At 40.8% G+C, this 260327-nt stretch overlaps 1 protein-coding gene across 3 annotated transcripts; it reads left to right on the top strand.

Moving 5' to 3' along the window:
- The first annotated feature begins 33153 nt into the window (after positions 1–33153).
- Positions 33154–250004, top strand: gucy1a2 (guanylate cyclase 1, soluble, alpha 2). Of its 3 annotated transcripts, none has more exons than XR_007247831.1 (9): positions 33154–33403; positions 94734–94795; positions 109906–110018; positions 118718–119436; positions 196277–196762; positions 200257–200400; positions 223001–223155; positions 244640–246491; positions 249093–249128. XR_007247831.1 is itself a non-coding variant. In XM_048533630.1 (9 exons), exons 1-9 carry the CDS (start codon positions 33200–33202, stop codon positions 249221–249223), a joined length of 2076 nt encoding a protein of 691 aa, XP_048389587.1. In that variant the 5' UTR covers positions 33154–33199; the 3' UTR covers positions 249224–250004. The 3 variants fall into 3 exon arrangements, 2 of the variants coding, with proteins under 2 accessions (XP_048389587.1, XP_048389586.1); XM_048533630.1 differs by having other exon boundaries at positions 244640–244701; positions 249093–250004; XM_048533629.2 differs by lacking the exons at positions 244640–246491; positions 249093–249128 and adding an exon at positions 237966–239265.
- The last annotated feature ends 10323 nt before the right edge of the window (positions 250005–260327 follow it).

Raw genomic sequence — 260327 nt, 5'->3', positions numbered from 1 at the left:
TAATAACTTCCACAGCAGACTTGGGATGAATAGTCTACATCTACTCTTAGGTGCTTAAATAAAGCAGATACTTTAACCATGAAAAATAACTATCATTCTAGTCAAACTGCTTTTTAAACAAACCTTTCACTGATGCTCAACCTTCTTGTAATCAACATATATGATATGCCCTGAAGTATCTAAAATACGCCATTGCAGTATCATATTCTCCATTGCATCACATTTTACTATATTTATAAAATCCTCGGACTGACCTATCCCCTCCCAACCTCCCCATCTGTACTCTCCTCTCCACCTATCTTCTCCTCTATCCATCTTCGGTCTGCCTCTCCCTCTCTCCCTATTTATTTCAGAATTGTCTCCCATCCCCCTTTTCTGATGAAGTGTCTAGGCCTGAAACGTCAGCTTTTGTGCTCCGAAGATGCTGCTTGGCCTGCTGTGTTCATCCACTTCCACACTTTGTTATCTCGGATTCTGCAGTTCCCATTATCGCTCATCACAAAAATGTTCTGATTTTAAAGAAAATATTAAAAGAGTGAGAGATAGGGACTTGAAGAGATGGACAGAGACAATTACAGAGTTTCAGCCCATGCAGCTGAAAGCATAGGCCCCACTGGTAAAATAATTAAAGTTGGGATGCTCAAGAAGCCAGAACTAGATGAGTGTGGATACCAATGCATATTGCAGAAGTAAGGAAGAATGAGATCATGGTTTGAAAACAGGATAAGAGTTTTAAAGCCAAGTCGATGCTTCACTAGGATTTAACATAGTAAACAAGCACGGGATAGAGTGAACTCAACACTATCTAACCCTATGCTCTCCCTGAATTGGGAGTGTTTGATGGGGACAGTATTGAGGGAGGTTTAATTTCAGTTTAGGTGAGTAGATGGGGCTTTACTCTATCTAACTCCATGCTGCCCCTGCCCAGAGTGTGTTTGATTGAAACAGTGTGGTGCAAGCTTTATTCTCAGTTTAAAAGCAGAGGATACTTTCAAGTTAAAGGAGTAGAAGGGACTTACTGTTTATCAAACCATAGGCTGTACTGTCCTGGGAGTGTTTGATGGGGACAGTCCAATGTGAGCTTTATATTCATTTTAAAAGAGTAGAGGTAGCTTTACTCTGTATCTACCCTCATGCTATACCATCCCGGGAGTATTTAATGGGGACAGTGTAATGGCAGTTTTATATCTAATCCCGTGCCATACATGCCTTGGGAGCGAGTGATCAGGACAGCATAGAAGGATCTTTATTCTGTATCTGACCCTGCCTTGTTTAGTCCTGGGGGTGTTTCATGTGGACAGCATAGTGCGAGCTTTACTTTCAATTTAAAAGAGTAGAAGAATCTTTATTCTGTAACTATCCTCATGCTGTACTGTCCAGAGAATGTTTAATGGGGATAGTGTAGTGGCAATTTTACTCTATATCTAACCCTGTACTGTACTTGTCCTGGAAGTGAGTGCTGGGGATGGTATAGAAGGATTTCTGTTTTGAATCTGCCCCTGTGTGCTGTGTTTTCCTGGGGATAGTGTAGAGAGTGCTTTACTTTCTGTTTACTTTCAGTTTAAGATAGTAGATGGACATTTACTGTAACTCCCTGCTGCCCCTGTTCTGGAATCGTTTGATGGGAACAGTGCAGAGGGAGTTTTATTCTGTATGTAAGCCGTGTTGTACCTGTCCTGTGAATGTTTGATGGGGACAGCATATAAAGAGCATTACTTTCAGTTTTAAAAAGTAAAGTTCACTTCGGGATACAAGGTGTAGAGCTGGATGAACACAGCAGGCCAAGCAGCATCAGAGGAGCAGGAAAGCTGATGTTTCGGGTTTAGACCCTTCTTCAAAAAAGAGAAGAGTTCACTTTGGTCTACATCTAACCCCTTGCTGCTCCTGCCCTGGGAGTGTTTAATGGAGACAGTGTCGAGCTAACTTTAGTCGGTATCTAACCCTGTGTGCTGTATCTGTCCTGGGCGTATTTGATGGATACAGTGTAGAGGGAGCTTTACTTTGTATCTAACCCCATGCTGCCTCTGTCCTGGAAATGTTTGATGGGACAACATCCAGGGAGCTTTATGTTTCATCTAAAAGAGTAGCGAGAACCTAAAAACAAAAGAACTGCAAATACTGGAAATCAGAAACAAGCAGAAATTTTTGGAAAAGCTAACCAGATCTAGCAGCAACTTTGCAGGAAATCAGAGTTAACATTTCAGACCCAGTAACCTCCATCAGAATATCTCAGAGGGATCTTTACACTGCACCTGTCATGAGATTGCTTGATGGGTTGGCATCCAGGGAGCTCTATGTTCGATTTAAAAGTGTAGAGGAAGTGTTGCTTAGTTTATTTTCATTTTAGGGACAATATCGAAGTAGCTTTACTTTCAGTTGAAAAGATTAGAGGCAGATTTACACAAACACAAAAAACAGCAGCATAGGGAATGACAAGGGAATAAAATTTAATAGAGTAAAGGCAAGAGAGCAGGGTTTCCAGTGATCTCAAGCTTACAAAATGTGTGCATTGGAATAATCAAATCTATAAGTAACAAAAATGACTTGAGTCTGGGCTTCAGCCGCATGAAAGCTTAGGTAGTGCTGAAGTTAGGAAAGTTTACAGAGGCAGAAGAGGTGGTAAAGTGAATGTGTGGTTAGAAGCTCATCTTAGAGTCAGATATGACGCCAAGATTATGGACCATCTGCTTTAGCCTCAAACAGTTATTAAGGAAAGGGATGAAGTCAGTAACTAGGGAGTTTCTTTAAGGGTTCAATGCCAATGGCTTGCGTTTTACTATTGTTTAATTATCAGAAATTTCTGCTCATCAAGTAATAGATGTGTGATAAGAAGCCCACCATTTTAATAATCATGGAGGGTTTGAGAAGTGGTGGTTGTAAGGTAGAGAGGGTTTTGACACACTCCCATGTCTAAATTAATATTCATTCTTTTGAATAATATCACTGATGGGATAATATGTAGATGAGAAATACAGTTAAGCCAAGGAGAATTCCAAAGGAGAAATCAGAAATAGTGGAAAATGCTAGTGAAACCCAGCAGGCCTGGCAGTATCTGTGGAGAGAGAAACAGTTACATTCTGATATAATGTCTGCAAGTTGGAAAAGAATTTATTGCATATGACATATTAACTATGATTAGCTAGATAAGAATGGACCTAGGTGATGGCAGCTCCATTGACCTTGGTGATACTGGAGGAATATGTTCAGTCGATAGTACAATCAACCAAGCTAAAGCCTCCTGACAGGTTGTGCGGGATGAGAAAATTAGTTTACTTTTGACACAGGCACAGAATTTCATTTGTTACTTTGATAAGAGCTGTTTCCATATTGAGCTAATGGAAACCTGATTGGGAGAATTCAAGACATTGAATTGTGGAAAATATGAGTGTGCCTTTGGGAGGTGATTGCATATTTAAGAACCTAGGAAAGAAAAGGGAGTTTGGAAGTGGGGTGGTGATTGGCAAAAATGGTGGGGCCAATTTTTTTTTGATGAAGGATTTGACAACAGTGAGACAGTATCTGGAGAGAGCCATTAATATCAGTTCATATAGAAACAGGGAAGGCAACGGTGATCGGCAATATGATGGGATAAGATCCATAGAGCATGAAATGGGTCTCATTGAAAAGGTGAGCTCTGAAGGTACGAGAGGAGTTAGGAGGGACCCAGAGAAAAATTCAAGTTTGACACAGCAGGAAACATCAGAGAAAGTTCTGTCGTTAAGCTAGGAGAAGAGATGGAACTGGAAGAGGGAGCTAAATAGATGGCCTTGATTTTTGTAGTGAAGAAGTGTATGAACTTTTGGGTATTAACTTTGGAAATTGTGACAGAGCGTAAGGTGACTGCTGTAGCAAGCTTCAGAAGGAGGTTTGAAATGGCGGCTACAAATGCTTCCGTAGATTCTTTACAAGATGTTTGTAACAGTTGTAAGGCTAAGGGTTTATCTAAATATGACAATTTCATCTGTTCTCATCATTAGACCAATAAATCCATGTGTGGCACCACTGTGCTGAAAAAGTAATGAAGTAACACGTGTCACTGACAAGGGAGTGACATTGATGTATCTCCCAACTGACACCTTTGCTGCCAGCACATGAAATAAATTGATATCAGAATGCATTATCTGTTGCAAGAACTAGAACAGAGTTCATATTCAATAAAAAGCTACTGAAGGCAGTGTATAACTTAGAGACTCTAATTGTAATTCCATGAAAGTATATGTGAAGTTGGGTGAGACCATAAAAAAGGCCAATAGCAGTTAGCTTTGTAAGTAATGGTACAGAATACAGGAATAATAAAGTGATTAGACAAAACATCAACTTGTAGAGAGTAGTTACATTTGCTGACTCCGACAAGCATGTGTAGTAGCAACAAAATTAGTTTTATGTATCTCATTATATGGAAAGTTTATTAAGGACAAGGAGTAGCTGATTTTACCTCAGTGAAATTGCCATTAGTGGAGCAGAAACATCTGCAAAATAATGTCAGTGGACAGTCATCCCATTGACAGCAGTACAACCTGCCATGATTTTTTATAAAAATCAATCTGGTGATAAAAGACGCAATGCTTTCATGCACTAACAACCTTGCAATCAGTAAACTGTAGTCCAAGTCATGGATAAGACTATGCATAAGATTGTTATTTTAAGACAGACGTAATGGGTGGGAAAACTCACTTTCTGATCCATTTCACTGCCCATGTGCATGAAAAGGTCAAAGAAGGGAAGTTAAAATCATACGTGTCTCTATAAGAACTGCTTCGAGAATGACTAAGGACAGTATCTTTCTGGAGGGGTTCACCAATGTGGCTGAATTAGGTATAAATTGAGTTGTCAGGAGATGGACATCAGAATACAGAAGTAGAGAAGAAGAATAAGGTACAAAGAGGAGTGAAAGTGTTGGATAGTTCAGCAAGTATATATTCATGTTCAGTCGACTACAAACAAATAGGATTGTAGCTTGGAATCCTGAGCCCATTCTGCCATTCAGGATGATCATAGATGATCCCATATCTAACACATACTCCTGCTCTGTACCATCACCCCCCCACAATAAAATCACTGCTTGACACCTTTAACCTCGCCTCTGTGTATTTATTTCTTAAACATATCTAGGAACATTCTAGGGGAGTGGTACCAGAAATTCAGCTAATGTTCTGAGGGCCCGGGTTGAATTCTGCTCTGACAGGTGATGAAATTTGAATTCATCTGGAATTAAGAACTTATAGATAACCATGCATTGTAGATTGTTGGAAAAATCTGCTTGGCTTGCTACTGTTCTTCAAGGAAGGAAATATACCATTCTCACCTGGTCGGGCCTACTTGTGACTCCAGAACTCCAGCAATGTGGTTGATTCTCAACTGCCCTCTGGAATGACCTAGCAAGCCACACAATTGTATCAATCACTATTAAGTCCAAAAAAAGACACAAAACCAGACATACCACCTGGCATTGAACAAGGCACCAGAAAAGACAACAGTGGAAACAGCCCTGTCAACCCTGCAAAGTCGTCCATACTGACATCTGGTGGCTTGTGCAAAAATTGGGAGAGCTGCCTCACAGGCTGGCAAAGCAATAGCCTGACATACTCATACTCACAGAATCTTACCTTTCAGACAATGTCTCAGACACCACCATCATTATCCCTGCTAATGTCCTGTCCCACTGGCAGGGCAGACTCAGCAGATGTGGTGGCATAGTGGTAACAAATCAGGAGGGAGTTACCCTGGGAGTCCTCAACATTGACTGTGGAGCCCAGAAAATCTCATGGCTTCAGGTTAAACATGGACAAGGAAATTTCCTGCTCATTACTGTATACCATCCTCCCTCAGCTGGAAACAAAGCTAGGAGGAAGCACTGATGGTGGCAAAGGTATAAATGCACTCTGGATGGGGGATTTCAAAGTCCAAAGAGTGGCTTGGCAGCAGCACTACTGATCGAGCTGATCAGGCCCGAAAGGATAATGCTGATAGAATAGGTCTGTGGTGGGTAGTGAGGGAACCAACAAAAGGGAAAAACATACTTGAACTTATCTTTACTAACCTGCCAAATGCAGATGCATCTATCCAGATCAAGAGTGGCCTCTACACAGTCCTTGTGCAGATAAAGTCCAGACTGCACGTTGAGAATACCCTTCATCATGATGTGTGGTACTATCACTGTACTAAATGGGACAGACTTCAAACAGACCTAGCAACACAGGACTGAGCATTCGTATGGTGTTGTGAGTCATCAACAACAGCATAATTGCAGTCCAGCATAAGGAATCCTCTCTTCCATTCCTCAACATCTTTGTTTCTATTTCTGCGGATAGACTAGCCACTAATAGCCACTATAAATCCACCAACTATCCTAGTTACCTGGACTATACATCCTCACACCCTGCTTCCTGTAAGACTGTATTCAGTTCTCCCAATTTCTCCATTTCCATTGGATATGTTCCAATAGTGCCAACTTTGACAAGGCAGCTTCCAAAATGTCTGCCGCCTTCCTCAACCGAGGATTCCCTGACATCATTGTTGATAAGACCCTCAACCAGGTCCAACCCATCTCCCACACTTTGGCCCTCACCCCCTTTCTTCTCTCCCGAAATGGCAATAGGGTTCCACTTGTCCTTACCTAGCATCCCACAGCGTGTACATCCAGAAAATCATTAGCTGCCAATTCCACCACCTCCAGTGAGATGCCACCAGACACATTTCCCTCCTTTCTCTTGTCCACCTTCTGCAGGGACCGTGCTCGCCATGACACCCTGATCCACTCTTCCTTCACTCTCAATATCCCCCTGACCCCCTCACAGCACCTTCCCCTGCAATCTCCAAAGGTGTAACACTTGCCCATTTACCTCCTCCTTCCTCAGTATCCAAGGACCCAAACATACCTTCCAGGTGAAGCAGCACCTACTTGTACTTCACATAATCTAAGTCTACTGCATTCGCTGCTCACAAATGTGCTCTCCTCTACACTGGGGAAACGAAGTGTAGACTGGCTGACTGCTTTGCAGAACACCTACATTCTGCCTGCAAAAATGATCCTAAGCTTCCAGTTGCCTGCCACCTAACACACCACCCTGTACCCTGGCCATTATCTCTGTCTCTGGTTTACTGCAGACCAAAGCTCGGCATAAGCTGGAAGAACAACGTTTCATTTTCAGTGGGGGGGGGGGGGGTACCTGCAGCCCTCTGGAATCAATATTGAGTTGAATAACTTTATGGTTCAAACTCCACTATGTCCTCATACCACACACTAAGCCCTGTGAGCACATAGTCTGCTATTACACACAACCCATTGTTAACCACCAACAGTCACTATTCACAGCTGTTCACCCTCCCAGCCAGACTGTTAACCAGTCCCTTAACTGTTCAACTGTTCTCTCTCTTTGGGCTCTATCCCCAATCATCTATTGTTTACTCCTTACCATTTCCCCCACCCTCCCTTCTGCATAAAACCGACATTTTCCTAGCTACCATCAGTTCTGAGGAAAGGTCACTGGATCTGAAACATTAAGTCTAATTTCTCTTCATAGATGCAGCCAGACTGCTGAGATTTTCAGCAATTTCTGTTTGATTCTGATTTACAGCATCAGTCATTCTTTCGGTTTTCATAAAGATAATAATATGTGGATTACTTCCTGATCCATAAGCAAATTGGTGCAGTTAACAAGGTTAAAGAATGGCTTAAAGATTGGTGTGGGAGAAACAGGTCCAAATTCATGGGACATTGGCATCATTTCTGGGGAAGGAGGAAATAATTCTGCTGGGCAAGTTCCACCCGAATCTTGCTGGTACAAGAGTCCTTGTAAATTGCATAACTAAGCCTGTGTTTTAAACAAACAAGATAGTGCTTTAAACTAAATAGTGGATACAACTGCATGGAAAACTAAAGAAAAAGTTTAAGTGATAGTGGGCTCAACAGAGGCGAAAGTTTACAGATGAGTAATAAGACAGAGTATGGAAAGGCTCAGGACTCGTAGAATGTAAGTTTTTATTTTGGAAATGTCTGTGATATGTTTTTGAATGGCCAGCTACCCTATAATACTGACTAAAAAATTTCAGAAGAAAAATCCTAGAAATCATTTGTTTTGGAAACTGAAGAGCACACAGGTATGCATGGATCTGAATCAGCATTAGATCTATGCATTCTCATAGTTTATAGATTAATATGGAAAGTATAAAAAAAGCTAAACTTCAAAGGTAATAATGTATGGAATACTACATGATTCACACGTAAATTGGCATAACAGAAATTAAATCAAGGAGTTAAATGTATGGCTTAAAGATTGGTGTATGTGGAATTTGTTTCAGTTTGTGGGGCTCTAGTCAGTACTAGGTAGAAGGGAACTATTCAGGTGGGACTGGCTTCACTTCTCCCATGCTGGGACCAGTGTGTGGTGAATTGAATGAATAGGGCAGTAGAAAGGGCTTTAAACTAATTGTGGGAAGTGGTGGGGTAGAGGCAGGTGTTGGGTGTGCTGTTGTTGTTAGGAGAGGGGAAATGAAAGCTTACAAAGCAAGACATTATGGCAGTATTAAGGGCAGCTATTTGGATAATACTAGTTGGATGGGAAAGGGCAGAGTATGCAAACATAGAAAAATACCTGGTCAAAGTAGGGGGAAATGATAAAAAGGCATAATTAATGGCTCTTGAATAAATTAATAATCACAAAATAAATTAATAATCACAAAATAAATTAATAATCACAAATACGGGTTAAGAGATACAATCTTGTAGCAGTTAGGGAAACATGGTTACAGGTGAGCAATGATGTGAACTAAACCCTCAGAGGGCTGTGTCTTTTCAAAAGGTTGGAAAGTAAGTAAAGGATGATGGGGTATCAATGTTAGTATGGGATAGAATAACTATGATAGTAAGAAATAATCTTAAATCAGAAGATGAAGAATCTATTTGAGTGGAGCTAAGAAACAAAATGGTAAAGTAGGGGTAGTTTACAGACCCCTGGAAAGTAAATAAAAATGGGGCAGAGAATAAACCAGGATGTAATGAGGGCAAAAAAGAGTAAAAAGACAGTATATTAATCAGTAATCTTCAGATAGATATGGGATAGTCAGGTTGGCAGAGGTAGTCATGAGGAAGAATTCATAAAGTGTAGTCAGGACAGCAAAAGATCCCCTAACCATTGTATGGTAGAATTTAGCATTCAGCTTGAAAAGGAGGAACTTGAGTTGGAAACAATCATGCTAAACTAAAATAAAGAACATTATAAATGAATGAGGGCAGAACAAGATGAAGTGGACTGTGAAAGGAATTTAGCAGCAAAAAGAATTGAGGAGCAATGGCAGACATTCAAGAAAATAGTTCATGACTCACAGCAAAGATATATCTCAATGAAAAAGAAGGATACTGTGTATAGGATAATTCAACCTCGGTTGCATGTTGTATGACGCTATGACCTAAGCATGATAAAGATTTTATGAAATTGAAAGAAAAAACATATAACGTGGTAATGAGTAATGGTAAACCAGAATATTGGGAAAATTTTGAACACCAATGGAAGATGGCCACGAAAGTAATTAAGAGGGAGAAGATAAACATTGAGGTTAAGTTTGCAAGTAATATAAAGATGGACGGCAAGAGCTTCTTCAAGAATTTGGAAAGGAAGAGAGAGACCAAAGTTAACATAGATCACTTAGAGAACAGGTCTGAGGAAATAATAACAGGGAATCAAGAAACAACAGAGAAGTTGATTAAATACTTTGCATCAGCTTTTACAGCCAGAGACACTAATTGCATTCCAAAAATATTACATAAGCAAGAGGAATAAGTGAGACAGGAAATAAATACAATTACTATCACTGTAAAAAAAGTGCTAGGGAAACTAATGGGGCTAAAGACCATTCGGATCCCTGGACCTGATGGGATGTACCCTCGGATATTAAAAGAAGTAGCTACAGAGAGTGAATGCACTGATAGGATATGTAGATTCTATAAGCGTCCCTGAGGATTGGAAAACTACCAGAGTAAAATACTTAATTAAAAACAGAAGCAGACAAAACATAGGTAACTATAAGCAAGTTAGATTAACATCAGTTATTGGAAAAATTTTTGAGTCTATTATCAAGGATATAATAGTTGACCATTGCTTTGCCAAGATCCTTAGACAGCGCCTTCTAAACCCATGACCAATTGCATCTGGAAGATCAAGGGCAACAGATACATTGGAATACCATCACCAACAGATTCTACTCCAACCTATGTATCATCTTGATTTGGAAATATATTGTGATTCCTTCATTGTTGCTGGGTTAAAATTCTGGAACTCCCCCCAGAACAGAATGGGATCTGTGTGTCTGCCTATAGCAAATAGACCTCAGTGGTTCAAAAAGGTTGCTCACCTACACCTTCTCAAGGGCAAGCAGAGACAGGCATTAAATGTTGGTCAGCCAGTATCCAATGAATGAATGAATAAAACAAAAATTTTGATGTTCAGAAAGCAATTAATAAAGTATCACACCTTAGGTTACTGAATAAGATGAGTCCCTGCTGTTGGAGCATGGAGAAAGGCTAACGGATAGAAGATCGAGGATTGGGATGATGGAGAAGTTTTCAAGATGGCAATCTGTAACTAGTAAAATCCCTCAAGAATCATAAAAGGGCCACAGTTATTTACAAAATACAAGGATTTGGATTAGAAAAGTGCAAGTACTGTAACCAGGTTTGCAAATAACTCAAAATAGAAAGGGAAATACTGTGGATAATAACATTGCAAAGGGATACAGACAAACATGGGAACATAGGAACAGTAGTGGGCCACTAAGTTGCTTGAGCCTGTTCTGCCATTCTGTGAGATCATAGCTAATTTTCTTATTTTTAAAGACAAGTGTAAGGGATTGTGTTCTGAATGCAATTTGATTGGTCAAATGACCAGGCTTTATTTTTACACTGTAGTCAAAATACAAACATAAGAAAGAAGAATTGGAATAACAACTCTATTGGGAAATTTAACAGAATAATTGATTATTTAACTATTAAACAACAATTTCTAATTCAGTAAAATCCCATAAACACACCCTTGCAAAGGCAAGTTCAGTAAACTAGATTATGTCACATGCAATTCTCCAGTCCAATAGTAAAGAACATCAAGGGAAAACTCAGAGAGGGAAAGGGGGAGAGAGAGAGAGAGAGAACTCAATTGCTTTGCTGTAGAAGGGAGAGATTTATAGCAGCTTGCAAACCCCAATGACTATTGAAAATTAAAACTAAAATCCTGGTTCTGACAAAACTTGACCTGACTCCTTCATGATGCTTATATTGCTCCAACATTTAAAAAAAAACCAAGGCCTTACGAGCTGTTTGTTTTGTTGGCTTGGAACAGACAGCTTGGTACTTCTGTCTCAACCTCTCTTTGGAAAGAAACCAAGACAATATAAAACTCTTGAAGCCATAGTACTGAGACAGGCGAGCATTCCAAACTGCTACCACACTTTGTATGTAGAATTGCTTCCTAACATCTGTCCTAAACAGTCTGTCCCTATTTTATAGACTATTCCCTTGTTCTAGAATCCCCAGCCAGTTGAAATTGTTTATCTTTATCCATCGGGTCACTTCCTGTTAATATCTTTATTCAGATCACATGTGAACATTCTAAATTCTAGAAAAAACAGGCATAATTTTTATAATTTTTCATCATACCTTAACTTCTGAAGTCCAGATATCATCTTGTAAAGCTATATTGTACTCTCTCCAAGGCCAATGCACCCTTCCTAAGGTGTGATGCCCAGATCTGCTCACAGTACTCCATGTGGGAACTAGCCAGAGTTTTGTATAGCTGCAGCATAACCTTTGTGTCCTTATACTCCAATCTTCCAGATTTAAAGGCCAACACCCCATTAGCCTTCTAGATTATCTTTTGCACCTGTTATGACATTTTAAAGTCTTTTTGGACATTCACTGTATTTAACTTCATACCACCTAGTAAATACCCTGATTTATCCTTTCTTGATCCAAATGGATAACATCACATTTGCTGGCATAGAACTCTATCTGCCAGAGTTTGCCCATCCCTTTGTAATTTTATGCTACCATGCGCACTGTCCCCAGTGCTGCCTAACTTTATGTCATCAGCAAACTTGACCTTCTATCCCATCATCCAAGCTGTTAATGAATAATTTGAATAATTGAGGCCCTAATACAGATCCTTGGGGGACATCACGGTTGTCTCCTGCCAGTTTCATACTGACCCATTATACGAATATTCTGTCACCTATCAAATAATCAATTTCTCAGCCATGTCAGTAATTTACTATCAATTCCGTGGACTTCTACTTTAGTTAAAAATCTCTTATGTGGGACTTTATCAAACGCCTTCTGGAAGTTCATATAAACAACATCCATAGACATTCCCCATCCACTACCTTAGTCACCTCTTCAAAAGGTTAATGAGGCTTGTCAGTTATGACCATGAGACAATAAGTCCATATGATCATAAGACATAGGAGCAGAATTGGCCCATTGAGTCTGCTCCGCTATTCTTTCATGGCTGATAAGTTCCTTAACTCCATTCTCCTGCTTTCTCCCTGTAACCCTTGATCCCCTTGATAATCAAGAAGATATCTATCTCAGTCTTAAATGTACTTAATGACCTGGCCTCCACAGCCTTCTGTGTCAGTGAATTCCATAGATTCACCACTCTCTGGCTGAAGTAGTTGCTCATTATCTTCATTCTAAAAGGTCTTCCCTTGACTCTAAGGTTGTGCTCTCGGGTCCTAGGCTCTCCTACCAGTGGAAGCATTTTCCCAATATCCACCTAGTCCAGGCCATTCAGTATTCTGAAAGTTTCAATTAGATCCCCCTCATCCAGCTAAACGCCAGTGAGTATAGTCCCAGAGCCCTCAAACGTTCCAGAGCCCTCAAACGTTCCTCATATGTTAAGCTTTCTATTCCTAGGACCATTCTCTTGAACCTTCTCTGAACCTGCTCCAAGGCCAATACATCCTTCTTGAGATATGGGGCCCAAAACTGCACGTAATACTCCAAATGTGGCCTGACCAGAGCCTTTTAAAGCCTCAGTAGTACATCCCTGCTTTTATATTCAAGTCCTCTCAAAATAAATGCTAATATTGCATTTGCCTTCCTGACTACTGACTCAACCTGCAAATTTACCTTGAGAGAACAAGGGCCTGGAACTTGCAAGTCTCTTTGCACTTCAGATGTCTGAATTTTCTCCCATTTAGAAAATAGTCCATGCTTTTGTTCTTCTTACCAAAGTGCATGACCTGACACTTTCCCACGTTGTACTCCATCTGCCACTTCTTTGCCCACTCTCCTAAGCTGTCCAAGTCCTTTTGCAGCCTTGCCACCTCCTCAATACTATCTGTCCCTCCACCCATCTTTGAATCATCTGCAAACTTAGCCAGAATTCCCAAAGTTCCTTCATCTAGATCATTAATGTACAAAGTGGTCCCAGCACTGCCCCTTGCAGAACTCCACTTGTCCCTGTCTGCCATCCTGAGAAAGACCCCTTTATCCCCACTCTCTGCTTTCTGTCAGAGGGCCAATCTACTATCCATGCTAGCACCCTGCTTCTAACACAATGAGCCCCTATCTTACTCAGCAGCCTCCTGTGTTGCATCTTATCAAAGGCCTTCCTGAAGTCCAGGTAGATAACGTCCATTGGCTCTCCTTGGTGTACCCTACTCGTTACTTCCTCAAAAAATTATAGCAGATTTTTCAGGCATGTCCTCCCCTTGATGAAACCATGCTAACTTTGCCCTATTTTACTATACAGTTCCAAATATTCAGCAATCTCATCCGTCACAATGGACTCCAAAATCTCACCCATGACTGAGGGTGGGCTAACCGGCCTGTAATTTTCAATCTTTTGCCTTACTCCCTTTTTAAACAGGGGTGTCATTGTTCGTGATTTTCCAGTCCTCTGGGAATCTCTTACAGTCTTCATTTATATTACTGGCTAGCTTACCCTCATATTTAATCTTCTCCCTCCTTATTTCTTTTTTTTTTGCCCTTTGTTGGTCCCAATCTTCTGGTTTCCCACTGCCCTTCACCACATTATATGCTTTCTCTTTTGCTTTTATGCTATGCCTAACTTCCTTAGTCAGCCTTGGTTGCCTCATCCTCCCTGTAACATGCTTCTTTTTCCTTGGGATGAATTTTTGCTGCATGTCCTGAATTACTCCCAGAAACTCCTGCCATTGCTGTTCCACAGTCTTTCCTTCTCAGCTCCTCTTCCAGTCAATTCTGTCCAGCTTCTCTCTCATATCTCTGTAATCGCCTTTATTCAGCTGTAATACCGTTACTTCTGATTCTATCTTCTCCCTCTCAAATTGCAGTGTAAATTCTATCATCTTATGATCACTGCCTCCTAAGGGTTCCTTTACCATAAGCCCCCTTATCAAGTCTGCCTCATTGAACAACACCAAATCCAGCATTTCCTGTTCCCTTGTGGGCTCCACCGCGAGCTGCTCCAAAAAGCTATCTCATAGACATTCCACAAACTCTTTTTCTTGCATTCCATTATTAACATGATTTTCCCAGTCCACCTGCATATTGGAATCCCCCATGATCGCTATGACTTTGCATTTCTAACACACCTTTTCTATCTCCTGGTGCATCTTGTGCCCTAGCTCCTGACTACTGTTTGGAGGCCTGTACACAACCCCAACTATGTTTTTTTTAATTATCTTTGTGGTTCATCAAGTCTACCCACACAGATTCTATACCATCTGACCCTACTTTATTTCTTCCTATTGATTTAATTTCATTTCTCAATAATAAAGCACCCCCACCCCCTTGATCCACCTGCCTATCTTTTAGATAGAATGTATATCCTCGGATATTCAGTTTTCAATCCTGATCCTCTTGCAGCCACATCCCTGTGATGTCCATCACGTCATACCTGCCAGTTTCGATCTGCGCCACAAGCTCATTTACTTTATTCCTTACACTGCGTGCATTCAGGTATAACACCTCCAGTCCTGTATTAACCCTCCCTTTTCTCACTCTCATTCATTTTTCTAGTATCTGATTGCTAGCCTTTTCCAAACACTGTCCTATTTGTGTCTGCGCTGGAGACTTTAATAACCTCTCCTAAATTTTCCTACCCTGTCATTTCTTTCATATTTTTCCACTTAGTTGTACCCACCATTACAGATGTTAACCTGCTGCTTTGTTTCCCACAGGGGCAAGTTTCACCATTCCCTTCACCCTCTCCCACTTTCTAGTTTAAAGACCTGTTGACCAGCCTATTTTCCCTTTTTTCTAGAACATTTGTCCCAGCTCACTTCAGGTGGAGACCGTCCTAATGGTACAGACCCCTCCTGTTCCAATACTGATGCCAGTGCCCCATGAAAAGGAACCCCACTTTCCTGCAACACTGTTTTAACCACATGTTTACTTCCCTTATCCTCACGTCCCATGCCAATTAGCACGTGGCTTGGGCAGTAATCCAGAGATTATAGCCCTTGAGGACCTGCTCTTTAATTTGGCTCCTAGCTCCTGATAATCTCTGACCATTTCCTCTTTCCTAGTCTTGCCAATGTTCTTTGTTCACAACATCCACAACAACTGGATCCTCCCCCTCCCACTCCAATATCCTTTTCAGTGTGGTAGAAAATCACTCGGAGACGCGGAGAGTTCCTCAAGAAGATGAACTTTTATTTGCAGATAAAAGCCGTGACAATCCGGAAGTATCCTTCAAGAATGCCCCCGAGCCTCTCGGGCTTACAGTTCTTATACCTTTTTGTTCTCACATTTCTTGTCTGGCTTATCAGCACATCCAACTGTGTTAGCCAGGGTTATCTTTCAGTAACCCAATGATGTTAGTTCTGTTATCTTTCCACCTCCGCCACTATGGTTTTTTCTCTCTCTACTTAATTCATAGTATAATGATTATGCATCTCTATTTCTGCCACAATGGTTTTTTCTACTCTAGAGTTATCTCTAATTTATTCTATTAAAATTAGATGTCTGCCACTATCTTGCCACAATGGTTTTAAATCCCTACGTTGTCTCAGTCACCTCATACTAATATTTGCTTATCTACTTATTCTAAAACATGCTGATATGAGTGTCTGGTTTTAATTAGATTACTTGGCTAAACTAAAGTTTAGTATCTGCCTGACTAATTGATCAAATTCAGTTGTTCTGTCTTTATTTAATACAATCAATTGTGCTGAACTGATTTACTAGCTCTTGTTCCCCATTCTAATCCCCTGTTGTTGTATTATGCTTTTATTAATATATGGCTGTTTAATTGATGTGGTCTTGTGTAACACCTTGTCAAGTTTCACATTTTATTTTCCATACCAGCTGGTCAGAGAAATCCCTTACCCTGGCATCGGGCAAGCAACACACCATGCGGGACTCTCAATCTGCTTATAAAGGATACTATCTGTTCCCCTAATTATAGAATCCCCCACAACTACCACCTTTTTTTTGCTCTCCCCTCTTGAATGGCCTCCCAAACTACCGTGCAGTAGTCAGTTGGATCACTCTGCTGCAGCCCTTTTCCTCATCTGCGCAGGGAGCAAGTACCTCGTACCTGTTGGACAAGGTCACGAGCTGAGGCTCCTCTGTTGCAGACAACAGGATCCCTCTACCTGCTTCACTTACAGTTAACCCCTGCTGTCCCTGGCCACTGACCAAATTTGAAGTACTTAATCTAACAGGTGTGACTGCCTCCTGAAACAAAGCATCCAGGTACTTCTCCCCCTCCCGGATGTGCCACAGTGTTTGAAGCTCTGATTCCAGCTCATCAACTCTTAGCCGAAGTTCCTCAAGCAACCAACACTTGCTGCAGATGTGGTCACTGCAGTCCAAAATGGTATCAGCCAGCTCCTACATCATACAGCTACAACGCATCACCTGTCCAACCATTTCGACTGAGTTAATTACTTTATTCATTTATATAATTCATTATAATGAGTTAATTAAATTTGCTGATACTTTCCTCCCTCCGACAGCTTCCCATCCCAAAAAAGCAAAAAAGGAAAAAAAATTCCCTCTACTCTAGATTGCCAAAAGAATTTAAAAAAACTTACCTTATCGACCTTCCATACAGTCTTTTATTTTGGTTAGAGGAGGAGGATGGGTGGGAACACTACACATGTAGTGTTTTGGATTTAAGACAATGCCTGAATATGATAGTTCACTTCTCGGCTCGTGCTCTCATCACTCCTGCTGCTCAAATCACGAGATAAGTATTTATAAACAAAAGCTTACCTTCCTGGCTGCCTCCTGGCACGTGCTCTCACCATTCCTGCCATTCGAATCACTCCTGCTACTCGAATCATGACCTACATGTCATGATTCCATGCTGTCTCTCCCTGTTTAACTGAAAGTTTTCAAAGTGTTCACTTGCCTCATCCTCGATTATACATTCCAACAATTCCGCCATCAGAGATGTTAGGTTGACCAGCGTGTAATTCCCTGGATTTCATCTTTTGCCCTTCTTCAAACGTGGAGTGATGCACAATTTTCTGATTCAGATGGCTGACTCCTACATTGAGGAAGTAAGATTATAATTAAGGCATGTACATTATGCTCCTTACTTCCTTCTACACCTTGCAATGGAAGCCATTAGGTCCTGGGATTTGCGGCTCTTTAGTTCATTAATTTTCTTGTGATAAATATGTTAATTTTGTTTAGTCCCTGTTCCTGATACATTATAAATTTTCTCTGTGTTTTCCAACAAGCTATCCTCCAATTCTACTGTAAACACTGACGCAAAATATATATTTTCAACATGTCTGCCATTTCCCATAGTCATTGACAATATCCCCACATTCAGTCTTTAGTGGGCCAACATTGCTCTGATCATCCATTTTCCCTTCATGTAACTATAAAATTTCTTCGTATTGATTTTGATGTCTCTTTCACAATAGTTTCCTTTCATAATCCCTTTTAGCAGCTTTTATAAGTTATCCTTGGCCCTTTGCTGGTCTTTGTATCTTTCCCATTACCAAAATCAGGATCTATGCTTTTCTTTTGCACTTTTGTAAGCCCTTTAGTTTAGTTTTATGCTGTCCCTCATCCCATTAGTTATCTATGGCTGTGTTTCTACAAACTGGAGTTTTGCCCTCTCAAGGGTATGAACTGATTGTATTGCATTAAATGTTCCTTTAAACACCCTCCACTGTTCAGATGTTTTACCCAATAGCAGATTTTCCCATTTTACTGTGGGCAGTGTTTGTCTCATCTCATTAAAGTCAGCCTTACCAAAATCTAAAATTTTACTAGCCGATTCTTGCTTTTCATTTCCAAACATTACATTGAACTTGATCATGTTATGATCGCTATTTCATAAATGTTCACGCACAATTCGGGTGTGAATTAAATCTGGCTCATTATTCATTACTATTCCAATATCACTTGTCCTATTTTTGTATCCAGGAGATATTAGTGTCGGAAACTAGGGGAGGTGACAGCTGGTATTTTGCTGGACTGTTAATCCAGACACTCAGGTAATGTTCCGGGGACCAGGTTTGAATTTTGCCGTGGCAGATGATGGAATTTGAATGTAATAAAAATCTGGATTCACGAGTCTAATGCTGACCGTTAATCCATTGTTGATTGTTGGTGGGGAGAAATCTGAACTTTACGGAAGGAAACTACCATCCTTATCTGGTCTAGCATAATTATGACTACTGCAATGTGGTTGACATGTAACTATTCTCTGGACAATTAGGAAGGGCAATAGCCAGTGATGCTCTCATCTCATGAATTAATTAAAGGAAAACTAGCCCATAGATCATCCAGAAATTCCTTACCTTTCTTTTAAAGTCGTAGAGTCAAAGAGATGTAAGGCATGTAAACAGACCCTTTGATTCAACTTGTCCATGCTGACCAGATATCCTAAGTTAATCAAGTCCCATTTGCCAGCATTTTGCCCACATCCCTCTGAACCCTTCCTGCTCATTTACCCATCCAAATGCCTTTAAGTTTTGTAATTGTACTAGCCTCCACTGCTTCCTCTGGCAGCTCATTCTGTACACACAACACCCTGTGTGTGAAAAAGTTGCCGCTTAGGTGCCTTTTAAATCTTTCCCTTCTCATCCTAAACCTATGGCCTCTAGTTCTGAACTTCCATGCCCTGGGGAATAAAAAATCATTGATTTTTCATCCTATCCACACCCGTCATGGTTTTATAAACTTCTATAAGGTCATCCCTCGGCTTCTGATGCTCTAGGGAAAATAGCCCCAGCCTATTTAGCCTCTCCCTATAGCTCAAATCCTCCCACCCTGGTGACATCCTTGTAAATCTTTTCTGAACCCTTTCAAATTTTAATCTATGAGAAAGTTAAGATTCCTCATTAATACTGATCTTCCTTTGCTACATAACTGCCTAATTTCTGCATTCATACAATGTGGCATTTTAGTCCCGTAAGGTCTCCACTGGAAGCTTTCCTCTCATTTTTTCCTCCCTCATCATTGAATTGATTTTGTTTCTGCTCCACTCCTCTGCCGTTTTCTCTGTCTGGTCTGTAAACCTTATAGCCCAATATATTTAGTTCCCAGTCCCAAATCCAGCAGTCATGTCTCAATAGTGGCTACCACATCATAATCTCCAATTTGAATATGTGCCTGCAGCTCATTTATGGTATTCCTTACCGCTGTGTATTTGTGTACTGAAGTCATACTTGGGCCATGAAGTATATATCAATATACATGTTATAGTTTTGCCCTTACCTGCTGAACCTGAAGTAGGATTCCTGACTCTCTTTACTCTCTATTCTATTACTTGATTTTGAAATTGGATTGACTTCCCCCAGACCCTACCCTCCCCACCGCCATTTACTGCTCCCCAGTTCGACCATAAGGTCTCCAGTGAATACCTTCACCTCATTATGTCCTCCCTTACCACTGAAGTGATTCATTTTCTAATCTGTAAGGGCCTTCTCTGCCATTTTCAAAAAAAAACTGCAAAAACCAGGTAAATGGAATATAATGTAGAAAATTGTGAGCTTTACATTCGTGTTAAAAGATCTTAGGGGACTTAACAGGGTAGGTGTGGAAAGAATGTTTCCCCTCATGGAAGGGTGTAGGACCAGAGGGCATAATCTCAGAAAAAAGGGCTGCCCATTTAAGACAGAGATGAGGAGGAATTTCTTCTCTAAGAGGGTAGTGCTTCTGTGAAATTCTTTACCATAGGGGCTGTAGAAGCTGGGCTGTTAAGTATGTTCATGGCTGAGGGGGACAGATTTTTAATCAGTAAGTGAATCAAGGGTTATGAGGACAATTATCAGATCAGGCATGACCTCATTGAATGGGAGAGCAGAGTGGATGGGCTGAATTGCACGCTTCTGATCCTACATTTTATGGCCTTATGAAAATAAGATTGTACACAGTTCCACAGAGGCATTTTTAATTCAATCAAAATTGATAGATATGATGTTGACAACCAAAGGAGACATGGTGGCTCAGTGGTTAGAACTGTTGCCTCACAATACCAGGGACATGGATTTGATTCCTGGCTTGGTTGACTTTCAGTATGAAATTTGCTCATTTTCCCTGTGTCTGTGTGAACTTCTGCCGGATGCTCTGGTTTCCCTCCACAGTCCAAAGATGTACTGGAATTGGCAATGCTAGATTGCCCTGCAATGTCTAGGGATACGTACATGTGGTGAATAATCCATTGTAAACTTGCCGTTACAGGGATAAGGTGGGAATTGAGTCTGGGTAAGATGCTCGGTGGGTCAGTAAGTGGGTCTTGATGAGCTGAATGGTCTCTTTCTGCACTGTAGTGCTTCAGTGAAAAGTAAATATACTACAGGATTTTGCAGTTGATATTATTATTAGATACAGGAATTTTATAAATTTACATGTTAACATAATGGAGAGCTTAAATGTTAAAGATTATTAATGATGTGAATTACAGTAGTATTCCATTCAAACAAGAAATAAGGTTTTTAATTTGAAAAAATGAAACTGAAGTGGATCTATGACAAAAAGAGGAAAGAAATACCCAGAAAGAAGATTGTACTTTACACTAATATGTTGCTCACCAGCAAGTTAATCCCAGGGCAAGCATGACTCTTGCTAAATCTCATCAAATAATGATTAAGCAGTTTCTAAGAAAACCTGGTAAAAACCTAGATTGGGACACATGGCACACCAAGATGCTGACAGATTGTAACCTAGTATCAGAGATAATGGGAACTGCAGATGCTGGAGATTCCAAGATAATAAAATGTGAGGCTGGATGAACACAGCAGGCCAAGCAGCATCTCAGGAGCACAAAAGCTGACGTTTCGGGCCTAGACCCTTCATCAGAGAGGATGAAGGCTCTCTGATGAAGGGTCTAGGCCCGAAACGTCAGCTTTTGTGCTCCTGAGATGCTGCTTGGCCTGCTGTGTTCATCCAGCCTCACATTTTATTATCTTAGATTGTAACCTGTCTGCATTTGTGTTTTCACTATTCTGTAGGCTGATATTAATTGTTTAAAAATTTTTGCCAAGAATTTTACAATATTATTTAACTTCTAATCCTTTTTGTTATAATTATGAGATCAAATTTCAACACTGGAACTTGGACCCACGACCTTCTGACTTGGAAGTAAGAATGTTACCTCTTAGCCAAGACTAGCAGTTTGCCAAATGTCAAAACACTAATCAAATGGGATCTTAGAAAATATACAAATGACTAAATATAACCATATTCCAAGCCAAAAATGTGTCACTGAACACTATTCCTTGCACTTTAGAAATTACACATTATGGCTGAGAATAGATCTTAAAAATGGTGCAGGAGCAGAGAGTAAGCACTATCCAGATATTTAGGCGATGTTGAAAGCTGCTGACACCTCTTTAATTACATGAAAGCATTTTGTGGGAGGGGTTAAGATATACAGCTGACATTGGTCTCAATAGATAGAATATACAGCGAATAGAGTTGGAAAACAAATGTTGACATTGCTTTATTAATGGGGTAACAAATGGAGTTGGCACGGTATTATCCATAACAGCATCAATGTTGTCTGTTGACACGTTAGGTATCTGCACTGAGAATCCAAACCTTGGGGAGAATGGAAACCAAAACAATAGTGGATACTGGAATCAGAAACAAAAAACAGAAATTGCTGGAAAAGCTCAGTAGCTCTGGCAGCATCTGTAGAGAGAAATCAGAGTTAACTTTTCAGGTACAGTGACCCTTCCTCAGAACTGAAGAAGGACAATGATATCCTTTTACAAACTTGAATTATTTACATTCGGAGATACCTGATTATTTTTGTATTTGAGATTATATTCATTGTTTTGTGATTGATCTCTAATTGTTTGTCGTTTGTTTAATTCCTCTTTTTAAGAAATGGCAAGTTAAATTTTTTTAAAATAAATGATACTTTCCTAAGGTTTTGTGATTCTAATCTTAAATTCAAAATCAACACCAAACTATGTAATGCAGTGTGATTTTATGATTTAATATTGATACCTTTCTTTCATCCAAATTTATAATACCCAAATATGAACACAAGTGCTATCATGGTGTATGGTATTGTAACCTTGAAGTTGATTGTTATTATTTATATGCCTTGCTGCTTGTGGACTCATTTTAAATGGCCAATACCAGGTTGGGGCATCAATTCCAATAGGAAATACAATGTGACTTGCTGCAGGGTAGCAATTTGTCTCCCAAAGTGTGTCATTAATGTCACATTCATTTACCAATTGTTTTTGATGTGGGATTATGCACAGTTTTATGTGACGGCCTTCAAAGAACACCAAACAGATTCTAACTATAGAAAGTGCATAACATTATTGGTTATCCAAATGTGTTTATTTTCAGGAATGTCACATTCCATTATTTCAGCCTCATGGGCATTGGGTGTCCCATCGATAGTGTGCTAGTTTCTGGTATTTGTCAATATGAAGAGCATCTGTCTGCTCAGCATTATGCCCAGCAATACTGCCTGGCCACACTGACTTTTTTTGCTCATTTAATAAATTTGAACAACCTAGACAAATTTACTCAAGTTGAGTAAACCTCTATGTTCCTTATAAATAAATTGTAAGTCTCTTGTAAGTCATAAAGTCATACAGCACCAGAAACAGACCCTTCAGTCCAACCAGTCTACGTTGAACATAATCCCAAACTAAACTAGTCCTACCTGCCTGCTGCTGGCCCATATCTTGTCAAACCTCTCCTATTCATGTATTTATCTCAGTGTCTTCTAAATGTTGCAACTCTGCCTGTGTGTACCACTTCCTCAGGAAATTCATCCCATGGGTGAACCGCCCTCTGTGTAAAAAATCCGCTCCACATGTCTTTTTAAAATCTCTCTCCTCTCACTTTAAAAATATGTCTCCTTGTCTTGAAGGACCCCATCCTAGCGAAAGGACCACTGCCATTAACCCTGTCTGTACCCCTCATGATTTTATAAAGCTCCATAAGGTCACCTCTCAACCTCCTACATTCCAGTGGAAAAAGTCCCAGCATACCCAGTCTTTCTTTATAAATCAAACCTTCCATACCCAGCAGCATCCTAGTAAATCTGTTCTGAACCCACTCTATGTTAATATTATCCTTCTTTTAAAAAAAGGTCAACCAGAACTGGACAGGGTACTCCAGAAGAGGCCTCACCAATATCCTGTACAACCTCAACATAACTTCCCAACTCCTATATTCAAAAGTTCTGAGCGATGAAAGCAAGCGAGCTAAATGCCTTTTTAACCACCGTGTCCACCTGACAAAGAATTATGTACCTGACTCCTAGGTCCCTCTGTTCTACAACACTACCCAAGGCCCTTCCATTTATTGTATGAGCCCTGCCCCTATTTGTTGTACCAAAATGCAACACCCCACATTTATCCAAATTGAACGCCATCTGTCATTTTCCAGCCATTGACCCATTTCATCAAGATTCTTTGGTAATCTTAGAAAACCTGCTTCACTGTCTAGTATGCCACCAATTTTGCTGTCATCCACAAATTTACTAACCATGAATTTTATATCCTCATCAAATCATTTGTATAAATGACAAACAAAAGAGGACCCAGAACTGCTCCCTATGGAACCCTACTGGTGACAAACCTCCATGAGTAAGTTGCTGGTCAACTCAATTAATATTTTCTTTGTGCTTTGGTTGTGAATATACTCCAGTAAAGTGTCTTGGGAAGCTTAACTAAGCTAAAGGTTTATATAAATGCGACTTATACTTTAACGTTCTAAAGAAGAGTCGTACCAGACTCCAAGCGTTAACTCTGTTCCTCTCTCCATAGGAGAGATCTACTGATTTTCTCCAGCATTCTCTGTGTTTGTTTCAAATGATACTTTGTTGCACTTAATTTGTCTCTAACACTTTTCAATACTCAAAGAGTGTTGAAGCATGTGCTAGTTTACAATGTTACCTGCAGCCCTCAGGTTAAGACTTCAGTACCCCAAATTAAATATGATCATATTAAATGGGGACCGAAATAGACTCTCCAGCCTGCTCCATGATTCAATCCGATCGTGGCTGAGCTGTTGGTGTTTCAAGTTCCAAGTTCCCATTACCCCAACAACCTTTAATTTCCTTGCCTAATGAGAATCTTAACTACCTCTGCCTTGAAATGTTTTTATTACCCCCATTGCCAACACCTTCGGAGGCAGAAAGTTCTGAAATCCCATAACCTTCTGAGAGTAAAGAAATCCTCTCATCTCTGACCTAAAAGGACAATCCTTAGTTTTAGCCCTTAGTTGGACTGTGCCTGATGAAGAAGCATCCTTTCCCTTTCCTTCTTGTTGAAACCATTCTCATCTTATACACTTCAAAAAAGTCATTTTTTACTTTGTTAATGTCAGTGGAAACAAACCCAGCCTGTCCTACCCATAAACAAAAGAAAACCAACTCATTTCAGGTATCAATATAATAAGCCTCATTTGAGACTCCTCCAATGCATTTAAATCCTTCCTTAAATAAGGAAACCTAACCTGCAGAGTATGTGGTCTTATTAATGCTCTGCATAACTGAAGCATGTCATCTTTATTTTTATGTTCAATTCCTCTAATAATAAAGGGTAGCACTTAATTAGCCTCCTTCATTTTGTGCTCTACCTGCATACTAACTTTTTGTGACTCATGCAGCAGCACACCTAAATAGATTTGCACCTTGGAGTTCCATTGCTGTTCTCTATTTAAGTAATGCTGTTTTTCATTCTTCATGCTAATGTGAACTACTTCACATTTTTCTACCTTATACTCCATCCGCTAGATTTTTTACCAGTCACTCAATCTATTTCCATCTGCAACCTCCTTCCTAAACAACATATTCTCCTACCTATCTTGGTGGCTTGTACAAATGTAGCTACAATGTCTCTTCTTCCTTTATCTAAACCATTGACATAAATTGTAAAAATTGTGAGGCCCCAGGCAGGACCCCACTTGTTACATTCTGTCAATCAGACAAAACCCCATTTATACATAACCTCTGTTTTCAGCCAGAAAGCCAACCTTCTATCCATGCTATTATGTTACCTCCTATACCATGCACTTTTATTTTCCACAATAATATTTAATGCAATACCTTATCAAATGCCTTCTGGAATTCCAAGTGCAGTATAACTAGAGGCTCCTAGAATCATAGAATTCCTACAGTGTGGAAGCAGGCTATTCAGCCCATCATATCCATACAAACTCTTCATAGAGCATCTCACCCAGAATCAACCCTTACCCTATCCCTGTAACCCTAGACTCCCCATTGCTGATGCACCTGCTTCACACATACCTGGATACTATGGGCAATTTCACATGGCCAATCCACCTAACCTGCACATCTTTAGGATAGCAGGAGGAAACATTTATAATATTGAACCTTGATTGTTGATGTATTCCTCAGTTTTATTTTTATCTCTGACCTATTGACACTCATTTCCCATATTACTATTTGCCTGTCTTACCTTGTTTCCACTCTTTGCTACCCCACATCTTTCCCTATTTAATCCCTTGGCCCCACTATTTAATTTAAAATCCTCTCTACTTTGGTCATTACGTGGTTTGCATGAACACAAGCCCCATCCACAGTTCAGGGGTAGACCATCTCAATGGTACAGCCCCCTTTCCCTTCTACAGGTGGCCAGTTGCTCAAGAACTGGAACCCTACTTCTGCTGCAGTCTTTGTGCCACATATTCATCTTTCTAATTTTATGTAATCTAAAACGATTTGCACACAGCTTGGGTAATTTCTGGAGATTATAATTTTAAGGTTATGCTTTTTTATTTAGAATCTAGCTTCTCATTCCCTTTGTTCAGAACTTGCTTCATTCTGTCAATGTTGTTGATACTTATATTAACAAGAAGATAGGATGCTCCCCATTTCACTTCAAGTTCCTTTCCAGCTCTGAACAGATATCAAACAGCAATTTCGACTCTCACTCTTTGTTACAAAGAGTTGTGTTAACTCCCCTTCACCATACCCTGCTGCTACAGCATTCCTTGTTTTCCACTTCACATCTTGAATGGCTTCCTGTATCACAGTGCAACATTCAGTTTGTTGATTCACCCTTCGGCCCCTGCTTTCATCCAGATTGGCATGCAATGTTTGAATGCATTAGACAATTGCAGAGACTACTATTTCTGCACTCTAGGTTCCCTTAACTACCTCACATACAGTCATATCCTGTCCTTAACCACTGACCAAATCAGAACACTCTACCTTTTCCTAAGACAGGTGGCTCCTGGTACAAAAAATACAGATCTGCTATATCATAGTCTCTGCAGTTCAGTCTATAGCTCATAAACTCTGAACCAAAGTTGTTCGGACTTCAGATACTTACTGGAGATGTGTTTGCCTTGGATCACTGTGGTATCCAGGAGCTCTCACATGATACACCACCTATTTTGCCATTTTTAATGAGTTTTAACAAATTATTTAATTATATTGTTATAGTTCCGTGAGCCTGACATTGGTGGTGGACATATTATTGAAGGGAATCTTGAGGAACAGCATTTACATGTATTTGGAAAGGCAAGGACCGATTACGGATGTGGTCTGTATGGATTTCATGAGGGTGATCGACAAGGTTACTCATAGCAGATTGGTTAGCAAGGTTACAATACAGGGAGAGCTAGCCACTTCAATACAGAATTGGCTAGAAAGTAGAAGATGGAGGATGGTGGTGAAGGGTTGCTTTTTGGACAGGAGGCATGTAACTGGTAGTGTGCCACAAGGATCTGTGTGGGCCCATTGCTTTTTGTCATTTGTATAAATGATTTGGATGTGAACATAGGAGGTACTGTTACTAAATTTGCATCTGGACAGGTACACAAACAGGAATGACTTAGAGGGATATTGGCCTATTGCTGGCAAATGGGACAAGATTTATTTAGGATATTTGATCGGCATGGATGAGTTGAACAGAAGGGCTGTTTCCAAGCAATACATCTCTATGACCTTATTAACTTATTTACCTTGCTTTATATAATAATTTTAACACCAATTCCTATACAATGTTAAACGTAAGGGTAGGAAAGATCTTAACTAACATTTTGAGAAACCCACCAAATAGCTTCCTCCTCTCTCTGTAGTAGTTAGTAGCAAGAACCATACCAGTCAGTTTTAATAAATCTAATGCTATCTCTGAGTGCCTTTCTCAGAGCCCTTCTTTCATCTGTTCCTCTAGGCGTTACTGACTGCATTTTTTGGGGTCGTCATCTCATCCACTACTCTAGCTGCGACTCTAATCAATGTTACCAGTCCTTTGACATTTTGCATTTTGTAATGGTAAGACATATAAACAGTGGTTATTAATCATATTAATAAATATAGTATTGAAAAATTCATTGTTAGGCTTGAGATGTGATTCTTGGTTGTGCTGCATGGACTCAATGATCTAGAAAGAAAACTGCTCATTTACAAATGTGGAAATCCATGTGACCTGTTTTACAGCACATTACATTGCACACACCCAGCATCTCTCTGTTTTAAGGATTAGATTACCTACAGTGTGGAAACAGGCCCTTTGGCCCAACAAGTCCACACTGCCCCTTGAAGCATCCCACCCAGACCCATCCCCCATAACCCACACACCCCTGAACACTATGGGCAATTTAGCATGGCCAATCCACCTAGCCTGCACATCTTTGGACTGTGGGAGGAAACCGGGGCACCTGGAGGAAACCCACGCAGACACGGGAGAATGTGCAAACTCCACACAGACAGTTGCCCGAGACTGAAATCGAACCTGGGTCCCTGGCACTGTCAGGCTGCAGTGCTAACCACTGAGCCACTGTGCCACCCTAGATTTATCCCATCTCTAGAAATGATTTATGTTTTGTAATTTTTGTTATTCGTTGACGGGATGTGGGCATTGCTGGCTAGGCCAATATTTAATACCTATTCAAAATTATCCAAGAGAAGGTGGTGTTATGCTGCCTTTTTGAATTACTGCTGTGTTTGGGCTGAAGGGACATCTAAAGTTTGATTAGGAAGGGAGTTCTAGGATTTTGCTCCTGCATCAGTGAAGGAACAGTATAATTCCATGTTAGAGTGGTGTGTGACTCAGAGCTGAAATGTAGGTAGACATTTTCCCATATATTTGCTGCCCTTGTCATTCTGACTAGCAGAGATCAAAGGTTTGGAAGGTGCTGTCAGAGGAGCCTTGGTGAGTTGCTGCAGTGTATTATGCAGATCTTACAGATTGCAGTCCCTTTGTGTTAGTGATGAAGAGAGTGAATGTTTAAGGTGGTGAATAGATTGCCAATCAAACCAGATGCTTTGTCCTTGATGGTGTTGAGCTTCTTGAGTGTTGTTGGACCACCTAGACGAGGCAATAGCAATTCATCCCACTCCTAACTTGTCACTTGTAAATTCTGGACAGGCTTTGATGATATAGGATGGCCTTTTCTTGTTCCTACTTCTTATGTTCTTGAATATTCTCGAACCACATTTTCAGGTGGTGAGTTCTAGATCTTAAAAAATTACGGATGATGAAATTTAACCTCAATTTCACTCTTGTATTTTTGCCAACTATTGTAAATCTATGCAATCCAATTGGCAGTCCTCTTTCCTTTGCTTACCTGCTCTATCAGAACACATCATAATTTTTGAAACTTCTTTTAAATCTCCTGATCACCTTTTCTGATCTAAGGGGATTAACTGAATTTCCTTATTCAGAGAAAGTAAGAACTGCTGATGCTGGAGTCAGAGATAACACAGTGTGGAGCTGAAGGAACACAGCTGGCCAGGCAGCATCAGAGGAGTAGGAAATCTGAACAAGGGTCCTGACCCAAACCTTTCCTGTCCATCAGATGCTGCCTGGCCTGCTGTGTCCTTCCAGCTCCACACTGTTATTTCTAAATTTCCTTATTTTTGTTTTCATGCTAGGAAACCTCCACACTACTCTGCAGGGCCTTAACAACTTTTTTAATTGTGGTGCCCAGTATTGTCCACTTGAAATGAAATTCAGTTAATGATTTGTAAAAATCCTGTGTTAATTTCATGCTTTTGTATTTAATGTCCCTGTTTCTAAGTGAGCTATACTAAGAATATACTTAACTACCTTATCAATCTTAATGTTGTCTTTAAATATTTGCTTATATGTATCCCAAATCCTTCTGATCCTGTATTCCTTTCAAAATAGTACCATCTGGATTACACTGCTGCTTCATGTTGCGTTTTTGCCAAAACGTTCACATTAAATTGCTTTTGCCATGTGTTTGCCTATTTATCTTCATTTTGTTTGTTCATCTGATGCGGGTATCATTGGATGAAAGTCAACCACATTGTTGTAGGTCTGAAGTCATATATAAGCCAGACCAGGTAAAGACGTCATTGTTTCCTTCCCTAGAGGACACTAGTGAAAGAGATAAGCTCTACTGCCAATGTTTCATGGCCATTATCCAGATTCTTAAAATGATTTAATTCTACATCCCCTGAACATTACGTGGCTCTCTGGATTACTAGCCTAGTGATAATACCATGACTCCATTGCTTTCCCCTCTGCACTTGTCAAGTCTGATGCTATTTTGCATATTATTTACTATAAGGTTGTAAGTTTGCTTGCCGAGCTGGTGGGTTTGGTTGCAAACATTTCATCACCCTACTAGGTAACATCAACAGTGTGCCTCCGGTGAGGCATTGATGTTCTGTTCCACTTGTTATTTATATGCCTCAGTTTTTTGGTGTGCTTGGTACTACTTCTGGTTCTGTTTCTCAGTGGTTTGTACACAGGTTCTAATTCAATGTGTTTGTTGATGGATTTCCGGTTAGAATATCAGGCCTCCAGGAATTCCCTCGCGTGTCTCTGTTTGACTTGTGCGATTTTGGATGTGTTGTCCTAGCTGACTTTGTGTCCCTCATTGTCTGTATGCAGTTTTGTATCAGTTGTTTAAGTTTTCGTGAATCAATTTTGTAAGTTTTCTTCCAGTTTGGCCTATGTAGCATTTCTAACCGACGTTGCATGGTATTTTGTATATTACACAGGTTTTACTGGTTTTGGGTATGGGATCCTTTATATTTGTCAGTAACTGTCATAGGGTTGGTTGTTGGTTTGTGGGCTACACTGATACCTAGAGGTCTGAGTAGTTGTAAGGTCATCTCTGAAATGTCCTTGATGTTGGGTAGGGTGATAAGTGAGTCTGGTCATGTTGTGGTCTGTCACAGAGGTAACAGCAGATTATGCTATTTGGGTATCCTTTCCTTGTGAAGACTCCATATAGGTGCATTTTTAAAAACTCTGGATAATGGCTTTGCAAATTATTTACTGTCTTGTCATGTTGAAACTGTAATCCGTTTACTTAAAACTAACATGTTTATATTCAAAAATGAGGGACAGTTTTGACTCTCAAGGGACTACCTATTTCTCTCCAGTCAGAAAACCATCTGATAACAATTAATTTCAGCCTTCTGTTCCTGAGTTACCCACCCAAGCTACCACCATCCTTTTAGTTCTAGAGCTTCTATTTTTAAGTACATCTGTAATGTACTTTATCAAATGTATTTTGTCAAAAGTCCACACGTAAATATAGAGATACAGATGGCAATCTCTGCTGTCTTCATTAAACATATCCGTTATTTCAAATAACTCAATTACATTTGTCAGGCACAATTCACCTTTACACATTTATGCTGGATGTTATTTCTAAGTGAGAATTAATTTTGACCTTGACAAAGGCGTCCAGTAATTTTTCCATCTTCAACCTTAGCCTCATTGACCTGTTGTTACCAGGTTTATCTCGCCCCATCTCTGAGCTTTTTTTGATCAAAGATGTAACATTTGCAAATCTTTAGTCATCTGGTATCCCCTCACATGCACAGAGGACTGAAAGATTGTGGTCAGAGCTTCCTTTATCCTAGCTTTCCTTGATAATTTAGGATGTATTCCAATTTACAGTTTCCCAGTTAACCTTTGTTTCCTTTGTCATGCAGAGAGTTGCATCCTTCCTCTCAATGAGAGGAAGGTTTAGTTTTTACCTCAGGTATTTCACATCTACCTTGCTCATTTCTCATTTTCTTGGACAAACTTTGTTCTAGTCTGCATGTGCTGAATGAATGTTTTCTCAAGTCAATAAAATTGGTTTTCCTCCAGCTGTTTACTTCTTTTTATTTTTATTTTGCACTCTCTTTAAATCTAATTAGATTATGGTTACTACCAAGATGTTCTCCCAGTAACGCTCCATTTGTCTTATCTTATTCATTGAGCTAAAACTAACAGGGTCCTCCTCACTTTGTGATAAATGTTTAAGAGGTGTCCTTTTAGGAATTCTTCACATGCCATACTTATTTTCTCAATGAATTATATGGTATTTTTGTAATAAACATTCTAGGATGAGAAAAAAAATCACTCTTTTAAAATAACTTAGCCCAACGGGAGCAACACCACTCTACACAAAGAATGAGACAATTGAGGAATAACTTATTGGGTCCTAATAAGCCTGATCATTGGTAACTAAAATTTCCCTGGGCACTACACTGCAGCAGAAGGTAAAGTCACTGTAGTCACTGCTCTCTCACTATGGAGATCACTGGCAGTGGTTTAACCCGAGTCAGCATGCAAGGGGAGAGGTTGAGAAAGAGAGTCTTTCATGGTAACCTCAGCAGATGCAGGAATCGAACACACTCTGTTGGTATTACTGTGTACTGCAAACCAGAACTGACCTAACTGATCCAGCACTGGAAATAAATTGAAGAAGGGTCATTGGACTGAAAAGTTAACACTGCTTTCGCTCCACAGATGCCACCGAATATGCTGAACTTTTCCAGCAATTTCTGCTTTTGTTTCAGATTTCCAGTACCCGCAGGTTTTTTTGGGACAAAATATTTGTTGAACTCCTCCATGTGAGGTCACAGTTAGAGACCACTCCAATGGATGACATTCAGCTAAGATAGACAAAAAGAACCGTCAGTTCCTAAGAGTTCTGCAGCACATTTACAATAATTTTATCGCGACCGTCAAGCTCTTGATAACCCCGTGAAAAACCGAAAAAAATGCGGATGCTGTAAATCAGGACAAAGTTGCTGGAAAAGCTCAGCAGGTGTGATGGAAAAGCCGGAGTTACCTTTTCTGGTGACCCTTCCTCAACCCCCATCTAGATTGAAACCCCAGTCAGGTACCACTGTACCATTTCCTTCTGCTGTGCGTATATGACATTTGATACAGTGTGCCCTCTCCCGTTTGTAGCTGTTTCATACACTATCCAACCAACCACAACCCGAGCCACAAATCTACTCTAAAGTCTTAGACTATCCTTAAACTCATTTGAAACTGCTTGCTCTTCCAATACTGAGTGTGAAGCACAACCTCTCTATGGCTTTGTGGGGAAAAGGTTCTGCTTCTTGGCAAAGTTTTTATTAACAGCACCCCAAATGTTGCTTTGTGTTTTTAGATGGAAACAGGTGTGTCACTATTGAGCTGATTCGAAGGTCCTTGTTTGGATCAGAGAAGGTAGTTTGTGAATGTGGTCTTTGGTATCACTACCGAGACGTGCAAATATTTCCCCAGACAGGATGGAGAGCTGGGTTAGCGGCTCTCGTTGTCCTTTAGGACGTGTTAACCGCAGCGACATTAAAGACGTCCGAAAACACGTGATCACAAGAACCATGAGCTTTAAAAATGTTTGCTCTCGGTGAGAAGCATAAGGAGCGAATGTGATTGTTTGGGATTCGAGAGAAACGAGCGGTGAAGTGAAAGCGCGTTCTCGATGACTAATTTCCTGTGGCGATCGCGGCTATAAAGCTGGGAGATGTGCGGAGCTGCCGAGCAGAGCAGCAGTTCGGGGGTGGGCGTCTTTTCGGACTAATGTGCGGGATTGATCAGAATGTCAGAGAGGAAGATTTCATCCGAATCGTTCAGCTCCACCGGCTCGGATTACCCGGAGAGTCCTGAGGACGGGGGATGTCCGTTTTCACGGGTGTTCAATGGGAAGCGCTCAGTTTCAGGGGCTGGCAGCAGGAACGCTGCTCGCAGGCGCGTTAACCTGGACTGTTTGGGAGAGAGCATCTGGAAACTTGTCTTTCCAACGGTAAAGAAACCAGAAATGCGCACACCCCCTTTCTCATTCTTCTCGCTTCACGCCCCGTTGAGTCCCTCTTTCTACGGCGTTTTCATTCCCTTCACATTCATACCCACTCACTCACCCCTGTGCATTAAATCATCACACATAGTTCTGAGCATTGGCGCTTCAATGGGATTCATGTTAAGTATTGTCTCCTGTCCCCGTCGATCATTGTTAATCGTGTGACTATGTTGGTGAAAAGTTCTAGGACGTTTTATTAGTGACCATTTGGAGCTGCTACATTTCAGGTCTGCGTTCTCACCCGTATTAAACATTAAAGTCCGTGTTTTGATTTTACAAATAACGACAGCGTGGAATGCTTAAAGAGGCTTCCAAACTTCTGTCGCCTAGCGAATGAATTCACGTGTACAATTAACACCATCAGTAATAAATCATCTTAAAAATACATCTCAATGCGTTCTGGGGGTGAGGGGGGGGGGGATCCCACGGATGTTCAAATCCTTTCTGTGGAAAGAGAAAGAATTGCAATCCATTCACCTTTTAAATTTTAGGTGCGTTGATATGGCGAATTGTTTGAAAGGGCCATCCAACTTTTTCTTAGCAACGTGACACCTTCGCAAACGTTGGTTAAGAGCTCGCCGCTCCGGCGATCACTCCGAAAGGCGATGTTCCTGCCTAACGTGATGGCGCTAATTCGAACCCATTAATTATTGTCTGGCGATTGCTTTCATGTTCGAGAATGCCGTTCTTTTCATTTCCCTCACTGGTGCACTGCTGTTACTAATGGAAATCATCAAAAGGGGAAAAAATCTTAATATTCTCAGCGAAATATGACTAACAGTCCTCACGACTTTTAGATCGCCGTATTTGCTGCGTAGTTGGCGCACCATTCCATCACAAATGGATGGTTTATTCATTTCTAAATTTGATTTTTGTATTTCCTTATTGCCATCTTTTATTATTGAAAGGAAAATGAAATAGATACGTTTTAAATGCAACTTGCACTTCTGGATCGTACCATGATACAACTACAACATTTAAAAGGCTTCTGGATGGCTATATGAGTAGGACTGGTTTAGAGGGATATGGGCCGAATGTTGGCAAATTTGACTTAAGTCCGATTGGGATGTCTGGTCTGTGCGTATGAGTTGGACTTGTCTGTTATGACTGTATAAATTTTTCGTATTTCATCTCATTGTTTTGACTGTTGATCATCGTCCACAAACAAGTTAATATGATTTGTATTGTAGGCAGATTTTGAAGTACTTAAAATTAAATGTATTTGTTACAATTTTTATTCAAATTTTCTAATCTTTTCTTTTAATTGCAAACATCAAACATTCAAAGGCTAGTATGCATCCTTTGGAGTTTAAGAAGTTGTGTTTTTGAAATTGAGATCTGATATCCCGAAAGAAACAAACTCAGTGGGCTGGAAATCTGAAATCAAAATAGAAAATGCTGCAAATACTCAACAAGTCAGGCAACATCTGTGGAACGAAATGAGTTAATGATTTGGATTTTGTGGGGTGTATTTCCCACCCATCTGACTGAAAATGTAAATCAGTATCCTGCCCTCGGTACGGGAATTACAACACTGGGAGCAGCTTCTTGTTTCAGAGTAGAACTTCCATCTCAATCTGGATGGAAGTCCTGTCCCAGAGAGCAATTGGCCAAACTGAGAGGGATGGAGAGCCACTATTTCATGTGCAGTGGCAGAGGACAGGCAATTAGCTGAGTTACAATCACTGTGCTGATTATACTCGGATGGAGGAGATAGAGCCAGAAATCCCAGGGCCATTGAATGTACTGTTTCCAAAATACAATATCCTTTTTAATCCACACCCTAGCTCAGTCATTCAGATAGGTAATGACCTGGTATGAAATTAAGGTTGATGGTATCTGTTGCTGTTAAAAAAAAAATCCTGCATTTATTTACACTTTTCATGACTGCAGAAGTTCCTAAATCACTGAGTACAATAAATTTCTTTCGATCTGTTAGGCACTGTTTGCTGTTCTCTTAATATCTTTTTGAAAAACAGCCCCTACAACAATACAGACATTTCTGGAGAATGTGCTGCAATGTCAGCAGTGCCTTTCTGCTAATATCTTTGGGAATAGGATTTGAACCCTCAGCCTGTGACCTAGGAGTGAGGATGTTAAGGTGCTCAACTATGGATGTCGCAGAGTGTGCTGCAGCTGCTCTTTTAATTCCTCAAATTTCCTTCAGGCCAAATGTGTGGCCCTGGGTATTCGCACTTGTCTCTTTGCGAGGTACATGGAACGTTCCTTATTCCAATCCTCACCCACAATTCTTTCTCTGGGACATTAATGATATCATGGGTGCTCCTTCCCTCTCTCATCCAGAATTGAAAAATTTCATTTTGGTTTCATTTCCAATTTCCATCCTGTTCTCACCTTTACTTGGTCCATCTTTGACTCCTCCCTACCGTCCCCTGACATCTCCAATTCCATTTCTGGCGATAGACCGGCCACCAATATCCACTACAAAAAAACTGACTCTCAAAGTTACCTTGACTATTCATTCTCACACGCTGCTCCTGTAAAGACTCAATTATATTTTCTAATTCCCCTGTCTCCATCTTAAAAGTTCCGATGATGCCAACTTCAATAAGGCAATCTCCAAAATGTCCACTTTCTTCCTCGGCTGAGCATCCCCAGCACTGTAGTTGATAGGGCCCTCAACTGAGTCCGACCCATATCCTGCACTTCAGCCCTCATCTCCTCTCTTCCCTGCCAAAACAATGGTCAGGCACCCCTTGTCCTCACCTACCATCTCACCGGCATCCATGTCCAGATGATCATCAGCTGCCATTCCCACCACCTCCAGCAGGATGCCACCACCAGACATATATTTCACTCCCCTCCCTTGTCAGCCTTTTGTAAGGGCCATCTATCCTGGTCCACTCCTCCTTCATTCGTAACAACACCACACCCCTCCCCACACATATCCCTATGACACCTTCCCCTGCAACCACAGAAGGTGTAATACCTTTGCTGCCTTTTAGTTTCTGCCTTCTTGGTACCCAAGGGTACAAATGCACCTTTCAGGTGAAGCGGAGCTTTACCTGCACTTCACTCAATCTAGTCTGCTGCATTCACTGCTCTCAATGTGGTCTCCTCTACATAGGGGAAACAAAGTAGACACGACACTGCTTTGCAGCACCCTACGTTCTGTCTGCAAAAAAGACCCTGAGCCTCCAGTTACCTGCTACTTCAACACAGCACCTTGTTCCCTGGCTGACATCCAAGTCTCAGGCTTTCTACAGTACTCCAGTGAAGTTCAGTGTAAGCTGGCAGAACAGCACCTCGTTTTCTGCTTGGGAACTCTATAGTCTTCCAGACTGAATATCGAGTTCAGCAATTTTAGGTCTTGAGGCACCTTCTTCCATGTCCTTAACCAAATCCCACACATATCAGGCTTTGTTATTACATGGCCTGTTATTATATATAATGAAATAACCCCACAGAAGTCAGTATCCTGTCACCAAGTCACCCTTTATTTCCATGTGGAGAGTCTTTGTCACTGATCACAGTCCGTCAGAGCCAGCTCCAAGAGTGAACAGGATGTCTGACACTCTTTATCTGTCAGCCAGGGGTCCCTGATTGGACAAGATTAACAGTCCCAATTGTGGAACTCATATTCTATGAGGCCCACCTGGCTGACTTTATTACAGTCACTACACACACCAACCATTGTTAACAATGAATAGTCCCCCTGAGTAGCTATTCAATCTTCTAGACTGACTGTTATCCACTTTTTTTGTCTGACTGTTCTTCTCTCTCTTTACGCTCTATTACCACCTATCATTTACTCCTTCCCTCACCCCCATCACCCTATCTCCTGCATAAAAACACAACTTCTTCCTCACTATTGTCTGTTCTGAAGAAGGGTCACCTGACCTGAAACATTAACACTGCTTTCTCTCCACAACTGCTGTCAGACCTGCTGAGTTTTTCCAGTAACTTCTGTTTTGTGCTACTGTTTGATATCTAAACTGGTGGCTACAGCATGCAAATACTGTAAATTTTTGGAGTGGTGATGAGCGGACACCAGCTTGGTGCTGTTGTTGGTGTGCGTGCAGTGAATTTCCTGAGGGTGTGCTAAAAAACTGACAAATAACATTTCTGTGTTCCCGAACCCCACTGAACCTTGCACAGCTGAACGAATCTTTAGCAGATGAAAAGGCTGTCCCATTAGCATTATTTAAAAGGATCATCCATTGCCAATGAATTAGTTGCTATTTGATTTTAAGAAGCTATTTATTTTGATTCTACATTGACTTGATACTATCTATAGTTGTTCAAAATTGCAAACATGAACATGCATAGGGAGTGGAGTGACAGGCTTTAAGGATTTTTTGTTGAACATCAGGACTTCTGCACAAACCAGTTGCTTCCCGATATGGGTGTACAACTACTTAATCTTCCTGGAGGGCAGCATGACTCGGACAATGGACATAGGCTCTCGGTGCGGGAGAAGCTGCTGGATGATGGAAGAGGAGGAAGGAGGTGGAAAAGGCCCTCCATACTTGTCCTTCTTGAACCTTGGGAAAAACCACAATGAGCCTGGGGCTGCTACTGAATTGTCTTTGCTTGTGAGCCTTGAACACTTTGGCATTTGGCTTCTTCCAGACTAAAACTGGAGACAATTTCTCGAATAAAAGAAAACATAGAGCTGTGGATGCTGGAGACATGAAACAACAGAACAAAAATATTCCTGTTTGGTCTTTATTTTTGAGTAAGGGCATTTGCTGCTCTGTTTTCACCAAGAAATAATTATAATTGATTCTTGCTAGGGAGAAGTGGATTGAGCAAGCAGCTTTGTTTGAATTTCAACCTTCCTGCGGTGTAGACTGTTATTTCTTGCATGCCCATTGCTTTAAGGTAGTCGCATGATTTATGCCCTACAGTGGAGCTGAGAGAGATTTCACTGCCCCAGACACTGTCTGGATAGTTTGTGAATGTAAGTAGATCAATAGACTGGAAGCAGACACTTGCAGGTACCTTTGGAAAATGGAAGTATTAAAACTAATATAATGAGTTTCAGGGCCAGCTTGATCCTTTAAGAGTAAAGGGTAAGTGCAACAGTGCAGGGAGTCCTGAATGTCAAGGGATAGGGATCTGAGATTTGTAAAGTTTTTAAAAAAAGGAAGCGTATGTCATGCACAACGTATTAAAAACAGGAAAGGCCCTTTAAAAATATAGTGAGTGTAGAATGTTGCTTAAAAAAGGGATTAGGAGGGCAAAGAGGGGTTGCGAAATATCTTTGGCAGGTGAGATCAAGAAAAACCAAGGGTTTTTATAAGTATGTTAAATGTAAGAGGATTACCAGGGTGGGACCATTTAGAGATCAAACAGGCAACTTGTGCATGGAACCAATGATTGTGGATGACATCTTCAATGAATTCTTCTCATCTGTATTCAAAGAGGGGACAGATATTGTGGCCAGGGGCTTTTACTTGGAATGGTGAAGTTCTAGAAAACATTAAGATTAATAATGAGGAGTATTAGACATGTTTAACAGGCATACAAGGCACTCAAATACTAGTGTGGATTTGTTAGAGGGAGATCCTGGCTGATTAACTTAAATAAGGTTTTTTGAAAAGTTACCAAAGATATTGATGAGGGTAGTGTCAGGATGTGGTTTACATGGTTTTCAATAAGGTCTTTGACAATGTCCAACATGGAAGGCTCGTCTCGAATGTAAAAGCCCATGGGATCCAAGGGAAGTCGGCAAACTGGATCCAAACTGTTTGTCAAATAGAAGGCAAAGGATGGTGATGGAGGTTGGTTTTGTAATTGGAAATCTTGTCCATTGGAATACTGCAGGGTTTGGTGCTGGGACCCTTGCTGTTCATTATTTACAGTAATGATTTTGATGTGAATGTAGAAAATGTAATTTGTATGTTAGCAGATGACATGAAAATTGTTGTTGTTGGACTAAGGTTATATCTGATATTGATCAGGCTGGTAAACTGGACGCTTGGAGTTTAATCTTGATACATGCCAAGTTATGCATTTTGGGAGATCTAATAAGGGGAGGACATACACAATAAGTGGACGGTTCCTAGAAAATACTGAGGAACAAAGGTACCATACCGTACAAATCCATAGATCCCTGAAGGTGTCAGCATAGCACAGGTAGTGAAGAAGGCATATGGAATATTTGCCTTCCTTTGCCATGATGTAGGATATAGGACCAAGGATGTCTTGTTACAAATTTATGCAGCATTGATTAGGTCACAGATGAAATACTGAGCACAGTGACCAGGTTGCACAATCAGAAGGATGTAATTGCACTGGAGAGGGTACAAAGGACATTCACCAGGATATTGCTTGGGATGAAAAGTCTCAGTTATTAGGAATTAGGCCTGGTTTGTTTTCCTTGGGGCAGAAGAGGCTGAGAGGCAGATCTGATCGAGGTATACAATATTGAGAGGTATAGACAGTAGATCATGAGAATCTCTTCCCCCATGGTAGACATGCCTAAGACCAGAAATTATACATTTAAGGTGAGCGGCATTTAGTTTAGAGGAGATATGAAAGAAATTTTTCACCCAGAGCTTGATAGATGTATGGAATGTGCTACTTGAGAAGGTGATGGGGGCAAATACTCATGCAACATTTTAAGAAGCATCTGGGTGAACTCTTAAAATGCCAGAGCACTGTATGCTATGGACCAAGTGAGTGCAAATGGGATTAGTATAATTTGATGTTTGTTGTTTGACTTGGACATGGTGGGCCAAAGTGCCTGTTTCTGTGCTGTATGACTCTCTCTATGACTGTAATAATTAGTATCTTGGTAGCAATTTTGAGGCTTTTATTCTTGACAGTCAGCTGGGCCAGCTGGACTTGAGTCACCATGACCAACTGAAAGAAGCCTCCTAGGTGACAAGAGTAATCTGCTTACCAAATTGACAATGGGCCTAGTGCTATGTCCACAGCTTGCACACAATGAAAGTCATATTATCACACATCTTATGATAAAAATTAAATCTAGGTGGCACATTAATTTGTCTGGATCATTCTGGAGCAGTCCTGCAGTACTTGGCAGAGCACGTGTCAAAATTTGTGGTGATCTGCTGCTTGCTTCACATCCTTGCCATCATATGAGGACAGCCTTTGTCACTGCAATCAGGGACAGGAAGAGAGGAGGCAACCAAATGAACCTTTTCCATCTGGGCTTCTTAGAATAAGCTCATTTAAGTGTGACATCAATAGCTGCAATCCTCCAATTTCAGTCATCAACAATCCCACGCTTTACCAGAGATAGAAAGAAATGCCGATGTTGGAGTCAGAGATAACACAGTGTGGAGACTGTCTGGCCTGCTGTGTTCCTCCAGCCCCACACTTTACCATCTCTCTGCTAATTGGTTGAAATAGAAGATCAATTACCACAAAAATAAACAATCAACACCAAATTTAGTAATGAAACAATTCTATTTTATCTTGAAAAGCCAGGCTAATTATCCTTCGAAGGTACAATGTTGTTCTTACAAGTAGCTAATGACAATCATTTTTGCTTCACCACATCTCTTGATTCCACTGTTAATAAATTATCAGTGCATATCTGACATTGAAAACTGGATGAGCAAAAATTTCTAGCACTTAAATACTGGAAACATCCTAGTCATTGTTTTTGATCGAAAACAAATCTTGGTGCACCGGTTACCACCTTCATTTGTCTTCCTTGCCATAGTCTGAAATTAAGCTTTCTCCTGGAGAAGGATATGGAAGATAGTGAGATTTATGTGGAGCATTTTTGAGATCAAGAAAGAAGTGGTGTTTGGTCTCTTGAAGAGCATTAAGGGCCTGATGGCATCAATACCAAATTATTGAGGTAGACAAGAGAGGAGATGGCTGGGACTTTGACCAAGATCTTTGTATCCTCATTAGCTACTAGAGAGATCCTGGAGGATTGGTGAGTAGCTAATGCTGTGTTTCTATTCAAGAAGGGAAACAGGGATAATCCAGGAAACTGTAGACCCAGTGAGGCTTCCAAACGTGTTTGGGAAGCTATTGGAGAGAAGTCTTAGGGATAGGATTTATGTGCATATGGAAAAGCATGATCTAATTAGGGACAGTGAGCATGGCTTTGTGCAAGGCAGATCATTTCGTACAAATTTGGTTGAATTTTTCAAGGCAGTGATAAAGGTGATCGATGAGGGTAGAGCAGTGGATGTTGTTTACATGGATTTTAGCAAGGCTTTCAACAAGGTCTCTCATGGCAGGCTCATCCAGAAGATTAAGATGCATGGGATTCACAGTGACTTGGCCATGTAGTTTCAGAATTAGTTGCCCAGAGAAGGCAGAGAGTAGTGGTGGAAGCTTGTTTTTCAGACTGGAGGTCCATGACTAGTGGTGTTCTGCAGGGATTTGTACTGGGACATCTGCTATTTGTAATATATGTAAGTGACTTAAATGAAAATATAGAGGGGTGGGTTAGTGGGTTTGTAGATGATACAAAGATCGGTGGAGTTGTGGATAGTGTAGAAGGTTGTCAAATGATATAGTAGGATATAGATCACTTGCAGATATGGGTGGAGAAATGGCAGATGGAGTTTAATCCATGTAAATGTGAGGTGCTGTGCTTTGAGAGATCAAATATTAAGGAAAAGTATACTGTTAATGGCAGGGCTGTGAACACCATTCACGTACAGAGGGATCTTGGGGTTCAAGTCCTTAGTTCCCTGAAAGTGGCCATGCAAGTAGATAGGGTGGTAAGGAAGGCATATGGCATGCTTGTCTTTGTTGACCAGGGTATTGACTACAAGAGTCAAGATGTCATGTTGCAGCTTTATCAGATTTTAATCAGGCCGCACTTACAGTACTCCATGAAGAGAAATTGAGTTAATGCTTCAGGTCCGGTGACCCTCAGAACTTGTGAGGAAGGGCCACCAGGCCCAAAATGTAAACTCTATTTCTCTTCACGGATGCTGCCAGACCTGCTGAGCTTTTCCAGCAATTTCTATTTTTGTTTCTGATTTAAAGCATCTGCAGTTCTTTTCAGTTTTTGTCTGTAGTTCTTCGTTTTATTTTGGCTTATGACTGATTGTTCTTAACAAGCATGTGTAAGTAGCTGGAAACCAGAATATGTAAGTTTTAAATATTTTATGAGGTAACATCTTTCTAAGTTGCATTTAGCAGAGTAATTGATGGTAAGCAGTAGACCTAAATATTTTAAAAATGTTAATTAGAACATATTAAAGATGTCAAGGCAGGTGCTACGATTATACATAGTATGAAGAGACTCTGGATGTTAGAGTGATTCAGGATAAACATGAGCAACTTTAGAAGCTTCAGCTCAGAAACATTGAATTGGAAGCTGAGCTCAGTCACTGCAACATGTTAGTGAGGGGGAAGTTACCTGATCACTTTATTCTACAAGGAGGTCACATCTCTTGGGATAAAGTCTTCTGATTTGGCCAGTGATAGGCTAGAGTTAGGATTATATTCACTGGAGGCCATAAGAATGCAGGGTATCTCTTAGAACTCTATAAAATTCTAACAAGGTTAGACTTATTAAATGCAGCCAGCATATTCAATGACTGGGCAGTCTTGAACCAGGAGTCCCAGTAAGAATATGGGGTAGGCCATTTAGGACAGAGAGAAGGAGACATTTCTTCATGCAGAGAATTTACGGAATCCTCTGCCACAAAGTGATTGAGGTAAAAACATTGAATGTTTTCAAGAAGAAGATAAGTATAGTTCTTAGAGCTGAGGGAATCAAAGAATATTGGGAGAAACCAGGAACAGGATACTAAGCTGAATGATCAGCCATGATCACAGTGAATGGAAGGCCTAATCCTGTCCCACTTTACTGTGTTTCTATGGTCAGGCACAGAGGAATGTGATTTCAAGGAGATCCAGAAGGCAGGAGTATCAATTGTCCAACAACTTTGAGGTTCTGTTAACTTGTTTGAATTACAGCAGGGCTGTGACATTAATGAGTTAACTGACATTACGAGCGCAGTAGACAATGAGGACCCAGTAGATGTGATGTATCTAGATTTCCAAAAGGCATTTGACAAGGTGCGACACAAAAGGCTGCTGCATAAGATAAAGGTACATGGTGTTACAGGCAATGTATTAGCATGGATCAAGGAGTGGTTAACCAACAGGAAGCAATGAGTGGGGATAAGCCAGTGCTTTTCTGATTGGCGAACTAGTCGTGTGCCTGAGGGATTGGAGATGGGACCGCAATTGTTTACATTTTACATAGATGATTTAGAGTTAGGGACCATGTGTAGTGTGTCAAAGTTTGTGGATGACATTAAGATGAATGTTAGAACAAAGAGTACAGTGGATTCTGAAAGTTTGCCGAGGCATTTCAATAGTTGAAGTGAGTGGGCAAAGGCCTGGCAGATGGAATTCAGTGTTGATAAATGTGAAGTCACCCAATTTGGTAAGAATGACAGTAAAAGGGACTATTATTTGAACAGTTAAAAAATTGCAGCATGCTGCTAGGCAGAGGGATCTGAGTATCCTTGTGCATGAATCACAGGAGGTTGGTTTGCAGTTGCAACAGGTAATTAAGCAGACAAATGGAATATTGTCCTTCATTGCTAAAGGGATTGATTTTAAAAGCAGGGAGGTTATGTTGCAGCTGTATAGGGTGCTGGCGAGGCTACACCTGGCATGCAGTTTTGGTCTCCTTACTTGAGAAAGGGTGTGCTGGCCCTGGAGGGGATGCAAAGGAGATTCACTAGGTTGATTCTAAAGGTGAACGGGTTGGCTTATGAAAAGAGGCTGAACAGAATGGGGTTATATTTTTTGGAATTTAGAAGAATGAGTGGGGATCTTTTAGAAACACATAAAATTATGAAGGGAATGGATAAGATAGAAGCAGTGAGGTTGTTTCCACTGGTGGTTGAAACTAGAACAAGAGGGCACAGCCTCAAAATTAGGTGGAGCAGATTTAGAACTGAATTGAGGAGGAACTTCTTCACCCAAAGGATTGTGAATCTGTCGAAATTCCTGCCTGGTGAAGTAGTTGAGATTTCCTCATTGAATGTTTTTAAAGCTAAGAGATTTTGTTTTGCGTAGTAAAGAATTAAGGGTTATGGTGAGACAGTGGGTAAGCAGAACTGAGGCCATGAAAAGATCAGCCATGATCTTATTGAATGGTGGAGCAGGCTCGAAGGGCCAGATGGCCTACTCCTGCTTCTGGTTCTTATGTTCTTGTGACCAGGGCATCATTGTACAGGAAACCTTAAAGTGGGAGGGGGAGGGCGGATAAACAGAAAAGCAATGGTGATAAGAGTATAAAATATTATCCTTTACTTCATTGAATAGAAACCATTTTCAGTAGCTGAAAGCAACTGTGCAGAATGTTGCATAGTGCCAGGGTTTGTGACATCTTCTTTAGGCTGGAGAGGATTTTGAGTGGGATGGCGAGAGCCAGGTGTATTGGTCTGCATGGTTGCCAACATTATAGATAGGACTAGAAAAGATGTTCTGTTTAGAGATTATCTAGCTAGGGGCTAAATTATAGAGCAGGACCTCAAAACTGCTAACCTCTTGCTACATGAGCCACAGGAAATTGGTGTTGGGCAAACGAGAATAATGAGATGAACACATGGCTCAAAAATTGATGCCAGAGAAATGGGTTTTGTAGGATGCAGATACCAGTACTGGGGAAAGTGAGAACTGTTCCATTTGGATGACCTATCTCTGAGCTGTGCTGGGACCAGTGTTCTACCAAATTATGTATCCAGGGTAGTATAGAGGGTTTTAAACAGGACAGTGTGGGGAGGGTCAAGTGAGGAGAGATGTGACATACAGCAAAGACAAACAATAAGGTAATAATTAGAGCAGAGTAGCAATCTGAGTAATGACCACCTCAGTGTGGCAGGAAGGAACACACAAACGCTAAGAGTGCAGATCAGGCCAGACATTGTAAGAATATTTTTTTTACAGAACCTTAAAGCCTGCTTTATTTGAATGCATGCAGTGTTCAGAACAAAAATAAATAATTGTTAGTAGAGATTGAGATAAGCATGTATGAGACATCTTTGAAAAGTGGCCAATGCTGGGTCTTGAACGTTGAGGGTTTTTTTTGACATCTTAGAATGATATCCTGGCTATGAAAAAGTGGCAGTATAGTTTCATTAATTTGAGGATGCTATATAAGTAAAGAGGGCGTATCCAAAATATACTGCACTAATCATGTGTGGAGCTGAATGAACACAGCAGGCTAAGCAGCATCTTAGGAGCAGGAAAGCTGACATTTCGAGCCTAGACCCATCATCAGAAAAGGGGGATAGGGAGAGGGTTCTGAAATAAATAGGGAGAGAGAGGGAGGCGGATCGAAGATGGATAGAGGAGAAGATAAGTGGAGACGAGACAGACAAGTTACAAGAGAGTTGCAGTGGGAAAGAGATTCCCTGAGGTTTGTCCAGAGGGAGGAGGGAACTTCTTCACGTTAGGCATCCTTAGAAGAGACTTCGCAGTGGGGTTAAAATTGTATCAGAGACAATAGGAACTAATTCCTAATTCCTGGAGAATCTGAGATAACAAGGTGTGGAGCTGGCTTCGATCCACCTCCCCCTCTCTCCCTATTTATTTCAGAACCCTCTTCCCCTTACCCATTTCTGATGAAGGGTCTGGGCCCAAAATGTCAGCTTTCCTGCGCCTCTGATGCTGCTTGGCCTGCTGCGTTCATCCAGCTGTACACCTCGGATATCTCGGATTCTCCAGCATCTGCAGTTCCTATTACCTCTGCATTAATTATGGTGACTGTAATCTACATGTAAATTGAGAGTGTCAGATTAGCAAAGGGAGCTTAAAAAATTAATTCATAGTGTTTTTGGGACAGTTCATCAGGGTAGAGTCCTATGGGGCTTGAACAACACAAGCTATCATGAGAAATTTGGAAGGATCATGTGAAATATCCAACAAAGCCTATCTCAGCATGAAGAGAAACAAGCTGCATTTTCCAACAGGGTTCTGGGTATTGATTTAAGAATTTTGCTAGGCAGGCAGTTGTAGGAATGCCCAGCAGCGTAGAAGAAGGTCAATGACTTTCTCCACTTCACAATTGTAAGAGCTACCATCTTCTCTCTGCTACTGCACCATCATTATCTCTGCTACTGCAATCACCTCTCAAGGTTCATGCTCTACCACTCTCACTATTGCATGCAGAAACTTCCCTCACTCTCACTCATCCCACAGCCACTAACCTTGCATTTTAATGGGGATTGTTGTTTGTTAATAGCCTCAGTAATACGAATCTTGACTCATTAACTTGCAATTTTCTTTCCTACACCTTCTGTGTAGAAACCAGATATCACCAACTGCTGACCTAAAGTTCTGACTAGAACCTGGTGACTCCTGGTCACTGCTTGTGCCTCTAGGCCGCCATCTTGGGCACCTGCTCCGAGGCTGAAGCCCACACACCCCTCATCTCCAATGCTGGCATCCAACACAATCAGTCTCTTGGAACCCTCAGTCTTTTCCATTCCATTTGCCCTTCTGCAACTCAGTTATCTATCTCAGGTGCATGAGCGATTAACATTACAGTGCTGCTGCAAGAACACTTAATGTGTAGGGGGAGACACCCACCTCACAAAATGGACTGAGTTGCATCCTCAGGCTGTTTGCTGTCTTTCCTAACAGTCACTCATATTGAGCCTACCTAATGGTCACAGCAGCCCTGTCTTGCCTTTTTGTGTTTTGCATCCTCACCTGGAGCTACCAGGCTCATAGTTCTTCTGTCTTTCCGTGTTGTTTAATGAAAACACAAAGTCACTCATAGTTATCAGCATCCTAAATCATGTTAATGGAGGCAACATTTAGTCATTTAGGATCCAATGCAGTTAGCCTCTGGTAACAGTCCAGGGACTTGGACACAGTAGATCACAACTTGATCCAGTCAGGATTCTCTCCTTTTAAGGGTTGAGTAGATAATTGTTGGATTAAATACCACCCATATTAACTCTTCCTGAACTATTATGGGCTGTCATTTCTAACAGAATGAGAGAAAGGGAGGGATTGAATGAGATGAAGGCGGGTTGTACAGCTGTTAGCATTGTTACAGATAGGGGAAAAATGTGGTGAGTTGTCCCCAGGGAGTGAATAGGTAGTGTTAGAATATGCAAGGTTAGAGGCTGTGGGATGAGTGAGAGTGAGGAAAGATACTGCATACAATAGTGAGAGTGGTAGAGCGTGAACCTTGGGAGGTGGGTGCAGTAGCAGAGATAATGACGGTGCAATAGCAGAGAGAAGATGGTAGCTCTTACCCTTGTGAAGTGGAGAAAGTCATTGAGCTTCTTCTACGCTGCTGGGCATTCCTAAAGATGTCTAAAACTGCCCTGCTGGGTGGAAACCTTGGCTGAGGACAGGCAGGGACTAGTGTGTAGTCTCTGCTGCTTGTCTTGGGAAAGAGGCCATCCCACTTCTGCATTACCCCACCCACAGCACTTCCAGGCCCCTGTAACAAAATGAGCTACTAATTTCCCACTCTCTGACATGTCCAGGGTAAATGTCAGTCATCATAGAGGTCAACTCTGGACTCTTGGTGCATGTTGAGAGTCATGCTGGCCTTTTAATGTTGGTGAGAAAAATACATTGATTTAAAAAAAAGATAAACCTTCAAGCATTAGTGATAGACCAGAGGATTGGGCATACTTTAGCAATCAGCAAAGAATGACAAAAATGCAATTAAGAGGTATAAAACTGAGTGAGAGAAAGCTAGCTAGTAGAAACTTTTACTTATAATATGAAAAGCAGATAGTATGTGAAAAGGAAGAATAACTAAAGGATGTGTTGGTCCTCTGGAGAGAGTGACAGGGATTACTAATGGAAAACAAAGAAACAGTGGAGGCTTTCAGGAGGTATTTTGTTTACTTTCACAGTGGAAAACTTAAAGATAATTGAAAATCTAAAGGTGATGTGGACGCTGAACTTAAAGCAATCACCATTAGTGAGGAAAGCGTGCAAGGGAAATTGTTGTAACCTAAAGACTGACAAGTCCCCAGGAGTGGATGACCTATATCTGAGGTATTAAGGGATATGGGTCAGATTGACTGGACAAGAGGTTGGCAAGAAAAACTGTAGCAGAACAATAGGTTGCCTTTAAAGAGGAGATTGTTGAGGCACAATTGAGGTATATTTCCTCAAAAGAGAAAACAAGAGAAAGCCAATCTAGATTGTCTTGATGAAGAAGCAGATAGAAATTAAGTTAAAGAGGAAAGAGAGCACATGACAACTGTCAAGCAGAAAATAGAATTGAGAACTAAAAGGAATAGAAAAGGTTCAAATGGGAGGTGAACAATAATATGAGAGAAATTAAGGGGATAAAAGAAATGATTAGTGGCCAACATAATGGGGAATCTTAAAGTCTTCCATAGGCACATTATAGGAAAAGGATGGCAAAAGGAACAGTAAGGCTGCATGTGGACCAAAAAGGAGATTTACAAATGGAGTCAACAGACGTGGCTGAGATGTCATAGTTTGCATCTGTCTTTACCAAGGACATATGTATTACCCAGGCCATGCCCTTTAAAAGAGTTCAGAATTGTAAAGAAGGAAATGTTAGAAAGGCTGTAGATACTTTAAAGTTGACCAGGTATCAGGACCAGATAAGGTGTGTCCAGTGATACTTTGAGTGGAAACTTCAGAAGCACTTGGCATAATCTTTCAGTTTTCCAAAGACATTTTGGTGGTGGTAGTTAGGGCAGTTGAGTGGGGTGAGGGGGGTGTCGGAGGACGGGAGAATTACAGACGTTATGCCCTTGTTTGAAGGTTAACAAGGATAAGCCCGGCAGTTACAAACCAATTAGTTTAAATTAATGGTGGGGTAGTTTCAAGAGATAATTATTCAGAATAGAATTAGCAGTCACATGGAAAAAGATGGATTGATGAAGAATAGCGAACAAGGATTTCTAAAGAGGAAATCTTATTTAATTTACTTGCTCTAGTTTTTGAAGAGGTAGGAGAAAGATTCAGTTAGGATACTGCTTTTGCTGTGGTGCGCATGGACTTCATATGCCACAGAATACTTTTGAACACAGTTATTTGATGGAATAAAGAGACAGCAGCAATATGGACACAAAATTGGCTGAACAACAGGAAAGAGAATAGAGGTCAACAGATGTTTTTCCAGCTCTGAGAGGATTTATAGTGGGGCTCCTCAGGGTATTGGGACTGTTGTTTCTCTGATGTATGTTAATGATCTAGATCTTGCTGGTGGGGGACAATTTCAAAATTTGCAGATAAAACAAAACTGGAAGCATTTTAACCTGTGACGAGGATACTACTGCTGCAAAAATACTTAGACAATTTAATTTAAAAAAAAAAGCTTTTCGTGCAATGAGTGGTTCAGAATACACTACCCTGGAGTGTAGTGGAGGCAGGTTCATTTGAGGGATTCAAGAAGGTACGAGATGATTTTTTCTATTCAAATAATGGGCACTGGGGACAAGGTAGGATATTGGCCGTAAAGGACATTGGAAAGTTGATGCAAACGTAATGAGGTCAATCTTCTCCTTCTGCATTGTAACTTTCTGTGAGATAGTAGATGCATTGGTTATCATTTTTCAAAATTCCCCACATTCTAGAAGGATGCCAGCAAATTAAAAAATAGCAAATAGAGTACCTTTTCATTCTAGAAAGGATGGAGTCATAAAGCAGAAAAGTATCTTGGTAGCTGAGTGGTCAACGAGAAGAGCACCCGTGACATGATTGAAACTGTTCATTTGTTAGAATCAACTTTTTTACATATGCAGCTTTAACTTTTGGTTGACATTCTGCTTATATCACTACAGCACATCATAAGCTACTTCAGGATATGCTAAATGTTGGCTTTGATCTCAATATCTCTTAGAAGTTTGATTTTTGGGAAAGGAACCTTTGTTCTACATATGAAATGAATTACTTCCCTGCTTGCAACAATTAATCCTTAATCAGGAATTCAGTTGTGTTTGTGCTCCTGTGTAAACCTCCACATGCAGAAAGATCCTCAGCTGACATCGACAGACTTACTCAACTTTCCAATGCTCATGAATTAATTCCAATATCTTTGCTTTAATTCGTAAGTTTTTGCCTTTCTACTTCTCACTTTCTAGTTACATGTGTCTAGATGTGTCACAAACCATTTTCCCATGTTTTCAATGCAGTAATAAACTTTACCGTCTTTAAAGCCCAAAGAGTTTGTTGTGGGTCATTTGAAATTAGATTTATGATTTATGAAGATTCATAGTATGTTATCATTATTTGAGAATTTGTGTTCTAAAGTGGAGGAAAAAATTAAGATATTTTTCAGTTCAGTAGAAACTGACCTTTTTAAAGGTTGGAGACATTTTGATCATTGAATTCAAAGAGAATTTGTAAGAGAGATGTGATTTCAGCTAAATGACGAGGAAAACACTAGGGGATATAACTGCTAGATAATGAAATGTGAGGCTGGATGAACACAGCAGGCCCAGCAGCATCTCAGGAGCTGGGCCTGCTGTGTTCATCCAGCCTCACATTTCATTATCTTGGATTCTCCAGCATCTGCAGTTCCCATTATCAGGGATATAACTGCTACGCTGCTTGTATATTTCAGTTATATAACCCAGAGGGAGGGAGAAGAAGCAGATTCATTCATAGAAACATTGACAATAGGATCAGGAGTAGGCTATTACAGCAAGCCTGTCCCAATATTCAACATGATAATGGCTGATCTCTCTTGATGTCATACTCTTGCTCTCTCCCCATACCCCTTGACAAGTTTAGCTTCCGTTACTTTTGTAAATCTATTCAGTGTTATATCCTCGGCAAACTTCTGTGATAAAGATTCCGACAGCAAGAAGTTTTAAGCTGGTTATAGGGATGGCTACTCTTTGAGATTTGTGTCTATAAGTATATTGCTGTGATGAGAGGGATGTTTATTTATTTCCAAACTTTGTAAGGAGTTTGTTTCAATAGTTGATTGTGTGATATAGTTTGTGATTTTCTTTTTATCCCTATTGTGTTGTAAACATTTGTTCTTTTGTTAAAAGTACATTGGCAGTCTCTCACAAATATTTTAGTGACTGACCTCTACAATTAAAATAAAGCTAGGAGTCTGACTTGTCCTGTATTACTATCAGCTTGAATCATGGCAGTTCAAAAATGAGATTCCACATTAGTACCTATTTTTAAAAGTCAAGCAAAAAATAAGTTACAAAAATTAATTCAGTTCCTCTCTCATATCTGTGGCAGTGAATGAGCATAAATATGGCAGACAGACTATAACATGAATGAATGAATTTTTTTTCCCCTGGCAAAAAGAAAGGATTGCAGAAAGAGTGGTAGAAAGGGATATGGGTATCCTAGTGCATGAACATTTTGAGCAGGGACCAACCTGCCATTAGCTTACTGGCCTGACCCCAGGAATAGACAAAAGCTGTTTTCCTCTTAACACAAGCTGTTACTCTTGTTCAAAAGTCATCTTTAGCTCACAGTTCTCAGTTCAGAGGTCCAAATCAAAATTGATAAAATAAAAGTAATGAAAAATCATTACAGGGTCTAACACTATTCTGTGTCAATCTTTGCAATTGAAAATGATGTTGCTGGTATAGACGTCAGGATGGATGGTTGTAAAAAAAGATTGAATACATTCTTATGGAAGACATAGTAAAAGATGTTGCAGCCTTAAAGGTGGATGAATCTAGAGGCCCAATGAGATGCCTAATTTGGCTTGGGATTCCAAGAGATATACCAAGGGCCCTGGCAGTAATTTTCAAATTTTCCTTTGCAATAGGTGAGGTGCCAAGTGACCAGAGAACTGCTGTTGTCACATGTTTAAAGTAGGGAGGAAGGGATAGACCAGGAAATTACTGACAAGAAAGTTTTTAATTTTGATGGCAAGGAAATTATTAGAAAAGATTATTGAGGGGTAGAATATATCTGTGTTTGGAGCTACAAGGATTAATCGGGAATAATCAGCATTAATTTTTTTTAGAGTACTTCATATTTGAAAAGTTTGATTTAAATTTTTGGAGGAGGTAACTAGGAATAATGATAAGGAGAATGTATTTGCTGTGATCTACATGGATTTTAACAAGATTTTGATAAAGTCCCACATGTCAGACTGGTAAGAAAGTAAATGAAGTGGGATTCATGACAAAGTGGCACATTGAATTCAAAACTGGCTGAGAGGCAGGAAGCAAAGGGTGAAGGTAAAGGGATATTTTTCCATGATTGTAAGTCATTCCAGTGAGGTTCATAGTCTCTTGATGTTTGTGGTGTACATTAATGAATTGGGCTTAAATGTGGGAATATAATTCAAAACTCGTAGGGTGATAAATCATACAGTGAGGGAGCAGGCCATTTGGTCCATACCAACCCTCAAAGAGCATTCCACCTGGATCCGCTCCCCCCCTATCCTATCCCTGTAAGCACACATTTCTCATGGCTAATCCACCTAGCCTGCACATCCTTGAACACTGTGTCCATGTGCACTGATTCTGGACATTGGCAAGGTTCAGCTTAACTTCAAGACTACCTCCTTTCAGTTATGCATTTTACAAGAGGTATGGTAAGATTCCCTCTAGGCTGTGGCCAAATGCCAATTGATATGGCTTGACCCTCATTAAGGTCTTATCAATGCTGCAATTTGTCTCATTAATATTCAGTTTCCAAACTTACCAAATCCAACAAACAAACTGGATATCAGGAAAATTTGGGAAAGAAACAAAAATGTGTACCTAATGGAGATGGCTCACTGCTTGCTCTAAATGACCTGCACCTTGCCTATGGCCAAATCACAGCCAGCTGCATGATCAATGGACACCAGCTTCATGCTCTGCTGCTTCATGCGCATTACATCTGTGATTTGGAAACCTTCCTGACATTTCTAATACGTACTAGCAGTGTGCTCTGGAAACACAGACGTGTGTTTCAGACTACACCAGTGACCAGCATTGAAACACTGCTGTGGGCACACTGCACAAAGTGACAAACCCCCAGCTTGCAGAAGGGACTAGGTTGCATCTTCGATATTTGCTTGCTGTCTGATGCTTCTTCAGTTAAAGCATACTTGCATGGTCACAGCATCTTTAACTTTATTTTTCTTGCTTTGCTCTGTCAATTAATCAATTCACTAAAACAGCTAGATTGTCTTGCTGTTAAACAGTCCTCTGTCTAGGCAGTGCATATAATGTAGAATGGCAGTGCGCTACATTAATCTCACAGTTGCACCAGATGCCAGCAGCTTATGTAGCAAAAACTGCATGTGCAGCAAGCAGGCAACTGTGTCTGAAAGTCTCCTCACTAAGGTCCATGGAGAAAGCTGTCACAAAAACCCGGTACAGTAAGCTCCAATACCATCCCAGGAAATTGGCCACATTCAGGTGCCTAGTCAGCTGAATTTTCAAGGAGGGATATGGTAAGTGTAGAAAGGGAGTGATGCAGGACAGGCATCTCCCACAGTCAGGTTCACTCTGGTACCAAGCATGGAAGTGGCAGTGAATGATCTCAGCTGGCATTGTGATTGCCCATGCTAGGGGCTGCACAGAAAATGTAGCTATGTGTAGGCTCACGTAGACAGGCTGATGGGGACTTGAACTGTGAAGCCTGTGGGGTAAACAAGATGGGCTTCTAGGAAGGGGATGTGGGTACTTGGGAGCTTAGTGGCACAATCTTGCTGAGGCTAGAAGCCCCTGACAGATAGGCACTCACTGTCAAGCTTCATGCTGGAAACCGAAACTGTGCAAGGTGGGGAGAAATAGCTGCATCCACTTTGAGTGGGCAGGGTGAGTGAATTGACCTGTGAGGGAGGGGCTACAGCAAGCACTGATCAGAGGCCTTTTAAAGGAAAAGAATATGGGTCATATGCCCATGCAATTTGCAGACAGACAGGTGAACCTATGCATCCTAAGCATTGACTCATCCGAGCCTATATTTTGCATCTCCCTGACACAGCTGCTACTGGACAACTGTTTGAGAGCTATGCCTTTGCGCATAGATGGAGCCAAACATTAGATAGATTCAACAAGGAGGGACAAAGTTGTCACCATGATCTAACTTTTACATAATGTTGTCCGTGCAACCAGATGGTGCAGTAAGCTATCATTGTGAGCCTTGTCTGTGGCAACAGTGCTACCTGATGGTGATGCATTTAAAACTAAATAATGACTCTCAAGGAAGTGAAAGTTAACATAAGAAGCATACACACAGAAACTGAGTAATGTAGAAGTTTCATCCTTATCCCTCTTTTTCTGGACGCAGTTTGCTCTGGAGGTTTGGTGGGACAATGCCAGGGGTGTACCGGACATGCCAAGGGTTCCCTTTCCAGAAGCAAGTTGACCCTCCTCAGCTAGAACTTGCAAAGGACAGAGGAATTGTTCTGTCTAATTTTCTTGGCAGCGGCATGGAACTCCAAGGTCTGTGCATGGCGTGAAAGTCAATGCTGCTATCAGCATTCACGGAGACTTGGAGGTGCTGTATGTACAGCCATGCAGCTTGGGAGCATTGGTAAGAGGAGCCAGACATGTTGGGATTGAAGATCCCAGTTACCTGTACAACGTCCTGAGTATAACATTCAGAGCTACCAGTGTGTGGTTCCACCTCATACTGGATGGCTGTGGGCACATCTATATCTCCTTGGGTGAAGAGGGGGCATATAGACTGGTGTTATGGTTCCCCATCCCTCCATTGCTTTGTCTCAAGTTGGGACAATGCAGAGCTGGTGTCTGTGCCTTTCCAGCAGCTCCTGAGGGTACTGAGCCTGGCAATCTATTGTGGTTGCCAACCTGTCCATGGAGGCAGACAGATATTTGCATGCTTCACTGCACTGGCACAGCTTTTGTGCAATGAAGGCCATTGCATCCTAAATACCTATCTGCTGCTCCTGTTCATCCTGGTGTATGTGGTTCTAGTCCCTGATTACCACTGCTAGAGGTTCCTTCCCTATTTGGGGCCCAACAGGTGTCTAGCCTCTGGCCAACTTCTAAATACCTGCTTTTCCTCAGCCAGCTATGGAGCTATTGCTGTGATGTTCACCAGTTTGCACTCCCACTCACCTTCTCTGACTATGGTTTCCCTCAGTGTCAGTTTCTGGGCTGGTGGGGGAGGGTGCAGGAGGCAGCTTTACCCATACTGCAGTGAAGAGTTTGTACACTTGTCCTCTGAGATTGAAGGTGGCGTTTCTGATGGAGCCACTTGTTTCTCCTCGCGAGTTTTGAGAAGATTTGTAGCTCAGGTTGAGGTTCTGGATGTGAGTTTGCTCGCTGAGCTGGAAGGTTAGTTTTTTTTCAGACCTTTCGTCACCATTCTAGGTAACATCATCAGTGAGCCTCCGATGAAGCGCTGGTGTTATGTCCTGCTTTCTATTTATCTGGTTAGGTTTCCTTGGGTTGGTGATGTCATTTCCTGCGTTGGTGATGTCATTTCCTGTTCTTTTTCTCAGGGGTGGTAGATTGGCTCCAAATCAGTGTGTTTGTTGATGGAGTTCTGGTTGGAATGCCATGCTTCTAGGAATTCTCGTGCGTGTCTCTGTTTGGCTTGTCCTAGGATGGATGTGTTGTCCCATTCAAAGTGTTTCTCCGTTGAAGTCAAGGGCAGGGACTAGTGAAATCTGTAAGACAGGGGAGCGGAGGCAAGAAGTGATGTGCAACGATTGTCAATGACAGCAGGTTAGTGTAAATTGCATGGAATATTTAACATGGATTCTTCTGTATCCCCTGCGGAATGGTTCTGGTCTTCTCTGGCAAAGACCAGAATCCCCTCCTCTTTGCGATTGAGGACAAAGATTTCAAATAACCTTCCCCATCTTTGCCCTGTTGTGGACTATCTTCTCCAATAATAAGCAAAATGGGTTAAAGAATGAGATTACCGTGGGTGGCACAGCTGTTGGTGCTGGTCCACATAAGGGAATGGTACTGAGGTCTAACAAAGGACTAAGGAGGCAGGAAAATAATGCTGGGCTAGTGGTATGGAAGGCTTTGTGGGGAAGGAGGCACAAGTGGAGCATGGAAGACCAAATGAGGGACAGTGTTACACGCAGTAGGGAGTAATGAAGCATGAGCCATTATGGGAAGTGTGTACAGCAACAATGAGAGAATGAGGTGGCAGAGAGACCTGCATGACACTTACCTTGGTGGACTAGAGAAGGCTATAGAGTCATTGAGGCATAGAGATCTATATCACAGAAAAAGGCCCTTCAGTTCATTGTTTTGGACTGGTGTAGATACAATCACTTAACAATTCTAATCCCATTTTTCAGCACTTGGCCTATTGCCTGTATGCCTTGGCATCACAAGTACATGTCATTGGCCTACTTTCTGCATCACTGGCTGTCCTTCTGCACCCTAGAGACAGTATTGACATCACATCTGGCAGGGTCTGGGGGCTCAGCTTCTTCACTTTATCCTTTAGGAAGAGGACACCATTCTTTGGGACCATTGGATCTCTAGTTCCCTGTCAGAAAATTGTGGTGATATCTTGTGCTCATCTTAACATGTTTTAACTCTGTATGTTAATGAGTAGGGGACCTTTGGAATTAAGTGCTCATACAGGGGCATAATGTACTTTTAAGTTTGGCACAGTCACAAGAGATGCCAGTGAATACCAGGATATCTGCTGAATGGTGCATGGTAGGATGGAGTGAAAAATCTGACATGTAAGATGCCATGGCGTGGGTTAGGTAATTAATAAGGTGAGTTTGGTAAGATAGGTCAAGAGAACTCTGTAGGTCTTGCGGTGACATACCATCCAAAATATCTAACTCAACTCTAACTTGGCCAAAAAATCTAATAGTTGAGTACAAAAGCAGGGAAGTTGTGATGAACCATTTAAACAACTCTGGTTGGGCCACAACTTGCATATTTTGTCCATTTCTAATCATCATATTAGGCAGGATGTGAAGATCCTTCAGCGATTGCAAGTAAATTTACCAGAATGCTTCCAGGGATAAGGTTTAACTGAAGAAGCTGGGGTTGTTTTCTTTGGAGGGGCAATTTGAAAGATGTACGTGATGAGGCCAAACTTGGATAAGGTAGTCAGAGATAAACTGTTCCCATCTGTGGGACAAATATTTAAGGTTTTGGGTAGGAGCCATTTGTGTAAGACCTGACGTTTTAATGCACTGAATGTTAATGACCCAGAATTTGCTACCTCTAAGTGTAGTGGAAGCTGATATAATCAAAGATTTAAAATGGAAATTGAACAGTGACTTGGGAGAAATAAACTTGTAGGGGCATGGGAATACATCGGATGAATTAGACTAAGTGTGGAGCTGGATGAACGCAGCAGGCCAAGCCGCATCTTAGGATCACAGAAGCTGACGTTGCGGGCCTAGACCCTTCATCAGAGAGCATAGCTTGGGCCCATGGGCGTACTCATGGCCACCCACTTTGTCTGTAGGAAGTGGGAGGAATTGAAAGAGAAGTTGTTGAGGGTGAGGACAAGTTTGGCTAGGCGGATGAGGATGTCGGTGGAGGGGGACTGGTCGGGTCTGCGGGACAGGAAGATGTGGAGGACCGTTCGGCCATCTGCATGGGGAATGCAGGTGTATAGGGACCGGACGTCCATGGTGGAAATGAGGTGCTGGGGACCAGGGAATTGGAAGTTCGGGAGTAGGTGGAGGGCGTGGGTGGTGTCACGGACATAGGTGGGGAGTTCCTGGACCAAGGGGAAGAAAATGGAGTCCAGATAGGTGGAGATGAGTTCGGGGGGGCGGGGGGGGAAGCAGGAGCAGGTGGAGACGATGGGTCGACCAGGGCAGGGGGGTTTGTTGATTTTGGGAAGGAGATAGAAGCGGGCAGTGCGGGGTTGGGGAACAATGAGGTTGGAGGCTGTGGGTGGGAAGTCACCTGAGCTGATGAGGTTGTGAATGGTTTGGGAGATGATGGTTTGGTGCTCGGGGGTAGGGTCATGATCCGGGGGCGGTAGGAGGAGGTGTCGGAGAGTTGGCGTCTGGCCTCAGCAATTTAGAGGTCAGTGCACCATACTACAACTGCGCTTCCCTTGCCTGCGCGTTTGATGGTGAGGTTGGGATTGGAGCAGAGGGAGCGGAGGGCTGCACGTTCTACAGGGGAAAGGTTGGCGTGGGTGAGAGGGGTGGAGAGGTTGAGGCAATTGATATCTCGACAGCAGTTGGAGATGAAGAGGTCGAGGGAGGGTAGGAGCCTTGGGGGTGGTGTCCAGGAGGAGGACTTGTGTTGGAGGCGGGTGAAGGCATCAGTGGAGGGAGCGTTGGGCTCACTGTAAGACAACCTGTTTTTCTGAATTTGCCTTTTTCCGATTCTTTGATTATGGAATGTTACCATATTGTAACAGTTACTGTTTAGTAGTAAAATAATCTATTATTCTCAAGTTTTCCATGAGTGTTGTTATTATAATTTCTTTGTTCTTTTGTTGTATTTTAACTACAGTGTATGAATAAAGTATGTTTTGATTAACATCGAACAGTTTAATCAATTGAATTGCTTCTAGGACGCAATTCCTTACACTTACCTTTAAAATAGGAGCAGGTTAGGGTCTAGATTATCTTCTGAATGTATTTTGGGGAATTTGGTCAAGTATGTATATCTCTTTTAATCTCTAAGATTATAATCTTAATTTATGCCTCCTGGCCCTTACATTATCAACTGCTAAGTATATCTTTTCTTTGTCTACCTCATCTCAACTCATCATAATCTTGTATACTTGTTACAAATTTCCCTTCAATGTCTTTTGCATCAAGAAGAAAAGCCTCACCTTTTTCAACCTAACATTTGTGGCTAAAATCCTTGATAGCTAGATCAGTTCTGAATACTTTAAGTTGCTCTGCAAGTGATGCCTGGTGTGACAACACATTTTACTAAATCATTAGTACTAACTTTTTGTCAGGACTTCTGGTCTTCAGTAATGTCTTGGCATAGCATTAACTTTGTATGCCCTTAGCACACTCCAGAACTGGATGATGGATTGTGATCTGCAATTTTCTACGCAGCGAAGTTTGATCTTGCATTCATCTCTCATAATTAAGTGGAAGGCAGGAACTACCCCTCAGAAATGGAGAAATTTAAAGTCATTTTGGCTTAATAGTTTTGTCTCCTTGAAGCATTTCATTGTTTTACTCGAGAGACAAGGGGAAGAATATTAAATAATGCTAGAAAAGCAACTTCAGGCTTACTTTTACCTATCGTTTCTGGACAGGGCTTAAATACTACATTTTATGTCACTAATAACAAGCTAAATTGGGCAGACTTGCACATATCTACTGATTCAATACTGTGCATCCACCAGGCACCATGACCCATGAGCAGCAGCATAATTGTTTCCAACAAGAATCTTAGTGCAGGATATCATGTGCTCTACCATTGTCATAGTCATGTACATTGTTCATAACCCCAGATCACCTAAAGACTTTCAAATTCCAAGTTATGTTTTTGAAGGAGCACTACTTTGCCAAACAAATGGCTGAATGTAAATTCAGTGGCTGTCTGGAGAGAGATACCCTGGAATGTCATGTTTTGATAATGTGTCAAGGTAGCTTTAATGAACTTTAAAAGGGAGAAATGCATGACAAATGGAGCTGTGATCCCTTGTGAGTATCTCAGAGGATGAGTATGATGGTTTTAACGAAAAAGACAGTAGTCTGGTGAGAATGTATTTGCATTTTTCCTCTTTCAAGAATATGCATTAGTAAGGTTAAAAATGAGCTTCAACCCTGTATGCATATTTTAGTGAATTTAAGCCCTTGTGGACTAGTGTGCTATGAAGGGCACCACTTTGAAACAGCCATTACATGCCCTGCCATATAGTTTAAGAAAGAGGAAATATACTTTTATTCTGATTGATAGAAGCTAGCAAGCCAGTTTAAATGAAACAGCAAATAAAACTCAACTAATCTGCCAAGACAAAAGTCCCCAAACACTGAATCAACTATCAACACTTCACTGTCTACTCATCATGAATTGCCCATTAAGATTGTTCAATACATCTTTAATTTTATGTATTTTTTGGATTCCCTTACCATTTCTAATTTGTGTGTGGCACTATTACTTCACTTCAGCCTTAGTATCTAATAAACTCACTCTTTCATTAACTCAAAGTTTGGTTAAATCAGCACGTTTTAAAACAAAATATTATTTTGCCTGGGAGTAAAATATTCACTAGGGAGTGGATCCTTTGTAAATTAACTTGTTGTGAACACTCAAGGGAGAAGATAAATAAAGAAGGGAGCCCTATTTATCCCTCCTCATCCAGGAGCTGATCAATTATCTGCAACCATAATAAATTAAGGAACCTTGCTTGAAGTCTGAGAATAACACTATCAAGTTGGGATATCACCCCTGGTTAAATGAAGATTGCAGGTAGGCATGTTGGGAGTAGCAAGAAACATGCTTGAAAATGAGATGTCAACATGATGAAGCTACAACACAGAATTACTTGCAAGTTAGATAATGGAGGCAGCCTGTGATAGATTAGGCTAAACAATTGCACAACCAACCGATCAGAGCTCAGCTTTGCTGTTCTGCCATGCCCAGTCATGAATGGTGGTGGACAATTAAATAACTAATATGAGGCTTGCATTTTTACTAATAGAACATAGAACATAGAACAGTACAGTGCAGAACAGGCCCTTCAGCCTACGATGTTGTGCCGACCATTGATACTCATGTATGCACCCTCAAATTTCTGTGACCATATGCATGTCCAGCAGTCTCTTAAATGTCCCCAATGACCTTGCTTCCACGACTGCTACTGGCAACGCATTCCATGCTCTCACAACTCTCTGTGTAAAGAACCCACCTCTGACATCCCCTCTATACTTTCCTCCAACCAGCTTAAAACTATGACCCCTCATGTTAGCCATTTCTGCCCTGGGAAATAGTCTCTGGCTATCAACTCTATCTATGCCTCTCATTATCTTGTATACCTCAATTAGGTCCCCTCTCCTCCTCCTTTTCTCCAATGAAAAAAGTCCGAGCTCAGTCAACTTCTCTTCATAAGATAAGCCCTCCAGTCCAGGCAGCATCCTGGTAAACCTCCTCTGAACGCTCTCCAAAGCATCCACATCTATCCTATAATAGGGTGACCAGAACTGGACGCAGTATTCCAAGTGCGGTCTAACCAAAGTTTTATAGAGCTGCAACAAGATCTCACGACTCTTAAACTCAATCCCCCTGTTAATGAAAGCCAAAACACCATATGCTTTCTTAACAACCCTGTCCACTTGGGTGGCCATTTTAAGGGATCTATGTATCTGCACACCAAGATCCCTCTGTTCCTCCACACTGCCAAGAATCCTATCCTTAATCCTGTACTCAGCTTTCAAATTCGACTTTCCAAAATGCATCACCTCGCATTTATCCAGGTTGAACTCCATCTGCCACCTCTCAGCCCATCTCTGCATCCTGTCAATGTCCTGCTGCAGCCTACAACAGCCCTCTATATTGTCAATGACACCTCCAACCTTCGTGCCATCTGAAAACTTGCTGACCCATCCTTCACTCCCCTCATCCAAGTCATTAATAAAAATTACAAACAGTAGAGGCCCAAGGACAGAGCCTTGTGGAACACCACTCACCACTGACTTCCAGGCAGAATATTTTCCTTCTACTACCACTCGCTGTCTTCTGTTGGCCAGCCAATTCTGTATCCAGACAGCTAAGTTCCCCTGTATCCCATTCCTCCTGACCTTGAGAATGAGCCTACCATGGGGAACCGTATCAAATGCCTTGCTGAAGTCCATATACACCACATCCACAGCTCGACCCTCATCAACTTTTCTAGTCACATCCTCAAAGAACTCGATAAGGTTTGTGAGGTATGACCTGCCCCTCACAAAGCCGGGTTGACTGCATTTAATCAAGCCATGTTCTTCCAGACGGTCATAAATCATATACCTCAGAATCCTTTCTAACTCCTTGCTGACGACTGACATGAGACTTACTGGTCTGTAGTTGCCGGGGATTTCCCTATTTCCTTTCTTGAAGAGAGGAATTACATTTGCCTCTCTCCAGTCCTCGGATACGGCTCCAGTAGAGAGTGAGGATGCAAAGATCTTCGCAAGTGGCGAAGCAATTGCATTTCTCGTTTCCCAAAGCAGCTGAGGACAAATCTGGACTGGGCCTGGCGACTTGTCAATCTTAATGTTTGACAAAATTTTCTGCACATCAGCTTCCTCTATCTCTATCCATTCCAGCATGCACACCTGCTCTTCAAAGGTTTCATTCACTACAAAGTTCGTTTCTTTCGTAAAGACAGAAGCAAAAAACTCATTTAGGACTTCCCCTACCTCCGCAGACTCCACACACAAGTTCCCTATGCCATCCCTGATCAGCCCTACTCTTTCTTTGACCATTCTCTTATTCCTCACATAAGTGTAAAATGCCTTTGTGTTCTCCCTAATCTGTTCTGCCAAGCCTTTCTCGTGCCCCCTCCTGGCTCTCCTCAGACCATTTTTGAGCTCCTTCCTCGCCTTCCTGTAATCCTCTAGAGCTGAGCTTGACCCTAGCTTCTTCCACCTTATGTAAGCTACCTTCTTCCTTTTGACGAGATGCTCCACCGCTGTCATCATCCAAGGTTCCTCTATCTTACCCCTCCTTGCCTGTCTCAGAGGGACATATTAATTCATCACTCGCAACAACTGTTCCTTAAACAGTCTCCACATGTCTATAGTGCCTTTACCATGGAACAATTGCTCCCAGTCCATGCTTCATAACTCATGTCTAATCGCATCATAGTTCCCTCTTCCCCAATTAAATATCCTCCCATTTTACCTAATCGTCTCCTTCTCCATAGCTATGTAGAATGTGAGGCAGTTATGGTCACCATCACCAAAATGCTCTCCCACCACAAGATCTGATACATGCCCCGGCTCATTTCCAAGCACCAAGTCTAGAATGGCCTCTCCCCTCGTCGGCCTGTCAACGTGCTGAGTTAGGAAACCCTCCTGAACACACCTTACAAAAACAGGTCCATTCAAATCTTCTGCTCGAAGGAGGTTCCAATCAATGTTGGGAAAGTTAAAGTCACTCATTACAACAACCCTACTACGTCCACACTTTTCCAAAATCTGCCGACCTATGCTTTCTTTAATCTCCCTGCTGCTATTGGGGGGCCTGTAGTAAACCCCTAATGAGGTGACTACTCCCTTGCTGTTCCTAATTTCCACCCATACTGACTCGGTAGGCAGATCTTCCTCGACAATGGAAGCTTCTGTAGCTGTGATACCCTCTCTGATTAGTAGTGCTACATCCCCTCCTCTTTTTCCCCCCTCCCTATTCTTTTTAAATGCTCTAAACCCTGGAACATCCAGCAAACCTGCCCCTGAGAAACCCATGTCTCTGTTATGGCCACAACATCATAGCACCAGGTACTGATCCATGCTCTAAGTTCATCACTTCCTGATATTCCTTGCGTTAAAGCAAACACACTTTAACTGATCCCTTGGTTCCTTCCCAGGAAAATCCTTCCCACTAGCTGGTCTACCTCTTGCTACTGCCTCACCTGCATCAACTCTCACCTCCGGTATACAGCTCAGGTTCCCACCCCCCTGCCATACTAGTTTAAACCCTCTCGAACTACTCGAGCAAACCTTCCACCCAGGACATTGGTCCCCTTCCAGTTCAGATGCAACCCGTCCTTCTTGTACAGGTCCCACCTTCCCCAGAAGGCATCCCAATTATCTACTTATCTGAAGCCCTCCCTCCTACACCAGCTGCGCAGCCACGTGTTTAGCTGCGCCCGCTCCCTGCTTTTCGCCTCGCTATCTCGTGGCACCAGTAGTAAACTAGAGAACACTACTCTGTTCGTCCTGCTTTGCAGCTTCCATCCTAACTCCCTGAAATCACTTTTTATATCCTCAATCCTTTTTCTGGCTATATCATTAGTGCCAATATGTAACACGATTTCTGGCTGTTCGCCCTCCCCTTTTAGAACTTTATACACCCGATCGGAGACGTCCCGGACCCTGGCACCAAAGAGGCAACATACCTTCCGGGAATCCCGATCCTGACCACAAAATCTCCTGTCGATTCCCCTAACTATCGAGTCCCCTACCACGAGTACTTTTCTATTCTGCCCCCTTCCCTTCTTTGCCACAGTGTCAGGCTCGGCGCCAGAGAACTGACTACTATGGCTTTCCTCTGGTAGGTCATCCCCCGCAGCAGTATCCAAAACGGTGCACTTATTGCTGAGGGGAATGCCCACAGGGGATCTCTGCACTGTCTGTCTGTCCCCTTTCCTCCTCCTAACTGTAACCCATCTATCCTTGTCCTGAGCCTTAGGAGTGACCAACTCCCGGTAACTCCTCTCAATTACCCCCTCTGCCTCCCGAATGATCCGTAGTTCATCCAGCTCCAGCTCCATTTCCCTAACACGGTTTTCAAGGAGCTGTAGTTGGGTGCACTTCCCGCAGATGTCGCCAGCGGAGACGTGTGCCATGTCTCCCACCTGCCACATTCTGCAGGAGGAGCAAGCAACTGCCCTAGCATCCATACCCCACTTATCTGAACACCCACTCAGTACTAAAGTAGAAAGCTTAGTTCAAGTTGCTATAAAATTAATAGCAAACTTATATTCAATAGAGAAAGTTTAGAATGAACCTTACCTTATTAACTAGGTTAGAGGAGGAGGGCGGGTAGGAGACACTACAGTTGTAGAGTCTCGGGTTTAGCCACCTTGCCGATATATATGGTCACTGCTTTCCTTCGCGGCTGCCCCTCTGGTCCTCGTCACTTCCTCCGCTGCTCCTGCTCCTTCTGTGAAGAAGAAAACACCGCTGCCCGCTACCGGTAAGTAATTTTAAAAAACTGCCTTACCTTAGCTGCAGTCTCTGGGTTCGTCTTACCTCCGCTGCTGCTCGCACTCAAATACTAATATCCCTATTTTGGTGTGCATTCATCTCTGCCTCCAGAGGTTCCTGGTATCACAGATGCTAGTCTTCAACCAATTTAGTTCACTTCACACCATATCAAGAAAAAGCTGAAGAGACTGGGTACTGTAATGACTATGAGCCCTGTCAACATACCAGCAATAATACTAAAGACGTGTACGCAGAACTTGCTGCACCCCCAGCTACACTGTTCCAGTACAGTCCTATTTCTAGGCACTTTTCCTGTTTCAAGTGTCATGACTCTGCACTCCTTCCGGGAGTAAGAGTTCTGGCCAAAATACTTGTCAATACCTACATTCTTCCTTGTTTCCAATGAATAATTCGCTGATCTTATTCTCTAACGATTTAAACTCATGCAGGTTACGTTTTTGAATTTTCACTACTTGTAGAAACTCTTTTGATCTCATTCCTAGTTAACTTTATCATACACTAATTTCTCATTTTTCTGTCACTTTTTTGCTAAAGTCCATCTAATCTTCTGACTCACTACGTACCTTTTCACTGAATTGCATTTTCTTTCAATTTGGTGCTATTTTTAATGCCCTTCATTCGCTGTCAATGGGGCATCCTTCTCCTAGAATCCTTCTTCCTTAATAGATTGTATTTTTACTCTGACTTATGAAATATTTCCTTAAATGTCTGCCGTTGTTTCTCGATTTATTACTATTTTAATATATTTTCCCAATTCTCTTCAGCCAAATTCTGTCATTTTACTATTGTAATTTCCTTTAAGTTTTTGATACTAAGTTTTAACCCACACTGCTTTCCCTTAAACAGAATGTGAATGAAATTCATGATGTTATGATCATTGTTGCTTAGTTGCCCTTTTATTATGAAATCATTAAGTTATTCCATCTAAAATAGCTACCATCCTGATAAGGAACCAACATGTATTGGTCTAAGATGTTGTCCAAAATATACTCTCTAACTGAAATTCCAGCCTACATTTGCCAAACTGAGCCCAATCTGTGTGAAAATGGGTAAATGTAAGCTGGAAGTTGGGTTAATAATGTATGAAGATTAAAATCTGCCATAATTATTGTAGTGCCATGATTATTTCTTTCAGTTGCACTGACCTACAAGTGTTGGTGGCTCATAAACTACTCAAAAGTGTCTTTTTTTTAACATTCCCAAAATGTCTCTACCCAAATTGGACTTAGTTCATATAGTCAAGAAGCAAATGATCTTCAATTGGTAAAAAAACAAGTTGAGGGAAAGGTGCCTCTATGTATTTACAGAGCATTAGGAACAATATTAATTTTCATTTCAGTTTCATCAAATTGAGAGCGTCCTTAATGTCAGCTTGCTACTTGTCTCACAAATATAAACATGAAAACACAAGTATCTAAATCTGCTAAGAACAAGTTTGCAGCAGAGATAATGTGAACTGCAGATGCTGGAGAATCCGAGATAACAAAATGTGAAGCTGGATGAACACAGCAGGCCAAGCAGCATCTCAGAAGCACAAAAGCTGACGTTTCGGGCCTAGACCTAGAAGGGTCTAGGCCCAAAATGTCAGTTTTTGTGCTCCTGAGATGCTGCTTGGCCTGCTGTGTTCACACAAGTTTGCATCAACTGTGTAGTGACACAAGATGGCTTTTGCCTTAAGATCTTTCAGTTTTATCTATTTTAGCATTGCCTCTGCCAGCACTTTTACTTGATCAACAAATAAAGCCAACGAAATATAACAGTCTACCTTCTAAGTTATATTAGTGGCTGCTCAGGACTTTTGTATAGATTTAGTAATGAACTGCTACATTCTCTAGAGATTGATCTGTCATAGCGCTCAGACCTATTGTTTATTAACTTCTGGGAACAGCAAATCACTATATTTTTTAATGCAAATTTTGTCACTTAACAAGGAACTGCACTATTCTGAGTAATTGTGAAAAAAAAAATCAATAATGTGTCTTGCACCTGTTTTGTTATTGTGCTTTGTGGTAAAGCAACATTGGCTAGGGGGAACCTGTGAGTAGGCATTTCCTGTTAAATAATCCTCAGCTAATATTGCCTACTTCAACTTTATCACATCAGGAATAGGGAACACATTCATCATCATCCTCATTCATGATGGGAGATATGCAGAATTTAATGGCTTCACAGCTGGGGACTCTGTATAAAATATTAATATTTCTACATTAAAATATCTCATTTTGTCACCTTACCATAAGTTCCAAAACATGATATTCAGAAACAAGAAGTGATGTAAGTAAAAGCTTCAATGTTCCCACGAGGACTTTTTAAGCTAGTGTAGATGAATACTTCTTTTTAAAAAGGGAAGAGTGCATTTTCTGTTGTTAATGTGACCCTGATGTGCTTTAAACCATATGGCTGGTAGATGTAATACAGCCTCCAGTCTGTAAAAGTGATCACAATTAAAATATCATCCAACCAAACCTGCCATAGAGCCAAAATGGACAAAATAGACAAACATTTCTGAGCACTATTAGTATTTGAATATAATTATTTCATTGTTCCTTGTCAACCTGCTCAAACTCTGATTATTTTGATCATGAGTTGTTCTAAATTGACCAGGAAATGTCACTGAATCATTATTTGACTAAATCTTAATGGCTGATATGACTTTTTTTGGTATTATTTGATATGATTCAGTTCGTGTCATAGTACAGTCAACTTAACATTCTTATGTTCTTTGATAGCGTTAAAAAAAAATTTGTCATGGGATGTGAACATCACTGGCTAGACTAGCGTTCATTGCCCAGCTCCAATTGATGTTGAGAAGATGATGGTGAGATGTATTATTGAACCGCTGTGGTCCTTATGGTGCAAGTATCCCTACAGTTTTCTTGGGAACGGAGTTCCAGGATTTTGTCACAGTAATGCTGAAGGAGTGGTGATTATATTTCTAAGTCAAGAATGGTGTGTGCGAGGAGGGGAACTTGCAGATGGCAGTGTTCCTGTGCACATGTTGTCCTTGATAATTCGTGGTGATAGAGGACATGGTGTTATTGAAGAATCCTTGGTGAGTTACTACACTCACAATGCATTGCTGATGGAGTGATTGAGATGTTCAAGGTGGCAGATGGGACGCCAGTCGAGAAGGTTGTGTTGTTATGGAGTCATAGAGTACTACAACACAGAAACAGATCTTCAGTGCAACTCGCCTATGCTGACCATATATCCAAAATTAATCTAGTCCTAGTTCCTGGATGCTGTTTAGTATTTTAGGAACTGCACCTATACAGCCGATTGGAGAGTATTCTATCACAACCTGACTTGTGTTCTGCAAATGGTGAACAATCACTGGGAAGCCTCTGATTTGCATTCTTAGCAACGGTACTCATATGGCTTATTTAACCATTTTCAAGCCAGTGCTAACTCCAGGATGTTGTTAGCGTGGGACTCAGTAATGGCAATGCCATTGAATGACTAGGGGTGATAGTTATTCTCTTGTCTCAGACAGTCATTGCCTGGCACTTGTGTGACTTGAATGTTACTTGACATTTATAAACCCAGGCCTGAATGTTATCAAGGTGTTGGTAAATATGGGCACTGGCTTCATCAGTATCTGAAGAGTTACAAATTGTGGTGAATATTATGGAATTATCAGTAAGCATCTCCACTCCTGACCTTTAGGAAGGAATTGTAAGTAAGCTTAGGACACTGCCTAAGGACTCTTGGAGGAATATCCTGGGACTGAGATGAATGATCTCTAATTATTACATTCAGTTCAGTTTGATTTGAACTACTTCTTGTGAACTAGACATATCTGTGCAATGTTTTACATTGCTGAGTAGATACTAGTGCACAAGTCTTCTGTACTTTGCTGGAATGTTGTCAAGGCTCATAACTTTTTTGGTATACATTGCTTCCAAACATTTCTTGATATCACAAGGAGTGAATTTAATTTGCTGAAGACTGGAAATGGTAAACAAGAATCTATCTACCTCTGCCATAAAAAAATGTTTAAAGATTCTGCATCCACTGCCTTGAGGAAGGGAATTCCAAAGACACTCAACCCTCAGGAAAAAGAAAGTTTCCTCATCTCTGTTTTAAATGGGCACTTCCCTATTTTTAAACTATGAGCCTCTAGACTCTTCACAAAAGAAAATATGCTTCAAACATCCATCTGGTCAAGTCCCCTCAAAATCTTTGTGTTTCATTTAAGTCACCTTGATAATGAGGTATGGAGAGTTATACTGAAGGCCAAGGCTGGTAGGTGTAGGGAATGCTGCACAACCAGAGAAATTGAGCTTTTCGTCATGAAAAAGAAGTACAGACAACAGGGATTGAGTGAATCCCTAGAAGCATATAAGGGCAATTGGGTTATTTTAAGAGGGGAATCAGAAGGCAAAAAGGGGACATGAGAAAGTTTTGGCAAAAAGGTTTAAGGAGAATCCAAAGGGTTTCTGCAAATACATTAAGGACAAAAGAGAAACTAGGGAGAGAAAAGGGCTCCTTAAAGATCAGCAAGAATGTCTGTGTGTGGAACCTCAGGAGATGGGTGAGAAACTAAACAAGTATTTTGCATCAGTATTTACTCTGGAGAAGAATATGGAAGTTAGACAACTTGGGGATATAAATAGCAATATCTTGAAAAGTGTCCATTGTCACAGACGAGCAGCTGTGGGATATCTTAAAACACGTAAAGATGGAAAAATTCCTGGGCATGACTTAGGTATATCCTGGAACTTTGTGGAAAGCTAGGGATGTGATTTCTGGGCCCCTCAACAATAACCACAGATAAGTCGTTAAAAGACTGGAGGTTGGCTAACATGGTGCCATTGTTTAGGAATGGAAGTAAGGAAAAGCCAGGGAACTAGAGACCAGTGAACGTGATATCAGTGGTGGGCAGGTTGTTGGAGGGGAGTCTGAGGGACAGGATTTACATGTATTTGGAAAGGCAAAGACTGTTTAGGGATAGTCAACATGGTTTTGAGGATGAGAAGTCCTGTGTCATGACTCGATTGAGTTTTTTTGAAAAAGCGATGAAGAGGATTGATGAAGGAGAGCAGTGTGGGTTGTCTGTATGTACTTCAGTAAGGTGTTCAAAAAAGTTCCACATGGTAGATTGATTAACAAGGTTAGATCACATGGAATACAGGGAGAACTAGCTATTTGGATTCAAAATTGGCTAGAAGGTAGGAGACAGAGGGTGATGGTGGAGGGTTGCTTTTCAAACTGGAAGCCTATGACTGGTGGTGGTGAGTCAGTGCTGAGTCCACTGCTTTTTGTCATTTATATAAGTGATTTGGATGTATATATATGAGGTGCAGTTAGTAAATTTGCAGATGACACCAAAATTGGTGGTGTAGTGGACAGCAAAGCAGGTTACTTTAGAGGACAATGATCAGTGGGATGGGGAGTGGCAGATGGAGTTTAATCTAGATAAATGTGAGGTGCTGTATTTTGATAGGGCAAATCAGAGCAGGACTTATGCACTTAATAGTAAGGTCCTGGGGAGTGTTGCTGAACAAAGAGACCTAGGAGTGCAGGTTTATAGTTCCTTGAAAGTGGAGTCACAGGTGGCTAGGATAGTGAAGAAGGCGTTTTGTATGCCTGCCTTTATTGGTCAGTGCATTGAGTAGAGGAGTTGGGAGGTCATGTTGTGGCTGTACAGGACATTGATTAGGACACTTTTGGAATTCTGTGTTCAATTCTGATTTCCTTGCTTTTGGAAAGATATTGTTAAACTTGAAAGAGTTCAGAAAAGATTTACAAGGATGTTGCCAGGGTTGGAGGGTTTGAACAATAGGGAGAGGCTGAATAGGCTGGTGCTATTTTCCCTGGAGTGTTGGAGGCTAAGGAGTACCCTTATAGAGGTTTATACAATCGTGAGGGGCATGGTTAGGGTGAATAGCCAAGGTCTTTTCTCCAGTGTAGGGGAGTCCAAAACTAGAAGGCACATGTTTAAGGTGAGAGGGGAAAGATTTAAAAGTGATCTAATAAGCAACTTTTTCATTCAGAGGATGCTGCGTGTTTGGAATGAACTGTCAGAAGCAGTGGTGGAGGCTGGTACAATTACGACATTTAAAAGTCTTTTGGATGGGTACATGAATAGGAAGGGTTGAGAGGGATACAGGCCAAATGCTGGTAAATAGGACTAGTTAATTTAAGATATTTGGTTGGCATGGAGGAGTTGGACTGAAAGTTCCGTTTCTGTGCTGTACATCTCTCTGGCTATATGAGCCTATGGCCTTTGATTCAGGCAATCTGCTCAGTCTAGGTACTAGTTTAGTAAACCTTCTCTGCACTATTTCCAACACGTTAACAACCTTCCATAAGTATAGTGACCATACTTAGACTATAATCTAGATGCAGTCTCACCAATCCCCTGTATAACTGAAGCATAACCTCCCTTTTCTTGCATTCAACTCACTTTGCAATACAACATAACATTCTATTGCCTTTCCTAATTACCTGTTGTGCTTGCGTACATACCTTGTGATTCATAAAACAGCCAGATGGCTCTACATCTCAAAGCTCTGATAGATAGCTAGATTTAGATAATTTTTTTTATTCTTTCTGTGAAAATGGGCAGTTTCTTACCTTTTTAATATTGTATTCTATTTAGCAGATTGCCCATTTGCTATTTATATCCCTTTGCGGGGTCCTTATGTTCTGTTCATAGCTTACTTTCCTACTTAGCATTGTGTCATCAGCCAACTAAGTTACCGTACCTTTGATCCCTTCATACAAGTCAATTATACAAATTGTCAGGATTTAAGTCCCCAGCACCCATCCCTGCAACACTGCTGGTGACATCCTGTCAGCCTGAAAAGGAGCCACTTATTTGTGCTCTGCTTCTTGTTATCAAACCAAACTTCCATCCATGCCAATGTTATTTCTATACTGCTGGAAATCTAAATACAGTACATCCACTGATTCACCTTTATCTACAGCACAAGTTATTTCTTCAAAGAACACCAATGGATTCATAGAATCCCTACCATGTGGAAGCAGGCCATTCAGCCCATTGTGTCCACATCAATCCTCCAAAGAGCATCCCATTCCCTCACCTAACTCTGTAATCTGCATTTCCATGGATAATCCGGATAGCCTGCACATCACTGCACACAATGGTCAATTCAGCATGGCTAATCTACCTAACCTGCACATCTTTGGATTGTGGAAAGAAACCAGAGCACCTGGAGGAAACTCATACAGCCAGGGAGAGAATGAACAAACTCCACACAGACAGTTTCCCAAAGGTGGAATTGAACCTCGGTCCTTGGTGCTGTGAGACTGCAGTGATAACCACTGAGGCACTGTGCCATTCAATAAATTAGTTAAACGTCATTTCACTTTGACATTAACTATGTTCGGTCTGCCTGATTACCTTGAAGTGATCCAAGTATCCCGTTATAATGTTTTTAATAACAGCTTCTGACATTTTCCCTATGACAGATGTTAAACTAATGGGTCTGTACTTTCCTGCTTTCTACTTCTGTTCTCAGTAAAAGAGGTACATTAGCTGTTTTTCATTCTAAAGCAGACTTCACTGAATATAACTTCTGGAAAATTAAAACCAATGCACCAACTAGTTCAATGGCTACTTCTTTTAACATCTTAAGATGAAATCCATCAGGTCCTTTGTGATGTCTCCAATTCCAATTAGCTGTTTAATTGACCTGTAACATTCACAACTGAATGTGGTAGGTCTGATGTGTTGCTTATAAAATAACTTAATCCTGTATATTGCATGCTGCTTCTGCAGTTTGATATGCAAGTGGTCCTGTATTGTAACATCACCAAATTGATTCCCAATTTTTAGAAATGCCAGGTGATGCCTTTGGCATGCCTTCTTGCTAACTTCATTGAATCAGAGTTGACACATACAGCCATAATGTGGTTGAATACCATTCTGCTGTCATTGATAGCCAGTAGCATCTCATGGATGCCCAGTTTAGATTTGCTAGATCTTCAAAATCTCTCCAATTTAGTACAGTGGTCTTGCCTTACAGCATAGAAGTCATCCTCATTATGAAGATGGGCCTTTGACTTGATAATGATTGTGAAGTGATCAGTCCAACCAATCTTAGCAAGATAGATGCAACAGGTAGGTTGGTGAGAACAAGGTCAATTAGGTTTTTCCTTTTTGTCTGTTCACTCTCCACTTGCCACATGCTCATCTAACAGCTGAGAGGTTGTTTCTCCTTGTGGGATAGCCTAGGACCAGAGATTATAATCTCTAAGTAAGAGGTCACCCATTTAAAATAGACATGCAGAGAAATTTCTATCTCTCTGAGTGTAGTGAATCCATGTAACTTTTACCAGAGAGAACTGTAGAAGCTGAGTTGTTTTAGTGTATTCAAGGCTGAGATAGACAGATTTCTAATCATTAGGGGAATCAAGCCAGATGGGCAAAATGCACGAAAGTGGAGTTGAGGATTTTCAGATCAACCTTAAACTAATTTAATTTCCTAAGTAGATTAAATGAGTTGAATGGCCTACTTCTGCTCCTACAGGTAGTTCTGCTACTACACATGTTTCATCAAAGGGAATTGGCTATAATGCGATTGACACATTAGTGAATGCTGTCTGGATAATGAAAGCCTTCTGCTGTAGACTACAGAGATTTTCTATAGTGTGATCTTCTATTGTGCAAGGTTGCAAAGGAACACAACTATTGCGTTATATCAGAACTATCTCTTTGTCGTCTAATGGTCATTTAAGCAACATAGGTGTCAATCAAACTGTGAAATGGCAAAACCGCTACTTTATTAATAAATGATTATGGGATCAATCATTCATCACTATACCAAGTATGGAAATCTGAGGCTCACTTGAAATGAGAGAGTGAAAAACCTAACTTTTTTCAAAGATTTAAAGATTTAAAGACTTTGATAGCTTTCTTTGACAGATGCTTTGTGTTCCACTGGAAAGAATCTCTTGACCGTTTTGAAATTCTGAAGGTGATTGGAAGCATCAAAAGTTGATACTTGTTTTGTAAACATGCGTGATAACTTTTACTGTTCCAATTCCACATCCATATGAGACTATCTTACCTCGCCAAAAGAATACCCTTGATTGAATAATGAAGAAAAAAATCAGACATGCTCTTCCAAGGTCTCATATGTGCATTTCAGATACCCAGGTTGCAGGAGTGGAAGAAGCTACTGATTTCTGTGTGTAGCTGTATCCATAAAATTTGCATGAGCAAAATACAATCCACCTCTGTATGAAAATGGTCAGTGCTATGTAAGGTGTGGGATTTCTGAATTTCTGCCATGTTTGCTATTTTTGTCACAACTCACAGCATCCACGTTGTGATAAAAATCCAAATCTGCCTCCCTTTACTATGGAAAACAAAACTATTCCAAGAATATTTTGAAAATCAAGAATAAGAGAGAATGAGGAACTTTTAAACCAATTAGAAGGGAAAATTTACTGATAAAACTATAAGAATGAAAGGATGTTCGGCCCTCAGGACCTCAGGGCAGAGGATCTTAAAGAAATGGCTGCAGTGACAGTGGGTATATTGATTGTATTCTTCCAAAATGTTCTAAATTCTGATGAGGTCTCAGCAGATAACACTTGTATTCAATAAAGTAAGAAAATTGAAGCTAGGACATTCTGGGCCAGTTAACATAATATTAACTATTGGGAAAGTTCTAGAATAAGTTATGAAGGAAATAATATTGGTGGCATTAAATGCATAAGTATGCATCAGCAGGATGGCTGAACATAGAACTTCTCACCATGGATTTTTTCAGAATGGAAGCAGGAGGTACCAGGGTCCTATCTGCCTCCAACTTCTAACTGGATGTCACCTGTTAGCAATAATGCCACAGGAGACAGTACACGATTCTAAGCAATAAGTGTCGTTAAGATAATGTGGTTGTTAGGGTGGTGTTGTAGGGTACTTATTAAATATTGCCTTGATTCCATAATGGTTAATTGTCTGACAGCATTAGCTACTTGTCAGAATATTCTTTTGTAAATTTTGAGTCCAGATTTTTGTCAAAAAGTGTAGGTGTTTTGCGAAGGAGTTGAAATTGTATTAGAGAGCTACATACTTTGATAACCTGTGTAGGTTTATGTGAAGAAGTACAATCATTATTTATTTTTAATCCATCTGACAAAAGATGTCACATTAAAGCTATTTCCAAATTCTGATGTTTAATGTGTGTTACAGAAGCAGGCATTTACATGAATTTTATTTTATTCATTCATAGGACGTGGGTGTCACTGGCTAGACCAGCATTTATTATCTATGCTTAATAGCCCAGTGGGCAGTTAATGGTCAATTACATTGTTGTGGGTCTCAAATCACATGCAGGCCTGACCAGGTAAGGATGGCAGTTTCCTTCCCCAAAGGATACTAGTGAACTGCATTATTTTTTTCTGTCAATTGACATAGTTTTTGTATCATCATTTGACTCTTACTTCCAAATGTTTAAAATTGAACTCAAGTTCTATCAATAAACTGCTTACATCAACCCTTTGCATTTTCAATTTCATTCTCTTCCTCCTCTCCATTGCAAGTCGGCTTCAAGAAAAGGCATCTCCAACAGTGTTCTCAGCTCATTTTGACGAATTTAAGGATATATGCACATTATTATCTTTACCAATGTGTTTGCCTTCTAAGGTAAAGTGGGATGCCAGTTTTTCACAACAGCTGGCAGTTGGGCTGTGACATTGGTTGAGAAGCAAAAGTGATGAAGACTGATCAAAGAATAATGATTTCAAGAGACCATTTTCAAGGCCTTTTAATATCAAAACCTCATAAAAATGAAGGTAACAAGCTGAAATTTTCATTGTTTTCTGCTTTTCCTCCTTCTCTTTTGCACAATTGAGTAAACTTAAAGCACTGGCTTGGCAAAATGTGGACCTTTTTAGATCCTATGTAGAACTTCAATACTGTATCATCTGTTGCAGTGATGATGAATGATCTATTCAAATCAATTTTGCAACAAATTTGTAGATGAAAGGAAGAATGAAGAAAAACATCCTGAAGGTGAAGAAGTGAGGATCAGAATTTTTTTTGTAGTTGAAGGGACTCTGCAAGAGTAACACCAACTTGGGACTGTTTCTCTTCAGATGATGACATCTCAGAAACCTCAGCAAAATGTCCTATGTTGTCACCATCAACAATAGAAGGCTTGTGGAAATTAGATCATGAGCGTTGTTGGAGCTGCATCATTCAGGCAAGCGGGGAGTATTTGATCAGATTCCTGACTTTTGGCTCCTGGATGATGGACAAGCTTTGGGGAGTTGGGAGTTGAGTTATTCGCTGCAGTATTCCTAGCCTCTGACCTATTCTTGTAACCACTGTATTTACATGGCTAGTGCAGGAGAGTCTCTGGAAATCCCTAGTTGTGGATAGTGGAGAATTCAATGATGGTAACACCATTAAATGTCAAGGGACGGTGGTCAGATTGTTTCTATCTCTTACTGGAGATATTCATTGCCTAGCATTTGTGTGGCATAAATGTTACATGCCAAATATCAGACTAAGCCTGAATATTGTCCAGCTCTTGTTGCAATTGGACATGATATGGAAGTGCCAGAGTTGGACTGGTGTGGACAAAGTCAGAAATGACATGACACCAGGTTAAAGTCCAACAGGTTTATTTGAAAACGCACTTTTGGAGTCTTATTCCTTCCTCAGATGTTAGTGTTTATAAGTAAAAGATCAAAGAGCCACACCACTGAAAAGGATGTACTAAACAAGCCAAAGATGCTGTTAAATCTTTAAAAAGTTGAAGGTTTTAATTGATTAATATGATTTAGTAAATCCCCAAATTCCTTTGAAGTGATGGTCTTGAGAGAACTAAAGGTTTTAACAGTGTAAAGAAGAGGTAACATTTTTGGTCAGATGATTCATGTTAGATGTGAGACCTTGTTTAGAATCTGTGTTCTGGTTTGGAGTCAGACTGGTTTTATTTCTAAAGTAGGAATTTATAAAGGATGACATTGTGTATAAATTGTGTGCTTTCTGAACAAAATAGAATGTATTGACAAATATAAATTAACCCTGTGTGTGTTTGTGTATACATGTGTGCAAGCGCTTGAGAGACAGTGTGTGTATGAGAGAGGATGTGTGTGTGTGTGACTGTTTGTGTGTGTGAGAGTGTATAGTGCGGTGGGGACACCTGTAGTGCAAATTGAACCCAAGATCCCAGTTGAGGCTGTCCTCATGGGTACTGAACTTAGCTGACAGCCTCTGCTCAGTGACTCTGCATTGTGTATCCTGAAGTCCGCGTTGGAGGATGTTTACCAAAGATCTGAGGCCGAATGTCTTTGACCGCTGAAGAGTTCCCTCACTGGGAGGGAACATTCCTGTCTGGCGATTGTTGTGAGGTGTCCATTCATCAGTGCCTGCATGGTTTAGCCAGAATTACCATATCTCAGGGCATCCTTACCTGCTGAAGAGTCACAAACGTGCTAAACATCGTGTAGTCATCAGCACACGTCCCCACTTCTGATCTTATGATGGAGGGAAAATCATTGGTGAAGCAGCTAAAGATGTTTGGGCCTAGAACACTATTCTCAGCAATTACTGCAGAGATGTCATGCAGTTGAGGTGATTGACGTCCAGCAACCATAACCATCTTCCTATGCGTCAGGTATGATTCCAACTAGTGAAGAGTCTTACTCCTCGTTCACATTCATGCTGGCTTTGCTCAGGCTCCTGAGTCAAAAACAGCCTTGCTGTAAAGGGCAGTCACTGTCTCCTCATCAAAGAAATTCAGCTCTTCAATCCATGCTTCAGTCAAGGCTGTAATCGAGTCAGGTGTTGCATGGCCTTGGCAGAACCCAAACTGGGCATCGCAGAGCAGGTTATTCACAGAAGCATAGAATTCCTACAGTGTGCCAGCAGACCATTTGGCCTATCGAGTGCACACTGACCCTCCAAAGAGCATCTCAGCCAGATCCACCCCCCTACTCAATTCCTGTAACCCTGCATTTCCCATGGCAGCACTCTCCAGGACCTTACCATTTAGTGTATAAGTCCTGCCCTGATTTGCCTTTCCTAAATGCAGCACCTCGCATTTATGAAAATTGACGTTCATCTGTCACTTCTCGGCCTATTGGCCCATCTGATCAAGGTCATGTTGTTCTTGATTCTTAGCTTTTTATGTTAATAAGCTATTCAAAATGGTGTTGGATTGTAGCAAGCGTTGAAGCTTTTCACTGTATTTTACTGTATTACTCACTGTAAAATACAAGTGGCAATAAATCATTCAATCAGTCAGATTGAACGCCTTCAGGCTGATGCTCAAAATGTTTTCATAACTGTTTCTTCTCATATGCTGGTTTCTATGAGATGGCTGTAGTATCAATTTTCCCATCATTCATACACAGTCCCAACCCAACCAACCCTAAGCACTGTAGCACCTACCTGGGACCTGATCTACAAAGCAATCTACCCTGGTCATCCCGCACCCTACTCAGCTAACACTCTCTTCCCCATCTATGTGACACCTGACCTGTCTGGCATCCTGACTTTGGGTGCTTGCCACTTGACAGCAGCTGTATGTGTGTTTATCTGTAATTGTGGACTTTTAAATTACAGAATATGGCAGCAAGGGGCATGGTTATCATTTCTCAACAGTTTTGCTCTACCAATAACCTGTCAAAATGGAAGTATGGCTCCTCATTTCTGAAGGATCCCTGATCAAAAACTCCTCTCAGAAATGTGGAGCTCTCTTATAAAAAAAGTCTGGAGTGGCAATATCCCATTCAATTTGCAGAAGTAACCATGTAGACACGATGGAGACTATTGGTCTTGGAGAATTGAAGTTAAAGCCCAAAATCAACCTCGGTCATATTGATGAGTGTAGGAGGTTTGATGGGCCAGATTGTCTTTTCCTGCCCAGCTCCTCATATTCTAGAATTGTGTTGTTTGTGGAATTTGCAATGTAGAAATTATCTGCCACATTTCATACCTTAAAACAGTGACTGTACTGCAAAAGTTTTTAATCAGCTGTAAAGTAGTTTTAGGATATTCTGGGTTTGTGAAAAGTGCTGTACACACCTGTTATTTTTCTTTATTTGGTGATATTGTCATACCAATTAGGAAAAGTATACATTTGTACATGTATGCCTCTTTGCTGTATTTTCCTACAAATGATGACCCCTCATCATCTGAGCTCCAATGTACACCATTCCTTTTGAAGTGGATTCCAGTCAGACATACAGAAATGGTTGTGGTAGCATTAAGGAGTGTTGAAACATGCTGTATGCCTCTGACTAGTATGAGTTTGTGGATTTTTATACTTTAAAGTAGAATGTGTTGGAGCACGTTGTTCATTTATTTGCTTGCATGTTTATGGCATTGGCAAGTGGTATGGTAACTTTGGCAATGGTTTTCTGCACTACAGGTTGTCAATAGCCTCTAAAGAGACTTTGCTTAGCATGTTTTAAGCAAAGTTGTGGCACTGTTCAGAAATGATAAATATTTCTGTTCAACAAAACACATTAATTTGCAACTTAAAATCTATTTCTTTAGACAAGAACAAATAATTTGTTTAAAAGTAAACTTACTCAAAGGTATGAAAATTTTGACACTTCCTTGGATTATGCAAAATGCTAAATGGGTTACTTGAAAGGTAAAAAGACTCTTGCCCAATGGAGCTAATTAACTCCTGGCCAGAATATGCCTTTGTATGGTCTTTAAGTGGTAATTAATTGACCACCTAGGGTCCTCAGTTGGTGATGGATGGATACCTGACTTTGGGCCATCCTGTTGTTATGAGATGGGACAGCAGGCTAAACCAAATCAGCTTCCCTGCTCCTGGATTCACAAAACCATAAAATTAAGACATACAATGACCCTCAAAATAATCAAATTGTTGCTAACTAGGCTTTTCAATTAACAGCCACCAAATTTGTACTTAACCAAACAAACTTCAAGCTTTATTTTTATGTTACTTTAGTAGGACATAGATAAACAACAAAGCAACCTACTAAATAGACATAATACGACAGCATCCCAAGTTCAACAGTGGAGCCTGATCCTATCCTACCATGTTTTTGACCCATCCCACACTGGGTCCTGTTATCACATAGGTTGCTATTAGCACAATCACCGATTCTCACCTACTGCTAGGTATTATCACATTCTATGGTTTGCTTTCAGTACACTTTGTCCATTATATCCTACTGTTATCTCTCATTATCGCTTATTATCTTTGATTCTGTCCTGACTTGCTATTCTTTAACAAAAACAGAAGTTTCTGGAAAGGCTCAGCAGACCTGGCAGCATCTGTGAAGAAAAAAAATCAGAGTTAGTGTTTCGGGCCTGGCGACCCTTCCTTGGAAGAGTTTTGAGGAAGGGTCACCGGACCCAAACATTAACTCTGATATTTTCTTCACATGCTGCCACACCGGCTGAGCTTTTCCAGAAACTTCTGTTTTTGTTCCTCACTTACAGCATCAACAGTTTTTTCAGTTTTAATTTGCTTTCCTTAAACGTCTTGTTTAACCATCCTTCTCTTTCTCTCCTTTCTCCCTCTCCCTCTCTTTCGCCCTCTCCATCTCTTTCTCCTGCTCTCTCTCTCTTTCTCCCTCTGTCTTTCTCCCTCTGTCTCTTTCTCCGTCTGTATCTTTCTCCCTCTCTGTCTTTCTCTCTCTTTCTGAATCTCTTCTTTCTCTCCCTCTCTCTCCCTCTTTCTGCTTTCTCTTTCTCCCTCTTTCTTCTTTCTTTGTACCTCTTTCATCTTTCTCTCTGTCTCTCTCTCTCTCCTTTCTCTTTCTCTCTCCCTTTCTCCCTCTGCTCTCTCTCTCTCTTTCTCCCCTTTCTCTATCTCCTTTCACCTTTGCTCTCTCTCTCTTTCTCTCACTCTCCCTTGTTCTCTCTCTTTTTCTCTTTCTTTCTCTGTCTTTCTCTCTGTCTCTCTCTCTCCTTTCTCTTTCTCTCTCTCCCCCTCCTCTTCTCCTTTGTCGCGCCCTCTCTCTCTCTTTCCCACTCCACCTTAATGTTTCAGGTCTAGTGACCTTTCCTCAAAACTGTTTTGAGGAAGTATCACCAGACCCAAAATGTTAACTCTGATTTTTTTCTTCACGGATGCTGCCAGACCTGCTGAGCTTTTCCAGAAACTTCTGTTTTTGTTCCTCATTCACAGCATCAGTGGTTCTTTTTGTTTTTTATTTGCTAAGCTTAAACTCCTTGTTTAACCATCCTCCTCTCTCTCTCTCTCTTTCTTTCTCCCTCTCTTTTCTTTTTCTCTCCATCTCTCTTTCTTCATTTTCTGTCTCCCTTTCTCTCCCTCTCCTCTCTCTGTATCTCCTTTCACCTTTGCTCTGTCTGCCTTTCTCTTGACTCTCTCTCTCTCACTGTTCCTCTCCCCCTCTCTTTTGTCACTTTCTCTCTCTCACTCTTTCTCTCCCCATCTCGCTGTCCTTTGTCTCTCTCCGCTTCTCCCACTCCTTTGTCTGTCTGTCTACCTCTCTCTCTCTCTCTCTCTCTCTCTTCCCACCCTGCTTCTCCCTCTCCTTTGTCTGTCTGCCTTCTCCCCTCTCTCTCTATCCTCCTCTCCCTCTGCTTTGTCTCTCTCTGTCTGTTTGTCTCTGCCTCTCCCTTGTCTATCTTTCTCTACCTTTCCCTCTCCTTTGTCTTCTCTCTTTTTTCTCTCTCTTTCCCTCCTGCTCTCCATCTCCTTTATCTCTGTCTCTCTTTCTCACTGCCTCTCCCTCTCCTTTGACTTTCTTTATCACCCTGTCTCCATCTCCTTTGTCTCAATCTCTCTGTCTTCTTTTTGCATGCTGTGTCTTTATCTCTTTCCTCTTTATCCCTCTCTTTGGACTCCCTCTCCACCTATCCGCACACTTCTTTATCCCGCCTACAATTTCATTTTCAGAGTAACACTGATATTTCCAAGCTGCTAATAATGATGATAAAGACTCATTGGGTTAGAATGTTAACTTTGCTCTCTTCCCACAGGTGTTGACAGACCTATCGACTTTCACCGGCAATTTTTTTTTTGCGACTTAATTGATATGATCTACGTCCAATCTCCTTTTAAGTACCACCCCCAATCACATGCAGATGAATAGACCGACAGATGGGCACAGTTCAAGGATAAAATAAAAGAAAAATAAAGAACTGTAATTTGCCAGTTCAATGGTTTTGTAATGGGCACTTGACCTTCAGAAATTCTTGAACAACATGTTGTATTACAGGCATAAAAAAAACTATCTTGCTTGAAATACGATGTCACTGATTCTTGCAAACAACTTGCACACACTGCTGGAAACTTTTATTTGTGTCTTGAAGATTGGGGTTCTTTCCTCAAAACCTTCAACAGCTATTTAACTGGGTGTAAATCAAAGTAGAGTACATTTCTGAAGAAGGGTCCTGACCCGAAACGTTAGCTTTCCTGCTCCTCTGATGCGGCCTGGCCTGCTGTGTTCATCCAGCTCTACACCTTGTTATCTCTCACTCCAGCCTCGGCAGTTCTTACTATCCCAGAATAAAACTCCAAACCGTTTCCAGTCCAGCAGCTTCCACACACATAACATTCTGCCCATCATGGTTTCCCTTTCTTATCCTGTGATTGGTTGGCAAGCACAACTCACCTGCTTCCACGATGAGGCATTCCATTCCCGTACATCTCAGATGTCCTTGTTTTTCAAAGTCTGCAACATCCCCCTGCAGTGGTCAAGAATGCCCTCGACCGTGTCTCCTGCATTTCCTGCAACTCATCCCTCACACCCTGTCCCGGAAATAGCCGCCAAAAGGGAATCCCCGTCGTCCTCACATACCATTCCACCAACCTCTGGATCCAACGCATCATCCTCTGACACTTCCACCATCAGCAATCTGAACCCTCCACCAAAGACATTTTTCCATCCCCATCCTTGTCTGCTTTCTGGAGGGACCACTCTCTCTGTGACTCCCTTGTCCGCTCCACACTCCCCTCCATCCCCACCACACCTGGCACTTTCCCCTGCAACCGCAGGAAGTGCTACACCTGCCCCCACACCTCCTCCCTCACCCCCGTCCCAGGCCCCAAGAAGACTTTCCACATCAAGCGGATGTTCACCTGCACATCTGCCAATGTGGTATACTGCATCCGCTGTACCCATTGTGGCTTCCTCTATGTTCGGGAAACCAAGTGGAGGCTTGGGGACCGCTTTGCAGAACACCTACACTCAGTTCGCAATAAACAACTGCACCTCCCAGTCATGAACCATTTCAATTCCCTCCTCCCATTCCTCAGACGACATGTCCATCCTGGGCCTCCTGCAGGGCACAACGATGCCACCCGAAGGTTGCAGGAACAGCAACTCATGTTCTGCTTGGGAACCCTGCAGCCCAATGGTATCAATGTGGACTTCACAAGCTTCAAAACCTCCCTTCCCCCTACTGCATCCCAAAACCAGCCCAGCTCATCCCTGCCTCCCTAACCTGTTCTTCCTATCCCCTCTTCCCACTTCAAGCTGCACCCCCATTTCCTACCTACTAGCCTCATCCCGCCCCCTTGACCTGTCCTTCCTCCCCGGACTGACTTATCCCCTCTTTACCTCCCCACCTGCACTCACCTATACTGGGTCCATCCCCGCCTCTTTGACCTGTCTGTCTCCTCTCCACCTATCTTCTCCTCTATCCATCTTCGATCCACCTCCTCCTCTCTCCCTATTTATTTCAGAACCCTCTTCCCCCTCCCCCTTTTCTGATGAAGGGTCTAGGGCGGAAACTTCAACTTTTGTGCTCCTAAGATGCTGCTTGGCCTGCTGTGTTCATCCAGCTCCACACCTTGTTGTCTCACCATTCCACCCTTGACTGATACATTCAACACCCATCCAGCTGCCTGTCCTTGAGCAGCACTTCTCAGGTTTTGAAAAGTCTGTCGTGTTTTGGAAGCAGCAATTAGCCTGCAGCTATCTTTCCAGGCCACTTCCCAGAATCAAATATCAATTTGTTTGTTTATTTTCTGTTCCTTGCCAAACCAAGATGCTACCTCAAAGTTCAAAGTTTAACTTCAACTTACAGTTCCATAGCAAAAATAAGAAAAATAAAAATAAAATAATGAAGATCTCATGTTCATAGCTTAGTCAGTCAGAGTGGGTATGGCGATTGAGTTCTGAAATGCCAGCAACCTGCCGATTAAGTTGCCCCTGCTTCCAGGCACACTGTCTCTGGCACTCCATGTCCAACACACACTGGCAAGAATTTAAAACTAGCTGAGGAAATGGTGAAGGAGGAAATGAACTTTCAAGCTCCTAATAGGATAAATGTGCTGATTGATTCCAGTGACAGATGGGAAGCAAGATAATTGTGCTTATAACACATGGCAGAAAATTAAATTGTAATGAATTTATGTGGAACAAATATTTCTTAAATCACACATTTTTGCAGTGAAGTGCTACCTTTTGTGATTAGGTTGAAGTGAATGAGGACCGTAAGTTTTCACCTGGTGGTAAACAGGTGAGAGACAATCTTCATTATCATCACTTAGAGAGTTTGCTGCAAGATAGGGTCATGCAGCACAGAAACCGATCCTTAGGTCCAACCAGTCTGGGTCAGACAAACAGACTGGGTAAATATGGGAAGGATGTTCCTCAATGTCTAGGGGAATCCAGAACCACAGGCCACATCCTAAAGAAATGGGTTATACCACTTAGGACTGAGAAGTGGAGAAATGTCTTCACCCAAGAGTAATGAACATATGAAATTCTCTGCCACAGAAAATGGTTGAGGCCAAAATGTTGAATGTTTTCAAGAAAGTCATATAGCTCTTAGGTCTAAAAGGATTAAAGGGTATCAGGAGAAAATGGAAAAATTGTACCAAGTTAGACCATTAGACATAGGAGCAGAAATGAGGCCATTTGGCCCATTGAGTCTGCTCTGCCATTCAATCTTGGCTGATAAATTCCTTAACCCCATTCTCCTGATTTCTCCCTGTAACCCTTGATCCCCTTGATGATCAAGAACATATAAATCTTAGTCTCAAATGTACTCAATGACCTGGCCCCCACAGCCTTCTGTGTCGGTGAATTCCATAGATTCACCACCCTCTGGCTGAAGAAGTTTCTCATTATCTCCATTCTAAAAGGTCTTCCCTTTACTCTAAGGTTGTGCTCTCGGGTCCTAGGGTCTCCTACCAGTGGAAACATTTTCCCAATATCCACCTAGTCCAGGCCATTCAGTATTCTGTAAGTTTCAATTAGATCTCCCTCATCCGTCTAAACTCCAGTGAGTATAGTCCCAGAGCCCTCAAATGTTCCTCATATGTTAAGCTTTCCATTCCTAGGACCATTCTCGTGAGCCTCCTCTGAACCCACTCCAGAGCCAATACATCCTTCTTGAGATATGGGGCCCAAAACTGCATGTAATACTCCAAATGTGGCCTGACCTGAGCCTTATAAAACCTCAGTAGTACATCCTTGCTTTTGTATTCAAGTCCTCTCAAAATGAATGCCAACATTGCATTTGCCTTTCTGATCACTGACTCAACCTGCAAATTTACCTTGAGAGAATCCTGGCCTAGAACTGCCAAGTCTCTTTGCACTTCAGATGTCTGAATTTTCTCCCATTTAGAAAATAGTCCATGCTTTTGTTCTTCTTACCAAAGTGCATGACCTGACACTTTTCCACATTGTACTCCATCTGCCATTTTTTTGCCCACTCTCCTAATCTCTCCAAGTCCTTCAGCAGCCTTGTCACCTCCTCAATACTACCCATCCCTCCACCTATCTTTGTAGTGACTGCAAACTTAGCCAGAATTCCCACAGTTCCTTCATCTAGATCATTAATGTATAAAGTGAAAAGTTATGGTCCCAGCACCAATCCTTGCAGAACACCACTCATCACCGGCTGCCATCACAAGAAAAATCCCTTTATACCTGTTCTCTGTTTTCTGCCTGGCAGTCATTCTTCTATCCATGCTAGCATTTTGCTTCTAACACCATGAGCCCTTATCTTACCCAGCAGCTTTCTGTGTGGCACCTTATAAAAGGCCTTCATGAAGCCTAGGTAGATAACATCCATTGGCTCTCCTTGGTCTACCCTGCTCATTACCTCCTCAAGGAATTCCAGCAGATTTGTCAAGCATGACCTCCCCTTGACAAAATCATGATGACTTTGCCCTTTTTTACTACACACTTCCAAATATTGAGAAATGTCATCCTTTACAACAGATTCCAAAATCTTACCCACGAACGAGGCTTGGCTAATCGACCTGTAGGCAGAACAGGTTCAAATGGGTAAATAGCTTAATACTGCTCTTACTTTCTATGTTTGTGTTTCTCTGATACGTAGAACATATTTAATTTAATTAGAGTGATCGGTGCCTTGGGTGCTTAGCTTTAAATTGATTGGAAGAGTAATTAAAGAGGAAGTGTGAAAATAGTTTTCCAACCAGACAGTGGTGTGGAACAGGAACTCATCACCTGAAGAGATATTAGATACAAAAAGCCTCCATTCATTTAAAAGGGTGTCTGTGTATGCATGGAAAGTCCTATACCCTCTAGGGATGTGGATAAGCTGCTAGAAAATGGGATTAAGTTGGGTAGCTTGTTTTTTGGTTGACACAGAAACAATGCACAGAGGGGCCACCTGAGTTGAAAATGTAGATAAAAATGACTAACTATTCTAAAAATCAGAAAAGGAGGAATGTGAGGAGGCAATGGAAAGTGGCAATGTGCGAATGGCTCCTTAGGAGAGCTAGTATGGACACAAACAATTGAATAGTTGTGCTATAAGAACTCTGTGATTCTATTTTGACAGCTAGGTTGAGAAATCAGTGAAGTTTGGTCCTATCATGGGATTCCCACAGGTGCAGGTGGCTACCAACTTCATGCATGGTTAAGGGCGCCTGAGACCAACCTTCACCTTCATTAAGAAGAAAGAATTCCACTCCACTTGTGTGCCATTTGTCTGTGTTGACTGAAAATGGATCTTCTAGTGGTGTGCTTGGACTCCACGAAGCTCTGATGATACATACGTGCATTACAAATCTCAGCTACCACAGTTATTCAAAGCTCTCACACCTAGACGAATATATTCTGGGTGATGGGACTATCCACTCAATATCTGACTGAGACAGTCTAAAATTCTAGCCATGGCTGTAGTATAATGCTTCCTTTGGTCTCTCAGACGTTATAGTTGAATAGACTATCAGAGCGCAGAAAATGAGATTCTACCACCTGAATTACTCTTCTTCTGCAGAGTATGTTTAGAAAAGTATCAACGATTTTCGTCATCTGCTGCATGCTGCACAACTTTGTACAACAGAGGAGTAGGACTAGCCAACTGCATACAAAGGAACCATAGTCCTCATCAAATGAGGATGATTTGAAGGATGCATCAGAGCAGGAAGGCCTGTATATTGGGCTTTCAGCAACAAGTATCAAGGCAATGTAGAGATGTGAGGGAGGCTGGCCAATCCATCATTCTGAATAGGTTTCAGCAAGTGTAATGCCTTTAAAGTCAATTGGTTCTAAGCCTTACACCGAGGTGATTTCTACACATTGACTTGATAGTAAAGCACCAACGATTGTAAAAATAGTCACACAATTTTTACCGATTCATCACTGAGATGTCAATATCATTTTGTTACATGTTATATTGTACGTGCAGAACCAGTCAAAAAAAGAGGTGAAGAAACAATGATATTAGAGATTTGGAAAGTTACAATTTTCATGATAGAGGGAACAAGAAATCATGCCATTCCTTTAGTAGTAATTGAATGACTAAGAAACAGCTGCTGGCTCTTGGGGCATACTGAGAAAATATTTCTAAAGTGGCTTGCAGGCACCTCTTTTCTCTATTGCAGCAAAATGGCACTTCTGCCTTCCTGTCTGCTCAGGTAGGGCTCTTTTTGGGAAGTTTATAGGCTTTATTTCATCCACACCTCAATTGCCTGGTAACTGTTGTGTGAAATCTGTGCCAATAATGATAAATATAGGCTCAACCTGCACATTGTTTCCTCAGACTGGCTATCAATCCAGAAATCAGCCAAGTGAAGCTTCTCTGAGCCGTTTTCAATGTGGTCCAAGCATATGCTTGGCATCCACTGACTGGGCTGTTTCTCCTGGCTCTCCAGGGCAGTCTCCAATCCTGCTGTAGAGGAAGCCAAGTGTTCAGCCAGCTGACATGTAGCAGAGTTTGTGGGCAGGACAGTCATTTTCCTATATATACACGACAATACACATTGGTGAGCACTCACGCACACACACACATCCCCCAACCACATATCCAGTAATAGGTGTACAAGGATATCCCTCCAATTTTAGTGACATCTTTGGATTGCCTACTTTTGCTGGACAATTGAAGAATATTGGTGATATGCTCTCAGTATAGAAACAAGCATGTCCCCATTCTTTTCTGACTGATTCATTTCTGATTGATATTTCTTACATATACACCAGTTGATTTTTCTTTATTCATTCAGGGAGCAAACATAATCTAACAAAGGCAAAGTTGTTGAATAAATCATTTTATGCTCCCAGAATGATGATTGGCTGCGACGTTTACATAGTTTTAAGCATCGGAAGAAAAATACTGACTTGCAATTAGAACAGACATTTTCATGGCTACTGAATGCCACAAAGCACTTTACAAAAGATTTTTGAATTGTCATTACTGTTGTAACTATTTTTATTTTTTTCATGGAATGTAAACATTACTTGCAAGGACAGCATTCATTGCGCATTTCTAATTTCCCTTAAGAAGATGGTGACGAGTTGGCATCATGAACCACTGCAGTCACACCCATGGTGTTGTTAGGAAGTAATTTTGCTCAAGTGACTATGATGAATTGGCACTATAGTTTCAAATTGCATTGGAATGTGGAACTTGAGGGTGGTTTGCGTGTATCTGCCAACGTTTCCTTTTAGGCAGCTAAAGTTGTGGGTTTGCTCCCTCTGTCATGCTGTCCTAAACTCCTTGCTGAACCAGGGTTGACGTCCTTGCTTGATTTGCTTTGGGGAGCGGTGGGGAACGATGTGCATGGGGGAATGGCAGAATGAGATATATGCTGGACCATTAGCTTGTGGTTTGATACAATTTTGCTGCTGCTGGTGATTCAGAACACCTCATGGGTACACTGTTTTGTGCTGCTAACTTTGTTCTGGATCAATCTCATTTAGCATGACATAAGTGGCATGCAAAACAAAGTGGATATCTTCAGAGCGAAGATAGTACTTTGTCTTCATAAGGAATGTGTGGTGAATATCTCTACTGATACTGACAGGAAATTTGGGACTAAATTGTTGACAGTCAATTTGCACACAGTAAACTTCCACAACAGGAGATAATAGTGACCAGATAGTCAGCTTTTTGTAATGTGGGTTACCGCACACATGTTGGCCAGTTACAACGGATAGGTTAGATTAGATTAGTGTACCTGGACTTTCAATGTAGTGTACCTAGACTTTCAGACAGTCTTTGATAAAGTCCCACATAGGAGATTGGTGAGCAAAATTAGGGCACATGGTATTGAGGGCAAAATACTGAGTTGGATTGAAAATTGGCTGGCTGACAGGAAGCTAAGAGTAGTGATAAACGGGTCTCTTTTGGAATGGCAGGCAGTGACCAGTGGGGTACCACAAGGTTCGGTGCTGGGACCGCAGCTGTTTACAATATATATTAATGATATAGCTGAAGGCATTAAAAATAATATGAGCAAATTTGCTGATGACACAAAGCTGGGTGGCAGTATGAAATGTGAGGAGGATGTTTTGAGAATACAGGGTGACTTGGACAGGCTAGGTGAGTGGGCAGATGCATGGTAGATGCAGTTTCATGTGGATAAATGTGAGATTATCCACTTTGGTGGCAAGAACAGGAAGGCAGATTACTATCTAAATTGAGTCAAGTTAGGTACAGGGGAAGGATAGCAAAGATGATTCTCGATAGGAGCGAGAGAGACAGGTTAGTTGTCATGGGGGTCTTCGACTTTCCAAATATTGACTGGGAACACTATAGTTCGAGTACTATAGATGGGTCAGTTTTTGTCCAGAGTGTGCAGGAGGGCTTCCTGACACAGTATGTAGATGGCCAACAAGGGGCGAAGCCACATTAGATTTGATACTGGGTAATGAGCCCGGCCAGGTGTTAGATTTGGAAGTAGATGAGCACTTTGGTGATAGCGATCACAATTCTGTTATGTTTACTTTAGTGATGGAAAGGGATAGGTGTATCCCACTGGGCAAGAGTTATAGCTGGGGGAAAGGCAATTATGATGAGATTCGGCAAGATTTAGGGAGCATAGGGGAAGGAAACTGCAGGGGATGGGCACATTAGAAATGTGGAGCTTATTCAAGGAAAAGTTCCTGTGTGTCCTAGATAAATATGTACCTGTCAGGCAGGGAGGAAGCTGTAGAGTGCGGGAGCCATGGTTTATGAAGGAGGTGGAATCTCTGGTCAAGAGGAAGAAGGCTTATGTTAGGATGAGATGTGAAGGCTCAGTTAGGGCACTTGAGGGCTACGAGGTAGCCAGGAAAGACCTAAAGAGAGAGCTCAGAAGAGCCAGGAGGAGACATGAGACGTTGTTGGCGGATAGGATCAGGGTAAACCCTAAGGCTTTCTATAGGTATTTAAGGAATAAAAGAATGACGAAAGTAAGATTAGGCCCAATCAAGGATAGTAGTGGTAAGTTGTGTGTGGAGTTAGATGAGAATGGGGAAGCGCTAAATGAATATTTTTCAACAGTATTCACTCTAGAAAACGACAATGTTGTCGAGGAGAATGCTGAGATACAGGTTACTAGACTAGGTGGGATTGAGGTTCACACTGAAGAGGTATTAGAAATCCTTCAGAGGGTGAAGATAGATAAGTCCTCTGGGCCGCATGGGATTTATCCTTGGATCCTCTGGGAAACCAGGGAGGAGATTGTCGAGCCTTTGGCATTGATCTTTAACTCGTCATTGTCTACAGGAATAGTGCCAGATGACTGGAGGATAGCACATGTGGTTCCCCTGTTCAAGAAGGGGAGTAGAGACAACTCTGGTAATTATAGACCAGTGAGCCTTACCTCAGTTGTTGGTAAAGTGTTGGAAAAGGTTATAAGGGATAGGATTTATAATCATCTAGAAAAGAATAAATTGATTAGGGATAGTCAGCATGGTTTTGTGAAGGGAAGGTCGTGCCTCACAAACCTTATTGAGTTCTTTGAGAAGGTGACCAAACAGGTAGATGAGAGTAAACTGGTTGATGTGGTGTATATGGATTTCAGCAAGGCGTTTGATAAGGTTCTCCACAATAAGCTATTGTACAAAATGCAGAGGAATGGGATTGTGGGAGATATAGCAGTTTGGATCGGAAATTGGCTTGCTGAAAGAAGTCAGAGGGTGGTAGTTGATGGGAAATATTCATCCTGGAGACCAGTTACTAGTGGTGTACCGCAAGGGTCGGTGTTGGGTCCACTGCTGTTTGTCATTTTTATAAATGACCTGGATGAGGGCGTAGAAGGATGGGTTAGTAAATTTGCAGACGACACTAAGGTCGGTGGAGTTGTGGACAGTGACGAAGGATGCTGTAGGTTGCAGAGGGACATAGATAAGCTGCAGAGCTGGGCTGAGAGGTGGCAGATGGAGTTTAATGCAGACAAGTGTGAGGTGATGCACTTTGGTATGAGTAACTAGAAGGCAAAGTACAGGGCTAATGGTAAGATTCTTAGTAGCGTAGATGAGCAGAGAGATCTCAGTGTCCATGTACACAGATCCTTGAAAGTTGCCACCCAGGTTGACAGGGCTGTTAAGAAGGCATACAGTGTTTTAGCTTTTATTAATAGAGGGATCGAGTTCCGGAACCAAGAGGTTATGGTGAAGCTGTACAAAACTCTGGTGCGGCCGCACTTGGAGTATTATGTACAGTTCTGGTCACCGCATTATAAGAAGATGTGGAAGCTTTGGAAAGGGTGCAGAGGAGATTTACTAGGATGTTGCCTGGTATGGAGGGAAGGTCTTACGAGGAAAGGCTGAGGGACTTGAGGCTGTTTTCATTAGAGAGAAGAAGGTTGAGAGGTGACTTAATTGAAACATATAAAATAATCAGAGGGTTAGATAGGGTGGATAGGGAGAGCCTTTTTCCTAGGATGGTGACGGCGAGCACAAGGGGGCATAGCTTTAAATTGAGGGGTGAAAGATATAGGACAGATGTCAGAGGTAGTTTCTTTACTCAGAGAGTAGTAAGGGAATGGAATGCTTTGCCTGCAACGGTAGTAGATTTGCCAACTTTAGGTACATTTAAGTCGTCTTTGGATAAGCATATGGACGTACATGGAATAGTGTAGGTTAGATGGGCTTGAGATCGGTATGATGGGTCGGCACAACATCGAGGGCCAAAGGGCCTGTACTGTGCTGTAATGTTCTCCAAGTACAATGAGATCTAGGTGTTCTTGTATATCAGTCAATGAAGGCAAGCATGCAGGTACTGCAGGCAGTGAAGAAAGCTAATAGCATGCTGGCCTTCATAACAAAAGGAATTGAGTATAGGAGCAAAGAGGTCCTTCTGCAGCTGCACAGGGCCCTGGTGAGACTGCACCTGGAGTATTGTATGCAGTTTTGGTCTCCAAGTTTGAGGAAGAGCATTCTTGCTATTGAGGGAGTGCAGCGTAGGTTCACGAGGTCAATTCCTGGAATGGTGGGACTATCATATGTTGAAAGCTTGGAGCGACTGGGCTTGTATACACTTGAGTTTAGAAGGATGGGAGGGGATCTGATTGAGACGTATAAGATTATTAAGGGATTGGACACTCTGGAGGCAGGAAGCATGTTTCCGCTGATGGGTGAGTCTAGAACCAGAGGGCACAGTTTAAAAATAAGGGATAGGCCATTTAGAGCAGCGTTGAGGAAAAACCTCTTCACCCAGAGAGTGGTGGATATATGGAATGCTATGCCCCAGAAGGCAGTTGGAGGCCAAGTCTCTGGATACTTTCAAGAAAGAGATGGATAGAGCTCTTAAAGATAGTGGAATCAAGGGTTATGGGGATAAGGCAGGAACAGGATGCTGATTGTGGATGATCAGCCATGATAATAATGAATGGTGGTGCTGGCTCGAAAGGTCGAATGGCCTACTCCTGCATCTATTGTTTATTGTTTATTAGATTAGATTCCCTACAGTGTGGAGACAGGCCCTTCGGCCCAAAAAGTCCATACCACCCCTTGAAGCATCCCACCCAGATAGCTTCCTACTCTTTTTCAAAATAGTGTTACGATATCATTTACGTTCATCTGAGAGGATAAACCAAGCATAGTGTTTTATCTGAAAAATGGCACCTCTCTCAGTACTGCACTGGAATATCAACTTTGTTATTTGTACTGAAGTTTCAGAGTGATTTTTGAGTTCATCATATTCTGACTCCAGGTGGAGGCACTATGAATTTAGCCATAGATATTGGAGAACACCTGTCTACTCCAATAGGCAGTAGAGTAGGATGGTGGACAAAGAATGGCATGGAGAATATGATAATTCAGTTCTCCTCTATGACTCAGAAGTACAATCTGAACTGGCAGCTGCTTGAATTCGAGAGCATTTTAATGTAGGTATTTTAATTTTTTTCCTTTTCTTATTTTTGTCATTCATTTGTCTTTCTTCGTTTAATTATTCCAAACTTTGCAACCAAACCATTATCCCCATCATCAACTCTGTATCTAACTTTGACTCCAAATTTGACTGTAATTCCTTCTTCATTGCTCCTGTTTCTTTATTCATTCAAAACTATCATCAGTTAGAAAAGTCAACTCAGCTGTGCATGGACTTTAGGACCCTGGAACAACCTAGCAATGATGTTAGAGATAGTAGGAACTGCAGATGCTGGAGAATCTGAGACACCAAGGCGTAGAGCTGGATGAGCACAGCAGGCCAAGCAGCATCAGCAGAGGAGGAAGGCTGACGTTTCGGGCCTAGACCCTTCTTTAGAAACCCTTCTGAAGAAGGGTCTAGGCTCGAAACGTCTGCCTTCCTGCTCTTCTGATGCTGCTTGGTCTGCTGTGTTCATCCAACTCTACACCTTGTTATCTCTAGCAATTATGTTACTGAGTTACTCCTCACAGCAGTGCAGCAAAGTTTAAGACAAAAAAAATGTATGCTGGAGAAACATGTAGAGTGGACTGACTCCTATTAAGTGGTATTTGTTCCTGAAATAGTCATTTAATAATGTGTGACAATTCACAGGGATAGTGCGCTAGAAATCAAATCTGCCATTCCTGGAGTTATCACAAAAGTTAAAGATTTTACAAAGTACACAAAATTCTCCAATTTACTTGGCTTTCAGACCCACATTGAAAGAAAGCATGGACTGAGTTCTTACACTGAACAACAATCACTACTTATTACAAGTAAATAAGTTCTAGCTACAGTCAAAGCCATTAGCTATTGACACATAATGTTCCTAAGTAAAATCCTAATCCACTTTTGAAGAGAATCGTACACAACAGTTCAGAACAGAAATAGAGGGTGATTTAAAAATATGTTTTTCAAATTTTCTGCTTCTTCTAATTGTAATGCTTTCCATAAGTTGTTAAAAATGTAGTGTAAGTGCCCATTTTCTTTTGAAACAATAAAAACGCATGCCTAATCTGAAATACATCTATTTAGGTTAGTTAAACAGTCTAAGCTGAAGTTATTTATGCAATTTTTTTTATCCCATCTCGTTAATGCAGCCACAGACATTACAGTGGGCGCTGCAGAGGACCTTACAATACTTTGGGCAACAAGTGGACAGGTAAGTGTCAGTATTGAAGAATGTTCTTTACAAGTAGGTTTTGTAACAATGCTATATAGTATACTTGCAGTACACCGTCCTCAATGAATGTTTATAATTTATATTAAAAATATTTTCTGGGCACATGCTAACTTAATTTAGATATATTGCAGTTGAACGTTCCAATATTAATTGTTTGCCTTTGTTGTGTTGCTTTCCATGGAACTAACTCAAAAACTCAAATATCTTCCAAATAATTTGCCTGCTTTTCAAAATATGACAGAATTCACTGTGCTGTGTACATACTAATACTGCTATTTAACAAAAACACAATTTATTAGAAGTTGTAGAAGACTTCTGTATTAGAATTAATTTCATCTAAGTTGATTGAATATAGCATTTTGGATTGAATTTTGACTGTATTTTTCACTGAATGGTGGTATCCTCCAGCTGGATGAATTGGACATTGCCAGCTCTCAGTCTCCTTTCCCATGCAAGCCGAAACTGTTCCTCTGAAAGTGGAAAATTTTGCTTTTATGATGATTCCCAGCCTGAGACAGGCATAAACAAGTAAATCTCATTCCATTAACAGTAATTCGATAGAAGTATAGGAGAAGGGGCTTAGGGATTTATATTGAAATGATGTGCTTTGCATTTATCTCATCAACTTAGACACAGAAAAAGATTGGTAAAATTTACAGAAATTGCTAATTGTTGGCCATGTGACTCAATTTACTGTATCTTATTTTCCCCTGCTACTTCTCCAGTACTTCCCAACATCACAGCATGTGACTCTATTTTATCAAAATAAGAGTCTGGTGGATGCTAGAAATTGGAAATAAAACAGAGAATGCTAGAGAAAATCATCATGTTCGTCAGCACCTGTAGGGAAAGAGGCAGAGCTAACATTTCAAATTTGATATGACTCTTCTTTAGCACTACCGAGTTTCTTCAGCAATTGCTGTTCCTAAAACCAAAACAGAAATTGCTGGTGAAACTCAACAGGTTTGGCAATGTTGTCAGAAGAGACACCAGACTCAAAACATTAACTTTTGTGAGGGTCCCCACTATTAAAAGTTACAGCTTACAGCAACTGGAAGGGATAAAAATAACTAGCTTTCTTCAGGTTTGAGATGCTTTTTACTTCAGGGTAAAAACAGTTCATCCTTCTTCCAGTGGTTTCTGTGAAGCTGTATAGGTACCTTGAAGCCAATCACATTGTTGCTGGCAGTCAGACAACCTTTGATCTGAGGATGAAGTGACCAAAGCTCCATCCGTACACACTCCTTAGCTCCAGGCTGTCTGAAAATTAGGCGGCCATTTCTGCTTGAACAAGCAATTCTGTAAACAGAAATTACATTGATTGGCAGATTACTTGTTTTCAAAAAGTGAAGTAAAAACTCATTTTAGTTCGCAATCAAAAGTAAAGCAAGATTATAAAAAGAACCACAAAAATACATAACACAATCCTTGCATGTTGATCACTGCAAGTAACATTCAATAAATATGGTTCAGTCATCTTGCAACCAGAGGTTTAGATTTGAGATCCGCAGGTCAGCCACATCCCATGGTAAATACTGGTGATAAACAATTAAACAACTCACTGAAGGAGGAGGCCAGCATATCAGTGAACTTGTAGCTATGTTCAGGCAGACGAGTCAATGGTTAATTTATCTTGGCCTCCTTCTGAGATCTGTAGCTTCAAAGACGCTAGCCTTCAGCCAATTTGATTCATTCCATGTGGTTTCATGAATGGCTTAAGGCACTGGATACTGCAAAGTGAGCGTTGATAACATTCACATAACACGAAAAGTGAGCATTTGTGCTTCCAAACTTGCTGCACCACAATACTGGCATTTATCTGTCAAAGATTTGCCCCGCTATATCCTGTCCATAAAAAGCAGGACAAATTCAATCCAAACAGTCAACACCCTTTCAGCATTCTCTCAGTCATGAGTAAAAGGGTGGAAGGAGTCATCAACAATGCTATTAAATGGCAATAAGTCAAATGTAATCTGCACGCCAATGTTCAGTTTGCATTCCACCAGGGCTGTCAGTCATTACAGCCTTGATTCAACCATAGGCCAGCTACAGAGGTGAGTAGAGTATGATTATGTGTGACATCAACTCAGCATTTGACTGAGAGTTGCACCAAGAAGCCCTTGAAAAGCTTTTGTCAATGTGAACTAAGGTAGCATTCTGTACTGGCATGAGTCAGGAAAATGGAAAAGGAAAATGGTTGTAGTTGTTAGAGGTCAGTCATCTCAGTACAGGGTCATAATTGCAGGTAAACCTCGAGGATCTAGGCCTAATTCTCTTCAGCTGTTCCTCAATGGCCTTTTCTTCGACATAAGGTCAGAAGTAGGGATGTTCACTGATAATTGCACAATGTTTAGTATCACTCATGACTCCTCAGATACAGAGGCATTCCGTGTCCATGTGCAGCAAAACATGGATATGAATCCAACTTGGGCTGATAACCGATGGTTTATGCCACATAAGTGCCAAGCAATGCTTAGCTCCAGCAAAAGCCAATCTACCCATTGCACACCTTGATGTTCAATAGCATTAGTATTGCTGAATCTTCCATTATCAACATCTTGGGGGTTGCTGTTGACCAGAACATGAACTGGATCAGTCATATAAATACCGTGGCTTCAAATTCAGGTCAGACACTAGGAACTCTTCAGTGACTAACTCATCTCTTACTCCACTATTCTTCCTTAACTACTAGGCTCAAGTCAGGAGTGTAATCGAAAAGTCTTCACTTACCTAGCTGGGTGCAGCTCCAGAAGTTAAGGCAATAAGATCTAGGAGCAGGAGAAGGCAATTCAGCCCCTTGAGCCCGCTCTGCCATTAAATAAGATCATGGCTGATCTCATCTTGTCCTCAATTCCACTTTCCTGCCCACTCCCCAAAAGCCTTTTAACCCATCATTAAAACTTGTTTATCTTCTCCTTAAATTTATTCAATCCCAACAGCCACCACACTCTGGTGTAGTGAATTTCACAGATTCATCCTTTTGAGATAAAATTTCTCCTCATCTCTGTTTTAAATCTGCCACCTATTAGCCTAAAAACATGATCTCTTTCTCGAGATTGGCCCAGCAGCGGAAATATCTTCTTTTTGTCCACTTTGTCAATTCCTTTTTGAATCTTATATTCCTCATTTAAATCTCCTCTCATTCTTCTAAACTCTGCTCAATGGATATCTACCAACCAACATTCCTGGTTGTCCAAACTGTATTTAAAAGGCTATTATGTACATGGGTGAGCCCTGATATTCTAAAGCTGCCTGCTCAGTGATGGACGTTGAATCAGAAAATACCGGAGAAGGAGAGGGTGGAGCTGTGATTCTCCCAACAGGGACCAAGGAGGCACCAAGTGAGGGATTGCTAGGAGAGATGTTGAGCTGCTATGAGTTCCAGCCTAGTCTAATATATGAGCTGGGTGCACCTCTGTGTGCACAATGTGTCCTTACAATAGCCTTCCAATGCTAATTGCTGGTGCCCCTCCAACGCAGGCATTGCTTTCTAAGCATTGTGCAAGTGGGTTGGATGGAGGCCAAGTCAGGGATGGTGGGAAGAATGAATGGTAGGTGTCGGTGGATCAATGTCTAATGCCAATAAATGGTGTTCATGGATCATGCCCTGAAATGCTTCTTCGTGCTGAGCGACATGGAAGATGTTTGTGGTCAGCTCTGACTTCCATGTTGAATTCGCAATGTCCTTTCTGTTCAGCACATTTGGTAAGTTAGGAATCTGCATGCCAATAAGATGCGGTATGTAGTTAATAAAGTAGTTTTACACACAGTAGTTTCTCTTAATAGGAAACTCGACTTAATAGGCTGCCGAGTAAGAAACTTGCCTTCATAGCAGGGAGTTGCATAAGAGGTGCGGCGAGTTGCTGCTGATGTCGAGAGAAGCCTTTCTGGAAGTCTCGAGTGATTTTGCAGCAAACCTCAGCATAACTCACGTCATTCAGACCTGTGTAAGATTATACCCAGCGGCAGAGGATGTGACATCATCTGTGGTTGCTCCAACAGTGGCCACATGGCCAATGGCGGCGGGCATATTGTGGGGAAGGTCCTGGGTAGCGTTGGGGTTGTGGGAGGTGGAGGAAACCCATTTTGGGTGTTAGGCACCAGTAAGTTTACTGTACTTATGGTTTTTTGTGCCCACTAAAGCTGATTTGAATTGTGAGTTCAGGTTGTGGATCCTATGAAGAATAAAAAACAGGAGAAGTCCTTTGCAGGTCTGGGAGTGGGAGGTTCTGAGCTGGGGTAGGCTGGATTGTAGTGCATGGAGATGCCGGCGCATTGTAGCAAGTGTGTGTTTCAGGAGTCGCAGGGAGAAATGCTTCTGAAGGTTCTCAATGTTCTGAATGTAGATATTGTCATGGTTGGGGACAAATTGGGAAGGCTTGAATGTGGACTGTAGTCCATTGGGGATAATCTGGTCCTGCAGGCATGTACTGAGAAAGGTGATGTGGCTGTAGTACCTGGTTTACTTCAGGACATGGTCAAGCAGTTTCAAGGCCTAAAGCCTGTAGGGAACTAACTAATGAAGTCAGTGTGACTAAAGGGAAGAGTAGGCAGGGAGCAGATGATGAACACAAAGGGACAGGTGGTCTGAGGTGCATTTGTTTTAACGCGAGAAGTGTAGTAGATAAGGCAGATGAACTTAGGGCTTGGATCGGTACCTGGGAGTATGATGTTATTGCTATTACTGAGACTTGGTTGAGGGAAGGGCATGATTGGCAACTAGATGTCTCAGGATATCAATGCTTCAGGTGGGATAGAGAGGGAGTTAAAAGGGGTGGAGGAGTGGCATTATTGGTCAAAGACAATATCACTGAAGGAGGGCACTATGGAGGACCCGAGCAGTGAGGCAATATGGGCAGAACTCAGAAATAGAAAGGATGCAGTAACAATGTTGGGGCCTCCCAACAGTCAGTGTGAGTTAGAGGTATACATATGTAAACGGATTATGGAAAGGTGTAGAAGCAACAGGGTGGTGGTGATGGGAGATTTTAACTTTCTGAACATTGACCGGGATTCACTAAGTGTTAGGTGTCAAGATGGAGCAGAATTCGTAAGGAGCATTCAGGAGGGTTTTCTAGAGCAGTATGTATGTAGTCCAACTCGGGAAGGGGCCATACTGGACCTGGTGTTGGGGAATGAGCCTGGCCAGGTGGTTGAAATTACACTAGGGGACTACTTTGGAAATAGTGACCACAATTCCGTAAGTTTTACAGTACTCATGGACAAAGATGAGAGTGGTCCTGAAGGAAGAGTTCTAAACTGGGGGAAGGCCAACAATACCAAAATTCGGCAGGATCTGGGGAATGTAGATTGGGAGAAACTGTTTGAAAGTAAATCCACATTTAATATGTGGGAGGCTTTTAAAGAGAGGTTGATTAGTGTGCAGGAGAGACATGTTCCTGTGAAAATGAGGGACAGAAATGGCAAGATTAGGGAACCATGGATGACAGGTGAAATTGTGAGACTAGCTCAGAGGAAAAAGGAAACATTCATAAGGTTTAGGCGACTGAAGACAAACGAAGCTTTAGAAGAATATCAGGAATGTAGGTTGAATCTGAAACGAAAAATTAAGAGGGCTAAAAGGGCACATGAGATATCTTTAGCAAACATGGTTAAGGAAAATCCCAAAGCCTTTTATTCATGTATAAAGAGCAAGAGGATAACTAGAAAAAGGATTGGCCCACTTAAGGACAAAGAAGGAAAGTTATGCGTCAAGTCAGAGAAAATGGGTGACATTTTTAACAAGTACTTTGTATCGGTATTCACCAAGGAGAGGGACATGACAGATGTTGAGGTTAGGGATAAATATTTGATTACTCTGGGTCAGGTTGGCACAAGGAGGGAGGAAGTGTTGGGTATCCTAAAAGGCATTAACGTGGACAAGTTCCCAGGTCCGGATGGGATCTATCCCAGGTTATTGAGGGAAACGAGAGAGGAAACAGCCAGGGCCTTAACAGATATCATTGCAGCATCCTTAAACACAGGTGAGGTCCTGGAGGACTGGAGGATTGCTAATGTTGTGCCCTGGTTTAAGAAAGGTTGCAGCGATAATCCAGGTAATTATTGACCGGTGAGCCTGGTGTCAGTGGTAGGGAAAGTACTGGAGAAGATACTGAGGGATAGGATCTATTTCCATTTGGAAGAAAATGGGCTTATCGGTGATAGGCAACATGGTTTTGTGCAGGGAAGGTCATGTCTTACCAACTTAATAAAATTCTTTGAGGTCATGACAAAGTTGATTGATGAGGGAAAGGCTGTGGACGTCGTATAAATGGACTTCAGTAAGGCTTTTGATAAGGTTCCCCATGGCAGGCTGATGAAGAAAGTGAAGTCGCATTGGGCCCAGGGTGTGGTAGCTAGACGGATAAAAAACTGGCTAGGCAACAGGGGGCAGAGAGAAGTAGTGGAAGGGGATTTCTCAAATTGGAGACCTGTGACCAGTGGTGTTTCACAGGGATCTGTGCTGGGACCACTGTTGTTTGTGATATATGTAGATGATCTGGAGGAAGGTATGGATGGTCTGATTAGCAAGTTTGCAGATGACACTAAGATTGGTGGAGTAGCAGATGGTGAAGGGGACTGTCAGAAATTACAGCTGAATATAGATAGACTGGAGAGTTGGGCAGATAAATGGCAGATGGAGTTCAATCCGGGCAAATGTGAGGTGATGCATTTTGGAAGATCTAATTCAAGAGCGAACTATACAGTAAATGGAAAAGTCCTGGGGAAAATTGATGAACAGAGAGATCTGGGTGTTCAGGTCCATTGTTCCCTGAAGGTGGCATCGCAGGACAATAGAGTGGTCAAGAAGGCATATGGCATGCTTTCCTTCATTGGACGGGGTATTGAGTACAAGAGTTGGCAGGTCATGTTGCGGTTGTATAAGACTTTGGTTTGGCCACATTTAGAGTACTGTGTACAGTTCTAGTCGCCACATTTCAAAAAAGATGTGGATGCTTTGGAGAGGGTGCAGAGGAGGTTCACCAGGATGTTGCCTGATATGGAGGGCACTAGCATGATAAAAGGTTGAGTAGATTAGGATTATTTTCATTAGAAAGGCGGAGATTGAGGGGGGACCTGATTGAGGTCGACAAAATCATGAGGGGTATAGACAAGATGGTTGGCAAGAAGCTTTTTCCCAGAGTGGGGGACTCAATTACTAGGGGTCATGAGTTCAAAGTGAGAGGAGGAAAGTTTAAGAGAGAGTGAGTATGGAAAGTTCTTTACGCAGAGTGTGGTGTGTGCCTGGAACTCGTTGCCAGCGGAGGTGGTAGACACAGACATGATGGTATCTTTTAAGATGTATCTGGACAGGTACATGGATGGGCAGGGAACAAAGGGATGCAGACCCTTAGAAAATAGATGACAGGTATAGACAGAGCATCTCGATCTGCGCAGGCTTGGAGGGCTGAAGGGCCTGTTCCTGTGCTGTAATTTTCTTTGTTCTTTTCTTTGTTCTTTGAGATTACGAGAGGGTTGCAGTGGGAGAGAGATCCACTGAGGTTTTTCCGGAGGGAGGAGGGTAACTTCTTCAGGGTAGGCATTCTTAGAGGAGGCTTCGCAGTGGTGTTAAAATTGTTTCAGAGGTAGTAGGAACTGCAGGTGCTGGAGAATCTGAGATAACAAGGTGTAGAGCTGGATGAACACAGCAGGTCAAGAAGCATCATAGGAGCAGGAAAGCTGGTGTTTTGGGGTCTAGGCCCGAAACATCAGCTCTCCTGCTCCTATGATGCTGCTTGGCCTGCTGTGTTCATCCAGCTCTACACCTTGTTATCTCAGATTTTCCAGCACCTGTAGTTCCTACGATCTAAGATTATGCTCAATCTGTTTGTATATAAATTTTTTTTGTTTCAAGACATGTCACACTTTAAAATCTGAGAGCCAATTTATATTTGTGTCACATAATAGGTTGCGTGGAGTTAACCATTCTGTTAGGTAAAGTCTAGAGCAAAATAATGGCCTGGATTTTTCAATGGCACATACTCATTCTGGAAGCACAGCTGTGTGAGGACCCAGTAGAATCCTATCTGTAGCAGACTCTGAAAAAAATCACCTGGAAGATTGAAGCTACCCCTTTACAAGTCCTCAACACATTGAAAACTTCAAAAGTATCTATTTGAATGAGAGACTTGGAAGGTTCCACTGAAGTTGAGCAATTCATTAGTTGGGAAAAGTTAGCTTTTTATATACTTGTCATAACTCCTGTGTAACGAGTATACTGACCTACCCCAAAATGTACCTTACATACGCACAGCTTAATCTCCCTTCAGATCCCCAAGTCCCTCCTGATCCTGACCTAACACTTGATTCTTCTCACTGGGGCTAACTCTCAGCCCCCTACCACTGGACTTGGCCTCCATCCCAGAGCCTGCCACTAGACCAGACACTACACCCACTTTTGGACATGCCCCAGTTACCCAAAACCAGACCTAATTTCCCCACCCCCATTTCTCTCAAGCCTGCTTCACCGTACAGCATAATTGTGTTGATCCACATTCTAAACTCCATTTTCCCATTTGCCCACTTTATCCTTTTATTCTCGGAGAATGTGAACGCACAAACCCAGAGAATCTGTATTCCTATGTATTAGATCATTCCCATTCTCATAGCTCTTACTCAAGAAATATTTCCTCATCTATGTTCTAAATTATTAGCCAATTATCCTGAGAATGTACACTATCATGTAGATTCCTCCACCAGGTAAGACATCCCCTTTCATCTATGTCAGAGTGCATAATTCTAATTTACCCAGCCTTGCATCATATGATAACCCTGTAATCACATGAAACAGTCTAAAGAACCTTCACTGTGCCATGTCTGAGGCAAATATATACTTTCTTTGATATGAACACTCAAACTGAACAGTATGCCAGGTATGATCTTATGAAGTTTCTATACAACTATAGTTCTTCATTCTCCCATTCCAATCACCTTACATTAATGGCGATCATACCAGATGTCATCCTTATTGTTTGCTTTCATAAAGCTATGGTGACCTTGTCTAATCATACAATTTTACATTCCAAAATACGGCATGCTGCTTGGATGAATATTTTTGAAGTGATGGTGTCAGGTAGGCAGGTCTCCAAGAACATAAGGACTGTGTGGTAGCAACATCTGATGTCTGCCTACCATTTTAAAAAAAACTAATTAAAAAACAATTCAAGCTTGTTATTGATGCAATTGGCTCTAATATTATGTGTTCCACTCTGTTGTTTCCTATGCATCTAGCAAAAGCATGCTTGAGAGTGAGTCATAATAGATATGAGGATGTGGTGGAGGCCGTCAGTAGGTCTATGGCTACATTTAGCAGCAGTTTCTGCTGGTGAAGGTGGTAACATTTGTCAGTATTTTCACTTCATTTAATTGTTTTGAACCAGCCATGAACAGAGATTGAGAAGGAAAAGACAGTGTTGTAGTGAAGTTTGAGCACTCCACTATGGGATCAGGAACTTGTTCTTCCCCATAATGCTTGCTCACTCAGTCAGAGGCTTATCCTAGAGAGAAGGAGACAGAGGAAGGCAGCTATCCATGAAAAGTTGCAACCACTGGTCAGGAATTTAAGGGACCTACAGCTATGCAAGGCCCTAATGGAGGAGAAATGATAATAGCAGGCTGGCAAATGTAGGAGAAGACACCATTCTCCCCATGGTGACCTACCTGCAGATGTTAGCCAAGTTGGTATCTTCACAGACATCATTCCAGGGAGACATTTATATCCCTCTGTGAAATGCCGGCTGCAGAAATTAGTTCCAATTGTTTTAGTGGCCACCCTATGCGTGCACAAACAGTTGGCTGCTGGTAAAGTGCAAGCCTGCTCTGAAAGAGTTAAAATGACCAGGTATGGCAGTCTTAATCCAATCCTTGACTTCTAACCAGGATTATATGGCCTCTTTTCCTGTAATGTAACAGGGCGAATGTCCTGAATCTTCTGTTAAATAAGGCATTAATTTGTGTACTCAACATGCCTGTTTTCAATGACCAATACTTCTCAATTATCTTTTAGAAACTAAGAAGCCTTGAACTTCAGATACACCCAAGGGTGCTCCAAAATCTTGCAGTATCATGCAGTTTGGCTTGTCTGCTTCATATTTCCATCTGCACATGACACAGACATTTGTTGTACACAAAATCGTCATATTCTCAAAATGGTTGTAAATTTTTCCTTGCCACTACCAAAAGATTATTCAGCTATTCAGCCTCTTAATGGCCCTCAACCAGATGACCCCATGGCTGCTGAGCTCCTCTGTTACCCACATCCAGGCCTCTTCATCTGGCTGAGAGGTATCCCTTTGTCATCCCTTGATATGACCTGCTGCCATTTACTTATGTTCTGGAGAAGCATTCACGGAGAATTGTAATTAAACTGTGGGTTGGAGCTTGGTCTAGTGCTGTCTAATTATCCTGCCATCGTTATTCCTGGCAGCCAAGAGATATGCTAATGCTGGAAATCATTTGGTTGACTCAAGAATTGGTGGAGAGATAAAGTTAAAGGGTAGTAGATGAGTATTTTTTATGAAAACTTCTTATTCAGAAGGGATTGGGCTCAAATATTTATTCTTTCTCGGCAAGGATAATTTATATTCCTCTTTATTCACGGGATGTGGGACTGGCAAGCCCGTTTCTAATTGCTATGAATTGAAGGAGTTGCTAGGCCATTTCAGATGGAAGTTAAAAGTCAGTCACATCGCAGGGAATCGACTGTAGGCCAGACCAGGTAAGGACAGTCAGGTTTACTTATCTGAAGGACATTAGTGAACCAGATGTGTTTCTTGACAGTTGATACGAGATTATTGTTCCAGCTATAATTCTAAATATTATTGAATTCAAATTTCACCATCTGCCACGGTGGGATTTGAAACCATGCTCACAGAACATTAGACTGGAGCTGTAGATTCCCAGAATAATGACATGACCACAACACCACTGCCTCCACTTAAGACCATGATTGTGATAATGCTGGCATAATTGCACCAAAATGGAAAAATATCCTCTTACCCATTGCAGCTCCAATGTTTCAATGGCAAAAATGGTCATCTTTCAATACAATTATCCTCACATAAGTGACTTCTCCTGCAGTTGCCACTAAGGGCTTCATTTCATGGACTAATCCTTCTTCTACCCAAAAGGCCCAATTGGGCATGGAGCTCCTGTTCACTCAGGGCTGCCTTCCCGTTCAACTGCTAACTGACTAGGACTCACTTGGCTCACCATGATGGAACACCAAACCCGGGATTGAGTGACCTGCACATTTCTGATTCCATCTCACTTACCCCACTGTTTGGCGTAAATTTCAGCCCGATGATTTAACTGTGTTGTTAAGGCTTCCTTTATGATAGATTCCAGCCTTTCCTGATTATTGGTGTCAAGCAAGCTGGGCTGTATTTTATAGCTCTCCTTCTCCCCTTTTCAAGCAAAGCAGTGTTAATTTTGCTGACATCAAATCTACTGGGACTGTCTGTGGAATCTAAGAATTTTGGAAGATCATAGCCAGTTTACTCTCTCTTTTATGTAATTTGTCTTCTGTGAAAGCAAACACAAAACATTTGTTCAATATCGCTGCCAATTCATCATTCCCCATGATAGTTTTTCCTGTCGCTGTCCTCTCAGGGACCGACATTTACTTTATTGGTTAATAGACAAATAAAAAAAGAGTACGGATAAATGGCGCCTTTTTAAATTGGTAGCCTTTAAGAAATGGATCACTGCTGTGGCTTCAACTATTTACAATCTATATTAATGACTTACATGAAAGACAAAGGGTAATACAGGCGAGTTTCCTGAAGGCATCTGACACTTTAGTTTTGTTGCGATGTGACTCGAATACAAGAACAAGGAAATTTTGCTACGACACTATAGAATTTTGATGAGACCATAATTGAACTGTGTCTTCCCAGGAATAGATAAATTTACCTTTAAAGGTATTGCAATAAAAGTTTATTTGACTGATGGGATGAAGGGGTTTTCCTGTGGTGAAAGACTGAGTAAATTGGGATTCTAACGTTGAAAGTTAGAAGAAGCATCTTATTGGAACAGATGAAAGCACACCACATCTTCCACATAAACCAAAATGCTTCTCTCTTCCTGGGAAGATATTTTCCAAAGTTAACAAATGATATGTGGAGAAACATTAATTGAAGTTTTATTTAATTACAAATCAGTGAAATAAGAAAACATGATGTATAAAAAAATGATAGCGTGTTAAATTTCACACAGATCACAAATTACCTCAAATCTTTAAATTTGAAATTGCCTGCTATGCACTCATGTCTAGGTTGTCTAAAAGGGCTATTGACCTATATACCAACCTCGGTCTAATATCACTTGCCTCCCTTCAAATAACACAACCACTGACTACTACTCCCTACTATCTTTCCCTAATTCAAATTTATATCCTTAAAACCACTGCCTCCTCAACTCAATGTCTTCACATTTTTCTAATAACTTAATTTTGCTGTACTTTTCCAAAGCCGTTCGAACCTCTATGTGACAGAAGGTTCCAACTTGGAAGGATGGAAGCTCCAGCAACACGAATTGGTGTTTCCTCTGCAGGATGGAGAACATGAGGTGCCTTTATTGTGAGGTGCCTCTATCATGAGATTTCCACTGAAAAGGTTTTGAATATAATTAAATAAAGAGTGGCCATGGTTGCCAGCCCATTCCTAGGGAAGGAACATGATTCTACAGAGTAGCCTCTGGCTGGAACTATGGCCCACTGATCAATCCTTGTCCTTACTGTCTGCCCAGCAGATGCTATCAGGCTCCCACCAGGTATGATCCTTAATGGAGAACCATGTACCTAATCTTCCTACAAATAGGTAGTTAATTATTCATATTGGCCAGCGCAGTTAGGTGGCTAGCCTGCCCTGGCAATAATCTGCCTCCATGAAGATCTCAGAATTCTGGTCCCAACTCCTACATCCCCGCCAGACTGGGAACATTTCATCCTCATAGTGTGGCTTGGACTCCTAATTTGGCCAGGCCAGGGCCACGGAGCTCCTGACTTCATTACAGCCTTAGTCAAACAAGGACAAAAGAGCTGAAATCCAGAGGTGAGGTGAGAGTGACAGCCTTGATATCAATGCTGCATTCAACTGAGTGTGGCATCAAGGAGCCCCAGCAAAACTGGAATCAATGGGAATCTGGGGACAAACTCTCTGGTGGTTGGAGTCATAACTGACTCATAGGAAGATGGTTGTTGTTGTTGGAGGTCAGTCATCTCAGCTCCAGGACATCTCTGCAGGAGTTCTTCAGGGTAGTGTCCTAGGACCAACCATCTTCAGCTGCTTCATAAATGACCTTCCCTCCATCATAAGGTCAGCAGTGGGGATGTTTGCCAATGATTGCACAATATTCTGCGCTATTCATGACTCCCCAGATACTGAAGCAGTCCATGCCCACATGCAACAAGATCTGGACAATATTCGGGCTTGGGCTGACAAAGTGGCAAGTGACCTTCATACCACACAAATGCGAGGCTATGACTGTCAGAAATAAGAAACTATCTAATCACTATCCCTTGACGTTCAATGGTGTTACCATCACTGAAACCCCCACTATCAATATCCTGGGGTTTATCGTTGACCAGAAACTCAAATGGATTCACCACGTAAGCACAGTGGCTACAACAGCAGGTCTGAGGCTAGGATTATTGCAGAGAGTAACACACCTCCTGACTCCCCAAAGCTGGTCCATTACCTACAGAGCACACTCAGGAATGTGATGAAATACTCCCTACTTGCCTGGTTGAGTTCAGCCCCAACAAATTCAAGAAGCTTGACATCATCCAGGACAAAGCAGCCAGCTTGATTGGCATTACATCCTCAAACATCTACTCTCTCCACCATTGATAGTCAGCAGCAGCAGTCTGTACTATCTACAAGATGCAGTGCAGAAATTCACCAAAGATCCTTGGGACAGTACCTTCCAAATCCATGACAATCTCCATCTTAGGAGAAATATGTGAACATTACCACCTTCAAGTTCCCCTGCAAGCCACTCACCATCCTGACTTGGAAATATATCCCTGTTCCTTCACTGTTGCTGAGTCAAAATCCTGAAATTCTGTTCCTAATTGTTTTGTGCGTCAACCCGCAGCAGGTGGACTGCAGTGGTTCAAGAAGGCAATTCACCACCACCTTCTCAAGGGGACCTAGGGATGGGCAAGAAGTGCTGGCCAGCCAGCAATGCTCACATCCCACAAAAATGAATAGATTTTAAAAATGTGGCATTGCAGAATTAGGTGCTATATCTTAAGTTGAATATCATTTCTTCACACTTTCACAAATAATGGGATGTTTTTGTGAATTTCACATCACAAAAAAGAAATGTGAAATTATCCAAGTAAAGGAGACAATTTTCTGCAGACACTTCTATGGTGCAACACTATCAGGAACATTTCTCTTTCAACACTGCGTGTACTTTCGGGCATTGAGTTAATATTACGTGAATGCAAGGACACAAATTCAATACTTTAGTGGAATTTCTAATCTGCTGGGGGCACTGTGCGCCATGACTGTAAAGCAGCATTATGTCTCTGTTGAAGGATAAAGTAATTGTGCCATATAACAATAGCCTTTTATAGAGAGGGGCCTTTAATCATTTGGAGTAATACTTGGATTAGTTTAGTTGCATTGCCTAGCCAAAATTTTGATGCCCTGGTGAACTATTCACTTCATTCCTGCTTGTTATGTACATCAGTTGTGAAAAAAGGAAACAAATCAGTAAAACTTGGATATGACAGAACTGAACCAAACTCCTCTTGTATGTCTTGATATGGAAATCTACTTTAGACCAGTACTGTCATTTCCCAGTTTTACTAGCTTTTACATTTTTTCTTTCTGGTGCCATCACCTTTACTGTTTAAAGTGTGAGTATCTGGTTTATTTATGCATTTTAACGTTAGTAACCTTAAGTAATAAACCTAGGATGAAGTGTGGAAAAAGTGCATACCCAATTAACTTTGAAGCTCTAACCTGTAATATTGTGGGTCAAGCTTGGTCAAACTCAAGGTATTCTTCTTTAAGTGTTTAACTCTGACTTTATTCATTAATCTGAGTGTTTAATTGAATGTTTTGTTTCAATTGCAGGGAATTAAAAAGAGATCCCCAAGTGTCCAACAGATGTCTCTTTGCAGATCACTCTGTCAAAGATGAGCTGGAAGATGTCTCAGGAATATTACAATCCTCAGCAAATGTTCTTGGTAAAGTTGTTTTGTTATGTTATATGTCAACTTAAAGAGACTGTTTTAGCTTGGAAAGGATTCCTGTAGGTCAGAAATTGCATGGGTGCCATTTTGATTCTATTCAATACAGGGATTGAAATTTCTGTTTGTAAATATTCCAGTTGAAGAATTTTATTTGCAGCTTTGTAGAATATAGATTTGATGGTGATTTATTACTCAGAACTACTTCCTTATTTTATACCTTTGAAATGGCTCCTAATTCAAATTGTAATTTCTGACTCTGTTGCTCTCCATGTACTTCAATTCTTTTTAAAGATGATCTGCTTTCTAAAATTCAATGAAGTACATGTTCAGTAATTGGAAAACTGGCAAATACGGTAAGGACCTCTTAAGAACCTATTGAACTTGTAGACCAACTAAATATTCTTAAAAGGTATTTGTTGTGTTATGCCTCTTAGTCAGGGGAGCAACACACCTTTTAAAAGACCTGCTCATGCTAGATCACATGCAATGATAGTGATGATTGGGCTATGAAAATCTCATATACCATCTGACTTGAGCTGCCTTTTTTTTGTAATTTTCCTACACAATCTGCTAAAACGAAACAACTAAATGGCTCTTCAAAAACTGGTAGGTGTACCAGTGGTGCTGTTGAGGTTTTCCAACTACCTGACATCTATGATATGTTTAACAGAACTGTGTCGTTATGAAGCCTCAGCCATGTAAAATACTTTTTTATCAATGCCTGTGTTTCCTGTATTCCTATGTGACCTGCCATAAGAAGAAGTCACCTATTGGAAGCTTGGACTGATTCTTACGTTAGGCAGTGATTGACAAGATTTGATAGAATTACTGTTATAGGGGACACCCCGGCCGGGGCATAGACAGGAGATTCTGAGGCAGTGAGTGTAAATTTAGGATGGTTTGTTGCTTTCCTGGTGCTAGGATTAAGGAATTCTCTAAATGATTCCATCATATTGTTAAAGCTGAGTTTGAGAAATCAGAAGTTATTGTACACGTTGGTAGGAATGACATTTTTAGGGAAAATATTAAAACAGTACAGATTGAATTTAAGAGGTTAGGTAGAAGGTTAAAAAATAGAACCATAAAAGTGGAAATTTCAGGTATATCCCAATGCGAAAGTCAAACAAGGGAAGCAACAAAAGGTTAAAGGAGATAAATCAATGGCTGAAGATCTGGTCTATTGTTCAGGGATTCAAGTTTTTTGGTCAATTGGAATGTCTTTTGGGATAGAAAAGATCTCTTCAAAAATGGTGTGTCTAACCTAAACTGGAAAGGGACCATTATCCAGGGGAGATTTTCTCATTCCATTAAGGGAGACTTTGTACTGATAAAGAGGGGAAGTGGAGGAATTCTAAGTAACAGTGTAAACAGAAGGATTGATGGGGAGGGCTCTGAATGTGAAGAGAGCACATCAATTAGTAGAGAAAAACAAGAGAGACTCAGAGTATGTAGTAACTCTGAAGAACTAAACTGCATTTATATCAATGCAAGGGTTCTTACAGGTAAGGCTGATGAACTTGGGGCATGTTTAAGAACACAGAATTGGAACATCATAGGTATTACAGAAACTTGGCTGAGGTAAGGAAAGACTGTCAGCTCAATGTTCCAGATTTTAGATGCTATAGGAAGAGTAGAAAAAGAGACAAAAAAGGAGGGGGATGGCATTTTTGATTCAAGAATACATTACAGCTATAACTAGGGAAGATATTTTGGAAAAGTCATCCAGTGAAAATATATTGGTATAAATTGCATATAAGAAGAAAAGATCACTTTCATGGGATTGTACTATAACCCACTCCCCAACCCAATAGTAATAGGGAATTTGAGAAACAAATATATAAGGAGATCTCAGATATATGAAAGCATAATAAAGTTGTAATAATGGGGGATTTTAATTTTCCAAACATTGACTGGTTTACTATGGTATCGAAGTTTAGGATGGTGCAGAATTTGTCAAATGTGTTAAAGAAAATTTTCTTTATCAATATGTAAATGCTGTTTCTAGAGAAGAAGCAAAATTAGATGTTCTTTTGGGCAATAAGGCTGGGCAGGTGACTGGAGTAAAAGTGAAGGAACCCTTTGGGTCTAGCGATCATAATTCTATTAATTTTAAAATGATTATGGAAAAGGATAAGCCTTCCATAAAAGTTAAAGTTTTTAATTAGAGTAAGGCAAATTTTAATGGTATGAGACAAGAACTTCCAAAAGTTGAATGGAGTTGACTATTTGCAGGTAAAAGGATATCTGACAAGTGGGAAGTATTCAAGGGTGTGATGACAAGAATTTAAAGCCATTATACTCCTGTTAGACTGAAGGGTAGAGATGATAAGATCAAGTAACAATGGACAATAGGGGTATTGAAGAATAAAAACAAATCTTTTGGATATAGACAGCTCGGTTCAATTGAATCTTTTAATCAATATAAAGAGTGTATGGGCATTCTTAAGAGAGAAATCATGAATGCAAAAGAGGGAATGTGAGATAGCATTGGCAGATAAGGTTGACAATAATCCAGCGAGATTCTACAAATACTTTAAGAGCAAGAGGGTAAGTAGAGAGAGGGTAGGTCCTCTTAAAGATCAAGGAGGTTGCCTTTGTGTTGGATCCCAGGAATGGGTGAGACACTAAATGACTATTTCATGGCAATTTTAACTGTGGAGAAAGAAATAGTGTCTACAGAATGCAGAGAAATAAACTTTGATGCTTTAAAAACAGTTCACATTATTGAAGAGGAAGTTCTGGTGGTTGTAAAGAATATAAAGATGGATAAATCTCTGGGACCTGATCGAATGGTCCCAGACTGTCGTGGCAAGTAAGGGAGCAAATTATGAGACTCCTTGCAGAAATATTTGTATCATCTACAACTACGGTTGAGGTGCCTCATTACAGGAGGGTGGCTAATGTTGTACCTTCGTTTAAGAAAGGCTGTAAGGAGAAATTGGCGAACTATAGGCCTGTGAGTCTGACTTCGGTTGTAGATAAATTGTTGGAGGTGATTATATTAGACAGGATTTATGGACATTTAGAGAGGCAAGAATTGACTACTGATAGCATGATTTTGTGTGAGGAAAATCATGTCTCACAAACTTGCTTGTGTCTTTTTGAGGAAGTTACCTAAAAGATTGATGATGGCTATGTTTATTTGGCTTTAGTAAAGCCCTTGACAAGGTTCTGCATGGTAGACTAATTAGTAAAGTTGAGTCACATGGGATTCAGGGGGAGCTTGCCAATTGAATACATAATTGGAGAGTAATAGCGGAGATAACAGTGTGAAGCTGGATGAACACAGCAGGCCAAGCAGCACCTCAGGAGCACAAAAGCTGATGTTTCGGGCCTAGACTCTTCATCATGAAATGCTGCTTGGCCTGCTATGTTCATCCAGCTTCACATTTTGTTATCTCCACTATTACTCTCTGTCTCCTACCATTTAAGCCAGTTATGTATTCAATTGGCAAGCTCCCCTGAATCCCATGTGACATCCAGCTTCACACTTTGTTATCTTGGATTCTCCAGCATCTGCAGTTCCCATTATTTCTGAGTAATAGCGGAGAGTTGCTTTTTGAACTGGAGGCCTGTGACCAGCATTGTTCTATTGAGGTTAGGTCATCTTCTGTTTGTCATTTATATAAATGATTTGGATGAGAGTATAGAAGGCATGGTTAATAAGTTTATGGCGACACCTAAAATTGGTGGCCAAAGTGTACAGTGAGTAAGGTTTTTCTGAGATTACAAAGGGATCTTGATCAAATGGGTCAATGGGTTGAAAAATGTCAGATGGAGTTCAATCTGGATAAATCTGAGGTTTTGCATTTTGAGACAACAGACAAGGGTAGGGCTTAAAAATTAGTGGTAGGGACTTGAGTAGTATTGTAGAACTGAAGGACCTAGTGGTGCAAGTAAATAATTCTTTGAAGTTTGCGTCACATATAGACAGGATGGTTAAAAAGGCAATTGGCATGCTTATCTTCATTGCTCACTCGTTTGAGTATAGGAATTGGGAAGTTATGTTGAAGTTGTACAGGACATTGGTGAGGCCTCTTCTGGAATACTCTGAACAGTTCTGGTCATCCAGTTGTAGGAAGGATGCCATTAAGCTGGAGAGGATTCAGAAGAGATGAATCAGGATGTTGCTGGGTTGGAAGGTTTGAGGTATAAAGAAAGGCTGGATAGGCTTGGACGGTTTTCACTGGAGCATAGGAGGTTGAGAGGCGACCTGAAGTTTATAAAATAATGAGAGGTATAGATAGAGTTAATGGTATTTGACTTTTCCCTAGGATAGGGAATTTGAAGGCTAGGGGGCATATTTTAAGGTAAGAGGAGAAAGATTTAAAAAAGACATGAGAGGCAAATTTTTTACACAGAGTGTGTTTCACGTGTGGGATGAACTATCTGAGGAAGTGGTGGATGTGAGTACAGTTACAACCTTGAAAAGGCATTTGATTAGATACATGAATTGAAAAGTTTCGGATGGATGTAGATCAGGCGCCAGCAGGTGGCACTGGGTTAGTTTGGGATTATGTTTGGCATGAACTGATTGGATCGATGACTGTGCTGTCTGAATCTATGACTCTATGTGCCACTCTCTATATCTCCTTATGATACCTGGGCAGTACCATTAATTTATGAACAAGTATCCACTCTTCGTTCACAGGTCTGTGAGGATACCTCCATTTCCTCATCAGAATTCTGTTGTGAATAATTCTATGGAACTCCTTCAGCATCAGCTTCAATGTGAGCTGTCTTTGCTAACTTAAGTAACCCTGGATCTGCTTCCTCAATCTCAGTTAATGAAGTTATGTCAAACACTTATTTTGAATTATCTTTTGTGCTTAAAGAGACTTTTGGGAACCTTAACATCTACTCATGGTATTACTGACTTCTGGTGATACACATTGTTTAGCCATTGCTATGATCACTACACGTGATGGAAATAGATCCAGAACCTGTTCACGTGACTGTTCTGTCTCTTTAGCTCAACTAGATTTTGTGATTGTAGATGAAACTATGACAATCACTCTTGCTAAATCATTCCCCAAGAGTAAATCAAATCCTCTGCAGGTATTTTCGCAATTACCCCGACTACCACTAGTCCAGACAATAAGTCACTTTGCAATTGGACTTTGTACAATGGAACTGCCTAGCTCATTTACTAACATTTTAGCTTTCATTGAACTCTAGGAAGATTAAATCCTTCTCCAGCAAGAGAGATTTAATAGGCTCTATATCCTTAGTTATTCTTAATTGCTTGGATGCTTCCTTTGATGTAAAAGGACTTCTCTTCCCTCTTATACGAAAACCCTTCATATCAATTATCTATTCTGTGTACTTCCTCTGCCAATACAGCAGTATTTACCCCAGTCTCTTAGCTGTAGTTTGTGACCTTTCCCTTCTGAGTTTTCTTTTTAGAATTAGTGTCGCCAGCTTCAATAATCCCTCAACTTCCAACATTCTAAATGAATGTATCTCACTTTGTTACAATGGAAAAAACCTTGGCATTCAATTTTCCCCTGCAGCCTTAATATTTTCCCTTCTCATCTGAGGACAGGACCTTGGAACATATCCATTTTACCTTGGTACTTTTCTTCCTTTCATTCTTTCATTTTCTATAATGTTAGAATTTATGAGGGTCACAGAAAAAAAGTTTAGTTTTATGGATTAGTTCATAATCATCAGCCATAATTTCTGCCTGTACAGCAATTACAATCCTTCAGTCCTCAATAGGGCTTGAAGAAAATTTTAAAAATCTTTTAAGTGAATAATTTTTCTAAGAGCTTCAAGTATGGTTTCAGCTTCAAATGCTCATATTCACTGTCAATGCTCATAGCTTAAAATCAATATAAAACCAATGGAAGGCATGCTGGCTTAGTGGTTAGCACTGTAGCTGCACAGTGCTCAGGACCTACATTTGATTCCACCCTCGGATGACTATACAGAGTTTGCACACTCACCCTGCACTTCTGTGAGCTGCCTCTGCATGCTCTGGTTTCTTCCCTCAGGCCAAAGATGTGTGGGCTGGGTAGATTGGCCATGCTAAATTGCCCATAGCGTCCAGGGACCTGTAGACCTTATGTGCATTACCCTTGGGAAATACAGGATTACAGGGATGGGGAGAAGTCTGAGTCTGGTTGGGATGCTCTTTGGACAATCGATGTGGATTCGATGGGCTAAATGGCCTGCTTCCATACTGTAGGGATTCTATAAATATACTTTTGCCCATGTTATTTCCTTACATTCCAGGAACTTCCCCAGTGTGCTTCAGGCACTAGCAATATGCAGACAATATAGTTTTCTTTGCAATGTCAGAATTCCAAGAATTGTCTTTTTGTTGTGAAGAATAAATATTCTGTGCTTTAGTTGTCATTTTATCTAAACTAATCTAATCTTATTCCGCATGAACAATGTCCAGTCCTCTTCTGTTCAATTCCTTTGTCTAGCTATTTCTCCAATGACAAAAAGAAAACATCCATAACCTTTTCCATAAGTTTTGGTTGGATCTGTGCAAACAATCTGCTCCTTACTGAACTTCAAATTATGACAACTTCACCTGAGCCTGCATCAGCATCTGACATTACCTGTTTCAACTGCATCATTTTAAGCTGCTATTAATGCTTCCTCCTTTTCTCTTTCTCTTTGTATTTCTAATTTTAGTCTTCTATCTTAGGTTAATTTCAATTTCATTTCCTGTTATCCTAATTGAATTTCTCCTTTCTTGTCTTTATCTTCCCCTTCGAATTTCAACTCCAGTTTCTCATTTCACTCCTCATTTGGAAGCTACTTTAACTGCAACTGAATATTATCTGATTCTGATGTTTCACTACCCACAATATACAATCTCTCTTGCATTTCCTCTAAATCCATATACCATGAGATTAATTAAGCGATTGTATCTGCCAGGCAATGCTACTTCCAGTTTACTCACCAAGTCAATCAATCCTCTCTTTGAAAGTTCCCTTAAGACTGCCAGGAGGAACTCTGCACCGGCTGGATGTTTGCCATTTCCAGTATTATGTCATAAATACATTATAGAACATGATGTTTTCCTTCACCTGAGTTATTTACTAATATCACACCCAATTACTTGCTGCCTTTGTTTCAAATTAATCCCGGATAAGCCCCCAAACTTTGTGATGATTCACTGGGTTAGCACACTGAAAATCAAGCCAAAATCAATCAATTTGCAAAGATGCAAGATTTAGATTCCCAATTCACCAGTTTTAAAGCCCCAGGTTGTCAGAAAGTACAGACTAGGTTTCTACACTTAACAGGAATTGTTATTTATTATAAGTAATTACACTCTAGTTATAAATAAATAATTATGAACCATTGGCATATAATGCCAGTAGTGAAAGCTCTAACCCCCTTGTATACACACAATTACTGACACATACCAACTAATATAGACAGGAAAATATATGGTTTTTATGAGCATGGGGAAAGAATGGGAAGGCAGTCCAGTGGTTAATGAGTACAGGAGTTTACAGTTATGGTTCTTCTGCTTATCGGAGTGCTGCTCCTTGCACTTCCTTCTGTGGATTCTTTTACTTGTGTGTAGGAGGAGCAGGGTGATTAGTTTACATTTCTAAAGGGTGCTTGACTTATTAATTAAAGGTCACAGTTTACAGTAACTGCAAAAGGAAAAATGAATTGGCTTTCTGCAGGCTTAAAGTGTTTCGACTGCAGAGAGCCTGTGGGGATCTGATAGTTTCTCCCTCTCTTGCTCAACAGTTTGGGAATGTGAACCATCTGGGAACTAATCACATGGTTTTAACGGGCTGAAAACCTTTGTCATTGATAACCGGTCACTAGTCCACAGCACTCAAAATCTGGTTATCAGACTAAGAGTACTTTATAGTTTAAGTATGATTTTCTTGGATTCTGCTTTTGTTTATGGGTTCAAATATTTTGTGTGCTTTGTTTAGCAATGATTTAGGCTTGCTAACCACCAAATATACTCAATCTGAATCATTTACAACACCATCCAGAATTATTTTGATGCAATTCAATAAGTTTTCATGTTGCCTATTTTCCCTGAGTACAGGGAACCTGTTGGCTTAAATTTAACTTGCTGACGTTTTTCTTATTTAACTGTTCTGTCATGAGAGATGATATGGTTGATTCATACAAGTAAAACAGCAGGAATTATTTGACTGCCAAAATAAACAGATGTTGAATTGGTTGTTGCAGTTCCTTAAATGGCATTTCACACAGTGGATTTGAATCTATTGAGGAACAACTGAATTAAGACTTTTCATCTGCTAGGATAAAGTGCTCATGTGAATGTATTTTGGTGGTGCAAATGTGACACCACAACTGGTTTAACCACCAACCTCATGGGAAGTGGGAAGAAATCATATTGAATTATGGGCTGTTTGCAGGACCGGGGCTAAGTTAAATTAATTTGTTGGGCTAGTATCCACTTTGGGTATTTTGAGGTGAAATATAGCTGTTTATGCTATATTGATATCAAGCACAGGTCACGTGTACTATAATGTAAGTTTGAACATTGTGGTGTCTAGCACTGACATTTGATAAAAATAGGATTCTTTCCTGAAAACAGAAGACATTAAAAAAAAATTAGGTTGGAAATGTGTGGCATTGAGTTATGTTCATCAGTGCACATATTTTGACGTATTACAATGCAAAAGTTACATTATTTTGTATTGTTGATTATTAAAGCTATTTGTCTTTCTCAGGTTTGGAGATTGAAGAACTACAAGAAAAATTTGGTGAGGAATTGTTCTGCATTTGTTTTGAAGAAAATGAAAGAGTCCTGCGAGCAGTCGGAAGTACACTGCAGGACTTTTTTGTCGGGTTTAATGCTTTACTGGAACATGCAAGAACATCCAATAGTAAACATGATGGGTTTGAGTCCCCTTCTTTCCTATGCAAAGATTCAACTGATGGTACTTTGATGCTTCATTACTTTTATCCACACAAAGTTGTTGGATTTGCAATGCCTGGATTGATCAAAGCTGCAGCACAGAAGATCTATCAGCTGGAAGTTGCAGTGGAACAGGTACTCAATGTCCCTGAAAAGTTATCCTCAGTTGGCACAGACCAGAATAATTGTCTTACCTTCATTATCAAAGTATATACTGATACAACTAACATGAATATACTTCCACAAGGTTTGACTCATTCTCCATCTGATCTAAAGATAAGCATTGTTACTTTCTGCAGAACTTTCCCATTCCACTTCATGTTTGACCCAAGTATGTTGATCCTTCAACTTGGAGAAGGACTCAGGAAACAATTGAAATATGAAGCACATAAGATTCTGAGATTTCAGGATTGCTTTGAGATTGTTTCTCCAAAGATTTGTTGCAGTTTTCAAAAGATTCTGTCAAAGCTGGTCACACCATTTGTCATTCGAACCAAGCCTGACGGAAGTGGACTAGGAGATCATGACAAAGTAAGTGCAAGACATTGGATTTCAAAAAGAACAGTCAACAGCAGGAAACATTCCTGAATTTGGAAGTTTTAAAAAAAAAATCTAGCTCCTTGGAAATCCTGAAAATATCTTCCTTTTCATAAATAAGCTGTAGGTTGAGCATTTGTGATTGGTAACAATCTTTATATCTTTGGCTCATAAGATCAATCCCTTGGCTGTCTTAACATTTTTGTGTATATTTGTTCTGTGTTTCACAGCTGGATGATGGTCAGGAGTTATGTTGATAGTGGAATTATCTTTCTCCCTCAGTTAAGGGCTTGCAGAAGAACAACGTCCTTTGGCTCTTAGTTATGTTGCTTTGGAGAGTTTGTATTTGAAATGTTTTGCTGCAAAGCCAAGGTCTGAGTAGATGCATCTATAAGAGATTATATTAAGTCACATCTACCAGTTATAAACTGCATATTTGTGCTGTGGCTCTTTTATGTTTATATTATTATTATGTAGAGATTTTCTCTTAGTAATTACATAGTTTTAACAGTGGAGGAGAAAAGTTTTACTGAAGGTGAACACTAAAATTTCACTGCACAGGTGAAAGCCTTTAGGCCACAATTAATAGTAACAGCAGATGCTGGAGAATCTGAGATAACAAGGTGTAGAGCTGGATGAACACAGCAGGACAAGCAGCATCAGAGGAGCAGGAAGGCAGACGTTTCGGGCCTAGGGTCTAGGCCCGAAATGTCAGCATTCCTGCTCCGAAGATGCTGTTTGGCCTGCTGTGTTCATCCAGCTCTACACTTTGTTATCTCAGCCATTAGGCCTTTTGTTTTTATCTGCCTTTCAACGTATTGCTAATTCAGTGACCTTAACTAAACTATATCCATAATTGGTTGTACGTTGCTTAAGTTGTACATTGACACAACAATGAGTTGGCTCCACCAGATATTTCGCACCTACACAGGCCCCAAACCCCACCTCTTCCTCCGGTACGTTGATGACTGTATCGGCGCCGCCTCTTGCTCCCCAGAGGAGCTCGAACAGTTCATCCACTTCACCAACACCTTCCACCCCAACCTTCAGTTCACCTGGGCCATCTCCAGCACATCCCTCACCTTCCTGGACCTCTCAGTCTCCATCTCAGGCAACCAGCTTGTAACTGATGTCCATTTCAAGCCCACCGACTCCCACAGATACCTAGAATAGACCTCCTCCCACCCACCCTCCTGCAAAAATTCCATTCCCTATTCCCAATTCCTCCGCCTCCGCCGCATCTGCTCCCACGACAAGACATTCCACTCCCGCACATCCCAGATGTCCAAGTTCTTCAAGGACCGCAACTTTCCCCCCACAGTGATCGAGAACGCCCTTGACCGCGTCTCCCACATTTCCCGCAACACATCCCTCAAACCCCGCCCCAGCCACAACCGCCCCAAGAGGATCCCCCTCGTTCTCACACACCACCCCACCAACCTCCGGATACAACGCATCATCCTCCGACACTTCCGCCATCTACAATCCGACCCCACCACCCAAGACATTTTTCCATCCCCACCCCTGTCTGCTTTCCGGAAAGACCACTCTCTCCGTGACTCCCTTGTTCGCTCCACACTGCCTTCCAACCCCACCACACCTGGCACCTTCCCCTGCAACCGCAGGAAATGCTACACTTGCCCCCACACCTCCTCCCTCACCCCTATCCCAGGCCCCAAGATGACATTCCACATTAAGCAGATGTTCACCTGCACATCTGCCAATGTGGTATACTGCATCCACTGTACCCGGTGTGGCTCCCTCTACATTGGGGAAACCAAGCGGAGGCTGGGGGACCGCTTTGCAGAACACCTCCGCTCAGTCCGCAACAAACAACCGCACCTCCCAGTCGCAAACCATTTCCACTCCCCCTCCCATTCTTTAGATGACATGTCCATCATGGGCCTCCTGCAGTGCCACAATGATGCCACCCGAAGGTTGCAGGAACAGCAACTCATATTCCGCCTGGGAACCCTGCAGCCTAATGGTATCAATGTGGACTTCACCAGTTTCAAAATCTCCCCTTCCCCCACCGCATCCCTAAACCAGCCCAGTTCGTCCCCTCCCCCCACTGCACCGCACAACCAGCCCAGCTCTTCCCCTCCACGCACTGCATCCCAAAACCTGTCTCTGCCTCCCTAACCTGTTCTTCCTCTCACCCATCCCTTCCTCCCACCCCAAGCCGCACCCCCATCTACCTACTAACCTCATCCCACCTCCTTGACCTGTCCGTCTTCCCTGGACTGACCTATCCCCTCCCTACCTCCCCACCTATACTTTCTCCGCCTATCTTCTTTTCTCTCCATCTTCGGTCCGCCTCCCCCTCTCTCCCTATTTATTCCAGAACCCTCACCCCATCCCCCTCTCTGATGAAGGGTCTAGGCCCGAAACGTCAGCTTTTGTGCTCCTGAGATGCTGCTTGGCCTGCTGTGTTCATCCAGCCTCACATTGTATTATCTTGGATTCTCCAGCATCTGCAGTTCCCATTATCTCTGATGTACCAAATCAGCCAGGCATTGGCAGCTGTACTCCATTCTCTCTTCTGTCACATGTTACCGTCTACTGGAGAAGAGAATACTGTGAGCTAAAGCAACTCAATCCCACATACTGGTACATGGTCCAAGTCTCTGCACCCCAGCGTGTTGCCTGGCAATGTGTTTCACTTTTCCAGTATTTTGTATCATAAGACACAGATTGGAGAGTCCACTGAGCCCATCTTAATTAATCCATACAGAATGATTGTAATGACTCAATTTAGATGCAATTAGCAATTCATTAAACCGGTTCCGAGGAGAAGAGAATCCATTAAACATTACGGAGTCCACAGATGATTGAGTTTCTCTGTCTTCTTAATCCAGTCGGCTTGGATTGTCATTGTTGAATGGAACATGCAGCATGATGTGATTATTGTATTTTTTACATTATTGAATTCCTGATTCTGCTGTGTGCAAGAATTTAGAATCAGTTGAAGCAAAGGAACAGTTTTTTTAACCTTTTTAAAAATTCTGGTAATATGAGATGGTCAGCTAACACCACAAAATACAGGAAGGCTTGCTTTTGGACCCATGAGTATTCTGAGTACATGGATCCTAGTTAACAAGTTGTAGGTTAGCCATTTAAAGAACATAATTTAACAATTGAGGTGAAATATAAATGTAGCTAGTTGTGCTATTGACCTTCAGAAAACCAAACAGTGCGGGATCATTTATATTTTGAAAACCTAGCACCATTTCACTAAATTAACTGTTAATGCTTATTAAATGTTGTTTAGCATGCAACCATTGCACTCTTCTGATCTTCTATCAGTTTCTTCTCCTCTATACATTTCTGAATGTGTCTTGCAGACATCCTGAGAGTGTCATTTTGTACATTTCCTGAATTTGATTCTGGAGATTAAGTTTTAACGTTTTGTGCAATCTCACCCTGTTCCACCAACAGCCTGCAAATAGTGGAGATGACTGACTCTGATATTTTTATTTGAATTCTGAGTCAAGTGGAACAAGTGAGCTGAGGGCAGTGGTATCCAAATACAACGCTCCCCATCCAAGGCCAAAGAGCAGTGGGTTGGAGAGTGGAGAGTGAGGCTTAGATGACAGAGGGAGTGGAAATCTAGGGCAGCAAATACCCAGACTGTTTTTGAAGGAGTATTTCTTTTGACAGCTCCAAAAATTACAGTGCTTTGAATCAATCCCATCTGGAACTCAGAACTGCTGCTGAAGATGAGTTACAATTTATAATAGGCTCTGTGTTCGCAGACAAGGGTAGCAGCAGCACCAAGGAAACACTTAACCTTGAAAAAGAGTCATATTAGACTCAACATTAACTCTGTTTCTCTCTTCACGTATGCTGCCAGACCTGCTGAGTTTCTCCAGCACTTGGGATACTAGAAATATGAAAGGAAAACATGGTATTTTGCTTTTATTTGAATACATAACTACATTTTCCTTGATGTTCAATGTTCCAGTCATTGCTGAATTCCACCCCACTGTCCACTCTCCCACCCTTCTCCTCTCCCCCCACCACCACCACCAGCACATCACTTGCAATATCTTTGTGGAATTATATTGACAAGCTTAACTGAACTGGCCATTTAAATACTGTGGCTACAAGATCAGGCTAAGGTTGTGAATACTGCAGAAAGCAACTCCACTCTGGGCTTCTTGTATTAGAATATTTTACACATGCCTTGATCAGTGCAGCTTGAAGAACATTCAAGAAGTTTACTGCCAATTAATAGACACCCTTTCCACTGTTTAGTTACAGATGTTGCAATGTATGTTGATGTGATCTTTTAAGAAGTTACAGTTGAACACTAATTGGATATGATGTACTCATCTTGTAACTTGTTAGTCAGAATGAAGCAGCAGTGATTGAAGGTGGTGTACTATAATTCGATCCCAGTAAACATATTTGCATATGGTCTTACTTAAGAAAACCTACGTTATTGTTTCACCAATCCTTATGTATGATTGAAACATTTACAACAAAAAGAAAATCAAATATATATCATCTACAAGATGCAGTGCCAAGCCTCATTAAACATTTTCTTCCTGCAACCCCTGACCAGCTGGGACAACATCAGCCCAGCAGTTTGCCGATCAAACTCCCACATCATCCTTATTATATTCTATTAATAGTCCTTCTCCGATTCTGGGTCAGAAATCTAGCATTCCTTTCCTAATGGCATTCCAGATGTATGTACATCAGATGGACTGCAATGGGCCAAGAAACCAATTCACCACTATCTTTGAGGGCAGTTAGGAATTGGTAACATTGCTTGCCTTGTTAGCGATGTCCATGCTGTAAATTGTATACAGAAATTTTGATCTGCAGTAATTCCACCAGAAGACAGCACTTGAAAATTTTGGTACTCACTTTATCCATATATTACTGAAAAACACTATATACTTTTGGTTTCTCTCATTTTACTTTAAGTCACCATAGTGCTAGTTAATTCTACTTCTTCATCTCCTCCTGTCAATCAATCATTTCTGTACCAATAATGTTTTCAATTCTATCGTCATCACATCTTTCCACCTGGTCTTAGGCCTTCCTATTCCTGGCACTCACACCTCTTTTCACTCACCTCTTCACACTTCCTCACTTTGTCCATAATAGGCGACCAAATAATTTTAATTTATTCTTTGCTACTTCCTTTGATATTTGTACAGTCTTCATTGGCCACTTGATAACATTAATTCCTGATGAATTTCCTTTCTTCTCACTGCATAGCATAGAACCTTAACACATTCAAGGATGCAGATGGTGTAATTATTTTTAATCTCCTATTCAGGCATGTAATGAAACACCATTGGATCGACAATCCCAACAGCACGACCGCAAGGTATTCTGGCCATAATATTTGAAGACAAATAGTCTGAATTGAAAAACCTACTGAGGAATTAAATTCCTAACATACAGAGTTTCCAACGTACATGATTTAATATATGGGAAAGAGTCATGGATCAGAGACTGAGAAAAATTGTGGAAACTTGTGCAAGATTGCCCAAGTTTATGTTTGGAGGATGTACCACCCATAACATTTTTGTTTTAAACAAGGGATGGGGAATATTAGGATGCCAATACAATGTTAAGATTATATTAATAGAATAGACATGGCGTATGATTGGGATCCAAGAGAAGAAGTCTGAAAATAACAGTTGTCCTCAAAATAACATATGCTTATTGACGAATGTTCATGAAACATGTAGCAATGTTTAATCCCATTTTTAGCTTCTAGCTATAATGAGTGTAGAGGGATATAAACAAATTAAATAAATGGGTAAAAGCTTAGCAGATGGAATATAATGAGGGAAAAATGAGAAGGTATACGCTTTGACAGTAAGAATGGAGAGCTGAATATTATTTATATAGAGAAAGACCACAGAAAGCTGTAGCAGAGAGGGATTTGGGGGTCCTAGCTCTTGAATCACAGAAATCTACCATCCCAAGTTCAGCAGGTAATATGGTAAAGCAAATGGAATGTTAGCCTTTATTTCAAAGGGATGGAGTACAAAAATAGATTGTGCTCAAACTATAAAAGGCATAGTCTGATGACAGCTTGAACACTAAATAACTCTGGCCCCCTTTTATAAGTAGAGATATATTGGCATGAGAGGCAGTTCAGCAAAGATTCACTTGGTTCATCACAGATATGGAGAAATTTTGTTATATAGAGAGGTTGAGTAGGTTAGACTTGTATAAACACAGAGTACTTAAGTATGTTGCCCTGGAAATAATGGATGCATTGATAGTCATCTTTCAGTTTACATAGACACGGAAAGAGTTCCTGGATGTGAGTTTGCTCGCTGAGCTGAAAGATTAGTTTTCAGACGTTTCATCACCATTCTAGGTAACATCATCAGTGAGCCTCCGACGAAGCGCTGGTGTTTGGCCCGCTTTCTATTCTATTAAAGAGTTCCTATAGATTGCCGGGTAACTGATGTAGCCGCACAGTTAAAAAAAGGGGAGAAGAAACAAGGAACCATAGAATGGGTAGCATGATACTTATAATGGGGAAAATGCTAGAGTCTATTAAAAAAAATTCAAAAGCAGAGCACTTCGAAAACAGCATCAGGCAGATTCAGCATGAATTTATGAAAGGAAATCATGCTTGACAAATCTATTGGAATCTTTTGAGGATGTAACTAGTAAAGTCAAAATGGAGGCAGTGGATATGGTTGACTTGGATTTCAGAAAGCTTTTGATAATAGCTTTTGCAGGAGAAAACTAAAATGCAAGGGATTGGGTGGGAGATGTTGGGGGAGTGTACTGACATGGATAGAAAACTGGTTGGAAAGTAGCAGTCGCTGCCTAGTGGGGTATTACAGAAACCAAAGCTTAGACCTGAGCTATTCACAATATATGTTAATGATATAGATGAAGGAACTAAATCGACTATCTCCAAGTTTGCAGATGACACCAAACTAGGTGGGGGTCCAAACTGTGAGGAGGATGCAGAGATACTTCAGTATGATTTGAAGAAGTTAGGGGAGTGAGTAAATGCATGGTGCATGCAATATTTTGTGGATAAAAATGAGCCAATCTACTTTGGCAGCAAAAACATGAAGGTGAGTTATTTTCTGAGGGGCAATAGATTGGGAAAGGGAGAGGTGCAAAGAGACTTGGGTGTCCTTGTACACAAATCACTGAAATTAAATAAACTGGTGCAGTAGATGATGAAGGCGGCAAATGGTATGTTGGCCTTCAGAGCAAAAATATGGCAGCACAGGAGCAGGAATGGCTTGCTGAATTCTACAAGGCTTTGGTGAGACCACATCTGGAGTAGTGTGTGCAGTTTTGGTTTCTTCATCTGAGGAGGGATGGTCTGACTACAGACGGAGCACAACAAATATTTTCCAGAGACATGAAAACCCTACTTCTGTGTTTCCTTGCTTTCTTGTCCAACCATAAACAATGTCACTGTGAGGACTACAAGCGAGAGAAGGTAAGTGGTTTTGCACGATCGCAGGTGACTTCAAGGGACAGAGCTGATTGGTGATTCAACAGAACATAAAAGATTTACCAGACTGATTTCATGGGATGGTCGGACTGATGTATGAGGAGAGGTTAAATCAATTGGGACTTTATTCACTGGTGTTTGGAAGAATGGAGGGGGGAAATCACATTGAAACATATAAAATTCTAACAGGACTAGACCAGGTAACTGGGGAGTGCAGAACCAGGGTTAATATTCTAAAGATATGGGGTAGACATTTTAGAACTGAGATGAGGAGAAATTTCTTCACCCAGAGAGTGGTGAGCCTGTGGAATTCTCTGCCATAGCAAGCAATTGAGACCACAACATTGAATGTTTTGAGGAAGAAGTTAGATATGGTTCTAGGGATAAAAGTACGGGGAGAAAGTGGGAACAAGGTATTAAGTTACATGATCATCCATGATCAAATTGAAACATGGAGCAGGGTCATAGAACCAAAAAAACATACTCCTGTTTCTAGTTTTTGTTTCTAATAAGCTGCTTGCTGATATTCAGTTTGCATTCTGCCGTGGTTACTCAGCTCCTGGACTCATTTGGTTTAAACAAAGTTGAGTAAGCAGAATCCTGATGAGAACTGCCTTCTGTTCACTTGTTGATATACTCAAATCTATGGTTTGGTAGCTTATACAGTATCGACCAATTGTCTGATTCCTTTAGGCCAATGACCAGGGGACAGTTAATCATGATGTCAGGATGACTATTGTCCCATTCCTCACTTCCATTTGAAGGTTTAGATATCATTCCGTCCAAGAACAACACATCCTGTTTTCCCAAGTATTACACTAAAAGGGTCATGAGCCACATGATAATTCTTTTCTTTGTTGTCACTGTAATACAGTTAAATGAGATCTCATGTTACACAGGAAAAATGAAACACTAAAATAATTCACTTTTAATGGGGTACTTCAATTTCCAACACTGTATGCCCTGGGAGAAGCTCTGCCTTCGGCAAAATCTTGGCAGCCTCACTAACTTAGGGCATTAAGGGTTTTAATTTGCTGTCAAACTCTATTCAATAAACAGCTGATCCAGGTCATTTCCAACCCATGTAACCATTCCCTTATGGTGGTAAGGGGCCATATGATGTGGCTCCCCATTTTTGTTTTGCCAGCTGCCCCATGTTTAAGCCTGTTACCTCAGTGCCGCGAAAATGTAAACCTTTGAGTCAATAGGGGATCAAATATCTTTATAATAACACCAGATGAAATTAGCAATAATTCATAAAAGTAAATTGGATTAAAAAGGAAGGCAGCAGCATTCAAAATGCTTCATGCTGGCCCCCTTGTGGCACAGTGGCAATGTCCATACCCCTGGACTAGGAGGCCCGGGGACTAGTCCCACCTGTTCCAGAGGTGTGTACCAAAAATAGAAAAATAGGTTAGAAAGGCTTCATTGTTAGATACAAACAAGCCATCCACTAAGGCCTGTAAATAATCGGGTTTATTTTAAGTAAGGAAGAGTTGTGTGCAATTAATTTTTCATTGTATCATAGTACTTTTGAAATTTTTGCAAGCTCCTGCAGCTATAATTTATTTCCCCACTAATCTAATAAAAGGCTTCACTATTAAATTTTAGGCATGAGTTTTGAGAATCAGATTATGTTTCTTTGTAATTTCATGTATAGTTGCCAAAATATACCCAAGTATTTCAAAATAGTGCTTCTTTATAATTTGAAACTGTGAGGTATCACAACTTTGCGATAAATTGATCAATACCCCATTTGGTGTGGGTATTGAAGCAAGTATTCTAATACATTCTTAGTTTATTTTAACAGTATTTTACACTGTCTAGTGAATTTGAAAAATACTGCTGCAGTGGATGTAAGAGATTACAATTAAGATTAAAGAATAACATGTCCAACTATGGAACTTATTCAATATCATGATGTCGTAGAAGTGAAACCTTTCCTAGTGGTTGACATATGAAGACTTGAGCACAACATTCAGGCTTGTGTTTCAGATGGGAGGCTACATTGAAGACTGCAACACCAGGGTATCACTGATAATCCCATTTGGGATTAACCATACATTTGTGTACAGCTGAAGTTTTACAGAGTAATGAAGGTGAGTACTGACAGCTTCATTGTCATCAGAAATGCAAAGTCTGGGCAAATTATTTTTCATTTATTCATTCACAAAATGTGGGATTTACTGGCAAGGCATCTTCTTTTATCTATCTCTCATTGCACTTGAAGTCGATGGTGGCCTGAACTGTTGCAGACTGGATGGCATGGAACTCCAGGGGAAGACTATGGTGAACCACTCATTGCACTTCTGGCTGGAGATGGTCGCTAATGGGTCCAGTCATGTCACTTGCCCTCTTTTGCTGGGCTCTTACATCATTGTGGACAAAGATGTTAGCTGTATAATTGTTCGTTATCATTCATGACTGGATGTGGCTTAACTTTAGTACTTTGATCCAATCTGTTGGTTTTGATTTTGTAGCTGTGCCTATAATATGCTGCTTCCACTCTAGCCATGCAATGTAGCTATACCAATTTCATGACCTTGAAGTCCTATTAGTGCAGAATTTTAAGATGAAAACAACTGTGAAAAGAACATTTCTACTTTAAAATCTGTAACTTGAGACTCAAACTTCCACGTGAAGTTTTAAAAGTCATTTCGAGGTAGAGGTCACAGCAGATAACCTACTGTTACATTGTTCTGGACTCAAGGCCTATTGAACTCTATTAGCTCATCATCACGCGCAGACATTTAGAATTTGATTGATCCTTGGATAACTTGATGGCTTATTCAGAAGCTGGGAAAATAGGAACAGAAGTAAGCTGTTTGGGTCCTCAAGCCTTCCCAACAAGAATCTATCCACCTGTCTTAAGAACATTTAATGACCCCAAACCACTCAAAAAATAAAAGTAGATTTTGAGTTTATATAAATCTTATTTTATGGATCATTCAGATTACATTGTCCGGTGTACTGTGACACCAGATTAACATCATATTTTCATATACGTCTCAAATTGTGTTACAACTAGGAAACAGACAGCTGAACCAAATCATCCTTCGTAACTTACTATTTGCAACACAGTAACATTCAACCGAAGACCTCAAATAATTTTTCCAATAGTTGCTAACCAGACTTTTGAATAAACAATTGTAGACTTTGTGAATAATTAAATCAAGACACCTGTTTGAATCTCATACAAAAGATTTAACTATTTACCAAATGCACAATAAGTTATGTAGAGGAAAAAATTAAATGGCGAGTGATCATTGCCAGGGCTTTAAACCCAAAATATTTGTTTGCAGCCCCTGTGCTAAATTACTTAAATTGCTTTCACAATGTGGTGTTTTACAGGCATAAACTTGGATTACTTGGTTGCCTTTCTGGAACCACCAATTAGGGTCACCTTCTCTGTAAGCTCAGGTATAGGTAGTAATACTTCAAACTCAGCTTTCTACTCCTTGAGCTTCTGGAAGCTGGTGCAGCAAATTAGGCAGGGAGCTGTCAAATCTTTGTGCTGTTTTGTCAGCAGCCAAGCTCATTTCCTCAGAAAGCAGAGGTAAACAAACCTCTAATTCTGGTTGTGCTCTGATAGACTGATTGGTAATTGAGGCCTTGGGAAGAGACAATCAACAATAGTCATTTGCTTGGACACAGAGTCTCTTTCGCACTTGTCGGAACCAATTCCCGGGTAGTGACCATGTTTATAGCCAACTTTTACAACCTGTTTAAGCACAATGTGGTCTGTTCAAATCCTTTTAATTAAGAATCAGCTTATAATTGGCCTTCATGCCTGATGTCATAAGCAAACATTGCTTGTTAGATCTGTTCTTTTCCTTTTGCTACAAGCTACAAAGCCCACAAAGTTATTTCCAGCTCACAATCCCAAGTTCACAACTTCAAATCAAAATGTATACAAGAATAAACATTTTAAAAAATGGAAAATCAGCAAGGGTTCTAACACTGGCTCCTGGTATGATTTTATGTGCTTTAGTTGCATCAGTATTAATCTCATGGCTTGTTGGTAATGGCAGACTGAGGAATGAGGGTCATGAACTAACTCATTATGGTGATGCACAATTCTGCTTGCTGCTGATAGCTCACAGTGCTTTACAACAACACAAGAAACAAGTGCAGGAATAGACTATTTAGCGCCTCATGCCTATTCCACTATTCACTTGATCCTGCCACAATTACGGTATACTGCTCATTCCCTATAACTTGCTGAGAGATAAAACCCTATTAATCACAGTTTTGAATATACTCATGTGATGGAACTTTTATAACCATCTCAGTAGATAATTCTAAAGATGCACAATCCTCTGAGTGAAGAACAGTTTCTTTTACGTTCTAAATATTCAACAACTTATCCTGAGGCTGTGCTTTCATTTTTTAGATTCCCCAGCCAGAAGAAACAACTTGCATTATCTGTCCCACTGTTAAACCCCTTCAGCATCTTACATTTTTCAATGCAATTACCTCTCATTCTTCTAAACTTGAGACAGTATGGGTCCAGTTCAGTCAACATCTCATCGTAGGCTAACACTTACATTTCAGGATGGTACTGCATGTAGTTCTGGTTGCCATACTATAAAAAGGATAAATAATCATTAGAGAGGGTGCAGAGAAAATGTACACGGTTACACCAAAAATGTGTAGAAGTACGTAACAGGAAAGAATTGATACACTATATCTCATCTCTATTTGAAAAACAGCTGAGGGACCTACTGATAGAGGCATTTAAATTTATGAAATGTTTTGGAAGCATAGATGTGGAGAAAATATTATCCTGTAGGATAAGCATTACTGGAGGCCATCAATATAAGATAGTCACCAAGAAATCCGAAAGAGACCTCTTTATTCAAAAAATGGTGAAAATATCAAACCTATGACCACAGGAAATTGTTTATAGAATTATAATCCCTGCATTGTGGAAACAGGCCATTCAGCTCAACAAATTCATGCTGACTCACCCCCTTACCCTATCCCTGTAACCCTGCATTTCCCAAAGCTAACCCACACATTCCTGAACACTATGGGTAATTTAGCATGGCCAATCTACCTAATCAGCACATCTTTGGATTGTGGAAGGAAACCCACACAGACATGGGGAGAATCTACAAACTCCATACAAACTGTTGCCCAAGCCTGGTATTGAACCTGGGTTACTGGTGCTATGAGGCAGCAGTGCTAGCCACTGAGCCACCGTGCTGCTCATTGAAGCTAATAATTTAAATGTATTTGATGGGAAGCCAGACAACCATTGGAGGGAGAATTGAATAGAAGGTTGAGGTGGTAGCTTTAGATGAGAAAATGTCAGTCTGAATGATTTATTTCTGTCTCTAATGACCTAAATTAGTGAGATGCAAGATGCACTAAAAATTGAAGAATTATTAAGCTGTTGGTACTTAAAATTGATAAGTCACCAGGACTGTGTCACATATATTTGAGAACATTGAGGGAAACAAGCATGAAAATTGCACAGGCAGTTACTTCCAATTTTTAATCAAGTTTGTACGCAGGGGACAGTGCCAGAGGCTGGAGAATTACAAATGTTTTAACCTTATTCAAAAACAAAATTTGAGGATAAGCAGCAGCGACAGGCCAACTACTTCTAACCTTGCAGTTGGGAAAGCTTTCAGGAGCAATAATCCAGAATGAAGTTGAAAGTTTTTAAGAGAAATGCGAATTACCTAAGGAAAGTTGACATTGACTTGCTAAGGATAAACCTTGTTTAACTAATTCAATTATGATTTTAGATGAGGTAAGAGAAGGTTGATTAGGATAATGCTAATTGTATAACAGGGAGGCAATGGGATAGTAGAATTGTTATGGGACTGGTAAGCTAGAATTGCAGGTAGTTCGAATGCAAGTTTGAATTCAACCTTGGATGGTGGAACTTGAATTAAAAACTGATCTGGTTTTAAAATTAAAATGATAACCATGAAACCATTGTTGATTCTCATGGAAATCCATCTGGTTCACTAATGTCCATTAAGTAAGGGAATCTGGCACAATTACTTAATCGGGCCTATGATGACTCAAGATCACAGCAATATGGTTGACTCATAATTGTCCACTGAAGTGGACTGGTAAGCCATTCAGTTGTATAAAAAAAGAACTTAACAATGCCATTAAAAGGAGTGAAAGCAATCTAGGTACGGGAAAGCTCAAAAGCTATCTTAGGTTTATTGATCCTGCAAAGTTATTTTTACTAACGTCTGGAGACTAGTGCCAGACAACATCAATAACATCCTGCCCCTCTGGGAGAACAGGCCCAGAAAAGTTGATGGAATAGTGGTGTACAGTCAGAGAAGGGTTGCCATGGGAATCTTTAGCATTGACTCAAGAATCTATGAGATTTCATGGCATCAGGTCAAATATGGAGAAGCAACTCCTGCTGATTACCAGCCACCATGCTCTCCCATTGGTTAACGAATTGATATTCTGCCATGTTGAACACCTCTTGAAGAAATAGGTGCCAAGGGCATATAGAATACTCTGGAAGGAGTGTTCACTATCAATCATCAAGAGTGGCTCAGCAGCAACATTAGTGCCTGAGCTGACTGAGTCCTAAAGAACATGGCTGCTGGACTGGGTCTGTGGCAGGTGGTGAAGGAACCAACAATAGGGAAAAAAGAGACTTCTTGACCTCATCTTCATCAATTTGCCTCTGTAGATGCATCTTTCCATGACAGTAACATAGAAAGGACTAGTGCACAATCATAGAGTCATAGCGATGTATAGCATGGAAACAGACCCTTCGGTCCAACTCATCCATGCTGACTAGATATCCTGAATTATTCTAGTCCCATTTTCCAGCATTTGGCCCATATCTCTTTAAATGCTTGCTATTCTTATTCTCACCCAGATGCCTTTTAAATGCTGTACCAGCCTCCACCACCTTTTTTGGCAATTCATTCCATACATACACCACCCTCTGTGTGGAAAATGTTGCCCCTTAGGTCCATTTTAAATTATTCCCCTCTCACTTTAAACCTATTCCTTCTAGTTTTGGGCTGCCCCACTCTGGGGAAAAGACATTGGCTATTCACCCTATCCATGCCCCTAATGACTAAGGTTAACTTGCAGGTAGAGTTTGTAATTAAGAAAGCAAATGTAATGTTGTCGTTTATCTCAAGAGGGTTGGAATATAAAAGCAGCGATGTGCTTCGAGGCTTTATAAGGCTCTAGTTAGGCCCCATTTAGAATACTGTGTCCAATTTTGGGCCCCACACCTCAGGAAGGACATACTAGCCCTGGAGCGTGTCCAGCGGAGATTCACACGGATGATCCCTGGAATGGTAGGTTTAACGTATGATGAACAGCTAAGGATTTTGGGATTGTATTCATTAGAGTTTAGAAGGTTGAGGGGAGATCTAATAGAAACTTACAAGATAATGTATGTTTTAGAAGGGGTGGACGCTAGGAAGTTGTTTCTGTTAGGCTGGGAGACTAGGACCCGTGGGCACAGCCTTAAAATTAGAGGGGGTAAATTTAAAACTGAAATGAGATGACATTTCTTCAGCCAGAGAGTGGTGGGCCTGTGGAATTCATTGCTGCAGAGTGCAGTGGAGGCTGGGACGTTGGATGCCTTCAAAGCAGAGATTGACAAATTCTTGATCTCAAAAGGAATCAAGGGCTACGGGGAGAGTGCAGGGAAGTGGAGTTGAAATGCCCATCCGTCATGATTTAAATGGCGGAGTGGACTTGATGGGCCGAATGGCCTTACTTCCACTCCTATGTCTTATGGTCTTATGGTCTTATAAACTTCTATAAGGTATCTCCTGAGCCTCTGACACTGAAGGAAAAATAGACCCAGCCTATTCAGCCTCTCCCTTTAGCTCAAACCCACCAATCCTCGCAATATCCTTGTAAATCCTTTATGAATTCTTTCAAGTTTCACAAAATCTTTCCCATTGCAGGGAGACCAGAATTGAATGCATTATTCCAAAAAAGCAAAATTCTGCCTTTACACCGAAAACACACTCTGTTGTGTTGTGTGGCACTGTCACTGTATTAAATGGGATAGATTTCAAATAGACTAAGCAACTAAAAATGAGGCATCCATGAAGTGCTGTGGGTATTCATCATCAGCAGCAGAATGGTACTCCCAGCATAATCTGCAACCTCATTCTTATCATATCCCCCACTTTAGAATTAACACAAAGCCCAAGGGATGAACCTTGTTTGTATGAAGAGTGCAAGGGACATGCCAGGAACAGCACCAGGCATACAAAAATGAACTGTCAACCTGCTGAAGCTACAACTCAGGGCTACTTGTACGCCAAACAGCAGAACAGCAATTGACAGGCATGGCTAAATGATTCCACAACTAACAGATCAGATCTAAGCTCAGCAGTCTCGCCACATCCAAGTAACCAGTGGTGGACAATTAAACAACTGATTGCAGAACGATGGACCTCAACAATCCACATCCTCAATGATGGGGGAGACCAATGCATCTTGCAAAAGGTAAGGCTGAAGCATTTGGAACAACATTCAGCGGAATGTATGGAGTGGATGATCCATCCCAGTTTCATCATCACAGATACCAGTTTTCAGCCAATTCAGTTTACCCATGTGATATTCAGAAACAGCTGATGGCACTGGATACTGCAAAGGCAATGAATGTTAACAACATCGCAGCAATAACATTGAAGATGCGCTCCAGAACTTACTATGTTTCTAGTTAAGTGATTTCCATTATAGCAACTCTAGCAGCTGCCTAACAATGCAGAAAATTAACCTGGTATGTCTGGTGTGAAAAAATCAACCTGGCCAATTATTGTCCTGTCAGTCTATTCACAACCATCAGCAAAGTGACAAAAGGGGTTGGCAACAATACTATCAAGCAGCACTGCTTAGCAATAACCCGCTCACTGATGGTCAAGTTGTGGTCCATCAGACATTCATATCCCATGAACGAATACAAAAAAAAGGCCTTCAAAAAGCATTTGATAAACTGCTAAGTAACAATTTGTGCGTAAAGCCAAATTCCATGGAATAACAGTAATAAGTGACATTGTCTTTTGGTTATCCAAATTCACAAGCTTTAGCTAGATGCCTCAGTGTAATCACAAAATGAACGATATTCTTCATCTCTTCCTGAGTCATGATGCTAAACAAATACAGTTCATGAATAACATTATTACAGGATTCAAAATTGGATCTTGACTCTCAATACTTTACTGGTCTTGCTTTACTGGTTTTAAGTGATGTTCTCATTGCAACACAGAGCTCTTTTGCTACTTGTTGGGTTCCTAAAAAAATGGGGAACGAATTCTGTGATTTTTTTCAAAAATCTGCTTAATTTCTTCTAAAGTACCGAATACATCTTTGCAGGTTGAGACCTCTGGCACAACAGCTTTTATCACGCTTTTTATGTATTTTCTTACATGATCCTCCTGAAACTGCAAGTGATGATCAGTACCTTCTGTTGATATATTCCACAATTTCTCCCCTGACTTACCACAGTATGTTCATGCAAACTATTTCCCACACCCTAACTACAAGACCTAGGTAATAGTTCGTTTGTCATGTAGTCCTTATCTGTTTTGAATCGATTCCCTTCGTTTCGAGGTCATCCAAAGTTATCTCTTTGCAATAGCATTTGTAATCCTAACCCTTGTTATGCTGTAGTTTAATCACACAATTTTCAATAAACTCTATACTACTCTTGTTTGTTAAGGTTTTCTGTTTACCTCTGTGGGTTTTCTCATAATTTTAACATGGAGACTGGAAGAGGTCCTAATTCCGTGTCTCAGCATCTTTCAGCCTGAACTAGAAAATTTGGTATTGACTCACCCAGGAGTACAAAGTTGCAGAATGTTTACAGTAACTGATTCTCTTGCACCTCTCAATCTGCACAATTTCGGCAGAACTCTTTTAATAGCATGTTAAACACCCCATCATGGCATGTTCCACATTCTGGTTTCAAAGCCTTCTGCCTTCATACCTTTAAACAGAATGCAGTTACATCAAAGCTCAAATGACAATGGCAAGTCACAGTGTATAAACTGCAGTGTACAAATGCATTTATTCAACAGAGCAGGAAAGCACAATGACAAATGATATGCGATACTGATAATAGGACTAACAGTAAATCGTTTACGTCCAGTGCTATCTGGTTGACCTGTCTATTGGTGAAATGCTTAGTTTCGCATGAAAATGGCTGAAGGCTTGACAACTTCATTATTCAAATTGAACACTACGTGTGCATCTCATGGTGCTGTGACTTTCCATTGTATTGACTCCTCCTGTGGAGCAGGACAGCTGTGGTCAAAATGGGGAATCCAATCTGTCTCTGAAAAAGCTCAATTTCTTTCTAAAATGCAAATTATAGCCACTAATTTGCTCAATAATGTTCCTGCTTTACTTCCTGCTGCTGCCCAGCTAATAGCTACCAACACCCTGAAGCTGTCTCTGGAAAATCTGGGAAGAGGCAGGATCATGGGAACTGTCCTGACACTTGTTAATTAATATTTCTCAGCCAATTTCCTAAGGTATCTTCCTGGGGCTGGTGAAATTTTTCCCAGTATCTACTCTTTCCATCTCTTAGAAATTCTGGTATAGCATTGTCTACCAGTTTCTTTGTTGTTCTGAACCACTCTTTTAGTAGATTGTTCATTGATGAGAGATGATGTTTTGCTTGAATTAATGAAATGCGTAATCAAGTAATTAATGGCAACTGTGGATTTGCACCTGTTAGTATTGCAGAAACAGCCAGAGTGAAGCAATGAGTAACTAACTGATGTACATGAGTAAATAATTGTGAAGTTTTGTTTTCAGTTCCACTGAAGCTTAGAAACCCCATTCAACTTATGAAGAGTGGTTGCTTTTACATTTGTTTATTTATTCCAGCTATAGACTCTGTAAAGTTGTATATACATTGATGCCGTATCAACGGGCTGGTTTGTAGACATTGTTATTCCTGGAATCTAAACTAAAATAAGTAAAATTTGTGGTTGAAACTTGTTCATGTCCTACAATATAGCCCTAAGTTCTTTCTAACATTGAAAAAGAATCTGAAGTGCAATTGGTAGTAGTGCTGAGTTTTGATAGCTTTTGCTGTGCATTTATTTTCATACCTGACTGCTGAGCTTTAATTAAAATTGGATTCTAATTGCCATTTCTGTTGCTAACAAGTGTCTCATTTCAGAAGCTTACTTAGTGCACCCCAGGAGGACTAGAAATTTTAGAAAACAGAATGAAGTAATCATTTGCACAGAATTTAAAATGTGTGTAAATTGGCTGTGGACAAAAATCAAAATATTACAGATGCTTGATTTAAAACATAATGATGTAAACACAGTGCATGTGAGGCAGCATCTATTGAAACAACACAGATCTGTTTCAGATTTGAGAGGTAGAAAATGTTATCCCAGTTTTTAAGAAGGGAGAGACAAGGAAAGCAAACAACTGCAGATCTTACATCAGTAATGGGCAAAATGCTAGAATCTATTCTAAATGATAAGTGGACACTGCATAATAATGATTTGATTAGGCATAGGCGGCATGGATTTCTAAATGATTCATCATGTTTGATGAACTGGATTTGAGGATGTTACTAAGGAGTTTAGAAGGGTGAAATATGACCTTATTAAACCATAGAAATTGCATAAACACACTGCGAGGTTCTTTTCCAATGTGGAAGAATCTAGGATCAGAGGGCATAATCTCACAGTAAGGGGTCACCATTAAAGACAGAGTTGAGAATTTTTCTTTTCCCCTGAGTGCAGTGAATCCATGGAATTGTCTACTGCAGAGGCTAGATCATTAAATATATTAAAGGTTGAGTTAGACAGTTGTTTTGATCGGTAAGGGAATCAAAAGTTGAGGTAAAGGCAGGAAAGTGGAGTTGAGGATTATCAGATTATTCATCATCTCTTTGATTGATGGAGCTGACTCAACAAACCAAATGCTCTACACATACTCCGATGTTCTGTGGTCTTACAGCAGAATTGATCAAGATGAGTTGTTGGATGCGGTATATTTGAATTTTCAGAAGGCTTCTGATAACATACATCCTCCAGAAGGCTTGTTAGCAAGCTAAAGCACTTTGGATTGGAATTCATGTAGTGCCATGGATTAAGGATTGAGTCATTTGCTGGAGTTTTTTGAAAATATAACAAGTAATGTGGATAATGGGGATCCAATAGCTGTTGTATAACTGGACTTTCAGAAGGCATTAGATAAGATGCTACAGAAAAGGTTATTATACAGGGTAAGGTCACATGGGGTTACAGGTAATATATTCGATTGGATTGAGAATTAGGTAACCAACAGAAAGCGGAGAGTTGGGTCTTTTTTCTGGATGGCAAGATGCAACTAGAGTGGCGCCACAGGATTTGTTCCACAGACCCCAACTATTTACAGTTTCTGTTAATGACTTGAATTCAGGGGTAAGAAGTACTGCAGCCAAATTTGCAGATGACACTAAAACAGGTGGGTAAGTTGCAATGAAAAAATAAGAAAATTACAAATGGTTAGGTTAGATGAATGGACCAAAATTTGGCAGATGAAGTTTAATGTAGATAAGTGTGATGTCACTCATTTTGGACAGAGGAATAGAAAGGCAACTTATTACCCAACTGGTGAAAAACCACAGAGTGTTTCGCTACAGAGGGATCTGGCTGTCCTTGTGCCTGAAACTAGGCACGGCAAATAATAAGGAAGGCCAGTGGAATTTTGGCATTAATTGCTCAAGGAATAGAGTATAATCAGCTCTTATTGTCTGTCTTTTTTCATGGGATGAGAACATCACTGGCATTTGTTTCCCATCCCTAATTGCCCAGAAGGCAGTTAAGAATCCACCACATTGTTATGGGGCTGGGGTCATAAGTAGGCCAGATCAGGTAAAGATGGCAGTTTCTTTTCCTAAGAAGTACATTCACCAACCAGATTAGTTTTCCTGACAATTGACAATGGATTCATATTCATCATTTGACTCTTAATTCCATTTTATTTTTATTGAATTCAGATTCTTCAATCTGCAATGGTGACATTCAATCACTGGTATCTAGAATATGTCTGGGTTTCTTGATTAACAGTCCAGTGATAATACCATTAGGCTATCAACCATCCCACCCCCATATGACCTAATCTCTGTGTGGATTTATCAAATGTCTTTTTAGAGTGTTTTTACCCCGATTCATTGTTCTTCTGTGATAAAGGTGCCCTCCTCTTAGGATTTGACTGTGATTCTTTCTGGTTCTAGCACAAGCTGAATAAAAAAAATAAGAACTGTGATCATCATTGAGGAATTTACATACAACATAAATCAAAGAAAGTTTTGAATTCTGTTAAAAAGTAATACTGTATAACAACTGCTTAACAAATTCACCCCTCATTTTTGGGTTCACAACTGAACATTTTCACTTTCTAGAGCAAAATTGAGGTCACCTGCATTTTTACATACAAAATTAACAATTTCCTGCTTTTCACAACTGAATAAATAATTCTAATACTTCCTCCAGTACATTTGCTTCCCAGCCAAACATCCAACTGACAGTAGTGTTATAGATGCTCGCTTTCTGATGGAAATAGCCAAGTAGACTCATTTTCAAACTCTTTCCAACCCACATTGCGCTTTCTCAACAGGTTTGATCTGCTTCAGTCTGGAGCGCTGTTTCTCCCATGTGGTGTCAATGAGTTACTGCTCATTGCTTGTTTGTTCAAGTGCTTGCAGCTGTCACTATAACTAGTTCTTAAAAGTGCCAAAGTCCTTTTAAAGTATAAACTCACTGAATCTTCCTGGAAAATTCTTTTCCTGGGAAAAATGAATACTTTGCAATTGTGATATTAAGCAACAGTACCCTTTCTTTTGACTGTTACTGAGGGCCTTAATTGGTTTACAGTTGTGGAAGATCAACTACAATTGAGTATAATAAGAACAGGCTCTTGTGGTAACAAAACGTCATTTATTGCATTACAACAATTGGGAATGAATTGCACTAATTCATTCGATGTTGTTATGGAATCTGTGAGGAAACTTATTGATACAGATCTGCACACCACCAGGCCCTAAAATGTTCTGCTATTTTGTCACCCAATCCAAAATGAAGACATCAGATTGGATGAACCTTAATGCAGTTTTCAATATTAACCCTTTTAGATCTGTTACTATGTACAGCAGTATGCAACAACTATATTGTTGGTACCTGCTTTTTAAAACTGTTTCTTTTTTATCTTGATATGAAGGGCAATGTTTTTACACAGAGAGTGGTATGTGTGTGTGAAATGAACTTTCAGAAATTTTAGTGGTAGGTATGGGTACTGTCAGAATGTTTAAAAGGCATTTAGGCAAGTTCATGAAGAGGAAATATTTGAAGGGGCTTTGGGCCAAGCATGGGAAGATGGGACTAGTTTAGTTTGCGATTATAATTGGCATGAACTGGTTGGATCTGTTTCCAGGCTGTATGACTCTTTGGCTAAGTCTGCAATTCAAATAACATTATTCTTTACCTGAAAATGTAAGTTTGAAGGCAAGTAGCAGAATGGAGGGTGATCATTTTTGGGGAAAAAAAAGAATGCTCACGCCCACCATGTTGTTAATTGTGTGGTGTCAGGGAAGCAATAGATGCACCTTGAATTGTGTATTTATTTATTATGTATTTGTGTTGACTTTTGATTGAACTACATTATAACTTTACTTTATAAAGATTACTAACATTTCAAATACATTGATCATGCCTTGTCAGCTATGAAATTAAAATAGATTACGTAAGTAGAATTATATTAGTAAAAAATAAGCAGATTCTGGGCTTATAAGCATGTACACAAAGAGCTTTTGTTAAAACTAAAAGCTTTTTAAGACATAACAAGAACAGTAAGCTTTGGTGATGCTTGCTTGTCCTGCTAAGAAGAGCCTAGGTTGTACAGGAGCTTCACAACTGAAGAGAGTAACCTTTTAATATGGATATCTAGCAGCAATATGCGCTTTCACATCAAAGTGGGATGTTGATGGGAGAAGTGTGTTTGCCTACTATCAACAGTTTTCAAGGATGTATCATTTCAAAGTAAGTGAGGAAAATATATGGAGGTTAGCTTTTGTCCAGCTGTTTCTTTACCAGACTGTTGCATAAAACATATCTAAATAATGTCAGTTTATGTAAGAAGTCAATTTGGCTATCCACTCATCAAATTTTGCAGTTTCCAATAGAAAGGGTTCTTACTATGATTTTATACATATTATCTAAATTGATATTTTATCTAAAACATAATTATGATGCTAATCTTAATATTTCTAATATTCATTGATTTCCCTAATAGTGATAAGTTAACTGGAAAAAATAACTTTCATCATTAAAGGAATAATGGTACCTAACGATTTATGAACAACTGCCTGAAATTCTGTTCTTCTGCTGTAACTGACAGAAGATTGGTGGAGCAACCCCTGGGGATATGGTGCAAATGGTTGAAAAGGGCTATTTCTGGAGTTCCTTTGGGTTTTCAGCAAGTTTCTGTTTGACTTAAGGCAAGACAGTGATAGTAGTCATGCAGCATTTGAAGGCAAAAATGTTCCAACTGCGTTAGGGAGTTGAGGCTCCAATGAGAATCAAAGAAAGAAATATAGAAAGCCCAGGCTAAGAAACTTCTGAGAGGGCTTCTGAAGAATGTGATAAGGTGAGGTGAGGGAGCAAAGCAAAGAATTTCAAAAAGGAATCCAAAGACCAAGAGGAAGAATATAAAACCACTGTCTGTGTGGAGTTTACACATTCTCCTTGTGTCTGCGTGGGTTTCCTCCAGGGGCTCCAGTTTCCACCTACAGACCAAAGATGTGCAGGCTAGGTGGATTGGCCATGCTAAATTGCCCGTAGTGTTCAAAGGTGTGTAGATTGGGTGGGTTATAGGGAGATGGGTCTGGGGGGATGCTGTGAATGTCGTTGTGGGCTTGTTGGGCCGAAGGACCTGTTTCCACACTGTAGGGATTCTATGATTCTTCTATGATTTAGTAGGGAGAGCATGTACATCAATGTCAGAGTTTGAATGTTGGACAAGAGGGTGGGACAAAATTACAGTGGCAAAGTGAAGAAGTCACAATGAAGATTTTGAATTTAGTTGGATTTTGTGTATATGTTCGAGATTATAGATCGGGAACTAATTGAGAGTAGGGCACTGACTGGAATGTCTGGGGAGAAAGCAATGTATGGGAAAGGCACTGAGCAGCAGGGACAAGGATGGAAGCAATGGGTGGGAGAGATGCTGAACAGGAAGCCGAATGGGAAACAGAAAGTTGGGAGATATCAGGAATGTAACCTATCCTTATTCTGTTTTCTTATTGGAATCAGTTTCATTCAACAAGTCTAAATTTAAGACTTCACTTTTAGCAACACATTAGGAAAACTAAGCAAAATATTATTCACTTCAAGAATAATATATGAAAGCTTACAAACTATAATTTCCTGTTGGTGCAATAGCCAACCTCAAAAATTCCAAGATGGAATAATACCTACTGCATGTTACAGATTACTTCATTTTATAAATGGTAGTGTTTCCAAATCTAAGATCAGAGCCACTGTACAATAGATGTCAACATGTGTCAAGAAATTATTATAAATGATTACAATATTACAATAATTATTATAAGTGGGAAGTGTCAATCTTATTTGAACTGGTCTGATGTTTTTCTATTTTATTTTAAATTTATGTTACTCAAAATTAGGTATCATAATTATATAATTATGAGCAAACTAGAATACGATCAGTTAAGGATATTTTATGGTGTAACCAATAATGATAAACAATTCTATTGAAAATTAAATTTGAACTGAAAGGAGTGAATTTGCAATTGTACATTGCTATCCGATTCCAGCTAATAATAACTTCTAATTTTAAGGATTGAGTTCTGTGACATGTTGGACAGGACGCAGTCCAGCAGCAACGTCTTTAAATGCCTGCCACCAGGATCATTGCTGCTATGGGTTAACTACCTTCTTCCACAGGTTTGAGGCCTGCAGTGATATCTTTAGGACAGAACACCGTTCGTGGTGGCAAAATCATGTTCATTGTTTTAGGTACATCAATCCATATGATCTAATGTCACTAAGGCATAGCTCACTTTGCTAGTAACAGCAGCATTGCTTAATATACAGTTACAATTCCCTTACCCTACATTTCCCTCATTTGACCATTAATATTTAACCATGAATACTTAACTCTTTACTTCCACTCCCCCATCCCAATAAATATTTTTAATCTTAAATATTTTCAGCCATTTTTGAGGATAGGTGAGATGGGTGTACTTAATGTGGCGCTCCTTCAAAGGGAAGGACTTGAAAGATTGCAGATTCATTCTCTGAAAATAAGTCAAATGTAAAGATGTTTCTATTACTTTCCCATCATCATGAGCTTGAGGCAAATCTGGAGTGGATGACAAGAGCTCTGGATCTGTGATAATAAAAATGGCTATTTCTTAAGTATTAAGAAGGCTGCCTCACTTTAACTGGAAGATGTACCTCTACGCAGGTCAAGGTTTCTGGGAAGCCAGGTAAAAGTGGAGTTCACCATCATGAATAAGACAAGGCTTTTCACTGTACTCCTGTACTTTTGTACTTGAGTACACATGATAACAAAGTCTAAGTCTCTAAATCTTCAGAAGTGGGCTTTCTGGGACTTCCTTATCCAGGATGCTCAGCTGCAAAAACCTAATCTGCAGATTTGGCAGTAGATTAGGCAATAGCAGGGTTTGCAGAACCTGCCATTTCCCTATTAGTCTTAATCTTATCTAAGAGTTCGGACTGGCTAGATGTCGAAGGCTTAAGTTCTGCATCTTCCTCTATCTTTTATTTTCTAATTCTTCTTCAACAAAACAAAGTTATTCTATAATTCATCTTTTTACATGGTTGTTGACTTACTTTTCGAGGATAGTCCTCTGCAAACATAAAGAATATCTGTTTTCTTGCTCAAGCATTTCTTTTTTGGAGCTAAAATCATTTCTGGATTAAAACATATGATTTTAATCAGGTAATAATTCACAGTGAACTTTGAGCTCTAAATACTTCAGTAAGAGAGAGACTTCTTGCCTCATCAGAGTGGATATTTAATGTGTTAATTGTTTAAAAGCTCATGCTGCATCCATACAGGAGTTGTGGAACTCTTCTCTGGGCTTCATTTATCAATTATGAGTTATTGTTTTTACTCGAGGGATATTCCTGTTGTCTGTTAATAAATCTGCTTGCTCATGAAGTATGTTCATGAAATATGTTCATTCACACACTATAATTCTATTGTTCCTTTGAGCTTCTGTGAGCTTGTAGCTGACGTTTGAGTGTGAAACCTGAAGATTCTCATTTTGTTTTGTTGCTTTATCTGGTAGTTGCTGCAACTGTTCAATTTCCCCAACAAACTGTTCAATTTCCCAAACAAACTGTTCCTTTCAGACCCTGCGATATGATAGTGCTGTGTGACTGCTAATAGCTAGAACTGTTGTTGAGCAGTCTGTTTTAAGTAAATAGAGTTCTTCAAGTCATGCTTATATTTAACATGGTCATCTTTCATTGATGGATAACTTTAAGCTTTTCTGTAGTTTAGACTTCTGTTTCTTTACTGAAAGACCACTTATGTTGCTCTTTGGTTTGCTAATGAGACTTGCTTGTCGACTTTGGCTGATTTTTGCACAGATTAATGATCTTTGAACATTTCAGCACTGATGTGATCGAATTTTGACTTGAGTGTCTCTTCATTGTTTGGTTTCTCAGCAGCCACTTATTACTGTTGAATACTCTTTGAAATGCTGTTTCTGAGTTTTGAACTTTTTCTTGTAACATATTTATCCTTCTGTCTTGGCTCATTTACTGTAAGTCTGTATCAGGGATCCGAAACCCCTTTTTTTGTAGGATTGAACATCTCTTTTCTAACTCCACAGTTCTTGACACCTCAAATCCTGTGGTCACTTTAATATAGCTATAGAATTTTTTTTAAGCTTCATGTGCTTTCAGTAGTGGCTGGACAAGTACGAGGTTCATTTCCACGTCTTAGCAGTGATCCAACTATCTACCCTGAAAGGAATGTCTTCATTTACCTTTGACTAGATTTTCTGTTGCTGCATCTCATTGGCACATTCTGTGCAAGAAAGTTATAAACCTGCTTCTTCTTTATCTTCTCCAAGAAAGGACTGATTCTCCTTGAAAGAGATAACCAACTACTGAGGGACTGTGTTTCCTGTACCCAAAAGAATGAGAAGGTCTGATTTCAGATTTAAGTGAAAAATTGTTTGCTTTGTTTTCTGTAACCATCCTCTGAAAGAGAAAATTGCTATCCATAATGCCTGCTGGTCACTGATCGTCAGTTTCTTAAGTGTCTTTTTTTATAGCTTCTAATTTTTGTTACTTGCACGATTTGCCCTGTCCCCTTGAAATCTTAGGACTCAAGTGTCATTGATATCTGCTCACTGAAGAATGTCAATCCACAACTATACAAGCTTAAATAGAATTATAATAATTAAGAATTAAATACAATATTTTTGTTACAGAGATAGTAGGAACTGCTGATGCTGGAGAATCTGAGATAACAAGGCATAGAGCTGGATGAACACAGCAGGCCAAGCAGCATCACAAGTTGTAGAGCTGGGTGAATACTTTTCTGAAGAAGGGTCTTGACCTGAAAAGTCGGCTTTCCTGCTCCTCTGATGCTGCTTGGCCTGCTGCGTTCATCCAGCTCTACACCTTGTTATCTCACAATATCTTTGTAATCTCTTTCTCATTGTGACAAAGTGTAACATGCATCTGGCCTCCTGCTCTAATTATTTTACTTCCCAAGCCGCAGAATGTAATGGAGGACAGTCTAAGGATTATTGGCCTCAACTATGCAAGCATCCATAGGGATCAATGTATCTCCACCGTATCCAATTCAAAATTAGTTTATCCATCACTTAAGGTAATGTCTGCATACCAAACTTTAGTGTCAAGGAAGTTGAACTGTTACTGAGGGCTTGTAACATACCCTAGAAAGGGTTCGTCCTGCCACTCTGTGACTACAACTTCTGTGATTCCTGAACACTACTGTGATCTGTTTCATTTTCTGTGCTGCAGCTGTAGTCTTACTGCAATGTCTGTTCTCGATGCTGTCTATAAAACTGGTCAAGTTGGGCTCCCACAAGTTTCCTCAGCTGCTATATGGGCATCCACTATGTGGTGTCCACATATACTTTGAAATCCATTCCTAGGCGGCCAATACCACTGCTGACCTTCACTTCAAGTATTTTCCCCATCTCTGAGTTTGGGGTGTGTGCTGTCCTCTTGATTTGCCTTCACTGGTCTTATCTTCAGGCTGTTACCACCTACTTCCAGTTGTATGGTTCTGGTCACTATTGCCATCAATAAGTAATTGTGATCCACACACTTGCAAGGTAGCATCAAAATACATGATTGAACATCACCATATTATAAATGATGGTAAGGGAGGTCATCTTACTTGCAGTCTCATAAACCAGGGATCCTATTCTATTTGATTTGATGTCACTAAGGCATCGATCCTTTTACACATACTCAGCAGCTATATTTAGTGTAAAGGTATAATTCCTTTTACTCAGTCAAAGTTTGTCTCATTGTGCCCCTTTGAAAATCTTTTGGGTGGTTGACTACATCAAGAGAGTGATTTACACCACAGAACCCAAGAAGGTCATTACAGCACAAACTGAGGCCAATGCACTTGGTAGGAATTCTAACATGTTGCATCTTCAACCCTCCTAAAGTTTGTGGATCAGGGCACAGATTGCCAAGAGTATAGTGTGTGGCTCTTTACCTCCTAACAATCGCCTGGTTCATGCATAATTGTCTTGAAGTAAATTATTCTTTCAGCATGTAGACTAAACGTGTTTATTTTGTAGAATATTCTCTGTGTTTGGGGATATATGTAAGAAATCTGGCAAACTGCTGGATATTGTATGATAAAGTGCCAAGTATTATCCTTTCTTTTCTACATCTTTAAATAACTTTACCACATTAGCGATGCCTTTATTGGGATCCTGAAAAGCAGTTGAATTTTGCCCAACAATCAGCATCCTTCTAGACATTTGCAAAGTACTGCTATCAACAGGAAAATTTTGATCTTTAATTTCTACACATCAAAATGCAAATTTATTTCTTGATTTTTAAGATTATATAGTGCAAAATATAGATTTAAGAATTATCTCTAATGTTTTGTATTTCTAACCATGCCTTATGTCATAAAAATTGAAAATAGACGTGTGAATATTTAATGAGGTAACAAGGTGTAGAGCTGGATGAACACAACAGGCCAAGCAGCATCAGAGGAGCAGGAAAGCTGATGTTTCAGGTCTGGACCCTTCTTCAGAAATGTCAATTTTCCTGCTCCTCTGATGCTGCTTGGCCTGCTGTGTTCACCCAGCTCTACACCTTGTTATCTCAGATTCTCCAGCATCGGCAGTTCCTGCTAGCTCTGTGAATATTTAATGCTTTGGAGCTTCAAAGTCCTAAAATACAAATCCAGCTAATAGATCTGCTAATTAACTTGGTAGCAGTAAAGGCCATGACACCTGCCATGTGTTACATCAACTTGAAAAGGTAATTACCCACTTTACATTGGAATTTAATTTTATTCTATTTCCTTTGATTAAGTCTTGACATTTGTGAAAATTATGAGTGAAAACTACTTTAAACAATTTTCGCTCAGCTGATCAAGTAGCATCCATGGAATGAGAAGTAAATTAACTAATTCAAGTTGATGATCTTTCATCTGATTAAAAGAAAGGTTATCAACCTATTAACGTTAACCCTGTTTCTGTCCCGACAGACACCACCTGACTTGTGTGACTATTTTCAGTATTTACTATTGTTATTTCTGTCTTCTCGCATCTGCAGTATTTTAATTTTGTATCTTCTTTATATGACTGTCTTTTATAGCCTTGACTATGTTGCAATGTTTAACTTGCACTTGTATTATGTAAATTATTACCACTCAGATTTAAAGGATATTTCAGATTGCGTTTTCATATGGATATGAACATACAGCACATTTTACATGTGGCTGTTTGGGCTGGATGTTTAGATTCTGCTGGTGGGTGAGGGAGCAATGGAAATTCACATGGATATGATTTAAAAAATTGTGTTCTTGGAGGCTCGCATTTGATTCCCAATGTCTCTGCGGTGCAATGCCATTTCAAAGTGAGCGAGAGAGCCAGCGATTTTGAAGTTCACCGAGTTCTGATTACGTACCCATGGGGCTTCCTTAAGAACTCATTAAGAAGACATCAGAACCGGTATTTTAAATGTTTAATTGACAGACAGTGAGAACATACTTTGTTTGGACCTTCTCATGATGCAGCTGGGCATTATCAGGACAAATTGAAGTACAAATCAATGTTGAGTATGGGTTCTTTCAAGTTCAAAGTGTAGTAATACAGATTAGAATATCCAAATTGAAGAGTTTTGTTGAATAAACGTTAGTGCAATTATTTACTGAAATAACTGCACACAGGCTGGGTCCTGTTACCAATTCACCCTTTATTTACTACTACACAGGAGACTGGCTGTGGCCAGCCAGCAGTTCAGCTGAGGAGATGCTAATCTCCTGGTTATATTGGTCAGGCAATGCTTTCCAGATTGCCCCATGTTAACAACCCTAATCAAGAGCCTTGTAGTCAACAAGGTCCAACTGGCCCCAATTACTACATTTACAGATTACATGAATATAGCTGAGGTTTCTACAGAGATCCATGAAGAATACACCAACCCCAGATATGAGTCCGAGTTCGTTCTTTCGTTCCTTCCCCGTGGTGGGTGGTGCTTGCTACACTCAATCAGGTATTAGCCTTTCCAGATCCATATAGAAAAATCATCTAATTTAAAAGCGGAAGAAGAAATCTTTGCTGTATAGCTGGTGGCACAGAGTTTTCTGTAATATGAGGAGAGGCCACTTTGGATTTGGTGCTTGGCAATGAACTGGGCAAAGTGTCAGACCTGTTGGTAGGAGAGCATTTTAGCGGTAGTGATCATAACTCTGTTACTTTTACAACCGTCATGCAAAAAGAAGAGCACATACAGCAGGGTAAGATTTATAATCGGGAGAAGAGTAATTATAATTTTGTTAGGCAAGAATTGGGTAACATAAATTGGGAACAGATGCTGTCAGAGAAGAGCACTACTGAAATGTGGAGATTTTTTAATGAATGCATACTGTGTGTGCTTGATATGTTTGTCCCTACCAGGCAGGGGAGATGTGGTTGAGTGAGGGAGCCTTGGTTCTCAAGAGAGGTTGAACGACTGGTTAAGAGGAAGAAGGATGCCTGGAGAAGGTTTAGGGAACAAGGAACGGAAAAAGGCTCTAGAGGGATACAAGTTATCCAGGAAGGAGCTGAAGAAAGAGCTTAGGAGACCTAGAAGGGGGTATGAGCAAACCTTGGCAGATAGGATCGAGGAAAACCCCAAGGCTTTTTAAACTTATGTCAGGAATAAGAGAATGACCAGAGAAAGGGCAGGGCCGATCAAGGATTGTAAAGGGGAATTTGTGTATGGAACCAAAAGAAATAGGAGAGGTCCTTAATGAATACTTTTCTTCAGTATTCACAACTGAGAGAGACCTAGTTATAGGGGAGGACTGTGAGAAATAGGCTGGTAGGCTAGAGGAGGTCAGTGTTAGTAAGGAAGATATACAAAGGATTTTGAGGAACTTGAAAATAGATAAGTCCCCGGAGCCTGATGGGATTTATCCAAAAATTCTATGGGAAGTGAGGGAAGAGATTGCAGGGACTTTGGCGATGATCTTTTTGTCCTCACTGTCCATGAGTATAGTTCCAGAAGATTGGAGAGAGGCAAATGTCATTCCCTTGTTCAAAAAAGGACATAGGGATAACCCCGGAAATTACAGACCGGTTAGTCTTACATCAGTGGTGGGCAAATTGTTGGAAACTCCTCCGAGAGATAGGATTTATCATCACTTAGGCACAGTTTGATACAAGATAGTCAGTGTGGATTTGTGCTGAAGGGTCGATCATGCCTCACGAACCTTATTGAATTCTTTGACGAGGTGACCAAACACATGGATGAAGGTAGACCAGCGGATGTGGTATACATGGATTTAATAAAGGCTTTTGATAAGATTCCCCATGGTAGGCTCATGCAGAAGGTCAGGAGGCATGGAAAAGGGGGAAATGTGGCAGATTGGATTCAGAATTGGCTGACCCTTAGAAGACAAAGGGTGGTAGTGGATGGAAACTGAGCACTATTCAACATAGTGCTCAGTTACGAGTGGTGTACTGCAAGGATCCGTTCTGGTCCTCTTCTATTTGTGATTTTTGTAAATGATTTGGATGAAGGGGTGGAAGGGTGGATTAGTAAGTTCATGGACAATACAAAGGTGGGTCGAATTGTAGTTAGTGTGGAGGGCTGTTCTAGGCTACAAAGGGACATTGATTAGATGGAGAGATGGGCTGAGAAATGGCAGTGGGATTTTAACCCTGAAAAGTGTGAGGTGATTCATTTTGGAAGGACAAATTTGAAAGCAGAAAGAGGGTTAACAGAAAGATTCTTGTCAGTGTGGAGAAGCTGAGCAATCTTGGGGCTCATGTCCACAGTTCCCTGAAAGCTTCCACCCAAGTGGATAGAGTTGTTGAGAAGGCATACGGTGTGTTAGCTTTCATTAACAGAGGGATTGAATTCAAGAGCCATGAGGATATGCTCCAGCTATACAAAAGCCTGGTTTAGCCACATGTGGAGTATTGTGTCCACTTCTGGTCATCTCATTACAGGAAAGATGTGGAAGCACTGGAAAAGGTGCAGAGGAGATTTACAAGGATGTTGCCTGGAATGGAGGGAAGATCTTACGAGGAAAGGTTGAGAGAGTTAGGACTTTTCTCTTTCAAATGACAAAGGATGAGAGGTGACTTGATAGAGGTGTGCAAAATGATCAGAGGTATAGATAGAGTGGACAGCCAGAAACTTTTTCCTCTGGTGGACGTAGCTATTACAAGGGCGCATAGTTTTAAAATGAGTGGAGGTAGATATAGGGGAGATATCGGAGGTAGGTTCTTTACTCAGAGAGTGTCGGGGCTTGGAATGCATTGCCAGAGCGGGTACTGGAGTTGGCCTCGTTAGAGGCATTTAAGTGGCTTTTAGATAGGCATATGGATGATAGCATAAGGTAGGGGTGAAGGTTAGATAGACCTTAGGTTTAGGGTAAAAGATCAGCACAACCTCATGGGCCAAAGGGCCTACACTGTGTTGTACTGTTCTATGTTCTGTAACACTGTTGGGATTGAACGTTTGCGTTTGTCAACAGTGAGAAGCAGGATTCCAGAGAGGCACTTTGTGCTACTGGTATCACCTGGGCAGCAGTAAAGGAAGCCCTGGGGAATTGTCAAGTGCCCTTTGAGTGAGTGGAAATGGGAACTTGCAACTGGGTAGAATTCCAAGGAAGAACCTTAGCAAAAGCATTCTTCTGGTTCGGAAGAGGCTGAAAGAACTTAGGAAGAAGCCATTATGAAAGACATTGGCCTATCACCCTTAAATTAGCTACATGCTGATGTTACCCTGTTGATCATTATGAAGTAGCTGTCTTCGGAGCAAATTAATAACACAAACGACACACAGCATTATAGTTCAAGAAAAGAAATGAGCGTTGTCAAAAGAGAAATTGTATTTATGGACTTCCTTCTTTAGACTAATAGATGATCTTTTCTGCAATACTCATGATGAGAAATCTATTTGCCTCCCAGCAATCAGGATAATGTCCCTTTGGCCCATGAGGTTGTGCTGATCTTTTACCCTAAACCTAAGGTCTATCTAACCTCCACCCCTACCTTATGCTATCAACCATATGCCTATCTAAAAGCCACTTAAATGCCTCTAACGAGGCCAACTCCAGTACCCGCTCTGGCAATGCATTCCAAGCTCCAACACTCTCTGAGTAAAGAACCTACCTCTGATGTCTCCCCTATATCTACCTCCACTCATTTTAAAACAGATGGAAATGCAATAGCACATTTAGGAAAACAGTGCTGTTTAAGTGGTGTACCATAAATGTCAAGATTCTAGAAAAGTGGAACAACAGAATGACGTGGAGAAACAGATATATAAATCTTTCATGATGTAATCAAATGAAGATATGCATGAAGGTACTGATCCTGAAAGCAAAAAAAAATCCGCCAGAGGGCAAATGTTAGAAGATATTGAAAACTTTACTGCAGAACATTTGGGTAAGCTCAAGGTAATCAGACAGCATCAAAGTGGTTTTGTGAAAGCAATGTCATGTTTAATCAATTGATTAGAGTTATTTAAAGAAGTGGTAATGCATGCTGTGGGTACGGGGAACAGGCAGACATTCTGTACTTAGATTTCCAGATGAAATTTGATAAAGTGGCTGTCAAAGGTTATTGCAAAAAATAAAAGCTCATTGTGTACAGGATAACATATTGGTCTACATGAAAGATTGGATGGCGAAGAGGAAGCAGGAAGTAGGCTTAAATGGGTCTGTTTCAGATTGGCAAGATGTGATGAGTAGTGCAACACCAAATAATTGCTGGGATCCTGAAGAGGTTGAATTTAGTTTTAATTAGTTAAGAGTTAAGAGTAATAGTAAAAGCAAATGAGAACCACAAATAATCAAAGGTAAGATAAGAGTACTGGAGCCCTATTGCCTGCAAGGATAATGCCAGCCTTTGGTGAAATCTAGGCCATGTCTGTGTAAGCAATGGGAAAACAGTCGATTACAGAAGTACTTTACACAATGGAATGTGGGAACTGGAATGTATAAAATTTTGAAAAATGATCGCAGATGACTGTTACCAAAGGACAGTTGATTTTACGCTCCATGGCGATAAGGCTAACTCCCCTTGCATACTCATGAAAGTAAATAATTGTTGGCCTGTTTCCTGGTTCTTTAAAATCTGGTACAGTTGGCAGGATTTTGCATCATGTTACTGAGACTGGCACTAAAATTTCGATGGGCATGTTTAAATTTGCCATACATTGTTAGGGCACGAAGCAATGCCAAACAGATGTGGATGAGATCCAATAAATCTGAATGAGAATCCAGGAAAACCGGATTTGGATGAGGAGGCAGAAACTTGCTGGTGTAAGATTGGAGACAGAGGTTAGGAGGAGAGAGTCAACTCATTCAGAGAGGTCAGACACTTCAGGACTGCTGGTGGAACAGGCAGGCTGATGGTATGGCATCAAGAAACTAAGACTGTCAGGGAACGATTCCTCCACCTTACCTGCTAATAATTTTACTTGAGTTTTGAAAGATCACTTAAGACTGTCAGGACCAACTGTCCCACTTTACAGGAAATTCTTTGCTGCTTCCAGGACCATATCTTAAACTCAGTATAACGCCTGCTGTTTTCCTTCACTTGCATTATTTCTAATGATACTCTCAAATTCTCATTGTCTCTGTTTCAAACCTGATCCCAACTGAGTCCCCAAACTTTGTTGGGTTTCATTGAGGCAGTGTGTTGATAATAAAGCCCTGCTATTCCTAGAGTCATAACAAAAGTTAAGGACTTTATCAAAGTATTCATATATTCTGCGTTGCATTCTGAATTGATTCCAGTTTTAGAGCTATCACTGACCTTAACTGTTATTAACTTCCTTGGTTAGCCATGTTTGGTTTATGCCTCCCTTAGAATATTTCCTCCAGAATGTGATGTGCTGTTGCCAAGAGTCAAGAATTAGCTCTTTAAAAGCCTGCCACTGCTTGTTTGCTGCCATTCCTGCTAATCTAGCCAGCCAGTTCACTTTAACAAACACTATACTTATTTCATGATAATTCCCTTTACTTAAGTAAAACCTACTTGTTTCCAACCCAAATTTCTCACTCTCAAACTGATTATTAAATTCATGTTAAGCTAACTACTTCCTAGGGGATCTTTTACTTGGAGGTTTTATTAAACCTTTATTGATTTTTTTTTAAACCTGTCTCTTTAGATGTTACCAGATTCAATATAGCAGGCACCTTGGTTGCCTCCATTACCTATTGCTCTAGGAAAATATTCCTAATACACTCTATGAATTCATTCTCGTGGCTACCCTTTCCAATTAGATTAAGCCAATCAACATAAAGAGTAAAGTCACCCATCATGATTGACGATAGACAATAGACAATAGGTGCTGGAGTAGGCCATTCAGCCCTTCCAGCCAGCACCACCATTCATTATGATCATGGCTGATCATCCACAATCAGTATCCTGTTCCCGCTTTTTCTTCTTATAAGCCGCTATTATTCATTGAGTGGTTAATTGTTTGCAGGCTTGCACAGTACTCTTACTAATGTTTTCTTCCCTTTGCTGTTTGCTTTATCTTCAGCCAAATTAACTACAGATCATCTCTCAGAACTGTCCTCATTGCATTTCTTATTAACAGTGTTGACCTCACTATCAGCAAGGATTGTGCCACCCTTGGGTGGAAAACAGATAATGCCAATGTAAACTGTAGGAAAGCAATAAGTTACATAAGCTACCTAGATGTTTAAACATGGCAGTTGTAGTATGTAATATTTTGTATAAAGCTTGGAGATTTCTGTAATCTTGCAGAATTGATTCTGTGCTTCATGATGATAAGACCAATTCTCTCCTTGCATCCACATTGAAATAAATAGATCATTGACATAATTCCAGAATCTCCATCAATTTATTGAGTTAAACAACAACAGAGCTGAATCATTTCATGTACTGGATGTGAGTTTGCTCGCTGAGCTGGAAGGTTCGTTTGCAGAAGTTTTGTCACCATTCTAGGTAACATCATCAGTGAGCCTCCGACGAAGCACTGGTGTTATGTTCCGCTTTCTATATAATTCCGAGAAGCATGGCATTCCAACCGGAACTCCACCAACAAACACACTGGCTCCAAATCAATCTACCATCCCCTGAGAAAAAGAACAGGAAATGACATCACCAACGTAGGAAATGACATCAACAACCCAAGGAAACCTAACCAGATAAATAGAAAGCGGGACATAACACCAGCGCTTCGTCGGAGGCTCACTGATGATGTTACCTAGAATGGTGACGAAACGTCTGAAAACGAACCTTCCAGCTCAGCGAGCAAACTCACATCCAGAACCTCAACCTGAGCTACAAATCTTCTGAAAATTTCATGTACTGTTTTCATGTAAATAGCTTGGTTGAATGGATGAAAGGTATGGTTTCCAAATTTGCTATAGATACAAAGAAAGGAAAGTAAGTTGTGAAGAGAACATATGTTGTGTAGGATCTAGCTAGGTTAATGAGTGGGTGTAAATTTGGTCAATGGGCTTTTAAAGTGGAAAAATATGAAAATGTTCATTTTTATAGAAAGAATTAAAAGTATATTATTTAAAAGGTGAGAGATTGCCTTGCTCTGAAATGCAGAGGGATCTGAGTGCCCTACTACATGAATCACAACATGTTAGTATATAGGTACAGTAAGTAATTAGGACAGCTGGTAGAAAGTAGCCTGTTATTTCAAAGGGAATTGATTGAAAAAAATTGGACGTTATGCTTCAGTTACAGGGCACTAGTGAGGTAACAAATGGAGTATGGTGTGCAGTATTGTGTACCTTATTTGAGGAAAGATCAAAATGCATTGGAAGCAGTTCAAACAACAAGCTAATACCTGTGTCTTATGATAAAATGTTGGCCACGTTAGGGTAGTGTCTGCTGGCATTTAAGAGGAAGATGTGATTTGATCGAAACATTCAAGATCCCGAGAGGCCTTGAAAGGATAAACGTGGAGAGATGTTCCCTTGTGGGGGAATTTGGAAATGGGGATGGCCGACTAAAATTCAGAGATTGACCATTTCAAATAGAGATAAGGCAAAATGTTTTCTCTCAGAGGATCATGCCTCCTTGGAATTATTATCCTGAGAAAATGTGCTGGAGGCAATGTCCTAGAGTATTTTAAGACAGAAGTAGATAGATCCTTGTGAAGCAAAGAGGTAAAAAGTTACCAGGATAAGAAACAATATGGATTTGAGGTTACAATCAGATCAGCAATGATCTTATTGAATGGTGGAACCAGTTTGAGGGGCTGTATGGCCTGCTCCTGTGTCCTTTCCTTTCGTTTGTAGATATACATAAAACCCATTCATAATTAAATATTACAATGACGAAACCACTAGAACCAATGAATAGATACAGCAAATATACTCTATAATTGTACCTGATATGAGAGTTTACTTTTATGAAGGAAGCTGGAAAATTGAACATTTTCTTTTTGAACATAGAAGTTTAGGAGGATTTGAATAGAAAATTTTGAAGTTGTGGAATATTTTGCAAAAGATCGCTTCCATCAGTTGGTGATGTAGCAAGAGGGAATATACTCTAGATTATCAAAAGAAGATTGAAACTAGTGAGAATTCTTTTCACAGTGATATTAGAAAATGGAATGCTTTAACTACAAGTGGTTTTTGAGACAAAGTTTATACTATCATTGAAAAGTGAATTAGGTAAAAGATTGAAAAATACTCTTTTATCCAATGATAAAAATCCAATGAAAGGTTCGCTTGAAGAGGGAGCTGTTATATAATGGTAATGATACTGAACCAGAAATACAAACCTGCAGGCTAATATTCTGGGACATAAGTCTGAATTCCACTATGGATTATGGTGAAATTTGAGTTCAGAAAAAAAAACATTTTAATTGTGGCCATGTAACCATAGTAGATTGTTGGGTTTTTTTTGAAAGAAAAGACATCTGGCTCAATGATGTTCCTGAGGGAATGAAATTTACTATCTTTACCTTGTCTGGTCTACATTTAGCTGCAGATCCACAGCATTTCATAGGTAAAGGGACAAGTGACAAATGCGAAGCTTTCAAAAATGTGATAGAGAGTTTAGAGGGATTATGTTCCTGTTAGAGTGAAAGGTAAGGCTGGTAAGAGGAGAGAACAATGATATTCTGTTTGAAAATAAAGAATAAAATATTAAATATAGACATCTGGGATCAATGGGTTTTTTCAAAAGAGGGGATATGAGATAGTTTTTGCAAATATGGTTAAGGATAATCTGAAGAGAGTCTACAAGTAAATTAAGAGCAAAAGAGCAATGTGAGAGAGAGAATAGAGCCCCTTAAGGATTAACGAGGTCATCTGTGTGTTGAACCTCAGGAAGTGGGAGAGATACTAAAAGAATATTTCACATCAGTTTTTACTGCAGAGAAAGAAATGGAGGTTACAGAACTTGGAAATAAATATTGATATTTTGAAAACAGTTCACATTACAGAGCAGGACATGCTGGAAGTCTTAGAAAACACAAAGGTGGATCTGACCAAGTGTATCTGAGGACACTGTGGGAAGGTAGGGAAGAAATTATGGGGGTCCTAAGCAGAAATATTTGTATCATCTATAACCATAGGTGACGTGCTAGAGGACTACAGCACATGGGAATCAGGATGAGCTTGCCAGTTGAATATAAAATTGATTTGATGATAGGAGACAGAGGGTGGTAGTTGTTTTTTGGACTTGAGGCCTGTGACCAGCAGTGTCCACTGAGATTGGCACTGGGTCTACTAATGTTTGTCACTTATACAAATAATTGGGATGAGAATATAGGAGCGTGGTTTGTAAGTTTGCAGATGACACTAAACTTGGTGGTAGAGTGAACAGTGAAGGAGGTTGTCTAAGATTACAAAGAGATCTTGATCAATTGGCTCAATAGGCTGCGCAGTGGTAGATGGAGTTTAATTTGGATAGATGTAAGATATTGCATTTTGGTAAAACAAACAGGGTCAGTACTTCTACAATTAAAGATAGGGCCCTAGGTAGTGCTGTCAAAGGGGGAGGCATCAGGATTCCGGTACATAAGTCTTTGAAATTTGCAACACTCATAGAGAGTGTGGTTAAGAAAGCTTTTGATATACTTGCCTTCATTGCACAGACCTTTGAGTGTAGGAGATGGGATGTCACATGTTGAAGTTGTACAGGACACCGATGAGGGCTCTTCTGGAGTACTGTGTGCAGTTCTGATCATCCTGCAATAGGAACGATATTATTAAATAGGAGAGGCTTCAGAAAAGATTTACTGGGTGTTCCTGAGACTGGAGGGTTTGAGTCATAAAAATGGGTTGGATAACTGGGAGTTTTTTCACCGGGCTGTAGGAATTTGAGGGGTGACCTTGTAAATGTTTATAAAATCATGAGGGGCATAGATAAGGTGAATAGCAAGGGCCTTTTCCCTAGAGTGGGGGAGTTCAAAATTAGGGGTCATATTTTTAAGGTGAGAGGAGAGAGTTTTTAAAAAGGACATATGGGTCAACTTTTTCACATACAGTGATTAGCGTGTGGAATGAACTGCCACAGGACGTGCTGGATGCAGGTACAGTTACAACACTGAAAAGGCATTTGGACAGGTACATGAATGGGACAGGTTTGGAGGGATATGGGCCAACGTGGGACTAGTTTAGTTTGGAACATGGTCAGCATGAACTAGTTGGACCGAAGTGTCTGCTTCCATGTGATATGTCTATATGACTGAATACAGTTAACTATTTCTGGAAATTTGGGATGGGTCACAAATGAGGACCTAGCCAGTGGTACCCATAACTCATCAAAAAAGGGGCAATATAGTTTGATTGACATGTTACTATTCAGTTATTTTTCTGATTTTTGTTAACCCCAGGATTTTATAGAGACATTCCAGTGTAAAATTGAAATATTTTGAAACTCATAATAATATGCTGAATGATTTTGAATTGGTTCCCATTCTGAGCAAATTATTATTTGTTAATTACCTCTTGCACTCTAATACAACATTGGTTTTCATCTCACTTCTGGCATGAAGCATCTCTCTGCTAACATCTGTGCATTCTCATCCATCTTACCCTGTCTTCTCATCGTGTTCTGTTCAGTATAGGCATCTTTTGATAAGGAGCTTTTAATGACACACAAAACGCATTGTGGATCAATATCAAGTTTAAAAATTCAAAGTTAAAATCATACAGAATTGATACATTTCCCAGATATCACAGCTGAACTGTGGGCTGTGCTTTTCACAGCTTAGTGATTGGGCATGGACTGGCCATTGATTGACAGAAGTAGGTGGGCTTGGTTGCTGAGAAAACCACCTGTCAACCTTAAAGAATATCTGCAGTGCAACCACCTGGAAATTGAAGGGAACAATGGTCATGATCCAAAGATGTACTGGAAGGGGATTTAGAACATAGGCATTCAGCCATAAATAGTTTGAAGTTGGTTTTCTTAACAGCAACAGGACCACCCTATTAGCAAGTTTAATGATAATATGAAGGTTGGACCTGAGATAATAGTGTTGCAAGTACAGAGACAGAATTAAATAAGAATGAGTGAGTGGAGCAGAAAAATTGAAATGGCTGAAACCATGCTGATTGTTCCCAGTAGCAAGATCTAGAGATGATATAAGGCCAAATGTCCAGGTCAAAGTAAAATTCTGAAAGGAAAATGGTCCACTGCATGGTGGAGAATGTGAATTTTAGGGTCAACAATTTGCTATGTCAAATGTCGGATTCAGAATATTGCAGAAGGTCCTCACTCCCAAATGACTAATTAAGTGAAGTCTATACACTGTACTGGAGCACACTAAATAAATAGCTTAGAGCTTAATTATAGATATTTCAAGTGGAGCTTCATTGACAGCTCTTTTGAGAGTAGAATTGAAAAGTTATGTCATGGTATTGCATAAAAAGACCCTTTTTGTCAAAGCCTTTCATCTTTTACTTGACATGATGCTATCAGCACGACAGCCAATGATCTGCAGCCAGGATGCTGTGATAATTATGTTAGCTTCTGTAACATACAGAAACGTTTATTGTAGCTTCTGATAGTTACATATGCATATTACAATCCTGTGCATTGGCATGTCAGGGTTCAAGCTAAACACTTTGAGGAAAGTGTGCTACAGTACATTCAGTGTGCCATGTTGCAAAAGGGTAGTGCTCCTTAAAATGGCAACTGGGAGCTTTGTCATTCAGTCACACGTTGTGTGATACAATGCAACATCCCCCTTTTCGAATGCTAATTTGCCTACTGCTTTTCAAAGGTAAATTTGAGCACAGGATGGAGCCTATTAAAGCATCTAATGAAAATTTTACCTGCACTAATGGATTCAAGTATGGCAAATATATAATCTATTGATAAAAATATGTAAGAAGTAGGAGGTTAGGCATCATTCCTCAAAGATGTGTTTCTCATAGAACCCAATATAGATGTTTGCAAGAACTGGGCTTAGAGGGATCCAATAGCAACACCATTTATTTGGGTAATTCATGGTGTCATTAAAATGGAACTCCACTCCAGCAGTGGCTGAGTTCATAGGCTCAATGAACAGTAATCATATAATTCAGAATTTCACCATTTAGAATATGAGCAAGGTCTTCCAAGAAGACAGTTAAATAGTATCTTCCTTTTCAGAAACTATGTAGACTACTTTTACAGGTCATTGCTACAAGGTATTGTTATAAGATATTTATTAAACTGTCTCATGACTTTGCCTGGCTTGGATTTGTCTTTCTTAAATATAGATACATCTGAGTGATATATTTTTATTAGAAGATGAAGGAAGCCACAAACTGCTTTGATAGTAAGTAGAAATGGAATAGAGAAACAAAAGATCTGAAAGTAAAAATCGTCAACTTACTTAAAGTTGTAATGCAAGTTAATATGGCAATGAATAAAGCAAACCAAGCACTAAGATTCTTTTCTGGAGGAATAGCTTTGAAAAGCAGAGAATCTATGCTGAATTTGCAAACAACGTGAATGGATTTTGGGATTCTGATAAAGGGTCACTAGAATCGAAATGTTCACATTCTTTTTCTCTCCAGAGATGCCGCCAGACTGCTGAGTTTCTCCAGCACTTTCTGTTTTTGTTATAGATTTGGAGTACTGCAGAGCTCTGGTTTCCCCATCATAAAATGATTTACAGACGCTGGAGAAAGGGTAAAAGAAATTTACAAGATCACTGCTAAAACCTGGACAATATATTTGTCAATAAAATCGTAGAAAAGGCTGGGGCATTTTTCCTCCTAAGAAAAGATTGAACATTGAATCGAAGTCTTTAAAATTATGAAGGAGCTTGACAAAGTGGACATAGGAATTTTTTCCACTTGCTCGTAAGAAAAGAACTAGGGCGCATAAATATAAAATCATTACTAATATGTTCAATGGAGAATGTGGGATAAAAGAATGACGGAAATTGAGAACTTGCCACCGGATAGAGTAGTTGAGGCAAATAGTACAGTTATATTTAAGGAAAATTTAGATAAGTAAATGATGGAGAAAGGATAAGATGAAGAATGGGATGACATTTTCTTTTTATCTTAAACACCGGGCTCGACCAATTGATTTGAAGTTGGAATATTGCTTGAAAAGGGTGATGTGTTTTGGCAAATCAACAGTAACCTTTTTAAAATTGTCTCTTGTGTCATGGTGGTACTGTTTCTACCTCTAAACCAGAAAGCCTGGGTTCAAGTCTCACTTTATCCAGAGGTGTGTTGTAATATGTGTGAACAGATGATTAAAAAATATCTAATCTTTCGAACTGAACCTGGAAAATCAGTGTTTTTTTAAAGAAGTTGTAAAGCTATGGATCCACCTATGAGGCAACTGAAACAAGATGAAGGTAGAGAAAGTTGACCTAAGGAAGTTTCCATGAACAGGATGAGATGAGTTGTCTTTTTTTCTTTTAATAAGAGGAATACTGATTAAGACAATGCAATTTTTTTTCTGCTTAAATGCTGAGATAGGTGTCTTCAAAGAGGTGATGATCTAAGTACAGAGTAGACACATTCCTGTGACCTGGAGCTCCTCGAATATACACAGGGCAGAATTTTCCTCTCCTTGGTCTGGTGTAAGTGATGGTGAGAAAGTTGGCAAAAATGCAGAGAGATTGAGCAAAATCAAATTCTCTGTGTTCATGGCTCTCATGCAACTGCTTCTTCACAACAACAATGTCTCTTCATGCTCCATGGCTATCTTTGCCCATGCAAATTGTCATTGGAAAATCATCAGACTCAGGACATCATTGGCTATTCTTGAGCCAACACAAGCACCGCTTTAGGATTTTAGTACATTATTTTGGAGTCAGCTCAACTACAATTTGCATGCTTCTGCCGGGTCATTTAATGTGCACACATCTCGTGCACCTGCTAAAGTTAAATCAAGGAAATTTTTAAAAACATGTATCCTTTCCTACATCCCACATTATTCATCTTTTAACAGCAGTCAAACAACAAAACCATCTCATGGATCAATTAATTTGATTAACTTTCTTTTATTTATTTATCTTGGGTGTTCAGGTCCATTGTTCACTGACGGTGGCCACGCAGATCAATAGAGTGGTCAAGAAGGCATATGGCATGCTTTCCTTCATTGGGCGGGGTATTGAGTACAAGAGTTGGCAGGCCATGTTGCAGTTGTATAAGACTTTGGTTTGGCCACATTTAGAGTACTGCGTACAGTTCTGGTCGCCACATTACCAAAAGGATGTGGATGCTTTGGAGAGGGTGCAGAGGAGGTTCACCTGGATGTTGCCTGGTATGGAGGGTGCTAGTTATGATGAAAGGTTGAGTGGATTAGGATAATTTTCATTAGAAAGACGGAGATTGAGGGGGGACCTGATTGAGGTCTACAAAATCATGAGGGGTATAGACAGGGTGGATAGCAAGAAGCTTTTTCCCAGAGTGGGGAACTCAATTACTAGGGGTCATGAGCTCAAAGTGAGAGGAGGAAAGTTTAAGGGAGATATGTGTGGAAAGTTCTTTACGCAAAGGCTGATTGGTGCCTGGAACGCGTTGCCAGCAGAGGTGGTAGACGCAGACATGATAGTGTCTTTTAAGATGTATTTGGACAGGTACATGGATGGGCAGGGAGCAAAGGGATACAGGCCCTTAGAAAATAGAAGACAGGTTTAGACAGATGATCTTGATCGGCGCAGTCTTGGAGGGCCGAAGGGCCTGTTGCTGTGCTGTAATTTTCTTTGTTCTTTGCTCTATCTTTCTTTTTCAACACTTAATTTGTTCCAATCCATGCACTCACTCAGTTCTTCCCTGAAGGCATTAATCAAAATAATGTTGACTAACAATATAAAAGAATTGTTCCTGCAAGAGAATAGTGGACTTTTATTGGAACAAGTCTTTTTAACAACCATTTCACATGCACTTCTTAATTTCCTGCTAGGATATTACACAAATTGCAGTAATTAATTCTGCAGCAACACTATCTTGCTTATCTTGATTCTGAGCACCAACTTATGCCCAATTAAACTGCACCTATCACTCAATTCAAATCCTACAGTCCATTAAAATACTTACATGCTCCAAAATGCTTTAACTAGGTTTCAGTGTTGTATGGAGAAAATACAAAAAAGTACATTAGTTTTTGAATGATGTTTTAAAATTTTCTAACCATCTGATTCTTTAGAAAACTATGACAGCAGTACATAGTTTTGAATATGTAGCAGCATTCTGCGCTTTCAACTTCAGGAGCTTCAATCATAGAATTATAGTATATATCAAATGCAAATTTGTTGACATCTGAGACTATATGAATGGAATTTCTCAGGTTTCATTACTTTTTTCTGATATTTTTCAACCTTTTGGGAAATCATACATTTGAAAAACTAAAATTATCTGGACTGAAACTTTTCTATTAACAATAAAAACGATCTGGATTTTCATTAAGTCAGAGAAACTCTGGGAGATTGTAAAATGGCTTGATCTGGAAGTCTTGTGCCATTTCCAATCATTCCCATTTTCATTGAAAGAAAGAGGGCATGGTATTAAGCATGCATTAGGGAAACTTAACATCAACTAAACTATTTGGACGTAAATGCTCACAAAGACCAACCAAAGCAAAGTAGAACTGTCAAACTATCAAGCTATTTAAATTTCTTGTCCTTTAAATCTTATAACTTAGCTTATTTACTTCTGAGATAGTAAGAGCTGCTGATGCTGGAGTCTGAGATAACAAGGTGTGGAGCTGGAGGAACACAGCAGGCCAGGCAGCATCAGAGAAGCAGGAAAACTGACATTTTGGGTCTGAACCCTTCTTCAGAAAACCATGAGACTTCATTTTCTGAAGAAGGATCCAGACCTGAAATGTCAGCTTTCCTGCTCCTCTGATGTTGCCTGGCCTGCTGTGTTCCTCCACTGTGCTCCACACTTTATTTTTTATTTCTCTGTTTTTTCTTAAAGCTACACTTGCAACACCATTATCTCAATGACAATAGCCTTCAGTTAACTAGTCAGTTAACCATGGGCAGTTTTCAATGTACTTGGCCAGTTTCCACTGCTGCACCATGTCAAAAGCCTTACTGAAACTTATGGTAGGCTATATAAATAGCATTATCCTCCCACACACACATAATCATCTCCCTGAAAATTTTGATTATGCTTGTTAAGCATGACTAAACCATGCTGACTATCCTTGATTAATCCTTGCCTCTCAAAGTGGAGATTAATTCTGTACCTGAAACCTTTTCCAAATGTTTCCCTACTGTTCATGTTAGACTCATTGGCCTGTGATTCCCAAACATATCTATGGACATAGAGGATCTGAAAATTAATGTCAGAGCTCCTGCAATCTCCTCATTTGTCTCCCATAGCAGCTTGTGATATATCTGATTTTGGCCTGGGGATTTATCTAATTTGAAGCCAACTCAAACACAGCTACACCATCCATCTCTACCATGAATACAGATGCAAATACTTATTCAAACCTTTACCTCTCACTAGACACATAGATTTCCACCTCATTTGCTAAGTGATCCGCTACTGCTCCTTGTTAGCTGCCACACTGAGGCAGCATGAAGCCACCTATTCCCAGAGTTGTCACTATATTGAAAGATTTTAAAATGTACTAAAAATTTCCCAATCTATCTGTCTTTTAGACCTAGGTTGACAGACAACACAATTTAAGTTGCAGTAATTAACAAAAAATAATACTTGTTACAAATAAATAGATTCTAACTACAGATTCGTGTTTGCAGGAGGCACAAGGTGACTGGTTCACGCTTATAAATGTCAATGACTTAATAATTAAAACTTGCAACTTAAAGTAACTTATAAGAAGAAATAAACTGGATATATCCAGTCTTGAGCAGAATGAAAACAGGTCTTTCCCTTCCAGAGATCCAATGTTCAGCTGCATGAAAGCCAATCACGTTGTTATTGGCAGGCAGGAGGCCTTTTTTCATTGATAACAGGTTACAATTTTACAGACCAACCTGCTATTCATTATCGACCCATTATTACTCAACCTTTGGTGCCAATTGATCTGCAATTAGATCTCCCTAACAGCTTAAACAAATCACTGTGGAAACAACATTTCCAATGAGTGTTAGGTAACTTCCTTTTAAAAGGTGTAGCAATCTCTTCAACCTTCCTTATCTTTTATACGACTCCTTTTTTCATTTCAGTCCACAAAATAGAGAAAATTATAAAGATGTAGTCATCATAATAGTCATAATCTTGTCCTAAATATACTTGGATTTCCTTCATTTTATCTGCTAGTGGTTTTCTTTTCGAGGACCCCTTTCATACTCCTAATTTCTTTTTTAAGAAAACCACTGCACATATATACTCTAGGGACTATGCTGTTTTTAGCCCTTGGTATCCGCAATAAGCTTTCTTTTTTCCTTTGTCCAATCCTCAACATTAAGCATTCCCTGGATTTGTTGGTCCCACCCTTCACCTTGTGGAAAAATGTTAGCTCTACATTCTTGCTATTTCCTTGTTGAATGATTCCCACCATCCTGGTGTAGATTTTCCTACAAGTAGTTCTTTCCCATTCACTTTGGCCAGCTTTGGCCTTATCATAATAAAATTAGTCTTTCCTCAATTCAGAACATTTATTCAACTTTGAGCTTTTCCATAACTACATTAAATCTTCCAGAATTATGGTCATTATCACTATAATGCTGCTGGTTTCCCTATATTTAAGTCCAGCATTGTCCTGCCTCTTGTCAGATTTTGTACATGTTCCAACCATGGCTAACAAAATAAATCAACTATTGATTTGAATAGTAGAAGATGGGTAAGCCTAAGAATTCAGAGCACTTTAGAATTCCACTCAGCATGACCAAGAAAGAGATTAAGAATCCTAAAGTATTATTTGAAATTAAACTAATCAGAAACATCTCAACAGACTGTAAACATTTCTTCTGTTATGAAAAAAAAACGATTCTCAAAAATGAGTCCCTTACAACAGAAATCAGCAGATGTTATAATAGGATTAAGTAATTTACAAAGAAACTAAACAAATAGTATTTTTCTTCATGAAGACCAAAAGTAAAAACATCTTAGAAATAATGGAGAATCTCAGACCTGGTAAAGCAAGGTGCTGCAAGATGTTAATATTAGTAAATATAAATATAGTAATCTTGAGAATTCCTAGTTGCATACAAAATTTAAAAACATCAACAAAATGCCTGTTTCCAGTAATACCCAACTACAGACATGGTAGATTTACATTAATCAAACAGAAAATGCTGGAATCTACAATAAACCAGTGTAATAACAAGACACTTTAAAATAATAGTGGGATTAGACAGATTCAACATGGATTTAGGAAAGGGAAATCATGATTTGAGGATGTAACCTGAAGAATAGATAAAGGGGAGCTGATGGATAAGGTATATTTAGACATTCATTAGGTGTTGATAAAGTCCTGAGGAGGTTAGTCAAGCAAAGACAGAGCATATGAAATTGAGAACAGTTGAATGGACAGAAAACAGTCGGAACGAATGGGTCATTTTTAGGTTGGCAGGCTGTAACTAATTGGATATTATTTTTGGGCCCCAGCTACTCATCATCTATAACAATGATTTAGATATTTTATATTTAGTCCCGTACCCAAGTTTTCAGATAACAAAATACTAAATCAAAGTGAGTTGTGACCAGGATGTGAAAAGACTTCAAATAGATTTGGAGCAGATAAGGGAGCATCTTAACAATTGTAGTTGGACACATTGGAGATATATGAGAATTCTGTTTTGGTAGGAAAAGCTGAGTATTTTTTAAATGGTCAGAGATTGTAGATTGTTGAACTTTGAAGAAACACACAGAGAATAACGGAGAAACCCAGCGGGTCTGGCAGCATCTGACAAGTGAGAAAAAGAGTAAATGTTTCGAGTCCGGTCTTACTCTTCTTTGGAACTGGCAGTCTTGTAGGCCTATCACAAGCAGTCAGGGGAATTGTATGAAATAAATTGGGGAGCTAAAAGGCCTGGGTTCAAGGCCTGTGTGCTCTAGAGATGTGTCGTAACATCTCTGAGCAAGTTGATTTATATATATGAAAAAAACTAAGCTTGGCAGATGAAGGCTCTTCATAGCTCTTCAGTCATTATATGTTCTCTAGCTATTATTACAGTATAAGTACAGTTGAGCCTTTACTATTACTGCTTCCAAAACATAGTTATATCTCTAGATTTTCTATCATCTTAGTTAGGATTCCTCTTAAATATATATTAAGCCCTCCTTAGTTGAATGTTCCCTTTTTTCATTTTAATTCATATTGAAACTCTGCCAGAATTAGCTGTCTTTTCATTAATAAGCATTTTCATTTATTCAAATAATTTCACGTTAGCTTCTTCTATTAGTATTATAGTTCTTTATAATCCACAATGATTAGTTTCTTTCCTCTTGTGACATAACTTTTTTATCTCTTCTTTCAATAGCTTCCAGATCCTTCTTCAATAACAAAGCTGTGTATTTAAACTAGCTCATTTTAACATGTTAAATTACAATACATGAGATTCGTATTCACCTTCATCTACTTTAACATGCTGACTGTTAAACAGAAATGCTTGTCTTCCCATTCTTCCTATAAACTGTAGAGTATGAGGTTTGTAGCGGTTTTGAAAAACTCCTGAGAGAAAAAAACATTTCCAGTAGTAGAAGGTAGATTGCTAATTTGTTGAAATAGTGACAATTGTTGGCCAAACAGATTTTCTCAAAAATAACAGTGTGAAGCTGGAGGGACACAGCAGGCCAGGCAGCACCAGAAGAGCAGGAAAGTTGATGTTTCGGGTTGGGACCCTTCCTCAGAAATGAGGAAGTGTCCCGACCCAAAACATCAACATTCCTGCTCCTCTGATGCTGACAGGCATGCTATGTTCCTCCAGTTCCACATTGTGACATCTCTGACTCCAGCATCTTGAGTTCTTACTATCCCTTAGATTTTCTCAAAACTTATTTAATTACTCGGGAAGTTGAATTTCTGGAGAGTTCCAGGAATTTGGCTTATGTTATTTTCTTTCACTTTTGCTTTTCACAGTGGTGCTTGATTGATGATGTGTATGGGTGCAGATTAATTGAGTAGAGAATGTTTGATAGCCTAGCGGTTTCTTTTTATGTTCCTATGTTGAGCTCATTTGTCTCTACTACACAAAACTCTTCATCTATCTAATAAAAGTAATCTTTTCATTCTATTGTTTTAAAATTGAACACTGAAGTTAATTATCCTGCTCATTAATAAATTAACTAATTTTCTTTACATCTTCTAGTACAGATACCACTAAGCTAAGAATCACATCCTACTCTATGCCACATACTTCATCAAAATCATGTAAGAAAAATTGTTCTTTTGTTAAGGTGTAAAAGACTTTCAAAATAAACAGAACTTTTTGGAAACATTCAACCTATAATACAACATTGGTGTCGAGTTGAGAATGGAAGTAATTGGTCAGATTGATTTTTTTATTTGTCAAGTTTCTGCCTAAAGTTCATTAACATGAAAGATTAAACTGGTGTTTTATTCTCCACAAGGATTGTCTGACTTGCTGAATGTCTCCACCATTTATGTTTTTATTTAAGTGTTGTAGTTTTTTAAAGATTTGCTCAGTTACGCACTTAGTTTGAGGGAAAAAGTTATTGCCCCAAACTTCCAAAGGTCATAATTTTTGCAATAGAACTGGTTTGCATCTGTCACAAGCTTCCATTACTGGCCTTGTTGATATTTGTTTTTTAATTCAAATGTTTGTCCTTTTTTAGGAGTTCTAAACCATTCTCTCATCTTGACACCCCAATGGACTGAAACTAAAACTTCTTGGAGGCGAACATACTTCATGTCATTGGATGGGAATATTCTGTACCCTATCCTTTGGCGATTAAGAAATTAGAGAACATAGGCAGACATGCTCGGTCCTTTGGGTACAGGAGTTGGGAGGTAAGGTTGAGGTTGTATAGGATATTGGTGAAGCCTCTTCTGGAATACATTCTCTAGTTCTGGTCACCCAGTTAAAGGAAGGATATTATTGAGCTATAGAAGGTTCATAAGAGATTGGAAGAGATTCCAGGATATGGAAGGTTTGAGTTATAAAGAAAGGCTGGATAGGCTGGGAATTTTTCACCACTGTGTAGGAGTCTGAGGGATGACGTTATAGAGGTTTATAAAGGCATGAGGAATATAAATAGGGTTGATGATGGGTGTCTTTTCCCTAAAAAAGGGATTTCAAGACGAAGGGGCATTTTTTAAGGTGAGAAGAGATGTAAAGAAGACATGAGGGGCAATTTTTTTACACAAAGAGTGGTTCACATGTGGAATGAACTTCCTGAGGAAGTGGCAGATTTGGGTACAATTAAAACGTTTAAAAGACACTTAGATCACTAGGTGAAAAGGAAAGGTTGGGAGGGATATAGGTCAGGAGCAGGCATGTGGGACTAGTTTAGTTTGGGATCATGGTTGGCGTGGACTGGTTGGACTGAAGGGTCTGTTTCTTTGCCATATTATTCTATGACTGCGGCATAGGACATGATAATGCCCCTCCCCTCAGATGGCAAGAATGTTGGTGAGCGTAATCACTTAATTGGTCAAGCATCAAAACTCAGAACCTTGCCTTTGAGAACACCTTTTATGATTTAAGCCTGCTGCCTTAGTTAGCAAGACTCGCCTTCAGGTAAAGAAAAGCCTATTTGCATCTCATTAATGACATAATTCATACTATTAACTTCCCCTTCCGAATTTAACTTCTCCCAAATTAAGAAACTCAAGCCTTCAAAAGCCTGACAGTAAAAACTAGGTGAAAAGTGGGATCAGAGATAATGGGAACCTCAGATGCTGGAGAATCTAAGATAATAAACTGTGGGGCTGGATGAACACAGCAGGCCAAGCAGCATCTCAGGAGCACAAAAGCTGAAGTTTTGGGCCTAGACCCTTCATCTTTTTCTGATGAAGTGTCTAGGCCTGAAACTTCAGCTTTTGTGCTCCTAAGATGCTGCTTGGCCTGCTGTGTTCATCCAGCCCCACACTTTGTTATCTTGGATTCTCCTGCATCTGCAGTTCCCATTATCTGTGATCACAATTTTAACTTCACTGTGAAGCCTCTTCCAGGATGCCTAACCTGAAGAAATTACCCTCCTCCCTCCGGACCAACCTCAGGAAATTTCTCTCCCACTGCAACTCTCTTGTAATCTCTTCAGCCTGAGCAATGGCAATGCAATAGCCTGGAACATGAGGTTGCTTGTTATTAGGCAGACTCAGGCAACCCTTGCTCTTTCACAGTTTGCTTGTGTAGGCAAGCGCAGACTACAGTTACTGGATCTGAGGTAGATTTTTCGTGCACAGGGAAAAGCATGCAGCTTGTGGTAGTGGAAAACAGTGAAGAGAACGTATAACAGTTGTGGAATTGAGGGAGCATGTTGCTTTATAACAAGGTGTTGCATCAACATCAGAGGTACTGCGTGTGCCAACAACTTATGTGACGAATGTACTTCATGTGCTTGGAGAGAATAACAATGTCTGAAAGTCAATGGGAAGGACAATGTAGTGGCATGAGAGTGGACTCCAGTCAATGCAGGAGGGAGACCATTTCTAATCCAGCGTAGCTGAGCACAGCCAGCCAGGCGGTTGATTCTGCACAAGGCCAGGGATCAATTCCAATGCAGTCTAGGGCTTGGGCCATAGTCAGTCGTTGTACTCAGGTAAGAGCAGTCTAGGTTGGTCAATCGGGGCGCAATGGCAAACTCAGTCAGGGATATGGACTGTGGCCAGTTGGAACCATCCTATTTACTTTAACAACTCCCTGTAGTAGTGAATTCTACTTGTTCAGAATCTTCGGAGTGGGAGATTTTTCCCGAGTCCCTTATTGGATTTTAGGTAACTACCTTATACAGTGAAATCACAATAAGTCATGTTTGGATAAACTTAAACTCCAACTGTGATGAAGTTGTCAGCCATTCCCATGAGTCGAATAGGAAATCTCATATGAAAATTCTCGGAGTAAGCCTCAGTTTTGCATTGAACTTCCCGAGGAAATGATGGATGTGGGCACAGTTGCAATGTTTAAAAGACGCTTGGATAAATACGTGAGTAGGAAATGTTTAGAAGAATATGGGCTAGGAGCAGGCAGGTGGGAATAGTTTAGTTTGTGATTATGTTCGACATGGACTGGTTGAACTGAGGGGTGTGTTTCCTTGCTGTGTGACTCCATGATAATTTCAGAATAAATGAATTCATGTGCTGGCTGCAAATTGCCTTGTCCGTGTACTGAACAAGGACGTACCAAGAGACATTTTTAATGCAGTTGTACCTGGAGTGTTTTACTATCTTTTGTCAGAATAGAATATAAATTCCTTTATTGTCAAGTGTATGGAAGTACCAGAGTGCAGCATCTTATGGTGCCATCTAAGGTACAAAGAGCCGATACAAATCTTAGATACAAGAAAGGAATCAACTCTTTAAGGTTCAAAACTGAAATGTGTGATTTCTATGGACTGTGCCATCATGGATGGAACTGAAAATCTGCCGCTTCTTGTGATAGGAGAATCCAGAAGCCATATCGGCTTTGCAAATGCCATGAGAGCAACAAAACGACCTCCAGCATTTTAGAGGCATGGATCAGAATAAAATGGACAAAATGTATCAATGGAAGAAAAGGAAAATGATCACTCTGGTGACCCTGAAAAGTCCAAAGAATGCCTGCCTGGTCACCTGCTTGTCTCTCTAGCTTAAGCTACAAAAGATGCTATGGGATTTCACACTGTAACACAAAACACATTAACCATTCTTGCCTGCATTGCTGACATGGTGGACTCATCTGAAGAAAGCATACCAAGTTCTAATAGATAACTGAATTTTTCCAGAACTGTAAACGTTTTTCAATATCTTTTAATACACATGGTCAGGCCATTGTAAGATGTGAGTGAGTTGAAGAATAAAGACACTTTTCACATTTACTGTGTCACTGTTTTCATTTTTTGACATTGAGTGCATTTGTCAGCAAATGAGGAGCTTCCTCAATTATCTCGAAGCTCCACTTAACACAAATTTGTGGTGGGCCTCCTGCTATTCAACTTGTCATGATTTTACTCTATTAATCAACTTTAGTTATGCTTTTTTCCATGAGTAGGAACATTCTTTCGGTTATCTACTGTATGAAAACATTTCATCATGCTAAAGACCTCTGTTTCAAGATGTGTATTTAAAGGACTCCTTGAACTCCTCCAATGAAAAGAGGTCCAGCATGAAAATCCTTTTTTTGATAAGTACACACGCACATCGATGGTGTCATCATGTAAATCTTCTCTGCATTCTTTCTAGTTTGCCATATCCTTTTCTTAAGATGACTTGCAGAACTGCCCATGGTACTGTATATGTAGTCTAACCAAGGACTGATACAACCTTAGCAGAACTTCCCTACTTTTCAATTCTGCTGGTTTTATAGACTCACCTACCTATTTTTGCATTTTTCAGTGACTATTGTATTAGTCCTCTGAGATTCTTTTGTTTCTCCACCGAACATGGGCTTCTAACTTTGAAGGAATAAATGACCTTTGTGTTCTCTCCACTGAAATGTGTTGATCTTCATTTGTCAATTATTTTCCTACTCTGCAAGTCTTTTGCTGTCCTCCACGAATTTATTGTGGTCCTCCTCAGTATTGACTTCCCTATCCAATTTAGAATCATCCACAAATTGGAAAAATTGTGGCTGAATTTTTTGAGCCCAGGTATGGCATGAGTATTGCTGAGTTAATTGGGAAAATGCATTAAGATTGGAAAAGTTAGATTCTTAACGTCATAAAAATCTCTCTGGTGAATGGTGAGAGCCCATTTGTATTTGTTAACATTCCGTTAATGCCGATTCTTGTTCCATTTTCATACAGTTTACTATTTATTCTCCAATGTGGCGGCAATAAACGAAACAACAATTCAAACTTAAAATCAATGAGAAACTAACAGTTCAGCTTGCTACTTTCTCCTTTGGCCTCTAGCCTGGTCAGCAATCCTCAACATATTACCACTACCTACATGGGTAGTGACAGCCGGCTCTCCTCCATCCTTTGAGATTGGTACCAGACATGCTCCAGTCTCACTTTTTCATCATGGCTCATTTCCAAAGCACTCAGAATACAGATTTGCACTTTGGAATACATTGCTACCTGGCATTGGAATGCTGTTGCTAGGGCACCATGTGTACTGGTGCAGGTACTCATTTCAGGCGTCAGAACAAAATACCTCTTCGGGCTCTACTTGGACACTCAAAATATTTCTGTCCCACTCCCTCTCCTTGCCTTGCCTTTTTGACTTTGCTGCATAACCTAGAACTAGTAGGCTCACTGTACTTCTGATTTGCTTTGCCTCATATCATGCGTACAAAGCTGGGCAGCTTGTCATGTTTGCCAGCAGTGATCAGTCAAGGGGGTGGATATGTTGCTTTAAGGCACGATGCTTCATCAATGTCACACCTACAATATGTGCCAGAAGCTTACATGGCAAACACACTGCAAGTGCTTCAGATAAATAACCATATCCAAAAGTCTGAGGAGAGTAGCCCTCAGTCAAAGGGGACTTCATTAATCAGGAAGTACAAGTACAGCAAACCAAGGACAACATCCCATATACTTTTGGAGGCTTAGACAGGGTCAGTTGGCTGCTTGGGGCAGTCAAAATCAGGGATTTTTGTATAATTACAATCCAGGAAGTGGACTACAGTCAGTCATGCAGGTCTAGTGCACCCAGACAGGGGATTAAGTGCAAAGTTAGTTGAGAACTGTACAAAGGTTAGTCGAGGATCACTACTCAGGTTTGTCCTTCCAAGTTGGTCAGGAGGATGGGCCACGATCAGACCTGGACAATGCTGAGCATTACATAAGGAGTAACATTCCATAAGGCAGGGTTCAAACATGTTACAGATGGGTACCATGTGTAGCTGCAGTTACAATAATAGTTGTTTGGTCAGGTGAAGTGGCAACGCAATTATGAATGCAACCTTCTGTTTGCAATTATGTGCCACCTATGTACCCTCAGAAGCATTTCTCCTTTGTTTCCATCCCACTGAAAATATTGTGAAAGGCTGTTTGTGGTTGACACTGATTTGACCGGGTGCACAACTGGGGTTTAAATATGATGCCAATGGCTGGGATCTTGGAAGGGCTCAACAGTGGTGAGTGCTTCCACTGCTGGTGAGCGCAAGATAGTACAAGAGTGGTGGCATGGGGCATGCACATACATAATAATGTGAGCAGTAGAGAATTGCATGCAATTACTCACTAGACCTCAAGAACAGGCACATCATGAATTTGACACTTGGGGCTGAATTTGTCCAAAAATTGCCTGTTTTTGATTCAAAAGACCCTCTTTGTCTTCTTTTGAGTTAGATCAGTTTATTTAATGTATTCTACTTTATTATTTTACATACCATTTTTCTCATTATTCCTCTTCTCATTCATGTCACGTCTATCTGTTCCATACATCAGTAAATTGCAAAGCAAAATAATTACTGAATATTTTTGACCTCTCCATTTCATTATTTGGGCCGTTGTCCTTTCTATCCTTTCATGGCTGTATTGCCATCTTCACCATCCTTTCTTTCTATAGATGTTCCTGAAAAATATTTCATTATTTTATATTTTTTAATGTTCAATTTCATAGTTCCAGTTTGCTTTAACATCATCCAAATGTGAGTGTTTCACAATGCTACTGCAAAGCCAGTGATGAATTTGTTTTTGTGTCAGAAATCCACCTCTGTGGGAAATGGTCCAAATTCCAGGTTTCACTGGGGCATGCCCTCAATTGATACAAAGATGGATTTCCGGTCCAATTGAAGATAGTCAAGGCAGGAAAGGAAGAAAACAGCCTTTGCTGAAACTGACTCAGAGACTGCTGATGCTGGAGTCTGAGACAACACAGTCTGGAGATGGAGGAACACAGCAGGCCAGGCAGCATCAGAGGAGCAGGAAAGCTAACGTTTCGGGTTGGGACCCTTCTACAGAAATTGGGGAGAGGGAAGGAAGCCCTCGTCTTCACCATGGACGTCCAGTCCCTATATACTTGCATTTCCCATGCAAATGGCCTAAGCGTCCTCTGCTCCTTCCTGTCTCGCAGGCCCAACCGGATCGCCCCCGACCGACACCCTCATCCATTTAGTCAGACTCATCCTTACCCTTAACAACTCCTCCTTCAACTCCTCCCACTTCCTACAGACTAATGGGTTATCTATGAGAATCCCCATGGTCCCAAGCTATGCCTACCTCTTTGTAGGGTACATGGAACAATCCGTCTTCTGCTGCTACACTGGCCCTATCCCCCACCTCTTCCTCCATTACATTGATGACTGTATTGGCACCTCCTCGTGCTCCCACAAGGAGATGAACAGCTCATCAACTTTACTAACACCTTTCACCCCAACCTCAAGTTCACCTGGACCATCTCCGATACATCCCTCTCATTCCTGGACCTCTCTGTCTCCATCTCTGGTGACCACCTGGAAACTGATATCTATTTCAAGCCCACTGATTCCCACAGCTACCTAGACTACATCTCCTCTCACTCACCTTTCTGCAAGAATACAATTCCCCATTCCCAATTCCTCCATCTCTGCCACATCTGCTCCCAAGATGGGGGTGTTCCACTCCAGAACACTCTAGATGTCCTCATATTTCAAGGACTGCAATTTCCTCTCCATTTCAGTGGTTGAAAATGTTCTCGACCGCGTCTGTTGTGTTTCCCACATCTTTTTCCTCACAGTCCTCCTCGCAATGAAAACAAAACAGATTCCCCCTTGTCCTCACGAATCACCCCACCAACTTCCGGTTCAACACATAATTTTCCATCACTTCTGCCACCTGCAATCTGACTCTTCAATCAAGGATATATTTCCCTCCCCACCCCTACCTGTCTTCTGTAGGGACCACGCTCTCTGCAACTCCCTCGTCCATTCCACACTCCCCACTCCCCACTAACCCAACCACCCTGGGCTTTCCTTGCAACTGCAGGAAGCGCTATACTTGCCCCTACACCTCCATCTGAGGACAGATGTTCACCTGCACATCCGCTAATGTGGTCCATTGCATCCGCTGCTCCCGATGTGGCCACCTCTACATCGGTGAGAAAATGCAGAGGCTTGGAAGCCACTTTGTAGAGCACCTGCGCTCAGTTTGCGTCAGCACCTTCCAGTCGTGAACCATTTTAACTCCCCCTCCCACTCCCTGGATGACATGTCCATCCTGGGCCTCCTTCAGTGTCACAACAACGCCACCTGGAAACTGGAGGAATGCCACCTTGGGAGCCTACAACCCAATGGCCTCAATTTAGACTTTACTAGTTTCAAAATCTCCCCACCCCTGGCCTCATCCCATGGCCAACCCTCCCTCTGATCCCCGCTTCCTTGACCTGCCCACCTTCTCTCCCCATATCCGCTCCTCCCACCTCACTGACCAATCCTCACTACTCCCTACCTGCACTCTCCTATCACCATCCCAACTACCTTCCCCAGCCCCACCCCTTCTCTGTCTATTTATTTCTGAGCTCTCTTCCCCCACCCCATTTCTGAAGAAAGGTCCCAAATTGAAATGTCAACTTTTCTGCTCCTCTGATGCTGCCTGGCCTGCTGTGTTCCTCAAGCTCCACACTGTGTTATCTTTGCTGAAACAGTGTGTTTTCCTGTCGAAGCCTGTCACTCCTCCATAGAAAATGCAGGAAGTCACAGCGGAGTCAGTGGCCTGGAAGCTTTGCATGAGAGGAGGGAGGCCTGCTTTCCAGAGTGTGGCAAGAACTAGCCACCTCTTTTTCAGATTTCTCTTCCTATGCCTCAATTTCTCCTTTTCCCTTACCTCTTGCTCCTCCCTTAATAAACAATTTCCTTCTAAGGTTCTGTCAACACTTCTGTGGAGGTCCATATTATGGACAGCATATCAGACCAGCATAATGACTTATACCCTGGCAGCGAGTTATTGTATTAGTCGGTCTGTGCCACTGAATTGAGTTTCCTCCAAACCTGTGATGCTCCATCAGTTAAGTATTTGATGTATGGTTCAGCCTTCGTAAAGAGGTCATCTGTCAATGGTATGCAACTGCCCTTCAAATGCAAAGGGGCCCACAATGATGAGAGAAGATGTCTCTGACTGTTTATCTAGAGAGTCATAGTGTCCTTTGGCTCTGGTCTGTTATTTCCAGTTATCTTGATTTCTGTCTGTAAACCTTTTGCTCAGTTTATATCTCATTCTCCTTTATGTCCCTCACCCTTCTCCTTTGGCTTCCTGCTACCTGGGATTTGCTCATCTTGTACAGCTTGCTGCTTGTCATCTCCAACATCCTCAACTTCTGGGTGGTGCAGCACCCATTTTCAGCTGTACCCTCTAACAAAATCAAAAGACTGCAGACTCTGGAAAAATCTGAAACAAGCACAGAGAATGCTGGAGAAATCAACCAAAGAAACTCAGAATGGAAGAAGTCATAACTCGTTAAAATATTAACTCTGTTTCTCTCTCCACAAATGCTACCAGACCTGCTGAGCTTCTCCAGCGTTCTCCATATTTGTTCCAGTTTTGTCCTTCCTGATACTAAGGTGCAGTCCATTCAGCCTTGAACGCTGTTCTGATGCTCAGAAGTTGTGAGGATGTTAATGTTTCCTTGATCTTAATGCTACATTTTCTTCTGACATGACACAGAATACTGTCATTTTAATTTTAAAGGGGGGTGCTCCTGTAACTTATGAAGACCATGAACACGTCTTTTTAAACTAAAACAAAATTTACTAGTGAAACAGTTCTGGTGAAGAGTCTCCCCACAGATGCTGCTAGACCTGCTGACTTTCAGCAGCAATTTCTGTTTTTGTTTCACATGTCCAACAGCCACAATTCTTTGTTTTATTTTGCTTTTTTAAAATACCTGGCCTCCACAACCTATCCCTAATGCAATCTGCACCTGCCTTCAGCGCCTGGGGCAGACAAATATACACTAAATGGGAAGAATTATAAACTGTTAGGGTGACAATGTGGACTCTAAAGGTAAGTAGACAAGTTGATGGACTGGACACATGAGGTTCAATGTAGAGAAGTGTGAGATGATGCACTTTCACTGGAAGAAAATTGCAAGACAATTTTGTTTTATTCATTTGTGGGATGTGGGTGTTGCTGGCTAACCAGCATTTATTGCCCATTCCTAGTTGCCCTTGAGAAGGTGGAGCCTTCAGGAGCTGCCTTCTTGAACCACTGCAGTCCACCTGCTGTGGGTTGACCCACAATGCCATTAGGGAGGGAATTCCCTAAGCATTTTGCTCCAGTGACAGTGAAGGAGCAGAGATATATTTCTAAGTCAGGATGATGAATGGCTTGGAGGACAGCTTGGAGGTGATGGTGTTCCCATATATCTGCTGGCCTTGTACTTCTAGATGGAGTAGTTATGGGTTTGGAAGGTGCTGTCTGAAGATCTTTGGTGAATTTCTGTAATGCATCTTGTAGATAGTACACACTGCTGCTACTGAGCACTGGTGTTGGAGGGAACGGATGATTGTGGGTTACTGCCAGTCAAAGGGATTGTTTTGTCCTAGGTGGTATCAAGGTTCTTGAGCATTGCAGGGCTCCAACCATCCAGGCAAGTGGGGAGTATTCCATCACACTTCTGACTTGTGCCTTGTAGATGGTGAACAGACTTTGAGGAGTCAGGAGGTGAGTTACTCACCACAGTATTCCTAGCTTCTGACCTGATTTTGCAGCCACTCTCTTAGTGTGGTGAGTGCAATTGAGCTTCTGGTCAATGATAACCCCCAGGTTGTAGACTGTGGGGCTTCAGTGATGGTAACACCATTGAATGTGAAGGGTGCTGGTTAGATTGTCTCTTACTGGTGATGGTAGTAGCCTGGCATTTGTGTGGCGCGAATGTTCCTTGCTACTTATCAGCCAAGCCTAGATATCGTCCAGACCTTGTTGCATTTGCACATGGACTGCTTCAGTACCATTATGCAATCATTGGTGAACATCTCCATTTGTGACCTTATGATGGAGGGAAAGTCATTGATGAAGAAGCTGAAAATGGTAGGGTTGAGGACACTACCCTGAGGAACTCCTGCAGAGGTGTCCTGGAGTTGAAATGCTTGACCTGTAACCACCATGACTATCTTCCCAAGTGTCAGCTATGACTCCAACCACCAGAGAATTTGCCCCCTGATATTCATTGATTCCATTTGACTCATATGACTCACTTTGCCAGGATTCCTTGATGCCACACTCAGTCGAATGCTGCCTTGATGTTGAGGGCTGTTGCTCTCACCTCACCTCAGAAGTTCAGCTCTTTTGTCCATATTTGAGCCAAGGTCAGGAGTTGAGTGGCCCTGGCAGAACCCACAATGGGTGTCACTGAGCAGGTTATTGCTGAGCAGGTGCTGCTCAATAGCACTGTTGATGATACCTTAATCACTTTACTGATGATTGACGATAGAATGATGGGGCAGAAATTGGTCGGGTTGGATTTGTCCTGCCTTTTAGGTACAGGACATACCTGGGCAATTTTCCACTTTGTTCGGTAGATACCAGTGTTGTAACTATTTAGGATCAGCTTGGTTATGGGAGCAGCAAGTTCTGGAGCACAAATCTTCAGTACTATTGCCAGAATGTTGTCAGGCCATGTAGCCTTTGCAGTATCCAGTGTCTCCAACCGTTTCTTGATACCATGTGGAATGAATTGAATCGGCTGAAGATTGGTATCTGTAATGCTGGGGACCACTGGAGGAGGCCGAGATGGATCATCCACTCAGCACTTCAGCCTTATCTTTTGCACCGATTTGCTGGGCTCTTCTATCATTGGGGATGGGGATATTTGTGGAACCTCCTCCTGAAGTGAGTTGTTTAATTGTTCACCACCATTCATGACTTGATGCGACACGGCTGCAGAGTTGAGATCTGATCTGTGGTTGTGGGGTCGCTTAGCTCTATCACTTGCTGCTTACACTGTTTGGCGAGCAGGTAATCCTGTTTGGTGGCTTCATCAGATTGACACCACATCTTCAGGTATACCTGGTGCTACTCCTGGAATACCTTCCTGCGCTCTCCATTGAACCAGGGTTGACCCCCTGGCTTGATGGTAATAATTGACAGGGGCATTTGCCAGGCCATGGGGTTACAGATTGTACTGGAATACAATTCTGCTGCTATTGATGGCCCACAGTGCCTTATGGATGTGCAGTTTTGAATTGCTACAATTGTTTGAAATCAGTCCCATTTCGCACAATGATTGTGTCACACAACATGATGAAGGATATTCTCAATGTGAAAGCAGGACTTCATCTTCACAAGGACTGTGCAGTGGCCACTTATACCGACATTGTCATGGTCAAGAATGCTTTTTCCTGACCACCTGCTGCAGACCCAGTCTAGCAGCTAAATTCCTTCTGACACAACTAGCTTGATCCCCTACTTAGAGTACATTTTATGCCTTTGCCATCCTCAGTGCTTCACCTAAGAGTTGTTGAACATGGAGGAGTACTGATTCATCAGCTGAGGGAAGATGGCATGTCATAATCAGCAGGTGGTTTCCTTGCCCAGGTTTAACCTGAAGCCAATCGACTTTGAGGTCCCGAGTCAATGCTGAGGACTCCCAGAGCAACTCCCTCCTTACCATGTGCCAGTGTGCTGCCACCTCTGCTGGGTCTGTCCTGCCAGTGAGACAGGACATTTACAGGGATGGTGACGGTGGTGTCTGGGACATTGTCTGTAATGTATGATTCTGTGAGTGTGACTATATCAGGCTGTTGCTTAACTAGTCCGTGAGACAGCTCTCGTAATTTTGGCACTCATCCCCAGATGTTGGTGAGGAAGACTTCGCAGGGTCAACAGGGCTGTTTTTGCCGTTGTCTTTTCTGATGCCTAGGTTGATGTCAGGTGATCCGTCCGGTTTCATTTCTTTGATACTTTGTAGCAATTGGGACAACTGAATGGCTTGCAAAGCCACTTCAGAGGTCGGTTGAGAATCATCCACATTGCATTGTCTGCAGTAACATGTAGGCCAGACCAGGTGAGGATGGCAGATTTCCTTCCCGGAAGGACATTCATGAACCAAATGGATTTTTCTGACAATTAACAATAATTTCATGTTGATCAGTAGGCTCTTACTTCCAGATTTTTTTAAAATTCAAACTCCACCATCTGCCATGGCAGGATTTCAACCCAAGTCCCCAGAACATTAGCCGAGTTTCTGGATTAATTGTTCAGCAAAAATTCCTCTAGGCCATCACATTGTAAGTCAAATGGCCTCCTTCTATGCTATAACAGTTCTGTGATTGTGCAAATTGATTAACAGTGAATGTCCCCCAGAAAGACTTTGTAAAAACTTTAGACATAGGCTTTTAACAAGCCAACCTTGTGGTGTCAGCTTGGTGAAGTTCCACCACAGTGGAAGTAGCACACAGTGGAGTGGGCTAAGTGTTGGTGGATCAGATTTAAGCTCTGCAGTCCTGTCATATTCAGTCATGGGTGATGATGAACAATTTAAACAATTACCAGGAGCTGAAGGCTGCACATGAATCCCCATCTTGAATGATGGAATAGTCGGGAACATCAACACAAAGAGTGTTTGAAATGCTTGCATCCATCTCCAGGCAGAAGTACACATCTGGGCAATCCCCTGAGGTCACTAGCACCACAGATGCCAATTTTCAGTCAATTAGATTTGCTCTACATGATGTCAAGAAATGGAAGAATGCATTGGGCTCAGTGAAGTTATCGGCCCTGACAACATTCCGGCAAAAGTAATTTTCAGTCGTGGTCTAGAACTTGCCGTACACTGAGCCAAGCTGTACATGTGCAGTTATAACACTAGCATTTACCTAACAATATGGAAACCTGCCCAGGTATTTCCTGTCCATAAAAACAGGACAAATTCAATCTGCCAATTACTGCTGTGTCACTCTTCTCTCAATCATGAGCAACTTAATAGAAGTGGATGGTGACAGTGTTATCATATAACTATTGCAAAGGCATAACTAGCTCAAGCAGAGGCTTGGGGATCGCTTTACAGAACACCTACGCTCAGTTCACAATAAACAACTGCACCTCCCAGTCGCGAATCATTTCAACTCCCCCTCCTGTTCCTTGGACAATATGTCCATCCTGGGCATCCTGCAGAGCCACAACGATGCCACCCAAAAGTTGCAGGAACAGCAACTCATTCCGCTTGGGAACTCTGCAGCCCAATGGTATCAATGTGGATTTCATAAGCTTCAAAATCTCCCCTCCCTCCTCTGCATCCCAAAACCAGCCCAGCTCATCCTGCCTCCCTAACCTGTTCTTCCTCTCACCTATCCCCTCCTCTCACTTAAAGTCACACCCTCATTTCCTGCCTACTAACCTTATCCCGCCCCCTTGACCCGTCCGTAGTCCCCAGACTGACCTATCCCCTCCCTACCTCCCCACCTACACTCACCTTTACTGGCTCCATCCCTGCCTCTTTAACTTGTTAGCAAGTTTTGAGAAGATTTGTAGATCAGGTTGAGTTTCTGGATGTGAGTTTGCTCGCTGAGCTGGAAGGTTAGTTTTCAGACATTTTGTCACCATTCTAGGTAACATCATCAGTGAGCCTCCGATGAAGCACTGGTGTTATGTCCCACTTTCTATTTATCTGTTTAGGTTTCCTTGGGTTGGTGATGTCATTTCCTGCATTGGTGATGTCATTTCCTGTTCTTTTTCTCAGAGGATGGTAGATTGGCTCCAAATCAGTGTTTGTTGATGGACTTTCTTTATCTTGTCTGTCTCCTCTCCACCTATCTTCGCCTCTATCCATATTCGATCCACCTCCCCGTCTCTCCCTATTTATTTCAGAACCCTCTCCCCCTCCCCCTTTTCTGATGAAGGGTCCAGGCCCGAAACGTCAGCTTTTGTGCTCCTAAGATGCTGCTTGGCCTGCTGTGTTCATCCAGCTCCACACTTTGTTATCTTGGATTTTCCAGCATCTGCTGTTCCAATTATCACTGACATTCAGTTAGGATTCTTCAAGGCCATGTGACTCCTGACTTTATTGCAACCATAGGCTAGATATGGACAAAAGAGCTGAACTTCAAAGGTGAGGTGGCTGTGACTGTGACTGCTCTTAATATCACGACAGCATTTGACCAAGTATGAAATCAAGGAACCCAACTGAAACTGGAGTCAATGAGGATCAATGGAAACCCTCCGCTAGGTGTATGCAGTACAAGGAAATAATTGTGATTGTTGGAGGTCAATCATCTCAGTCTCAGAATATCCTTGCAGGTGCTCCTCAGGGTAGTGTCCTAGGCCCCAACGACTTTCAGTTCCTTCATCAATGTCCTTCCCTCCATCATTAAGTTTGAGATTTGGATGTTCAATGTATAGTCATTAATGTTCAGCTCCATAATGTCTTCCCAAATACTTTAACTGTGTCTGTGTGCAACATGACCTGGACAACATCTAGGCTGATAAGTGGTAAATAACATTCAAGCCACACATGCTAGTCAGTTATATACATAAACGAGTCAGACGCTAAGAGTTCTATGGCACTGGCAGCTCTCTTCACTCTGACTGCTTGTCCACCGTTTAGAAAGTACAAATTAAGAGTGTGATGAAATACTCACTTTAATATTTGCCTGGTTGGCAAGAAGCTCAACACCATAAAGGACAATGAAACCCAATTTATTGGCATTCCATCCACCACCTTCAACATTCACCACCTTCGTAATTGATGCACAGTGGCGTCTATAAGCAGCTCTATTGTAACTTACCACAGGCCCGCACATAGCCTCTTCCAAGTCTGCTACCTCTACAATTTGGAAAGACATGGGCATTAGATGCATTGGAATACTACCATCTGAAAATTCCCACAAAGCCACACTCCATCCTATCTTAGAACTCTATCAAAGTTCCTTTACTGTATGACATCAAAATCTTTGAAATCCCTTCCTGACAAACTAGTAGGTAGCCCTAAGAACAGAAATAGTATGATTCTAGCTGATGTTACGACTGGAAAAGTCAGATCTCAGATAGAAATCTGGCTTGATTTTTTATTTGTTTTTAAGACGTTCTTTCATTGAAACACAAACATTGAATGCTATTAATTTATTTTTAATAATAAAGCATAAATTTATTAAGCAAAAGAATTTATGATTTACTGGAACAAACTAAACTGTTCTCATATGTTTAAAGATTCTGAAACATGGGACGGCACAGTGGCTCAGTTGTTAGCACTGCTGCCTCACAGCACCAGTGATCTGGGTTTGATTCCAGCCTCACGTGATTGTCTGTGTGGAGTTTGCACATTCTCCCCCTGTCTGCGTGGGTTTCCTCCAGGTTCTCTGGTTTCCTCCAAAGATGTGCAGGTTAGGTGGATTGGCCATGCTAAATTGCCCATGGGGATGTGTAGATTGGGTGGTGTTATAGGGGGATGGGTCTGGGTGGGATGCTGTGAGGTTCAATGTGGACTTGTTGGGCCAAAGGGCCTGTTTCCACACTGTAGGGATTCTATGATGGTATTACATTATAAACTACAATCCAATTAATCTCAATGTCTTATTACAGCACTCAAACACCAGAGAGAATGAACTTCTTTAATCCAAGGTTTGGCTTAAATTCCCCAGTCTTGAAAATTTGACTACAACTTCTTTGTTTCTTTAGACAGTTGAGGTTAGATTTTTTCAGCTTCAAATAATCCCTTCAGGGCACTAACACTTCTAGGCTGGAACTTTATAACCAAACATTTTGTACTGAGGCAATATATTTCTTAAGAGCTCTAAACTATCTACCTTCTTCAGAAACAACTGTGTTGCATATGTTGCTCCAGCTAAGACTAGTTTGATATCCAAATATCCAGAATAAACAAAACTTAAACTAAATGGGACTAGTTTACTTTGGGAAACTTGCTTTGCATGGATAATTTGAACTGAAGCATCTGTTTCTGTGCTGAACAACTCCATGACTGTAAAATACATTGAAATCACATCTTACATCACATTTCTTCAGGGCAAATAAGGATGTGCTTTGCATGCTGGCTTAACCAGTGATGTTTACAATACATAACTGAATAAAAAAAATGCACTTTGTACCACTATCAGTTGAAATTAGTGAAAATCAAAGGATTGATTTACTTCAGAGCCTGCTGCCAGAAGAAACTGTGAACTCTGAAACATTTGCAGCTTTTTCTGAAAAGGTTTTAATGTGTTGTTTTTTTTTCACTCTGTTGCCCTGGATAGAGCTGGACTTGCAGTTGGCTGCCTAGAGGCCTGTGAGGGCGCATTAACATTAATATGTTCTGAATACTAGGTTAGGGACTCCCAGTGGGCATTTCCTTGAATGCAATTTTAATGGAGGAGAAGTCTAGAATAACGGAAGAAACGTGTAGAATAGAGAAAATCAGCAATGTCCACGAGCCCCTGTAAGGCGTCAACAGCAACAGAACTATATTCAATCACATTCTGTAACCACATTGCCCAATGCATCCCTAAGCTCTACTATTGCCATCAATCAAGAAGCTCAACCTTGGTTCAGTGAGCAATGTAAGAGAAAAGGCAGGAACAGCACCAAACATACCTAAAAATGAGTTGCCAGTCTTAGTGAAGTTATAATGCATTACCACATGTTTGCCAAAGCAAAAGCAGTATGTATTAAAGAGATTAGAACAATTCCCAAAACAAGGAATCAGATCAAAACTCTGCAGTACTGCCACATCAAGCCATGAATGGTGGTGGACAGTTTAACTGGAGGAGGAGGCTTCATTAGCATCCCCATCAGTGATTCAGAAGTCCAGTATATAAATACAAAAGAGCAAGCTGAAGTATTTGCAATCATATTCAGCCAGATATGACAAGTGAATAATCCAGCATGGCCAGTTTTTGTACAAAGCATCACATATGCCAGTTCCCACCCTATTTGACTCACCCCATGGTTTCAGACTTTAAGTAGTAGTTAATATCTTCGTGATGCATCTGCAAATCTAAGAGCTACATGAGTAACATGTTTCAGAATAGGGTCATAACTTAAGAATGAATAGGCAGAAAATCAAAGAGGACCAGAAAGATAGTGTGGGTGTCCCATGAGCAGCTGTCACTCTTCATCGAATTCTGAATATCCCTGAATGTGATAGCTCCTCTGGGGTGGTGGTGGGGTGTGCGGGGTACAGCAGAGCAGAGCTCCATGATGATATTTCTCAGGAATGCAAACAGGGTCAGAGAAAATCTGGGAATGCACCAGTGCTAGGGTACTTTATAATGAGGGGACAGACATGTATATCTACAGGAGCAACCATGAACATAAGTTTTCCGAAGAAGGGTCCCGAACCGAAACGCAAACTTTCCTGTTCCTCTGATGCTGCCTCACTTGCTGTGTTCCTCCAGCTCCATAATGTGTTATTATGAACCTTGGCTGGTAAATTGTCTTCTTGGTGTCTGGGTTAGGGATGCCACTATGAGGCTGTAGAGAACTCTAACAGGGAGATGAACAGCCAGCAGTTGTAGCCCATAGTGGTACCAGTGAAATTAGAAAGGGATGAGGCAAAGTTTAGGGAGCCAGGATAAGAAAGAACTTCAAAGGCAAGATGGATGGGTTGCATTTTTTATAGAATTGTCCATGTTGGGAGGTTACATTGTGCAATGGGGTGGAGTTAAAGTAATTTGGCCAGTGTAGGGTACTATGATCAGAAGAGTTACAAGTTGCACAGAGGACTGGGAGATACAAACTATAGTGGAATAAACTGTAGTTCTCAAACAGGAGGGTCTGGACAGGGATGAATTCTGATGCCAGCTAAGATAGGTTTAGAGTGGATGTGCCTTGTTTATCAAGTTGATAGTAAAACAGAAATAAAATATCTTGTGAGATAAATGTCCAACAGTTGGATAATGATGAAGTATTGGAGCTTATATTAAAATTTGTAGATGAATTCTATATGGATAAAAATTTGTTAAATGAAGAATCTTGATCAGACTTTTGTTAGATTTTAGAAAATCAGGTCTTTGAAAGTAAGACATTTGTAGATTGATGGTTTCATCGTAGATCCATTGATTGGTTTCATGAATTAAATTTCTAGTTTTAGTTAAAATTTTTCAAGTACCATCTACTGTTTCTATTGGGTTTGGTTTTCAGAAAAGGAGACTCTATAGATTCTGATTGGTGGATTCGTGAAGGTAGGGCTGTGGTCTCCATGGATTTTGGTAAAGCATTTGACAAAATCCCAGATGGCAGACTAGTCATAAAAATTAAAGCCTATTGGATACAGAGGAATGTGACAAGTTTGATCAGGATTGGCTCAGCATCAAGAAAGAACAGGTAATAGTCAATGATAGCAGGTGTAGAGCTTGATGAACTCAACAGGCCAAGCAGCGTCAGAGGAGCAGGAAAACTGTCATTTCGGGTCTATGCCCAAAATGTCAGCTTTCCTGCTCCTCGGATGCTGCTTGGCCTGCAGTGTTCATCCAGCTCTAGACCTTATTATCTCAGATTCTCCAGCATCAGCAGTGCCCAATTTTTTTGGGTAATAGTCAATGACTGTTTTTATGAATGGAAAGAGATTTCCATTGTTCCATAGGGCACAGTGTTAAGTCCTTTTTTATTTGTGGTACATGTTGCTGATTTTGATCCAAATGTGGAGACGCGTTTGGAAAATTTGCAGATGGCACAAAGGGTTGTATCTGGTTTTGCTGAGTGTGGAGAAAAGTTACAAATGTAATTCAATCAGGAGGAGTATGAGGCTACGCATTTGGGAAAGGCAAACATAAGAAGAGAATGTACCATAAATGGAATGGTATTCAGAAGGTTAGAATATGTGAGAGACCTTGCATATAATACCCATTGGTCCCTAAAGGTGGTAGAACAGGTAGATCCTGTGGCAAAGAAGTCTTATGGGATTGGTGAGGTATTGAGTACAAAAGCAGAAATATAATTGTGTGTAGATTCAATGGGTTATAGGGGAATGGGCCTGAGCAGGATGCTCAGAGAGTTGGTGTCGACTTGTTGGGCCGAAAAGCCTGATTCTACACAGTAGAGATTCTAGAAAAAAATAATAATTCTGGCATCATATAAGATACTAGTTAGGTCACAGCTGCAGTTTTATTTACAGTCTGATTACCACATTATAAGAAGTTGGTAACTGCTCTGGACAGAGTAGAGGATATTGCCAACAGCTGAAAATGTAGCTCTGTGGAAAAATCAGTTGTTAGGGTAGTGTTCTTTAGAACAAAGGAGGCTAATGGGTAACTTATTTGACGTGTATAAAATAATGAGTCTTTAGATTGAGTACACACAGGAAACCTGTTTTCCCAGAGAGATGAATTACCTAGGGACACAGATTTAAGATGTTTGATTGAAGGCTTGGAGAGAACATGAGGAAAAATCTGACTGTCTGGAATTCATTGTCTAGTTTAGTGGTTGAGGCAAAAGCCCTCAATAGATTAAAAGAGAATCGGGATCTGTGACTGAGTTGCTGTAATTCAGCAAGGCTATGAACCAGAATGGATGACTAGTTTATTTAGCTAGTTCAAACAAGAAGGGCTGAATGATCTCTATTGTACAAAATGCAGAGGAATGGAATTGTGGGAGATATAGCAGTTTGGATCGGAAATTGGCTTGCTGAACGAAGACAGAGGGAGGTAGTTGATGGGAAATGTTCATCCTGGAGACCAGTTACTAGTGGTGTACCACAAGGGTCGGTGTTGGGTCCACTGCTGTTTGTCATTTTTATAAATGACCTGGATGAGGGCGTAGAAGGATGGATTAGTAAATTTTCAGACGACACTAAGGTCGGCGGAGTTGTGGATAGTGACGAAGGATGCTGTAGGCTGCAGAGAGACATAGATAAGCTGCAGAGCTAGGCTGAGAGGTGGCAAATGGAGTTTAATGTGAGGTGATGCACTTTGGTAGGAGTAACCGGAAGGCAAAGTACAGGGCTAATGGTAAGATTCTTAGCAGTGTAGATGAGCAGAGAGATCTCGGTGTCCATGTACACAGATCCTTGAAAGTTGCCACCCAGGTTGACAGGGCTGTTAAGAAGGCATACAGTGTTTTAGCTTTTAATAATAGAGGGATCAAGTTCTGGAACCAAAAGGTTATGGTGAAGCTGTACAAAACTCTGGTGCGGCCGCACTTGGAGTATTGTGTACAGTTCTGGTCACCGCATTATAAGAAGGATGTGGAAGCTTTGGAAAAGGTGCAGAGGAGATTTACTAGGATGTTGCCTGGTATGGAGGGAAGGTCTTATGAGGAAAGGCTGAGGGACTTGAGGCTGTTTTCGTTAGAGAGAAGAAGGTTGAGAGGTGACTTAATTGAAACATATAAAATAATCAGAGGGTTAGACAGGGTGGATAGGGAGAGCCTTTTTCCTAGGATGGTGACGGCGAGCACGAGGGGGCATAGCTTGAAATTGAGGGGTGAAAGATATAGTTCAGATGTCAGAGGTAGTTTCTTTACTCAGAGAGTAGTAAGGGAATGGAATGCTTTGCCTGCAACGGTAATAGATTCGCCAACTTTAGGTACATTTAAGTCATCATTGGATAAGCATATGGACGTACATGGAATAGTGTAGGTTAGATGGGCTTGAGATTGGTATGACAGGTTGGCACAACATCGAGGGCCGAAGGCGCTGTACTGTGTTGTAATTTTCTATGTTCTATCTCCTTCTGAGCCATAATCTTTCTATGGTTCTACAAATATCTGCTGCTTTTAAAAAAGAAATCCTCGTGCAACAGTCATTTCATGCACGGATGATGGAACAAATGATATATTCTGTAGTGTTGCAAAGAATAAATGAACAATGGTTGTCAGACATCATAATAATTGAATATTGGAAGCAGACATCAAAACAATGGAAGAATTAACGATCAGCAGAATAATTTGACAACACCAAACTGGCACAGCGACCTAACAGCCTGGCATAGCTACCACCCCACCTATTATAGTGGCTTCCCCAGGGCAGGCTTCCAGTGTGGGGTCCTCTCAGTCCAGTGTAGCAGTCTGAAGCTATCTCCCAGTCTCATGATCCTCAAGATGTAGCCCTGTGCGGTCAGGAGCAAGGGCCCACTGCAGGCTGGAGGCTAGTTCCTGGTGTGGTCTGGGTTGGAAGACTTGTTCTGAACTTTTATACTGCACATTCTATTTCTCTATTTTCTACGATCTTGTAACTAAAGATGCTCTGCCTAGGTACCCTTGTACCTAAGTGGCACTGTAAGTGGTGAAGTATAAATTTTTCACTCGTTGAGCATGTGTGACAATAAAGGATTATTCTAATTCTAAAAAAATTCTACTTCTACAAACAATACATGAGACTGATTGGTTAAAATGCTAACTTGGTCTAGAAAGTACTTAATTGATGAAAGTTTAAGAAATTTAAGGGTAATACACACTGTAGGTATGGTGTGATGATAACACATTGAGGCCAAAAAATAAAGTTGTCATTCCATAGAAAATAGCTGAAATAAACCAGTTTAAGTATTGATTCGTTCTCTAGTGAGATATCTGCGCTGTTCCATGAAAAAGGCACAAATGAAAATTATTTTTGAGAATAGTAAAGCAATTACTTTGGAAAGTCAGTTGATGTCACAGCAATTCAGTTACAGATCCTGATTCACTTCTAATCCATTGAGGGCTTTAGCCTCAGCCACTAAACTGGGCAAAGAACTCCAAACACCATCTAACCTCTGGGCGAAAAGGTTTTTCCTCATGTACCTAAACAGGACATAATTGTATTTCTTTAACAAAACCTGATGTTTCTCAAGTTCACAAGTATTGATTCCATCAGGTGATAAGTTTGTCGAAGTTTTATAGTTAAATGGACAATTTGCCCTTCCTGTTTCTCAAAGGTTAAAAATCCTGCTAAAAGTTGCAGATGCAGTGAGTGAAGAGTATACAAGACAAATAGAAGGGATTAGTGAGAAATATAGAACCCGTAAAGAAGAAATGTAAAAGGACGCTACCAAATATGTGGTCTTCCTTTGACAAAGCTTTTGATAAGATCCTGCACATGTGAAATTAAAATGCATGAAATTGGGGTAGTATATTGACATGGATAGATAACTGGCAGCCACTCAGGAACAAACTGTAGGAATAAATGAATCATTTTCCGATGGCAGCTAATGTCTAATTGGGTACCATAGTATCTATGTTGGACCCCAGCTCTTCACAGTGTATATTAAGTTTTTAGATTAGGGAATTAACTGGAATATCTCCAAGTTTGCAGGTGCACAAAGCTGAGCGGGAGGGTGAATTGTGAAGAGGATGCTGATATTCTCCAGTGTGATTTGGACAAGTTGAGTGAGTGAGTATATGTGTTGCAAATCAAGTATAAGGTGGATAAATGTGAGGTTATCAACTTTGGTAGCAAAAACGTGAAGGCAAATTATTATCTGAATGGTGACAATTTGGGAAAGGGGAAGGTGTAATGAGATCTGGGTGTCCTTTTGCACTAGTTGCTCAAAGTAAATCTGTTGGCGCAGCAGTAGGTGATGAAGGCAAATGGCATGTTGGCCTTCATAGTGAGAGGATTGAGTTCAGGAGCAGGGATCTCTTTCTGTAATTGTATAGGGCCTTGGTAGGACCACATGTGGAGTATCGCGTGCAGTTTTAGCTCCTTATCTGAGGAAGGATGTTATGGCTTTGGAGTAATGCACAAAGGTTTACCAGACTAATTCCTGAGATAGTAGGACTTGTGTATGTAGAGAAATTGGATCAGTTAGGATACATTCACTGAAGTTTAGAAGGATGAGGAAAGGTCTCGCAGAAACCTTAAATGCTTACAGGAACAGACAAGACAGATTCAGAAAGGATGAGCCTGATGGCCCTGGAGTCCAGAAATACCATTTTCCTGCTTCTTTCAGTTCTGAACAGTAACCACACTGGACTCAAAACCTTATTTCTCTTTCACGTCTGACCACAGATGTTGCTAGGCCTGCTGAGTTTCTTTAGCATTTTCCTTTTATTTAACATACCTGTTCAATTAATCCACTGGCCCCTTATTTTCCATTATAAATTTCCAAGTGTCAGTTTCAATATAATCAATATTCACTTTGTTTACTTTTCCCTTTATATATCTATAAAACATTTAACTATCTACTGTTATATTTTAAGCTAACCTTCTCTCATTCACAAATTTTTTGCTCTTTATTAATCAATTTTTTATTCTTTAATTTTTCCAAACTTTTTCCTCCCGTCCTTTAACTACTTTTTAACATTTTTAGTTAGTCACAGATGGCAGCCCACGTCTTGGAATCTTTCTTCTTCCTTGTAAAGTATGAATTCTGTATATTCTGAAATATCCTCCTGAATGTCAATGCTGCAACTATATGGTCATTTGTTCAGTACCCCTTCTCTCACTCACTCACTTACTTACTCACTCACTCACTCATTCACCTGCTCACCCACACAGACCCTCAGTCACTTACTCACTCACCCACCCAGAACCTAGTCAATCACACATCCATCTGCTCACCCACTCACTCACTCCTTCAGCCATCCAGATCTCCAATCATTCACTCTCTCATCTGTTCAGACCCCCAGGCAGTTACTCAACCACTCACCCAACCATGACACTGTAATTGTCTCTCTCACTCATCCAGACCCCCAGTTCGACATTCACTCATTTATTCACCCATCTGAAATCCTAGTCAGGCATCCTCTTATTCACCCACCTGGAACACCAGTTAGACGTTCACCCACCCATCACACTGCCAGTGAGGTGCTCCATCAATCACTTGATATATAGCCACCAAACAGTCATGCCCAACCACCTGAGTCAGTAATTCACTCAATCAGACCTCTCCCTTATTCACTCATTCACTCATGTACTCTCTCATCCACGCAGCAACAAGCCTCCTTTTCACTCACACTTACCCAACTAAGCTCCCAGTCACACATTGCCCACTCAGACCCTCAGTGTCTCGTACAGACTCAACAAATGCACCCCCTCGTCCCCCTGTGCATACCTCCTCCCACTCACTCTCACAGCCGTGGAAGATTTTGTGATTAATGATGCCAAGGAGCAGCACATGGCACTCTGTAGATACCAACTCATACTTCCTCCAGCCTAATGTAGAAATCAAAAGTAATTACATTTATTAAAGGGGCCGAGCGAGCAGCTCCCTTCATGGTGTAAAAAAAACACTAGCAGCAATGTTTAAGTCATAGAACAGTCTTTGCAACTGTTGCCTCCACTTTGAAGGTAATCTCTCTCACTGTCTCAGGGAAGTGGCCTCCAATGAAGTGACAGCTACAGCATGTGGCGGAGGTCCACTTTTGGCAGTGAGGCTCCAAAAGACCCCAATGTGGCTTTAAATCGCAGATTGGCTATCTGCTACTTTGTAGTTGACAGCTCATTACATTCCTGCTGTAAAGAGGATAGCTCCCTGGTGATGGGAATGATTTGGGGCCTGGCAGGGTGTGACATTCCACTATTTTTCTGGCTTCCACTCTGACCCCACAGGGGTAGACACTCCTGCCATCCCCAGTCCAAGATACGTTTGCCCAAAGTATCTAAAATTAATTGGATTGATGGAAGATATTAACTGCCAGACCGTTTTATAAAAGTAAGTGTACATAAAAATAAATTATTAAGGCTCTGGAGGAGTGTCATAATAAAATTAAGGCTCTGGAGGAGTGTCGCCTTAAAATTTAGTCGGAGCAACTAATTATTTAGAGAGAATTTCTGAAGAAGGGTCCTGACCCAAAATGTCAATTTTCCTGCTCCGCTGATGCTGCCTGGCCTAATATGTTCCTCCAGCTCCGCAATAAGTTATATCGATTTAGAGAGAATACTTTTTTTAATTGCGTAGGGATTGGGTTTAAATTTACACACATAAACATAGAATTTACCTCTGCTGGTGTAAATAGGAACTGATTAAAATTGTTGTTATATTCAGAGATGCAGGTTTGAAATGCATATTGCTGTAAATAAATTAGATTATGCTCTTTAAGTGAAAGATAATGTTTGTGTGATGTCTGACAAATAACATTGGGCACTTGAGAGTACAGACTGCTGGTATCATGATACTAAAGTTTCTGCATGTTAGACAAATAGAAAAAATACCTTGACAAAAATGTCAATGAAGCCCTTAGCCATAGTATTGCCTGAAGGATAATATTGCATTTTTGAGACTGAGCCAAGTGTTGATGTCTGTGACACTGAAGGGAAATTGACTAGTCCAGCAGCTTATCGAGTCACTGATTTCTTTTTTCTCTTTCTGGCATTTTTCTGCATTTCTAGGGTTGAGAAAGTCAACCTTCTTCTAAAGAGAGGAAGCTGAGTTTGCAATTAGCACTAAGCAGTTGTAATGTTTCAGAGATAGTATGAACTGCAAAGGCTGGAGAACTTGGGATAACAAAGTATTTGTCACTTTCGTTCCAGAATTATCTGTGGACTGACTTCATTGAAGTGTTATGTCCTTAAGCAAATTCCAATGCTCTGCCTCCCTTGTTTGACTCAATGTTTTAAAAGTTCTGTAAAATCTCTCATGAATCATCTACCTGGCAATCCTATTTGGGTTTTCAAACACGTATGATTATATGCAGTTGTGCAATTCCTCAAATGGATGCTGCATAATTTCAAACATGCCAAACTTCTAAAATTTGCAGTATGATGCTATCAAATTCTTCTTCACGATATGTTCATCCTATTTGGGAGTTGCATTCAGCTAACACCAATGAATTGACGTTAATAAGTTGATCTTGGGGTAATTATAACCTAACTAATCTGATGATACAGACAGTATCAGACAAACCCCTTGTTCACTCTCCACCAGATTTAATGTGGCATGTAAAAGAAATCCCAGAAGTATCTTTTCAAATTGGTGAAGTTAAAATGATTACATTAAAACCATGCTGTATGATGATGTTGGCACTAGAGCTAAGTGGCAGGCAGGAGTGGCTTGAATGACTATTGTATTTATTATATCCAAACTGTAATTGTAGTGCAATTTTAAAAGCATCTGGCTTACAAATATATCAAATAGAGAGAACTTTGGAGTGACCAAGGTAACATTAGAATTGATACAATTTATTTCAATGTTTGCCCTGTTTTCAATTTCATTCTTGGGCACTGGAGAGTAATTTTGACCTTAGTGGAGACATCAAATGCTCCTCAATTCATTAACAATCATTTAAATATGTTTGCATTGTCTTGCATATCGCCCCTAAGCCAATCACAATCATTATTTGAATAAAATTAAACGGAATAGTGTATTATTTCTGCTTGTTTCATTGTTGTTATAAATGATTAGTGATTAGATATTATATTTGAATAATTGTACAAACTGTTAATGAAGTCTTTTCCTTTCTTCTTAGGTGATGGAGATTAAGGGACAAATGATTCATGTGCCTGAATCAAACTCTGTCCTTTTCCTGGGCTCACCATGTGTTGACAAGCTGGAGCAATTAATGGGACGAGGTTTACATCTATCAGACATACCAATCCATGATGCTACTCGTGATGTTATTTTAGTAGGTGAACAGGCTAAAGCCCAGGACGGCCTGAAGAAACGCATGGACAAATTGAAAGCAACACTTGAAAAGGCACACCAGGCCTTGGAGGAGGAAAAGAAGAAGACTGTGGACTTACTTTATTCAATCTTCCCAGGTGACGTTGCCCAACAACTGTGGCAGAGAAAATCAGTGCAGGCGAGGAAATTTGATGATGTTACCATGCTTTTCTCTGACATTGTTGGTTTTACTGCCATCTGTGCACAATGCACCCCAATGCAAGTAATTAGTATGCTGAATGAACTGTATACCAGGTTTGACTACCAATGCGGAATCCTGGACGTATATAAGGTAAATTCTGAGAGAATTGATATGAAGATAACAGCTGCAGCCTGAAATTGGATGCCACAGTAGTCCCTTTTTTTCAATGGAGAATTAATAATGGATTGCCTTTGCAGCCAGGTTGTTAAATGTCTGAAATGAAAATCCTTGCAAAGCGCAAGAAAAAACATTGGTCAAAATGTATACCTGAAATATTAACAGAAGACTGAAAAAAAAAAGCAGAAATCTATCTTCTTTTCCATCTTGCACCTTTTGTTTTTTTTAATGCTTTTTTTCAGTTTTAGTTTAGATAGATTTGTGGTTTTCTCCTTTTTATCTTTGAGGATGGGTTTTACAAATCCTCTCTATGGCACACGCTGTGGACACATACTGGGTAATTGTTTTGAATTGCCCCTTATTTTCAATTCTGGCTAATTAGTGGACAGAAAATTTGTCCCCATACTGAAATATTGATATGGGCTGTGTAAGATCAAATTTGTAAAACTCCTCTCTCAAGTTTATTGGAATTTAGTTTATGGAAGAAATAAAAATTGTATGAATATACTCAATATATCACAGGGAATATTTCCATTTATTGTCTTTTAAACACAAAAGACTACTTGGAAACAGTCCATGAGGGAAATTGGGTAAATATGTTTCATCACCATAGTCAAGCCTGCCAAATTTTCTCCCTGTTAGTTTACATTTGGGGACACCCTGTTATATACATTCACAACTCTCCTACCTGGTTTTCTGCTATACCTTGAGCTTAAGTTCTCCTTTAAGAGAACTTAGATCCAAATCCAAATTTAATTAGGGAAACATCTGTCCTTATTCCTAAATATTCAGAATACATTTTGATGATCCCACGTACTGTGATTTACTCATAATAATCTCGTAATTTTTGTAGTCTTGTTTTATTTTGTGCAGGTCTTGCAAGGTGTTAGGAGAGGATGGACCCTTCAAATCCTCACAAAATCAAAAATTCAGTAAATATTACTGTTCAGGTTATCTATATTCCATATATGGCATTGGATTTCATTTCAAACTGGCATCATCCTGGCATCCAAATATTAGTTAAAGCAATATGGCAATCACACCCTTAAAACTATATGGCAACATTTTAAGGGTTGTGGGTGGCACAGTGACACAGTGGTTAGCACTGCTATCTCAGAGCATCAGGGGCCCAGGTTCAATTCCAGCCTTGGGCAACTCTCTGTGTGGAGTTTGCATGTTGTCCTGACATCTGCATGGGGTTTCTGCCAGGTGTTCTGATTTCCCCTTGCAGCCCAAAGGTGTGCAGGTTAGGTCGATTGGCCAAGATAAATTGCCCTGCAGCTTCCAGGTATTTGCAGGCTAGGTCGTTTAGCTATGGTAAATACAAAGACAGGGTGAGGGTCAGTACAAACTTTATGAGTCAAAAGGCCGCTCTTTGTATTTTAGAGATTCTATGATTTTAACTGATGGGGCAATTCCTCAGATGCAGGTCAGAGGCTTAGTGTAATAATCTTCTTCCTAAAATTTCAGGTTATTTAGGTGATTATCATCTATGATCTCCATTGAGTACGCCCCTATTTTTTGGGATTTGATAGAATACATCACAGATTATTGACAAAGCTCCTCCTCCCCTGTTTTTCTTTGATGAAGATTATTTTCAAGAAGTAGTTTAAAAATACCTCTGGGCTTTTGCTGCTAAGCAGCAAAGCATTGAAGGAATAGCCAAAGTCTTGTTAAGGACACTATTATAATTGGAATTACTCACTACATTTTTTTGTATTATATGTACTTTTTTTATTCTCTGACAGACCTTTTCTAGGTGCTGGAAAATCACTGGACTAAACGTTTCATTAAATGAATTTTGCATTCAGCTTACCTACAGCCAGAAATGGTAGCCTGTCACAGCACTTGGGTTTATCCTATTTGTCAGCAGTATTGGTGGTTCTTAGTTCAGTTGAGGTGGTGTTATTGTCTCATTTAACATACTTAATTGTCAATTCCATTGGTTTAAAGCAGCATTCATTTACTTGTTGCCCTAAACCACTTGGTACCAGTGTCCTCACAGAGAGGTCAAGTTGGACAGTGGGGGATGGTTGAAACAAGTATATAGAAAAAACAGGAAAAGCTAAGAGAATTGGGGAAAAGCAGCCAATGGGAATTGCCAATGCAATTTAAAATGGTGAGCTCGAAAAGGGGCTAATCTATCAAGAGATGTAACTGGATGGAAGGGAGATTCAGGAGAAAGAGAACGTAGGGAAAGTTGAAGAGAAAAGTGTCTTTAAGATGTATGAAAAGGCTATATTTGGAGGTTAATTAATATTTGAGGCATTAGAAATAATGCCAGAGAGCTAAATCCAATAATTAAAAAAGGGCCATGATTTTTGTAAGTTTGACAGAAGTCTACCTTCACCTGAAAAGATTTTAGCAGTGAAGTCTTATTGGTTCTGAAATGTTCTGGAAAAACAGAGAGAATAATTAAGTGCAAGTTTGATTATTCTTTTAGAAACCTGATGTGCCTGCTACAGAAAAGGAAACTGTTGTTGATAGTAACGCCTCGGTAGAGCCTGTGAGAAATATAAATCAGTAAAGTGGGTGGCACAGTGACCCAGTGGTTAGCACTGTTGCCTCACAGTGCCAGAGACCCAGGATCAAATATATCCTCAGGTGGCTGTCTATATGGAGTTTGCACTTTCTTGCAGTACCTGCTTGGTTAGGGGGCAAGCTAAATTGCCCACAATGTCAAGGGAAGTGCAGGCTAGATAGATTAGCAGTTGGAAACGTGGAGTTACAGGGATAGAGTAAGGGTGTGGGTCTGGGTGGAATGCTCTTCAGAGGGTTGATGTGGACTCAATGGGCTGAATGGCCTGCTTCTACACTGCAGGGGTTCTATGTAGTGATTATATAATATTCCCTGTTCTATATAGCAAGAATTATACAAAAAAACAAAACTTGTATTTGTAGGGCATCTATAAATGATTTGCAAGTAACAGGAGTGATGTTTTTAAAGCTTAGAAAACTGTTTGCTGGTGTAATTTTGATGAAAGCATTAATTTCTACATTGAAAAATAGGACTGAGGTTCACCTGATAATGCTTCAGCTAAATTATAAGTAGGCGTCCCCTGGAAGCTTGTCAATGGAAGCAATTATAACTTCCGTGCTGCATTGTGTTGATAGCCCTCTAGTAGATTTTACAGACAAAATGTCAGAAGACAGAAGTGTAATTGCATGTGGTGCAAAAGTGACTAGAAGACAGAAAAGTCTGAAAAGGGGGATATGACAAGGAGAGGGTCACACAGCAATTGTTGTTTCAACTCTTCCTCCCAACTGGAAAGGGATGTTTGAGCTATGGTGAAGTGGATGCCAGCAATGGCTGGGGGGCTGGGGGTTGGGGTTGGGGTGTTAGTGTGGTTTGAGGGGGGAAAACATCTTCAATCTCCTGGCTCTGTTCCTCCTTTTTTTTTAAACAAAACGTATGTTTTTTTGATGATTGGCTGCATCATTGCCTTTTCCTGTTTGAATTGCTGCAGGTGGAAACAATTGGTGATGCATACTGTGTCGCTGGAGGGTTACATAGAAAAAGCAGCAATCATGCTAAACTCATAGCCCTGATGGCACTGAAAATGATGGAACTATCTGAGGAGGTGCTAACACCCAATGGAAAACCCATTAAGGTAAGTAATGGTAATGGAGACAAGTAATTCCCAGTCATTTTGAGATAGGTTTTTCTTTTTAAACAACTACTAGTAGTTTAATTATGCAATTAATATAAATAACAGGGCTGTATAAACATTGGCTCCTTAGTTTCAGCAAGGCAGGATTGTGCAGACTTCTACCTGCATTAAACCTAGCCTAAACTTTCTCCTGTGACAGATTACATTCTAGTTTAACATTGAAGGGGATGTACTTGTTACAGAAAAAAAACTTGTCATAGTGGAGTTGATCACTGAGTGGTACTGATTTCCTTTCATTAGAATTTAAAGACTTCCAAGAAAAAAAGTTATTAAAGGACTTTAAAGAAAAAAATTCCAGCAATATGCTATAGGTGACCCATAAGCAAAATGTGCATAGGGTTGGTGGGGAAGCTAATGGTTAATCTTGTTTTGAGAGAGGCATGAATGGGATGAGTACCAAGCCTTCAGCAGTAATACAGGGACATTTTTAATCTTCCTGAAATTTCTGACTAGAATTAAAAAGAGCATGTGAGCGAGAATTTATTAAAATTGTCAATCGTTTAAAGGGAGCAAAATCTTACTTTCATTTTGTTTGCACGATCTGTAGTTTTCATATTGAAAGGTTCAAGGCAAATCACTTACCAGTTATCTTCATGGAACATGACAATCAACTTTTCATTAACCACAGAATTTTGATTATACTGCCAGCTTTAAAGGAACAGTGAACTTTGACTGATCTGATAAGACCTTTCTAAAGTGTGTATATATAGTAAATGCATTGAGGTTTAGTGTAATAGGGTGACATTTGGATTGATAAAGCAAGTGTATATGTGCACCTGCACCATGGGGTAGAATTGGCGTGTGTGTGTGTGTGTGTGTGTGTTGGGTGGCGGGGGAGATGGTTGGAATCTTAAGGGATAGTGAGAAGGCCCGCATTGGCTGGGTGGCAATGCCTACACAGCAAGTGGATGTGTGACCTGCCGTGGGAGCAAGGATAGGGATAGGGTGTGAGAGTGAAGGAGGAGTGGAAGTGAGGCCTGCTCTGACAGAGATCAACTTCAATGTAACATAAATTCTTCATTTTGATGTACAGGCAGTTGCTCCCCATCATTTTACATCAGCTTTCATTCTGCTTTTTGCATCATTTATAGAATGCACTGCCAATCTAGGAACAAGCCTGCCAGAGAACAATTGGTTAATACGTGCTTTGTATAAAATATGGTCATTGTAATTGAGAAATTATGGTTAAGGATAAGACAGATGACCTGTTTAAAGGAGCAGTTGCACCACTGCTGGAAGTGAATAAGTTTCCTGGCCCTTACCTGCTTTGGAAGCCACACACTGATTTTTTGATGCCCTTTTAGGCATAAAATGTGCTAGAGAGTTCATTGTTAGAACATTATTTGGTTTTCCGATTATGACAGCATTAATTTCTATATGGGGTGGAATGGTGGCTCAGTGGTTAGTGCTGTTGCCTCACAGTATCAGAGACTCAGGTTCAATTCTAGTCTTGGGCAACTGCCTGTGTGGTGTTGGCACATTCTCTCAAAGTCTGCATGGGTTTAATCTGTATGCTCTGTTTTTTTTCTCAATAGCCCAAAAATGGATAGGTTAGGTGGATTGGCCATGGTTAGTTGCCTACAGCGTACAGAGTAGGTGGATTAGCCATGGGAATTTCAGGGATAGGGTTGGGGTATGGGTTTGGGAGGGATGCTGTTCAGAGGGTCAATGTGGCCTTGATGGGCAGAATGACCTGCTTCTCTCTCTGTAGGGATTTTTTTAGGCCAGCATTTATTGCCCAACTCTAATTGCCCAGAGGGCAGTTAAGAGTCAACCACATTGCTGTGCATCTAGAATCACATGTAGGCCAGATCAGGTAAGCGTGGCAGCTTCCTTCCCTAAAGGGTATTAGTAAACTAGATAGGTTTTTCCAACAATTGACATAGCTTCATGGTCAACATTAGACTCTTAATGCTAGATTTTTTTTATTGAATTCAAATTTCACTATCTGCCATGGCAGGATTCAAACTGAGTTCCCAGGGCATTATCTAGGTCTCTGGATTAACAGTATAGCAATAATACCATTGGGCCATCGCCTTCCCTATGAAATGCCTTCATGGTCTGAGGTTGCCATGGGACATCAGATGTAAAGGAAGAAAAAATGCCAGGTACACTGAAGGGTCAGCTTCTTTTTCTAGTTGGCAGATTAGAAAGTGGAACTTGTAAAAAAAAACAATGAAGACTGTCTCTGGATGCAACAATTTTCTGTATGGCCATTTTCAAACAGATCCTGCTGATAAGCAGCACGGCGGCTCAGTGGTTAGCACTGCTGCCTCACAGTGCCAGGGACCCGAGTTCAATTCCAGCCTTGGATGACTGACTATTTGTGTGGAGTTTGCAAATTCTCCCCATGTCTGTGTGGGTTTCTGTCAGGCGCTCCAGTTTCTTCCCACGGTTCAAAGATGTGCAGGTTAGGCGGATTGGCCATGCTAAATTGTCCATAGTGTCCAGGGATATGTAAGTTAGATGGATTAGTCATGGGAAATGTGGAGTCATGGGGATAGGTTTGGGTGGGATGTTCTGCGGAGGGGTGGTGTGGACTTGTTGGGCTGACTGGCCTGTTTCCACACTGAAGGGATTCTGTGATCTCTGAGAATGGATGAGAGATGATATTACTACATTTTATACATTTGGAAAGGGCAGAACATTAGCGAGTGAAAGATTGAGGATTATAGAGTAGTCATTATTGCTTTAGAAGTGGTGCAAGAACCTGCCATACTATTCAAAAGGATGGGATAAGGGATGCCCTTCACCATTGTATGCAATCAGAATGCTCATGATCCAAATGATAGTTCTTCATAAGACAACAAGGTGTAGAGCTGGATGAAAACAGCAGGCCAAGCAGCATCAGTGATTTTTTTTTTTCCTGAAGACGGGTCTCAACCGAAAGGTCAGCTTTCCTGCTCCTCGGATGCTGCTTGGCCTGCTGTGTTCATCCAGCTCTACACCTTGTTATCTCAGACTCTCCAGCATCGGCAGTTCCTACTATCTCTGACAGATGTTTACAGGTGTGTGTCTTGTCAATCGTAATCTTGCCTCAGGTAGATAAGGTAGTAAAAAGAGGCTTGTAGCATGCCAGCCTTCATTGGAAAGGGATTGAGTATAAGGATAGATAAGTTTATAGAACTTTAGTTAGGCTACATTTGGAATACTGCATACAGTTCTGATCACCACACTACCAGAATGATGTGGATGCTTTACAGAGTGCGTAGGCAAGTGTCAGCAGGAATTTGCCCGGTATGGGGGATTTTACCTGTGATGAATGGTTGGCTATACTGGGTTTGTTTTCACTGGAATGCAGGAGGTTGAGGGGCAATCAAATGCAAGTTTATAAGATTATGAATGGCCTGGATAGAGTGGGAAGTATGAGGCTTTTTCCCTGGGATCAATTACTAGGGGACACAGGTTCAAGGTGCGAAGTAGAAGTCTAAAAGAGATGTATGAGACATGTTTTTCATAGGAAAGATGGTGAGTGCTTGGAATGCATCGCTAGGAGGAGGTGGTGAAAGCAGACGCAGTAGCAGCATTCAAGAAGAGCCTGGACAAATACATGAATAAGAAGGGAATAGAGGGACACAGATCCTGCAAGTGAAGACAGTTTTAGCGTGGAAGAGCAAAATGTGTTGGCACAGGCTTAGAGCGTCGAAGAGCTGGTTCCTATGCTGCATTGTATTTTTGTTCCTTGTTCTTTGGATGGAGTATAGTTGTTTGTAAATGTGACTCGATGGCTGCAATGGTTGGATGGGAATTCGGAGCTCCTACAAAACAAAGGCCAAGTTGAATTTTTTTTCAAATTGGATGTGGCTCTGCATTTGTTTAGGGAGTAATGCAAGTGCTTGAAATTATTTGAGCTTTATCAAAAATATTTAAAACAAGTTTATCTGAACAGCATTTCCCTTGATCAGAAGACCTTTTATCTGTTAATTAATCTTTGAGTTATATTGGTTTTAGCTGATTTGTTACTGTAAAGGTTTGAAAGTGATATCTTATCCACTGGTTTTCTTTCCATGGGAATTATAGGGGTAGCTGTCTTTTTAAAACCTTATTTGTTTTTATAGGGATTGTAACACAAGTTTTGGATTCTGAATTTTTGGAGATTGACTGGCTCATTTTGGAAAATGCATGTTAAGACAGTATGGATGTCCTGTCATGCAGGTATATGTGGAAATTGCCCACAAAGTTTAACCTTCTGATGGTCTGATTCACGTCTGATTGGGACCCTCTGTGAATATCTCCGAACCAGAGCCCAGGATGAAGATATGCACCAGGCACTGGAACTTACCTAAATACATATCCTGGAAATGTTAGGCAGGTTAATATCTGGTTTAACTTATGCTTAGTAAACAAAAAGATATATCCTTTTGTCCTCACTCTGATGATTTGACATGAATGCAAAGAGGTAGGGTCAGACTGTTTTGGGGTTATGGGCTACCACACTAAGGCTCTGCAATGCATTCTGTATGCTGCCTGTGAAACGTGCATGCTATCAAGTCATTTCAACCCAAATATGAGTTACTTTTTATGGAAAACCAATTCATTAGAATGTATCTCATGGTTTCATACGCCATTTCTCTTTTTTTTGGGCCGTTAAATCTTTGCGCCACATGTATGCAAAAAGAACTTACTCTTCTGTTGCCTTTATTGTCTAGACATTTATCATGCTTGAAAAATCTTGAATTTTCTTACATTTTTCACTTTGTTTTTATTGAATGTACATTGTCTTATTGTTTTCTGCTATGACTTCATATAGACCACGATTGCTACTTTTGTTGATGATGAAGTTAATTGTTCACTCTTTTATAAGTTACCATTTCAAACATTGTTTAACATATGCATTACTTGCTACACTCCAGTCTACTGACACAACTAGTGCCCATGTAAGCAGGGAATCTGATTTGCTTCTGCTGAAGAAGTGATGGCCTAGTTATTTTCCTTAGTTCTATCAATGTAACTTTCATGTATGTGGACCATTTATTGCAATGGCATGTTTTAATGGGCATTTTGGGATGTTTGTATATAAGACTCTCAAGATCACAACAAAAGATGTTTAATAATTACTCATTTTATTCCTGAATTGAAATTGCCTCAGAAAATATTTAAAAATTTATGATTAGACTATCTACTGCTAGGAAGTGTCAAACTGAAGGATGAGTCTATTATAGCTAAAATTGTCTACCACTTTTATATTTAATTTGTTTTTCACATGTGATGCACATTGCAGTGCGAATTGTTTAATAATGTTCTACTGTGGAACTTTTCCTCTTCCTACATTAGTAAAATTATAAAAGTTGAAAGTATACAGGCAGGAATATCAGCTTGTCATGATGGAACATATTGAAAGAGATTGGATGACGTAGTACTTTGGGGCACTACAACTCCATTTGTAAAACACTGAATTTGAAATTCATTGGGTGACAATTCCCTTGGGGTCACTGGAAAGGAACTTAGGACAGAAATTTCCTAGGCCCTGAACAATGTGGACATTGGTGAAAAAGTTGGGAGAATCATGTGAGCTCAGCAGTGAGCACTTCTTGATTTTTGAGAGCAAAAAAACTCCCATATTCCAACCAAGTACTGAATGGCAAGATGAAATTCTTACTGGTGAGTGACAAGAGGCCTATTTGCATACATTAGCACACATTAATAGCTGATTATTGCTGCTTGTTTCTCTGGCCCTCCACGTTGGACATTTAGTTGTCAACGTCTCAGGACACAGCCCCCTTTCACGGACATTCACATCAGACATGTACAAACCCCACTGCATCATCAAAACTCAACACAATCCCACTTACAACAAAGTGCTACATTTCAGTGTTGCACTTTTCAAATTTTTGGCAGGCACTTTCAGGGTGCTTCTGGCTGGAGAGGCCAGGCGTGCTGAGTGTGCTGCCCTCTACAATGCCCACCCCTCCACTACCAGCCCCCCACCGCGCACCCCCCCCCCCCCCCCACCCCCACCCCACCCCACCAAAGGCAGGTTGACTTTTCTCAGGTTGAACTCAGGGTTCCACTTGCTGGTATCAGCAACATGCAGGTGGGGTGACCAGCTACCTCTGGCGCATCCTGAGCGGAGATTCCTGGGGAGCTTCCATGTGCTTCCTCCTCTGGCTGGGTGTCTACTGTCACCGTATTGTCCCCTTTTGAGGATGGGGTACTGGAGTACAGTCAACATCATTTACTCTTACTGCTTTGCTGTTGGTGGTGAGCACCTGAGGCTGGGGCACTGCAATATAGATCCATACGTGTACCCAACAAAGAGGCTGAGTTACTGCCGGACCTGGGTCTTCATGTCAGCTGCTAGTTTGTCCACAAAGTCATCCAGATGACTCCTTGCCTGAGACACGCTGGTGCAAACAGCATTAGTGGAGTTTTCCAATTTTTGAGTCAACTAACCCAATATCTCTGATGAACCTGTATGCTGTTCCTGTGTCTGCTTGTGCTTGTGCATTTGTAAGACTTGCTTATTGCCAACATCATGAGGCCCTTTCCAGCCTGGCACTGAGCAGGAGCCTTATCTCTAATAATCCTCCAAGTGTCAGTGACCTGGGGCACATCTCCCTTGGTCAGCTGAGGAGACATAGCAGTGCAAACCTACCAGCATGTGATCCTGACTCTCTAATATAGCTAAAATACTTACCAGAGTGCCTGCGTCTGGGCTGGTGGTGGGTGCAGGAAGCAATCTTGCTGGGGCAACCTCTGATGGGTCTGTGGCTTTCTCCTGAGAGGTGGAGGAGGAGATGTTTTGTTGGGACACCCTGGTCACTGCCAAGTCTATACAGGTGCCTGCAGGAGACAAGGGAAAGAAAGCCATTCCTGAGTGAGTGGGTAGGAGGCACAGAAGCTGTACAGGATCAGTAGGATGGGGTAATTAGTTGTGTGAGTGAGTGAGGGAAGACGTTGCTTTCAACAGTGAAAATGGTAGACAATATGCTTCTTTGGGAGATGAGTACTGTAGCAGAGATTGAATAGCAGAGAAAAAATTGAGGCATTTACTCTGCTTTTACCAAGAAGATCATTAACTTTGTTTTCTGCATTGACATAAATTGCTCTGATACCTTGATATGGCACTATCCATGGCTGAAATCTTGAACCAGGCTAGCAGAGTCTAGTTTGGCTTTTCACCACACCATTCATTTACCAGGGTCTCCTTATCCCTATTAGCAAAGTAGGATGTCAACTTTCCATTGTACGACATTCCTAGATAGACAGAAACCATGCAGGGCAGCTCTGGACTGCCAGTGGTTGACCTGGTGCACACTATTTCAAATATGGCACCTATGCTGGGAAACCAGGAGATCCTGGCAAGTACTTCCACCTATGATATGAGTGGGGTGCCGCTGAGGCACAGTGCAAAGGTAAAGAAGTGCATTTGAGAACATATCAAGACAAATCTCCCTAAACATCATAGAAAAATATCCTTCATGAAATTTACCAAAATTGACACATGGATGCTTTCCAGTAAAATTCAACCCGCAATTATCTTGAGCAAGAAGGCAAAAGCTGCACTGCTACCTCCACCGTGCTGGCACATCCTTCTTGGTTTTGGAATCTTTGTTGCCTGTCAGTCATTGGTACAGGGGAAGTGTTGTACAGACTGTACCCTGTTCCTGGCTTTGTCCCAGCATTTGCCTTTGGCTTTGATTAGTCTGCCCTTCTTTTTTGTGGATGATCTGCAACTTTTCTTTTTCTTTAAATTTCAGTGCGTATTAGTAAGAAAACATATTGGAATGGCACAGTGACTCAATGGTTAGCACTGCAGCCTCACAGCATCAGGGACCCAGGTTCAATTCCAGCCTTGAGCGACTGACTGTGTGGAGCTTGTACATTCTCCCCAAGTCTGCATGGGTTTCCTCCCACAGTCCAAAGATGTGCAGGCTAGGTGTATTGGCCATGCTAAATTGCCCATAGTGTTCAGAGGTGTGTGGGTTGTAGGGGTTTGGGTCTGGGTGGGATGCTCCAAGGGTCGGTGCGGACTTGTTGGGCTGAAGGGCCTGTTTCCACACTGTAGGGATTCTATGATATGCTCCAAGCAGCTTTCTCTTTATAAAGGTTCAGACCTGGAAAAGGGAAGTGGCAGCAAATCATTTCATGTTGCTCATGAATCATTTATTGCCATTCAAAACAGTTCATGGCACATGAAGGGAAGGTGTGGGTTCCATGCTTTTGTGACACTTATCCTGGATGCACTGAGTAAAGAATTTGAAATGGGAAGTATATTATGTTTCAGAAAAACAAGTGAAGCAACATATGCCCATTAGATAAATTAGCAGAAGTAAACAACTTAGCCTAGTGAGTCTGCTGTGCCATTCAATGAGATCCTCAGCTCCACTTTGCTGACTTTTCCCACAAACCCGTAATTCCCTTACTGATCAAAAATCTATCTATCTCAGCCATGAATACACTTAATGGCTGAGCCTCTATAGGCTGCTATGGTAAAGAAACTTCTGAGAGAAGAAATTCTTCAACATTTCTGCCTTAAATATGTAACCCCTTATTCTGGGATCATGCCGTCTGTTCTTAGACTATCCCAAAAGTGAAAGCAACTTTTCCAAAACTTGTCAAGTCCACTAAGAATCTTGGATATTTTAATAAGGTTGTCTTTGATACTTCAAAATTCCTACAGGTATAGGCTCAATGTACACAACCTCTCTCAAAACATGTAAGAGGAGTGTCTCTTCATACCATTTCATACCAGGAGCCAATACGGTGAACCTGCTCTGGCTTGCTTCCAATGCCACTATCTTTCTGTAGGTAAGGTATCCAATTCTGTTCAGTGTTCCAGCTGTAGTCTGTCCAGTGTTCTGTGTAGTTTTAGCAAGACTACCCTATTTCCCCTTGAAATAAAAGTCAATACTCCTTCCTTATTATCTGCTGTACTTGGATGCCTGCTTTTTCTGATTCATAGATGAGGACACTCAAATCCCTCTGTTTTATAGCTTTTTGCAATCTTTCTCAATTTAAATAATATTCAGTTCTTCAATTCTTCCTGCCAAAGTGCACAATGTCACACTTCCCCACATTATATTGCACCTGCCAGGTTTTTTCCCCACTGACTTAACCAGTCTATTTTGCTCTCCAGACTCTGTGTCATCCACACCACTTGCATTCTGACCTATTTTTGTGCCATCTGAAAACTTGGCTATTGTACACTCACTTGCCTCACCCAAGTGATTAATATCTGTTAAAAATCACAAGTTCATTATTGAACCCTGTGGTGCACGACTAGTATTGGTGCCAATCTTCACTCAGTCTTATGTTATCACTCAAAACATAAATCTATTTTTATAACTCCCATTTTAGGGGTGAAGTCAAATGGTTTGGTGGCATAGTAACAATGTCTCTTGCTTCGTAATCCATAGACCTGGACTGTTTGAATCTTGTCATGACATATGAAAAAAAGTCATTTAGTGTCCCTGCCTTTGAGCCAAGTGCTCTGATTTCAAGACCTAACTGTACAGGAGGTGTGGCATAAAATATGTCTGAATAGGTTGATTTAAAAACAAGTGACTGTAACTCCATCTTAAACATCCACAGTTTCAGTAATTGTTTCTTATCTGAACTTAACTAATATCAGCTGCCATCCACATAGAATCAAAAACCTTTTAACATAGGAGGCCATCTTTTCCAGTGTTGGGCAGGAAGCCCTTGAGAATAAACTTCTGAAGTGCATGGTGGGGTGGGGTGTGGAGGGGGGGGGTGTTGGTGAAATCAGTAACTGGCCAGCACATCATTCCCAAACCTTGGCAGCAGTGCCACAAGAGGTTTAATGATCTTACTCTGGTGGTCGAACTGAATCAATGCATTTGACAATCTCATCTCTTCACCAACCATACAACATATCTCATTCTGCTCATTGCGCCAGATCCCTATTGATCACTTCGGACTGAGCCCTAACTGGGAAGTATTCCACTTCACCTTCATACACCAACCAATGCACAGTCTCCACATAGCTCCAGATAGTCAGCCAGGCAAGCACATCACCAAACACATTGACATGAACACTGACATTCTGTCCTTTCTATTTTCAACAGGAGGGAAACAGGATAGTCACCAGAGGATTGCCTCAAATCCACTTTAACAATTAACAAATCATCAGGATCAAGGCCCCCAGAGCCATGGAGTCAGTGACATTAATCAGATGTTAATTATGTTTGGATAGTATGCACCTTGTGGGCATTAGCTGAGGATTCAATCATAACCCTATGTACATATCAACTGGAGCTTAGTTTTTAGCATTCTCATATCAGAATCGTAAAATTCCAACTGTATGTGGACTGAGGCGTGGCAGATGAAGTTTAATTTAGCCAAATACAAAGTGTTGCATTTTGGTAAGGTAAATCAGGGCAGGACTTGTACAGTAAATGGTGCAGCTGTGGGGAGTGTTGCTGAACAGGGAGACCTCGGTACAAGTGCACACTTCCTTTGAAAGTGGATTCGCAGGTAGACACAGAGGTGAAGAAGGCATTTGGTGTGCTTGCTTTCATCGGATAGAACATTGAGTACTGGAGTTGGGAATCTCATATTGTGACTGTACAGGATATTGATGAGACCACTTTTAGAATACTGCGTACAATTCTGGTCACACTTCTAGAGGAAAGAGGTGGTGCAGACAACATTCACAAGGATATTGCCGAGTCCAGACAGTTTGACATATAGGGAGAGGCTGAATAAGCTGGGGTTTTTTTGCCTTGAGCTTTGGAGGCTAATTTGGAGCTTTTGGAGGCTATAAAGTCCTGAGAGGAATGGATTGGATGAAAAGCAAATGTCTTTCCCCTAGGATGGGGGAGTCCAAAACTAGAAGGCGTAAATTTAAGGTGAGAGGGGAAAATTTTAAAAGGACCTGAGGGTTAACTTTTTCTCACACAGTGTGATGTATGTATGGAATGAGATGCCAGAGGAAGTAGTGGAGGTGGGTACAATTACAACATTTAAAAGGAATTTGGATGTGTATACCAATTGGAATGCTTTTGAGGGATATGGACCAAATGCTGGCAAATGGGACTAGGTCAGATGGGACCTCTGGTCAATGAGGATGAGTTGGACTCAAGGGTCTGTTTCTGCTTTTTATGACTATGTGACTCTATGACTCTAAGTTTTTTGCTCCAGGGCTTGAACGAACACCGCACACCCACCCACACACCCCCACATTTGTGTTTACACTGCTGCTTTGCAAGCAATTGCAGTTAATGCAATTGTGACCCGTTGTGGATACCGGAGGTATTCAGCCTGACAACAGTTGGTTTCTGTGAACAATGCAGAGACATGTCTTCAGATTGGAAGAAACAGGCTGTCTCTATCTTTCTGCAGCCAAGTAAGACAGTCAGTTATTTCCTCCCTCCATTTGCTATAAGCTGTTTCTACTAACAAATGACTTTGGAACTGAACAATTAAAGTAGACCTCTTTTTTGTTTCTTTGACAAAGAACTGAAAGAACCTGGGAGGAAGGAGATCTGCTGCTGAAGTACTCATTTGCCTGAGTTACCTTTAGATTTGACTTTGTCAATGCAAACTTGCCTAATGCCTCAGTAGAAGGACTGAAAGTGGTTGTTGGTTTAGGAAGTGAGTGCCTTTTATGTGTAACACTAAACAAACAATGACTTTAGTTCTATCAATAACTAGCTTTCTGGATAACGTCTTCAAATATTTTACCATGTTGACTTTCTTGATTGCAATCTGCAACCATCACCACCCAGCCCACAGAATGAAAATTTTAGCTTTTCTGGCACATATACCCTGAGGGTGGAGGAGCTGAATCAAAATCCCGAAAAGCTTTGAGGGTATACCTACACCAAATAGATAGCCACTTATCAAGAAAGAAAATTACTATCACCTTCTTAAAGATAAGAAAGGAAGGCAATAAGTGCTGGCTTGGCTAATGGCCACCCTATCCTCTGAATGATTAAAACAAAATGGCATTGTGCTTGATTTGCTCCAAAAGTCTGAAAGCTCTGAGGCTCCAATGATACCCTTGCACTCAAAAGAAAAGACTTAACCAATTCTAGGTAGCAAAGTGTGGAGTTGGATGAACACAGCAGGCCAAGCAGCATCTAAGGAGCACAAAAGTTGACGTTTTGGGCCCAGACTCTTCATCAGAAAATCTTTTGTATGCGTATACACATCAGAAAGGCTTTTCTGATGAAGGGTCTAGGCCCGAAACGTCAGCTTTTATGCTCCTAAGATGCTGCTTGGCCTGCTGTGTTCGTCCAACTCCACACTTTGTTATCTCGGATTCTCCAGCATCTGCAGTTCCCATTATCTCTGACCACATAACCAATTCTAAATTGTCACCAATGCTCTGTTTCTATTAAAATTTACTGACTTTCTGGTTATTTCAAATAAACCACAAGATTGGAAACTCACGGCAACGAATTTTAAACTTCAGCACAATATTTTACCCACACAGTAACAATTAACAACAAAACAATTATTGTCTACACCATGAGATAGCAAGAACTGCAGATGCTGAAGCCAGTGATAACCCAGTGTGGAGCTGGAAGAACACAGCAGGCCAGGCAACATCAGAGGAGCAGGAAAGCTAACATTTTGAGTCGGGACCAGAAGGGTCCCCGAACCGAAATGTCAACTTTCCCGCTCCTCTGCTGCTGGCCTGCTGTGTTCCTACAGCTCCACACTGTATTGCCTACATAATGCAGAGCTGTTATATTGCTGCAGACAAAATCTGTGATCTTTTATTGTTGTACAGGGAGGTTGTTAAATTATAGCTTTCAACAAAGGCAACAGATAAGTGAAGAGATTGAGACTGTGAATTTAAGACACATCTGATCTGCAAATAGAAAATGAAATGACTAATGGTCAATAATTGGACGAAATAATGTCCTTACTTCAAAACATAGAATAATGGGTTACTGCAAAAATGTGGAGGTTGACCACTTATTACAAATTGCTAGAATTCATTTGCATTTATTATGAAGAAACAATAACTATCTGCAGGAGAAGAAAACTGCAAAATCTCTCCCTAATGATTGAATTGTCTTCAGTATTTAGCTGCAAGAGAGAAGCTCATTAGAGAGGAGTAGGATGTGCTAAGCAGTTCATTTCTGTTGAACTGAATTAAAATCCAGCAAATATGCTTACTGTCTTAGGAATGCATAAGATTGGCAATTTTGGCGGCAGCATTGAAATCAACGCACAATTAGTGAAATGGATGGAATGATGTGGACAATGGGGAGTGAATTGGTAACATACGGCGAGATTGGCAAAATGAGATTGTCATTGGCAAGAAAAAGTATCTGATTTTCTAATCAATTTTCTACTAATACAGAATGAGTATCTTGCTAGTGAGCAGCAAGAAGCCTAGTTGCATGTATTAACATTTTATTATTAACTAATCTCACCTCATTTACATATATTTTGCTATTTTACACATTCACAGAATTGTAGAATCCCTACATATGCAGAGAGGCCATTTAGCCCAACAATTTTGCATCCAAAGAGCATCTCACCCAGACCCAGATCCCTATCCCATATACCACATTTACCATGGCTAACCTAGCCACCCTGCACATTCCTGCATACTATGGTGCTGTAGAAGCATGATGTGTACATTATGAAGCAAGCAGCAGAAAATTGTGTGAAATAACTTGCTAGAGGTCACCCAGGAAGCCCTCCTTTATATCCTATTGAGATGTTGCCAATTTATTGTCTCCCCTTAAATGCTTCATTGCCCTCAATCAGGGGAACTTTCGACAGCCAGAGACTTCTCCACCATCAAGTGCAGCATCAAATCGCCTTCCAAAGCTTGGCATGGTGGATTAGCCTCTTGGACAGTCAGTGTCAGGGGCTACATTCCAGTAGAGCTCCAAAAGCAGGCCATCATCAGTCCTGCAGTTCCAGTGCGACCAGTCCAGGAATTAGTGGAAAGTTAAGCTGGGTTATCTGGGTTCTGCTGCAGTGGGCAGGACAGGGAAGTTTGTTGTGGTGATTGGAGGCAGCATGCTGGGATACAGAGGAGAAAATAATTCTGACAGAGAGCAAGGCAGCTTACGAGGAAACAATAAATTGGCAACCCCTCAAAAGGTTTCCAGGAAGAGTTCTCTGGATGATCTCTAGCAAGTTATTTCATGCAATTTTCTGCTGCTTACTTCATTATGTATACTATCTCCATGGCATCACACTCCCACTAGCACATACTCACCAGTGGTGAAAGTACATACCATGATATGGTCAAGATTGCTTGTGGTCAGGATTTGTATTCTATATGGCATGACTTTCACACACAGAATTCTATGATTACCGATATCTTAAGCCTGTTCTGTGAAAGTGCCTGATTAATACAGTTGCCCCTTGAATGGCTTCACATCTCTTACAAGTATAACCCATGACCTCAGACATTTTTTAAAAAAAAATTTAGTCCACCATCCTGGGTATGGTTGCAGCCATTTTTCACATACACTGCACATTTGTGATTTGGCTGGGGATGAAGGTGTCGCAGGTGACCCCTTGCTGTGTGGTCCACAAACTCAGACTCTTAATTTAGGTGACCCATACAAACCTTCCTGTCCATTCTTCCTTATACTCCCTTCAACCCCATCAATTCAAAGCTTCCTCAAACTTCCATGCAACTCTCTCATTTCAGTTTGATCTCCTAACATTACCCACTGAGACCTGGACCAACAGCTTAGTCACACAAAAAATTGTGATTTGTCTCCCCATCAAAACTGTGGTGGTGATCGTCAAAGACCCCTCCTCCTGCACTAACTCATGTCTTCCTTTACACTATCATCTCTCAACATTATACCTTGAGTTTCTTCCCCGTCACAGTTGCAGTCCCTTCTGCATTCCAGAATACTTCCTCTAATTCCCACTATTGACTTCCTCCACATGCCCACTTCAGCAATGGCCACAGGACACGCTGCGATTTTCATAATTCAATACTGATCGTGTTCAAGATCTTTGACTGAACTCTGTGAAACCCTGACTGACTTATCATTATTCCGTGGACTATTTACACTAGGCCTGCAGGATTGACGATGGCCCATTCCCCTGACTGTGAAAGACGCCGAAACTGACTGCTCAAACATCCAAATGACTATGATCTCAGTCCAGAATCTAGAGCAGTCACTACATTTGCTGATTGTGGCAAGTCCGCTGACTAGTGACAGTTTCTCTCTCTCCCGCCCCCCAACCCCCAACCCTGACTTGGACCCAAGATCTACTTCCCTTTGACTTGAGTGATTACGATTTGGTTGAAACATTTTCAGTGTTTTTGCCTTGTACTTTGCTGCTACAAGTTGCAGGTGTGATATTGACCAAGGAGCAGATTTCACTGTAAGGGGCTGTGTCACTGTCCTTGTCTCCACTTCAACACACATCAGTCTTTCTCCTTGTCTTGACTGCCCCGTTTGCTTTTGGCAATGAATCCCCTTTTAACTTTCTTCACCAATGAATGTACAGATCCCTAGGACTTTGTTTGTTCTAGACCTCTTAATGACTTTGACAAACACCCCCTAGACATGATTGACTAGATCCTTGACCGTTTGTGATGGCAAATCTGACCACTGCCACTGTCTGGATTGTAGCCAGATATATTCCCTGAATGTTATTGGCCTGAGCAAATGCCAGATTGTGGCCAAGCCCCTGGAATGTGCATGGACCATGCCCTTGGCTGATCGTGACTTCTCTCTTGATTAGCCACACATGTGAAGACACGGCATAGATGCTGCGAGTGTGCAGTTTTACAACAGACAATAAATCTCTTTTAATAGGCAATGATTGCCTAGTGAGAATCTCACTTTGCTACCTGATACTCAATTAAAAGATGTATTATGTTGCTGTCAACATTGAGATAGGTCTGACTGGACCTCTTGTGTCAGATTTTGCACCAGAAACCACTCTGCTTAGGCCCATAAAGATTATGCCCGGAGGCTTTTATTTCAGTCGTCAGCACTTGACGCTGTTTGAAATGACATTCAATTTATTTTATATATGTATAGCCATTCTCCACGATGAACCGTAGGCATTTCTCGGTCAGAGAAATTCAGCAGTGTACAGCATGAGGGGCATTTCTCCAGATCTAGCATGGGACAAATCAAGGATGCAGGCTTTTATGAACTGCCAGCACTTGTACAGGGATCCAAGCTGTGTCATTGGCGTTTTGCACCATCCTGTTACCTTCTAATGTAACTGACCCCTACTACAAAAGTCTATTGTATCTGAATAGTCCAATTCCTTGAATTCTGCTCTTTAAGTGTTATCTACATTTCAGTTTGCAAAACCCGCTTTACTGTCTCTATCAGAAAGAGGTGAGTAGGCATAACATTTCTGTTATATTATTTCTGTCTAATCTTAGAAATGCTACCATGGTAACAGTAGTGCTGCGGTGTTTCTGTGAAACTGCACTGTGGAGCTCAATATTTCTTTAAGTGAAAATGTTCTTGTTCAGATGACTAAATAAGAAATGAGGGTAGAAATACATCTTGGGCAGCAATGCAAAATAAAATATCATTTGCCATCTGTTATATTAACAAATCCTTATTCAGTTCTATTGAGCTGAGTCTGAATTATATGGAGTTTTTTTTGGAGGATTTCGGCCATGAAGATGAATGCGTTTTCTTGCCCTATTCTTACCAAACTTGGTACTTTGACTACTACAGCGTCTTTTGTGTTGATTCCAATGCCATCTTACCATGAGGTGTACCATAGCTACACACCACAGCGGATATTCCAGACTTAACCAGTATCCCTTGGTCCTGCGCAATCTTTAAAAGCTTCCTCAGAGACAGTAAGAACTGGCGATGCTGGAGTCAGAGATAACACAGTGTGGAGCTGGAGACACACAACAGGCCAGGTAGCATCAGAGGAGCAGGGAAGTTGAAGTTTCGTGTCTTGATCATTCTTCAGAAATGGGGAGGGGAAGGGAGCTCAGAAATAAACAGTGAGGAGGGATGGAGCTGAGGTTGGTAGATGGGATGGTGATAGATGAGTGCAGGTCGGGAGTGCTGGGGATTGGTTAGTGAGGAGGAAGGAGTAGATAGTTGGGAGAAGATGGATAGGTTGTGTCAACTCAAGGAGGTGGGGATCAGAGGGAGGTTGGTCATGGGTTGAGGCCAGCAGTGGGGAGATTTTGAAACTGGTGAAATCCATATTTAGGCCATTTGGCTGTAGATTCCTGAGGCGGAATATGAGGTGTTGCTCCTTCAGTTTGCGGGTGGCCTCGTTGTGACATCGGGTTGGGCATGTCTCCCAGGGAGTGAAAAGGGGAGTTAAAATGGTTTGTGACTGGGAGGTGTTGTCATTTGTCATGAACAGAGTGCAGGTGCTCTACAAAGCAGTCTCCGAGGCTCAGCTTGGTCTCATCGATGTAGAGGAGGCCACATCGGGAGCAGCGGATGCAATAGACCACATTGATGGATGTGCAGGTGAACCGGGATTTACAAGTTTCAAAACCTCCCCACCACCGACCTCATCCCATGACCAACCCTCCCTCTCATCCCGCCTCCTTGACCTGACACAACCTGTCCATCTTCTCTCCCACCTACCTATCCCTCCTAACTCACTGACCAAACCTCACCATTCTCTAACTGCACTCACCAATCACCATCCAACTATCTTCCCAAGCCCCACCTCTCCTTTCTATTTATTTCTGAGCTCCCTTCCACCTCCCTCCATTTCTGAAGAAGGGCCCCAACCCAAAACATCAAATTTCCTGCTCTGCTGATGCTGCCTGGCCTGCTGCGTTCCTCCAACTCCACAGTGTGTTATCTTTAAAAGCTGGTTGTGCATGCGGACAAATGTTATCAGTTAGGAACTACCTTGTGCAATTCCTAACATTTACCCGAAACAAAGCAGGCAGGGGAAATCACATCCCACTGTATAGGCAGGGACCTGGAAATCTTGCAGTGCAGAGGCAGGATTTCCTCTTCTTCTTGACTAGGAGTGGAAGCCAAGATATCAGATCATGTTAGCCTGGTCGAAAGTTGCAACTAGTTTAAATCAGCGTCAGTCATCTAAAGGAATGCACAGTATTGTAGAAAGAAAGCCTACCTTCTCTACACTGACAACACAAGCACCATTATCTTCTTTCTGACACCTCATAACCACTCTATCTCTGCTGTATCCACCACTCAGGTTAATTGTCGACCACTTTCCTCCAACCATGACACCACTAACCCTGAATGCCCTCTGTGCTGCTTACTCCCTCATTTGGGACACCACCTGAACCACACCAAAAGTAACACTTTCACCCACTTTCACATCCCTTTATACTTGCCTCTGTCTCTTTCAAGGAGGAAAACAGCCCTTAGTAGGGCAGAAAACTCAAGACAGGTAGAAGGCTACCCAGCATTCAGCTCTTCAATGCTTGTGTTGAGAACATCCTGACCCTGTTTCCAAGCTGCTGGACTCACATTAGAGGCTTCCTTGTCTTGCTGTACCAAAACCCCTGATCCAAGGCTATCCCATTTCACTTCACTGACACCCATTGACAACCACGAAAAGCTTCCTGCCTTTTTGCCTGAGTGAAATGGTGAGATAAAATGAGCCTGGTGCCTCTGGCTGAAGGGGAAGAAACACAAAAAGACAAGGCAATGTAATACAAGACAGGGGTGTTGTGACAGGCTCAGATTAAGTGAGTGCCATGACAGTGAGTGAAGAGTCCAGAGATGCAGCATGGTCCAACCCATGAGCTGGGTACATGTCCCTGATGGCACAGCATTCTTGCAGGAGTATTAAAAGAAAAGCCACCAGTATGCAGCCCAAAGTGAAATTCAGAAATGACCTATAAGTAGACTGGAGAAGTTCCAAGAGGATTCAGCACATATTGGGTGGCAATGTCTCTGGATATGACATGCATTTAGCCATTTCCCATTGAGTGTCCTCTGAAATAAATAATGCTCTGTGTCCAACATGGAGATTGTTCAGAACAGCGGCCTGCTGAATCGGCCATGCATTCACTCTGGTTTCTGTGTTGATATTTCTTGACATTTAGTTTGTTTGCTATGTTGCTGCCTAGTTAGAAAATTGCCGCGCCTCCTGTGAAAAGTGGAAGAGATTGAGCAAGATGCTCCAGATGTTGAGATGAGCCTTACTAGATGTGTTGTTTGATCCTGTCACAAATCTCGTCATAGTCCACATTATTCAAACCCCTATAAGATTTCATTTATTGATATTGGTGTAACTTAATATGGGTTTGAGCAATTTAATATTATGTAACAGGCAGATGTTGCGATGCCACCTGTTTTGTGCAGTTACTCAAGACAGATTTTATCCATTAATTATTTTTAAAAACTAAACTGGCTGGATGCTGATCAAGCTTGAAGCATGTGAAATGTTTTATAGCCACCATAGAAATTTAAACATTACAACTATCAAGTCTCATACTTTATCTTGTAGAAACTCTTTGATTTTAAGCTTTGTCTGAAAAAGAGTGCTCATTATTGTCAGCGAGAAAATGAATTTACTTGAACAGTTTAGTGACCAGCTGTCATATCGATATAAAAACAGAAAATCCCGAAGAAACTTAGTAGATCTGGCAATATCTATGGAGAGAGAAACAATGTTAACAGTCCAAGTCTGATTTGAATCTTCTTTAGAATTCCAGACACGAAGAGTTCCAAAGAAGATTCTGCTTCCCTGCCAGACCTGCTGAGCTTCTCCAGAATTTTCTGTTTTTATTTCAGATTTCCAGAATCTGCAGTATTTTGCTGCTAGCTAACTTATTGATTCTTGTCATATGGATGCACCTGAAAATTAGGGTTCATTTCCTCATGCCCCTTTAAAAACTTAAGGCAAAAGTATTGATCGTTGAATATGAGAATCAGTGACAAAGTGGAGATGCCAACATGTTTATTTAGAAACATCCAAATTAAAATTAACCATAGAGGTCTAGAAATATAATAGGAAGCACCACTTTTTGGAACCCAATGCACCACCTGGCACTATTCCCTGTCCACTATATTGGGATCACATTAGATTGGTTAGTGACCATAACATCCAGGTGCTGCACATTTAATGATTTTAAGACAGATTCTGAGGTGCCACATATATCAAGAGATTCTTCAGCAACCCTCAGATACAAATACTTCTACACTTGAACTCACAAGGAGGTCACAAACCTAATTCACATAGATCTGATGTTGATTCAATGTATGTTTATTTAATTCATTCATGAAGGGCATCAAGAAGCATCAGTTGCTATATGATGTGTGTTTGCACCATGTGTTTCTGATAAAATTATTTAGGTATATGAGCTTATAGTACAGCAGCTGTTTTCTTGTTGGCCTTTAAATTTGAATATGAGGAGCCTACTGGCAATAATGGCACGGTGTCTCAGTGGTTAGCACCAGGGACCCAGGTTCGATTCCAGCCTCGGGCGACTGTCTGTGCGGAGTTTACAAGTTCTCCCCGTGTCTGCGTGGGTTTCCTCCAGGTGCTCTGGTTTCCTCCCAAAGTCCAAAAATATGCAGGCTAGGTGCTTGGCCGTGCTAAAGCACCTGTAGTATTCAGGGGTGTGTGGGTTATAGGGGGATGGGTCTGGGTGGGATATATCAAGGGACGGTGTGGGCTTGTTGGGCCGAAGGGCCTGTTTCCACACTGTAGGGCATCTAATCAAATTTAAATAATAAGTTGATTATTGGTGTTAATGCTGTTAAATCTTAACTCTTTAGCTGGTGATGGGTTTGTAGATAACAGGCTCATGCAAAATACTGCTGCGAGTCTACAGAAAACAATTGAAAATTTTCAAAAGAATAGAAGTTTTTAAATTCATTCAACGTGCATCACTGGCTGAGCCAGTATGAATTGCCCTTGAGAAAGTGGTGGTGAGTTGTGTTCTTGAACTGCTACTGTCCATATGGTGTAGGTAGAGCCATTGTTCTGTTTGTGAGGAGGACCCAGGAATTTGACCCAGTGACAGTGGGTGAACAGTGATATAGTTCCAAGTTAGAATGGTATGAAGCCTGAAGGTCAACTTGCAGGCAGTAGTGTTTCCATGAACCTGCTGCCCTTAATTGGGGAAGGCAGCGGCCCGAGTGGTATTATCACTGGATTGTTAATCCAGAGACCAAGATATTGTTCTGGGGACCTGAGTTTGAACCCTACCATGGCAGATGGTGGAATCTGAATTCAGCAAAATATCTGGAATTAAGATGACCATGAATGATGACCATGAATCCATTGTCAGTTGTTGGAAAAAACCCATCTAGTTCAGTAATATCCTTTAGGGAAGGAAGCTGCCATCCTTACCTGGTCTGGCCTACATGTGACTCCAGAACCATAACAATGCGGTTGACTCTGAACTGCCCCCTGGGCAATTAGGGAAGGACAATAAATGCTGCCTAGCCAGCAACGCTGTCATCCTGTGAATGTATAAAGAAGGGAAAAAGAAATTTCTAGGGGTTAGAGGCTGGGATTTTGGAATGAAGCTTAAAGTCTAATTTATACTGAGCATCATCAGAGACGCATTGAAAGCATGTCATCAGTTTTTTGACTCAAAGGCCAAAATTAATTTTTTTTATATCCTTTACTTTTTCATTTGGTTGGTATTTATTATACGTAATCTAACCTACTCCACCTGGTAAGGCACTTAAATAAACTAACATATAATCCAATTCCAGTGTTGCTGCTGGAAGAGCATTTGATCTATGCGGACAACTTGGTGCTCTACAGTAGCTTTTTAACTACTTGCTAACACAAAACCTGTTGACCAAGGTGCTCATATGATAATTACTGATAGTGATAAGAAACGTCTGTGTCTTCTGATTATTATCAGTGAATCTTTTCCAATGTTGCTCGTGATAAATCAAAACAAATACTATTTTATAATTGATAGCCACTGTACAATGTAAAACAAATTGAAGGTGAAATTTGACTAATAGGACCCAGAAAATGCTTGGTTTCTAGGTGGAAAACAAAGGGAAAAGAGCCAGAGACTCATTTCCCTGAGCATTTTGCATTGCTGAAAGTCCTGTGGCAGCCAACAGAAGAAATAGAACACAGAACAGAAAATAATACAGCATGGGAACAGGCCCTTCAGTCTACCTTGTCTGTGCTGTCTATAAAGCTATTCTAAACTAATCCCATCTGCCTACACACAGTCCCTATCTCTCTTACTCACCTGTTCACGTGCCTGTATATATGCCTCTTAAAAACATTGCTATTGTGTCCATTTCAATACATTCCTAACACCTTCCATCCTCTGTAACCCAAATCTTGCCTTGCACATCACCTTTAAACTTTCCCCCACTCATCTTCAAGTCATGTATGGACTATGTTCTCCAGGTGATTGCTTCACATTTGATGTGGGGAATTAAGGGGGTGTTTTCAAAGGTAAGCCCAAAGTAAGATGGAACTATCGCTAATGGAAGAATGTTTAATTTCTGAAAGTTAACACTGCATTTGGGCAATAAATGTTTAATCGTTATTTTGTGAGAAAAGTATACAGGCTGGAAGGTGATTTTATTCCTGTTCCACATTTATTGATTTGCTAATTTCTATGAGAACCCTTTTGTGATGTTCAAAGTTGTGGAAGCATTGTTAAAATGTAAGTGTCTCCAGTATTTAATATATTATCTTTTTTTAAAAGTTGCGAATTGGGATCCATTCTGGCTCTGTACTGGCAGGAGTTGTTGGTGTGAAGATGCCTCGTTACTGCTTATTTGGAAACAACGTTACTCTGGCCAGCAAATTTGAGTCGGGAAGTCAACCACGACGCATTAATGTCAGTCCCACGACACACCAGTAAGTACAAACACAGCATAGCTCACTAATATGTGGTAGTACAGCTAATGACAGGATCAATGACATGTTTTTTCATGCAAAGTGCCTCACGCGTCAGCTTGGATCTAAGAATGTAGAGAAAATTGTGATATCTGATGACTGTCACCTAATAGATATCCTTCTCTACATCATGAACGCACAATACAGTGACCAAAACTAATCTGACATTTCAGGTGTGAAAATTCCTCCTGTTTTTTCCTAGCTCTATTTACTGAAGTAAATCTCAGGACTTTTTTTTTCCTTTTCAATTGTCTGCCCTCTCTATTAGACCAGAGTTTCTTCTTTGCTGTACCTGGGGAATGTTACTTTTATCTTCGCTGTCCTGGCAAATGGAATGATGATGGTAGTTCCATCCATTATGGGGTAGCACTGTGGCTCAGTGGTTAGCATTTCTGCCACGCAGCACCAGTAATCTGGGTTTGATTCCACCCTTAGGCAACCGTCTGTGTGGAGTTTGCATATTCTCCCCATGTCTACATGGGTTTCCTTCGGCTGGTCCGGTTTCCTCCCATAGCCCAAAGATGTGCAGGTTAGGTAAATGAGCCATGCTAAATTTCCTATAGTGTTCAGGGATGTGTAGATTAGGTGGGTTACATGGGGATGGGTCTAGGTGGCATGCTCTGAGTTTGTGTGGACTTGTTGGGCTGAAGGGCCTGTTTCCACACTGTAGGGATTCTATTCCAGTGTGGTGAGACTGGCAGTAGGCTTCAACACCAACATTTCTTCTAAATTGCGCAGGTGCACAGTTGCTCAGCAGTCCAGAACATACTGCAAAAGCTACATCCCTTTCAAAACGCATGTGCATGTAATAGTTTTAAAGGTATCAAACAGTGTCACAGGTTCCGTGAAAAATAAGTTAGAGGGAATGTGCTCACTATCCAAAGTTTTCATTATTTTCTGCACAATCTTATCCAATTTCAGATGGAATCATGGAGGAAGCTTCTCCACAACTCCAGATTCCTTTGTGATCTCGAGTCTCCTAATCTTGTCAATGATAGAGAAGCTTCTGTTTAAAATTTGGACAGACACTCACAAAATTGGCAGTATACCACTCTGCAGCGTAATGCCTACCCTGAAGTTTTCAGTTATTTAATTAGAACTTTTTTTAAATAAAATTTGTAAGGTGTAATATGTTTCTCTGTAAGTATAGTTGTTCCATTTCATTTTTCGGCAATCACATTGGACTGTTCAGAGCTCTGTTGTACTCAATTACAAAACAAAGTATCTTAAAACCCAACGCTAAGGATTGCAGTTGTGCACAGAGCAACAGCACTAAGCAACCTAACTTGATTTGCATTGAGTGCCATTAAATTCTAAGCTCCATGAGACTGGCGTGTATAAATCCAGCTCATTGCATTTTGTAAGGTATGCTGTTCAGCAATATTCTAATTGGCTCCTTCAGCTGGTGAGAATGTGTTTCATAGAAGGATCTGCTCTAGGCTACCAGATTTAGATTTCAATCATCATCATTAACACATGACCATAAAAATCAACTAAGTGCTTTTATTAATGCATTTTGAATATTTTGTAACACTCATAACAATATGTTGGATCAGGCATTACCGAACTAATTGGTTCCTGCTAACATCTAGCTCTCAGAATGGGAAAAGGTAGCACATCTAATTATTTTGACATTTGCAAGCCAATTTTCAGCAGGCTAAATCTTTCCCTCTTCCAGGATTGGGTTATGTTAATTATTGCTGGCTATTTTGGTATTTCTTTTCATCGCTATTAATTCATTTCATAGGCTTAATGGCTTAGAAATTAAAATGTGCTGCGCTCATTTTAGAGGATTGAAACCAGAACCTAAGAGTTCAAGATGAACATGTACCTAAGCTGGGATTGAACCTCCTTGCCGTATTGGATGGGATGTACCATTGCCAGTCAAATTCATAAACTTATTTTAAAACAACGCTGGTAATGGATTTTCTTTCTGAATTCAACAGTCATGAAACCCTAGTAACTATCATCCCTTCAACCAGAATAAACTCTGTTTCACTCTACCTTCACAATTGTTAGCCTAATTTGACAACAAAAATGAGCATTAAAGCTTAATTTTTAAAAAAACTACAAGAATTAATTATAGAATCGATTTTGTACAAAAACTCTGGTACTTATTGAGTGTGCTCATTTAACTATAGCTTATTATTCTTAAGTCGTGGCTCCCCAAAATCTTCAAATCCTTCAGCAAACCTTGCGAATCTACCAATTTGAAGGACAAATCCAGAAAGAACTTGGAAACTTCATCACTTGCAGGTTCCTGTTGCACTAACATATATCATCATGACTTGGACATATATTATCATCCTTCCTTTGTTACTGTGAGAGAAATCTGGAACTCCCTAATTAACAGCATTACGTGAAATTCTTCACTATATGGACTGCGTGATTCAAGAAGGTTGCCCTTTGCCACCTCCTGAATAGTAACCAAGGATAGCAATTATTTTCTCTCACAGGATACGGCTGGGCCAGCAATAATCCCACATCTCTAGTTGCCCTCAAGTGCTGGTGAGTTACTTTCTTGAATTGCTGCAGCCCATTTGGTGTAGGTTCGTACAAAAAGCTGTTAGAGACAGAGTTCCAGAATTTTGATCCAACGGCCAAGTCAGGATGGTGAGTGGTTAGAAGGGGAACCTGCAGGTGGTTGTGCTCCTATGTATGTGTTGCCCTTGCCTTCTAAGATAGTCATGCTTGTGGGCTTGGAACGTATGAAATGAGCCTTGCTGAATTTCTGCAGTGCATCTTGTAGATTGTACACACTGCTGAAACTCAGCATCAGTGAATTACAGTTTGAGAGTTTGTGGATGTGATGCCAATCCAGTCAGCTGCATTGTCCTGGATAGTGTCAAGCTTCTTGAATGTAGTTGCAGTTGAACTCATCTAGGCAAGTGGGGAGTATTCCTTTGCACCTATGTCTTTTAGATCATGGACAGTCTTTTGGGAGTCAGGGTATGAGTTACTTGCTACAAGGTTTGTAGTGTCCGACCTGCTTTTGTAGCCACAGTACTTCTCAGGCTAGTCCATTTCAGTTTCCAGTCAATGGTAAGTCCCTGAATGTTGATAGTAGGGGATTCAGTGATGGTGATACCCCTAATTTCCAAGGAGCGATGTTTAGATTTTCTTTTGTTGGAGATTATCATTGGTCTGGCACTTGCCTGACTCTTACTTGCCACTTGTCGGCTGAAACCCAGTATTATCCAGGTCTTGCTACGTTTGGGAATGGAGTCCTTCAGTATCTAATGAGTTATAAATGGTTCTGAATATTGTGCAATCTTCAGCAAGTATCCCAGATTCTGACCTTGTGATGAATGGAAAGTCATTGATGAAGCAGCTGAAAATGGTTGGGCCACGGACACTATCCTGAGGAACACCTGCAGAGATGACTGTTCTCCAACATCATGGTGGCTCAGTGGTTAGCACTGTTACTTCACAGTACCAGTGGCCCAGGTTTGATTCCAGCATTGGGCAACAGTCTGTGTGGAGTTTGCACATTTCCCCATCTCTGTGTGGGTTTCCACCGGGTGCCCTGGTTTCCTCTCAAAGTCCAAAAATGTGCAGGTTGGGTGGACTGGCAATGCTAAATTGCTCTTAGTGTCCAGAGATGTGCAGGTTAGGTGGGCTAGCCATTGGTAGTGCAGATTTACAGGAATACGGTAGGGAGGTGGGTTTGGGTTGGATGCTGTCTGGAGGGTTGGTGTGGATTTCATGGGCTGAATGGCCTGCTTCTACACTGCAGAGATTCAATGGATTGTATGAACTGTGATCATCTTCCAATGTGCCAGGTATGACTCCAACCAACAGTTTTCTCCCTGATTCCTGTTGATTCCAACTTTGTTAGAGCACTTCGATGAAGTAATCAGTCAAATGTGGTCTTGATGTCAAGCATAGTCACTCTCTCTCTTCCTGTGGTGTTCAGTTCTTTTGTCCATGTTTGAATTAAGGCCATAACGAGGAGCTGGATGGCCCTGGTGGAATCCAAACTGGGGATCAGTGAGCAGGGTTTAGCTAAGCAAGTGCTGTTAGAAGTACTGTTGATGGTACCTTGTGTTGCTTTACTGATGTTCGTCAATGGACTAATGAAGCAGTGATTGGCTTGGTTGAATTTGTCCTGCTTTTTGTGTGTGGGACATATCTGGGCAATTTTCCACATTACCTGGCAGATGCCAGTGTTGTAGCTATACTGGAATAGCTTGGCCAAGGGCATGGAATATTCTGGGGACACAATTTTTCAGTACTATTGTTGGAATGTTGTCAGGGCCCACAGCCTTTGCATTACCCAGTGCCTCCAGATATTTCTTCTTATTTTGTGGAGATTCAAATAGTGGGAGCTTTTGAGGAGCCCTGTTATCTGTGCGCTTGGCTTCAGGTTGGAGCATCTTAGCCTGGTACGTACGGTGCACTGCTGGTTGAGTACAAATCTAATTATGGCTGAAGTACTTCTGCTTACACATCTAATTATTACTGTTTTGCCTCATTGGTAGGTTTGTCAATGCCAAAATCACAAGGAATAGAAGCAGGTCTGGCCATTGGGATCACAGAGTCTGCTCCACCATTTAGTATGTTCAGGGCTGTTTTGATTATCATCTTAACTCTGCTTCTCTGTCTGGCTCCAATAAACACAGTTTTTCTTTTGTCTTATTCTTCCATGGAATGTGGGTGTTGCTTGCCCACCCAGCATTTTTGCCCATTGTTAATTGCATTTCAGAGGCATTTAAGAGTGTATAAGTCTATTACCACTAGTCCGAAGTCTATGTCTGCCAGACTAGGAAAGATGGCCAATTTCCTTACCTAAAAGGCCTCTGTGAACCAGCCTTTTAATTCTAGATCTTTTATACTGAATTCAAATTTCACCAGCTGCCATCATAGGATTCATACCCGAATTGCCGAAACATTTGTCTGGGACACTGGATTACTAGTCGTGTGAAATTACCACAATGTTTCCACCTCCCCATAGCAATCAGTCGAACCATGAAACTAAATTGAATCATACAAGGACTCAGAAAACACAAACTTTGCACTTCCTTGGAGCAGATATCCTGAGCATTCTTATACAGAACAATGCAGATGAAGTATAGAGAATCTGAAACTGCAGATCTCCCCAAGCTATTACCAAATCCCATCCATACGCATTACTCAGCTTTCCCTTCTCACTGTAACGCGGAAATGCATAAAAATTATGTAGAATATTCTGTATACAAATTGTATTTGGAAGGCACAACCTTGAATCAGACTCCTAAATTTAATCCTTATTTCATGCAATTGTAAGCATTGAAGTGCAACCCGCTAGCACCATCAGCAGCCCAAAACAGGATAGCACCTGTGTCTGTCTTATTAATATTTACAAGCGCTGGTGCAATGATGTATGTCTGAGGCAGCAGTTAATTACCATTTGGTGAGTCACCATGCACAGATTAAGAGGCACATGTCAAGAATTTGAACAATGAGCTGCTGAGCTGCTGCTCTGCTGCCTCAATGACAGCGCTCAATGACTAAATTGGATCAGTGCAGTAAAATTGAGAGACCACCAGTCTCCTGGCCATTTTTGGGGATAGATGATGGAAATATTGGATTTTGACCAAAACATTAGCCAGCTATTGGTACAGATAGGGTAACATATTGACTAGCTCTATGGTTGCCCATGTGATAACCTGGAAAGTGGGTTGAAAGGTTGAGGGTGGGGGAAAAATATCACTGCCCTTGAATGCCAAACATCTGATGCAGGCTGGCTGCAGATGTCCCTGGCCTAAGAACTCATAACCTGTTGAGGTTTGATCATTGCCAGATAATTCTGCCAATGTTCACGGTGAATATAGCCAATCGGACTCTGGTACATGCTGATTTCTTTCATTTTGCGTCATAGCAATAAGAAGTACAATGTTTAATGTTAGTGAGAATCAACCACCACCATTAGTTTGAATATAACTTCTGATTGCTAGGAGACTTAAAAGCTTTTACTTAAAAGTGCTGTGACTTGCTCAAGAATCTGTATTTTAGGTGTCTTCTCATTAAAGTTCTTTCTATTCTTCTGATATCTTCTTAATTAAATCTGCTTTCTGATGATTGCGAAGGTTTTCACAATTTTATTTCAACATAAAATTTCCTTACTATTACAAAAAGTCTCTACACAATACAGGGGATGATAAAAGCCAAATGTCCCAACTTTGCATGAAAAGAGTAATCAAGGTAAAATTCAAGAATTCCCAAACATTATCTACTTACTTATAAGTTCCATTATCTGTGGAAATTCCATTTTTGCCAAGCAATGATGCACAAGCTGAGCAAACCGAATGCAAGGAGGAAGGATAATTTAGGATTGTGTACAGTTTAGAGTAAGACTAGGGCTAGTCAAGGACTGTAGTGGGAAATTGTGTGTGGAGTCTGAAGAGATAGGAGAGGCACTAAGTGAATATTTTTCGTCAGTATTCACACTGAAAAAAAACAATGTTGTCAAGGAGAATACTGAGATACAGGCTATTAGACTAGATGGGATTGGGCTTCATGAGGAGGCGGTCTTAGCAATTCTGGAAGGTGTGAAAATAGATAAGTCCTCTGGGCTGGATGGGATGTATCCTAGGATTCTCTGGGAAGCTAGGGAGGAGATTGCAGAACGTGTGGCTTTGATCTTTATGTCATCGTTATCTTCAGGAATAGTGCCAGAAGACTGGAGGAGAGCAAATGTCATCCCCTTGTTCAAGAAGAGAAGGAGGGACAGTCCTGTAATTACAGACCAGTGAGCCTTATTTTAGTTGTGGGTAAAGTGTTGGAAAGGATTATAAGAGAGAGAATTTAGAATTTATAATCATCCAGAAAGGAGTAATTTGATTAGGGATAGTCAACACGGTTTTGTGAAGGGTAGGTCGTGCCTCACAAACCTTATTGAGTTCTTTGAGAAGGTGATGAAACAGGTGGATGAGGGAAAAGCGGTTGATGTGGTGTGTATGGATTTCAGTAAAACATTTGAAAAGGTTCCCCATGGTAGGCTATGGCATAAAATATGGAGCCATGGGATTGAGGGTGATTTAGTGGTTTGGATCAAAAATTGGCTAGTTGGAAGAAGACAGAGGGTGGTGGTTGATGGGAAATGTTCATCCTGGAGTTCAGTTACTAGTGGTGTACCACAAGGATCTGTTTTGGGGCCACTGCTGTTTGTCATTTTTATAAATGATCTGGATGAGGGTTTAGAAGGATGCGTTAGTAAATTTGCAGAAGACACTAAAGTCAATAGAGTTGTGGATAGTGTGGAAGGATGTTGCAGGTTACAGAGGGACATAGATAAGCTGCAGAGATGGGCTAAGAGGTGGAAAATGGAGTTTAATGCGGAAAAGTGTGAGGTAATTCACTTTGGAAGGGGAAACAGGAATACAGAGTACTGGGCAAATGGTAAGATTCTTGGTAGTGTGGATGAACAGAGAGATCTCGGTGTCCATGTGCATAGATCCCTAAAAGTTGCCACCCAGGTTGGTAGGGTTGTTAAGAAGGTGTATGGTGTGTTAGGTTTTATTGGCAGAGGGTTGAGTTTCAGAGCCATGAGGTCATGTTGAGCTGTACAAGATTCTGGTGCGGCCGCACTTGAAGTATTGCTCTGGTCGCCGCATTATAGGAAGGATGTGGAAGCATTGGAAAGGATGCAGAGGAGATTTACCAGGATGTTGCCTGGTATGGAAGGAAGGCCTTTTGAGGAAAGGCTGTGGGACTTGAGGCTTTTTTCATTAGAGAGAAGAAGGTTAAGAGGTGACCTAATAGAGACATACAAGATGATCAGAGGATTAGATAGGGTGGACAGTGAAAGCCTTTTTCCTCAGATGGAGATGGCTAGCATGAGGAGACATAGCTTAAAATTGAGGGGTAATAGATATAAGACAGATGTAAGAGGTAGGTTCTTTATTCAAAGAGTAGTAAAGGTGTGGAATACCCTGCCTGCAACAGTAGTAGCAGCCTCTCTGATGAAGGGTCTAGGCACGAAACATCAGCTTTTGTGCTCCTGAGATGCTGCTTGGTCTGCTGTGTTCATCCAGCTTCACACTTTGTTATCTTGGATTCTCCAGCATCTGCAGCTCCCATTATCTCTGATACAGTAGTAGACTTGCCAAGTTTAACGGCATTTAAACGGCCATTGGATAAACGTATGGATGATAATGGAATTGTGTGGGTTAGATGGGCTTCAGTTTGATTTCATAGGTCAGCGCAACATCGAGGGCAAAAGAGCCTGTACTGCGCTCTAGTGTTCTATGTTCTATGTTTCTGCCAGAAGGCTAACATTTTGCAAATCACCCAAAAATTCAGTAAAAGGGCTTCTGTGCCTAGTTTTCTGACCCTGCCATGTGTTTTATGCATAGGGTTATACTTATCAACCAGAAATGTGCTTTACAGTTCTTCTGACAGGAGAAATTTGTACTTGTAGCAGAAATTTACCACATAATCACAGGAAGTCAGTTTCCTAGGTTACACTTTAAAAAACACAGTTTTAAACAGATAGAAATTTTCTTTCACGTCACCTTACCGATTAAGTCTCAAAGCAAATCTCCATACACGAGAAGGATGACTCTAAGGTCCCAGGGTTCAGTTCAACATATCAGCAAACTATGACTAATTAGTCATAGGTCAATGTTATCTTAAATTTTATGTAGATATTATTAGATGTTGACTTTCTCACATTTGAGTTTGAATTCTAACCATCTGCTCAGCAGTAATAATCTTCATTATTCTTTGATTTGAATTCTTAAGGACAGTTATAGCTTGACCCAGCTACAGCAGAGGTTTTACGAGTACAAGCAAATTGAGGGGGAGGGTCTGGTCTTCCTGGAGCTGGTGAAGTTGTTTGATGGCATCATGCTCCTAAATCGGTACTTCAAATTAACCAGAGACAGGCAGCTAAAGGATCACCTCATGGAAGCAGTGCACGCTGAACCCTCTGAATGGAGTTGAGGAAGCATAATCATGACAAACCTCAAATAATGCATGAGATCACATCATTCAGATCATGGGCAGAGGTTGGACTCCTACTTCAAGAAAAGATGCTACCATCAGGGAGGTGACTATTGATGGAGATAGAGATGGAGTCCTCAGATTGGGGAAGCAGGCAGGCAGGCAGAACAGATAGCTGCATGACAAGCACAGATCCAGATTCTGTCATATTGTCATACTAAGCCCCACAGCAACACCTGCCTAAGGGATGCTCCAACAATTTGTTGGATTGTTGTATTTATTCATGGAACGTAAATGTTGCTGGTTGAGCCAGCATGTAGTCACATGTAGACCCTACCAGATAAGGTCAACAGATTTCTTTCGCTGCAGAACATTAGTAAACCAAATGACTTTTTAAAACCATGGTCATGGTTACATGGCCACTACTGGCCTAGATTTTAATACACAGAAAGTTCTGCTATAATGCATGTTTTGTTAATGCGAATTGGCTACAACACCATTGGTGAATAGTCGACACTGTTTGGATAATGTAAACTTTCTTCTATACAGGCATAGTGATTTCCCTATAATGTGATTTTCTATAGTGCAATTTTTTGATAGCATGAGATCAAACAAGAATGCAACTATTGTGTTATAGGAGAACTACCCGTAAACATTTGTTAGATTTATAGTTGACTGTCTGCCATAGTAGGATTAAAAGCCATGACCCCAGTTGCATTTGCCACAATCTCTGGATTACTGGTCCAGCGAAATTATCATTCTGCTACCACCTCCCCAGTTGTGACAGGGCTGGCACTTCCACTGAGACCAAGCTCAACAACCACTTTCACCACCGTCACCAGGCAGAGACCCCATTCAGTGCAATGGCCTTCCCTTCTCACCAGACATTAAACCAGTTGGGTCTCCCACATAAAGCCAGGTGGTCGGTGAGTTTCCTTCAGGAAAACGTTTGGTCTTATGTATAGCAAGGTCTTGTGCTATTGGACCTAATAGCACTGAGCATAAAATTTGGCAAGTTGGAAGCATCATGCTTACTTGACAGAGATGAGGATTAGAGGTGTCAACTATTATTCACCAGTTTTTCCACTAACATTGTGCTGATGTGTGTGAGCTGATTGATGTCTCTGCTGTCAGCTGAGTCTCTAAATTACAGTGAATTCCAATCACAGTGCCATCAAGCTCTCCCTATCGGCATTCATTTGCACTTTTCATATCCAGGGGTTTCTGCTAATTTGTAATGCAATTGATACTCCAGTGACAGTAAGGAAGAATAACTGCGGTGTTAAGTGACATTCTCTCATCCCTGGAAAGCTAATATGGCGACTGTTAAAGTAACACATTATGAGACAGGCAAATGCAGCACAGGAGTATGAGACCTTACTCCGCACTAAAGGTGTGTCAGCCTATAGGGGTGAGTAACAGCAAGTCAGGCTGTTCTTTTACCTGCCCGCACCATCACAGATCTTGAAGACTAATGCCAGCCATCTTCAACTGGTCAACATTACGCCTAGCCAGAGCATTACATATTAAATGTAGCAGAGTTCCCACTTGGTGTAAATCTAGGAGTTGCCCTCATTACTGTCGGAGGAAATGGCAATTGCTAATTAGAACAACAAAGATGTTTACCTTCAACCAATAATGCCTTTAAGAGTCCTTAAACTTGCCATTGTTATGGACAGTGTGCTGACTGGTAGATACAATTGGACATTGGTGCCCTGAAAGAGACTCAGCAGTTTATTCCTACTCTCACCAAGTATGGGACAATTTTCAGTTAGCATGATGTTGATATTACATATTATGACAAGGTAATCCAAAGGATTGTGACTAAAGATAACTGTCTAGTCTGCTGGATCTCACCACTATCATAGAAGAGAAGTCAGAACTACCTGCAGAAGTATACATTGGATGGGAGGTTGAAAAGAGTGGAGTTATGTTGGGGTGTTGTCAGGTTTGAAGAGGTCAATGAGGAAGAATTGGTAGTCAGGAATAGAAGAGAATCACTTTTTACATATAGGCAATTTAGTTCAATTGAATCTCTTAATCAATATAAAGAATGTAGGGCCATTCTTGAGAGAAATCAAGAAGGCAAAGAGGAGATATGAGATAGCATTGGCAGATAAGGTTAACAATAATCCAAAGAGATTCAACAAATACATTAAGAGGGTAGCTAGAGAGAGGGTTGGGCCTCTTAAAGATCAAGGAGGTCATCTTTATGTTGAACCCCAAAAGCTGTGAGAGAAAATAAATGAATATCTTGCATCAGTTTTTTACTGTGGAGAAAGAAATGGGGACTAAAGAATGCTGAGACACAAACTTTGATGTTTTAAAAACAGTTCACATTACAGAAGAAGTTTGGGAGATCTTAGTGAAAATAAAGCTAGATAAATCTCTGGGACCTGATCTAATGTATCCCAAAATGTTTTGGGAAGTAAGGGAGGAAATTGAGACCCGAGCAGAAATATGCACATCATCTATAACTGCCTGATCACTGGAGAGTGGTTAATGTTGTACCTGTGTTTAAGAAAGGTTGTGAGGACAAAACGGGGAACTATAGACCTGTGAGTCTGACTTCAATTGTGCATAAATTGTTGGAGGTGATTATAAAATATAGGATTTATTGATATTTAGAGAGGCAAGAATTGGTTATGGATAGTCAACATGGTTCTGTGTGAGGAAAATCGTGTCTCTCAAATTTTTTTGAGTAAGTTACCAAAAATGTAGATGTTGGCAGAGCATAGGCATTGTTTATTTGGATTTTAGTAAAGCCTTTGACAAGGTTCTGCATGGTAGACTAATTAGTAAAGTTAGGTCACATGGGATTCAGGATGAGCTTGCCAATGGGTACATAATTTGCTTAATGGCAGGAGACAGAGTAATGGTGGAGGGCTGCTTTTTGGACTGGAAGCCTGTGACCGGCATTGTTCCACAGGGATCAGTTCTGGGTCCTCTTTTGTTTGTCATTTACATCAATGATTGGGAAGAGAATATAGAAAGCATGGTTAGTAAATTTGCAGATGACAACAAAATTGGTGGCATTAAAGATTACAAAGGGATCTTGATCAAATGGATCAATGGACAGACAAATGGCAGATGGAGTTCAATATGGATAAATGCAAGGTACCGCATTTTGGTGCAACAAACAAGGGTAGGGCCTCATGTAGTGTTGTAGAACAGAGGGACTGGGAGTGCAGGTACATAATTCTTTAGAGTTTGCATTATATTTAGATAGGATGGCTAAAATTGTTTGGCACACTTACCTTCATTGCTCAGTCCTTTTGAGTATGAGTTGGGAAGTCATGTTGAGATTGTCCAGGACATTGTTGAGGACTCATCTGGAATACCGTGTCCAGTTCTGGTTGCCGAGTTATAGGAAGGATATTATCAAGTTAGAGATTGTTTAGAAGAGATTTACCAGCATGTTGCTGGGTGTGGAAGGTTTGAGCTATAAGGAAAGGCTGGATAGGCTGGGACTTTTATCACGAGAAAGTAGGAGATTGCAAGGTGGCCTGATAGGTGTTTATAAAATAATGAGAGGTATAGGTGGAGTTGATGGTAGTTGTCTTTTCTCTAAGGTGGGGAATTCCAAGACTAGGGGACACATTTTTAAGCTGAGAGGAGGGAGATTTAAAGAAGACGTAAGAGGCAATAATTTTACACAAAGGGTGGTTTGAATGTGGAATGAACTTCCTGATGAAGTGGTGGATGTGGGTACAATTACAATGTTTAAAGGACATTTGGATGGGTATGTGAATAGGAAAGATTTGGAGCGATACGGTCCAGGAGCAGGCAGGTGGGCCTAGTTACTTTTGGAATTATGTTCGGGCATAGACTGGTTGGACTGAAGGGCCCGTTTCTATGCTGTATGGCTTTATGACTCTAACTGGGGTTGGAATTATGTGCATGAGGGGTCTGGGTAGAGTTACATGTCAGCTGTTGAAGTTGGTCTTTTGGGATTGTTAAGTCCAGAGGGTCTTTGGGGAATTAGGATCAGATGGGAGTGAATCAGATTTCTGTGTGACATCACAAGGATGTTGGGAGGGCCTCTGGTGAATGGTAGTGGAGGTTGTTGTGTAGTATTAGAGTTAGAGCAGGTTTGAAGTCCTCTAACTTTTCTTGATCAAATACCAAGCTAAGCCTTTATCAAGCAGCATTTGGCAAAAAGAATAACTTGTTTACTGACACTCAGTTTGGGTTACATCAGGGCCACTCACCACCTGACCTTGTTATGCCATCAGTCCAAACATGGCCAAAAAGGCTGTCCTCCAAAGGTGAGGACTGCAGCAGTTCAGGAAGTCAGCTGGCCATTGCATTTTCCAGGGCAATTACGAATGGGAAAAGATTCTGGCTTATGCTGCATTCATTCCACAAATGAATAAACAAAAAAAAGCTGAATCAAAATTACCTAAAGCCTTTGACTGTAACTTGGAGAATGTTTTTAAGAGTCTTCCAGATGTTGGGTAATTACCCATGAAAGCTTTAAGTTCCCAGGCAATTTGCATCAAGCTAGCTGCATCAGGATATCTGCATGGTCTACCCATTTTTTTTAAACCGTTTCGCATTTGACTAAAATCATTTCTAACTTCTCCCAGTTTTGAGAATGTCACTGACCTGAAATTTTACTTTTGTTTCTCTCTACACAGGTGCTGCCAGACCTGTTGAGTATTTCCAACATTATCAGCTTTTATGTCAGTTTTCCAGCATCTGCAGTATTTTTCAGCTGCCCAGCACACTTTGGCAGCTTTAATGTCTTTTTGACAACCTCAACAGCTTTCATAAGGTGAATTTTACAGGGGTGATATTCTGTGTCCCTTGGTCAAAACGTTTCCTTGACAGCCTAACCAATGCTGGTGGGGGAGGGGGAGCCTTCAAAAATGTGGAGTGAGACTTCTGACATTTCCATCACTCAGCAACAGATATTTCTACCCTCAAGCTGTCAACTAAAGTTGCTTGTCAGCCTGGTAGTGCCAGCACTTCTACAGGAGTAGGAGGTCAGTGTATAGGCTGTGATAATAGGGACTGCCGATGCTGGAGAATCTGAGACGACAAAGTGTAGAGTTGGATGAACACAGCAGGACGGCTGACATTTTGGGCCTAGACCCTTCAACAAAAAAAATTTTCTGAAGGTTCTGGGCCCGAAACGTCAGCTTTCCTGCTCCTAAGATGCTGCTTGGCCTGCTGTGTTCATCCAGCTCTATACCTTTTTGTCTCGGTGTATAGGCTACCTGTTTTAAATCGACATCTGTTAGGGTGCAGTCTATAAAATTCACTTCCTGACTATGACTTGAACATTTTTTGTGCAGACTTTTCATGACTCTCATTTTGTATGCTTCCATTTCTAAAACTGAAATTATTATTGGCCATTATCATGGTTTTATTTGTCTACAGGCAGACTTTCAGGGAATCATTATTTGGATTCCTGTGTCCCATTTTATTGACAACTTTCATTGTTTTAACATTAAATATATACTAAAGATATTTATTTTTCTCAAATTGTACCATCTCTTGCCTGTATGTGTTAAATTGCTTGTGCCCAATCTTCTAACCCGTCGATGCATTTTTATCAGTGTTCCTGCCAAATTATCTGAGACCAAAAGTGAACGCATCATCTAATGCCTATGTGATGGCTGGGAAGAACCCTGATTCATATTGAGCCTTGCTAAATCCAACATATAATCCGCATCACAACCATGAGAACTTGCTATGTGATCTTTCTAATTGCGAGTAGTATTAAGGTTGGTCATTTGATGCCTTTCTATTGCCTGCAGCCTAGTGAATGACAAATACTGTGAATGCAGAATCTGTGTTGCTTAGTTCGACTCTTAACATTTATTTCATTTTAAATACAGGTTATTAAATGGAGATGAGAATTTTAAGTTCACACCACGCTCCCGAAGTGACCTTCCAGACAACTTCCCAGGGGAAATTAATGGGACATGTTATTTTCTGGAGGCCAATGCTTCCCTTGATTCATCAAGAATGATAAGCATGTCTGCTTGCACAAGGCAAAAATCATACAACATTGGGACTATGTTTCTTCGGGAGACCAGTTTATGAGATGACATGTTCTTGAAAGGAGACTGGTAGCACACTGTGTGCATGTGGTGAGAAGGACAAGATATCATGTACAGGCTTTCTTAATAGCTAAACACCTGACTTGAAGTTGAATCTGGAAAATTCAATCCATTGAAGTAATAGCTGTGTTCTATATTAATTGAAAGCTGTTTCTAAAAAGATGGGGAAGAAAACAAAGTTAGAAGAAATGTGCTATAAATAATTTGTGTACAACAAAACTGCTTTCAGCTATTTGGGTGTATTAGTGGCAAACACATGCAGGTGTAAAAGTGTAAAGTTAAACTGAGTTTTTTTAAAAATGGCTATCATGTAACGAGCAAAGAACGTGATTTTAAAACTAATATAATGTCATTTTCTCTTTTTAATGGGAAGCCCATCATTGTTAGTATTTCATAATTTTATTAACAAAGAGGTAGCACTCAAAGGAGTACTAGGAGGCCAAGGGCAGCAAATACATGGGAATTCCTCCTGCGACTTCCCCTCTGAGCCACATACCATCCTGATTAGGAACCTAATCACTATTCATCCATTGGCACTGGGTCAAACAGCATTGTGCGAGTACTTATACCATGTAAGCTGTGACAGTTCAAGAAGGCAGCCAACTGATGTAGTATATTTGAATTTTCACAACATTTTTGATAAGATCCTGCACACAAAATTAGTAAATAAAATTAGAGATTCTGGGTTTGCGTGTAATGCACTACTGTGGAATTAGTTAACAGACATAAATCGGAGTACAAATAAATGTATCATTCTCAGGATGGCAGGTGTTGCTATTGGGGCATTGCAATATTCAAACCTTGGAGGACAGTGTATTTCTTAAGGTGAGATATGTTAATGTCCAAACAGATTGGATATTCTTATTCATGAGTCACTAATAGGTAGCATGCAAGTGTAGCAAACAATTTGAAGGTAAATGAGAAACTAGAAGATATGTGGGCCTTCATCTTATGCGGACTTGTTAAGAGGCTTGGTCAGAGCATGCCTGGAGTATTGTGTGCAGTTTTGATCTGCCTATCTGAGAAAGGATATCCTTACCACTCAGGAAGTGCAACAGAGGCTTGTGACATTAATTGCTGGGCTGGTTGCACTGCCTAATATGAAGAGATGGAGGAAACTGGCTGTGGTCCCTAAAGCTTCAAAAATTAGAAGGTGATCTCATTGAATCCTACAAAATTTTTCTAGAGCATGATGGGATGAAATCAAAAAGTTTTCATATAATACATAGTTATGGTCTTGTGTGACCTTGCACTATAGAAAATTGCATTTTAGGGCAATTGCTATAGAAAATCTCTATACCTGTGCAGCAGAGAACTTGCATTATCCAAGCAGTGTCCACTATTCATCAATTGCATTGCAGTCAATTCATGTTAACGAAACATGAGTTATAGCAGAAATAACTGTATCGATAGACAGGCTGTCGAATCTAGACCAAAGGACATTATCTTGGGATTGATGGATATGCCATTTTAGGACTCCGGTAAGTAGAAATTTACTTGTCTCAGAGGGTTGTGAGAGCTCAACAGGCGTGCATGTTCAAGTTAGAGACCAATACATTTCTGGATACGAATAACATCAAGTAATTGGGGCCAAGTGCAAGAAAATGAGATTGAGCAGATGATCAGCCATTCTCTAATGGAATGGTGAAACAGGTCAAGGAATTGATGTTCCTATCCTGTGCTTGCTCATAGAGATATGCAGCACAGGAAAAGGACCATTGTGTCCGCATAGTCAAAAAAATCACTTAACTACTGTAATAACAAAAGTGTGGAGCTGGATGAACACAGCAGGCCAAGCAGCATCTTAGGAGCACAAAAGCTGACGTTTCAGACCTAGACCTCAAAACGTCAGCTTTTGTGCTCCGAAGATGCTGCTTGGCCTGCTGTGTTCGTCCAGCTCTACACTTTGTTATCTCGGATTCTCCAGCATCTGCAGTTCCCATTATACCTAACTACTGTAATCCCATTTTCCAGCACTTCACATGCCTTGTATGCTTTGGCATTGCACATGCACATCTAAATACTTCTTAAGCATTGACATACTTTACCTCCGGGTTAAACAATGCCTCAATTTTGTAGTTTCCATTTTTATATTTGAAAGATTCCATACAAATTTAAGTTGCTGCTGTCATTGCTGTACTAATACTCACCGAATAAAATAATCTTAAGAGTCACAATATGCCAGATGGAATCCTTTGGTCCTATAAACCTCAAGGATTCTGTGTTTGGAGTTTACTGATATTCCGGGAAAGGTTGTAAAGATAATTTTTGAATCTTTTCCAAATAATGAATAATACAACATAAACAGAGATATGGTTTCAAAATTATAATTTTCTGAAATATTTTCTTCCTGATACAGTATGAGAGTGTCTCTTTACTGAATAGGGTTCTTTTTCAAAGTTTTCAAAGAGAAACAATCTGGATTTAAAATAAAAACCTTTAACCATATTGCTGTGCATCAATTCAGCAACAATAATGACTATTTGCACTTATATAACAGCTTTAAAGTTTTAAAAAAAAGTCACAAGTCACTTCATATAGGTGTAATTTAAAAGTGCATTATATCAAAAGTTGACAAAAACTCAATCGAAGCAGTGTGTTGTGTAAAGGATCTTACAGCAGAGGAAAATTCGTTAAAGAATGTTAAATTGGTAAAGACAGTGGCAATAGTGTGGAGTAGAGATGCTGACAAAATAATGTTTTTTGGTAGATGCTGAAGATGATGGCTTCAGTCTTTACAGTATTTAAATGAAATGAATTGGACTCTATATAGTACAGGATGTTGGATATGCTGCACTTCTAACATAGAAGCTTATGTTAATAATATGAATTTGGATAAATGTGCAAATCAAACAGCAATATAGATACACAAAAAGGAATAGAACTTCTACTCTTTACTGGTATAACATTATTTTCATGTATGAAAACTATTATTCTAATTAGTAGGAGCAATTGGTCCCTCTGACTCTGGTGGACGTGTTCCTTCTTAGGCCATTCAGAAAAAAATAATACCTTTATTCATGATGGTAAAGGGAGTGTTGGCAACTGCTCTTCAAATGTGGGAACAATATTCAGATATTCGGCTGGAAGAGACAGGATGGGTTGAATGGCCTCCTTCTCTACTACAAAATTCTATGATCCTATTACATGAATTTGGACTTGATTGAGACTTCAAACATGCCTAAAGCTAAATCTGTGCCCAAAAGACTGACATCCTGGGTTTCAGTTGTTCCAGGGCATCCACATAAAGATTTTCACTCTTTTTCTTTCAGCTCTGTATTTCTGAAGGTGATTCTGATCAGGGTGGTACTTTAAATTTGACTGGGTCCTCATTATGCAGGACAGTCTTTTGGTCATTTTTTGACAAAGGATGTAAACATAGCATATCACATTTCTGTATCAGAAAATGATCTTGATGCACATTGGATTGGTTTGCGATGCCCATCCAGCTGGTCCTGGTAATATTCCTTAGCCAGAAGCTGACACATTGGCTGCTATTATTACAAGATATTGTGCAAAGACATCTGTTGACATAACATTTCTTGATAAGGATTCTAACACCATACTTGTATCATCTTGAGGAGATGACTTAAGGGCTCTGTAGGTTAGGCAAACTATTGTGTCAAACGATTTATCAATCCAAGAAGCTTTGAAGATTTTGGACTGACTTTTGAGCTGGGAATTCTGTCATGGTATTATTCATCTGTGGATCCACCATCATATGCTTTCACTGTTGAGAGTAAGTCACAAGTAATGAATGGATTTTGCAAAATTCATTCTTATCGTTAAGTAGTGGGCCTCCCTTTTCTAAATGTTTTAATACTGCTTGCATTCTTTGATCATACTCTTCAACTGTTCCCAAATGGGTCGGTAAATCATCGTTCTCACAAATGACTCTGTGATGATCTTGTAAGATACTTGATATTGCTGGAAAATTTTGGTTGGAAAATCTCCGGGACCAATGCAATTCTAAATAGCAACATGTTCAACAAAATCTATCAAAAGGAGTGATAAATGTGATAGGAAATATTGACTGTTCATCCAATGGCATTTGCCAGAATCTGCTATTTGTGTTAAGTTTTGTGAAAACTCTGCTCTTGGATAATTTAGCTTGACTCATCAACCATGGATTAAGGGTCTATTTCTCTCACTGCTGCCTTGTTCAGTTGTTTAAGGTCAGTACAAATACCAACAGTCCCATTAGGCTTACTGTAACTGTCTATTAATCTTCCAGTTGTGTACAAAATTATACTTGTTCCAATTTCTCAAAGTTGGAAGCTTTTCTATACCTGGTATTTTTTCTCCATGATATCCAATATCCAATGCCCCCTTTCTGAAACTAAATATTCCTGGCAATGCATTTTCCAGTTCCATAACTTCCTAATAATGATCCAATATTTAAAGAAAATAACAATTTTTGTTCTCAGCAATTTGCAGCTGTAATGGAGGTTTCCCCATGTTTGTGGCTATAATTTAAGGCTTTTCTGCAATTCACCACCTTTGTTGAGACTATCGCTTGTATTTTCAGGCATGAGCGCCCACCTCTGATTCGTGCCATCAGGAAAATTGATCCAGATTCAAAAGGAAATAAAGGGATCAGAACAGGAATTCTGCCCTCTGGTGACGGAATGTCAAATAGGCTTATCACTGAACACCTTAAAACACATTATCCCTGGGCTTTCTGGCATTCAAAGGTGGCTCATGAACTAAATGGGACTCTCTCCTGCTTCATGAAGGCTGCCCAGCAAACCATAGAAACCATTGGAGTGACACAGCACAGACAGGGGCCATTTGGTGCATCTTGTGCATATCAACCACAAATGCCCTTTCTAATCCCACCTTCCTGCACACGGTCCATAGCTCTGCATTTTACATCACCTAAGATGCAGACACAGGTACTTTTTAAAAGAGAGTAATGTCTCTGCCTCAACCACTAACCCATGCAGAAAATTTCAGATATGCATCCACTCTCTGCATACAAACATTTTTCCTCATGTTCCCTTTAATTTCTGCTATTTAGCTTGAATCAATGACCCCCGGTTTTTGAACTCTGTGCCAAAGGAAACAGCTTCCTCCAGTTTACTCAATAGCTACCCCTCACAATTTTGTGTACATCATCGTGTCACCCCTCAGCCTGGGGAAATGACAATCACCATTAACTCTATCCGTAACCCCCATTACTTTATAAACTTCTGTAAGGCTTCCTGTCAACCTTTCAGACTCCAGTGAAAAAGGTCCCAGCCTATCCGGTCTTTGTTTACAACTGAAAGCTTTCATACCTGGCAACATCCTGGTAAATCTTCTCTCTCCAGAGCAATTACATCCTTCCTGTGATGTTATGACCAGAAGTGCACACAGTACTCCAGTTGTGGCGTCACCAGTGTCTTAGACAGTTTCACATAATATCTCTACTTCTGTATTCTATATCTCCTCCAACAAAGGAGAGCATCCCATATGTTTCTTTACAACCTTATTTACCTGTACTGCTACCCTTCGGGACGTGTGCACATGTATACCAAGATCTATCACTACATCTACCCATCTTGGTGCATTCCATTTATTGTGTATACCCGTTTACCCCTTGACTTCCATAACTGCATTACCTGATACTTTCCTAACAAGATAACAAAGTGTGGAGCTGGATGAACACAGCAGGCCAAGCAGCATCACAGGAGCACAAAAGCTGACGTTTCGGGCCTAGACCCTTCATCAGAGAAGTTTATAAAATAATGGGGGTTACAGATAGAGTTAATAATGCTCTCTCCATCATATGCTTTCACTGTTGAGAGTAAGTCCCAAGTAATGAATGGATTTTGCAAAATTCATTCTTGTCATTAAGTATTAGGCCTCCCTTTTCTAAATATTTTAATACTGCTTGGATGTATGATTCTCTATTCCTTCATCCAAGTCATTAATTTGTGTGGTTAAATCTGCAGAAGTCTAGGAAATAGCATGTCATCTTCTCACCAGTTTATTCCTACTATTTGCCTCCCAACCAGTTGCAGCTTACAATGAAAGGTCCATTACTTATTATCTCTTTTATCTTTGCTAATGTTTTCTTGAGTGAAACTCAAGCAAGTGTCTTTCACATGTCCAGAAAGACAACATGAGCACGCATTGGACACCAGCATGCAAGTTGTCTCAAGTGGAATAATTAGACATGACACACAGTCACAAATCCATATTGACTCCCTTTGATCAACAAATACTTATTGAAGTAATCCTCTAGATTGAATGTTAATTCCCCAAAATTGCTGGTCTTGAATTAGAGGATGAAATTTTAAAAAAGTGAATAGAATCCAACCCACCTCAAACCTGTCCACTTCCAGTTTTAACAGCGGTAATAAGGAACAATTAATCCTTTATACAATGTTCTTTATTTAAATATTATAACAAGGAAGTTTGCTTTTGTTTTAACAGTCAGTCTATTTTTAACTCAAATTGCCCAGGTATCACAGGCACCAGGCAAACAGGCTACGTGAAAAGAGGCAAGAAGTATTGAATGCAGAAGGTGAGTGCCAGTACAGTATAACTTGTGGGCCAGGAGAAGCAGGTAAACCCAAACAGCCCCCACTCTGCAATGCTGTCACTCTGCAATCTATCCCCAATTTCTACCATTTGTGAAGCTTATTGCCATCTGCCCCTTTCCCCTGGTCAATACTAGACACCTTGGAAGTTGTTGAGCTTCTTGAATGCTGTTAGAGCTGCACTCATCTGGGAAAGTGGAGAGCATTCCGTCACATTCCTGACTTGTGTCTTATAAATGGTGATTAAGCCTTGGGGAGTCAGGGTGATGATGTTGTGACATTCAACCTTTCTTCTGCATAACGTAGATAACCACAGCATTCTAGGAAAAGTAATTCAAGGAAACATATTGATCATTTGAATTTACAGTAGAAAGAAGTTAGACTAACAGTGCTCACTATCCACTTCTCAAATAAATAAAAGTAATTTCCAGCTACCATATTTACAGTTAAACACAGAAATCAGGAGGTTGCTGGCTTGGAGACCATGCTTATTTTGAATCTGCATGATAACACTGTCTTGCTGAGAGGCATCTATTTCCTTCAGTGCTAATTTTAGTCCATTTCTATTAGTAGAAACTGCCAGGGACTTTCTTATTTCAATATATATGCCATTTTAACTGTGTGATAAGTCAAACAACCTCTCCAACACTGAGAACTAATATTTACAAGTGTGAAGTCTCATTTATTTTAAAATATTTTTGGAGTTTCAAGCAAAGGAAAACTTTCTTCAGTTTTATTTTTCCATATCAATCCAATCTTTCTTTCCCCCATTTTATTTCACATTCTGTATTTGATCTTGCAGTGTATTCCACATGCTGCCTGCCAGTTTCTTGTTCACATACTGCAGTATCCAGTAAAAATGGGTTACTGTGATTTGTTGAGGAGAAACACATTTGGTTGACCTGTGCTTGCTGTGGTCCCAAATTCCCCACATGCTCTGCTAAACTACTTGACTGATACTTACAGTACAGATTCCATAGAAAGTCTAGGGGGAAGAGCAAATTAATTATTTTAATGCTGATGGCAAAACTTGATCCCAATGCATTGCGGGTAATAAAAACAGGGAGACTGAATGACAATGAAAACTTCATATTCAATTATGTTTAATTGTGTTTTTTTCACAAGATAGTAGGTGAAATGTCCCCCATCCTGATGTGCAACATTCCCTGCAATTTATTTTCTTTCATGTGAATCTCCAAGGTCTGTGCACAGCAGTGACTTCCTAACACTTATTTCCTTTTATTTCCTCTTAGACCAGATGATACTCAGGTTTCTTTTTTGAGTTTATTTATGTATGCACGGAAAAGTGTACTCTGCAAGAAAATGGTGCCTAACTCAAATCTTCATCATAAAGCCAGAGGTTTTACAATATTGTTACAGATAAGAAACTTCGAATTGACTATTTTTACAAGTCATCCTTCCTCCAATTTCACCTTTTACATCTGTCCAACTCTGTTTGCATAATTTACATTCCAAGGCAATTCATATCATCAAGGTATGTTCAAATGCAAACACATATACGATTGAATATTACAGCTATATGTTACCCAATTATACCAGTACATTTCCACATCTCCTAGTGCAGGATATGCTTTTGATTACCTGTAAACATACATTGTCTATGTTCCTTTTCATTCCCTCCTGTTACTTATACTGTCCATTTTCCCTTTCACTGTGACTGCATCAGCATGCCAATACCTGTACATGGAATGCCAGAGCAGCTGCACAGATCAAAGCGGACATTGCTGGTCTGGAGTGAAGAGTGGTGAGAAAGGTGGGAAAATACTATCAGAATGAAAAATTTGGATTTTCAAAGTCAAAAAGAAAATTCCCAATTTGCCATCAAGCCTTAAATGGCGACTTTAGATTCTCACCATTGACTAGCAACTTCCTTGTTTCCATACTTTTGTACCCCAACTCACCTTATTTAAATGGTGCTTCCAATTGTCCCCTTTTCCTGAGAAACTAGAGAACATAAATTAATGGCATGTAAATTTCAGTGGTGCCAGGCAGCTATGCTTATCCCAGCCATCATCTATTCCTTCACAGCAGCATCCCTACATGCTCCATGATCACCATCTTCCTTGAAACCATGTCAACACAAGCAGGCATCAACAAAACACCAGCTTCACCAAGGCATTATGCCTGCTTTTGGACCAACTTAGACACCACTTTAGCCTTTCAAGCCTTTACTTTGGAGCTCATAGATACCTATGACTTAATTGCTTCTGCCAGTTGTCTTTGTGCACAGGGATACATTATCTCATATATGGTATGCATCTTGTAACTTCTACCTTAGCTCATATCACTTGCCGGGATGCATGTAGCTCCAACAACGTTCAAAAAGCTTGACACCTTCCAGGTCAAAGCAGCCTGCTTATTTGCAATGCATCTACAAACAATCAGTCCTTCCACTGTCAATGGCCAGCAGAAGCAGCAACATGTAATATCTATGAGAGGCACTGCAGAAATTCACCAAGCCTCCTTAAGTATCACCTCCCAAACCTAGATTGCTGCCATCTAGTTCCCTTCCAGAGTAACTCATGCACGTGACTTTATGATCAGGCAATTGTAGTGGGACCATTGGTGAGCCATTAATTCAGATTCCCAGGTACTATGTTGGGGACCTGAGTTTGAATCTCATTGTGGTACATGGTGGAATTTTGATTTATTAAGAGTCTGAATTATGAGTCTAATGATGAACATTAAGTTTAATCCATTGTTGGAAGAAAACTGCCATTCTTACTCAATCTGACTTAGGTGTAACTCCAGACACATAGCAATTCTTGCTGGACATCTAGGGATGGGCAATAAATTCTGGCCTAGCCAGCACTCACGCCATGTGTTTGAATGAAAAAAGAAGCCTTGCTTCAGTGTCATTGGATAAAAATCCTATGATTCCCTCCCTAATGGCACTTTGGTGTACTTACACCAAATGAACTGCAATGGCTTAAGAAAGCATCCCATTACCCCTGACTTAAGGGGAACCAGAGATGAGAAACATATACTGGCCCAGCCAGTAACATCTGCATTCCCATGAACAAATTTTAAAAATTCACATGATCCTTGATTCCCAAACTGATTAAAAATTGGCATATCTCATCCTTGAAGATACTCAATAACCCAGCTTCAACAGCCCCCTGTAGTGCAGAATTCCACAGATTCACTATCCTCGGAGAGAAGGAAGTGCTTTCACCTCTACGATCTAACTCTGCTCATGGTTCACACACCAAATATGTTTCAAACAAACGGCCATATGTGGAAGCTGTCTTAATGGGGTGGACGAGGTGCTACGGTTAGCTTGAGATTACAGCCATACTCTTTACAGTTGCTCTTCAATTCCAGTCCAGGGATTCACTGCAATTGGTCAGGTGCTTGGTTCAAAGCCTGGGGATCCGTGCCCTTGTAGTCCGGGGATTTGTCGCTGTCAAGCCTGCGGGACAAATAGTGCAACCAGTCCAGTGATTTCAGGTAGATTAGTCGGAGATCTGTGGAGCCATTAGTCCAAGATGGGATGAGTTTTCCTGTAATGAGACAAAGGGAGTGATTGAGTATGATGGAACTGGTTGGAAAGCAGTTAATAGTGACACATGCACAAGAAAGTGTGAGTATCCTTCAGCAAGTAGGTAGGAAGTGCAAAGGACAGGAAAGGTTAGTACTTTGGCAGGATGAAGCGTGTGAGAGCTGTTGAGTAGACATGATGCACAGAATAAGATAATTATGTGAGGTGATAGACCATGTGTGAGTGGTGGCCTGACAGTTCTGATGTAGCAGAGAGAAATGAGGAGCAGAGAACATCATTGGCCTTTGTCCTGCACTGACACATTTCCTGCACCTTTTCACACAAGATACAACATTCACCCAGGCTGAGATTTATCTTGAAGCTAGCTTGTTCTAGTGCCTTGGTCTCCTGTGGCACTCAGCTAGTTAAAGCATTGCTCATCCCTCCACGCCTTCTTTACCAAGACCCCCATATCCTTGTCTGTGCAGAAGGGAGTGAGCTTTACTTTTGTTTGAGCCATGACCTTGGTAGTAGCACCCAAGCACCACATTGTGCACAACAGCTCCTGACTTGTAGCATCTGAAGTAACTGGGTTTCAAATAGGGTGGTAGCAGTATGACACCAGAAGATCCCTGCAACACAAGCACTTCCACCTCTTCAGTTGTGTGATACCTGAGAAAGGCAGCCAAGAGTCTAGTTCATAATTAGTGAGATGAAGTGAAGAAGTTTGCAGGAGAAACATCACTCAGAGCCAAGGTGGGCTGGGACTACATGAATGTCACTCAACAAAATAGTTGATAAAGGAAAGCTTTCACACAGAAGCCCAGTTTTACCTTCTTTTATACCCATTCTGATTATTTTAATTCATTTAAGGCAAAACTGGGTGTGAAAGAAGATGGAAGAGAAGTGTTGTAATAGCTACCAAAAAGTTGATCACGTTGAAGTATTTTGTGTTGGAATTTCTGAAGAATCAGAAAACGAATCAGCCTAATATTGCTTACTGAAGAGCAAAGACAACACTGAATGGAAAATACTCCAATGACAAATTATTTAAGTTGAGGTGAAACTTCCAAATGAGGAGTTATCTTTTATGACGGTCAGTATATAAAATTTTCAGAAAAGCTGTAATGCATGTTTCAACATCTCACCACATGGAATAATGCTTTCTATCTAACATATTATGTGTACAAAGTTTTCATGATACCTTTATATATTCCTGTATACTGATTATAATATGTTTTTTTCAATAAGCCTTTGTTTGGAATGGATTTTAATGATGCCTTTAAAGCCAGTAAAATGAGATGGACGATGGATACTTAAACTGGGTTGAGGCAGAGCAGTGTCAGAGGTAGCATTTTCATGCCATGGCAGGTTGTAACAACAGGTAAGGGCAGAGAATTACTTCGTAGTGCTTTGGTGAGACTTTAAAAAATGTATTATTTCTATCACACTTTGCATCCTGATAGTGATTGCCATCAGTGGGATTAGAATGACACCAGTTGCCATTTAGAAAGATGAAGGAAAGCTGATATAATTCAACAGGACATGTTGCTTATCATAGGCTCTGAGTGAAAACATGCTCTTAATTAGAGCAGGTCCTGAAGACTGAGCACTGGATTAGGACACTTCTGTAGGCATTGTAACCCCCTCCTCTTCATGGTGTATGAACCTTTTGTTTAACCCTTGTAAAATGTTACTTTGGTACCAAAGATATGGATGATATAACATAAAGCTGCAAGGGAATACTCTACTCTAGGTATGAATGAGTACTTGTAATAACTGTAACAGAGCACTTGTGTTTATAATGTACAATAAAGTTATTCCAAAAACACCATTTTTGTTGTTATAAAAATAAATTTGGAGTTTATATCAGTGGTAATGCTTTACTGTTGATTGTGTGCAACTCTGTGAGGTCTTAAAGGTTTTATAATCATTTGAATCTTTTGTAAAATATAAGCATTTGTTTAATTGGGGATACATTATTATGTGATTAGAAATTAAAGGCTGCACTGAACAGCACTCTGAAAGATGATGTGCAACTCTAACATTTCATCTATCATTTTCTCATTGCTTTTAATGACAGTTGCACTATAACAAGGAAAGACTTTTTAAAAACTCTTATTCATTCATGGAATGTGGGCAAAAGAGTATGGGAAGAGTCATGAATCTAACTTCAGGCACTGCAGATAGGGGACAACTTTGAGGGAGTGGGGTGTCAACTAAAGGATATTTTTTACTTAAATACACACATTATATGAAACAAGGTAAATGAATCTGTAGTGCAGATTGAAATTGGCAGGTATGATATTGTGGGTATCACAGAGGCATGGCTGCTTTGGTATGAAGGCTAGGAACTAAATATCTAAATATCAAGGATATACATCTAATCAAAAGAAAGAACAGATGGTCAGAGAGGGCAGGTTTGCCTTGTTAATAAGAAATGAAATTAAGTTGAGAGCAAGAACCAAGAAGAGTTGGATGGCATGGAATTTGTGGATAGAGTTGAGGAACCACAATGGAAAGAAGACCCTGATGTGGTCATGTATAGCAGTAGTAGTCAGGATGTTGGGGAGAAAATAAATTTGGAGATACAACATATATGTAAGAAAGGCAGTCATGTGGGACTTCAATGTGCAGGTGTACTGGGAAAATCGGGTTGATAGCGGATCCCAAGAAAAGGAATTCTGGAAGTCTACAATATTTTATTTGGACCAGCTTGTGTCAGACCCCACCAGGGAACAGGCAATTCTGGATTTGGTGAAGTGTAATAAGGCGAACTTGAATAGGGAGCTTAAGGTGAAGGAACCCTTAGGGGGCAGTGACCATAATATGATAGAGTTCGCTCTGCAGTCTGAGCGGGAGAAGCTAGAATCATATGTAATGGCATTACAATTGAGGAAAGACATGAGCAAGGAGTTCATTGGAAGAGGAGCTTTGCAGGGGAGGCAGTGGAGCAGTAATGGCAGGAGTTTTGGGGTAATTTCGGAGATACAACAAAAATTCATCAGAAGGAAAAAGAAACATACTAAAGACAAGGCCACCATAACTGATGAGGGAAGTCAGGGAGGGCATAAAGCAAAAGAAAAAGCATGCAATGTGGAGAAGATTAGTGGCAAAACAGAGGATTAAGAAGACTTTTAAAAACCAGCACAGGATAAAGAAAAAACGTAATTAGAGGGGAGAAGATGAGGTATGAGAATAATCTAGCACGTAACATAAAAAAAGCAAGAGTATTTTTAGATATATAAGAAGTAAGAGTGAGGCAAGAGTGGATATTGGACTGCTGGAAATGAGGCTGCAGAAATGGTAATGGGAACAGAGAAATGGCAGAGGAACTGAACAGGTACTTTTCATCAGTCTTCATGGTGGAAGACACAAATAGCATACCATGAGTGTCAAGGAACTGAGGTGAGTGTAGTGACCATCATGAAGGAGGCAATGCTGGAGACGCCGAAAAGTCTGAAGGTGGGTAAGTCACATGGGCCACATGGCCTACTCTCTAGGGTTTTGAGCACGATAGCTGAGGAGATTGTGGAGGCATTGGTGGTGATCTTGAAGGAATCACTGGAACCCAGGAGGGTCACAGAGGACTGTTAAATGGCTAATGTAACACCTTTGTTTAAGAAGGGAGAGAGGCAGAAGACAGGAAATTATAGGCAGGTTATCGTGAAGTCTGTCATTGATGTGATTATAGAGTCCATTAGTATTAGATTGCTGAGTACTTGGAAATGCATGTGTCACTACACAACAGAGTCACTATAGCTTTGTCAAGGGGCTGTCATGCCTCATAAATCTGTACAAATTCTTTGAGGAGGTAATGAGCAAGTTGAATGAAGGAGAGCCAGTGAGCATGATCTATTTGGATTTCCAGAAGGCTTTTGATAAAATGGGAGCTGCTAAATAAGATAAGAGCCCTGGTGTTAGGGCCAAGATACTGATATGGATAGGGGATCATCTGACTGGCAGAAGACAGAGATAGAGATAAAGGGCTTTTTTCAGGATGGCAGTCACTGACTTGTGGAGTTCTGCAGTGTCCAGATTGTGACCATGACTATTCATGTCATACATTAATGATCTGGAACAAGGAGCTGAGGTCATTGTTGCTGAGTTTGCAGAAGGGGAAAAAAAGAGTTAGAGGGGCAGGTAATGTTGAGGAATCAGCGAGACTGCAGAATGACTTGAGCAAAGAAGTGGCAGATGGAATACAATGTGGGCAAGAGTGAGGTTTAGGACTTTAGTCAGAAGATTAGAGGCATAGACCATTTTCAAATGGGGAAAGGATTCAGAAATCTGAAGCACAGGGGGACTTGGGAGACCTGTTCTGGGATTCTCGGAAGGTTAAAGTGAATGTTTAGTTGGCAACTAGAAAGGCAAATGCAGCGTTAGCATTCATTTTGAGGAAGCTAAATTCACGATCATAAATGTACTGCTGAGGATGAATTGGGCTGTGATCAGACTGAATTTGGAATATTGTAAACAGTTGTGGGCTCCAGTTCTAAGAAAGGTTGTGCTGGCCTTGGAGAGTGGCCAGAGGACGCTTCTGAAACTGATCCCAGAGATAAAGGGCTTGACATACGAGGAGCTGTTGAAGATGCTGGGTAATGAGGGAATCTGATTAAACCTTCCAGAATACTGAGGGGCCTGGACAGATGGGGCATGGAGAAAATATTTCCATTAGTAGGAGAGGCTAGGACCCAAAAGGTACAGCATCGGAGTGAAGGGACAACCCTTTAGAACCCAGATGAGGAGGAATTTCTTTAGAGGGTGGTGAATTTGAGGAAGTCATTGTCACTGAAGGCTGTTGAGGTGAAGTCATTGAGTGTATTTAAGACAGAGCAAGACAGGTTCTTGATTAGTAAAGGGATCAAAGGTTATAGGGAGCAGGTGGAAGAATGGGGTTGAGAAACATATCAGCCATGATCAAGTGGTGAAGCAGACTTGATGGGCCGAAAGGTTTAATTATGCTCCAATGTCTTATGACAACACAATTACAGTTTCCTTTCTTAAAGGACATTAGCAAACCAGATGGGATTGTTTGCCAATAATTGGCAATAGTTTCATGGTCATCATTAGACTCTGTCATGTGGAATTTGAATCTCGGGGCTCAGAACATTATCTGGGTCTCTGGAATAATAATCTAGTGATAATACCACTCCGCCATTACCTTCCCTGGGTATCTGATGACTAAGGGCATCACTGACAAGCCCAACATTTATTGTCCACCTCTACTTGATCTTGAGAAGATGGTGGTGAGCCATCTTGTTTTATCATTGCAGACCATGTAAAGTAGGTTGGACCATGTGATTTATCAGGTAATTAATCTGTCAGATGTGTTATCCAGTGTGGAAATCAGTAATCATGATTAACGAGGTACCTGCATTTGGAACTATATTTTTGTCTCAGCCTGATAAGTAGCAAACGTGTCACATTCCAATTTAATGCTAGGAGATAATGGGAACTGCAGATGCTGGAGAATCTGAGATAACAAAGTGTGGAGCTGGATGAACACAGCAGGTCAAGCAGCATTTTAGGAGCACAAAAGCTGACGTTTCGGGCCTAGACCCTTCATCAGAGAGGGGGATGGGGAGAGGATTCAGAAATAAATAGGGAGAGAGGGAGAGGCGGACCGAAGGTGGATAGAGGAGAAGATAAGTGGAGAGGAGAGTATGGGTGGGGTGGTAGGGAGGGGATAGGTCAGCCTGGGGAGAATGGACAGGTCAAGGGGGTGGGATGAGGTTAGTGGGTAGGAAATGGACGTGCGGCTCGAGGTGGGAGGACGGGTTAGGTGAGAGGAAGAACAGGTTAGGGAGGCGGGGACAAGCTGGGCTGGTTTTGGGATGCAGTGGGGGGAGGCGAGATTTTGAAGCTGGTGAAATCCACATTGATACCATTGGGATGCAGGGTTCCCAAGCGGAATATGATTTGCAGTTCCTTCAACCTACAAGTGGCATCATTATGGCACTGCAGGAGACCCAGGATGGACATGTTGTCTAAGGGATGGGAGGGGGAGTTGAAATGGTTCGCGACTGGGAGGTGCAGTTGTTTATTGCGAACCGAGCGTAGGTGTTCTGCAAAGCGGTCCCCAAGCCTCCGCTTGGTTTCCCCAATCTTCTCCTCTATCCATCTTCGGTCCGCCTTCCCCTCTCTCCCTGTCTATTTCAGAATCCTCTCCCCATTCCCCTTTTCTGATGAAGGGTCTAGGCCCGAAACGTCAGCTTTTGTGCTCCTAAGTTGCTGCTTGGCCGGCTGTGTTCATCCAGCCCCACACTTTGTTTTCTCCAATTTAATGCTTCTTAGCCTGGTTTGCTGCAAAACAGTTTTGGAGGGGAATCAAGAGTTCATGTAGGGACTTAAAGGAAAAGTACTGAAGGTATTAGGTGAATAGAGAAACTTGTAGTTCGAATAATAATTCCCGAGAAGTCTGACTGCAAGTGGATATGTTCTAAAGCTACAAAATATAATTCTTTGGGTTGGGTAGGAATAAGAGTGCCAAAAGTACACCTCTTCCCATTGCATGTAAAAATACTAATATTGCATTTCCTGACGCTCAAATCTTTCACACAAGAGGAAAGAAAATAAATCAATCAGCCTGCAATAATTTTGGAGGTTTCAGCAACACAGCATATTGGTCTTCAAATAGTGTTCCCTGGATTGTCAGAAGGAAATACTACATTTGGAATTGTAAGGATTTTTGAACTTGACAAAGAAGGCCAACAGAAGGAGGGACCACTTTGTGGCAATTTAGGAACATTTATTGCATATAAAGTATAACATTTAATAACCAGGCGTTAGTTTCCAGTTCACCATAGGCTTAATTTTCTGTGTTGACCTTGGATGCTGAAAACACTACTCAGTTTGACCCACAATGCTTCTTTATCTTACTGTTATGTCTTTACATGTTCATGCAGTTGCTCACCATGATGTCCCTGTTCTTTGATTCTTGGTTCTGCTTTTTTATTTTATTTTGGATGTAAGGATTCCCATAAACATTTTTCATTTCTATCTGATAATTGACTCTGAAGGCTTGTTATATTCCTGAGATTGATCCACATTGACTTAGCTCTGTCCACGTGACTAACATTTATTTTGTATCAGCCTAAAGATACCTTAGACAGGGGAATACATGCTTTCCTTATTTGGTCCCTTGATTAAGTTATTCTTCTGTGTTTGCAGTACTGTTTATTCAATGGCATCATTTCACACAACGTCCACAGCTTCTTGATAAAGCATTTGTAATGAAGAATCAATGAGATTTGCAGTCTTACTTTAGTAACTGCAGTCCGAATCAATACTTTGTCACTGAGTTTATTACACAGACATGAATTGTCTAAAGCACAAAGTACTCATCATTAGATCCCTTAGCGATCTCAGCATTTACAAAGTAGAATTCTCATGTGATTATTCGCTGACTATGACTGAACATAATCCTTTTCAATATCTATGCAATTAGTACAATTAAATATCAAGTTTTTTTTACACAATTCTCAATAAGCTGTGCAATGTGGGTAGCCACTGAATGGAGATCACAGAATTCTTTTGAACAAAAATGAATAATCAGAGAAAGAATGACTTCACTATGTTCTCATGCAGGTAATTAATAGCGGTTTTACATTCTTAACATTTTTTTTTGTCAACTGCTGTGAATTAAAAAAATGGAACTAGGCTGGAGGTGGGGCAACAGAGAGAAATTAGACAAGAACCTTGCAAGAAAAGATTATACAGGGAAAACTTGTTGGAGTTCAAATGTAGTTTGCAACTTCATTTTTGCACATAGCGAATTTGTATTCTCAACCATCCACTTGCTGGGAGATGCCTACTGTTTCACATTAAGGTCACATATTCATCAGTCACTCAGGATGCTGAGAGTGTGTTCTTTGAACTGGAGAAGGTGTATGCAGGAGAAATTATTTTGAAAGTAAAGGAACATAAATAAGCAAATCATTTTAAAGTTTCTGCTCCTTCAACAAGGTAAAATGTAAATATGATTTGAGAACTCCATACACTTTTTGTAATAATGCATTGATGAAGTCTTAAAATAATCTGCTTAATGGCTTATAATTCTTTTCACACTGAGTAAGAACTTTAATGAGAAAATAAATGATTCTAATAGCAAATAAGCAGCACTTGAAGGTCAGTTTCCATAGTAACTCAAGTTGATTCAGCAGCATGTGAATGTGGATTCTGCAGCAAGTTTGAACAAAATTTGAACAAAACAAAGTCTAAATTTAAAAAAAGTCCAACATGTTGCAGAAAATTATCATGTATCTAGTGGTCTTTGATCAATAAAATTTTGTATTTATTGGTTGATTTACTTAATGGCTGTGTCCCAGTGATTTAGCTAAGGGCTGCCATGCTGTTTGATATAATGCTGATGTCATAGGCTCAATCCCTGTACTACCTTTGGAAGTTTTTAAGATCTGTCTTTTCTACTTGTCCCTTTGTGATATCAGAGCCTCGTTGAGCTATGGCTAGTTACTCTCAGATAATGGGGATGCTACAAAGAAAGAATCACAGGCAAGGCAATCAGGTGTTAAGAGGTAGCTCAATACTGCAGGAGTTACTTTGATGCAAAATACCGTAAATAGGTTCTGTGCTAAAAGACACGGCTTATGGAAAAAAATTTAGAATGCAATTTTGGTCCTTATTGATAAATATTGTTGCCAGGACGAGCTAATACTGAGGCATATCTGCAATTTAGTACTAATTAAATACAATTCTTACAAAGCAGTCTACGGAGGATTCATTCACTGGCAGTTAATCTACAAAATATGTGTGGAGATCATTTATTATGTGCCCATTTAATGTAATGCAGACAGTGTTATATCAATTTTAGATTAAATTAGATTAGATTAGGTTCCCTACAGTGTGGAAACAGGCCCTTTGGCCCAACAAGTCCACACCGCCCCTTGGAGCATCCGACCCAGAACCATCCCCCTATAACCCACACACCCTTGAACACTATGGGCAATTTTAGTATGGCCAATTCACCTTGCCTGCACATCTTTGGACTGTGGGAGGAAACCGGAGCACCCAGAGGAAACCCACGCAGACACGGGCAGAATGTGCAAACTCCACACAGACAGTTGCCTGAGGCTGGAATCGAGGGCAAGCTTTAACTCCTCTACCAGTGACACCTTGTTCTGATGTGGACTGGATCAGCATTTCAGTTAAAGCCCACCTTGCACGCAAGGGTCTTGGGAACACTTTCCTTAAGTAACTAATAGCTATCAAACAGTACCTAAATCAAATGGCATGAATTGGAACTATATATTAATTGCATTGATTTGTTATTTCCTAATCAAAAACTAATTTATATAGCACCTTTAATATAACAAACATCTCAAAGTGCTTCACAGGAGGAGTGAGCCACATTGAGTCACATAAGGACAATTAGGTCAGATAACCCAAAGCTTGGACAAAGAAATTAATTTTATGGCGTGTCTTAAAGAAGCAGCAAGATAAAGAGGCAGATACGTATAAAGAGGGAATTCCTGAGCTTGGAACCTAAAACTCTAATGGACACTATAGATGGAGCAATTAAAATCAGGATTTCTCAAAAGGCTAGAATCACTGAAGGACAGGCATCTCTGAGATTTTCAAGGCAACAGGAGATTTCCACTCCCCCTCCCATTCTTTAGATGACATGTCCATCATGGGCCTCCTGCAGTGCCACAATGATGCCACCCGAAGGTTGCAGGAACAGCAACTCATATTCCGCTTGGGAACCCCGCAGCCCAATGGTATCAATGTGGACTTCACCAGCTTCAAAATCTCCCTTTCCCCCACCGCATCCCAAAACCAGCCCAGTTCATCCCCTCCCCCCCACTGCACCACACAACCAGTCCAGCTCTTCCCCTCCACCCACTGCATCTCAAAACCAGTCCAACCTGTCTCTGCCTCCCTAACTGGTTCTTCCTCTCACCCATCCCTTCCTCCCACCCCAAGCCGCACCTCCATCTCCTACCTACTAACCTCATCCCACCTCCTTGACCTGTCCGTCTTCCCTGGACTGACCTATCCCCTCCCTACCTCCCCACCTATACTCTCCTCACCACCTATCTTCTTTTCTCTCCATCTTCGGTCCGCCTCCCCCTCTCTCCCTATTTATTCCAGCTCCCTCTCCCCATCCCCCTCTCTGATGAAGGGTCTAGTCCCGAAACGTCAGCTTTTGTGCTCCTGAGATGCTGCTGGGCATGCTGTGTTCATCCAGCTTCACACTTTGTTATCTTAAAAAAAAGTATAGAAGTCCAGAACTTGACGTTGGGAAAGCATTCGCAATGATTCCAATCAAAACTTGTATATCACCTTCAGGGACTTCAGATGAATACTGACCTCCAGGTTCCTGTCTGCAAAGCAATGAACAAGCTTTCCTTTCCTCTAGTACAGTCCTCAGTGATAATGGTCGACCACTACCAGTGTAAGGGCTGATTTCTGGCTTGCAGTGTCCGAAATGGTGTTCAGCTGAGTTTTAAATCGGGCATCAGCAACATGAACACTGGATGGTGCCAGCAGCAGTGAACATTTCTGTCTCTCTGGCTACATGACCCCAAGAGAAAAATGGCCAAGAGCCTGGTTGCATAACCAATGTGGTGAGAAGTGGAAGATTGCATGAAAAATATTGCCCCAAGCCACAAATCTCCCTCAAAAAAGCTATTTTAATTGAAAATGGGCAAATTCAGTGTCTGTGTTGGTTAAGGCACAGTCAGCAGAGTTCTGGATGACCTGAAGTTTATGGATGATGGTACTTGTGGGGACCAGTCAGGAGTGCATTAGAATAGTCAAATCGTAAGGGAACAAAGGCATGAATGAGACTCTCAATAGCAGATGAACTGAGATGTGGTGAAATGTTGATGTTATGGAAGTAGAAATGGACGGTCTTGGTAATGTTAAGCTCCCCACACACAATTTGGACTCAGTTTCTCTGAAGGAATAGACATCATGAAGTTATGATCAACAGAATCATATTAATCTTGCTCATTTTACACATTACACTCTTAACTGTAAGGAAATTGTGCAATATCTAAAAATATTGAAATAAAGGAGTTACATTTTAATAATATTTAGTAGTAATATTTAGTAACATTTTGACACCTTTCTGAAGTAAAAGAGATTTAGATTTTAGTATGAACTCCTATTTTAAAATAAGCTATACCCATGGAATGTTAAATTAGCTTTCCTTCTTATGGATATTCAGTCATTTACTTTATATTTCTAACAATTTTTGTTTTGTTCAGAGGTAATATTTTCCTTGGTCACTGCCCAATTTCACGAACCTGTGTGATTAAGCAGTAACAGAAAAAGGATCAAGCTCCATAAAGATGAATTGTTGCCTAGGCAATCACTTGACCTATTTTCTGTAATTAGTCCCAGGAACTATGGTTAACATTTGTCCATCTTTGTCCAAATGTGTGCAAATCAGGCAAGAATGATGTGACATCATGCAGCATCATTTCTGCTCCACTTAGGCTTATTCATACCAAAGGGTTTTACAGACTCATGGAGCTATGGCGTCAAACAGCATGGCAGCAGACCCTTCAGTCCAAGTCATCCATGCCGACCATGTTCCCAAACTAAACTAGTCCCACTTGCCTGTGTTTGGCCCATATCCGCCCCCCCCCCACCCCCCAGACCTTTCCTATTCATTGTATTTATTTTGTAATTTAACCTGCACTCATCACTTCCTCTGGCAGTTCATTCCACACATTAACCACACAATGTAAAAAAAAACCCTCATGTCCTTTCTAAAACTTTCTCCTCTCTCCTTAAAAATATGCCCCCTGGTTTTGAACTCTCCCATCCTAAGGAAAAGACCCTTGCTAGTCACCTTATCCATGCCCCTCACGATTTTAATAACCTCTATAAGGTCTCTCCTCAACCTTCTAAGCTCCAGTGAAAAATGTCCCAGTCTATCCAGCCTATCAAACCTTTCAGTCCCAGCAACATCTTGGTAAATCTTTCATGAACCCAGCCCAATTTAATAAAATCTTTCCAATAGCAAGGCAACCAGAACTCCAGAAGAGGCCTCCTGTGTCCTGTACAGCCTCAAAATGACGTCTCAGCCCCTATATTCAAAGTTCTGAGCAATGAAGGCAAGTATGCTAAATGCCT

This window comes from Stegostoma tigrinum, chromosome 6, assembly GCF_030684315.1.
Source record: "Stegostoma tigrinum isolate sSteTig4 chromosome 6, sSteTig4.hap1, whole genome shotgun sequence".
Taxonomy (NCBI): Eukaryota; Metazoa; Chordata; class Chondrichthyes; order Orectolobiformes; family Stegostomatidae; genus Stegostoma; species Stegostoma tigrinum.
Note: the sequence above shows the minus strand (reverse complement) of the source record. Positions and strands in the feature narration are given on the sequence as shown.

Excerpts from the sequence above, each read along its gene's own strand:
- gucy1a2 (XM_048533629.2), top strand. The coding sequence starts at position 33,200 with ATGTCAGAGAGGAAGATTTCATCCGAATCGTTCAGCTCCACCGGCTCG. Across the intron at positions 196,763-200,256 it reads GAATCCTGGACGTATATAAG|GTGGAAACAATTGGTGATGC; the intron begins GTAAATTCTGAG and ends GAATTGCTGCAG. Across the intron at positions 223,156-237,965 it reads GTCAGTCCCACGACACACCA|GTTATTAAATGGAGATGAGA; the intron begins GTAAGTACAAAC and ends TTTTAAATACAG.